At 42.1% G+C, this 280,701-nt stretch overlaps 5 protein-coding genes across 15 annotated transcripts; 2 read left to right on the forward strand and 3 right to left on the reverse strand.

Annotated features, from left to right (window-relative positions):
* The first annotated feature begins 359 nt into the window (after positions 1 to 359).
* Positions 360 to 109,502, forward strand: obscnb (obscurin, cytoskeletal calmodulin and titin-interacting RhoGEF b). Of its 5 annotated transcripts, XM_082973449.1 has the most exons (78): positions 360 to 570; positions 10,611 to 11,709; positions 15,497 to 15,766; positions 16,142 to 16,402; positions 16,610 to 16,915; positions 17,138 to 17,404; positions 17,670 to 17,776; positions 18,005 to 18,173; positions 18,933 to 19,205; positions 19,413 to 19,688; positions 24,252 to 24,530; positions 25,208 to 25,483; positions 25,898 to 26,179; positions 26,758 to 27,033; positions 27,417 to 27,692; positions 27,995 to 28,264; positions 28,679 to 28,957; positions 29,049 to 29,321; positions 29,457 to 29,723; positions 29,943 to 30,212; positions 30,773 to 31,042; positions 34,774 to 35,043; positions 35,154 to 35,266; positions 35,400 to 35,553; positions 40,769 to 40,930; positions 41,122 to 41,226; positions 42,051 to 42,317; positions 42,577 to 42,846; positions 43,027 to 43,293; positions 43,395 to 43,661; positions 43,779 to 44,045; positions 44,158 to 44,427; positions 44,650 to 44,919; positions 45,114 to 45,380; positions 50,492 to 50,758; positions 50,922 to 51,188; positions 51,763 to 52,029; positions 52,501 to 52,767; positions 54,679 to 54,945; positions 55,417 to 55,683; positions 57,595 to 57,861; positions 58,333 to 58,599; positions 68,885 to 69,154; positions 71,980 to 72,243; positions 72,894 to 73,172; positions 73,693 to 73,950; positions 74,245 to 74,511; positions 80,030 to 80,296; positions 80,918 to 81,193; positions 81,343 to 81,615; positions 87,193 to 87,483; positions 87,732 to 88,004; positions 88,512 to 89,834; positions 93,781 to 94,062; positions 94,157 to 94,238; positions 94,838 to 94,959; positions 95,129 to 95,326; positions 95,482 to 95,514; positions 95,818 to 95,916; positions 96,116 to 96,334; positions 96,559 to 96,726; positions 97,618 to 97,674; positions 98,759 to 98,898; positions 99,211 to 99,411; positions 99,561 to 99,637; positions 99,871 to 100,041; positions 100,220 to 100,379; positions 100,523 to 100,639; positions 102,038 to 102,202; positions 102,440 to 102,598; positions 102,860 to 103,037; positions 103,495 to 103,608; positions 103,918 to 104,085; positions 104,434 to 104,536; positions 104,746 to 104,875; positions 105,287 to 105,380; positions 105,613 to 105,655; positions 106,248 to 109,502. In XM_082973449.1, exons 2-78 carry the CDS (start codon positions 10,620 to 10,622, stop codon positions 107,389 to 107,391), a joined length of 19,587 nt encoding a protein of 6,528 aa, XP_082829575.1. In that variant the 5' UTR covers positions 360 to 570; positions 10,611 to 10,619; the 3' UTR covers positions 107,392 to 109,502. The 5 variants fall into 5 exon arrangements, with proteins under 5 accessions (XP_082829575.1, XP_082829576.1, XP_082829578.1 ...); XM_082973450.1 differs by lacking the exon at positions 97,618 to 97,674; XM_082973452.1 differs by lacking the exon at positions 68,885 to 69,154.
* Positions 109,503 to 111,368: 1,866 nt separating this feature from the next.
* Positions 111,369 to 147,986, reverse strand: kgua (Guanylate kinase). Of its 4 annotated transcripts, none has more exons than XM_014190929.3 (8): positions 147,787 to 147,986; positions 147,488 to 147,575; positions 114,426 to 114,539; positions 114,284 to 114,325; positions 113,888 to 114,123; positions 113,645 to 113,729; positions 113,447 to 113,532; positions 111,369 to 113,286 (listed from the first exon to the last, which is right to left on the reverse strand). In XM_014190929.3, the coding sequence occupies exons 3-8, from the start codon at positions 114,535 to 114,537 to the stop codon at positions 113,251 to 113,253; spliced, it is 597 nt and encodes a 198-aa protein (XP_014046404.1). In that variant the 5' UTR covers positions 114,538 to 114,539; positions 147,488 to 147,575; positions 147,787 to 147,986; the 3' UTR covers positions 111,369 to 113,250. The 4 variants fall into 4 exon arrangements, with proteins under 4 accessions (XP_014046404.1, XP_014046403.1, XP_014046400.1 ...); XM_014190928.3 differs by having other exon boundaries at positions 147,372 to 147,575; positions 147,787 to 147,985; XM_014190925.3 differs by lacking the exons at positions 147,488 to 147,575; positions 147,787 to 147,986 and adding an exon at positions 146,412 to 146,549.
* On the forward strand, positions 120,781 to 164,255 carry LOC106599867 (multiple myeloma tumor-associated protein 2 homolog). Of its 4 annotated transcripts, none has more exons than XM_082973456.1 (8): positions 120,781 to 121,157; positions 150,108 to 150,261; positions 150,347 to 150,392; positions 150,703 to 150,785; positions 151,085 to 151,157; positions 159,515 to 159,603; positions 159,726 to 159,836; positions 163,514 to 164,255. In XM_082973456.1, exons 2-8 carry the CDS (start codon positions 150,119 to 150,121, stop codon positions 163,767 to 163,769), a joined length of 801 nt encoding a protein of 266 aa, XP_082829582.1. In that variant the 5' UTR covers positions 120,781 to 121,157; positions 150,108 to 150,118; the 3' UTR covers positions 163,770 to 164,255. The 4 variants fall into 4 exon arrangements, with proteins under 4 accessions (XP_082829582.1, XP_082829581.1, XP_082829580.1 ...); XM_082973455.1 differs by lacking the exon at positions 120,781 to 121,157 and adding an exon at positions 121,422 to 121,627; XM_082973454.1 differs by lacking the exon at positions 120,781 to 121,157 and adding an exon at positions 125,940 to 126,081.
* A 2,728-nt stretch (positions 164,256 to 166,983) lies between these two features.
* Positions 166,984 to 170,668, reverse strand: LOC106599871 (ADP-ribosylation factor 1). Its single transcript, XM_014191222.3, has 5 exons — positions 170,550 to 170,668; positions 169,797 to 169,978; positions 169,495 to 169,605; positions 167,792 to 167,916; positions 166,984 to 167,618 (listed from the first exon to the last, which is right to left on the reverse strand). The coding sequence occupies exons 2-5, from the start codon at positions 169,939 to 169,941 to the stop codon at positions 167,457 to 167,459; spliced, it is 543 nt and encodes a 180-aa protein (XP_014046697.1). The 5' UTR covers positions 169,942 to 169,978; positions 170,550 to 170,668; the 3' UTR covers positions 166,984 to 167,456.
* A 64,026-nt stretch (positions 170,669 to 234,694) lies between these two features.
* LOC106599872 (protein Wnt-3a) lies at positions 234,695 to 268,814 on the reverse strand. Its single transcript, XM_014191223.3, has 4 exons — positions 268,353 to 268,814; positions 249,426 to 249,664; positions 240,705 to 240,970; positions 234,695 to 240,475 (listed from the first exon to the last, which is right to left on the reverse strand). The coding sequence occupies exons 1-4, from the start codon at positions 268,445 to 268,447 to the stop codon at positions 239,996 to 239,998; spliced, it is 1,080 nt and encodes a 359-aa protein (XP_014046698.1). The 5' UTR covers positions 268,448 to 268,814; the 3' UTR covers positions 234,695 to 239,995.
* Positions 268,815 to 280,701: the final 11,887 nt, after the last annotated feature.

Raw genomic sequence — 280,701 nt, forward strand, 5'->3', positions numbered from 1 at the left:
CATCAGTAGTTTTCCTCTTTTTATATGTCACTCACTGACAGTCACTCAATTAGCCCATGTCACTTTTTTTATCGGTTAATTAGTCTAGCCAGCTATCTAAACTTGTAGTATTCATGGCCGAAAAATACCGCACAGGGTTGATTTTGATTTTGTTAGTCACTTTCATTCAGATATCATATAAACATGGCATGAGTAATGTTTCAGGGTAGTCAGATAGATAACCTATAGCAGCCTGTCCAGACCCATGCTCCAGCACCTAGGCTATCTCTTCATTAAATGACAAGTCTATTTTGGAATGGAGGCTGCACCAAAATAGGAACGTTAGCTGTTTGGCATCATGTGGTACCAAATTAGAAAAAAAGAAAGCGTAGTCAACCATCCACCGCAGGAGACTGGGGGAATGTTACGCTTTCCTGGATACACAATCATCATTGTAGGGATATTGATACTCACCGGACATACATTTATTGGATCTCAACGGCAAAGATTGGATTATTTTACGCTGTAAAACTTGAAGTTTTAGTTCACATGTTTCAGCGCTTGTTTTATCAGAGTGGCTGAAGACTCACGGTGAGCAAATCATTGCTGAAGTTGAACTAACCCAGTTCCCAGTTTAAATAACCTAAAAGGACATTCAATTTGCAATCACTGATCAACATAATTTATAGTTTAATAAGGCATAATTCATATATTTTTGAATGGGAATCGAGTGTCGTTATTTTAGAGGAATCATGTTTATTAATGTGCTTTATGTTTGTGGTGACAGTTTTACCTTCCCCCAAAAATATGTTTTCATAACTTATTTATTTAATTACAATGAGCAACTTTGTTGGTCCGAGAATACCGTCAGTAAAACGTTGTTTTTTTTTTGCCGGCTATCTAGCCTACACAAAACCAACTACATAAAATATGTATGATCAATTTCAATAGGCTAATGGTATTGGCAAGTTTATTAAACAATATAGAACAAAGAAGCGTTTCCTTCAGTTGTGGTGCCCTATCAAAACAGTTGATCCCTCTTCGCTTCTACAAATGGCAATGGACAGAGACGCGGCCCGACAGCTGAGGTTATTTTGGGTACAGGCAGCTCAGGGGAGTGAGGTGACAAAGATGGCAAATGTCACCCTTTCAAAGACACATATCTGTTCTATTTAACCGTGTTAAAACATAATTTGTCCCAATCTGGCGGTGTGTTGATGTCAGTTTACCTTCGTCATTTCAACGTGGATAATTGACTAATCTTTGTTTAAGATGTTGATCAATCAACAACCTATATTCACCCACTCAAAAAGACAGCCAAACGTTTGTTGAATTTCCATGTGTTATCACTCTGCTTTCAACCTTCTACAAGCACAACCAAATTTCAATGGAAAAACAATGTCTGATTTTTGGTTTAATTGTCACCCAAATGTCTATCACTGCGCTTTCAATCATTTAAAAGCAAAGTTAAAATGGGAATTGAATGTCAGATATATATATATATATTTTTATATAACAGATGAATGTGTTATCACTGTGGTTCATCTAATAGCAGAACCAAATTACCTGGATTGCAATTGAGATTAGCCTACATTAAAAGTACATAATGCTAGTAATCAATGAAGTTCGAGATTCTGCGCAGATTATTACAGGAATTGTGATGATCTCCACGACCTATGCATGTTATCTTGAACATGCACGCTCTATATGATTACATTAAAAGAAATGTATAGTTAACACTCAAAATGTGACCATGGATGTGTTATTCATTGGAAAGTTGAATGTTACATTAGTTTGTAAGATAGCCTTAACTTTAGGCTATTTATCGGATTACAAAAGTAATATTGAATTGTGTTTGGTTGGCAATGCGACCAAATATCAACGTTTAAAGGAGATCTATCTAGTGCTTGGAAAGTTTCATTTGAGCCAATGGCTTAATCCCATTCTTTAACTTGTATTTTTCGTTGAGTTGGAGATGTGAATCCGACATATCATTTGTTAACTTTAATAGTTAATAGGATATGTATTGTAGGGTTTTAATTGTATTTCAAAAGTGATATTGTTTCACATTTTGATGGTACTATGCACAGGATACACGTGGTATACACCATCCAACTAAATCCGTACTTGCAGGTTCCTTCTCGACAATGCAACAACAATAAGAAATATTAAAAGATAAGAATAGGAACATAAAGTAAATGGTTCAGTAGAATAGAATAAACATTTGAGTATAATACAGGAAGGTACAATTTATAGTCCAATATTTACACATAACTTGTATCAGAGAAAAGGGGGATTTGCAAGTGTTTAAATTGTGCAATAGTATATTTGAGTCTGGTAACAGCAATTGTGATGTGTGTATATAACAGTGTTTCTGTGTGTGTGTGTGTGTGTGTGTGTGTGTGTGTGTGGTGTGTGTGTGTGTGTGTGTGTGTGTGTGTGTGTGTGTGTGTGTGTGTGTGTGGATGTGTGTATATCCACACAGCCTTATTCTAAAATTGATTAAATTGTTATTTTTCCTCATCAATCTACACACAATACCCCATAATGACAAAACAAAAACAGGTTTCTAGAAATTCTTGCTAACTTAAAAACTGAAATATCACATTTACAGAAGTATTCAGACCCTTTACTCAGTACTTTGTTGAAGCACCTTTGGCAGCGATTACAGCCTCAACACTTCTTGGGTATGACGCTACAAGCTTGGCACACCTGTATTTGAGGAGTTTCTCCCATTCTTCTCTGCAGATCCTCTCAAGCTCCGTCAGGTTCAAATCAAATCAAATCAAATGTATTTATATAGCCCTTCTTACATCAGCTGATATCTCAAAGTGCTGTACAGAAACTCAGCCTAAAACCGCAAACAGCAAGCAATGCAGGTGTAGAAGCACGGTGGCTAGGAAAAACTCCCTAGAAAGGTTGGATGGGGAGCGTTGCTGCACAGCTATTTTCAGGTCTCTTCAGAGATGTTAGATCGGGTTCATGTCCAGACTGGCTGGGCCACTCAAGGACATTCAGAGACTTGTCCCGAAGCCACTCCTGCATTGTCTTGGCTGTGTGCTTAGGGTCGTTGTCCTGTTGGAAGGTGAACCTTTGGCCCAGTCTGAGGGCCTGAGTGCTCTGGAGCAGGTTTTGATCAAGGATCTTTCTGTACTTTGCTCCATTTATCTTTGACTTGATCCTGACTAGTCTCCAAGTCCCTGCCGCTGAAAAACATCCCCACAGCATGATGCTGCCACCACCATGCTTCACAGTAGGTATAGTGCCAGGTTTCCTCCAGACGTGACGCCTGGCATTCAGGCCAAAGAGTTCAATCTTGGTTTCATCAGACCAGATAATCTTGTTTCTCATGGTCTGAGATTCTTTAGGTGCCTTTTGGCTTACTCCAAGTGGGTTGTCATGGGCCTTTTACTGGGGAGTGGTTCTGTCTGGCCACTCTACCATAAAGGCCTGATTGGTGGAGTGCTGCAGAGATGGTTGTCCTTCTGGAAGGTTCTCCCAGCTCCACAGAGGAACTCTAGAGCTCTGTCAGAGTGACCATTGGGTTCTTGGTCACCTCCCTGACCAAGGCCCTCCTCCCCCAACTGCTCAGTTTTGCCGGTCGGCCAGCTCAAGGAAGAGTCTTGGTGCTTCCAAACTTCTTCCGTGTAAGAATGATGGAGGCCACTGTGTTCTTGGGGACCTTCAATGCTGCAGACATTTTTTGTTACTCTCTCCAGATCTGTGCCTCGAAACAATTCACAGAGCTCTACAGACAATTCCATTGACATCATTGGCTTGGTTTGTGCTCTGACATGCACTGTTTAAAAAAAAAATGTATCCTTTATTTAACTAGGCAAGTACAAAATGTGGAAAAAGTCAAGGGGTCTGAATACTTTCCGAAGGCGCTGTATGTCTATGTGAGTGAATTATTGAATTGAATTATTGAATTGAATTGTGTTTGGTTGTCAACACAAACAAATATTAACATTTGAAGGATATTATTATATATATTTTTGTCCTATTCTTTGACTTTTGTTTTTGGTTGAGATTGAGATGTGAATCCAACATATCAACTAATAATTTGTAGACAAACTGGAATTAAAGCCAGACTAAGTAAGTGGCAGAGATGGCAGTATCTAAACAGAAGGTACATCTCCTTCAAATGTTGATATTTGGTTGCTTTGACAAAATCACTAAATATCAATAATCAACCAAAGCTTGAAACCCTAGGCCTATTTTATTGTATTTATTTAGCTGAATTCTGGATAGAATTGAAACAATAGCTGTTGATGACTTTGTGAATGCTATATAGGGCTAAATAACGTAATTGATGATATATGAGTGATAAAGTATGGTCACATTTCATTTGCTCTGTTAAACATACCTTTTGGAATGACTTGATTGGAACAGTGAATCTATTTAGTTTTTAAGTCGAGATTTCTCACCAATCCTTCTCATAATCGCACATTGGTAATATTCAGTGAAAACATCATAGGTAAGCAGGGCTGGGCTTGGTTAAAACCATGGATGGTCTCTCCAGTGGCGTAGCGGTCAAGGCACTGCATCGCAGTGTTGCGGCGTCATTACAGCCTGGGGTTCTATCCCAGCGGTAACCGGGAGTCCCATACGGTGAGGCACAATTCGCCCAGCATCGTCCGGGTTAGGGGAGGGTTTGGACGGGGAGGCTTTACTTGGCTCATCGCGCTCTAGCTACTCCTTGGGGCTGGCCGGGCGCCTGGAGGCTGACTCGGTCGTCAGTCCTCCGACAAATTGGTACGGCTGGCTTCCGGGTTAAGTGTGCGGGTGTTAAGAAGCGAGGCTTGGCGGGTCATGTTTCGGGAGGACGCATGACCTCTCCTGAGCCCGTTGGGAGTTGCAGCGATGAGACAAGATTGCAATTGGATATCACAAAACCGGGGGAAATTACAACATAAAATAAAAAATAAAACCCTGAATGGTAGGCCAAAGGGTAGCTCTATATAGATATATTCTCCAGTAGTAGGTGCTGCTCAACCTACAGCTTTTTATTCTGATAGCGGATATAATGTTGAAGAGCTGACGTTGTTTTCAAGGTACAAATTCAACATATTTCATACAAGGTTGGTCTATAGATACGGTTCCATCCAATTGGCGACAGATGTTCATGTGAATATTCAAAACTCCGTATAAAGACAATATATGCATTTTTCCATCAGTGGTGTTTCCACCAAACTAATTTATTGCAGATAAAAGTCAGTGCTTAATGACTTTAGAGTTTTCATGTACCGATTAAAAATGTTAAGTTCACTGTGTTTCCATCACGAGAATCGCGAGAATATTTTTATCTGTCAAACGGCAGTCAAGCATCGATCATGTCACCAGAATAAGATCCTCAATATTTATTGGAAAGGAGCATCAAGCTCATCACCGTACACTTTCACCACCCTGTGAAGTTCATCACAATGTATGTCTTCTGTAGCCTAACAAACGGCATGGTTTCCAGAGTCGTAGTGGGAGGATCACGCACCATATTATCACGTGACTCTAAATTGATTTCAGTATGATGGTTATTATATCAATATTTGCGCATAAAGGAATTTTCACCGACATTTCTAGCAAAATACATTTTACAGGCACAAAAAGATCGCACCATGTCCAACGAACAAATTATCTGCCAGCATTTGCACAATTGTACCGAAAAGTCCTGTTTCCATCACAGCTGTCGTGATGTAGTTTTATACCGTATGACTTTACTCGTATGAAAACTGTGGATAGAAGTCATTTATGTTGAAATTTGGTTACCATGATAACATAATCATGTGCTTGAAATTTCACCCTCAAAACAACAGTTTACGATGATAACTTTTGTTGTTGTTGACAAATTACGTTTACATTTTTTTATTCAACCAGTTTGTGCCCAGTGGGAATCCAACTGCTCCACTTTCGATGCACCTTTTTATGGAAGTGTGTACTGTAGGTGTTATTTGACCTTGATAGTGATAGGGGTCTGGTTGATTGCCTACGTCACACTGCAATCGTATATAATATGATTTGACGTCATTTTCTTTGTGACCAATGATCTTGAGCCTTCTTGGATAGGCACTTCTAATGTAAATCTATGGCAGCACCCAAGGGGCTTGAACTTCGAGTTCTCCTCGTAGATTTTGCGGTGACGTAGTGTTCCCATGAGTGACAGAAGCCAATCACTGAGCCAATCACGGCGCAACTAGAGAACATTACCAACCCTTACGCTCCGTATTTTCCGCTGGCTTCCCCACCACCACAAAAAGCACCTAGCTAGGCTGAAACACCTACATTTTGCAGCTGCCTTACTCAAGAAAGCAAAAAAGAACCATGTTTCTATGCAGCTTTATTAACTCTATGATTGTTTGCAAAGTAATATGTGACACGTATTAATGACAAAATAACAGGCAAAAAAAAAAGTGATGTTGTTTACTCTATATCACAGTGTTTTAGTTGGGTCTCTGTCCAGGGTTGGCAAATGTGCTATACAAAATGATAAAAATGCAGATTGTTACATTGAATGTCACAATTTGACGTAACCTAGAAACATTATGTGCAATGTGTTCTTAAAAGTCACCAAATTTACAGCATGCTTTGTGTATTTTGTCGTTGAATTTTAAGTCAGCATTGTGTAGTGGTTATGTAATTGTAAACAGATAAAGTAAAGACCTGTAAAACAACTCTCTACTAGGCTGTGGGATTTGCTCTATAAATGTTTTAACTACTGAGATACTATTGTTATCTACAGAAGTCTAGAGAGGACATATTAATAAAAACAAATAGTTCCCACGTTATATTGAGATAACAACTTATTTAACTCATGATTACTACATAACAAAAGTTGTTTTATCGAGATCACAAAATAATTTTCTCATGATCACAAAAGTTGTTTTGTGGAGATCAAGAGATAATCAAAGTACCACATATAATCCATTAATTTGTTCAGATGCATGATAACCACTTCATCAAGGAGCCCTGTCACTGTGTTGACCCCATTTAAGCCCTGAACGATGCCTGACCAGCAGCCCTGTCTCCCAGGCTGTCCCCAAGACCACAGCCAATCGCATGCAAGGAACAAAGCAGCTAACTTGGCTAGTCTTGTCAGCTAGCTAGTTAGCTAGGTAGTCTCGTTAGCTAGGAAGAAAGCTAGCAAGCTAGTCTGTTATCTATGCTGGTTGTTAGCTTGCATAACTGATATGGCAGAGCCCCACCTGTTTTGAGCCACATGTGTTTAGCTAAAACTATATATATAATATATATACAGTACCAGTCAAAAGTTTGGACATACCTACTAATTCAAGGGTTTTTCTTTATGTTTACTATTTTCTACATTGTAGAATAATAGTGAAGACATCAAAACTATGAAATAACACATACAGAATCATGTAGTAACAAATAAATAAAAATATTTTCGATTTTAGAGTCTTCAAAGTAACCACCCGTTGCCTTGATGACAGCTTTGCACACTCTTGGCATTCTTTCAACCAGCTTCACCTGGAATGCTTTTCCAGCATTCTTGAAGGAGTTCCCACATATGCTAAGCACTGGTTCCTGCTTTTCTTTCACTCTGCGGTCCAACTCATTACAAACCATGTCAATTGGGTTGAGGTCGGGTGATTGTGGAGGCCAGGTCATCTGATGCAGCACTCCATCACTCTCCTTCTTTGTCAAATAACCCTTGCACAGCCTGGAGGTGTGTTGGTTTATAGTTCCACTAAGCGCAAACCAGATGGGATGGCGTATCGCTGCAGAATGCTGTGGTAGCCATGCTGGTTAAGTGTGCTTTGAATTCTAAATAAATCACAGACAGTGTCACCAGCAAAGCACCCTCACACCATCACACCTACTCCTCCATGCTTCATGGTGTGAACTACACATGCAGAGATCATCCATTCACCTACCCTGCATCTCACAAAGACACGCCAAATTTGGACTCATCAGACCAAAGGACAGATTTCCTCTTGTCTAATGTCCATTCCTCGTGTTTCTTGGCCCAAGCAAGTCTCTTCTTATTATTGGTGTCCTTTAGCAGTATTTTGACCATGAAGGCCTGATTTACATAGTCTCCTCTGAACAGTTGATGTTGAGATGTGTCTGTTACTTGAACTCTGTGAAGCATTTATTTGGGCTGCAATTTCTGAGGCTGGTAACTCTAATGAACTTATCCTCTGCAGCAGAGTTAACTCTGGGTCCTCATGAGAGCCAGTTTCATAATAGTGCTTGATGGTTTTTGCTACTGCACTTGAAGAAACTTTAAAAGTTCTTGACATTTTCCAAATTGTCTGACCTTCATGTCTTAAAGTAATGATAGACTGTCGTTTCTCTTTGCTTATTTGAGCTGTTCTTGACATAATATGGACTTGGTATTTTACCAGATAAGGCTATCCTCCCTATACCACCCATACCTTGTTACAACACAACTGATTGGCTCAAATGCATTAAGAAGGAAAGAAATTCCACAAATTAACTTTTAACAAAGAACACCTGTTAAGTGAAATGCATTCCAGATAACTACCTCATGAAGCTGGTTGAGACATTGCCAAGATTGTGCAAAACTGTCATCAAGGCAAAGGGTGGCTAGTTTGAATAATCTCATATATAAAATATGCTTTGATTTGTTTAACACTTTTTTGGTTACTACATGATTCCATATGTGTTATTTCATAGTTTTGATGTCTTCACTATTATTCTACAATGTAGAAAATAGTAAAAATAAAGAAAAACCCTGGAATGAGTAGGTGTGTCCAAACTTTTGACTGGAACCGTATATATTTATATATTTTTGTTTTTCATGTTATTTTGTCATTAATACGTGTCACTTATCAGTTTGAAAACATTGTAAAAAAAATCTACTAACTAGCTAGATAGCTTGCTTACAAGACCAGCCATGCTAGCTACATTGTTGCTTGCGATTGGCTCTGGTCTTGGGGGTGGCATACAGACTCAGAGTTACCTGTCAGGCATCATTCAGAGCTTAAATGCCCCACGATGGATTAGATGCCCCAAGAACTCTTACTTAGCTCAAGATCAGGGACATTCAGCTTGCTAACCTTCTAACTTATAAACTGATAATGAGCTCCAAACACAAATGAAAGCATGATGTTAGCATGAAATGCACCATCTTTAGTGTAGCAATCAATAAAAACATACCGTAATTTCCGGACTATTAAGCGCACCTGAATATAAGCCGCACCCACTGAATTAAAACATTTTTTTTATTTCGAACATAAATAAGCCGCACATGTCTAAAAGCCGCAGGTGCCTACCGGTACATTGAAACAAATGAACTTTACACAGGCTTTAACGAAACACGGCTTGTAACAAAAATAAATAGGCTTTAACGAAACACGGCTTGTAACAAAAATAAATAGGCTTTAACGAAACACGGCTTGTAACAAAAAATAAAAAATTTGCAGTAAACAGTAGCCTACCAAGAAAGTCATTGCTCCAGACCAAGCTCCCGTGCAGCAGCTCTATTTCCTTTTCCAACAGCCAGATCAATCGCCTTCAACTTGAAAGCTGCATCATATGCATTTCTCCGTGTCTTTGCCATGATGGGGGTGACAAAATGACTACCGTAATCTGAATGATGGGAAGTTTGAGCGCGCTCGATTAAATCTAAACAGTAAACAAAAAAGTTGTTTGACCTTAACCCGTTCGGCAATTTCATTGGTCTAATGAAAGCTTCATGCCGGCAAAAAACTGAGCACGTCACAGAATGTGTTTAATTTTACATTTTTAAATTTGAAAGCGGGAAAAATCCATATATTAGCCGCGTCATTGTTTAAGCCGCGAGGTTCAAAGCCTGGGAAAAAAGTTGCGGCTTATAGTCCGGAAATTACGATATGTGCTGATCCACTGTGGGCTTTGCCACCCCAGCCATTCAGTCACTCTATCATCAATGTGTCCACTCCTATTTACAGAGTTTATCTCGTAATCTCGACAAAACAACATTTGTTATGTCGTGATCGTGAGAAAATTATCTTGTGATTATAGAAAAAACAACTTTTGTTATGTCGTGATCTTGAGATAAATAAGTTGGGATCTCAACATAACGAGATAATGTTTTAAAAAAATGTGTATGTCCTTTTTGAACCGTAGTTATTAGTCATCAATGCATATCTTAAATTTTGTTGACTTCCATGGCAGACAGACTTCACTAAAAATATCTGAGCCATGTGTGAGGCATGTTAACACATTCTTCCAAGTTCCTATGAAAACTATCTCAATTTGCAGCAAACAATTCACTCCGTAGTGGCACACTCAAACACATTATGCCTCTATGTGAGAACAAGGTTTTCCAAACCTTCAAGTCATTACTTCCTGGTGTAGTGTTATTACATGATCATGTTAGGCATTAGTGTCAGGCATGAGAAGGATGAGACACTAGAGGTCGTGTAGTGTCATACATGTGTGACATTGTAGTTCAAGAGGCAAGTGATTTAAATGATTGACAACAACAATAGGACATCTTGCTTTTTTTGCCTCATGATCTTGATATATCTTAGTATTTTTCTATAAGTGTATCTATATTACCCTCACTTACTGGATATATTATTCTATACTTCTATATTCTATACTCATGAATTGATTCCTTTCAATTGTGTGTTTCTATTCTAAATGGCATTATTTCCTTGGTAATCTAGGAACAAGTAATGGACCAGAACCTGTTTGGAGGGGCCCCCAGATTCCTCACGCGGCCCAAAGCATTCGCAGTGTGCGTGGGCAAGGATGCCACTCTAAGCTGCACCATCGTGGGCAACCCCACCCTACTGATTACCTGGGAAAAGGAGAAGCTACGTCTGACCTCTGGGGGCCGCTTCAAGACGGTGGATGATGGTAATGTCTACCGCCTCACCATCTACGATCTAACCCTGGAAGACAGCGGCCTGTACATGTGCCGGGCCAAAAACAACGTCGGGGAGGCATACGCATGTGTAACCCTTCATGTAGGCCTTCCACAGGAGATGGTGGAGAGGGCCCCCGTCTTCATGGTCAAGCCTACCTCTGCACGCGTGGGTCTGGGGGGCGATGTGGTCTTCCACTGCCGGGTTGCTGCTTACCCAGAGCCCAAATTTGACTGGGATAAGGACGGGCGTTACCTAGCCGAGACAAACCGCATCAAGGTGTCCTCGGACGGCGACAGCAGCTCCCTGAGGATCCAGAGCGTGCGCAGCCTAGACAGCGGCATGTATACCTGCCGCGCCCAGAACTCGGTGGGCAGGTCGAACTCTGCCGCCACCTTGGTCATAGACACCCAGGACTCCCGTCACCTGGGCCAGGACAAGAGCACCTCCCTCCTCTCCCACATGCAGAAGCGTAAAGAAGGGATCTCCATCTACCGCGCAGCAGAGACCAGCAGCTCCTCTCACAACTCCACCACCACCTCTTCCACGGCCACCACTATGGTCACAGACGGGCTGAGCGGTCTGGGTCTGGACCACGGCAGCGCAGCACTGATCAGCCAGCTACCCAAAAGCGTCTTCACCCGCACCTGCACGGTGACTGAGGGCAAGCATGCCAAGCTCAGCTGCTTCGTGACGGGTCACCCCAAGCCTCATATCATCTGGAGGAAGGATGGGACGAACATCGGCGAGGGACGAAGGCACATCATGTATGAGGACCAGGCCGAGAATTTCATCCTCAAGATCCTGTACTGCAAGCAGAGCGACAATGGCCTGTACACCTGTAATGCCTCCAATATGGCTGGACAAACCTACAGTGCTGTGCTGGTTATTGTTAAAGGTAAGAAGAGCTTTTTTGAAACCTTTTGACAAGCTTGATATACAGTATGCTCACTGGTGTAGCACACGCCCCCGCAGCCCTCATGGTTGGGGTTCCCCTGGAGGTCGGGCCCCCAGATAGCATATGAACACGCCATAAGCCATGATTTCATTTTTTGGAATGACGGGAAATTAGCTTTAAAACTTCAGATTTTTCTCTCAGCCTCATGACAAAATGTGTAAAATAGCACGAGATTAGCTATTAAACTGATTTTTTGGAGTCTATACCCCATTGCAAAAAAAATTACAATGTTTTCTTTTTTTGCAATGGGGGGGCCTTGCTCGGACCTTGCGGGGGGCCCCACTAAAATGTGCTACGCCACTGAATATGCTGTTATGTTGGTACAGTATTTCAATATACTGTAAATTATGTAAAATAATGAATTTACTCTCTGTATGATAATTTCAATTTCTCCATTCTAAAATAAAATGTTTAGCATTAGTTTTTAAATATCTCGCATTGCCTTACTCCCAAGTCTAGTTCATCACTTGGCTGCTGAGGTAAAAGTGAGGGTAGTTTTTCAATAAAATGATTAATGAAACATGGAGGGACATGACAATGCTTGTCATGTAGGGAGATGACCTTAGATTAACTCTCATGGCTCTATATGAATTGCTGATACTGGACTAGTATATATATTATAAATATATATATTTTAAATATAGCTGTCTGCAATGCAAGCCTGCATAACAGTTTGTCAGTCTTGTGATGTCAAGGTCCCCCTGTATTGGGCTTGTGTACTTCAAAACATTGGTTTCAAAGAGAGTATAAGCATGATAGCTAAAGGAATCTGAGGTTAACTGAGTGTTTCGCTTGAGATAGTGTATAATGTTATACAGTCATGCTCTTTCTGAAATTAATCTCAACAAGTCTGTCTACACCAATGACTGTATATTTGAATGGACAAAACCATCGCTCATGTGACACCATTCATTCCTATGTGAAGACTCAATAGCGCATTTAAGATGGCGTCTCATGGAGACATAACATGCGCAGTTTGAGCTAGTCCAGGTAGTGGCGTTGCAGGCTAGCTCAGTTCTGCCCCTTTTCATTGAGTTAGATTGACAACAAAGATTGCCATTTCCCCATTCACTATAATGGGGAATCCTGTTTTCTGCAAACAATGCTTGCAGTACCGCAGTCAGCCTTGAACTTCATGACTTGATGAGAGGGGTGGTCGTTCTCCCCTGGTCTACCCCACCAGAATTAACCAAAGTAAGCTAAAACGTTCACCTGAGCACAGATTTACTATTCTCCAACATACTGTAGACTTAAACTGCGCAACTAAGTGGTGGAATGCTGGCAGCGATATGAAGGAGGAGTGTTGTGTTTCATCTATTTTCTGCCGGTGATGAGTATTTCACAGTGGCTATTAGCCCGCTGTAACCCCCAGGCGCCAGAGCTAGGGTGACTTTCCATGAGCCACCCCTAATTGGCTAGAAGCCTGGAGCATGGATTATCAATGGCGGTTGTTAATCTCTGTCTCAATTTGACAGCGAGTGCAGAGCCTATGGCTGGCATTTGGTTGTGTCTGGTTATAATTGACGCCAGATAATGGATACTCGACATGCCTGCCTTGTTGTTGTGTTGTTGTTTTATAGGATTTTGTCGGGGGATTTGCAAAGGAGAGGGGCTGTATCCCTCTGCCCTGTATGCACCAGTGTTCCTATTAATACCAGATAATTTGATAACCCCCCTGAGATGCAAGAAGCAACTTTGGAAAAGGTCATAATAGAAACCTACTCAGTAGTCAAAGTCCCAGCCAAACGTTCAAAACACACACATTTAGATGATAGGATATGTGTAAAGATGAGAGCAGCACATAAAGGCTTACCCAAAATGTAAGTGAATATGATTTTCCCAAAAGCATAAGGCACTATTTTGAACCCACTGTAAATTGCCTTGTAAACTCATTCCATAATAAAGTTAACAGACAGTTACATCGTAGAGAACTAAAGCATTATTAATCAGTGGTGGAAAAAGTACTCAATTGGCATACTTGAGTAAAAGTAAAGATATCAAATCAAATGTATTTATGAAGCCCTTCTTACATAAGCTGATATCTCAAAGTGCTGTACAGAAACCCAGCCTAAAACCCCAAACAGCAAGCAATGCAGGTGTAGAAGCACAGTGGTTATGAAAAACTCCCTAGAAAGGCCAGAACCTAGGAAGAAACCTAGAGAGGAACCTGGCTCTGAGGGGTGGCCAGTCCTCTTCTGGCTGTGCCAGGTGGAGATTATAACAGAACATGGCCAAGATGTTCAAATGTTCATAGATGACCAGCAGGGTCAAATAATAATAATCACAGTGGCTGTTGAGGGTGCAACAGGTCAGCACCTCAGGAGTAAATGTCAGTTGGCTTTTCATAGCTGATCATTCAGAGTATCTCTACCGCTCCTGCTGTCTCTAGAGAGTTGAAAACAGCAGGTCTTGGACAGGTAGCACTTCCGGTGAACAGGTCAGGGTTCCATAGCCGCAGGCAGAACAGTTTAAACTGGAGCAGCAACACGGCCAGGTGGACTGGGGACAGCAAGGAGTCATCAGACCAGGTAGTCCTGAGGCATGGTCCTAGGGCTCAGGTCCTCCGAGAGAGAGAAAGAAAGAATTAGAGAGAGCATACTTAAATTCACACAGGACACCGGATAAGACAGGAGAAATACTCCAGATATAACAGACTGACCCTAGCCCCCCGACACATAAACTACTGCAGCATAAATACTGGAGGCTGAGACTGGAGGGGTCGGGAGACACTGTGGCCCCATCCGATGATACCCCCGGACAGGGCCAAACAGGCAGGATATAACTCCACCCACTTTGCCAAAGCACATCCCCAACACCACTAGAGGGTAATCTTCAACCACCAAATTACTAGCTAGCCTATAGTACTTATAGTCCACCTTACTTATAGTCCACAAAGATCTCCGCCACGGCACAACCCAAGGGGGGGCGTCAACCCAGACAGGAAAATCACGTCAGTGACTCAACCCACTCAAGATACCATTATAGAAAATGACTCAAGTAAAAGTGAAAGTCACCCAGTAAAATACTACTTGAGTAAAAGTCTAAAAGTTTTTGGTTTTAAATATACTTAAGAATCAAAAGTAAATGGAATTGCTAAAATGCACTTAACTATCAAAAGTAAAAGTATAAACAATTTCAAATTCCTTATATTAAGCAAACCAGGCGGCACAATTATTTTTTACATTTTTTTAAGGATAGCCAGGGGCACACTCCAACACTAATTTACGAACAAAACAATTGTGTTTAGTGAGTCCACCAGATCAGAGGCAGTAGGGATGACCAGGGATGTTCTCTTGATAAGTGTGAATTGGACCATTTTCCTGTCAAAATGTAACGAGTATTTTGGGTGTCAGGGAAAATGTATGGAGTAAAAAGTACATTATTTTATTTATTTGTTTGACCATGGGCTTGGTCTCATGAGTAGAAGGTGTTGACGTAGGCACTTACATCACTAGGGGACTGCAAGCATATTAAAGCAACTTGGACCCTTTCCTATTGGCAGAACTTACTCAGGAACATGCGTGCTATGTTCCCGTTGTCAACTTCTGTCTGCAATTACATTAATAAATGAATGATTGAATTACTTAAAGATATTGTCTGATTGCTGATTTCACCAATAAGCAAATGATTGACAACGAACAAGGAACCTACCCCAATAGTATCTACCAATATGCATAATTTTCCTCACCTTTTGAGAATTATTCTGCGCTCTTCCCATGATCCTCAGAGCCCAAGGTGCCGTTCAGGAGGAAGCTGCAGGATGTGGAGGTCCAGGAGAAGATGACGGCCATGCTGCTGTGTGAGGTGCCCGTTTCGGCTAGCCAGGCCAGCTGGTTCATGGAGGAGACACGTCTGGAGGACAGCTCCAAGTACTGCATGGAGGAGGAGGGGACCATGCGTCGCCTCACCATCCGCAATGTCACCACTAATGATGATGCCGTCTACATCTGCGAGATGAAGGAGGGGAGCCGCACCGTAGCCGAGCTCACTGTGCTGGGTAGTAGAGCCATTTTCTTGTCTCTCTAGTCTTCTGACAACCTTCTGATGTATCCATTAACAGATAAGGCAACATCATCAACATTGAGATCATTCCTACATATACTTTGATGGGAAACATGTAAGATAGAAGTTAACACTGCTTTAGTTTACAATGACATGTTGTGCAGTTTCGTCAAGGAATAGGCATTACTGCATATTACTGTCAAACGATACTGTGAAAATACTGTATCGGTGCAAAGGGGGTATCCAATTTCATTTATGACCTCTCCAGGGGACAATAACCTTGGTATTTAGTTTACACAGTGTTAGTGCTGCAGCGTTGTAGACCACACTACACCTGCCCTTTGGTGACCCCTGTGCTTGTCACTTCCAGGGAACATCATTAAGAAGCTTCCCAGGAGGACTGTAGTGTCGGTGAGTGATACAGTGATCTTCTGCGTTGAGCTGGAGCACCCCAGTTCTGACACCTACTGGACACGCAACGGCGAGCGTCTGAAGCCGGACACACGGATATCCATTGCGTGCACCCTCAGACAGTACACGCTAACCATCAGCCACTGCCAGGCCGACGACTCAGGAGAGGTGGCCTTTGTGGCTGGAGACTGCAAGACCTCCACACGATTCTCTGTCGCGGGTGAACTACATAGAACACAGACCCAAAGCCCTTTTCCTATCACGACACTAAATAAGGGAATCCTAAATTAGAATACACTTCTGAAAAATCCCATCACAAAGGTTACTCTTATGTGATGTACATCTGCAGATACATCATATCACTTAGAATTATCTCAGGATGTATCATACATACATGAGCCTAATCAAACTTCACCTCCCTCCGCAGCTGCCAGAAAGCACCCTCCAGATCCCCCTATCGACGTGGTGGTGCGTAACAAGACCGACTCGTCCATCACCCTCCACTGGTCCCCCCCAGACAGTGACCGCCCCGTGCCCATCAAAGGGTACATGGTAGAGAGGAGGAAGGTGGGTGCCCAGACCTGGCAGAGGTGCAATGGCATGGAGATCAGCCCCTTTACTGAGATCACGATCCAGAATATCACAGAGGAGGCCAGCTACCAGTTCCGCATCTCCGCAGTCAACGACTACGGCCAGAGTCAATACATGGAGGTGCCTGGCACCTTCTACCTCGGTGAGACAGAGAAACATCTCATTGTTATTACTCCCCCATGTGTCATTTATTTCTCTCCGTCTCTGGCTTAACAATACGAATAATAAACTCTAAACCCCTAGCTGTGTGACAATACATCCTATAAACCACACCCTCTCCAGAGTTTATCACTTCAGTAAAACCCCAGCATGCAGCTTTTGAATGAAGCATAGTGACGTGATTTATTTTACCCCTTTTTTCCAGAGCCCTCTGCAGAGGTGAAGACTGGCCTGATGAACAGCACAGCCATCTCAGGCGAGGAGGCCTCCCTCTCCGTGGACCTGTCTGCCGTGTGCTCTGGCTTCTGGTCTATCAATGGCTGCCTCCTGCGGAGTGGGGCTGACTACCTCATCACACGCCAAAAGACCACACATACGCTGACGATCCGAACTGTCTTGATGGAGATGAATGGAGCCGTGATCAAATTTGTGGGTGGTGGCTCCGAGAGCACTTGTATACTCCAAGTGAAGGGTAAGCACTGGAATAGAGAGCAATGCCAAGAATAAGAACTGTGGGTTGAATGTGCATGTCTTCATTAGATTGATGCTAAGACTTGCCTATATAGAGGCTCTATATACAGTGTCTTTATGAGTCCTTTTGTTTTCATGCTATATAAGCAGTTAGGAACCTCAGTTCCTAACTTCAGTTCCTCAGGTGTTTTCTGTTGGTAGACAGTCCTCATCGTTCCATTAGATTTTCCACAAACAACAGCTACAGGTGAAACCTCTATTTGTAGCTCCAGCTATCCGGTTCACCAGTAAGTCCACTCACACTGAGGTGGTGACCTGCAGCGCCCAGTCCTCTGCCCAGCTGGCCACAGAGGTGTCCGATTATGATGCTCAGGTGTGTAGTGGGAAAAGTCCAGATGACTGAATGAATGAATGCGCAAAGTAATGCTTTATTGGTCTGTTAGGGTTAGGAAACTTAAAAGGCGTAGTGTAATAAATACCAAAATATTGTAACTCTTTAGAATTGTTCTGATTCAATTCACTGTGTTAATGAATGTGTTATGCTGACTCTTATGTGGGTTGTGTGTTCAGCCGAATTTGAACGTTTCCTCTAACTCTGTAGGTGGTCTGGATGAAGAATGGACGGGAGCTGAAGATGGGCAAGAAGTATGAGTGCATAAGCACCGACCGCAAGAGGATCCTGATGGTGCACAACGTCACCGAAGAGGACACGGGAATCTATGAGTGTGTCTTAAATGAAGACCGAATGTCCCTGCAGCTTTCTCTAAAAGGTACAACAGGACAGTCGAAAGATCAAGAAAAAAGATTGACCTCAACTCCTGTAGTGATCTGTCATGCTAGAAAGAAGAAACCACTCCAATGAGTACACGTATATAACTTATTAATAACTTGTTGGCACCCGGTGGAAAGTGGAAACCTGGTACCTCAGATTCCCATATCCTTTTATTAGAGTTGCAGGAATAGCAAAATGCTATATTCTTTCACTTAACACAATTTTTTAATTTTCTTCTTCTCTTAAAAAAAAACTCTAAATCCGGTGGGTTAGTCTGACCCCGAGTCTTAAAGTGACACAGTGTATCAAATGCAACCTCTAACCTACATTGCCTACAGAAAGCCCCTCTCACACCAGATGACACACAGGGACAGACTGGGCTGTGACTGCTAACACCAGGTGGTAGTGAGCCGTCTAGCATGGAAAAGAGCTCTCTGTCATCCTGTAATAAAGTCCAATGTGTCACTGGTACCGTCCCCCATCTTCCAACCACGCACAGGCAGACACCCACTGGTATATGAAATGTAACTGTTTGATTACAGTAGAATAATCCAGTAATTGTAAAGCGAATAAATCATCACCGATAATTCTGTCATTGCATTCATTTTTTTCATATTCAATTCCACATGGTCCTTTGTTAACATTAATTATGACTTTAAGGTTTCAATGGATTGCTGCCACATTTCTATGAATAAAAAAAGTGGACAATTCAAGTTTTTGTTCTTGATGACAAATCCCATCCCTGTTTCTCTTCCAGATGAAGCCAAGTTCCTGAACAAGCCCAGGGGTCCCATCGGGGTGGCGCCTGCCCTCAACGGGGACCTTGAGTTGAGCTGTGAGGTGTCGTCTGCAAGCGCGGTGGTGGTGTGGAGGAAGGATCAGACATTGGTCACTGAGGACCAAACAACCACCATCGTCTCCAAAGGGACACAGAGGAGACTGGTCATCAAGAATGCCAAGAAGAGTGACGAGGGACACTACTCCTGCGAGACAGTCGAGGACAAAGTCACATTCCAGGTCAAAATAAAAGGTAAGAGAGAAGGGAACGTCTGTCGAGCACACTGGACGAATAGTATAATTGTATTTCAGTTTGTTTAATAACCTAGGCAAATCTACAAAAACCATTGGCCCTTCAGAATCCCAGACTGCCTATGCAAATATTGTTCCTGTTTTTAGTGTTCAACCCAAAAATAAAGGTTTCTGATTTTACTGTGCCATTCTATGATTGTTCACACAGAAGCCCAGGCTGTCTTCTCCAACAAGGAGTCTGTACAGAAGGAGGTGAAAGCTACTCTCTCCCAGAAAGCCACTCTGAGCTGTGAAGTGTCCGACCCAAAGACTGAGGTGAAATGGTACAAGGATGGCAAGCTGCTGACTTCCACTGAGACAGTCTCCACGGAGACAAAGGGCAGGAGTCGTCTGTTGGTAGTAGACAAAATTGAGAAGAAGGATGCTGGAGAGTACACCTGTGAGGCTAGAGCAGAGAAGCTGGACTTTAAAATACATGTTTCAGGTAATATTCTGACTGTCTATTGTCTGCTTTTGACGAAAAGTTGCTGGAGTGGTTGTCCATGTGTCAGTCGTTCAAATGTAAAACATTTTCCATCTCAGTCCTTGGAGATGGTTTGGATAATGTACAGTCGTGGCCAAAAGTTTTGAGAATGACACAAATATTAATTTCCACAAAGTTTGTTGCTTCAGTGTCTTTAGATATTTTTGTCAGATGTTACTATGGAATACTGAAGTATAATTACAAGCATTTCATAAGTGTCAAAGGCTTTTATTGACAATTACATGAACTTCAATATTTTCAGTGTTGACCCTTCTTTTTCAAGACCTCTGTAATCTGCCCTGGCATGCTGTCAATTAACTTCTGGGCCACATCCTGTCTGATGACAGCCCATTCTTGCATAATCAATGCTTGGAGTTTGTCAGAATTTGTGGGTTTTTGTTTGTCCACACGCCTCTTGAAGATTGACCACAAGTTCTCAATGGGATTAAGGCCTGGGGAGTTTCCTGGCCATGTACCCAAAATATCAATGTTTTGTTCCCCGAGCCACTTAGTTATCACTTTTGCCTTGTGGCAAGGTGCTCCATCATGCTGGAAAAGGCATTGTTCGTCACCAAACTGTTACTGGATGGTTGGGAGAAGTTGCTCTCGGAGGATGTGTTGGTACCATTCTTTATTCATGGCTGTGTTCTTAGGCAAAATTGTGAGTGAGCCCACTCCCTTGGCTGAGAAGCAACCCCACACATGAATGGTCTCAGGATGCTTTACTGTTGGCATGACACAGGACTGATGGTAGCGCTCACCTTGTCTTCTCCGGACAAGCTTTTTTTCCGGATTCCCCAAACAATCGGAAAGGGGATTCATCAGAGAAAATTACTTTACCCCAGTCCTCAGCAGTCCAATCCCTGTACCTTTTGCAGAATATCAGTCTGTCCCTGATGTTTTTCCTGGAGAGAAGTGGCTTCTTTGCTGCCCTTCTTGACACCAGGGCATCTTCCAAAAGTCTTCGCCTCACTGTGCGTGCAGATGCACTCACACCTGCCTGCTGCCATTCCTGAGCAAGCTCTGTACTGGTGGTGCCCCGATCCCGCAGCTGAATCAACTTTAGGAGACGGTCCTGGCGCTTGCTGGACTTTCTTGGGCGCACTGAACCCTTCACAACAATGGAACCGCTCTCCTTGAAGTTCTTAATGAGCCGATAAATGCTTGATTTAGGTGCAATCTTACTGGCAGCAATATCCTTGCCTGTGAAGCCCTTTTTGGGCAAAGCAATGATGACGGCACGTGTTTCCTTGCAAGTAACCATGACTGACAGAGGAAGAACAATGATTCCAAGCACCACCCTCTTTTTGAAGCTTCCAGTCTATTATTTGAACTCAATCAGCATGACAGAGTGATCTCCAGCCTTGTCCTCGTTAACACTCACACCTGTGTTAACGAGAGAATCACTGACATGATGTCAGCTGGTCCTTTTGTGGCAGGGCTGAAATGCAGTACAAATGTTTTTGGGGGATTCAGTTCATTTGTATGGCAAAGAGGGACTTTGCAATTAATTGCAATTCATCTGATCACTCTTCATAACATTTTGGAGTATATGCAAATTGCCATGATACAAACTGAGGCAGCAGACTTTGTGAAAATGAATATTTTTGTCATTCTCAAAACTTTTGGCCACGACTGTACAACATTTGAATTGCTTCCAAATCAAATTTTATTTGTCACATACACATGCAGATGTGAAATGCTTGTGCTTCTAGTTCTGACAATGCAGTAATATCCAACGAGTAATCTAACCTAACAATTTCACAACAATGATCTTATACACACAAGTGTAAAGGAATGAATAAGAATATGTACATAAACAAATATATGAATGAGTGATGGTATAGAATGGCATAGGCAAGATGCAGTGGATGGTATAGAGTACAGTATATACATATGAGGTGAGTAATGTAGGATATGTAAACAAATAAAAGTGGCATTGTTTAAAGTGGCTAGTGATACATTACATCAAGATGGCAAGATATAGTAGATGTATAGAGTCCAGTATATACATATGAGATGAGTAATGTAGGGTATGTAAACATATAAAAGTGGCATTGTTTAAAGTGGCTAGTGATACATTTATTACATACATCTTTCCATTATTAAAGTGGCTTGATTTGAGTCAGTATGCTGGCAGCAGCCACTCAATGTTAGTGATGGCTGTTTAACAGTCTGATGGCCTTGAGATAGAAGCTGTTTTTCAGTCTCTCGGTCCCTGCTTTGATGCACCTGTTCTGACCTCGCCTTCTGGATGATAGCGGGGTGAGCAGGCAGTGGCTCGGGTGGTTGTTGTCCTTGATGATCTTTCTGGCCTTCCTGTGACATCGGGTGGTGTAGGTGTCCTGGAGGGTAGGTAGTTTGCCCCCGGTGATGCGTTGTGCAGACCTCACTACCCTCTGAAGAGCCTTACGGATTTGGGCGGAGCAGTTGCCGTACCAGGCGGTGATACAGCCCAACAGGATGCTCTCGATTGTGTATCTGTAAAAGTTTGTGGTGACAAGCCAAATTTCTTCATCCTCCTGAGGTTGAAGAGGCGCTGCTGCGCCTTCTTCACCACACTGTCTGTGTGGTTGGACTATTTCAGTTTGTCCGTGATGTGTACGCCGAGGAACTTAAAACTTTCCACCTTCTCCACTACTGTCCCATCGATGTGGATAGGGGGGGTGCTCCTTCTGCTGTTTCCTGAAATCCACAATCATCTCCTTTGTTTTGTTGACGTTGAGTGTGAGGTTATTTTCCTGACACCACACTCCGAGGGCCCTCACCTCCTCCCTGTAGGCCATCTCATTGTTGTTGGTAATCAAGTCTACCACTGTAGTGTCGTCTGCAAACTTGATGATTGAGTTGGAGGCGTGCATGGCCACGCAGTCGTGGGTGAACAGGGAGTACAGGAGAGGGCTGAGAACGCACCCTTGTGGGGCCCCAGTGTTGAGGATCAGCGGGGTGGAGATGTTGTCACCTACCCTCACCACCTGGGGGCAGCCTGTCAGGAAGTCCAGGACCCAGTTGCACAGGGCGGGGTCGAGACCCAGGGTCTCGAGCTTGATGATGAGTTTGGAGGGTACTATGGTGTTAAATGCTGAGCTGTAGTCGATGAACAGCATTCTCACATAGGTATTCCTCTTGTCCAGATGGGTTAGGGCTGTGTGCAGTGTGATTGCGATTACGTCGTCTGTGGACCTATTGGGGCGGTAAGCAAATTGGAGTGGGTCTAGGGTGTCAGGTAGGGTGGAGGTGATATGGTCCTTGACTAGTCTCTCAAAGCACGGAAGTGAGTGCTATGGGGCAGTAGTCATTTAGCTCAGTTACCTTAGCTTTCTTGGGAACAGGAACAATGGTGGCCCTCTTGAAGCATGTGGGGACAGCCGACTGGAATAAGGATTGATTGAATATGTCCGTAAACACACCAGCCAGCTGGTCTGCGCATGCTCTGAGGACGCGGCTGGGGGTGCCGTCTGGGCCTGCAGCCTTGCGAGGGTTGACATGTTTAAATGTATGGTTGTTTTGTTAGTTTCAATATGTTATAATTGAGAATGAATTCGGTGAGCTTATCAGATAAAGCATGGTTTGTAGATTTGGGCTTCAAAGTTGTTTCATTGGGTGAATATCATGGCTTCTCAGGACACCTCTGTCTCTGCAATATTAGAGTTGTAGGTGGGTGACATGCTTAACTATCAGTCAATGCTACCCATGTCAATCAATCAATCAATCAATCAATCAATCAATCAATCAATCAAATGTATTTATAAAGCCATTTTTACATCACCAGATGTCACAAAGTGCTTATACAGAAACCCAGCCTAAATCCCCAAACAGCAAGCAATGCAGATGTAGAAGCACAGTGGCTAGGAAAAGTTCCCTAGAAAGGCAGGAACCTAGGAAGAAACTTAGAGAGGAACCAGGCTCTGAGGGGTGGCCAGTCCACTTCTGGCTGTACCAGGTGGCGATTATAAGAATACATCGCCACTAAGCCCAGATCGTTCTTCAAGTTGTTCAAACGTTCATAGATGACCAGCAGGGTCAAATATTAATCACAGTTGTTGTAGAGGGTGCAACATGTCAGCACCTCAGGAGTAAATGTCAGTTGGCTTTTCATAGCCGAGCATTCAGAGGTTGAGACAGCAGATGTGGTAGACAGGAAGGGAGAGAGGGAGAGGGAGAGAGAGGGTAAAAAAAACAGCAGGTCTGGGACAATGTAGCACATCCGGTGAACAGGTCAGGGTTCAATAGCTGCAGACACAACAGTTGAAACTGGAACAGCAGCACAAGGTAGCACGTCTGGTGAACAGGTCAGGGTGCCATAGCCAAACAGCAGAAACTGGATCAGCAGCACGACCAGTTGGACTGGGTAACGGGACTGCCAGCAGTCATCAGGTCAGGTTGTCCTGAGGCATGGTCCTAGGGCTCAGGTCCTCCGGGAAGGGAGAGAAAGAGAGAGACAGATGTCAAGAGTCGAAAGATCATGTTTTTAGTGTTTAAACCCTTGTGATGCAACTTGCCCCTCCGTGATTGTTCCCTTAGAAACCCAACAGGCTGTCTTCACCAACAAGGAGTCTGTACAGAAGGAGGTGAAAGCTACTCTCTCCCAGAAAGCCACTCTGAGCTGTGAGGTGTTTGACACCAAGACAGAGGTGAAATGGTACAAGGATGGCAAGCTGCTGACTTCCAGTAAGACAGTCTCCATGGAGACAAAGGGCAAGACTCGTCAGCTGGTGATAGAGAAGGTGGAGAAGAAGGATGCTGGAGAGTACACCTGTGAGGTTGGAGCAGAGAAACTGGCCTTCAAGATTCAGGTGACAGGTAAGGAGGATCTACTCACTGTCTGGTCTGCTTTTGCTGGAATGGTTGTCTGATATGCGCATTTTACATGTTTATCTTAGGAAAATATAACTGTTATATATTTATCTCGCCTCTGGGAAGCTTTGGCAAATGTACTGTTAAATTACATTTAGATTTAATCTCAGTCAGAAACCAATACCTATTTTGTTGTTGCCATAGTGTTAAAATGGCAATTTTAGGATTAGTTGATTCTATCAGACAAGGGGGTATACAGACAAGGGGGTATACAGACAAGGGGGTATGATATTAATTTCATCACCCTGTTGCAGGACAACTTTCCTGCAATACAGGAAATGTGAAACTTGTAGTGTATTTGAAGTTTAAAAATACTTTTAAAGTTTGTAATTTCCTCTTTCACATTTCAGACTTGATTTTGCCTTACGAAAAATGTAGCAACCCCCACAAATGATTCACATTTACTGTTGCTGCAGGATTATTTTCCTGCTGTAGCAAACTGGCAAAAATCCTACACCTGTATTTGACGCATCAAGGTTGTTTCTTTGCTTGATATGGTTCTGGTTGTTTTGACTTCTGGCTTGCTATTGTTGCTTATTGGGGCGTCTCACTGGTCTCTGTCCCTTTTGGGGCTGTGTGTCTATTCCTATTCTATATTTGAATTGCTAATGGTTGATTTACAGAAGCCCAGGCTGTCTTCACCAAAAAGGAGTCTGTACAGAAGGAGGTGAAAGCTACTCTCTCCCAGAAAGCCACTCTGAGCTGTGAGGTGTCCGACACCAAGACAGAGGTGAAATGGTACAAGGATGGCAAGCTGCTGACTTCCAGTAAGACAGTCTCCATGGAGACAAAGGGCAAGACTCGTCAGCTGGTGATAGAGAAAGTGGAGAAGAAGGATGCTGGAGAGTACACCTGTGAGGTTGGAGCGGAGAAACTGGTCTATAAGATTCAGGTGGCAGGTATGGATGTTTTGCAACTATTGGATTTACTGTCCGTCTATCGTCTGCTATAGGGCTTATAGTGGGAGGGGTGTTTGTCCAAATGCCTGTCCTACAGATATTTATCCAATAAAACTTGTGTTTGACAAAGGTTCTTTCATTTGTTGAGTTGTCTTCCCAAGTTGATGTCTCCTGCAATCTGTGTTGCTGCTCTAGCTTATATTATGTCTGAAAAGTCTGTTTCCATCTTTGTTGCATAGTTTGTTTGTCTCCGTATCATGTTAGAATTGTTGACTCCCGGTGTACGTTCTGTAGTTCATTGTCCCCATGGTCTGTACAGGACAGTAAGGGATGTGTCCTGTGTTTGGTGTTGATACTGTTTGACCCTAAATGAAATATTTCTGCCATTGTGCCCCTCCATGATTGTTCCATCAGAAGCACAACAGGCTGCCTTCTCCAACAAGGAGTCTGTACAGAAGGAGGTGAAAGCTACTCTTTCCCAGAAAGCCACTCTGAGCTGTGAGGTGTCTGACACCAAGACAGAGGTGAAATGGTACAAGGATGGCAAGCTGCTGACTTCCAGTAAGACAGTCTCCATGGAGACAAAGGGCAAGACTCGTCAGCTGGTGATAGAGAAGGTGGAGAAGAAGGATGGTGGAGAGTACACCTGTGAGGTTGGAACAGAAAAGCTGGCCTTCAAGATACACGTGACAGGAGGTAAGGAGGAGTTATTTTTTAGTTACATGCTCTCTGTGATGCCATTTAGGCTTTGGTTGGTGGAATGGTTGCCCATTTGTCTGTCCTACGAATTCAAATTGTATTATTCTTATTTCAAGAAGAGATTTACAGTACCTAGGTCTGAGGAGATGTTATGGGGCAGACACAGTTAGGTTTTTAGTTCTGTTTTTATCTTACTAACTTTCAGCTATTTTGTTATTTTCAAAGTGTAATTGGGACCATAGAATTTGTAAGTTCTATCTTACAAACAGAAAGGTTTGGGGAGTTTTTTAATTGGTTGTTTTGATTCCTCACAACAATGTCCTTTTAATATTGTGTCTTGTTTGACTGACGTTGCTCATGGGGATATCTGAGTGCTCTGTTTCCTTGTTTGTTGTTCTGGTGTGTGTTTCCGTCTTCATAAAATATTTGAATATCCGATGGTTGACTTTGGAAGGCTGCTCAATATCCAATACCTCCCGTATTTGTCCAGTCTATAGATATGGTTCCTGTTTTGATGTTATATTGTGTGAAAGGTTTTTCATTTCCATCATATCCTTCAACGGTTCCTCCTTCAGAAACTCAGGCTGCCTTCTCCAACAAGGAGTCTGTACAGAAGGAGGTGAAAGCTACTCTCTCCCAGAAAGCCACTCTGAGCTGTGAGGTGTCTGACACCAAGACAGAGGTGAAATGGTACAAGGATGGCAAGCTGCTGACTTCCAGTAAGACAGTCTCCATGGAGACAAAGGGCAAGACTCGTCAGCTGGTGATAGAGAAAGTGGAGAAGAAGGATGCTGGAGAGTACACCTGTGAGGTTGGAGCAGAGAAAGTCACCTTTAAGATACAGGTGGCAGGTAGGGACAATATGAAAGAAAGCTGGCTGTCTATTGATGTTTCTCTCAAGGTTTTGTTGGTTGAATGGTTGTGAATATACAGTGTGTGATCTACGTTGTCAACAGGTGTTTTCTCCCAAGCAAAGATATGTTATACCGTTGTCTATTATGATTGTTTTGTTCATGTTGATATCTGATTTGTCTGTTTCTGTTTGTTGAACTGTCTTTGTCTCATAATGCTTTAGAAATGCTGATTTTTAACTTACTCTGGCAATATCACTTGATGTCTCCTTTGTCTGTCATGGACAAGATTATGTTAATGGTTTCTGATTTGGGGTTGGGATTGTTTTACTCTGAATTGAGGGTTTCGGATTTTACCATACCCTTAATTGATCCCCATTCAGAGGTCCAGGCTGCCTTCACCAACAAGGAGTCTGTACAGAAGGAGGTGAAAGCTACTCTCTCCCAGAAAGCCACTCTGAGCTGTGAGGTGTCCGACACCAAGACAGAGGTGAAATGGTACAAGGATGGCAAGCTGCTGACTTCCACTCAGACAGTCTCCATGGAGACAAAGGGCAAGACTCGTCAGCTGGTGATAGAGAAGGTGGAGAAGAAAGATGCTGGAGAGTACACCTGTGAGGTTGGAGCAGAGAAACTGGCCTTCAAGATACAGGTGGCAGGTATGGATGATATGAAAGCTGGTTGTCTATATTGATATCTCTCTCAAGGCTTTGGATGCTGAATGGTCCCCCCCCCCAAAAAAAATGTATATACTCAAGCTGATGTTCTCTGAATGGCTGTTTTTGTTGTAGATTTCTGTCTCTCGGTTGCATATTTGTGTCTATCTAAAACTATATTTGAATTGCTGGTTATTGACTCCCATGTATATCTCATGTAGAGATATGCTTCCTGTATTTCTTGTGTTCCACCCTAAATGAAGGGTTTCTAATATTACTGTGCCATTTCATGATTTCTCCTTCAGAGACTGCCTTCTCCAACAAGGAGTCTTTACAGAAGGAGGTGAAAGCTACTCTTTCCCAGAAAGCCACTCTGAGCTGTGAGGTGTCCGACACCAAGACAGAGGTGAAATGGTACAAGGATGGCAAGCTGCTGACTTCCAGTAAGACAGTCTCCATGGAGACAAAGGGCAAGACTCGTCAGCTGGTGATAGAGAAAGTGGAGAAGAAGGATGCTGGAGAGTACACCTGTGAGGTTGGAGCGGAGAAACTGGTCTATAAGATTCAGGTGGCAGGTATGGATGTTTTGCAGCTATTGGATTTACTGTCCATCTATCGTCTGCTATAGGGCTTATAGTGGGAGGGATGGTTGTCCATATGCATGTCTTACAGATATTTATCCAATAAAACTTGTGTTTGACAAAGGTTCTTTCATTTGTTGAGTTGTCTTCCCAAGTTGATGTCTCCTGCAATCTGTGTTGCTGCTCTAGCTTATATTATGTCTGAAAAGTCTGTTTCCATCTTTGTTGCATAGTTTCTTTGTCTCCGTATCATGTTAGAATTGTTGACTCCCGGTGTACGTTCTGTAGTTCATTGTCCCCATGGTCTGTACAGGACAGTAAGGGATGTGTCCTGTGTTTGGTGTTGATACTGTTTGACCCTAAATGAAATATTTCTGCCATTGTGCCCCTCCATGATTGTTCCATCAGAAGCACAACAGGCTGCCTTCACCAACAAGGAGTCTGTACAGAAGGAGGTGAAAGCTACTCTTTCCCAGAAAGCCTCTCTGAGTTGTGAGGTGTCCGACACCAAGACAGAGGTGAAATGGTACAAGGATGGCAAGCTGCTGACTTCCAGTAAGACAGTCTCCATGGAGACAAAGGGCAAGACTCGTCAGCTGGTGATAGAGAAGGTGGAGAAGAAGGATGCTGGAGAGTACACCTGTGAGGTTGGAGCGGAGAAGTTGGCCTTCAAGATAGAGGTGGCAGGTAGGATGTCATTGACTTTCAACAATATTTGTTGTACCCAAATGTCTTTGCTATCACCTCTATATTAACAAGTCTTCTTTTTGGTTTCTAGAATCCTCTGCCAAGTTAAAAAAAACTGCAGTGAAGGATATATGCAGTGTTGAAGCAAGTGAGAAGATTGTTTTGACCACTGAGCTGACTTCGGAGAGTGCCAGTGTTAAGTGGTTCAGGGATGGTGTGGAGTTGAAGGAGAGCTCTAAGTATGACATGAAGAGAGAGGGACATTCTCGTACCCTGATTGTGAAGTCCACTGAAGTCAAAGACAGTGGCACCTACTCTTGCCACACTGCTGACGACAAGCTTGAGTTCAAAGTTCAAGTCAAAGGTTAGTTTGCTTTTCATTCATCAGAACAATTGATTGACGGGCTAGTGTTGTATGTTTCTGTGAGTATAGTCAATACCTATGAAGATCCTACATATTCCATTTAGCTAATGAAATGCTGGCCATGTTTCCCTTCAGATTCACCACTGAAGTTTGTGGTGCAGTTGCAGCCTGTAGCCACAGAGCTGGGTGGTACACTGACCCTGACCTGTGAAATGAATCGAGCCTTAGGGGACGTGCTCTGGCGCCACAACAGCTGTGAGGTCAAACCCGGCGGCAGGTTCTGTGTCAGCACTGATGGTCCCAAGCGGGTCCTTACTGTGACAGGAATGGCAAAAGAGGATGAGGGAGAATACAGCTGTGAATGCAAAGATGATAAGACCTCTGCCAAGGTCTCCACCAAAGGTAGCTGAGGCTTTGTTTTCATTAGATTTACAACTTGGTCACTGACTACTACAACATGAACTGTAGTTACAGACATATACAAGATACAGCATACAGTAGTTACAGACATACAGTCAAACGCACTAGATGTTAAGCCATTTATTTCCATATTAGCACATTTTCTGTGTTTCGGAGTCTAATTATGTCTCCAAATAATCTATTATTTTCTGACCTTTTCAGCACCCAGACTGGTTAAGCTGACTTCCAAGCTGAGCAACGTCGCTGCTGTGGAGGGGAAGGAGGCCATCTTCAAGTGTAGTGTCACCCCAGCTGACGTCAAAGTGAAATGGTTCTGCAACAACGTGCCCATCACTGCTGGGCCCAAATATAAGATTGAGCATGGGGGCACCTGCCACTCCCTCACCATCACCTCAGTCAGTCAGGATAATGCTCAGGAGATCAGCATTGATGCAGAGGGAAAAACCTGCAGTGCTACCCTCCAAGTGCAACGTAAGAACCAACCTCCATTTGCTTTAAAGGTGCACTATGGAGAAATAGCTCCTGTTTGCTAAAATTCGAATAGTTTGCCTAATTTCAGTTTATGTGACCAAAAGAGCAAGTATAGTGTAGAGAATCAATTTACCATCTAAACCGCTTTGAAATATCTTTTCCATAACCAAAAATATAGTATTTTCAGCTGTTTGAAGCTGGTGTACAAAACCAGGAGTAAAAGATGCAAACGCTAAACTTAAGAACAAGAAGCATAGAAACGGAACAGATGTACTGCTTCTTGGTCTTGCTTTCAATGAGAATGACATCTATAATGAACATTTCTATGTGAATTTGGTCAGGTTGCCCAAAAAGTTACATATTGCAGCTTTAACACTTATGATATAAAAAATATGCACATTTCCCATGGATATGCATCTGTTCTGTAAAATCCTCTGATTGTTTTCATTGATTGATATACAATTACAGCCATTGTTTACAAAAATGTAGGAGCCTTCTAAGCAATTTTGCAGTTTTCAGAAAGGAGTTGTAATATCTGTGTTTTCTTTGTGCCCTGACAGTGGAGCCGGTGATGTTCAAGAAGAAGCTGGAGAATGTGATGGCGGTGGAGGATCAGAAGGAGGTGAAGCTGGAGGTAGAGCTGAGTAAGCCCTCTAAAGAGGTCAGGTGGATGAAGAACAGCGTGGTGCTACAGCCTGGAGGTAACATGGTGATCAGGGTGGACGGAGCCAAGCAGACCCTGGTCTTTAAGACTGTGACTACGGCCGACCGTGGCTACTACTCCTGTGAGACCCTGGATGACAAGACCCAGGCCAAACTCACAGTGGATGGTAAGTAAGAATGGTGCGGTAGTTTTATGGTTATGTAGAGTAGCTACAGAAATTATTCACACCCCTTGAGTTTTTCCACATTTTGTTGTGTTACAGCCTGCATTTTAAATGTATTACATTTTGGTCACTGGCCTACACACGATTCCCTATAATGTCAAATGTATTATTTTTTTTTTACAAATTAATTAAAAATGAAAAGCTAAAATATCTTGAGTCAATAAGTATTCAACCCTGTTGTTATGGTAAGCCTAAATAAGTTCAGGAGTAAAAATTTGCTTAAAAAATCACATAAGTTGCATCGACTCACTATGTGTGCAATAGAAGTGTTTAACATGATTTAGATCTGTAGATCACACATACAGTACAGTACAGTTAACTGTATGGTCCCTCAGTCAAACAGTGAATTTCAAACAGATTCAACCACAAAGACCAGGGAGGTTTTCCAAATCTTTGCAAAGGGCACCTATTGGTAGATGGGTAAAACATAAAAAAGCAGACATTGAATATATCTCTTTGAGCATGGTAGAGTTATTATTTACGCTTTGGATGGCGTATCAATACACCCAGTCACTACAAAGATCCAGCCGTCCTTCTTAACTCAGTTACCGGAGAGGAAGGAAACCGCTCAGGGATTTCACCATGAGGCCAATGGTGGCTTAAAACAGTTACAGAGTTTAATGGCTGTGATAGAAAAAAAACTGAGGATGGATCAATATTGTAGTTCCTCCACAATACTAACCTAATTGACAGAGTAAAAAGAAGGAAGCCTGTACAGAATAAAAATATTCCAAAATATGAATCTTGTTTGCAACACGGCACAAAAGTAATAATGCAAAAAATGTGGCAAAGCAATTAACTTTTTGTCCAGAACACAAAGTGTTATGTTTGGGGAAAATCCAACACATCACATTACTGAGTACCACTCTCCATATTTTCAAGCATAGTGGTGGCTGCATCATGTGCTTGTAATCATTAAGGACTGGGGAGTATTTCAGGATAAAAAAGAAACGGAATTGAGCTAACCACAGGCAAAATCCTAAAAAACCTGGTTGAGTCTGCTTTCCACCAGACACTGGGAGATGATTTCACTTTTCAGCAGGACAATAACCTGAAACACAAGGCCAAATCTACACTGGAGTTACTTACCAAGAAGACAGTGAATGTTCCTAAGTGGCCGAGTTACCGTTTTGACTTAACTCTGCTTGAAAATCTATGGCAAGACCTGAAAATGGTTGTCTAGCAATGATCTACAACCAATTTGACAGAGCTTGAAGAATTTTGACAAGAATAATGGTCAAATGTTGCACAATCCAGGTGTGGAACCAGAGTGTGAATTACACCATGACATTGGTGGTGGGGGGCTGAAAATTCGTGACACCTGAAATGGGTCTGAAACTGTCTCGGGGAAAAACGGGATGGTCACCCTAACACATACTGCCAATTTACTAGACTAGGCTACAATGTGTATTACCATGAACTTCAAATAGACCTACCAGTAGCCAGTGACGTAGTGTAAAAAAAAATACAATAATAGGTGAGTAAACTCTGATTGCCGGTCGCGGTGAAAAAAGTCACTCTCCCTATGCTTTTAATGCATTTAATTTTTTAAAAGTTGGGTGAACGGTGTTTACTTGCGTTTAACCTCCACTAGGCCTGCACCACTGCCTGTAGCCTACCCTCTCAGCCAACGCAATTTTATACACATGAACACACGCAGAACAGGTAGCCTACATTCAATATAAAACATGAGTTGAATCATAACATGTTTTACAGCCTAGTTCATGAGTTGTCCATAATTCATGAGTTAATGCTTGGAGTCTTCACAGATCGTGTGACATAAAACACGGCCTTTCTTTCCTTACATTTATGACAGTGTTATTTTTCATTATTTAGCGTTTAACAATTGAAATAGAATATTGATCTTAAACCCTGTACCTATCATGGATCTTGGAGATCTGGGAAAATGCTCTGTAAGTGTAACTATGCCAACGTAACATTTCATTATGTTTCACCGTTAAAACAGTTCCCATGGGGACACAAATCCAAAATAATGTAGGCCTATCCCACTGCAAAATCGAATGCTTCTAAACGAGAGTCAACTATAGGCCTACTGTCATTAACGTATACTTGTTGGATGCGCATTGATGTCTAGCTGTAGGCTAGTTGTCTAGTGATATTGTTGACCATCATCAGGTGATGCAGTAAAGAAAATAATAAGGCTAAATAAATGGTCTACTACTACTGGAGAATGGAGAACACGAGTACCAGCACACACCTGAGAAACAAAGCAATGAGTGCCCTGAACAGCTGAGCTGACTGACAAATCAAACAATGATACATCAACGGATAAAGCTAATGCATTGGAATAAATCCATAGGATATATTTTATCAAGGATGCACGGCAAACAAATGGCGAAAATAAGGAAGTACAAATGAAAATCTATTTCGTAAAGGTGTTCAGCTGAGACTGCCAGCGCTGCCACATATAAATAAATGGTTTAAACCATGACAGAGAGGTGGGGGTGTTCATTTCATTGGAAGGTTTTGTTTTCATGTTTACCACTGTACAACATATTTACCACTGCATTTTAAACAAATAGGAAAATGGTTACATTAGCATTATTTAGAGGCCCCACCCAAAGTCTGACTTTTGTTGCATTTAGAGGAGCTAACGTCTCGTTCAGTCTCGTTTCCCCAGAAAGACTCACAGCTGTAACCTCTGCCAAAGGTGATTCTAACATCACCGGACGTGCTACATTGTCGTGCTGCTGCTCCCGTTTCAATTGTTCTGCCTGTGGCTATTGAACCCTGACCTGTTCACCAGAATTGCTACATTGTCCCAGACCTGCTGTTTTCGACCCTCTCTCTCCCTCTCTCTAGCTCTCCCTCCCTCTCTCTCTCCCACTCTACCGCACCTGCTGTCTCGACCTCTGAATGCTCGGGTATGAAAAGCCAACTGACATTTACTCCTGAGGTGCTGACCTGTTTCACCCTCTACAACCACTGTGATTATTGTTTGACCCTGCTGGTCATCTATGAACGTTTGAACATCTTGAAGAACGATCTGTCCTTAATGGCCATGTACTCTTATAATCTCCACCCGGCACAGCCATAAGAGGACTGGTCACCCCTCAGAACCTGCTTCCTCTCTAGGTTTCTTCCTAGGTTCCTGCCTTTTTAGGGAGTTTTTCCTTGCCACCGTGCTTCTACATCTGCATTGCTTGCTTTTTGGGGTTATAGGTTGGGTATCTGCTGATGTAAAAAAAAAAGGGCTTTATAAATGCATTTGATTTATTAACATGTATTAACTCAGGGGGTTGAATATGTATCTATTAAATACTTAAAAAATAATAATATTTAACAAATTTTAGAATTTTTATTCCACTTTGACATTACAGAGTATTTTAGTAGATTGTTGACAGAAAATGACAATTAAATCCCTTTTAATCCCACAACAAAATGTGGAAAAAGTCTTGATGCGTGAATACTTTGATGGCACTGTATACGGTAATTAGCCCTTATTGAGTATAGTAAGTCAGAGACAGTATTCTCTAATATTACATGCAGTTTTGTTTGAACATTTGATCCCCACCCAGATACTCAAACTATTTATATCTACAGTTTCAGTGCCAAGAAGAGATGTACAGGACACTTACTGATGATGCAGTGTAACCTATAATTTTATGCATATTCCAACACACCTAAACATTCCCTCTGTCTGTGTTTCACAGTGAAGAAGATTGAGGTGGTGAACGGCCTGCTGCCGGAGGTCAAGGCCCATGAGAAGGAGACAGTGACCCTTGAGGTGGAGCTCAGCCAGGCTGACGTGGAGGGCTCCTGGACCAGGGACAGCATCAAGCTCAAGGCAGGGTCCAACTGCCGCATCACAGCCCTGGGAAAGAAGCACGCCCTCACACTATCCCAAATCAAGATGGAGGACGCAGGAACAATTGCCTTCCAAGCAGAGGGGGTCAAAACTTCTGCCAAACTCATTGTTACAGGTAGGTATATCCATTTTCGACGAACAGTAAACTATTAATCGAGTTGAGTGCTAATTGAGGTGGCAGCTGTTATTTGAAGGTTGTGCTTATTGGTGTTGGGGTTTTTATAGAACCTGCGGCTATGATCTCTAAACCCATGGAGGATGTCAAAGCCCCAGAGAAGGAGAAGGCTACGCTTGAGTGTGAGGTGTCCAGAACTAATGCTGAGGTCAAGTGGTTCAAGGTGAGAAAACATATTCCAGTAAATCATGGAACTGTAGTCATGAAAAGTGAGAAAGTGTTCAATGTCAGCAATTTTATTTGCATAATTGTGTATACAATTAAATCATTTTTACTAAAATACCACTGTTTCTTAGGGTGACATGGAACTAAAACCAGGAAAGAACTTTCGCATCCACTCCCAGGGCCGGACACGCAGCCTGCTAATCCACAAATGTTCCAAAGAGGATGAGGGCACATACGTCTGCCAAACGTCTGATGACAACACATCAGCTAAACTCACTATTCATGGTATGATTCCCCACATGTTATTCATATGGTACAATACACTGTATATTATGCAATCCAATGATACTGATTGTGTAATAAAATCAAATTATTTTATAGGCTTGTCAATGATAGTTGTACTTTGTTGTACAGGTAGTTAAAAATAGTGCGTGTCTCACTTTGAAATAACAGACCTCCTTCTTACCAGATACGCTGGGGTCCGATCTTATTGACAGACTCGATAAAGATGAGCAAAATTGACTGTATAAAAGAAAAGTTCAAATATTAAGCTATATTGTAGCTAAAAAAAAAATTGAAATTATATTAATTTATACGAATACAATTGCTCAGAGAATTAGATTTCGTTTAACAAGTGATTAAAACAAATCTCAAAAAGGTGGGGGTCAAAATTATTGACACCCCTTTTTTCAATAACTGTCAATACCTCACCTTGCGAGGATAACGGCACGGAAGTTCTCAAAATTGTTTTATGAGAACACATTGACAAGGATCTTAGAAACATTCCTCCATACAGAATCCTTCCAAAAAAAGGATATCAAGGATCTGGAAGGATTTTGTACGTAGGAATGGTCTACGATCCCTTACAATTGAGAAATAATGTGACTAAACTGAATACAAAGAGGAACACACTATACTATAAAACAAAGACAATTGATATAAAAAATGAAATTTTGGACAAAAAGGCAAACTCCACTCCGTCATTCATTGAATTAGATGGCTCATTCACCACAAAACCCACTGATATTACCAACTACTTGTAACGGCTGTCTATGGAAGAAGTGGACCAAAATGCGGCGGAGTTAGGGTTCGTCATATTTAATGTCACGAACACTATGCATTTACAAAAACAACAAAAACTGACAGCCAACACAGTCCTGTCAGGTGCAACCACATTGACAAGCACAATTACCCACGAAACACAAAGGAAACGTAGGCAACTTGTGTGACTCCCAATCAACCACAACCCTCTACAGCTGTGCTTGATTGGAAGTCACACGGCCAAAATCAATGAAACAATAAAAAACACACTCCCTTCTGCCACGTCCTGACCCAACTACACCCTCTACTGGTCAGGACGTGACAGTACCCCCCCCTCAAGGTGCAGACCCCGGGATGCACCTAAAAAAAGAACACACAAGAAAATCCCCAACAAAAACGAACACCTAAACAATAAGGGAGGGAAGGGAGGGTGGCTGCCGTCACCGACGGCACTATGCTACACCCTCCCTCCCCAACCCACCTATCCTGGAGGTGGCTCAGGTGCAGGACGTGGACCTCGCTCCACCTTCGGCGTCGCCCACTTTGGTGGCGCCGATAGCTGCGCCGGGCAGACGGGCCACTCGGGCTGACCCTGGCAGACAGACCACTCGGGCTGGGCCGGAGGACTGGAGGGCCACTCGGGCTGGGCCGGAGGGCAGGAGGGCCCCTCGGGCTGGGCCGGAGAGCAGGAGGGCCCCTCGGGCTGGGCCGGAGAGCAGGAGGGCCCCTCGGGCTGGGCCGGAGAGCAGGAGGGCCCCTCGGGCTGGGCCGGAGGGCAGGAGGGCTGTGCCGGAGGGCAGGAGGGCTGTGCCGGAGGGCAGGAGGGCCACTCGGGCTGGGCCGGAGGACAGGCAGGGCACCCTGGCAGATCCTGGCAGGCGGGCACCTCTGGCAGCTCTGGGCAGTCTGGCCACTCCGGGCAGTCTGGCCACTCCGGCAGTTCAGGGCAGTCTGGCGACTGTTGACTGGCGGGCAGCTCTGACGACTGTTGACTGGCGGGCAGCTCTGACGACTGTTGACTGGCGGGCAGCTCTGACGACTGTTGACTGGCGGGCAGCTCTGACGACTGTTGACTGGCGGGCAGCTCTGGTGACTGTGGCAGTTCCGGGCAGTCTGGCCACTCTGGCAGTTCCGGCTCAGGATTCACCAGGCTGGGGAGACATAACGGAGACCTGGCTCTGGGCGCAGGCCCTGGACTCACCAGTCTGGGAAGACCCGCTGGAGGCCTGGTTTGAGGAGGTGGCACAGGAGAGACCAGGGTGGAGAGACCCACTGGAGGACTGGTCTGTGGAGGAGACACGGGCTTGACCAGGATAGGGAGACCCATTGCAGTAGTGGTCCGTGGAGGAGGCACGGGCTTGACCAAGATAGGGAGACCCACTGGAGGACTGGTCTGTGGAGGAGACACGGGCTTGACCAGGATAGGGAGACCCATTGGAGTACTGGTCCGTGGAGGAGACACGGGCTTGACCAGGATAGGAAGACATGCAGGAGGCTTGGTTCTGGGCGTAGGCACAGGACGTGCAGGGCTGGGAAGACATACAGGAGGCCTGTTTCTGGGCGCAGGCACAGTCTTTACCAGACAACCAGCACGCACCTCAGGACGAGTATGGAGAGCTGCCTCAAGTGACATCATTCCCACGACACGCTCATTAGGGCGAATGCCGTACTTAATGCACCATACTAGCAGCTCTCTCATCTCTCTCTCTCCTAATTTCCCCATTAATCCCGTCACAGTCTCTGTCTCATATCCCTCGCTCACCTCCAATGTTATCCCGACTGGCTCTGGTTCCGACCTCAGCTCCACCGACTGTCCCGTGTGCCCCCCCAAAAAAAAATCTTGGGGCTGCCTCTCGCGCTCGTTGCGCTCTCTCTCCTCGTAATAGCGCCTCTCCGCTCTCGCCGCTTCAATCTCCCACTGCGGGAGGCGATACTCCCCAGCCTGAGTCCATGGTCCCTCTCCGTCCAGGATCTGTTCCCAAGTCCATTGGTCCATAACGCTATACTCCTGCTGCTCCTTCCTCTTCCGCCGCTTGGTCCGGGTTTGGTGGGTAATTCTGTAACGGCTGTCTATGGAAGAAGTGGACCAAAATGCGACGGAGTTAGGGTTCGTCATATTTAATGTCACGAACACTATGCATTTACAAAAACAACAAAAACTGACAGCCAACACAGTCCTGTCAGGTGCAACCACATTGACAAGCACAATTACCCACGAAACACAAAGGAAACGTAGGCAACTTATGTGTGACTCCCAATCAACCACAACCCTCTACAGCTGTGTTTGATTGGAAGTCACACGGCCAAAATCAATGAAACAATAAAAAACACACACTCCCTTCTGTCACGTCCTGACCCAACTACACCCTCTACTGGTCAGGACGTGACACTACTTTAATGATTTTTCTATTGGCAAGTTTAGCAAACTTAGGCATGGCATGCCAGCAACAAACGTTGACACTACACATCCAAGTATAACTGACCAAATTATGAGTTCTGTAAAGTGAGTGTGGAAGAGGTGAAAAAATATTGTCTATCAACAATGACAATCCATCGGGGTCTGACAACGTGGATGGAAAATGACTGAGGATGATAGAGTACGATATTGCCACTCCTATTTGCCATATCTTCAATCAAAGACTGATAGAAAGTGTGTGCCCTCAGTCCTGGAGGGAAGCAAAAGTCATTCCGCTACCCAAGAATAGTAAAGCCCTCTTTACTGGCTCAAATAGCCAACCAATCACCCTTAGTAAGCTTTTGGAAAACATTGTGTTTGACCACATATACTGCTATTTTACAGTAAACAGATTGACAACAGACTTTCAGCATGCTTGTATGGAAGGACGTTCAACAAGCATAGCATTTACACAAATGACCGATGATTGGCTGAGAGAAATTGATGATAAAACGATTGTGGGAGCTGTTTTGTTAGACTTAAGTGCAGCTTTTGACATTATCGATCATAGCCTGCTACTGGAAAAACGTATGTGCTATATTGTGGATAAAGAGTTATCTGTCAGATAGTGTTCTTTAATGGAAGCCTTTCCAACATAATCCAGGTAGAATCAGGAATTCCCCAGGGCAGCTGTCTAGGCCCCTTACTTTTTTAAATCTTTACTAATGACATGCCACTAGCTTTGAGTAAATGTGGATGACTCAACACTATACACGTCAGCTCCTACAGCGACTGAAATTGAGCAAGTTGAGGTGTCTAAATTGCTTGGAGTAACCCTGTATTGTAAACTGTCATGGTCAAAACATGTTGATACAACAGTAGCTAAGATGGGGAGAAGTCTGTCCATAATAAAGCGTTACTCTGCCTTCTTAACAACACTATCAACAAGGCCATAGTTTTGTCGCACCTGGCACCTGCCACAGAGGGACCTCGGAAAATTACAATTGGCTCAGAACAGGGCAGCACTGCTGGCCCTTAAATGTACACGGAGATCTAACATTTAATAATATGCATGTCAATCTCTCATGGCTCAAAGTGGAGGAGAGATTGACTTCGTCACTACTTGTTTTTGTAAGACAAGTAGTAAGACAAGCTGTTGACAAGCTGAATGCACCGAGCTGTCTGTTTAAACTACTACCACATAGCTCGGACACCCATGCATACCCCCCATGACATGTCACCAAAGGTCTCATCACAATCCTCAAGTCCAGAACAGACTATGGGAGGCACACAGTACTACATAACACAATGACTACATGGAACTCTATTCCACATCAGGTAACTGATGCAAGCAGTAGAATCAGATTAAAAAAACAGATAAAAATACGCCTTATGGAACAGCGGAGACTGTGAAGAGACACACACACACAGGTACAGACACACTCATATGCACACACACGCTAGCACACTCACTCTACACACACTTACAGTATATTGTAATATAGGTGTATTGTGGTATTATACATTTTGTATTGTAGATATGAATAATGTTATATGATGTACTGTTTAATCTTTTGTTTTATGTGTGATATAAGTGCCTTAATGTGTTTGGACCCCAGGAAGAGTAGCTGCTGCCTTGACAGCAGCTAATTGGGATCCATAATAAATACAAATACAATGTGTTCTTCAACTCATAAAAAGGCTCAGTGCTATTATCCTTGCAAGGTGAGGTATTGAAAACACGTGTCAATAATTTTGACCCCTACCTTTTGCAAAAAAAGTATATTACTTGTTAAACAAATTCTCTTTGTCTGAGCAATTGTATTAGTATAAAATAATATAATTTCCCCAATTTTTTCAGCCTACAATATAGCACAGTATTTTAATTATTTATTTTATACAGTCATTCTTGCTAATCTTTATCAAGGGTGTGAATCATTTCAGACCCCGCTATACATAGCTAAAAATCAATGTAAAATAACGGCCATATTCCATTCAGCATTAGATGTGTTGAAGACTTTCTAATGTCTCTTTTTATTGTCTCTTGTGCTTCTCGCTCCACAGCCCGAGACATTAAAATAGTGAAGAAGCTTGAGGACGTGGAGGTGATGGAGAAGGAGAGCGCTTCGTTCTTCTGTGAGATCTCTCACGATGAAGTGGACTGCCAGTGGTTCAAAGGTGACACCAAACTCAAAGTCGGTGACAACATCAAGATGAGACAAGAGGGTGAGGAGAATACACACATTTGCCATACTTTCCAAATACATGTTTAGATGTCCATATTTGTGATAAACACTCATACATTTTAGTAATACACCATTTTTTAATTATTATCATTGATCAATTAGGACAAATTTACTATTTCAGTGTTTTAACATTCAGTACTGTTCTTATAAGTTGCCTTCTTTCAATTAAAGGTAAAATCTATGTGCTGCTGTTTAAGTCGGTGACCCCAGAAGACATTGCTGAGATTAAATTCACAGCTGAAAAGGCCTCTTCAACAGCCAAACTGACAGTGAAAGGTAAAGTCTATTTCCAGCATGCTTTACCTATAGCATGGTATTTACGGCATGATATGCTAAGCAACATAGGATATAATAACATATTCAGGTCAGCACATCACAATATACTGTACATAACAAATTCAAAGAATTCACTAGCACTCATTAAATATGCCAATGGTGAATGCAGTTCTCTATCCATAACTCAAATCTGAAAAATATTATGTCAACTGATCCAGATCCAGCCTGTCCTCTGTGTCTTTAGACATATTTTCCTGAGGTTTATTTTGGTTCAGCAGCCAAACGTCTGTGGGGATGATACTGCATTGGCCTCTTTCAGACTGGAATATTGGTGTTTTGTATCCCTGGCCAGAGGGCTACATCCTTAACAATTTGTAGTGGTTTCTCTGGGAATCCATGGTGCTGTCTTTCTTTGACGTATGGCTGCTATACATCCTCTGGGAACCTGAACCACAGAATCTCGATCCTAGGGTGACCTGACTACCCTCGGGAACTTTCTCTCGTGTTGTTTATGGCGATCCGTCTGTGCCAGGCCAGGAATGAGAAGGTCATGCAGTGGCTATCTGAGCCCCTCAGGATGTTGGAGTTGATGGAAGACAGCACATGATAAATCACTGTTCCTTGGGAGAGCCTGTGGATGTGAATTGCACAGGGAGATGTGGAGTTGTTTTCTTTGGCGTACTGACCCCTGTTGAGTCCTTTCTGTTCCCTGTCTTAGTTTAGTGCTACTTACTGCTTTGATGTATGATAGTGTTCTGATATGTTTCTGTGGTACTGCTAAGTATGGCTTCCTTGTATTGATACGGTTGTTATTGTTACTGTAGAGCTCCCTGTCCAGTTTGTGAAGAAGCTCAGGGATAAGTTAGCCTTGTATACACACCGTGGGTTCTTGGAATGCCAAGTGTCCCGGGCCAGCGCCAAGGTCACGTGGTACAAGAACAAGAAGGAGATCAAGCCCAGCAAGAAGCACGAGATCAGCAGTGAGGGTATATACCGCAAACTCACCATAAACGACGTGGGCTCGGATGATGAGGATATTTACACCTGTGACGCCATCGATGACAAGACATCCTGTAAACTTCTTGTGGAAGGTAACAGGAGGAAATCCAGGACATTGTCTATTGTAAACATGTATTCATTTTCTATGAAGTGTATTTTTTAAAAGTATGATGTGGCTTCATAAAAATATACTTCCGAATCTCTTTTAGCACATATCAATACTTTAGGACACAGGACTACCAGTCAATGAGTGAATGGAAATAGCACTCTTAACAGATCCCTAAAGAGTGTAATTAAGAGTGATTTTACCTCAAGTATGACCTAAACCCTCTGTATCTGTGGTCCCTCTAGAGCAGGCCATCAGCATCGTACGGGAGCTAAGTGCCGTGGAAGTGACCGAGCCCTTTGCCGCCTTCTTCGAGGTGGAGATCAACATCGACTCAGTCAAGCCCCCCAAGTGGACCCTGAATGGTGTGGCCGTGCAGGAGAGCATTGACGTGGAGATGGAGAAGGAGGGCTCCATGCACCGCCTCACCTTCAAGAAGACCAAGGCCTCCATGACAGGACCTGTCCAGTTCATGGCTGGCAAGAGCAAGTCTGTGGCCCAGCTTACTATCAAAGGTCAGAGGCTTCTCCATACACAGAACATGGAACCAAATGGTTATGTCAGACTACCATGTTCTCAGTGGGTATAGCTGGTTGAAATTACGTTATCATAACCGGATTAAAGTGGGTTAGGAGCATGCTATATGACTTGCCTATGATCAGAGTTGTTTGTTCTTCTTATTCTCTCAACTACAGAGCGTCCTCTTGAGGTGGTAGAGCCCATTAAAGATGTGACAGTCAAGGAGAAGGGCTCAGCCACTCTGAGCTGCAAGTTCTCCGCCGCACCCAAAGAGGTGAGCTGGTTCAAAGGGCAAACCCTCCTGGATGCTTCAGACAAGTACAGCCTGAAACAGGACGCTGTGAGGGCTCAGCTGACCATCCAGAAGCTGACTGGGGAAGACACTGGGGAGTACAGCTGTCAGTCGGCTGCTGCCAAGACCAAAGCCACTCTCACTGTAGAGGGTATGTTTTGTATCAGATTTCGGTGTTGATTTGACTTCAATGCTGATTGCTTTGCTGAGCGTTGATGGTTCAAATGAGATGTGTTCTGTGGGTTATTGCAGTTCGGAAAGTGGAGATCACCAAACACCTGGTGGACACAGAGGTGGATGAGGACAGTGATGCAGTGTTCACCTGTGAGATCAACTACACTGATGAGGAGGTGCAATGGCTACTCAATGAAAAAGCACTCTTCTCCAACGAGGTCAACACCATCACACACGTGGGCAAAGTGCACATGCTCACACTCAAGAATCTGGCACCTGAGGATGGGGGCACCATCATTTTTAAGGTCAGGGAAATCAAGGAGGTTGTGACCCTAAAAGTCAAAGGTAAGGACTCATGAGCTAATTTGGTCCAAGTGAAAATATTGTAGTGTAGAAGTGGGACTAAAGAATATGTTAAACATCTTTGACTGGTGCTTGTGATCTCCATTTGCATTCATCCAGAGAAGCGTGCAGTGTTCCTCAAGTCTCTAGATGACGTGGTGGGAGAGGTGAAAGGTATGATCACCCTGGCTTGTGAGGTCTCCAAGCCCAGGGTCTCCCCCACCTGGAGGAAAGATGGTACGATCCTGACCACTGGCTCTAAGTATGAGGTCCTGCACACAGGCAAGTCCCTGGGTGTGATCATCAAGGATGTTACCAAGGAAGACGCAGGGGAGTACAGCTGCGACCTGGGAACTGAGCTTTCCAAGTCAAAGGTCACTGTGAGAGGTGTGTATGACAAAGCTGCATAACTTGCAAACAAATTACTATAGTGTGCTGAAGCAGCAATTGTGTCCTCATGTCTATGAAACAAAAACTCCTCTCTCTACCCTTTATGTAGACCTGAGCATAGGTATCACCAAGCAGTTGAAGTCCGTGGAGGCGATGGAGGGAGAGACATGTAGCTTTCAGTGTATTCTGTCACGGGAAAGCACTGACGAGTGTTCCTGGACCTTGAATGGCCAGACCGTGGCTAACGGAGGACGCTTCCAGGTCTCCAGTACAGGTCGCAAGTACATGCTGGTTATCAAGGATGTGATGCCAGCCGATGCTGGTGAGGTGGTCTTCAACATCAAGAACCTGAACTCCAAGACTACCTTAGCTGTTGAAGGTCAGACATCTTTACCAGTTGAGGTTCTAATGTCAATCTGCATGGGTTTTAGCATTCATGGTTTTGAGACTTTGATCAACTGATCCCTGAGGTTATCGCAAAGTTGGGTATGTAGACCATTGAGAGAAAATATATCACATTTCTGAGATTGTTTGTTGCATGTAATTGAAAGGAAATAGAGCCATCCTCAGAATTAAAACAAATAATTGAAATTTGTTCCAGGCAAAGCTAAATCTGTATCACGGGAGCTGCAGAGCATTAGTGTAGTCTCAGGGGAGGATGCTGTGTTCTCCTGTGAGGTCACAGAGACCAGGGCCACTGTCCAGTGGGCCAAAGATGGGAAGGACATCAGGAAGAGTGAGAAGTATGAGATCAGTAAAGAGGAGAGGGTCATGAAGTTGACCGTCCACAGTGTCACTGTTCAGGACTCTGGGGAATATAGTTGTGAGGTTATCGGAGGGGCCACTACCAAGGCCAAGCTGGAGATCAAAGGTAAGTCTGACAAGCTCCCTTAACAGACACCTTCAATTGTTTAACGGTTGTTGGTTACTGGATATTCATGTATCATTGACCATGAACTACCACTTTTAAACTGTGACTGCTTTTTAATGTTAAATAAATTTAAAAAATCCTCTCCTACCTCAATGCTCTCTGCTGTGCTCCTACCTGGATGTACCTTTTCTCAGAGCCAGTCCACAAGTTTACCAAGGAGCTTAAGGACAGCGAGGTGGAGGAGAAGGGCTCAGTGACCCTGCAGTGTGAGACAGCCCAGCCTGCCTCCAAGGCCACCTGGTCCAAGGGAGGCGTGGAGCTGATGTCCGGGGGACGCTATGAGATGAGTCAGAAGGAGACCATCCTCACCCTCACTATCAAACAGCTGGAGGAGAAAGACGGCGGCACTTACACCTGTGACGTGGGCACTGCCACGATGACGGCGAAGGTGACAGTCAAAGGTAAGACCTTGGTCTATATACAGTATAGATCTTTTCTTTATAATGCTTTCAATTACTATGAGATCACCAAACAATTTATGGTGAATTGATATTACCTTTGACTGAAATTGTTGTATGGTTTTGCAAATTCCTACCGTATGTTAATAACTTTTTTTAATGTAGTAATTACAGACACTGAAAATGAAAGATTTGCTGACATGCTGACTGCAGTGCATAGCAGGGCACAGAGCTTTGAATTAATGTTGAGAATTTAGATGCTTCTTCAAAAATGTTTTGTGAGCGATTAGGTTGTCTCCGTCAACTTTTATTGATCGGTACTTGAATAATACTCGGGGTTATATGAGCAATAGTTTGTTTTTGGTATCTTGGAGCTGACATTTTAACATCTAGTAAGATTGACTCTCCTGCTTGTCTTCTTGAACAGACAACATTCATACGATGCAACTGTATTGACTGAGCATTATTCAGGTCCCTTTGTTTTGCCTTACTATATGCTGAATGTTTTAACATTTGGGAGATCATTCCTTCCTACTGTCGAATCCCATTCTGGTTGGTGGACAAGACACACGTTATGCTCAGAACAGCATGTGCCCTTGTCTCTGCTTTTCGTCATGGTCTAAGATCTGTTTCATCCAGGTCAGACAGTGTTCATAGTGGAGCCACCCCAGGATGTTGAGTGTTTCAAGGGGGACCTGTCCTATCTGGTGCAGTGGTATCTAGACCAAATCCCTCTGCAGCCCACCCCCCTCAATGAGATCCAGGTATCTGAGGGGGGTTTCTACTCTCTCACCGTGGGCGAGCTGACACCTATGGACTCAGGCACCGTCTATGTGGTGATTGGGGATAAGAGAGTGTACGCTTCGCTAATGGTCAAAGGTAACTCCCATGGCCGGGGCCATGGTTCGAATTATACGGAGGCTAGAGGGGGCTGGGCACTCTCATAACAATCCTGCCCCCCCCCCCCCCCGTCCTATCTAGCAGATCTATAGCTTTAGTAGATACCTGAGATGGAAGTGCATCACTGCATTTTCCCTCTTTAGTTTTTCTGAAATTGAAATGATACTTGCTTGACTTTTAACGTTCATCTAGCCTCGTTGTTGCAGTGTGCATTGTCAAATGCACAATTTATGCAATATCATAAGTGACCACGGCTGGTGTCCTCGACGCCTGTGGCACCATTCATACCATCACATCTCAGTCAACCATTCCGTAATGATCTTTGATGCTTTTGTTCATCATTCTCTCATCCTCAGAGTAAAGAGAGAAAGATTAGATATTGAAGGATGCATACTTTATGTACAGCGGGATCCCTGATTCTTAGATGTCCAGTTTATTAGCTCACCAGATTTCATCTATACTTTTCGTAGCCGTCTATTTACCTCCACAAACCGATGCTGGCACGAAGACCGCACTCAACGAGCTGTATAAGGCCATAAGCAAACAAGAAAATGCTCATCCACATGCAGCGCTCGTGGTGGCCGGGGACTTTATTGCAGGCAAACTTAAATCCGTTTTACCTCATTTCTACCAGCATGTCACAGGTGCAACCAGAGGAAAAAAAACTCTAGACCACCTTTAATCCACACATAGAGGCGCATGCAAAGCTCTCCCTCGCCCTCCATTTGGCAAATCTGACCATAATTCTGTCCTCCTGATTCCTGCTTACAAGCAAAAAGTAAAGCAGGAAGTACCAGTGACTCACTCAATACTGAAATGGTCAGATGTTGCGGATGCTACGCTACAGGACTGTTTTGCTAGCACAGACTGGAATATGTTCCGGGATTCATCCAATGGCATTGAGGCATATACCAACTCAGTCACTGGCTTCATCAATAACAGGCTGACTACACCGCTCGCGTTCGCATGCACGAGCATTGCAAAATAAATGTAGAAATATATATTATTCAATTATTGCACCCACACTGCTCGCGCGCGCCAACGAGCGTCTCCGTTGCCAAGTGCTAAAATATAAGTCAGTTCTATTTCTGATGCAGATCGCACTGCAAGTCCTGCCTCTCCCATCTCATTGGTTTATAGAAGCAGGTACCCACGTGCCATCTCCTCATTGGTTATACCCACGTGGGTGACTGAAGATGAACAAGGTCAGTGGCGGTAATGCACCTAATTTATGAAAGTTGCCAATCGCAATATAAAGTCAAGAGATGAAAAAGCCTGAAAGGATGGCAGAAATGATTCGGTTGACCGATTTATGTGTGGATTAATTGGTGGAGTAGAGGACCTTGTGCATTTCAGGTAAAATAGCAATTCAATGTTTATATCCCAGGACAAATTAGCTAGCAACAGCAAGCTAGCTAAATGGGACAAATTAGCTAGCAAGTGCAAGTTAGCTAGCTAAATTGCCATAAATGTTTAATGCTTTTTGACCTGTCCCCAAATTAATATAATTGGTTCAGAGTTTGTTTTGATATTTTAACCTGCGTGTCGTGATCGTGTTTGGTGTGGGGGACAAAATACATTTATGCACGATGGCACATGATGGCGCACGTGCGCAGCCGGTTTGGGTTCCGTGTAAATGCATCGACAACGTCGTCCCCACAGTGACCATATGTACATATCCCAACCAGAAGCCATGGATTACAGGCAACATCCGTACCGAGCTAAAGGCTAGAGCTGCCGCTTTCAACAAGTGGGACACTAATCCGGATACTTATAAGAAATCCCGCTATGCCCTCAGACAAACCATCAAACAGGCAAAGTGTCAAAACAGGACAAAGAATGAATCATACTACACTGGCTCTGACGCTTGTCGGATGTGGCAGGGCTTGCAAACTATTACGGACTACAAAACTGCCAGAGTGACACAAGCCTACCAGACGGGCTAAATGCCTTTTGTGCTCGCTTCGAAGACAAGCAACACTGAAGCATGAATGAGGGCACCAGCTGTTTCAGATGACTGTGTGATCACACTCTCCATAACTGATGTGAGCAAGACCTTTAAACAGATCAACATTCACAAGGTCACGGGGCCAGACGGATTACCAGGATGTGTACTCAGAGCATGTGCGGACCAATTGGCAAGTGCCTTCACTGACATTTTCAATCTCTTCCTGACCGAGTCTGTAATACCTACGTTTCAAGCAGACCACCATAGTCCGTGTGCCCAAGAAAGTGAAGGTAACCTGCCTAAATGACTACTGTCCCGTAGCACTCACGTCGGTAGCCATGAAGTGCTTTGAAATGCTGGTCATGGCTCAAATCAACACCATCATCCCGGAAACCCTAGACCCACTCCAATTTGCATATCGCCTCAACAGATCCACAGATTACTCAATCTCAATCGCACTCCACACTGCCCTTTCCCACCTGGACAAAAGGAACACCTATGTGAGAATGCTGTTCATTGACTACAGCTCAGCATTCAACATGCCCTCAAAGCTCATCACTAAGCTAAGGGCCCTGGGACTAAACACCTCCCTCTGCAACTGGATCCTGGACTTCCTGACGGGCCGCCCCAGGTGGTAAGGGTAGGCAACAACACATCTGCCACACTGAACCTCAACAAGGGGGCTCCTCAGGGGTGCGTGCTTAGTCACCTCCTGTACTCCCTGTTCACCCAAGACTGAGTGGCCAAGGACGACTCCAACACCATCATTAAGTTTCATGACAACACAACGGTGGTAGGCCTGATCACCTTCATATGGAGAAGGTCAGAGACCTGACAGTGTGGTGCTAGGAAAACAACGGAGATGATCATGGACTACAGGAAAAGGAGGGCCGAACAGGCTCCCTTTCACATCGACATGGTTGTAGTGGAGCGAGTCGAGAGTTTTAAGTTCCTTGGTGTCCTCATCACCAACAAACTATCATGGTCAAAACACAACAAGAAAGTTGTGAAGAGGGCACGACCATGCCTTTTCCCCCTCAGGAGACTGAAAAGATTTGGCATAGGTCCCCAGATCCTCAAAAAGTTCTCCAGCTGCACCATTGAGTGCATCCTGACCGGTTGCATCACCGCCTAGTATGGCAACTGCCGTAAGGCACTACAGAGGGTAGTGCTACCAGTCCAGTACATCACTGGGGTGAAGCTTCCTGCCATCCAGGACCTATATACTAGGCGGTGTCAGAGGAAGGCCCATAAAATTGTCAAAGACTCCAGTCACCAAAGTCATAGAGTGTTCTCTCTGCTACCACACTGCAAGTGGTACCGGAGCACCAAGGCTAGGTCCAAAAGGCTCCTTAACACCTTTTACCCCCAAGCCATAAGACCGCAGTTCAATTAATCAAATGCCCCCCCACCCCCCCTTTGTTTTTACACTGCTGCTACTCACTGTTTATTATCTTATTATCACTTTACCCCTACCTTCATGTTCAAATTTCCTCGACTAACCTGTACACCTGCACATTGACTCGGTACCGGTACCCCCTGTATATAGTCTCGTTATTGTTATTTTATTGTTACTTTTTATTTAATTTTTTACTTTCGTTTATTTAATAAATATTTTCTTAACTCTATTTCTTGAACTGCATTGTTGGTTAAAGGCTTGCAAGTAAGCATTTCACAGTAAGGTCTACACCTGTTGTATTCGGGGCAAATAAAATTTGATTTGAAGTCACTGCTCAAAGAAAACAAATCTGTGTTAGCATGTAGGCTCGGTTTTACATCCAAGGTAATGAGTATGCTTCTATTGTGTCCTGGAAAATACTGCAGGGTCATAAACTAAGAAATGATTCCTATCTGGAAACTGTTCTGATTATTGTTAATGATGCCTCAATGCAAAGGTATGTTGCATAAGTTCTGCCAAAACCTCCAAAAATGCCTGTCTCTGTATGCTGCTGATCCTTTTGTGTACTTTGGAAGGATTTCATTTTGTTTTGTGGTTGTGTTCAGCTGTGAAGGCCATGTTTATTGCATGTACTGGTTTGATTACCATCTTCGTTTAACAAGTCGTCTGTTTCATTGACCAACCCAATCATTGGAATCATATTTAGGTTCCAAAGGACAGCGTGAAAATATCTGGATCACTGTCATCATCCATTACCCAATGTTCTCTACCATTTTGCTTCTGTTCCACTTCCATCACAACTGAGGATTTTAAAGAGAATGTTTTGCCTACTTGTTAATGAATTTGGGCCCGTTCGTCTTTTTCTAGCCTTGCCTGCCAGCTTTAAACAAAAGCTGAAGAACCAGCAGGCCAAGGAAGGGGAGAGTGTCACTCTCTGCTCTGTGTTATCCAAACCTGGGGTCAATGTTCAGTGGAAGAAAGGCACTGAGCATCTCAAAGCTGGAGACAAATATGAGCTGAAACAAAAAGATGCCTCCTGCGAGCTTCAGATAAAGCATCTGAATGTTGAAGACAGTGGAGAGTACTCCTGTGAATGTGGGGACCAGAAGACCACAGCGACTATAAACGTCCATGGTATGGATACATAGTCTTGATCAATGGGAATGTTGGGAAGTTTGAGTTTACAGGGGCTCAGTCAGTCAAAAATGATATTTGTAATGTTATGTGTTGGTAGAATTATTTTGTTTTGTTATTGTAAATACAGTATAATTGCATATTTAATCCAATGGTTTGTCAGCGTTACCTGTGACATTCAAACACAAGCTGGAGAGCCAGGAGGCTGAGGAGGGGGGCAGTGTTACCCTGCACTGTGAGTTCTCTAAACCTGGAGTCCCTGTGGAATGGAGGAAGGGAACACAGGTGCTGAAGTCTGGAGAAAAGTACCAGATGAAGCAGAAAGAATCTGTGAGTGAACTCCTGATCAGCAAAGTAGTACCAGAGGACAGTGGAGACTACAGCTGTGTGTGTGGAGACCAGAAGACTACAGCCAGTCTCAAGATTAAGGGTAGGAGGCAGATTGGTGTCATTGAATAGCGACTGTATGTTCCGCTGAAGTTGTTCTGTACTGTCTTTTTCACTGCCGTTATCAAGTTTCAAGTGTAATTCAGTAGATTCTTTTCAAGAAGTTGGTTTGGTATAACGGCTTTGATTGTGTTGAGTAGTTGTCATCATGGCTTTGTTTAATTTTGTATGTTTTATGATTCAGTGTCAGCAGCAAGTTCTGCAATGCCTGAAAACCCAGTGCTTAAGCTTAGAAGTATTCCCAGCCATTTTTCTCTGTCTCTGTGTGTTATCTGTCTCTGTGTGTTATCTGTCTCCGTGTGTTATCTGTCTCAGTCCAGTTGATCTTTGTGCCTTTGTAGTCTTGTGTGTCTTCATTGTGGTGATCATGTTGTTAGTCTTTGTTAGTGATCATTCTGTCTCTGTTTCTGTGTTTCGGTTCATTATTCAAGTATCTGCTTTTTAAACTGTGCCATTCTCATGGTTTTAGAGGATGCACTCATGTCTGATTGCCTCGTATCATTGGTTAGGCATATTGTTTTTCAATGTATTTTATATGGTTTATTTTGAATCCCCAGCCCAACCTGTTACATTCAAACAAAAGCTAGGGAGCCAGGAGGCTGAGGAGGGGGACAATGTTACCCTGCACTGTGAGCTCTCTAAACCTGGAGTCCCTGTGGAATGGAGGAAGGGAACACAGGTGCTGAAGTCTGGAGAAAAGTACCAGCTGAAGCAGAAAGAATCTGTGAGTGAACTCCTGATCAGCAAAGTAGTACCAGAGGACAGTGGAGACTACAGCTGTGTGTGTGGAGACCAGAAGACTACAGCCAGTCTCAAGATTAAGGGTAGGAGGAAGACATGTTAACTATTTATCATACTCTATATGCAAAGCTGTTGTGCTTTCATCCCCGCGACGCCCTGTTACTGGTATGCAATGTTTGAAATGGAAGTTCAGTGTTTTGTCAAGCAGAATGTTATTTTTCTTTTTTTTAACATATGGGTGTCCAGCAATTGTTGATTATGATGTTCATTTATTGGTTGACTTTGGCATGTTTTAGGAAATGTTATTTGTGTCTTTTTGTTTGTATCTTTGTGTCTGTGGGTAGTCTGTTTCAGTGTTGTCTGTGTGTTTTTGTCTATATTGGTTTGAGTCATGGTGTTACAGATTGGTTGTTTCTATAATTTGTTGGTATTTGTATTGCTTTGTTCCTTGCTCCTTTGTGGGTGTTCCATTGACTATGCTACGGTGATTTTAGTTGTTCGTTTTTTAAAATAGTTTAATTCAAAACTAACCACCTAATGGTTCGTTTCCACAGCCCAACTAGTGACCTTCAAACACAAGCTGGAGAGCCAGGAGGCTGAGGAGGGGGACAATGTTACCCTGCACTGTGAGCTCTCTAAACCTGGAGTCCCTGTGGAATGGAGGAAGGGAACACAGGTGCTGAAGTCTGGAGAAAAGTACCAGATGAAGCAGAAAGAATCTGTGAGTGAACTCCTGATCAGCAAAGTGCTACCAGAGGACAGTGGAGACTACAGCTGTGTGTGTGGAGACCAGAAGACTACAGCCAGTCTCAATATTAAGGGTAGGAGGCAGATTGGTGTCATTGAATGGCCACTGTATGTTCCGCTGAAGTTGTTCTGTACTGTCTTTTTCACTGCCGTTATCAAGTTTCAAGTGTGATTCAGTAGATTATTTTCAAGAAGTTGGTTTGTTATAACGGCTTTGATTGTGTTGAGTAGTTGTCATCATGGCTTAAGGATCGGCATTCCGTCAACGGGACAGTTGTAAATCATGCAGCACGTTATGTCAAGATCGCAGATTTTAGAGAAACAACAGATGTCGGTACATATAATTATTTTATATCGGCTGAAAGCTTAAATTTTTGTTAATATAACTGCACTGTCCAATTTACAGTAGCTATTACTGCGGAAAAAAATGCCATGCTATTGTTTGAGGAGAGCTCCTAACAAAAAAAAACAGTTTTCACCGCAATAGGTTTGATACATTCACCTCTGAAGGTGAAATGTGTACTTACATTCGGAAATCTTGCTCTGATTTATCATCCAAAGGGTCCCAGAGATAACATGAAGTGTCATTTTGTTAGATAAAATCCTTTTTCATATCCTAAAAAGGTCCATATAGCATGCACGATCGATTTTGTTTTTCCACTCGTTCAATTTGCAAAGAAAGAAATCTGTGTAAATCTTACCCTAAACTTTGGTTTAACGAGTCAAATCACGTTCGTATCTATTCCGCTGAGAGCCTAGAAGGTAACAAGACTTCACTATATCATTAGGGGTGTAGTATATCCTATAGAACACCATATATGGTCAGAGAGCGATGCCCTCATGGCACGCCGATGACGTGGGCGGTCATCACTTGAACGACTGTATCTTTGTCAAATAATCACCAATCGGGGTCAAACAAAGCTAGATAGATAGCCAATGAGCTGGGCTTTACGGGAGTATCCAGAAACCATGTATATCTTGTCAAATGTAGCTTTTAACCTTGTACGACAACATGCTTTTTCATTTTGGACCAAAATTATAAGGATATTCAGAGATATGAAGTTATGAAAACTGGTTGTTTTGCAAATGTTGAACTTATAATATGGCTACAAATACTTGGAAAGCTAAATCAAAGTCCAAGTATATAGATTTGACGATTTTCTTGCAGAAAATTGTAATATGAATGCGAATGTCTCCTTCATGATTTGCCCAAATGTTCCTGGGGACTTCACACTAAAAGTCTTGTAGTTCACTCATACTTCAAGTTATCCATCTGTAACTTTTCACATACACTGCTGTCATCTTATGGACACTATCGGGATTACAACCAGAGTGATGGCTAGAACTTTGACCTTTCTCTTGCATTTCAAAGATGGTGGTAGAAAAAGACTGGTTAGTTTTTTCTTTGTATTTTCTTCTACCAGATCTATTGTGTTATATTCTCCTACATTCAATTCACATTTCCGCAAACTTCAAAGTGTTCCCTTTCAAATGGTACCAAGATAATGCATATCCTTGCTTCAGGGTCTGAGCTACAGCCAGTTAGATTTGGCTATGTCATTTAGGCGAAAATTGAAAAAAAGGGGGCTATCCCTGAGATAAATGTTGTATATTTTATGATTCAGTGTCAGCAGCAAGTTCTGCAAGTTCTGCAATGCCAGTGCTTAAGCTTAGAAGTATTCCCAGCCATTTTCCTCTAACTGTCTCTGTGTGTTATCTGTCTCTGTGTGTTATCTGTCTCTGTCCAGTTGATCTTTGTGCCTTTGTAGTCTTGTGTGTCTTCATTGTGCTGATCATGTTGTTAGTCTTTGTTAGTGATCATTCTGTCTCTGTTTCTGTGTTTCGGTTCATTATTCAAGTATCTGCTTTTTAAACTGTGCCATTCTCATGATTTTAGAGGATGCACTCATGTCTGATTGCCTCGTATCATTGGTTAGGCATATTGTTTTTCAATGTATTTTATATGGTTTATTTTGAATCCCCAGCCCAACCTGTTACATTCAAACAAAAGCTAGGGAGCCAGGAGGCTGAGGAGGGGGACAATGTTACCCTGCACTGTGAGCTCTCTAAACCTGGAGTCCCTGTGGAATGGAGGAAGGGAACACAGGTGCTGAAGTCTGGAGAAAAGTACCAGCTGAAGCAGAAAGAATCTGTGAGTGAACTCCTGATCAGCAAACTAGTACCAGAGGACAGTGGAGACTACAGCTGTGTGTGTGGAGACCAGAAGACTACAGCCAGTCTCAAGATTAAGGGTAGGAGGAAGACATGTTAACTATTTATCATACTCTATATGCAAAGCTGTTGTGCTTTCATCCCCGCGACGCCCTGTTACTGGTATGCAATGTTTGAAATGGAAGTTCAGTGTTTTGTCAAGCAGAATGTATTTTTTTTTTTTTTTAACATATGGGTGTCCAGCAATTGTTGATTATGATGTTCATTTATTGGTTGACTTTGGCATGTTTTAGGAAATGTTATTTGTGTCTTTTTGTTTGTATCTTTGTGTCTGTGGGTAGTCTGTTTCAGTGTTGTCTGTGTGTTTTTGTCTATATTGGTTTGAGTCATGGTGTTACAGATTGGTTGTTTCTATAATTTGTTGGTATTTGTATTGCTTTGTTCCTTGCTCCTTTGTGGGTGTTCCATTGACTATGCTACGGTGATTTTAGTTGTTCGTTTTTTAAAATAGTTTAATTCAAAACTAACCACCTAATGGTTCGTTTCCACAGCCCAACTAGTGACCTTCAAACACAAGCTGGAGAGCCAGGAGGCTGAGGAGGGGGACAATGTTACCCTGCACTGTGAGCTCTCTAAACCTGGAGTCCCTGTGGAATGGAGGAAGGGAACACAGGTGCTGAAGTCTGGAGAAAAGTACCAGATGAAGCAGAAAGAATCTGTGAGTGAACTCCTGATCAGCAAAGTGCTACCAGAGGACAGTGGAGACTACAGCTGTGTGTGTGGAGACCAGAAGACTACAGCCAGTCTCAATATTAAGGGTAGGAGGCAGATTGGTGTCATTGAATGGCCACTGTATGTTCCGCTGAAGTTGTTCTGTACTGTCTTTTTCACTGCCGTTATCAAGTTTCAAGTGTGATTCAGTAGATTATTTTCAAGAAGTTGGTTTGTTATAACGGCTTTGATTGTGTTGAGTAGTTGTCATCATGGCTTAAGGATCAGCATTCCGTCAACGGGACAGTTGTAAATCATGCAGCACGTTATGTCAAGATCGCAGATTTTAGAGAAACAACAGATGTCGGTACATATAATTATTTTATATCGGCTGAAAGCTTAAATTTTTGTTAATATAACTGCACTGTCCAATTTACAGTAGCTATTACTGCGGAAAAAAATGCCATGCTATTGTTTGAGGAGAGCTCCTAACAAAAAAAAACAGTTTTCACCGCAATAGGTTTGATACATTCACCTCTGAAGGTGAAATGTGTACTTACATTCGGAAATCTTGCTCTGATTTATCATCCAAAGGGTCCCAGAGATAACATGAAGTGTCATTTTGTTAGATAAAATCCTTTTTCATATCCTAAAAAGGTCCATATAGCATGCACGATCGATTTTGTTTTTCCACTCGTTCAATTTGCAAAGAAAGAAATCTGTGTAAATCTTACCCTAAACTTTGGTTTAACGAGTCAAATCACGTTCGTATCTATTCCGCTGAGAGCCTAGAAGGTAACAAGACTTCACTATATCATTAGGGGTGTAGTATATCCTATAGAACACCATATATGGTCAGAGAGCGATGCCCTCATGGCACGCCGATGACGTGGGCGGTCATCACTTGAACGACTGTATCTTTGTCAAATAATCACCAATCGGGGTCAAACAAAGCTAGATAGATAGCCAATGAGCTGGGCTTTACGGGAGTATCCAGAAACCATGTATATCTTGTCAAATGTAGCTTTTAACCTTGTACGACAACATGCCTTTTCATTTTGGACCAAAATTATAAGGATATTCAGAGATATGAAGTTATGAAAACTGGTTGTTTTGCAAATGTTGAACTTATAATATGGCTACAAATACTTGGAAAGCTAAATCAAAGTCCAAGTATGTAGATTTGACGATTTTCTTGCAGAAAATTGTAATATGAATGCGAATGTCTCCTTCATGATTTGCCCAAATGTTCCTGGGGACTTCACACTAAAAGTCTTGTAGTTCACTCATACTTCAAGTTATCCATCTGTAACTTTTCACATACACTGCTGTCATCTTGTGGACACTATCGGGATTACAACCAGAGTGATGGCTAGAACTTTGACCTTTCTCTTGCATTTCAAAGATGGTGGTAGAAAAAGACTGGTTAGTTTTTTCTTTGTATTTTCTTCTACCAGATCTATTGTGTTATATTCTCCTACATTCAATTCACATTTCCGCAAACTTCAAAGTGTTCCCTTTCAAATGGTACCAAGATAATGCATATCCTTGCTTCAGGGTCTGAGCTACAGCCAGTTAGATTTGGCTATGTCATTTAGGCGAAAATTGAAAAAAAGGGGGCTATCCCTGAGATAAATGTTGTATATTTTATGATTCAGTGTCAGCAGCAAGTTCTGCAAGTTCTGCAATGCCAGTGCTTAAGCTTAGAAGTATTCCCAGCCATTTTCCTCTAACTGTCTCTGTGTGTTATCTGTCTCTGTGTGTTATCTGTCTCTGTCCAGTTGATCTTTGTGCCTTTGTAGTCTTGTGTGTCTTCATTGTGCTGATCATGTTGTTAGTCTTTGTTAGTGATCATTCTGTCTCTGTTTCTGTGTTTCGGTTCATTATTCAAGTATCTGCTTTTTAAACTGTGCCATTCTCATGATTTTAGAGGATGCACTCATGTCTGATTGCCTCGTATCATTGGTTAGGCATATTGTTTTTCAATGTATTTTATATGGTTTATTTTGAATCCCCAGCCCAACCTGTTACATTCAAACAAAAGCTAGGGAGCCAGGAGGCTGAGGAGGGGGACAATGTTACCCTGCACTGTGAGCTCTCTAAACCTGGAGTCCCTGTGGAATGGAGGAAGGGAACACAGGTGCTGAAGTCTGGAGAAAAGTACCAGCTGAAGCAGAAAGAATCTGTGAGTGAACTCCTGATCAGCAAACTAGTACCAGAGGACAGTGGAGACTACAGCTGTGTGTGTGGAGACCAGAAGACTACAGCCAGTCTCAAGATTAAGGGTAGGAGGAAGACATGTTAACTATTTATCATACTCTATATGCAAAGCTGTTGTGCTTTCATCCCCGCGACGCCCTGTTACTGGTATGCAATGTTTGAAATGGAAGTTCAGTGTTTTGTCAAGCAGAATGTATTTTTTTTTTTTTTTAACATATGGGTGTCCAGCAATTGTTGATTATGATGTTCATTTATTGGTTGACTTTGGCATGTTTTAGGAAATGTTATTTGTGTCTTTTTGTTTGTATCTTTGTGTCTGTGGGTAGTCTGTTTCAGTGTTGTCTGTGTGTTTTTGTCTATATTGGTTTGAGTCATGGTGTTACAGATTGGTTGTTTCTATAATTTGTTTGTATTTGTATTGCTTTGTTCCTTGCTCCTTTGTGGGTGTTCCATTGACTATGCTACGGTGATTTTAGTTGTTCGTTTTTTTAAATAGTTTAATTCAAAACTAACCACCTAATGGTTCGGTTCCACAGCCCAACTAGTGACCTTCAAACACAAACTGGAGAGCCAGGAGGCTGAGGAGGGGGACAATGTTACCCTGCACTGTGAGCTCTCTAAACCTGGAGTCCCTGTGGAATGGAGGAAGGGAACACAGGTGCTGAAGTCTGGAGAAAAGTACCAGATGAAGCAGAAAGAATCTGTGAGTGAACTCCTGATCAGCAAAGTGCTACCAGAGGACAGTGGAGACTACAGCTGTGTGTGTGGAGACCAGAAGACTACAGCCAGTCTCAAGATTAAGGGTAAGAGAAAATTGATACATTCAGAAGTGCCTTTGTCACTTAATACATTTTAATTGAATATCACAAAAATGTTCTTATGTTCACAGTTGTAACCTTTGTTGTACTGTATTGAATGTTGTCTTCAAATTCATTATTTGTTTCTGTTTGTTTCTGTCATTTTATATGTGTTTTGAAATGGAGGAATGGTGAAGGCAAATAACGTTTTACTAAAATAAGGACAAATATTCAGGAAATTGCTACATATCACCTTGATGCATTTGAACGACAGTTGGGTTGGACTTCATATTTGAACTCCGATGACATTATTTGCCATTCATTTATTGAGCAAGTGACATTGTTGAGTACAAACACTGTTATCTCTATGTATTCTTCCTCATGGTCAATTCATATGGGATGATATATGGGTCAACTTGAATCCCATCATATTTTTATTTATTTATTTATTTTCACCTTTATTTAACCAGGTAGGCAAGTTGAGAACAAGTTCTAATTTACAATTGCGACCTGGCCAAGATAAAGCAAAGCAGTTCGACACATACAATAACACAGAGTTACACATGGAGTAAAACAAACATACAGTCAATAATAGTAGTAGAAAGATAAGTCTATATACAATGTGAGCAAATGAGGTGAGATAAGGGAGGTAAAGGCAAAAAAAGGCCACGGTGGCAAAGTAAATACAATATAGCAAGTAAAACACTGGAATGGTAGATTTGTAGTGGAAGAAAGTCCAAAGTAGAAATATAAATATTGAGGTGCAAAGGAGCAAAATAAATAAATAAATACAGTAGGGGAAGAGGTAGTTGTTAGGGCTAAATTATAGATGGGCTATGTACAGGTGCAGTGATCTGTGAGCTGCTCTGACAGCTGGTGCTTAAAGCTAGTGAGGGAGATAAGTGTTTCCAGTTTCAGAGATTTTTGTAGTTCGTTCCAGTCATTGGCAGCAGAGAACTGGAAGGAGAGACGGCCAAAGGAGGATATTGTGAAAAGCTTTCCACCATCGTAGCCCTAAAGGGTGAATGTTACGCCAGCTGTGTTCTTAGTAGACTTTCAGTTATATTGTTTGCCTTGCCATTCAAAGTTGGATGTTTTATCATAGCTGTGAAGCCCCCAGCTACCCCAATTTCCCCCAAACAAGAGCCTCCAAAGCAGGATACCAAACTGGAAAAAGGTAGGGAGGGGAGTGGACATGGAGAACGGTTTGGTTGTCTGCTTTCACTTGCCATATGTGCAGTTTGCCTTGCTGCTTGGTCCTGATGATGATGTTGATAGTCTTCGACGTCCTTTTACAGTGAGTGCATATGTCACTATGCTGCAGGTTTCTTGTGGTTTGTTTGTGCCACTGTTTGTTGAGCTAAAAAAAAGGAAATAAGATGGGCATCTTTTTTAAATTTGGATCAGTGTCGTAAGCTGCTCTCTGTGTTCTGTTTGCAGTCAATCCACATGTTCTTGAGTCTTTGCTCCGTTACTTCCGCTGTTCACAGTTTTAAAGAAATCTCTTTATTTAAGACTTGTGTGGTTCGTCCTTTGTTGCCAGTTGGTTCGGTATATCCCTCTGTTGGCTGTTTTTCTGTTACGGTCGATCTTGTCATCAAAGGTTTGGTTATGAGGTTTTGTATTCGAAGTTCAATGTTTTAATCGCAGCTCTGAAGCCTTCAGCTCTTCCAGTAACTCCCAAACAAGAGGAGCCACAGAAGGAGGAGGCCAAAAGGGAAGAAGGTAGGGAAGGACAAGGAGATCACGTTTGGTGTACTGCTTGGCCCTCTGTCTTCATGGTATGTCTGTAAGTGTTTTGTTGCTGTTAGTTTGTGCCGCTGTTGAATATTTTACTGTATGAGGGAAGATTTCTTCTCCTGCTTTATTTGTTGTACATACTCTGGATGACTACATACTCTGGATGTCGAATGATCTGAGGCGTTCTCTCTGTAGAGCTTTTTATCTGTAAGTTAATGTCAGGCTATGTGCCAGGTGTCAAGTCGTGTGGGCATTACTATATTCTTTATGGTTGCTCATTGTATGCTCCAGCCATGTTGTCTGATGGTTTTCAGTTACTTTATTTGTTGCGCATATTCTGGATACCGACTAGTTTGAATCATCTGAGTTACAGGTGTAATTTTATATTTCTCGTGTTTCTGGAGACAGGTATCTGAGGTATCTCTCAGATACCTCATCTCTACAGATTGTGCTCCGTCTCCTCTGTCAATCAAGGGCGTAGGGCGGTACTATTATAGTAATTTGCTTCTGATTAGCCAGATGTAGTTTGTTTTATCTGTCAAGAATAAACCCTTAACCAGGTTATAACTGAGCCTTAGAAACAGATATATACTACAGATAGTGTTTATTGCTGGGGTCCATCTTTCTATGTTTTAGTGTGTATGTAAACCTTGTCTGTTCACAATGTCACTTTAGCTTAGTGGCCTGTCCTTGTTTTGGAGTCTCTGAAATGTTTCAACCCCCAGCTCCTCCAGCCACTTCCAAACAACAGGAAACCAAAGAGCCCCAGAAGGCAACCGCAGAAAAGAAAACTGCAGTAGAAGCCCATGGTAGGACGAGATGAGATATGCTCTCTGTTGAGATCATTCTGGAGTTTAGCTATAGAATATTGAGTTATTACGGTGTTTTGTCGTAGCATTGAAGACTACTGTTCCTGCTGCCCCCAAACCAGAACCCCAGAAGGAGACAGTTGAAAATACAAATATTTCTGGTTACTTGTTGAAGAATGTTTCGTTTTTTAAATTTTTATTTCACCTTTAGGTAGGCTAGTTGAGAACAAGTTATCATTTGCAACTGCTGCCTGGCCAAGATAAAGCAAAGCAGTTCGACACATACAACAACACAGAGTTTCACATGGAATAAACAAACATACAATCAATAATACAGTAGAAGAATCGATATGCTTTCATGTGCAAATGAGGTAGGATAAGAGAGGTAAGGCAATAAATAGCCCATGGTGGCAAAGTAATTACAATATAGCAATTAAACACTGGAAGGTGGTGCAGAAGATGAATGTGCAAGTAGAGATACTGGGGTGCAAAGGAGCAAGATAAATAAATAAATACAGTATGGGGATGAGGTAGATTGGATGGGCTATTTACAGATGAGCTATGTACAGGTGCAGTGATCTGTGAGCTGCTCTGACAGCTGGTGCTTAAAGCTAGTGAGGGAGGTAAGAGTCTCCAGCTTCAGAGATTTTTGCAGTTCATTCCAGTCATTGGCAGCAGAGAACTGGAAGGAGAGGCGGCCAAAGGAAGAATTGGCTTTGGGGGTGACCAGTGAGATATACCTGCTGGAGAGCGTGCTATGGGTGGGTGCTGCTATGGTGACCAGTGAGCTGAGATAAGGTGGGGCTTTACATAGCAAAGACTTGTAGATGACCTGGAGCCAGTGGGTTTGGCGACGAGTATGAAGCGAGGGCCAGCCAACGAGAGCATACAGGTCGCAGTGGTGGGTAGTATATGGGGCTTTGGTGACAAACCGGATGTCACTGTGATAGACTGCATCCAATTTGCTGAGTAGAGTGTTGGAGGCTATTTTGTAAATAGTTATTATGGTGTTTTGTAATAGTCTCTAAGCCTGCGGCCCTATTGCTCCTGCCACGCCCAAAACGGAGCCTCAGAAGGAGACAGTAGAGAAGAAGTCCATGGTAGAAGCCTCTGGTAGAAAAAGATGAGCTACACTATTTATGCAAAAGTATGTGGACACGCCTTCAAATTAGTGGATTTGGCTATTTCAGCCACACCCGTTTCTGACAGGTGTATAAAATTGAGCACACAGCCATGCAATCTCCATAGACAAACCTTAGCAGTAGAATGACCTTACTGAAGAGCTCAGTGACTTTCAACGTGGCACAGTCATAGGATGCCACCTTTCCAACAAGTTAGTTTGTCAGATTTCTGCCCTGCTAGAGCTGCCGGGGTCAACTGTAAGGGCTGTTATTGTGAAGTGGAAACATCTAGGAGCAACAACGACTCAGCTGCGATGTGGTACAGTAGGCCACACAAGCTCACAGAACGGGACCACCGAGTGCTGAACAACACTCACTTCCGAGTTCCAAACTGCCTTTGGAAGCAATGTCAGCACCAGAACTGTTAGTCGGGAGCTTCATGAAATGGGTTTCCATGGCCGAGCAGGGCTCTTTTTCATGGTTCGGGCTAGGCCCCTTAGTTCCAGTGAAGGGAAATCTTAACACTACAACATACAATGACATTCTAGACGATTCTGTGCTTCCAACTTTGTGGCAACAGTTTGGGGAAGGCCATTTCCTGTTTCAGCATGACAATGCCCCCATGCACAAAGCGAGGTGCATACAGAAATGGTTTGTCGAGATCGGTATGGAAGAACTTGACTGGCCTCATAGAGCCCTGACATCAACCCCATTGAACACCTTTGGGTTGAATTGGAAAGCCGACTGCGAGCCAGGCCTAATCGCCCAACATCAGTGCCCGACCTCAGTATCGCTCTTGTGGCTGAACGGAAGCAAGTCCCCGCAGCAATGTTCCAACATCTGGTGGAAAGTCTTCCCAGAAGAGTGGAGGCTGTTATAGCAGCAGAGGGGGAACCAACTCCATATTAATGCCCATGAGTTTGGAATGAGATGTTCGATGAGCAGGTTTCCACATATTTTTTATCATGTGGTGTATCTCTTGTCCGTTGAGCTCATACCTTTTTTTCTAGCGGGTAAATGTTGTAGTCACATGAACTGCTGCTCTTTTGTCAATCTGTTCAAGTGAACATTTGTGGCTTTAGCATTGTGTGGCTCATTTTTTGCTGGTCTTTTGCTGAATTCTCTTAGCCTGCTGCTCCTACCACCGCTAAACCGGAACCCCAGAAGGAGGAGACTGTACAAAAAAGACAGATCTATTGCCTGTTGAACTCATAATCTACCTGTGCATTGTGTTGCAGTCACATAGGATCTGGTGCTCTTAGGCCAATCTTTTCAGGCAAACTTAATAAGCTGTTTTATCATTGTGGCTCATTTTCTAGGTCTCTGCTTAATTTTGTGGTCTTGTCCAGGTGTTGAAGTTAAGTTAAGGCTACCTCCCGAATTCGCTACATTGGTGCCCGAAGTGGGATGGCACCCCTGAGACCATTGGAGAGGTGTGTACACGTGAGGGACTTGGTATAGAGAAGCGTGGGGACACACTCTCCCAAAGGAAGGGGGTAATGTAGCGACCTCAAAGGATATATACTTTTTTTTTTAAATGTATGTCTCTGAGCGATGTTCTATCGATTCCCAGGGTCATTTCATGTTTTCATGTGTATCTGAGCTATTGCCGTTCAAGCAGGTAGAAATTCGACCAGTATGACGTAGCATTACAATAAAGCTGCTTTCACCACACTGGAAGTTAATAGAAATATGACTTTGAGATCACGAAAACGTCTATCATACATGTTAGATTTCAAAACTAGCCAATGTCATAATGCGGGAGGTTATCTTCTCTCGAATGAGCCATTGATCATATTTCTCTGATATTCCTACCTCGAGGGATGTAATTTAACAGATGGTCCACCATATTTCTCCTACAGTATTTGTCTGCCTCTTCAGTCCAGAGTTCATGGTGTCATTGCATGGCCGTTGTAAATGTCAGGCTCCACTCTGTGCGACATATCAACCTGCTGGTTGAACATGGTGAGATTGTAGACTCCTAAATTGATATTGCAGTTTTAGGCGATTTTACAACTAGCTACTTCACATGCTGATATTTACTTTGGTATTATTGTGTGTAGCTACAGTTGCTTGCTAGCTAGCTTACTAGCTTGCTAGCTAGCCAGACAGCCCATAAAGAGAGCATTGCATTGTGGGTTGTATAGTCGACTTGAGCTGCAACAGATTTCCACAATGATTTTCACATCTTGCTATTATAACGACAAAATAAAACAATGGTTCACAAAAACAAATATCTCACATATTACTGTTATTTAACATTGTAAAATGAAGGAATTTGTGGTTTTGGGTGGATTTGTCCTTTAACCCAACACCTAGCGACACCCTCAAGGAGTTTGACCTCTTGGCGTAACGGTTAAGGTATAGGTTTGACGGGCGCTGGACCTGAGTTCGAGTCGAGGCTACCCCCAAATTCACTACAGTATGTAGGGGAATGTGGGGTAAGTTGAGCCAAAGGGTTAAGTTAAGCCACCCTTTTTTTTCATGATGCTTGTATCTAAACCAAAGTAAATCATTTTAAGATTGTTCTATATATCAGTTGGGGTCTCTATAAGCTTCAATATGAGGTCTTAAACCTAACATGGAAGTGGATCCTTGTAGCTGTGTGGGCTAATATAGTCAAAATGTTTGCCTTAGGTTAAGTTGAGCCATTGGTTGAGCCTATGGCAAGTTGAGCAAATTGAAGTGTTTTATTCCCAGGATCAATACAAGGCATTATCGCTGGGATATGAGGTAACAACAGGGCTTGGCCTATTTTAAAAGTGTTTTTAAAAAATGAGTGTTTGTTAGGTGTTAAGCCTGTGTTAAAACGTGCCATGGATCATCACTGGAGGCTTCGGGCCGTGGATCATCACTGGATGCTTCGGGCCATGGACCGTCTCAAGAGGTTCCGGACTGTGGACCATCTCAAGAGGTTCCGGACTGTGGACCGTCTCTGGAGGTTCCGGACTGTGGACCGCCCCGGAGTTTCCGGACTGTGAAAAGTCGCCGGAAGCTCCGGACTGTGAACTGTCGCCGGAAGCTGTGGACTGGGAACTGTCGCCGGAAGCTGTGGACTGGGAACTGTCGCCGGAAGCTCTGGACTGGGAAGGCGCACTGGAGGCCTGGTGCGTGGAGCCGGGACAAGTGGCACCAGACTGCTGACACGCACCTCAGGGCGAGTGCGGGGAGCAGGCACAGGACGTACCTGACTGGGGACACGCACTTCAGGAAGAGTACGAGGAGCAGGCACAGGACGTACTGGGCTGTGGAGGCGCACTGGAGACCTGGTGCGTAGAACCGGTGCAGGATATACTGGACCATGGAGGCGCACTGAAGGTCTGGAGCGTAGAGCTGGCACAACCCGTCCTGGCTGGATACTCATTTTAGCCTGGCAAGTGCGGGGCGCTGGCACAGGACGCACTGGGCTGTGAAGGCGCACTGGCGACAGTGCGTAGAGCTGGTGCAGGATATCCTGGACCGAGGAGGCGCACTGGATACCAGGAGCGCTGAGCCGGCACAACCCGTCCTGGCTGAATGCTCACTTTCGCACGGCAAGTGCGAGGAGCTGACACAGAAGGCACCGGGCTGTGGATGCGCACTGGAGACACATTGCGTATCTCCTCAAAACATGGTGCCTGACTGGTCCCACGCTCCTCACAGCGACTGTCTTGCTCCAGACACCAATGCATCCACTCTACCTCATCACCTCCCTCAACTATCTCACAATACTCCTCGCTCAGTCTATCCCAATATTCCTCCTCGCTCCCAGATTTGCCCCTCGGCTTCGCCGACCAACCCGTTTCCCCCCCCCAAAAAATGTTTGGGGCTGCCTCTCAGGCTTCCGTCGTGGTCGTGAGCTTCAGAGTCGCCGTTGATCCTCCTTCGCTGCCTCCGCCTGCTTCCAGGGCAGGGTCTTGTCCCCTGCCATAACCTCCTCCCATGTCCATGATTTCCTCCACTCCCTTTTCTCCCGGGCCCAGGATCCCTGCTCCTCCTGGCCATGCTGCTTGGTCCTTTGGTGGTGGGATCTTCTGTTACGTTCATTGATGGAAGGATCGAACCAAGGTGCAGCGTGGTAGGCGTACATTTTAAATGTATTAAATGAACACCGAAACAAAACAAAATACAAACAAAAACGTAACGTACAGTAGGGCATACAGCACAGTACCAAAAACAAGATCCCACAAACTAAGGTGGGAAAAAAGGCTGCCTAAGTATGATCCTCAATCAGAGACAACGATAGACAGCTGCCTCTGATTGGGAACCATACCCGGCCAACAAAGAAATAGAAAAACTAGAATGCCCACCCAAATCACACCCTGACCTAACCAAAAGAGAAATGAAAAGGCTCTCTAAGGTCAGGGCGTGACATACAGGGAATACCAGTCCTGAGTTGAAGTGCAGGGCGACGAGGTAATTGAGGTAGCTATGTACATACTGTATACTGTAGGTAGGGGAAAAGTGGGGTAACTAGGCAACAGGATAGATTTTGCTTTGTTGTCTATTGTTGACCTTGCAGGAGTGTACTTGTTGTAGATTCTTTGTAGTTTGATTATGATATTCCAATGGAATTCTGCATACAAAATATCAAATTTAGTCAGAGACCAGGATTCTTCATGCAGTGCTGTACACAAATCATCTTGGTTATGTGTAAACCCATAGTTAAAATCTCACTTTCAAGGTGGTTGTGGTGGGTCACACACCAAATCCTTTTTACAGCTGCTGGTCTGGACGGATGGACACCAAGCAAAGGAGAGTGCATATATAAATGGTCCTTGAAAGTGTTTACCATACATAGAGACATCGTTCCATTGGGAACATCTTCACCATATGGTTTAGCAATATCTCTTTTTGAGGCATTGTAAGAGTGAATGCAGTCTGCAGATACTTTTTTAACCCTTTAATTTCTCAGCTCTTCCAGTCATATTCAAACAAGATCTGCGGAGTCAGGAGGTTGAAGAGGGGGGCAGTGTTACCCTGCATTGTGAGCTCTCTAAACCTGGGGTCCCTGTGGAATGGGGGAAGGGAACACAGGTCCTGCAGTCTGGAGAAAAGTACCAGATGAAGCAGAAAGATTGCAGTGTGGAACTCCAAGTCTGTGATTTGAAACCTGAAGACACAGGAACCTACCACTGCAGGACTGGAGACACCGAGAGCTCAGCATACCTGAAAGTCAATGGTAGGATGATGAAGACCTTTTCACTGCTGCCCCATTCTTCACTAGCACAACACTTAAACTGGAGCACCACATGTATTAACAGAAACGCAATAAACAGTTAGTCAAAGTTATGTAACAAAACAGTTACCTTGGAATAATGCCTACCATTTTTTGTTAAAGCTTTTTGGATCTGTAGACTTATAATTAATCTTTTGGGATTTTTATTTGTCAGCTCCGCCAGTCATTTTCACTAAAGAGCTGCAGAGCCAACAGGCTGAAGAGGGGGGCAGTGTTACCCTGCACTGTGAGCTTTCTAAACCTGGGCTCCCTGTGGAATGGAGGAAGGGGGAGGTGGGTCTTTGCCCCTGTGCCAAGTATGAAATCATCCAGGAAGGGCACAGAGCTAGGCTAGTCATCCAAAACTTAGACCCAGAAGACTCAGGCAGCTACACCTGTGACAGTGGTGACCGGAAAACCACAGCACACCTTGCTGTGAAGGGTAGGCTGAGAAAAAAAGTATTCTGTTTTAGCAGTTGTGCTGTTGTGAAACCATATTCCCTCGTGTATTAATTGTGATTTGGGGGCATAATTCTGCTCTCAAAACGTTTCACTATCTCACCTCTCCCAACCTCTACCGTTCCTACCTAGCCCTGCCCGTTTACTTCAAAACTCGACTACAGAATCTAGAGTGGGATGCAGGTGAGATCGCCATCCTCCGCTGTGAGATCACCAAGCCTGGGGCCAGCGTTGTCTGGAGCCGGGGCGACAGGGTCCTGGAATCTAACAACAAGTATCAGCTGAAACAGGAAGGGGCCATTGTGAAGCTTATCATCTATAGCCTACAAGGGGCTGACTCTGGGGAGTATATCTGTGACACAGGTTACCAGAAGACCTCCTCCATGCTCACTGTACAGGGTAGGGAACAAGATGAAAGTCTGCTATTGTCTTCTGCCATTCTTCTCAATCATTCTCTCTCTACACACCTCTTGAATCATGGCACTTATCTTCTAATTCACTCTATCCCAATCAACCACTTTCCATCCTGAGAGATTCCCACAAGACTAATGTCACGCTAGGCTTTAGAGGACGAAAGGCCTTAAAGGGCAAGGAATTAAAGCTTGGTGATCTTCATACTTTTCTTCAGTCACTTAAAACTTCCTATGTCCTTCATATCCTTCACGCATCTTCCTCTACACTTCTACCGTCATAACCATTCCACTTGAGCGCTCTGTTGTTAGGGGCAATGGTCTGTCTCACACTTCCATTTCATCTGTTTTCTGTGTTGACAGGAGCAACCTTGTGTCTTTTTCACAACCGTACTCTTAACAGTTGTCTCTGTACTGTAACTGTACTGAGTGTACATGGTAAGGTGCCCTATTTCTGTTGGCACCTAACCATTAACACCATATAGACATTAGCTGTCCTTTAGAGTAAGATTCACATCTAGCCAGTAACAACACATGACTGGCTTTATCAAACAGAGGTGGAGGTGACCATAGTGAAGGTCTTGAACAGCTGTTCGGTGCACGAGGGGGAGGATGTCCACTTTGAGTGCCATCTGTCCCACGTTGATGCCAAGGAGGTCCAGTGGAAGCTTGCGGACGTCCCTCTGCAGAACAATGAAATGAACCTGATCCGTGCCCAGGGCAAGGTGCACAGCCTCACCCTCAGGGGGGTCACCCAGGCCGACTCGGGCACAGTTACCTTCACCGTGGGTCACCATACCTCCACCGCAAGCCTGACCGTCCGAGGTAAGGAGCCAAAACCCGTTTTATACCCTGCCTGTTTAAGTTAAGGGGTACATTAGGCCTATTTATATATATATATATATATATATATATATATATATATATATACATACATACATACATACATACATACATACATACATACATACATACATACATACATACATACATACATACATACATACATACATACATACATACATACAGTTGAAGTCGGAAGTTTACATACACTTAGGTTGGAGTCATTAAAACTTGTTTTTCAACCACTCCACAAACTTCTTGTTATCAAACTATAGTTTTGGCAAGTCGGTTAGGACATCTACTTTATGCATGACACAAGTCATTTTTCCAACAATTGTTTAGAGACAGATTATTTCACTTATAACTCACTGTATCACAATTCCAATGGGTCAAAAGTGTACATACACTAAGATGACGGTGCCTTTAAACAGGTTGGAAAATTCCAGAAAATGATGTCATGGCTTTAGAAGCTTCTGATAGGCTAATTGACATCATTTGAGTCAATTGGAGGTGTACGTGTGGATGTATTTCAAGGCCTACCTTCAAACTCAGTGCCTCTTTGCTTGGCATCATGGGAAAATCAAAAGAAATCAGCCAAGACTTTTAAAAAAAATGTAGACCTCCACAAGTCTGGTTCATCCTTGGGAGCAATTTCCAAACACCTGAAGGTACCATGTTCATATGTACAAGCAATAGTACGCAAGTATAAACACAATGGGACGCATTCTGTCTCCTAGTTATGAAAGTACTTTGGTGCGAAAAGTGCAAATCAATTCCAGAACAACAGCAAAGGAACTTGTGAAGATGCTTGAGGAAACAGGTACAAAAGTATCTATATCCACAGTAAAACGAGTCCTATATCAACATAACCTGAAAGGCCGCTCAGCAAGGAAGAAGCCAATGCTCCAAAACCGCCATAAAAAAAGCCAGACTATGGTTTGCAATGGCACATGGGGACAGAGATTGTACTTTTTGGAGAAATGTCCTCTGGTCTGATGAAACAAAAATAGAACTGTTTGGCCATAATTGCCATCGTTATGTTTGGAGGAAAAAGGGGGAGGCTTGCAAGCCGAAGAACACCATCCCAACCGTGAAACATTGGGGTGGCAGCATCATGTTGTGGGGGTGCTTTGCTGCAGGGGGGACTGGTGTACTTCACAAAATAGATGGCATCATGAGGAAAGAAAATTATGTGGATATATTGAAGCAACATCTCAAGACATCAGTCAGGAAGTTAAAGCTTGGTCGCAAATGGGTCTTCCAAATGGATAATGACCCCAAGCATACTTCCAAAGCTGTGGTAAAATGGCTTAAAGTCAACAAAGTGAAGGTATTGGAGTGGCCATCACAAAGCCCTGATCTCAATCCTACAGAAAATTTGTGGGCAGAACTGAAAAACCACGTGCAAGCAAGGAGGCCTACAAACCTGACTCAGTTACACCAGCTCTGTCAGTAGGAATGGGCCAAAATTCACCCAACATATTGTGGGAAGCTTGTGGAAGGCTACCCAAAAAGTTTGACCCAAGTTAAACAATTTAAAAGCAATGCTACCAAATACTAATTGAGTGTATGTAAATTTCTGACCCACTGGGAATGTGATGAAAGAAATAAAAGTTGAAATAAATCACTCTCTCTACTATTATTCTGACATTTCACATTCTTAAAATAAAGTGGTGATCCTAACTCACCTAAGACAGGGAATTTTTACTTGGATTAAATGTCAGGAATTGTGAAAAACTGAGTTTAAATGTATTTGGCTAAGGTGTATGTAAACTTCCGACTTCAACTATATGTCATCTTATGTAAATGGTGACTGTATATAGTCTAAGGTAAGGGGTTATATACTATATATAGACTCATGTACAGTATGAGTCTGCTGATCAGTACAAACCCTTTTCCATTCTTTCCCAATACTTGGAGCCATTCTGAATTCATTGTATAACCTGACTTTACGAGGTAAGGGGTACAAGTCTGGTGATCACCTCTTATCCTCTCCCATTGTACCCGATACCTGGATCTCTTTTGTCCATTCCAAACCCGTTTCATAGCCTGACCATCCAAGGTAAAGGGTACATATACTGTATAGTCTGAGGTATGTATAATATGAGTCTCTTAATCACTCACCTTTACTAGACCTAACCATTTTACCTCAATACCCGGAGTCCATTCCAAACTCATTTTACAGCCTGACTGTCCAAGGTAAGAGGTGCATATACCCATATAATGAAAGTAAAGGGCACTTATACTGTAAAGTCTGAGGTAAGGGGTTATGTAATGTATGTCTCCTAATCACTCAACTTTACTAGGTCTAACTATTTTTTATTAACCTTTTATTTAACTAAGCAAGTCAGTTAAGAACAAATTCTTATTTACAATGACGGCCTAGGAACAGTGGGTTAACTGCCTTGTTCAGGGGCAGAACGACAGATTTTTACCTTGTCAGCTCGGGGATTTGATCTAGCAACTCATTCTGGATCTCTCAATTCGTGGTCATCTTGTTGTGGACATCGATTGGTATAGCGGTGCATGCTATTGGTAGGCCACTTGTTCATTTCACTCACATTACAAAATGGCAAGAAACAATAAATCTCGCTGTTTTTGTCCTTTGAGACCTATGCTATTTGAAACCTATAGTGGATAAACGTTTTTCTAGCAAATGCTTTTAAATGTTGCATTGAATGTTTCCTTTCAAGATATTGGATGTGATTGAATGTCCGTCCCGTCCGTGTCCACTCCCTAAACAGTTTAACGTCTCCATCCATCCTAATCTTGTGGCGGTCTGTATCTATCTTGCTGTGTCCCGGCAGGGGCCCCTGTGGTGTTCAAGAAGGAGCTGGAGAGCCAGGAAGCAGTGGAGGGAGGCAGTGTTTCCCTGACCTGTGAGATCAGTGCTGATGGCAAGGTGACCTGGAGAAGGGGCTCTGTGCTCCTCACCCAGGGGGAGAAGTATTCCATGGAGCACACAGGTTCTACCTACATCCTGATGGTTCACAAGTTAAAGGTTGAAGATGCTGGAGAGTACACCTGCGATACCGGGGATAAGCAGAGCACAGCCACCCTGACAGTCAAAGGTAATGAAACGTGGCTGTATTCATGTCTGTCTCTACTGGTTTGCTGTCACTCTACATTATCCTCTGCTGTCATTATGTGTGCCAACATACTAAGAACTTCCTTCTTAATGTTCTTTTACTTGGATATTGTTGTAGCCAAACTTGTTGTAACCAGTTTTTTAAGTGTAATCTGTGAGTAAACACGTTATCTATTATTTCACGTAGTTGTAGGGGTAACAATAAAATTGTAGTTGATCATGAAATATAGGTTTCATAATCAATGTGTTTTTACATTTGAACCGCAATCTATTTGCCATGTTGGGGACTGCAGTATGCATTTTTGTTGGTTTTGCTGTCATATTCAGACCTATACTATGTATTTTGTCAGAGATAATTTTTTGTACTTATGTCTACCTTCCTACACGTTAGCCATCACGTTGGAAGTGAAAATATGTTTTTGTGTAATATTGTACTCTTTAATTGAAACTCCATGAACTGGTGTCTCCTGGAGTGCAATTGTCCATCCTCTTTAGATCTCACTTTTAAATCAGGATACCAATGGTGGTGCTCTAATGCCTGAGTGTTTCACCTTAATGAATCCCCTGGGAAACCCTGACCCTGGGAACCTTTAGATCTCTCACTCCCCCATCATCACATTCATTCACCTCCAGAGTCTGTACGCATCACTCGGGAGCTGCACGACATCACAGTGACCACCGGGCAGAATGCGGTCTTTGCGTGTGAGTTGTCCCAGGAGGGCGTGACCAACGGAGAGTGGTGGCTGGGCGATAACCTCCTCCAGAACAACGACCTGAACCAGATGACCTGCCAGGGCCGGGTACACCGGCTGACACTACAGATGGTCACCCCCGATGACTCAGGGGACGTGGCGTTTGTGGTGGGCGAGGAGAAGACCGTTGCTTGCCTACTGGTGGAAGAGAAGCCCAAAGGTAATAGAGATGTTAACGGAGATGTTAAAGATGGCCTCCTAGTCCTCACCCATCTCCATCTCTCCATCTCCATCTCTCCATCTCTATCTTCCATCAAACAGCTTTGTCTTGGCACGTTAGAACACCCTTTGTTCATCTGCTGTGCGGCATCATCCATTCCATCCTAGCCTTTCTTTAGACATGTGTTGGTCATCCTCCTGGCTTTTCTTTTTATAGCATATCTGTCTTTAAAGATACTATAAAATGAAGTTGACAACAAGACGTTTGTCGCTGATATAAACATATCACTCTGCTGACTTCAGTATCAATTTGACTATCAATTAAGTGATGCATGCTTAATGGACATAGTCTTTGTGGTTATCATTGGCATGCTACTGTAAGTTCATACAAGAGATTGTAGACCTGTGGAAAAAGAGACATTAAATACTGCACATATAAAAACCCTACAAGTTTGACATATGACACTTGACACTCAAAGTGCATTACACTGTACTTAGCATGGGATTTCCCATATCTACAGCCTTAATCCTTGAGAAGCCTCACGATACAGTGGCCTTGGAGGGTGAGACAGTCACCCTGTCCTGCACTGTCTCCGACCCCACGGCCACCGTCACCTGGAGCAGGAATGATGTGGCCATCAAAGCAGGACTCAAGTACGACCTGCGGAAGAACGGAGCTCTCCTGCAGCTGCGCATCCACAACCTGGAGATGGAGGACTCTGGAACTTACTGCTGCGATACCGGGGATGCACAGTGCACCGTCACCTTGATTGTGGAAGGTAAAGAATGATGCCGGCACTATAAAAGTTTGGACCCTCAACACTGCATCTAATACCACAAAATAGTTACCAGCCCAATCCTCACAGTGAATGCTCTGGATCAAGATAAACTCAGGATGAGTTCCCCCACAATACTCTTCTTGACTGTTTTGCCCTCTACAAACTACCATGCACCCAGTCTTCCATCAACATACACTAACAGAGCCATCTTACACTGTCCACGCCGGCTACTGTCACCTACACTACTTTACGTCCTCTGTCCAACACATATGTCATGTCTCTTACTTCCACCAGGTGCCCCGGCATTCTTTCAGAAGGAGCTGAAGAACCAGGAAGCCCAGGAGGGTGATGATATCACTCTGCACTGTGAGCTCTCCAAGGCGGGCACTCACGTGGAGTGGAGGAAGGGAGGCGCAGTCCTCCAGGCTGGTAAGAAGTACGAGATGAGGCAGGAGGGCTGCGTTCAGGAGCTCCACATTCGCAACCTGGAGCCAGAGGACAACGGCTACTACACCTGTGATGCTGGAGACCAGCTCACCACGGCGTCAGTGGCAGTGCAAGGTATAATGTCACTACACCATCTGTCTCTGAGAGGGTTCATTTCTGTATGGTCTTTTCTTTTCTCAAGGATGAAGGAATGAATTCCTAACGGTTTTAGATAGTCATTGTGGTTTCAACAAGTATGTTATGTCAGCAAGTTAAAGATGATCAGTTGTAGGATGTCATTTTGAAGTTTCCAGTCTTGATGGAATACATATGGTTAAAGGGAGAGTTCACCAAATTACAAAGTGACACGTTGGTTTCCTTACCCTATAAGCATGGTATGACAGTAATCCATGCTTTAGTTTAGTTTCCCTGGCACCGTTTCCACATGCTAACATTTAAGCATTTGTGGCACAAATTCCATTTGCATTTTTCACGCATTATGTCACATCAGCTGAACAAACTATAGATTGTATCATGGAATGTGTAGGGAATAAATAACACAATGAAGTGTGTAAGAATGCTAGCCTACTTAAAGTCAAAGTTTAAATGAGGAATGAGACAGGTCAAGGTCAAAGTAATCTTTATTATCGCAAAGCATCAATGCTGATTATTCACACACACTGGGGAACTGTCAATGAAACATTTTTGTTATACTTTTGGTATACTTTTTCCTCTATAAAAAATCCACACTGAAAATTGTGATTAGATACAATTTTAAATTCTAATATTTATTTATTTTTCAGAGTGACCACCAGAGCAATTTCAATCAATTACAGCTATACATTAGGAAACCGCATTGGTAGTACACTAAGAATGTCTACTCTTTTCACACGTTTTGTGCAAGGCTAATGTTATTCTTGACAGTTTTATGTAGGCGTTCTCAAAAGAGTTCAAAACTCCTCAGTAGTGGGAATGACTAGATCAGTAGGTAATGACTTTTTGTTCCTCATCCATGCATGCATACATTTGAGTAATTTCACTAATAGAGTTAGAATGAGAGTTTTCATGCTGTGTACTTTTGATGAGACCAAAACATACCGGATGGTACGGCACAGATGAGGTTTCCACCAGTTTCTTAGTGATATGCAGCAAGAGCTATGCTAGTCAATGAGGATTCACACCCTCAGTTCAATTGTGTAGCTATACTTTTAGCTAATAATGGCAAATGGCACCTAACAGTTGTGGTTTACAGATACACAGTATCTACAGTAATCGGAATAGAGTAGGACTGGTGGACACACTGAACAAAAGTATAAATGCAACGTATGCAACATATGAAGTGTTGGTCCCATGTTTCATGAGCTGAAAGAAAAGATCACAGAAATGTTCTATACGCACAAAAAGTTTTTTTCTCTCAAATGTTGTACACAAGAATGTTTATATCCCTGTTGGTGAGCATTTCTCCTTTGCCACGATAATCCATCCACCTGACAGGTGTGGTATATCAAGAAGCTGATTAAACCTCATGATCATTACACAGGTGCACCTTGTGCTGGGGAAAATAAAGGCCACTCTAAAATGTCTAGTTTTCTTACACAACACAATGCCAAGGAGGGCTGAAGTTTTGTGGGAACGTGCAGGTAGCATGCTGACTGCAGGAATGTCCACCAGAGCTGTTGCCAGAGAATTCAGTGTTCAATCCGCCTCCAACGTTGTTTTAGAGAATTTGGCAGTACGTCCAACCGGCCTCACAACCACAGACCACGTGTAACCAAACCAGCCCAGGACCTCCACATCCAGTTTCTTCACCCCTGGGATTTCTGTCTATAATAAAGCCTTTTTGTGGGGAAAAACTCATTCTGATCGGCTAGGCCTGGCTCCTCAGTGGGTGGGCCTGGCTCCCAAGTGGGTGGGCCTATGCCCCCCTAGGCCCACCCATGGCTGCGCCCCTGCCCAGTCATGTGAAATCAATAGATTAGGGCCTAATGAATTTATTTCAATTGACTGATTTCCATATATGAACTTTAACTCAGTGTCACGTCCTGGCCAGTATAAGGGTTAATTGTTATTGTAGTTTGGTCAGGACGTGGCAGAGGGTATTTGGTTTATGTGATTCGGGGTGGTGTTTTTTCTAAAAGGGCATTTGATTTAAGTATTCCGGGGTTTTTGGGCACTGTTCCTTGTTTACGTATATCTATGTTGATCTAGTTAGTTGTATGTCTATGTTTGGTTAATTGGGGTGGACTTCCAATTGAAGGCAGCTGTGTGGTGTTGCCTTTGATTGGAAGTCCTATATTAGTTGGGTGTGTTTGTCTGTGTAATTGTGGGAGATTGTTTCTTGTTTTGCTGAGTGTGCCTTTCAAGACTGTTTCGTTGTTCGTAAGTTCGTTTTGTTGTTTTGGTGTTCACTTAGTTTGTAAATAAATACACAAGATGAGCATCAACATTCCTGCTGCGTTTTGGTCCTCCTTAACCGACGACAACCGTGACAGAATCTCCCACCACCAACTAAGGACCAAGCAGCAGAGGAAAAGGGATTTTGAGTTGGATTGGCGGGAGAGATGGACCTGGGAGGAAGTTCTGGATGGGGCTGGACCTTGGCACCAGGCTGGGGAGTACCGTCGCCCACGAGAGGAAATTGAGGCAGCCAAGGCAGAGAGGCGGAGGTACGAGGCCTTGGACGCGCTGAGGGAGAAGCACGAGAGGCACCCCCAATAAAAACATTTTGGGGGGCACACGGGTAGTTTGGCTAGGCCTAGGAAGAGCCGGAAGCCAGCTACCCGTGGTTATATGGAGGAGCGTATGAGGTGGAGAGCGCCATAGTGCGCTCCTCAGCGAAACATCTCACCCATACGCACGCACAGTCCGGTGCGCGTTATTCCAGCCCCTCGCAGGTGCCGTGCTAGAGCGGGCATCCAGCCTGGTAGGAGGATGCCTGCGCAGCGCATTTGGTCGCCGGTACGCCTCCGAGGACCAGGCTACCCAACTCCCGCTCTACGCACGGCTACCATCAGGCCCCTGCACAGCCCAGTCCGCCCTGTACAAGCACCCCGCTCGTACAGGGCTACTAGTTCCATCCAGCCAGGACGGGTTGTGCAGGAGGTAAGATCAAGACCGCCTGTGCGCCTCCATAGCCCTGGGTTTCCAGCTCCTGTCTCTCGTGCGGACCCGGAAGTGCGTCAGCCCAGTCCGACTCGTCCTGTTCCCGCTCCCCGCACTAGCCTGGAGGTGCGTGTTCCCAGTCTGGTATGTCCAGTACCAGCACCACGCACCAGGCTTCAAGTGCGTCATCCCAGTCCGACGTTGCTAGAACTGCCCGTCAGTCAAGAGTCGCCAGAACTGCCCGTCAGTCAAGAGTCTCCAGAACTGCCCGTCAGTCAAGAGTCGCCAGAACTGCCCGTCAGTCAAGAGTCGCCAGAACTGCCCGTCAGTCAAGAGTCGCCAGAACCGCCCGTCAGTCAAGAGTCGCCAGAACCACCCACTAGTCAGGAGCTGCCAGAGTGGCCAGAACCGCCCACTAGTCAGGAGCTGCCAGAGTGGCCAGACTGCCCGGAGCTGCCAGAGTGGCCAGACTGCCCGGAGCTGCCAGAGTGGCCAGACTGCCCGGAGCTGCCAGAGTGGCCAGACTGCCCGGAGCTGCCAGAGTGGCCAGACTGCCCGGCGATGCCAGACTGCCCCGACTGTCTTCCGGGTCTGCCAGAGTGGCCCGACTGTCTTCCGGGTCTGCCAGAGTGGCCCGACTGTCTTCCGGGTCTGCCAGAGTGGCCCGACTGTCTTCCGGGTCTGCCAGAGTGGCCCGACTGTCTTCCGGGTCTGCCAGAGTGGCCCGACTGTCTTCCGGGTCTGCCAGAGTGGCCCGACTGTCTTCCGGGTCTGCCAGAGTGGCCCGACTGTCTTCCGGGTCTGCCAGAGTGGCCCGACTGTCTTCCGGGTCTGCCAGAGTGGCCCGACGGTCCTCCGGGTCTGCCAGAGTGGCCCGTCTACCCGGAGCTGCCGGGGTGGGTCGTCTGCCCGGAACTGCCAGAACCAGAGCCACCTCCAGATATAGGTGGGTTGGGGAGGGGGGGTGTAGCACAGTGCCGTCGTTGACGGCAGCCACCCTCCCTTCCCTCCCTTTAGTTAGGGGGATTTTTTGGGGGGGGTTGTTATTTTTGAGGTGCTTCCGGGGTTAGCACCTTTAGGGGGGGGGGGGGGGGGGGGTACTGTCACGTCCTGGCCAGTATAAGGGTTAATTGTTATTATAGTTTGGTCAGGACGTGGCAGAGGGTATTTGGTTTATGTGGTTCGGGGTGGTGTTTTTTCTAAAAGGGCATTTGATTTTAAGTATTCCGGGGTTTTTGGGCACTGTTCCTTGTTTACGTATTTCTATGTTGATCTAGTTAGTTGTATGTCTATGTTTGGTTAATTGGGGTGGACTTCCAATTGAAGGCAGCTGTGTGGTGTTGCCTTTGATTGGAAGTCCTATATTAGTTGGGTGTGTTTGTCTGTGTAATTGTGGGAGATTGTTTCTTGTTTTGCTGAGTGTGCCTTTCAAGACTGTTTCGTTGTTCGTAAGTTCGTTTTGTTGTTTTGGTGTTCACTTAGTTTGTAAATAAATACACAAGATGAGCATCAACATTCCTGCTGCGTTTTGGTCCTCCTTAACCGACGACAACCGTGACACTCAGTAAAATCTTAGAAATTATTATATGTTATATTTTTGTTCAGTATATTTTAGTCATAATGTACAGCAAGCATCCACTATAATATTATTCAGAATTATTGAAATCTTATCTGCCTAGTGTAGTATATTCACATTGAAATAGATTGCATATGATGTAGTTTTAATAATTTTGTGGCAGTATGTGTGATGTATGATTGCTGTTAAGAAGTAATGTGTGCACACGGGTAGTTCAAAAATAATAAAAGACAACGTGTGCACTGAGTATTTTACAGAGTATTTTAACTAAGCTTGCCTTTGACTTTGTAGTTCTGTGGCTTCAGTAGGAGAGATTTGACCTGTAAACAAACTTTGCTGCTGTATAAAGAGAAGCAGCAGTAGTTGGGCAGTGCTGCTCCATCCATCCACCCTGGCCGGCCCATTTCCCTTATTTACTCTTAGCCTCACCACCCTGCAATGCACCGCCCCTAGCCTGCCTAAAACTAAAACTCTCTAACCCTTCCTGCCTTTGCTCTGTATGGCATCTCTAGCCACCCATTGGCATATTTCCCCTTTCTCATTGGTTGGTTAGTGGGCAGTAGTTGTGTCCAACTCCTCCTGCCTCTTGAGACATTTTGGCTTTTCCCTCCCCCTTCAGTTTGGAGTAACAAAACAACTGTCACAGTGTACACATTCACATTCTGTATCTAAGTACATACTGTATTTGGGCACTGAGTGCTGCATCCATAAGATGTATTGCGGATCAAGGCAACTCTATGCACATTATTAAAATACTTAGCCACCTCTGATACCACCAGTAAATCTATAATGTATACAATTTCCCCACTGGGGATAAATAAAGTTAATTCAATTAAAAGTAAAATAAACCAAAATACTCCAAGGTGTGCTGGGGTGTTTATAAAGCCCAGGTGTCGTTCTTCGCCATGTCGAGAGAGTGCATGTCAGTCATGATGACCTTGTCATATGACCCTTGACCACTGCCCCCACTCTCAGACCCCACAGTAGAGGTGGTGAGCGAGATGCAGGACCTTCGTGTGGCTGAGGACCAGTCGGCTGAGTTCATCTGCCAGTACTCCCGGCCGGTCAAGGCCCAGTGGAAAAGAAACGGACGGCCGTTGCAGCCTGACGGCAGGAGGGTGGTAGTGGAGCAGGACTGGACCGTGGCTCGCTTGTACATTAGCCGCGTGTCCACTGAGGACAGGGGGACGTACTCCTGTGAGACAGAGGGGACCTGCGTGGTCGCCTCGCTGGAGGTGGAAGGTGAGCTTCTCTTCTCTTAGGAAAGAGCACCTACCTACCCTCCCCTCCCCATGAGCTTCAAACTATCTTTCTTTCTGCTGTTTTTATTGTTGTGTTCTGTTATGATTAGCAGATAGCAATTTCAAGCAGGCATTTTTTTTAATCATTATTTTATTATTGTTTTATGTATGCAATCTTTCCCCCACCCCTCTTTTGCAATCAATCCAGCCAGGCAAAGCAAAATGAAAAATGTGCATGGCTTCTAAACCATGAGACCTGATCAGGAAAAACTCTGGGCCCTAGTTATAGCGATCAACTAGGGCTCAGAGATTCTCATGATCAGGTCACATGGTCAGGAAAATGGCCTTAGTGTCAAAATGGATATCAGAAAGTTCAAAACAAAGCTACCTAAAACTTACCGAAGACTATGTAATTTCATGATGTCTTGGCAGGTTTTCATTGTGAGTTTCAGCTTGAATAGTAGCAAGTGTCTAGCAATAAAACATCCACTTGTCCTATAGGCCACCGTGAACATAAAATCCCCACCAACAGTGGGGAAAAGGCTTGTTTTATGACACATTCTGCCCTCTCAGTTAAAGCTATTATCTTACAGTAAACACTGCTCTCCATTCTCCCCTATAGCTAAACCCATTGAAATCCTCCAGGGCCTGGAGAACATGGACACCATCGACGGCGGCGAGGCCCTGTTCGAGTGCTCGATCTCTCGTTGCGAGATCAAAGACAGCTGCTGGCTCATTGACGGCAAGCCGGTGAAGGATTCGCCAACCACTGAGATTGTGTCCTTCGAGAGTGGCCGCCGCCACCTGCTGCTGCTAAAGGATCTGCACGTCGGGGACAACTGCAAAGTGACCTTCCAGGCTGGCACCGCAACGACCTCCGCCATGCTCAACGTCAAAGGTTTCTCACCCCCTTATGTTTGTTTGTCAGTAAGTTAGTTATTGTTTTTGCTAAGGCCTGGTCTTACTGTGAAATATACTGTGACATACTACAGCTGAAAATAAGGAAGAACTGCCGTATATGATATGAAGTGGCTTTTGTGTGCGTAGGCTGGCAGCTGGATGTGGTGAGCGGTCTGGAGGATAAGGTAGCTGTGGTGGGAGAGAAAGTAGAGTTCAGCTGCGTGCTGACTGAACCTGTGCCTGAGGCGGAGGTAGCCTGGTACTCTAATGGAGCCGAGCTAAAGAATGATAACACCTGGGCCATGCAGGCTGACGGTTGCTCCTACCACCTGGTGCTGAGACAGGCCCCAGCCATGCCACCACAGGAGATCACCTTCGCTGCCAGGGACGCCATTTCCATGGCCAAGCTCACTGTCATCAGTAAGTGTGTGCTCTCACTACAATGCATTTGAATAGAAAGTTAGCAAAAATACGTAAGATCTTGCTACCATGGAAAGATAAATGCCTGTCTATTTGTGGAAAAATCACCCTCATTAATTATTTTGTACTATCCCAGTTCACCTATTTACTTATGGCTCTGCCTACACCAAACAACTTCTTTTTGAAAATATATGAACAAAAAAATTTTAACTTTATATGAAACGGCAAGCCAAACAAAATTAAACTGGCCTATTTACAGTAGCAGTCAAAGGTTTGGACACACCTACTCATTCAAGGGTATTTCTTTATTTTTACTATTTTCTACATTGTAGAATAATAGTGAAGACATCAGAGCTATGAAATCACACATATAGAATTTTGTAGTAAAAAAAGTGCTTAACAAATCTAAATATATTGTATATTTCAGATTATTCGAAGTAGCCACCCTTTGCCTTGATGACAGCTTTGCACACTCTTGGCGTTCTTTCAACCAGCTTTATGAGGTAGTCACCTGGAATGCATTTCAATTAACAGGTGTGCCTTGTTAAAAGTTAATTTGTGTCATTTCTTTCATTCCTAAAGCGTTTGAGTCAATCAGTTGTGTTGTGACAAGGTGGGGTGGTATACAGAAGATAGCCCTATTTTGTAAAAGACCAAGTCCATATTATGGAAAGAACAGCTCAAATAAGCAAAGAGAAACGACAGTCTATCATTACTTTAAGATGTGAAGGTCAGTCATTGAGGAATATTTCAAGAACTTTGAAAGTTTCTTCAAGTGCATTCGTAAAAACCATCAAGCGCTATGATGAAACTGGCTCTCATGAGGACCGTCACAGGAAAGGAAGACTCAGAGTTACCTCTGCTGCATAGGATAAATTCATTAGAGTTAACTGCACCTCAGATTGCAGCCCAAATAAATTCTTCACAGAGTTCAAGTAAGCAGACACATCTCAACATCAACTGTTCAGAGGAGACTGTGTGAATCAGGCCTTCATGGTCGAATTGCTGCAAAGAAACCACTACTAAAGGACATCAATAAGAATTAGAGACTTGCTTCTGCTAAGAAACACGAGCAATGGACATTAGACCGGTGGAAATCTGTTCTTTGGTCTGATGAGTCCAAATTTGAGATTTTTGCTTCCAACCGCTGTGTCTTTGTGAGACGCAGAATAGGGGAATGAATGATCTCTGCATGTGTAGTTCCCACCGTGAAGCATGGAAGAGGAGCTGTGATGGTGTGGGGGTTCTTTGCTGGTGACACTATCTGTGATTTATTTAGAATTCAAGGCACACTTAACCAGTATGGCTACCACAGCAATCTGCTGCGATACGCCATCCCATCTTGTTTTCGCATAGTGGGACTATCATTTGTTTTTCAACAGGACAATGACCCAACACACCTCCAGGCTGTGTAGGGGCTATTTGACCAAGAAGGAGAGTGATGGAGTGCAGCATCAGATGACCTGGCCTTCACAATCATCCAACCTCAACCCAATTGAGATGGTTTGGTATGAGTTGGACCGCAGAGTGAAGGAAAAGCAGGAACAAGTGCTCAGCATATGTGGGAACTCCTTCAAGACTGTTGTAAAATAATTCCAGTTGAAGCTGGTTGAGAGAATGCCAAGAGTGTGCAAAGCTGTCATAAAGGCAAAGGGTGGTTACTTTGAAGAATCTAAAATCTGAAATGTATTTTGATTTGTTTAACACGTTTTTGGTTACTACATGATTCCATATGTGTTATTCCATATTTTAGATGTTTTCACTATTATTCTACAATGTAGAAAATAGTAAAAATAAAGAAATACCCTTGAATGAGTAGGTGTGTCCAAACTTTTGACTGCTACTGTAAATAGGCCAGTTGAATTTTGTCTGGCTTAATGTTTCATATAAAGTTGACATTTTTTTGTTCCTATAATTTCAAAAATAATTTGTTTGGTGAGTAGAATGAGTAGATGTCCAAACTTTTGACTGGTACTGTATATAATGAATATGTAAAGGGCTGAAATGAATAAATATTCAAGCATTTAACCTGTCACGAAAGGCTTCAGTCACACAAAAATTGTATTTAATCCAAACTGGTTTTCCATCAGATTAGTAAAAATGACTCACCCAGTATTAAAAATTGTCTTTTTCCCTTTTTACATATTACATCCTCTCACTTGCAGTTATTTAAAATGAAATGATCTGCAGAATATCGCAATTTTTTTTAAACAAGCCATAGAAAGCTGGTTGCATCTTCTGTTTAATCCACCAGAAAAGACAGAACAAATTTTACGACAAATATTATGGTTAAACACAAACATACATTCTAATTGATTTAAAATATATATATATATTTTAGTGAGAATTTTTTTTAATAATCTTTGTTAATTATAACATTAATAGAACTGGTGGAGTTGTCACAAATGTAGCTAACAAAAATATATGGAAATGTCTGCTCTATCCAAATTATAACCAACTGATTGCAGCGTTACCGCAAAAATGGAAGAGGCAAGTAGAAGGGGTAGAAAGTAAGGAACTTGTCTGCCGGCCCTGTATTAAAGACCAAAATTGGTTAAAGAAAATTGTGATAAATAAGAAGTATACCAGTTTCATTTAAGGACCAAAAAAAGTTACATCTGCACCATACAGGTTGGAAAATAGTTGGGAAGAGATTTTCAATGTCCCGATTCCATGGCACATGGTTTATGAACTGACACACAAAACAACGCTAGATTCAAAACAGAGTTTTTCAATAAAGATTATTATACAAAATTCTTCCAACTAATAGAATGGTATGTACATGGCGGATACAACCATTCTAGCTCTGCGCAGATGTTGCTGTGAAGAGACAGAATCATTAGATTATTTGTTTTGGTACTGTTCATATGTAGCTTGTTTTTGGTCGCAAGTTCAGGAATGACTGAAGAATTGCAACATATACCTGGAGTTAACTCTGCAGATAGCACTGCTGGATGATTTGAAAAGCAATAGTCAATCGATCAATAATATAATAATAATAATACTCTTAGTAAAAAAATGTAATCTTTCATTTCCAATCTGTTGAAACTATGAGAATGATTCAGAATTTATACAACAATTAGGAAACTGGATGGTTTTCAGAGATAATGGGAGGGGTTGAGGGTAGCTCAAAGGGGGACTAAAACCAAATAAAAGAGGATAACTAATGTACAATATACTGTGTCTATAAAATGTATATAGTATGTATAAACTGGAAGCAGAAGCCTAAGTATTGTTTTCCCCAAATATATGGGTGATTGGATATGATGCCTACAATTACATAGATTTAAAAAAGTTATTGTACCTTTATTTAACTTGGCAAGTCAGTTAAGAACAAATTCTTATTTACAATGATAGACTAGGAACGGTGGGTTAACTGCCTTGTTCAGGGGCAGAACGACAGATTTTTACCTTGTCAGCTCAGGGATTTGATCTAGCAACCTTACGTTTACTGGGCCAACACGCTAACCACTAGGCTACTTGCTGCAATTAACAGAACCCACAATCTATCTGCAATATTAAAGCTGATCTTCCTCACTGTGTGATTGGACTAGATACAGCTGCGCTAATAACAGACAAATTTACCACTGTCCCCGTGGTTTTAAACTTCTTAATTGTTGCCCTAATGGTGGTAAGTGGTATATTTATTATGTTTGCAAAGTTTTTGTACCTATTTCCTGATTTGTGAAGGTCAGCAACCATTTGTCTCTTCATTTGTGAGCTCTTTGCCTTTTCCCATGCTGATGAATGACAAAGGAATTTTACTCGCCTGTCAACTCATTTTTATACCCCAGTGAAACGGGAAGCCACAATATAGTTCCTTAAACTGAGATTAACTTAAAAAGTCGAATGGTTTCATTTTATTTATAAAATCTTTAGGGGTGCTTGTTAATTTTTTTTTTTTCTGAGCAATTCTGTTAGTATTATTCAGTGAATTAAGAAGGTTTTCAGGACCCTTGACTTTTTCCACATTTTGTTACATTACATCCTTATTCTTATTTAAATTCTCATCAATCTACACACAATACCCCATAATGACAAAACCAAAACAGGTTTTTAGAAATGTTTACAAAAAATTACTTTAGAAAAACTCTGACCCTTTACTCAGTACTTTGTTTAAGCACCTTTGGCAGCTATTACAGCCTCAAGTCTTCTTGGATATGACGCTACAAGCTTTGCACAACTGTATTTGGGGAGTTTCTCCCATTCTTCTCTGAAGATCCTCTCAAGCTCTGTCAGTTTGGATGGGAGTGTCACTGCATATCTGTTTTCAGGTCTCTCCAGAGATGTTTGATTGGGTTCAAGTCCGGGCTCTGGCTGGGCCACTCAAGGACATTCAAAGACTTGTCCCACTCCTGCATTGTCTTGGCTATGTGGTTAGAGTCGTTGTCTTGTTGCCCCAGTCTGAGGTCCTGAGCCCTCTGGAGCAGGTTTTCATCAAGGATCTCTCTGTACTTTTCTCTGTTCATCTTTCATTCGATCCTGACTAGTATCTCTGCCACTGTAAAACATCCCCACAGAATGATGCTGCCACCACAATGCTTCACTTTAGGGATGGTGCCAGGTTTCCTCCAGACGTGATGTTTGGCATTCAGGCCAAATAGTTCAATCTTGGTTTCATCAGACCAGAGAATCTTGTCTTTTAGGTGCCTTTTGGCAAACTGCAAGTGGCTGTCATGTGCATTTTAATGAGGAGTGGCTTCTGTCTGGCCACTCTACCATAAAGGCCTGATTGGTGGAGTGCTGCAGAGATGGTTGTCCTTCTGGAAGATTCTCCCATCTCCATAGAGGAACTCTGGAGCTCTGTCAGAGTGACCATCAGGTTCTTCTGACCAAGGCTCTTCTCCCCCAATTGCTCAGTTTGGTGGAGCGGCCAGCTCTAGGAAGAGTCTTTGTGGGTTCCAAACTTCTACCCTTTAAGAATGATGGAGGCCACTTTGTTCTTGGGGACCTTCAATGCTGCAGATTTTTTTTGGTACCCTTCCCCAGATCTGTGCCTCGACACAATCCTGTCTCGGAGCTCTACGGACAATTCCTTTGACCTCATGGCTTGGTTTTTGCTCTGACATGCACTGTCAACTCTGGGACCTTATAAGGACAGGTGTGTACCTTTTTTATGCCCAATCAATAGAATTTACCACAGGTGGATTCCAATTAAGTTGTATAAACATCAATGATGATCAATGGGAATAGGATGCACCTGAGCTCAGTTTCAAGTCTCATAGCAAAGGGTCTTATTATGTGTAGATTGATGAGGACATTTTTTATTTAATCCATTTTAGAATAAGGCTGTAACATGACAAAATATGGGAAAAGTCAAGGGGTCTGAATACTTTCTGAATGCACTGTAAATATTGTATTTTTTTGAGCATACAATATAGCTCAGAATTTGAATTATTTATATTTATACAGTCTTTTTTGCTCGTCTTTATCAAGGGCGCCAATCATTTTGGACCGGACTGTAGCTTTCTCCAGGGAAGCAAAATACAATCTTTTTAGGTCCATTCCCCTCTCTTTCTCCTATTCATCGCTCTTCAAACCCACCACTGACCCAATCTCCCTCCTCTCCTGATATAGCCGTTCCAGACCCCCCGGAGGACCCAGAGCTGGTCAGTAAGCATAAACAGGGGGTGACCCTGTCCTGGTTCACACCTCTTAGCGATGGAGGCAGCCCCATTCTGGGTTACAGGGTGGAGATGAGGCTGGCGGACAGCGCCCTCTGGCTTCCGTGCCATGCAGAGCCTGTGTGTAACACAGAGTTCTCTGTGGATAACCTCATCCCAGGGAGCGGCTACAGGTTCAGGGTGGCAGCCATCAACAGAGCTGGGACTGGAGAACCTGTCCAGCTGCCTCAGACCGTTCAACTGGGTGAGTTGGCAATATGATGTGCTCAAACCTGAGCCAAACAAATATATTTCTATATGGCTCTGTCTCAAGCCCAGCATGTTGAACAACATACTTATAACCTAGTCCTAGATAATGTATGTGTTAGTTACATCATTTGCATACAACCCAGGTGAGTGCAATACATTTTCCATTGGCATGAATTGTGTATGTAGTGTCCCATTTATTGGCAAAAATATATAAATCAATCAATCAATTGTTTTGTTCCACAGAGGCTCCAATCACAGTGACCCAGCAGTTGGCCTGTCCAGACTTGCAGGAGGGTAAGATGGCCCGTGTAGAGTGCCAGCTCTCTGCTGAGGGCAGCTCGGTCACCTGGCTCAGAGACAACAAGGAGCTGGAGTTTGGGGTCAAATACCAGGTCACCATTGAGGGCAAGACACAAGTGCTGCTGATCAAAGACTTTGAGTCTGCTGACCAGGGCGTGTACACCTGTGTGGCCTCAGACGAGGCAGAAAGCTCCATTAATCTCAACCTACCAACAGGTACAGACTCCCAAACAAGACAGAATATTATACCATGCAACTTGGTATTTCCATCTGCTGAAATTTATTTATTGTGAGACTTGTAAGCTATTTTCCTCAAGCCAAACTGGAAGCTTGGTGGAGAGGTGTTTGTTATTTAAGGGTTAAGTTAAGGTAAGTTGGTCAGCTAGTTCTAGCAGATAGTGATGGTGAGCTCATTCCTCAAAAAGATGTGTGGACACAATTCTCCTATCAGAAAATGATCTAGTCCCACAGTTATTTACCACTACATGATCAACATAGATTAAGTTCTTACAGGTGTGTGTGTGTGTGTGTGTGTGTGTGTGTGTGTGTGTGTGTGTGTGTGTGTGTGTGTGTGTGTGTGTGTGTGTGTGTGTGTGTGTGTGTGTGTGTGTGTGTGTGTGTGTGTGTGTGGTGTGTGTGTGTGTGTGTTTTGGGGCTGCTATACTATAGATGTTACAGGTGTCAGTTTGCTGCATATAACATTCCATTGTGCTCTGGTTGTAGGTGGAGATGGGGTTAAGTTGGAGGGGGCCCAGCCCAGCCTGCCTCCTGAGGCTGCCTCTGAGGGTGATGTCCACGCGCTGTGGGAGGCCCTGGCCAAGAAACGCCGCATGAGCCGAGAGCCCACCCTCGACTCCATCTCTGAGCTGCCTGATGAGGAGGACAAGGAGCCCAAAACACCCAAGGAGCCAGTCAAAGCGAAGAAAGCCTCAGAGAAGGTGAACGAAAAGGAAAAGGAGGTTGTGGAGCCTGTCATCATCGCAAAGAAGAAGGAGTTGGATACCAATCTACACACCAGCTCTGAGGATGAGTCCAGGGTTCCAACGCTGGTGTCCTACCTGAAGAAGAGCAGCAAGTCCTCCCTCTCTGCATCCGACCAGACAGAGTCCATCTCAACTGAGAAGTTTTATGCACAGACCTCAGTGCAACAGACCACAGTCCTACAGACCTCATCTTTGGGACAGAAGATCACAGCACAGACCACAGAGATCACTGAGTGCGGAAATGAGGAGGATGAAGAAAAGGGGCTGCTGGATGCTGCTGTCAAGATCCAGGCTGCATTCAAGGGCTACAAGTCCTGCAAGGACATGTGTCCAGTCTTCAAGGATGTCTTCAAGGACCAGACCAAGGAGCCCAATGGCACCATCCACCTGGAGTGTGTGGTTGAGGGCAAGCCTGACACGGTGCGCTGGCTGAAGGACGGCGAGCCACTTGTGGACAGCAAACACCACCATATCGACATCTACAACGATGGCACCTGCTCTCTGGTAATCACCGCCGTTACCACCAAGGACACGGGCATCTACACATGTGAGGTCACCAACAAGTTCGGCGTGACCATCCACAGCGGCAAGGTGACAGTAGGCTCGGCACGGGAGGCATCTGGAAGGAGGCCCCTGACCATGGGCTACAGCGCCGACAGCGAGGCGGAGAGCTCGTCTGCAGAAAGCGAGATGGATGAGTCTTTGAGGCAGGCCAGCAAACGGCTGCGCCGCCTCCTCCGCACACGCCTGCCGGCCACGTCGGAGGAGGAGTCGTTCGTCAGCTGTGATGATGAGGCTGAGCTGCAGGCCCCCGAGCCCAAATCGTACCGCGAGGACGAGCGCTACCTCTACATCCGCTTTGACACGCGGTCTGAGGCCCAGGTGGCGTTGCTGCACTTTCAGGAGATGTTCACGGCCCAGGGGATGCCTGTGGAGACCACCATCCAGGAGGCTGGACCTCTCAAAGTGGAGCTGCGCATCATGAAGATGGGATACACCCAAGATGGCTCTGCAACACCCACACAGGAGAAGCAGCTGCCCACGTTCATGACAGGAGCAACCGGTAGGAAAACACAAGAGCAGGGGAGAACTCGGACGAAAGTAACAGTTTCTTTCCTAATTACTCAGAGTTCGATAGACCTCGAGACACCATATTTTATTACAAACAACTTATATATGTCCTCTAGCATTAGCAATTGTAATTTAATTTCTGGGGTATGTGAGTTTAAATTAATAGACACAGAACAGAACTACCGCAGCATTACTTTTGTACCTGCCGGCGGGGCGGGAGTAACACAATCTTTCTTATCTCCATGTTTCTGGTTTGTAATGCTCTCCCTTTCAACAAATCTACTATCAGCCATAATTTCATGTTTGTATCGATTTTAATAATTGATGCTCTAGGTTTGAAATGTATGAAAATTAACCATGCGTCAACCGCAATGTTGCGCAAACACAGTATTTTGCTTTACAATATTAATCGGACTAAAATGGATCATATAATAGCTATATTAGGCATAATTTTCACATCACATTTTAATCCACCTGGAGTGTGTGGCGGAGGGCAAGCTTGACAAGGTGCACTGGCTGAAGGATGGCGAGCAACCAATCAGGTGCACTCCAGATGTCCTTGTCATGCGCACTCCTCGTGTCTTGATAGAATGATTGTTTTTATTTTCTTCACAAGGGTAAACTCAATATGCTTATCACATTTCAAGGGCTTGACACAAGGCAATTGACCCCCAGAGTTATTAAATATATTTATTTTTAACCAGAAACCCGTCGATAAAAGCTTACGTGAGAAGCTGACCATCAAGTCAATTGATTAAGGCATAATTCTATTGATGTTTTTTACTTACATCGTTCAAAACCACTTTTTGTTGATAACTTGACAAAACATGGCCGGACTGGGCAGTTTTTTTACAGGGAGCACATTAAGAACGCGTTGATTTCACTACGTCATTCTAGCTTCTGTGTTATCTGAGAAAATGGGCGTGTTACTTTCATTCCGGCTCTCCCCTACTCTCACTGTATATACTGTATTAGATCATTTGAAAATAATTTGGAATTAAATAGTAATTTAATGTCTATTAAATTAAATACTTTTGTAGCCCATTCCATTCAGTATAAAAAATTAACAAGTTAAAACACAAAAATACTTTGTAATTCAGGGAAGGTCATATTGATTTTGACTCAATAAATGTATGACAGTGTTTATTTTGCTTAAATAATATAATCCATGTTTCAATGTGTTTTAATTCCCCTAAAAATGTCTCATTAATGGGAGCTTTTGCTAAGACTTAAGTTTGTACTTGCTAAATTAATGTTCACATTGTCCTCATCCAGCCTTTCATCTTGCTTTTCCTTGTGTGTTCCGTGTGATTACTACAGTACCTTGTTTGCTTTGTGTGTGGCTTAATGTTTGCTTTGTGTGTGGCTTAATGTTAGTTTTCTCTTACCAAAAACGATGTATTTCAGTCTTGTCAATGTGTGGTTTATTTGATATGTTTGTTTGGATGTAGTGTTTTTATGTCCTCAATTTTGTCCCAAACATTTGTGTTTGTTTGTCTTTGTTGTAATTTAATAGTTGCTTCAATTTCTCCAACAATTTCTCTTTTTGCCCACCTCTCAGTATTGACACACTGTATCCATTCATTCTATCTTTCTATTGACGCTTTCCTTCCATTTCTCATCATGTTGTGATGCCTGACATAGTCCTCAGTTTGATATATTCCTGTGATGTTATGGTTGCTTTCAACTCTCCTTTACCCACTTCATTCCAGTATTGACACAATCCTTTCTGTCCATTTATCCTCATGTTGTACTGCCTGCCATCACACCCTTTCATTATGTGTGCTTTTCGTTGCTGTATTGTAAAAGCACATTTTTATACAGAAAGAAAAATCACTATCAGTAAGAATTACACATGGACTACCAGTGGATTTAAAGTAACTGTCGAGTGAAAACCTCATTTTTAAAAGTTCATAATCTTGTTACCTCGTCTTATTCTCATGTTTGTGGCCAAAGCATAAATTGGAGAAAAAACACTTAAAAAACCCCACCTCAAACTTGTATCTCCAAAAGACCATTAAAAAGTATTGCTTTTTCCTCAGTAATATTATCATCCTTTTTATTTGGATGATGTCATCCTGCCTCATTGGCTGAGCTGGCCAATCAGCTATCTACTCACATAAATATTTTAATGACCGGTATACTGTGCCTTCAGAAACTATTCAGACCCCTTGACTTTTTCCAAATTTTCTTAGGTTACAGCCGTATAAATAAATGTTTTCCTCAGTAATCTACACACAATACCCCAGAATGACAAAGCGAAAACACATTTTTGCAAGTTTATATACAAATTAAACAGAACCTTATTTACATAAGTATTCAGACCCTTTGCTACGAGACTCGAAATTGAGCTCTGGTGCATCCTATTTCCATTGATCATTCTTGAGATGTTTCTACAACTTGATTGGAGTCCACCTGTGGTAAATTCAATTGATTGGACATGATTTGGAAAGGCACACACCTGCCTATATAAGGTCCCAAGGTTGACAGTGCATGTCAAAGCAAAAACCAAGCCATGAGGTTGGAGGAATTGTCCATAGAGCACACAGCCGAGACAGGATTGTGTCGAGGCACAGTTCTGGGGAAGGGCACCAAAAAAAGTCTGCAGCATTGAAGGTCCCAAAGAGCACAATGGCTTCCATCATTCTTAAAGGGTAGAAGTTTGGAACCCACAAAGACTCTTTCTAGAGCTGGCCGCCCGACCAAACTGAGCAATCGGGGGAAGAAGGGCCTCTGTCAGGGAGGTGGCCAAGAACCCAATGGTCACTTTGACAGAGCTCTAGATTTCCTCTGTGGAGATGGGAGAATCTTCCAGAAGGACAACCATCTCTGCAGCACTCCACCAATCAGGCCTTTATGGTAGTGGCCAGATGCAAGCCAATCCTCAGTAAAAGGCACATGACAGCCCGCTTGGAGTTTGCCAAAAGTCACTGAATGACTCTCAGACCATGAGAAACACGATTCTCTGCTCTGATGAAATCAAGATTGAACTCTTTGGCCCAAATGGAAATCCTGGCACTATCCCTACGGTGAAGCATGGTGGAGGCAGCATCATGCTGTGGGGATGTTTTTCAGCGGACTGCGAGACTAGTCGGCATCGAGGCAAAGATGAACGGAGCAAAGTACAGAAGAGATTCTTGAGGAAAACCCGCTCAGGACCTCAGACTGGGCAAAGGTTCACCTTCCGACAGGCCAACGACCCTAAGCACACAGCCAAGACAACATAGGAGTGGCTTCAGGACAAGTCTCTGAATGTCCTTGAGTGGCCCAGCCAGAGCCTGGACTTGAACCCGATGAAACATCTCTGAAGAGACCTGAAAATAGCTGTGCAGCAACACTCCCCATCCAACCTGACAGAGCTTGAGAGGATCTTCAGAAAATAATGGGAGAAACTCCCCAAATACAGGTGCGCCAAGCTTGCAGCGTCATACCCAAGAAGACTCGATGCTGTAATCGGTGCCTAAGGTGCTTCAACGAAGTACTGAGTAAAGGGTCTGAATACTTGTAAATGTGGTATTTTAGTTTTTGAAAAACCTGTTTTTGCTTTGTCATTATGGGGTATTATGTGTAGATTGATTAGGGGAAAAAAACGATTTAATCAACTTAAGAATAAGGCTGTAACGTAATAAAATGTGGGAAAAGTCAAGGGGTCTGAATACTTTCCGAAGGCACTGTACACCCACACCAGTCTGTTGTTGGGGTATGCCCACACCATACCAACACAGAAAATATGCTTTTAAACATACTTAATTAAACATTTAAAAAGTATACATTTCAATCTTATTGTAATTAATTATAGGTCATACACTATTTTATAGAAATCTTGAAACACTGGACAGTTACTTTAAACTCCTGCATAATTATAAAAACTCCTAACTTATTGTTGTGCCTAACTGATTGCCCCTCTCCCCTCTCCCCTGTCCCTGTCTCTCCCCCAGCTGCCCCCGTCTTCCTGACCGAACTCCAGAGCCAGGACGTGCATGACGGTTACCCGGTCAGCTTTGACTGCGTGGTGATCGGAAAGCCTACACCCAGCGTGCGTTGGTTCAAGGACGGGAAGCTCCTGGAGGAGAATGACCACTACATGATCAACGAGGACCACGAGGGCTGCCACCAGCTCATCATCACCACCGTGCTGCCTTCTGACATGGGCGTCTACCGCTGCATGGCCGAGAACACCAGTGGCATCGCTGCCACTAAGGCTGAGCTCAGGGTTGACAGTAAGTACAGAACATATTAGATTGATTGATTGGTTGGTTGCTTAATTGATGGATTGATTGCGAGTCATTGTGTAATACATCTCTCTTTCCTCAGTGTCTTGCAGCTCAGACTACGATACTGCAGCTGATGCCACTGAGACAGGCTCCTACATCAGCGCCAAGGGCTACATGTCAAGGTGAACGAGAGAACCAGCGAACAAGGCCTTTGACTTTGACTTCAACCTTCTTTACAATTCAAACCTGATTCCTAATAGTACCTGAAATGTTTCACTGGTCGTGTTACTCCTTTACTGTGTTAGGTTCTTATTTTTCTGAGTAAATAACCCACGGACACTAGAGAAGCTTTAACCAAGTTCAATTATTCCCAAAGTTTCTGTACAGCTGTAATCAGACAACCCAACATTTGTCCCATCCAGATATTTATATCCCACTTAAGACACTCCCTCTCTCCAATCCTTACAGTTTATGCCCAACAGGAAGAAGGTAACCAGATACTAAACCCCGATTACTCCCTGAAGGGGAACTGACCTCACCCCTCATTTGCTGACCTCAACCCCTCCCTCACCTAATCCACAGATATCCATCTGTCTTCCCTATATCAACACGTCGCTCTCCTCTCCTTCATCAAACACATTTCAAAGCCTTCTGGCTTTCTACAGAGAACCCTTAACTTTCTCCTTTGATTCTATGCTTCTTCTCTATCATTTATTTAATATGTTCAAAATGTCGAATCATCAACTGACAGCTTTACTCTCTGCCAATCTTCTCCCCTCAGGGAAACTGAAGCGTTTGAGTCTGTGGCAGAGGATGAGCAGATACCACAAGTACTGGATGAGCTCCATGATGTGCATGTCAGTCCAGGCTCACCCATCGCTAAGATGCAGCTGAAAGTCAAAGGTTGGTCTGTGAGTTACTCTCCACCACTTCTGTATTAATCACACCAAGACCCTGCTAGACTACATTGTCTCTGCACAGGAACGTCAGAGGTCCATTCCATAAGTTAAATAAAGAGGAATTACTGCCCCCAGGGTAAGTTAGTTGTTTACTTTCTGTTGATATTTCCCAGGTTTCCCCACGCCCAGAGTGTACTGGTTCAAAGACGGTATCCCGCTGCGTTCCTCAGACAGGATCCTGCTGCTGGACAAGAGAGACGTCCACAGTCTGGAGGTCCTGGAGGTGAAGAGGGAGGATACAGGAGAGTACTCTGCCTACATCAGCAACGCTGCTGGATCAGCATACTCCTCTGCTAGGATACTGGTTCTGGGTAGGTCTACTCATGACTGAAAGGTTTATATTGAGAGGGATCCCTGTCTTCTACTTTGGATAAAGTCTTTAGTCTACATTGCGATGTGCGTGTTATTTTATACACAGCACAACATTCTTGTATTTACCGAATTCATGATGACCCTCTTTCAACAGGTCCAGGAGAGCTCACACCTGTAGAAGAGCACGGTATGTAATTATCATTAAATAATACCAATTGATTCATTTATTGATTGATTCTTACGCTGCTACCTATTTTGGTTTTTTTACATTTGACATTGTAGTCATTTAGCAGACGCTCTGATCTAGAACAACTTATTGGAGCAATTTTTCATCTAGTTCGGCTCAGGGATTCGAACCAGCAACCGTTGGTTACTGGCCCAACTCTCTTAACCGCCCAGGCTACCTGCCGCCCCAATAACATGTCACACTGTTCTGAATTGTGAGCTATGTGATGATGACACTGTTCTGCATCCATGTTTTACTTCCTAGATCCCAAGGTGCCTCTGGTGCCGCCACGGTTCCTGGAGAAGTTTAGCAACAGGAAGGTGAAACAGGGAGCCAGTGTCACCCTGTCAGTCAGAGTGGAAGGTACTGTATCCACAACACTCTTCTCTTTTGCCAGGACCAGTATCAGTCATATGTGAGATACAGTATGCTTCCACAAAGGATATGGTCATTCATCATACAAAAATACATGCCAGTCCACAGACTACTGTTAGGAGAGACTAGTCATCATACAACATGCATGTGAATACCGAAGTCCCGCTGTCTTTCACAACTCTCCAAGGTTCTCCCACCCCCATGGTGACGTGGCTGAAAGAGGAATCTGCTGAGGACGTGTTGTGGATCAAGCCAGACACTAAGGGCTTTAAGGTGGCCAGGTCTGGGCGCAAACACAGCCTCATCCTCATGGATGCGGGTTCTGAGCACGCCGGCACCTACACCTGCATAGCCACCAACAGGGCCGGCCAGTCCATCTGCACTGCCCACTTTGAGGTGGAGGATGGTAAGAAACGGAAGACTATACTGTTCTTGTTTGTTTGTTTGGATCCCCATTAGCTGTTACAAAAGCAACAGCTAGTCTTCCTTGGGGTCCCCAATACATATTATGTAATAGGAAAACATAATGATACATGCTTTTGTAATCATTATAATATATATAATAATGAGGTACGTGGCAGATGGCAAGTTCTGCCACGTACCTAATGTATTATCTGCTTTCTGTCGTAGCGCCACGACCAAAGGAAGAGACCAAAATCCCTCTGGGTATTACTATCAGCCCTCCAGAGGAGGATGCTGCCAGAAAAATGCCTTATCTAGGTGAAGTTGGAACAGAAGAGTTTCTTATGAAGCTCACCTCACAGATCACAGAGATGGTATCTGCCAAGATCAGCCAAGGTGAGTAAAAATGTGTCAAGGACTGTTCCATCAAAGCTCCAAAATAGAGGACAGTGAGAACATTTTCTTTAAATAAATGTTCTTCCACTTTTCATGTGGATTTAAGGTAAAGTAAATGCACTTTGTGATTTGATTTGAATTTATTTTGAATTGATGTGTTACCTTTCATTTGGCTCTAGTTACTTATAGAATAGGTCATTTCAAATGAATATTTCCAATTTAATATCTGGGAAATAATGGTGGAATAGTCCTGATGTATTGGAAAGGTTGCTGTGTGTGCTTTTATTGCAGGCAAAAACATTTGCATCTGTACATCTCTGGTAATACAGAGTATGTTCTTATAGTGTTTTATAGCATAATAAAAATATATACATTGCCATTGATGAAGTCTAAATTCAAATTGTATATATGCATTGCCTTTGTAATTTTGTAATTCTGTCATTAACACTATAAGCTATATGTCATAACACTTCATAACAGTTTATGTCATGTTATGACATGTTACTCTTATCCCACATGCAGTCCATTAGCCACAGGGCCAGCTAACATGCCAACGTTCGTTGGATACAGCTGCACTGCTACGTCAGTGGATATGTCAGTTCCTAATAGATCGTTATGTAGGCTTTAAGAATGAACAGCTCAAAGAAAATGTCATGCACATTGCCTCTCGCTGCTCGCAATTTCCTTTATGTGTTTCTATAAGCAACAATGCCTTTTTCTCTTTCCTTGCACTCACTAATGCTTGTCCTGCGTGTGTTTTGAGCAACGTGTGGATTCCTACACCCTTTCCTCCCTTACGACTGTCCTGCCTTCATTTCATCATCCTTCCCCTCTCCACCCATGCATTCATTCACTCACGTGCTCTCATCCAATCGTTAATCTGTTATTCAGACAGCGCACAGAACCTTGAAGTGCTCCAGTGGATGAAATCATGGCCCAAAGCCTCCAGTATGTATCTTACAGTACATCAAGATCTCAGTTACTCTCACTGAAAGCCATACATTCTTTCCACAAGTTAGTCAGTGTCGCTTTTGATCTGCTTCTTGACGTTGAAGCTTATGCTCTGTTCCCTTCTCTGCATCTGTCTTCACCTGTCTTACTTGGATTTATTTCATTTAAAAGAGGAGTACTTGGCATGAAACAATAAGGGGTCAGAAAATGACATCCCTCTGTTCATGCTGCACGACAGTGAGGATATCTTGGCTATCGCCTGAGGTGATGACTTGTGGAAATAATGTACTGGTATTATTCTTTGTCTAAGATGGCATTAAGATACAGTATTTCACAGTTGAAGACAGTTACACGTGAACACATTTTGAGACAAAACGGCCAGGATTCCATTGTAAAGTGGTGGACGAAGCTGTCATCAAGACAGTTCCATCATTCTCAGTATATATGATGAATGTGTATATATGCGTGATCAAATATCTCTCCCTTTATGTTTTTGCGCTCAATGATATTTATTTGATGCATGAGTAGAATACGTTTTGTATTGGCTAAGCAGGTAACTGTGATTACCTGAGCATATGATTCAAATGGCTTTGAATTGATACTCAGCATAGCATATACTGAAGCTGGAGTACATGCCGACACTCAGATATGTATGGACAGTACTTATGCATGCATCTGGAAAACATCTGGAAAACTAACTAGTTTGTAATAGTGAAAACTATTAAATCAAATCACTTGTGCAGTAGCAGCAAAACTGTTGATTGTACTAATGTGTAGCTTAGCTAACCTTTTGGGAAATCTTAATAATTCATTGTACTGATTCAAAAAGATAGAGTTTTGACATTGATAGTAAAATATATAAAATATCCACCTTATTTTCTCGGTCAAGAAGCCAAAGCTACACATTCCAGGTGGTCTGTGGGTATTTCAGTGCCCAATTCCCCCTTTCTGTGAATGTGTGTACAGTATATAGGCCTATGTCTATACTGTGTTATGTGGAGAGGGTGTGTGTGTGTGTGTGTATTGTATGTTCTCCTGGCTGTCTCCCTCTGAACCCCCCTCCTCCCCCTCACTGCCCCAGCCTCACTACGTGTCCCGGGAGGCGATAGCGACGATGAGACCAAAACACCCTCCGCCTCGCCCCATCACGGCCGCTCCCACCCCAGCTCCATTCTCGCAGACTCCTCCTCTGAGTCTGACGACCCTGATGCCAGGGGAGAGGTATGGAACCATAGAAGGAGAATCCGTCATTCCAGTTCACTCATACTGAGTTTTCTCTAATGACACTGGAATGGGTCTATTTTCCTTCAAGTTTTTTCTCTTTCTGATATTTCTGATTGAATTTGGCTATAGAATACTTACTTGACTTATTCCTTTTAGCTCCAAGTGCAGAAAAGAGCCTCAACTGGCCTGCATCTCCAGCGAACCCAGTTCTGGGCAAATCTCTTAGAAATACAAGTCACTCTGCCAATGTGAGCACTTATAAGCATGCTAGTTATAGACTTTGTGTCTGATGTCCTCCTCCTTCTACAGATGTTTGACATCTATGTGGCTACGGCTGACTACAACCCCACCATCCCCAACAAAGAGACCATTTCCCTGAAGGAGGGCCAGTATGTTGAGGTTCTGGACTCGGCACATCCACTCAAATGGCTGGTCCGGACCAAACCAACCAAAACAACCCCATCCCGCCAGGGCTGGGTCTCACCTGCCTACCTGGACAAGAAACTCAAGGTTTGTTTCAAGATCTAAGTAATTGATTTAGTACCAATATTGTACATCTACCTCTCCCCGTTTCCTGTTAATTCTAATCTACTCTCTCGCCACTTATTTTTGATAAATGTTATTATGTTCTTAATGTTATTTCAACTATTGTGGGCTAGCTGTCTGCTGATGCTGGTGATGTCCCAGAGACAGGTGGAGAAGAGGTCTCAGAAGGAGAGTACAAAAGAAGACTACTGTGAGTCCAGACCTTCTCACACAATCTTCTATTAGTACCAAGACTTAACCTGAGACTCGACTTTTCATAACTAAGACACTCAGTAAATTAACTCCATGAGATAATTCATGTCAAATAAATGTTTGTTACGTTCACAGATCATGAGGATTCGGTCCTGTGTTGTGCACAAGCAAGAAACACCACCACACTCAAGGGCAAACCATAATATATCCATAATGCTCTGTCTTCCCCAGCCAACTGATCCAGGACATGATCAACAGCGAGGCAGAGTTTGTCAAAGAGATGGACTTCTTCACCTCCCACCACGTCAAGCATGTGGAGAGCCCTGACGCCCCATCTGACGTCACCAGCCAGAAGGAGGCCATATTCAGGAACATCAACGAGATCAAGGCCTTCCATAGCGAGTAAGTACAGCTGGCCTGTTTTTAAACAGCAACTTTTTATGGATTAATGAAGCCTTCATAAACCCTTTATAATGCCTGTATAGAAATCACCTAGCTGGTTATATTGTATTGATATTTTACCATTATATACTACCCTTATGCTGCTAAATTAATTGACCCCATAATGTGTGTTGTGAAGGTTCATGTTCCCTAAGTTGCGCGAGTGCGACACTGATGACGACGTGGCCATGCGGTTCCTGAGGAGCGGGGAGGGCTTTGAGAAATACCTCCAGTACCTTGTAGGCCAGCAAAAGGCAGAGGCCGCTATCAGTGACAAGACCGTACACCACTTCTTCAAGGCAAGTGAACCCTTCTCAAGTACTGTTAACACAAATGGTCATAAATGTGTTTGTGTTGTCATCTTTGTTAATATAATGGATTGCTGATGTAAGGCTAGTAATGGCCACATTTCTAAACCTTGCTGTCTATGTCTTTGACACAGAAGTATACAGACAAACAGCAGGCCAGTGCCGACCCTGCTGAAGGGCCTGTATTGAGCATTAATGCCTACCTACAGAAACCTCTGGACAGAATACAGAAGTACAAGGCCTCACTCAAGGTGAGTGATCACCATTTAATGCTGTAAATAGGGGATTAGATATTTCTTTATTGTCTGATTTTCACAGATATTTACTTTACGTACAAGAAGATGCATTGTGATATGGTAAGAGACCTGGCATAGGCCAGACATAACATCAAACATACACATTCATGAAAAAAATTAAACAAGAATAACAGCTTAAGGATTAGCCCCTTTTTTTTTAAATGTCACCTAAAATGATATACCCAAATCTAACTGCCTGTAGTTCAGGCCCTGAAGCAAGGATATGCATATTATTGATACCATTTGAAAGAATCATTTGGAAGTTTATGGAAATGTGAAAGGAATGTAGTAGAATATAGCACAATAGATCTGGTAAAAGATAATACAAAGGAAAAACCAACCGTTCTTTTGTATTTTTTTCATCTTTGAAATGCAAGTGAAAGGTCATAATGTATTATTCCAGCCCAAGTGCAATTTAGATTTTGGCTACTAGATTTCATCAATGTATGTGCAAAGTTTTAGAATGATCCAATGAACCATTGCATTTCTGTTCAAAATGTTGTATCAAGACTGCCCAAATGTGCCTAATTTCTTTATTAATAACTTTTCATGTTCAAAACTGTGCACTCTCCTCAAACAATAGCATGGTATTCTTTCATTGTAATGGCTACTGTAAAGTGGACAGTGCCGTTAGATTAACAAGAATTTAAACGTTCTGCCAATATCAGAAATGTCTATGTCCTGGGAAATGTTCCTGTTACTTACAACCTCATGCTAATTGCATTAGCCTACGTTAGCTCAACCGTCCTGTGGAAGGGACACCAATCCCGAAGAAGTTTTAAGGAATCTTACCCCTCCCTTCCACATTACATAGCTGTCCCTCCTATACTCAATGTTATACAGTGGGGGGAAAAAGTATTTGATCCCCTGTTGATTTATAACATTTCTGACATGCGTTTTTCTTGATATTTTTGTTGTTATTCTGTCTCTCACTGTTCAAATAAACCTACCATTAAAATTATAGACTGATCCTTTCTTTGTCAGTGGGCAAACGTACAAAATCAGCAGGGGATCAAATACTTTTTTCCCCTACTGTACATCCCCTTTATGTCCAAGGTCCCTGAGGGTTACACATAATGTTATTGTACAACCCTATAGTTTCAATGTCAATTATTATTTTACACAGTTAGTTATATTTTATGTATCACATTTCACTATTGCCCGTTCCCGAATGAGTGAATCTATTCTAATCGAATCGAATCTATTCTTTGTTCTTACCACAACGTGCACAATTTCACACAGTATGGATGAATGCACCAGAGATTACCATGTTTTTATAATATGAAAATGTACTCATTCAAATCTTGTTGGAATATTACTGTTATTATTCATCTTAAATGTCTGTGACTGTAGGAGCTGATCAGGAACAAGGCCAGGAACGGTCAGAACTGCTGCCTGCTGGAGGAGGCCTATGCCATGGTTTCATCACTGCCTCAGCGTTCAGAGAACACACACCACGTCTCCATGATAGAGAACTACCCTGCCACTCTGGATGTATTGGGGGAGCCCATCAGACAGGTAACTCATCTGGATATAATGTCAGAGTGTCCTATTGAGGTCAGAATACCTATTTTACAAGAGGAACCTGACCAAAAGGACAGCTCCAGTAAAACCATAGACTGAATGATGCCCACTTTGGGAATTGGAGTCTTTGACTAAGGACTTACATGTTAGAGCTACTGTATCAGTTGGAGCCTAAATAGTCTAATTTGTCTGGAGTCGATATGTGGTGAGTTGTGATTTGTTTTGTGACAGGGACCCTTCATGATGTGGGAGGGTGCACCTGGGGTAAGGTCCTCCTCCAGAGGCCACCGTCGACACGCGTTCCTCTTCAAAAACTATGTCATCATCTGCAAATCCAAGAGAGATTCCAACACAGACACCCAGGGCTACGTCTTTAAGAACATGATGAAGGTAAGATTGTGTTTATTGCTCTTTCTGTTATACATCAGATCTCTCAGCATGGCCATCCACTGAAGCAAGGCACTAAAGAAATACCATCAAATTCCAATCAGGTATTCAGGGTTGACATAGTAAAAGATTCTTGCTGGTGGAGAGAATATATCGTCATTGTCACTCTTCCTATGACATAGAAAGGATTTACGAACAGAATAAATAAACTCAATAATTTGTCTCGAGGATGACTACTGTTTATCGGTCTGTCTTCCTCCCTAGCTGAACAACATAGACGTGAATGAGACAGTGGAGGGTGACGACCGGGCCTTTGAGATCTGGCACGAGCGCGAGGACTCTGTCAGGAAGTACACGCTTCAGGCTCGCACCGTCATCATCAAGAACTCCTGGCTGCGAGACCTCAGGGACCTGCAGCAGCGTTACACCATGCCCGGCTGGAGTGAGTCTGACACACACATTCACTCAGATCAATGTATGTAGCCATGTTATTTTTTACTCGTTATTTGTATTTGTTATTCACTGTCACTATTTGTATTTTTTGTTGCATTTTTTATCTTATCTTTAACTAACTATCTTTAACTTGGAAAAGGACCCGTAAGTAAGCATTTCACTGTTAGTCTACGAAGCATGTTACGAATAACATTTGATTTGAGATCCACCCGACACACACAGCACATGCACAAACACACATTCAGTCAGATCCACCTGATGCACACAGTAGACAAACAGAGAGGCATAGTTTGACGACATAGCACATTGTGATCTAACCTTTACCATCAAACAAGTATATTTTACAAACTATAAAATTGCATACCATTATTTGACAGGTAATTGAATAAAATGTGTCATCCCTCCACTCAGGATAGATTGTGTAAATTCATCCCTTATCTGTCCAGGTATGCCTGACTTCGATGAGCTTCTGGCTGACTGCACAGTGGAGCTGGGACAGACAGTGAAACTGGCCTGCAAGGTTATTGGAGTACCCAAACCTGTGGTCACCTGGTACAAGGGTAAGAGACGCACCAGCGGGATCAGTGTGTTTGTGTGTGTGTGTGTGTGTGTGTGTGTGTGTGTGTGTGTGTGTGTGTGTGTGTGTGTGTGTGTGTGTGTGTGTGTGTGTGTGTGTGTGTGTGTGTGTGTGTGTGTGTGTGTGTGTGTGTGTGTGTGTGTGTGTGTGTGTGTGTGTGGCGTTTTAGAATATCAATGAACTACATACAGTAACATACATGGCACGTTTGTTTTTCTCTACATACTGTGGTCACATTGCATTAATGTAGAAACATCTCATGTGTTAACACTGTTTCCTTCTCTGATGACAGACGGGCATGCGGTGGAGGCCGACCCTCACCACATCATCATCGAGGACCCTGACGGTTCCTGCACCCTGATCCTGGACAACATGACAGCTGATGACTCTGGACAGTACATGTGCTTCGCCACTAGCACCGCAGGCAACGCCAGCACCCTGGGGAAGATCACTGTCCAAGGTCAGTCTCCATTACAGAGGGGATATGACACTAACATTGGGCTTGAACTTGCGAAAGTGAATATAGCAGACTACTCATGAGAATCATGGATATTCATCAGAGGAGGCTGGTGGGAAGAGCTATAGGAGGACGGGCTCATTGTAACGGCTGGAATGGAATAAATGGTTTCCATATGTTTGATGTGTTTGATACCTTTACATTTATTCTATTCCAGCCATTACAATGAGCCCGTCCTATAGCTCTTCCCAGCAGCTTATAGTGGGGGATACTTTGCTTGTCCAGGATGATAATTGTTATTCTTATGAGAGAAGAACACTATTTTTAAGAGTGTGTGTGTGTGTGTTGCAGTGCCTCCTCGTTTCGTGAACAAGGTGAGGAATGCTGTCTTTACCGTTGGTGAGGATGCTCAGTTCTCCTGCACCATCCAGAGCGCCCCCAGCCCCAAGATCAGGTACAGTACACCCCACCACACCCCTCTGATAGGCTCTTCAAACTGACAACTTTTTAATTACATCGGACTGTGGCATTTCTTTCTAATTGCTGCCGTCATTATGTTACCCATTTTTAATGGTTAATAAGTATACATAAGATAATGAATAAGTATTGAAATAAACCTTTTTGAGAGCTCGCAATAAACCGTTTTGTGTGTTTTCTGGCCAGGTGGTTCAAGGAGGGCAGGCTGCTGACTGACCAGGAGAAGTATCAGACCTACAGTGAGTCCCGTAGTGGAGTACTGGTGCTAGTCATTAAAGGCCCTACGGAGAGAGATCTGGGACATTACGAATGTGAGGTAGGCCTATAATTCACCACACCTCAGTTAAAGAATATAGGGCCTGTTTCCCAGGCAGATAAAGCCTAGTACTGGACTGAAATGTACTTTCAATAGACATTCATAATTCAGGACTAGGCTTAATCCGGGTCCAGGAAACCATTCCATACAGTTGTAAAACACTAGACTTGCAAGCCACCTGACCGGAATTGCTGCCGACATAAGTGTATCACTTGGGAATGATCAATATAAATGAAAACCACAGAGATAAATAGTAGAAGTAACATGTAACAGTGTTTACATGCTGTGGATGTTTTGCATCCAACGCTTTGCTCTTTCTAAAGAGGATTGTTTTTCACGAGAAATTACCATTGATAAGATGAAGCCATTGGTTAAGTAACCCTAATGCATTCTCCTCCCTGCCCATCCCAGTTGTCCAATCGACTGGGCAGTGCTAGGTGTGCAGCTGATCTGTGCCTTCCTTCTGCTGTGACTAGGAGAGGAGAGCAGGCGATCACCATCGAAGGTAGGAATACTCCCTTTCATACATATACCGTGGTGCGTTGGTTTAATCATTTTCCTATTTTACCGGGTACTTCAACTGTAGAGAATGTATGCTTTATGCCACAATAATTCAAAGAAAAAGATGTAACATCAGTTCATCAACAATTTAGATACGGTAGTCTTCTGTCATAAACATTAGCTAGCTATTTATTTATCTGGCTAACTCCATAAGCCCCGTCCTGCTTTCCTTGTAGTCACCGAGCAGGAGACTAAAATACCAAAGAAAACCATCATCATGTAAGTGTGACCAGTTTATGAAGCAGGCTAGAAGAAGCATGTATACTTGTGCGTGTCCCCCTTTGGCCTCTGCGTGCATGGCCGTGCAGTATTTGAACCCTGAGTGTGAGAGGGACTCAACCCCAAATATAACTTCCAAGGAGCCGGCATATTGAATGCGTAAAGAATTGTCATTAATCTTTTTTGTGTCTAGTCGTTTTCCTTAACTCATGTACCATCGCAGGCAAAGCCTCTCATGACATGTTTGTATGAGTAGACAAGACTCCATTTTGCTCTCTCTGTGTGTATGTACACGCTAATTAACACCTTGCCTATGTAGGCCTAGTGTGAAAACAGCATGCAAACAAGCTGTTCTATTCCTCACACACCTCTGCTGTCTCTCTCATACCCTCTGTGCTGTGTCCCTGTCGTTCTGACCCTGAGCAAGGCAATTTACCCATTGTTCCCCGGGCGCCGAAGACGTGGATGTCAATTAAGGCAGCACTCCGCACCTCTGATTCAAAGGGGTTGGGTTAAATGCGGAAGACACGTTTCAGTTGAATGCATTCAGTTGTACAACTGACTAGGTATCCCCCTTTCCTTTTCCCTCCAGAGAGGAGACCATAACCACGGTGGTGAAGAACACCCGTATGAAGCGTCGTGGCCTGTCTCCATCTGGGTTCAACCGCTCCCAAACCTCCACCCCAGATCTCCCCACCACCCCCACGGCCAGGCAGAGGAGGCAGGCTTCCGCCAACAGGAAGACCACCATCCCCACCCTGTACGTCACGGAGCCCGAGGGGGCCGCAGTGCCCCGTGCTGCGGAGAACAAGTGGGTGGAGGTAGAGGAAATCATTGAGTACAAGGTCAACAAGTCGCCCAGGCCCTCCAGGAGAGGTGTCTCCCCAGCCGGGTCGGAGCGGGCGCACACCTCCTCCTCCACCCGGCCACAGAGGTCCGCAAACCCTAATGACAACAACTCCAACAACAACCTGGTAGAACTGCAGAACCACTCCGAGCTGCAGGGGGCACAGCCTCTGTACTTGGACGACGATGAGGAGGAGGAGGATGAGGACGTGGTTGTGGATGGATCCGATGTCGTCCCTGGAATCAGTGGAGAGGCCTACGAGGTCTCCTCGCTTCTAATTCCTAACGACCATGAACACGAAGAGGATGAGGCCTGGCTAGAGGAGCAGCAAGTGGCTTTCATCACAGAACCGGATGACGAAGACAACACACCTAGGAAGCTGGAGCCTAAGATCCTGACCCAGGGCGGTCACGTTCTCACCCTGGAGGACCTGGAGGACTACGTCCCCAGGGAGGGGGAGACTTACGGCTCCTCCAACACCCGTTCATCACCTCCCGAGAGGCCCTGCGAGATCTCAGTGCTCCAGAGGGAGATTGGGGGCTCTGCTGTGGGCCAGCCGGTGCTGCTCAACGTAGGGAGGCATGTGGTGATGCCTAGGGAGAGGCCCAGGCCGGGGTTCTTCAGCCGCTTTAGAGATCACCTCTCAGGAAGCATGTTCTCCCCAGCCGCCCCCCACCACAACTACAACCACCACCCCAGTGGAGGTCAGTCCAGGAGGGAGATTCCCATCCAGGTCAGCCATGCCAACCTAGAGGTCAAGCCGTTGTACTGCTCTGAGGTGCAGAGAGTGGAGGGAGTGCAGCAGAGCTACAAAACCAAAGTCTACACATCAGTGGGCAAGCCAGTCACTCTTCAGATTAGCAAGAATAACCCATATCAAAACCAATAATTTAGTGTGTGAAAATAAGTAGCTGGATTAGAACCAAGCAGATTGTTGTTATTCTGTGATACGTACAATAGCCCTTTTAGTCTTAAATGGGAACATTTGTAGTTAAGTGTTAAAAAGCATATTCTAACATTGCATTTTACTGCAAATGGCGAATCATTCCATTTTCAAGCAACCCAGCTAAAAGTAAAATGCAAACACAGGAAGTCAGTCGTTTGGCCAGACAGAAAGTGGATTTTAAAGGACAAAACATCAAAAGGGGGTCGGATATGTTTAGGCTAAATGATTTCCGAACGCCATTGTATACTATCCAGCCTTCAATTTATTGCTGCCTTTCTTGACACAAATTTGATTTACTGAAAAATACAATAATTATGAGTGTTGCAACATGGACTGACACTATTTTCAAGTTCAAAACTCCATCTGCTTTACCCTCAGGCGACAGATGTTTATCATTTTAAATTCTTCGATGTTAAACTTTTGTCCTGTAGGAGAACATCAGTGTACAGCACTATACACTAAGTGTACAAAACATTAGGAACACCTTCCTAATGTTGAGTTGCACCCCCTTTTGCCCTCAGAACAGCTTCAATTTGTCGGGGCATGGACTCTACAAGGTGTTGACAGAGTTCCACAGGGATGTTGGCCTAAGTTGACTCCAATGCTTCGCACAGTTGTCAAGTTGGTTGGATGTCCTTTGGGTGGTGAACCATTGTTGATACACACCTGAAACTGTTGAGCGTGAAATCCAGCAGCGTTGCAGTTCTTGACACTCAAACGTGCGCCCGGCACCTACTGCCATACCCCGTTCAAAGGCACTTAAATCTTCTGTCTTGCCCATTCACCCTCTGAATGGCGCACATACACAATCCATGTCTCAGTTGTCTCAAGGCTTAGAAATCCGTCTTTAACCTGTCTCCTCCCCTTCATCTACACTGATTGACATCAATAAGGGATCAGTCTATGTCATGGTGTTCCTAATGTTTTGTACACTCAGTGTATGTCTCTCTGTTATTTCCAGCTGAAGTTTAATGAACAAAGAATATCCACATTGACTTGTAGCATATCAGTTTGTACATAGGCTTACTCCTGTGGAAGGAGAAACTGTTTGTGTCTCGAACAGTAACTGACCAAACCAATGACTTCAGCAACAAAGATGGTATTGTACAGTAAAGAGCAGTCAGATTTGAAATGTAACAGAGAAGTTGTAATTCTGGAATCCACCCCAAAAAGAATAACTTTGACAAGATGATAGAAGTATAAGAGCATTGATTACTGAAGTTGCTGAATTGTGTGACACGTTGACAATGTTCTCTCAATAGCAGTCACTTGAGAATGCAGATTAAAGCCAGACACATGGCTCATTGAATTGTACTTCGGATTGGGTAGTCTGTCCTCCTATGCAGAAGAAAGTCTCAAATGTTTTAAACATTTCTAAATGGTCAATTACATGTTGTGCAGAGTTGATACATTTACATGAACTGTATATCACTTGTGGTGTGGAATGATCTAGGTCTACGATTGTGCTTTACAGGTCTCATATAAAAGGGTCTCAATTTACTTCAGGTTAAATACATCCAAAACATGGAGCTATATAGGATAATGAATCTTGTCCTGGGTCATTTGTTTTATAGAAAGCCAACTCTTCATTATCAGTTTATTAAGAGCAATGACCAGTGGATTGACTTTAGACCATTTTTAAAGTATTTGTGATTACTTTGGAGTAAAATGTAATTAAAATATGTTTAGAAAAGTGACAGCATGATATGTATTAGCTGTTTGAAAGCTGATTTGAGTGTTTATCGGATTAACACAATGTCATTTCAATCCTTTATTCGGTTCAGGTGAGAGCAGTTGCATAGTTAGGAGTGAGTCATTGATCACACTGGATTTAAGAACTTTGTTGCAATATCATGTTTTAAATAGTGAATTACTGTTTCCCAAAGTAAGAGTGATGTTTTATGTTATTTTAAACGTCTTGTAGAAGCACTGAAATACTTATTTACTGTAAGAAATTCAACATAAAGCACAAATAGGGTTTGACTGCCTGCACATGTTTAGTTAATGCAAATAAATGTTGAATATACCTAAATAAATTAATTGCAACTGAAGAACATGATCAGCCTGTTTTATTCACTCCTGGTGAACGTTTGGGTTGGTTTATATCAGGGATGGACAACTCCAGTCCTCCCGGGCCAGAGGGGTGGGCACACTTTTCCCCATCCCTAGCAAACACAGCTGATTAAACTTTTTGCATTCTAAACTGAATATCATGATTAGGTGATTATTGGAGCCAGGATTGTTTGCTGGGGTTGGGGCAAAAGTGTGACACCAATCAGGCCCCCCGAGGACTGGACTTGCGCATCCTGGGTTTTATATAAACAATTGGTTGGTAATCACTGAATGTAAATGTTTGTGCATTGTCTTCCTTTAGTCCAGGGGTAGGCAACCCTGGTCCTGGAGGGCTGCAGGCACTTCATGTCTTTTGATTTAACCGATCTGGAAAACCAGGTGTGTTGAATTTAGGCAATCACTGAACTGATCCATTGGCTCAGTTGCTCAGGCATAGTGCTTAGTTGGAACAAAATCCTGCAGTACTCCAGGAACAGGGTTGCCTACCCCCCACTCTAGTCTATCTTCAGCTAGATTGAATCTTTAAGATATAAACTCAGCAAAAAAAGAAACGTCCCTTTTTCAAAGATAATTTGTAAAAATCCAAATAACTTCACAGATCTTCATTGTAAAGGGGTTAAAACACTGTTTCCCATGCTTGTTCAATGAACCATAAACAATTAATGAACATGCACCTGTGGAACGGTCGTTAAGACACTAACAGCTTACAGACGGGAGGCAATTAAAACTTCGTCTGAAAAAGAAAGAAAGATGCCCATCTGCGTGAACGTGCCTTAGGCATGCTGCAAGGAGGCATGAGGACTGCAGATGTGGCCAGGGCAATAAATAAAATGGCCGTACTGTGAGACTCCTAAGATAGTGCTACAGGGAGACAGGACGGATAGCTGATCATCCTCACAGTGGTAGACCACGTGTAACAACACCTGCACAGGATTGGTACATCCGAACATCACACCTGTGGGACAGGTACAGGATGGCAACAACTGCCCAAGTTACACCAGGAATGCACAATCCCTCCATCAGTGCTCAGACTGTCCGCAATAGGCTGAGGCTGGACTGAGGGATTGTAGGCCTGTTGTAAGGCAGGTCCTCAACAGACATTACCGTCAACAACGTCACCTATGGGCACAAACCCACCGTCGCTGGACCAGACAGGACTGGCAAAAAGTGCTCTTCACTGACGAGTCGTGGTTTTGTCTCACCAGGGGTGATGGTTGGGTTCGCGTTTATCGTCGAAGGAATGAGCGCTACACCGAGGCCTGTACTCTGGAGCGGGATCGATTTGGAGGTGGAGGGTCCGTCTTGGTCTGGGGCAGTGTGTCACAGCATCATTGGACTGAGCTTGTTGTCATTGCAGGCAATCTCAACGCTGTGCATTACAGACAGGGAAGACATCCTCCTCCCTCATGTGGTACCCTTCCTGCAGGCTCATCCTGACATGACCCTCCAGCATGACAATGCCACCAGCCATACTGCTCGTTGTTCAGGGACACATTCCATTTCTGTTCATCACGTCAGTGGAACTTGTTCAGTTTGTCTCAGTTGTTGAATCTTATGTTCATACAAATATTTACACATGTTGAGTTTGCTGAAAATAAACGCAGTTGACAGTGAGGACGTTTCTTTTTGCTGAGTTTTGAAGTGTAGGGCTAAGAAATACTAGCCAGAATTAGGAGTCAACAATGGTAGCTCTAACTACTGATTACATATTTCAGGTCAGGTGCTTGGCCTTCAACCTGCCATAATGTTCCACCTGCCATAATGTTCAGCAAATCATTGGCTGTTTTCAGTTACTGATTGAAAACTGGATCACTACATGTATAAAATAAAAGGATATCCAGGCAATATAGTTTCATTATTTGACTTTACTACAGTTGTAAAACACATACATGAAATGTTACTAGACATACATATTTGTAAAACAAGGACTTGAAGGCTGGGTGAATGGTCAATATCTGGCCAATGTAAACAATTATACATGCAAAGCAGGGCTTCAATCTGCATCGGGGAAGCTCAGCTTTATAGCTTGATTTAAAATTAAAGGCAATGTTTCCGCTTTAGTGGAGACTGCATTCACGGTAAATGCTGCATGTCGGCTCAATCGTAAATGACCTTAAATTCTATCAATGAACCTAACGCTTCAGCTTTAGACTGAATCAAGCCTTAAATCATTGAAAGGTTGGTTAGTGGAAAAAGTCAAATAAGTTTAATTAAGTAATTTGTGCAAAGTAATGAATTTCATGTTCAAAGGGAGATCAAATTCAAAAGGACAAGAAGCAGTGGCGCATTAGTCATGGGCCACAGTAGCCTATGTCAAATAAAAAGTTACTAATGCACTCAATTTGGGTTGTGAATGGAAGTTGCCTTGTAAAACAAGGCATGTCAAACTACAAACTTAAAAGACATCAAAAGCTGCTGAGACAATGTAGCCTTTTTTTAAGACCGTTTTTTGGTGGAATTCAAATGTAGCCAGTTTCAAGTGAAGCCGATGCTCCGTGTGCTTAGTTCTGAGCTTTTCTTTATTCTCCTTTAAGGACTGACACTATTTGCTCCATTTATTTAAATATTCCATTGACCTTTTATTCTCATTCAATTGTTTTTGTCCAAAAGAACCCACTGCATATTATACTACAGGTGAGATTTGTAAAATAATGAACACAAAACATATACAATAGAAAAGTTTCACGCCTGTACAACAGTGAACAAAAATCTATTCGGGGTAAGCCGTGGTCTCAGGAAGTGCAGCTTCCTGTATAGCTGTTCTAGTGATTAACATGATGGTAAATCCTAATTGGCAATCTGTTGTTCTATTGGTAAATTAAGTCATTCTATCATTTCAATAGTATGGTAAAAACCTACAGAGAAACTTCAAACAGATTGCTTCACAAACACACAAGTTGACTAGGATCCCTAGCAAACAGCAGCTAGGCTACAGTAAGTTCCTGAGATCGGCTATGAATGTATATGAATGGATGGTGCTTCCCTGTATGACTACGCAAGGGCCAAAGTTAGCTAGTGCCCAAGCCCCTGGCATTGTGATTGGTTGTTAGCTGCTCTATGTTGACAATACTGTTAGTCAACAATCCCCTTTCCCTATATTTCTGGCTATAGCTGTGGAACCGTGTCGTGGCTAATGACAACCAACGCATTTCCGTACAACCACATTTTCAGGTCAGTTCTGCTAGACAGGAACAGGACAGCAATGTTCTAAAGCTGTACTGACAGGGCCAGACTTTGGGGCAAGCCATGACATTTGCGAACATTCCATACAAGTATCTACTCTTGCTGAGCACTAGGTGGAATGGGTCTTGTTATTATGGTCAGAGTGAATACAAATAGAATGCTTAGGGGCTATAATACTGGTAGATGCACAGAAGAATGACTTAGCGGCAGAAACTCCTGTGTGCAGTACTCCTTCATAGTAAAATAAAACAAGCAAGTCCCAGGTTAACCATTAATGGAGTATTTTTCTTTGTGGATCAAAATACAACAACTTTGAAACTGACCACCAGCCAAATAAATAAATACAGCAAAATAGTTCACTTCTATCTTCCAAATATGTAAAAAGATATTCCTGCGCACTCAGAAGGCTACCATCTGTGGTTCAGGGCGAGGCAGGTTGTCTGGAGTTCCTCCCAACACCGGTATCTGACGGAATGTTCAGGATTGGAATAGGAGGGCTGCCATTTTGTAAGGAGTGGCCAGGATGGCTGTCAGGTTTCTCGTCGCTTAAGACAAGTTGTTTTTCTGGACTTTTTTGATTTCCTGAAGAAAGAAAGTAGGTTTGAGGATGACATTTTGGAGATGGTGAAATTCAACACTGACAAATCTATTAATGATTTACTGACAAATATCTATTAAGTTAAAAATGGTGCATATGGCCCAGTCCATCATACCCAGCTCTGTTATGTTGCTACAAACTCACCTCAATAAGGGCGTCTTTCAACTTCCCATAGGCATCGTCGAGATTATCATTGACAATGACAATGTCAAATATGCCAGGTTCCTTGCCTGAAAGATCGGGGAAACCGTTTTAGACAACATACTTCAAGAACTTCTCAACATTTCATTTATAAAAACATACAACTCTGTTTTAGGCCAAAGTCTCTCCAGAATCACTCACTTATCTCCATGTCCACCTGAGCAGCATCTAAACGTTTCTGGAGGCTCTCCTCTGACTCAGTATTTCTGTCTCTTAAACGTTTCTCCTAAAATGCCAGAGGGAGATCATCATGGGTGGGTTAGCTTTAGATCAGGAGTTACTACACTTTTATAACCATATTGTACTTATATAACCAATAATATACACAAGTTAAAGACAAAAATGACCCTGGTACACCATTTTATATTGCCTCCTGGCTCTCACCAGTATGTTCATTGACGGAGGCTGGATCGAGATGTAGATGGGGTTGAGGTCTGTCGTCTTGACAGCCCTAACGCCCTGCATGTCGATGTCCAGGATGCAGATCAGGTTCTTGTCTTTAACGGCCTGCACCGAGGCCTTGCTCGTCCCGTACATGTTCCCCGAAAACACTGCGCTCTCAATGAACTCCCCTTTGTCGATGCTGGCCTGCATATACTCCCTTGTAACATAATGGTAATCTGAAACAACAATTTCATGTTAAACAGTTGGTTATTGAAAATAATAATAAAGACACGGGACAGCATAGGTCGCCCAAAGATGGTTGAAGCAAATTAAATTGATGCAACAGGAGGATTTGGAGCACAAGTGTCTATCTTGGAGTTTAAAAACCCTACCTACCTTTGCCATTCTCTTCACCAGGACGAGGGCTCCTCGTTGTATCTAAAGGATGAGAGCACACAATTAGATATTTTATTTCTGTAACTGACACCTCCCTGACATTTTACACAGTTAACAGGGGACTGGCGCAGAGCACACTTACGTGAGACGCTGAAGCCAAAGACGCCCTCGTACTCCTTGAGCAGGTTCTTGAGCAGTGTGCTCTTCCCAGCCCCTGACGGGCCACTCAGCACCACTGGCCTGGGTCCTGCCATAGCTGGGGGAGAGGAGGAGAGACAGGGTAAGACGAGAGAACACAACACAGAGTCCTGGAATTCCTCACTGCACAGAGAGTGGTGGTTACATCATGTCTTCATGGCATGAGTTATGTAACGAGACAAACGGTTGGAACTGGTGTCATGAGGAGAAACGGCCCGGCGCAGCAGCTGTCATTCTTTAAATTAAAAACATATCTAGGCCTATCCTTTATTCACATGATGAAACTAGAAAATCTCTAGTTGCCTTTAAATCAAATAGTGGTGTAATACGCCTGGTCTAAACAACACCACAAATAGGCCCAAGAGCAGAATATGACATGGATATGACGAACCAGGTATCCCATAAAAACTGACAAATTGGTGATTCTGTAGTACACATCCTAAGCAAGACTAGTAGGACCAATTAACCCTACCACCTACAGTGGTTATCATGTCCTGTTAGGCCGTTACCACGGCACCACCATGGAACAATTTCATTGGAGAGCCTAAAATGACTCTGCTGCTTCCGATTGCAAGGCAGATGAAGTGATTTCAGTACAGCTTTTCAGTCTGGAATGACTGTTTAAAAGCTGCAATATGTAACTTTTTGGACAACCCAAACAAATTTGCATAGAAATGTGAGATATCGATTTGTCATTCTCATTGAAAGCAAGCCTAAGAAGAGGTAAATCTGTCCTATGTGCCGATCTCATCATATTCGTAATTGTATCTGTTCTATCACACTTGATACTCGTAAATCGGAAAACCCAGCAGTGCGCTTTAAATGCCGGTAAAGCCTATACCTCAAGTGCGCCATCACTCAGAGGGCATCATTATGTTCCTTCACGTATTCATTAATATGGTCAGTAATGCACAAGGCTGAGTACTTATTTTTACAGCGTTAAGATAGGAATACAAGAGAACATTTTATCAAGGAATTTAAGAAAAAACAGCATGTGTTTGATAAAACACAACACCTATTCAAACAGATATCAGAGAGAGCAGTTATTACACCTTGAGGAGATACAGACAAGACATCCTCAACAGTTTGAGCCAAATAAACAAGTTTGGATCAAAACCAATTAGAAAATTACAATGGAAATCAGGGAAGAGCAGGGGGGCTGAACTCTGATAAAACACAGGTACTTAAGGAGTGGGAGAAGGGGTTTTCTAGTTTGTTTTTAGGTAACGAAAATGTGGCATATTTTGAGGAAGATTTTTTAAGAGAGATATTTTCCCTGAGAACTAAAATGGAAATCAATGTTAGAACCCACACACGTATGTACAGTTGAAGTCGGAAGTTTATCATTAAATCATTAAAACTCGTTTTTCATTCACTCAAATTTCTTGTTAACAAACTATAGTTTTGGCAAGTCGGTTAGGACATCTACTTTGTGCATGACACAAGTCATTTTTCCAACAATTGTTTACAGACAGATTATTTCACTTAATCACAATTCCAGGGGGGTCAGAAGTTTACATACACTAAGTTGACTGTGCCTTTAAACAGCTTGGAAAATTCCAGAAAATTATAACATGGCTTTAGAAGCTTTTGATAGGCTAAATGACATCATTTGAGTCAATTGGAGGTGTACCTGTGGATGTATTTCAAGGCCTACCTTCAAACTCAGTGCCTCTTTGCTTGACATCATGGGAAAATCTAAAGAAATCAGCCAAGAATGTATCAGCCAAAAATGTAGACCTCCATAAGTCTGGTTCATCCTTGGGAGCAATTTCCAAACACCTGAAGGTACCACGTTCATCTGTACAAACAATAGTACGCAAGTATTAACACCATGGGACCACTCAGCCGTCATACCGCTCCGGAAGGAGATACATTCTGTCTCCTAGAGATGAGTGTACTTTGCTGTGAAAAGTGCAAATCAATCCCAGAACAACAGCAAAGGACCTTGTGAAGATGCTGGAATAAACAGGTACAGAAGTATCTATATCCACAGTAAAACGAGTCCTATATCGACATAACCTGAAAGGCCGCTCAGCAAGGAAGAAGCCACTGCTCCAAAACCACCATATAAAAGCCAGACTACGGTTTGCAACTGCACATGGGGACAAAGATTGTACTTTTGGGAGAAATGTCCTCTGGTCTGATGAAACAAAAATAGAACTGTTTGGCCATAATGACCATCGTTATGTTTGGAGGAAAAAGGAGGAGGATTGCAAGCCGAAGAACACCATCTCAACCGCGAAGCACTGGTGTGGAAGCATCATGTTTTGGGGGTGCTTTGCTGCAGGAGGGACTGGTGCACTTCACAAAATAGATTGCATCATGAGGAAGCAAAATTATGTGGACATATTGAAGCAACATCTCAAGACATCAGTCAGGAAGTTAAAGCTTGGTCGCAAATGGGTCTTCCGAATGGACAATGACCAAGTATATTTCCAAAGTTGTGGCAAAATGGCCTAAGGACAACAAAGGCAAGGTACTGGAGTGGCCATCACAAAGCCCTGACCTCAATACCATAGACAATGTGGGCAGAACTGAAAAAGCATCTGCGAGCAAGGAGGCCTACAAACCTGACTCAGTTACACCAGCGCTGTCAGGAGGAATGGGTCAAAATTCACCCAACTTATTGTGGGAAGCTTGTGGAAGGCTGCCTGAAACATTTGACCCAAGTTAAACAATTTAAAGGCAATGCTACCAAATACTAATTGAGTGCATGTAAACGTCTGACCCACTGGGAATGTGATGAAAGAAATAAAAGCTGAAGTAAATCATTACCTCTACTATTATTCTGACATTTCACATTCTTAAAATAAAGTGGTGATCCTAACTGACCTAAGACAGGGAATTTTACTAGGATTAAATGTCAGGAATTGTGAAAAACTGAGTTTAAATGTATTCGGCTAAGGTGCATTTCAACTGTACACACACTAGGAGCTCTGTGGCAGAAGTTAAGGTGATTGACGCAGCAAACAATGGGAAAGCGTTTGGCATTGATGAACTGCCTAATGAAGTTTTAAATCTCCTTAATTGATGTCCTATATGATTTGCTACAAATTTGTTTTGAGTTCAGTATACTGCCATCCACTTGGTTAAAGTCTATACTGAATCCCATTCCCAAATCTTTAAAAAAGACCAGAGTGCCACTGAATTATAGGGCCATAAGTTTATTGAGTATGGTTTATAAATGATATTCATCCATACTCAACCAATAGGCTAATGACCTTTTGAGGATCAAAACATTCTGGTGGAAGAACAAAATGTGTTTTTTTGAGAATCCAGAGCCTGTATAGATCATATCTTCTCAATCGGTACAATAATAAGAAATAGATTACACAGACTACTTTTGCATGTTTCATTGATTTCGCAAATCGGGATATTTTAGCCTATAGTTTGTTAAAGACGGGTTGACGTTATCACGCAATCCAGTCTCTTTACAAAGTACTAATTGCTTGTGTGCTTGTTAATGAATATCGTACGGATTGGTTTCGCACACCCTCCGGTGTAAAACAAGGAGACGCCTTATCACCGACTTTGTTTGCTATGTTTAGTAATGATTTGGCAAAAGAAATGCAACAGTTAAATATTGGAGTAAGATATGATGAAATGCTAAGTATCCTTTTATATGCTGATATTATTTTGATGGCAGAAACTGAACAAGACCTGAAGAACATGTAGTCAATTTGTGTAAAAAAAAAGGTTTTTTTTTTTATAAAATTGGAGACTCATGATCAACCAGACAAAAAACACAGAATGCATTTTAGAAAACCAGGTACAAAGAGAAGTATTTAGTTTTTGGGGTGAAAACATTCTTGAGTTTACTAGAAATTATAAATATGTTGGGTCTTTTGATTGATGAACATATTACCGTTCTATAGGGAACATCTGCCCTGTCCGACTCAGCAAGTAGAGCTCTTGGGGGAGTTGTATGAAGAAAAAACTAAACTCAAAGATATTGGTTATGCTACATATTCCAAACTGTATCAGACATGCGTGTCTCCTGTTCTGGACTATTTAGCAGGAGTGTGGGGTGCTAAGAGGTATGTCCATAACAGAGCAGTACGTTACTTTTTACGTGTCCACAAGTTTACAACTATACTGTACTTGCAATAACTGGGGACATGGGGCTGTGAGGTGAGATGGAAGGCATGTATGGTGAGACTGGAATAGAATAGCCAGTAAAGTTTTTCAAAAATGGGATCTATCACATTGGGGGAGCCTGGGCAACTCAAATGTCTGACCTTTTTCAACATTTTGACTGAACATCTGTACGAAAACCAAATTAAGACAGATATTTAAAAAAACTGTTGATACAATATGAAAAATAAAATGGGTGGAGGAGATTAATCATAAACCCGAATTGATTAAGGGTGAATGTGTGTGTGAGAGATACATTATGTATAACCTTCCTAAAAGCAAGAGATCGCTATGTGCTCAGGTCAGATCAGGGATATTGCCTCTGCGTATTGAAACAGGTAAGATCAGGGATATTGCCTCTGCGTATTGAAACAGGTAAGATCAGGGATATTGTCTCTGCGTATTGAAACAGGTAAGATCAGGGATATTGCCTCTGCGTATTGAAACAGGTAAGATCAGGGATATTGTCTCTGCGTATTGAAACAGGTCGGTATTGTGGTGAAATGGAAGAGGAAAGACTATTTCTTCAAGGTCACAATAGTTAGAGAACAAAACCCATTTTATCCTATATTTCTTCAAGTTATATAGCCCTTTCTACCACGATATACAATTGCTCTTATTCCAGAAAGCACACCAGATATACCTGGCATTGTGTGGCTCAGTGACGAGGAGAAAATGAAATGTTTATCCATTGTGTATTTCTGTTTGAGGAATATTTAGATAAAGCCTGGAATAAAATAAAGTGCTGCCTATAATTCAATTGTTAGAATATTTAGCGTCTATGTGGTAAATGGTACTGTGTGTGTATGGGCTTGTCTCCCATATGAATCTTCTCTTTGTGCCAGACTGGGTTCAAAAGCCTTCCATTTCATTTTTCTGTATATAGTGATATATTTTATTGTTTGGATAACCTTATATACATTGATTTTTACATTTTTTCACTCTTTATGCGATGCGCAATGCAGAAAACACCGGAAGAATGATCACCACGTGAATTAATGTACTGTTTGTTTATGTGTCAATTAAACCCATAAGGGATGGGTTGCCAAATTGGCGATTTAATTTTTATTTCTTCAAATAATTCATTCAAAATAAATCACACACACACACACACACACAGTTAAACAACCCCGACAGACAACAATGCACAAGTTACTTAATTAGTCCTATTCAATTATCAACGACATGGGCTACTTATTAGCCGGATTCATGGCCGGCTACCGCCTATATTTATTCCAGACAGAGATTTAGATGAAAGTAGGGTAATTCGCTTGACCCATATATTGTTTCATTTGCAAGCGCAACATTTCTCTCCTGACACTTGTAAATCAAGATAAACAATATACATTTGTCATTTTCAGTGGCGACCCATCATGCAGGGCTGGTGGGTTAGAGCCCCACCTGTTTGAACACCACCTGTTAAAGCTAAAATAATAATACATTTTGTTAGGGCCATATAAAACATTGGTCACCCGTTTTATAATTGTATACATTTGTTGCCCGTTTGGCATGTTATTTTGGCATTAATACATGTAAAGTATATATATATATATATGTGTGTATCTTCAAATTAATAAAACGCATACAAACATGGTCATTGTTCTCCTTTTAAAAGGCAGCTGCAAAATGCAGGTGTTTCAGCCTAGCTCAGTGCTTTCTGTGGTGCTGCGGCAGCCAGCGGAAAATACGGAGCCGTGATCTAGTGCCGTGATTGGCTCAGTGTTCTGTCCCTCATGGGGACACTACGTCACCGCAAACTCTACAGGAAGATCTCGGAAATCAAGCCCTTGGGTGCTGCCATAGAGTTACATTAGAAGTGCCCATCCAAGAAGGCTCAAGGTCATTGTCCACAGATAAAAATGCCATCAAATCACGTTAGATCTACCGCAGCTTTGATTGGGCAACATACTTTCAAAATCTTAGCTAGCAGTCATCATGAATCAACAATCTACTGGCAAATCCTTGTCATATGAAGAGAAATTATAGATAAAACGTATTGTGCTCGTCGGCCATAAACATTACACAACAAGTTGGTTTGGAAGGAATCAGTGGTTAACTGCAAGCGTTGCAAACCAATCACTAGCCTGCTATTCAGTGGAGTGAGTGTGTGGTCCAAGTCTGGGTTTAAGGGTAATTTTCCAAGCATAAAAGGATAAACATTAATTGAGCCATAAAAGGTTGAATATTGGCCATGCTGTCAATCCAGAATTACTTCTGCACAGTTCAAAACTGGAAACTCGGAAATCTCAGACTTCAGTGAGTTCAAGACAACTGGAAAGTCGGAAAAAAACAAGAACTGGGGAAAATATATTTTGAACGGTCATCCAACTGTCGGGAACCCAGGCCTCTTTCTAGAGTTCTGACCTGAAGATCGCTGATGTCATGATTCAACCTTGTTTTTTTTCTCTCCGAATGATATGTCGCTCGGTAAACATGCCTATGCGAGAATAAATAATAATAATAGCAAGTAAGCATGGGCTCTGATCACGACACAATGACAGACGTCGTCAGCAATGGAATAGTTATACGGACAGACAAGGTAGGCCTAACAAACAACGCCAAGTAGACAGACAAAAACAACCATATGGCCTCAGCAAAGTCGTCTGGAATTAACTAAAATTGAACAATGCCTAGCTACGGATCGTACACGATGTTTGGAGAAGATGAAACTTGTGCCCTGAGACGAGTGAAACAGCTGCGCGTGTCCGTATTGGGATTTGAAAGCAGCATGTTCTAATCCAATCGTTGCAGCAGGCTTCATCGATAACCCGCCCGTTTCTTTACAGACAGAAGAACTAGCCAATAGTTGTTTAGAGCACACAGCTCTTTGCACTGTTTGAGTGAGAGCGAGAAATGCTGGCAGCTGAAAATAGTTTTCCGATCACAGTTAAATTACAAAAAAAACACTCGTGTCAAAATCTTATTCGGAAAATTCTCCATATCAGTTATGATACTCATTTTGTCCGAGTACTCAGCCCAACCCTAATTTCTATGCTTCCCGTTCTTAAGGTTAGTGTTTGCATATTTTACTTTCGGTTTTGTACACCAGATTCAAACAGCTGAAAATACAAAAAAAATGTTTTAGTTATGGAAAATATATTTTCACAGCGGTTTCGATGGCACAATTACTATAATCTCTACCTCATGACTGCCTGTTTAGTCTCAAACTGAGATTAAGCAAAACGATTTTGTTGTTAGCCATATTGGCTAAAGTCGCTCTTCCTCCTTACCTTTGGTCACCGTCAGTAGACTTGTGAGTGAGGGAGCTGGGTGAGCAGCAGGATGTGTGAGGACGGAATAGGAAAGTGAATTGAGCAGCACGATAATATGCTGAAGCCTGGGACCAGTCAAGGTGGTGTTTGTGGTAGCAGACTGTATGAACGCACGCGCAAACAGTGAAACCAAATCGTTGATCTCTCCAATCACCTCTCAGTACACAGTTTAAACCTTGGCCATCCGTTTGTGACATACCTGAAAGAAGGCAATCCCTAGGTTGTCTGTAGGCCAGGGGTGTCAAACAGATGACCCTCGGCCATTATATGAGTGCATTCAGAAAGTATTCAGACCCTTTGACTTTTCCCACATTTTGTTACAATAAAGCCATATTCTAAAATGGATTACATTTGTTTTCCCCCTCAATCTACACACAATAACAAAGCGAAAACAGGTTGACATTTTTGCAAATGTATATAAAATTAAAAAAAATTGAATATCACATTTACATAAGTATTCAGACCCTTTACTCAGTACTTTGTTGAAGCGCCTTTGGCAGCGATTACAGCCTCAGGTCTTCTTGGGGCTGACGCTACAAGCCTGGCACACCTGTATTTGGGGAGTTTCTCCCATTCTTCTCTGCAGATCCTCTCAAGCGTTGTCAGGTTGGATGGGGAGCGTCGCTCCACAACTATTTTCAGGTCTCCAGAGATGTTCGATCGGGTTCTAGTCCCTGCCGCTGAAAAACATCCCCCACAGCATGATACCACCACCATGCTTCACCGTAGGGATGGTGCCAGGTTAACTCCAGACGTGACACTTGGCATTCAGGCCAAAGAGTTCAATCTTGGTTTCATCAACTCCAAGCGGGCTGTCATGTGCCTTTTACTGAGAAGTGGCTTCCGTCTGGCCACCATAAAGGCCTGATTGATGGAGTGCTGCAGAGGTGGTTGTCCTTCTGGAAGGTTCTCCCATCTCCACAGAGGAACTCTTGAGCTCTATCAAATCAAATCGTATTAGTCACACGCGTCGAATACAACAGGTGTAGACCTTAGTGAAATGCTTACTTACAAGCCCCTAACCAACAATGCAGTTTAAAAAAAATACGAATAAGAAATAAAAGGAACAAGTAATTAAATAGCAGCAGTAAAATAACAATAGCGAGACTATATACGGGGGTACCGGTACAAAGTCAATGTGCAAGGGCACCGTTTAGTCGAGGTAATATGTACATGTAGGTAGAGTTATTAAAGTGACTATGCATAGATAGAGTAGCAGCAGTGTGGGGGGCAATGCAAATTATCTGTGTAGCCATTTGACTTGGCGCTCCGGTACCACTTGCCGTGTGGTAACGGAGAGGACAGTCTATGACTTGGGTGACTGGAGTGTGACAATTGTTAGGGCTTTCCTCTGACACCACCTGGTGTAGAGGTCCTAGATGGCAGAAAGCTTGGCCCCAGTGATGTACTGGGCCCTACACACTACCCTATGTAGTGCCTTGCGGTTGAAGGCCGAGCAGTTGCCATACCAGGCAGTGTTTCAACCAGTCAGGATGCTCTCAATGGTGCAGCTTTAGAACCTTTTGAGGATGAGGACACATGCCAAATCTTTTCAGTCACCTGAGTGGGAATAATTTTTATCGTGCTCTCTTCACAACTATCTTGGGGTGCTTGGACCATGTTAGTTTGTTGGTGATGTGGACACCGAGGAACTTGAAGCGCTCAACCTGCTCCGTCGATGAGAATGGGGGCGTGCTCGGTCCACCTTTTCCTATAGTTCACAATTTACATTTAAGTCATTTAGCAGACGCTCTTATCCAGAGCGACTTACAAATTGGTGCATTCACCTTATGATATCCAGTGGACCAACCACTTTACAATAGTGCATCTAAATCTTTTAAGGGGGGGGGTTAGAAGGATTACTTTATCCTATCCTAGGTATTCCTTAAAGAGGTGGGGTTTCAGGTGTCTCCGGAAGGTGGTGATTGACTCCGCTGTCCTGGCGTCGTGAGGGAGCTTGTTCCACCATTGGGGTGCCTGAGCAGCGAACAGTTTTGACTGGGCTGAGCGGGAACTGTGCTTCCTCAGAGGTAGGGAGGCCAGCAGGCCAGAGGTGGATGAACGCAGTGCCCTTGTTTGGGTGTAGGGCCTGATCAGAGCCTGAAGGTATGGAGGTGCCGTTCCCTTCACAGCTCCGTAGGCAATCACCATGGTCTTGTAGCGGATGCGAGCTTCAACTGGAAGCCAGTGGAGAGAGCGGAGGAGCGGGGTGACGGGCTGCGGCGTTCTGGATGAGTTGTAGGGGTTTAATGGCACAGGCAGGGAGCCCAGCCAACAGCGAGTTGCAGTAATCCAGACGGGAGATGACAAGTGCCTGGATTAGGACCTGCGCCGCTTCCTGTGTGAGGCAGGGTCGTACTCTGCGAATGTTGTAGAGCATGAACCTACAGGATCGGGTCACCGCCTTGATGTTAGTGGAGAACGACAGGGTGTTGTCCATGATCACGCCAAGGTTCTTAGCACTCTGGGAGGAGGACACAAGGGAGTTGTCAACCGTGATGGCGAGATCATGGAACGGGCAGTCCTTCCCCGGGAGGAAGAGCAGCTCCGTCTTGCCGAGGTTCAGCTTGAGCTGGTGATCCGTCATCCACACTGATATGTCTGACAGACATGCAGAGATGCGATTCGCCGCCTGGTTATCAGAAGGGGGAAAGGAGAACAATCATCTCCTTTGTCTTGATCAAGTTGAGGGAAAGGTTGATGTCCTGGCACCACACGGCCAGGTCTCTGACCTCCTCCCTATAGGCTGTCTTGTCATTGATCAGGCAACCACTGTTGTGTCATCAGCAAACTTGGTGTTGGAGTCGTGCCTGGCCGTGCAGTCATGAGCAACATGGAGTACAGGAGGGGATTGAGCACACACCCCTGAGGGGCCCCTGTGTTGAGGATCAGCTTATCGGATGTGTTACCTACCATTACCACCTGGGGGCAGCCCGCAAGGAAGTCCAGTTGCAGAGGGAGGCGTTTAGTCCCAGGATCCTTAGCTTATTGATGAGCTTTGAGGGCACTATGGTGTTGAACGCTGAGCTGTAGTCATGAACAGAATTCTCACATAGGTGTTCCTTTTGTCCAGGTGGGAAAGGGCAGTGTGGAGTGCAATAGAGATTGCATCATCTGTGGATCTGTTAGGGCGGTATGCAAATTTGAGTGGGTCTAGGGTTTCTGGGAAAATGGTGTTGATGTGAGCCATGACCAGCCTTTCAAAGCACTTCATGGCTACAGACGTCAGTGCTACGGGTCGGTAGTCATTTTAGGCAGGTTACCTTAGTGTTCTTGGGCACAGGGACTATGGTGGTGATTCTTCTTAAGGATCGGCGTCCCGTCAACGGGACAAATGTAAATCATGCAGCGCATTATGTCAAGATGGCAGATTTTAGAGAAACAACAAAATGTCGGTACATATAAGTGTCTTATATCGTCTGAAAGCTTAACCTCTTGGCGTTCCCCTAGGATAGGGGGCGCTAAAGCGATTTTTGAAAAAAATGTGTGCCCATTTTAAACGGCCTCCTACTCAAACTCAGAAGCTAGGATATGCATATAATTAATACCCGTGGATAGAAAACACCCTAAAGTTTCTAAAAAACTGTTTGAATGGTGTCTGTGAGTATAACAGAACTCATATGGCAGTCAAAACCCCGAGACAGATCGAAACAGGAAGTGGAATTCTGAATTGCGAACTCAACTTCATCACGTTGCCTATTAATCACACCGTGAGCTATGGTTCATTGAGCACTTCCTATTGCTTCCACTAGATGTCCCCAGTCTTTACAAAGTGGTTTGAGTCTCCTACTGTTAAAACTGAATGAATGAGACGCTGTGGAACGTGGTCACACGGAGAGGGCCATCACCATTATGACGCCGACGCCCCTGGTTACCCTCCCCTTTCGAAACGTTTTGAAACACAATGCAATCGTCCCCCTCGAATCTTATTGGCTCTCTTGTTGAAAAACGCCCTGAAGATTTATGTTATACAACGTTTGACATGTTTGAACGAACCTAAATGGGAAAAAAATGCAATTTCTAGAAATGGCTGTCCCGTGGCCGACGGATGTTTTGGAGCAGCCTTCAGACGCGCTAACAAGACGTGCTAACAAGCTCTTGGAACATAAAGGAGTATTTTTTTTCGAACGAAAATACATTTGTTATGGACCTGGGAATCCTGGAAGTGCTTTCTGATGAAGACAACCAAAGGTAAGGGATTATTGACAATAGTATACAAGACTAGATGTGATATGCGATTGTTCCAAGATGGCGCTGACCTGTAACGTTAGCCTATTTTTCAGAGTATCGCATCCCCTTTTATCGCAAAGTATGATTACCCAGTAAAGTTATTTTTAAATCTGGCATTACAGGTGCTTTCAAGAGATATTCATCTATAAATCTTAGAATGACAATATTACATTTTAAAAATGTTTTCGAATAGTACTTTAGTAAATTGTAGCTCTGTTTCATCGGATGCATTTGAGGGAAAATAGTTAGTCAACGTTACGCACCGATGTAAAATGCTGTTTTTATATATAAATATGAACTTTATCGAACAAAATAATGCATGTATTGTGTAACATGATGTCCCTAGGTGTGTCATCTGATGAAGATTGTCAAAGGTTAGTGCTGCATTTAGCTGTTTTTTGGTTATTTGTGATGCATGTGGTTGGTCGGAAAATGGCTAGGTGGCTACTTTTACGATATACTCCTTTAACATAATCTTATGTTTTGCTTTTGCTGTAAAGCCTTTTTGAAATCGGACAACGTGGTTCGATTCAGGAGAGGTGTATCTATAAAACGATATAATTTGAATTCTTATTATTTTTTTTAATTATTACATTTTGTTATGCTAATGGCGATATGATTTTTCTCTGGATGTCCATCCCGTATGCCACACAGGGGTTAAATTCTTGTTAATATAACTGCACTGTCCAATTTACAGTAGCTAGTACTGCAAAAAAATACCATGCTATTGAGAGCTCCTAACAACAAAACACTTTTTTTCACCGCGATAGGTTTGATAAATTCACCTCTGAAGGTCAAATGTGTACTTACATTCGGAAATCTTGCTCTGATTTATCATCCAAAAGGCTCCCAAAGATAACATGAAGTGTCGTTTTGTTAGATAAAATCATTTTTCATATCCTAAAAAAGGTCCATATAGCATGCACAATCGATTTTTTATTTCCACTCGTTCAATTTGCAAAGAAAGGAATCTGTGAAAATCTCACCCTAAACGTTGTTTCAACGAGTCAAATCACATTCGTATCTATTCCGCTGAGATCCTAGAAGGTAACAAGACTTCACTATATCATTAGGGGTGTAGTATATCCTATAGAACACCATATTTGGTCAGAGAGCGACGCCTTCATGGCACACCGATGACGCGGGCGGCCATCACTTGAACAACTGTATCTTTGTCAAATCAGCACCAATCGGGGTCAAACAAAGCTAGCTTAATAGTCAATGAGCTGGGTGTTACGGGAGTTTCATGAAAACGTATATGTCGTAAAAAGTAGCTTCTAACCTTGTTCGACAGCATGCCATTTCAGTTTGGACAAAAATAATAAGGATATTCAGAGTTATGAAAACTGGTTGTTTTGCAAATGTTGAACTTATAATATGGCTACTAATACTTGGAAAGCTGAATCAAAGTCGAAGTAAACAGATTTGACGATATTCTTCCAGAAAAATGGAATATGAATGCGAATGTCTCCTTCACAATTTGCCCAAATGTACCTGGGGACTTCACACTAAAAGTCTTGAGGATCAGTCATACTCCTAAGTTATCCAACTGAAACTTTTCACGCACACTGCTGTCATCTTGTGGACACTATCGGAATTACAACCAGAGAGATGGCTATAACAGTGACCTTTCTCTTGTCTACACTGCATTTCTGATCAATTTGAAGTTATTTTAAAATGGACAAAAAAAATTATAAATTGCTTTTCTAAGTGACCCCAAACTTTAACGGTAGTGTACATGCATATATAAACACAGTATCAGTCAAAAATGGACACCTACTCATTCCAGGGTATCTTTATTTTTTATATTTTCTACATTGTAGAATAATAGAAGACAAACTATTAGACAACAATATGTAAAAAAATGAAAAAATATATTTTTTAAAGTGTTCAACAAATCAAAATGTATTTTATATTTGATACACTAAAAAGACGCAACCCTTTGCAGGCTCTTTTTTTTTTTTTAAATAAACAATTATCAACAAACATGCAAACAAGCATACATAAACTATTTACATAGCCAGGAATCCTAAAACAAACAAATCATATTCATTAATAATACAAGTTTTAATTGCCTTTTTGTTAACCTGTTGGGGGTAGGGGGCAGTATTGACACGGCTGGATAAAAAACGTACCTGATTTAATCTGGTTACTACTCCTGCCCAGTAACTAGAATATGCATATAATTATTGGCTTTGGATAGAAAACACCCTAAAGTTTCTAAAACTGTTTGAATGGTGTCTGTGAGTGTAACAGAACTCATATGGCAGGCAAAAACCTGAGAAGATTTCATGCAGGAAGTGGCCTGTCTGACAAGGTGTCGTTCTTCTTGTCTCTGTTTATTGAAGAGTGAGGATCTTAGCTGTCCCGTGACACTTCCTACGGCTGCCATAGGCGCTCAGAAGGCGGCAAAATGCTGAATCGTGGCTTTGCAGGCTCTGGCTGAAACAAAGTAGCGCGTTTGGGTAGTGGCTGGTTACAGTACTGTGAGACTCAGGCTCGTGCCCGCGTCGACCGAAAGCTTTGTTTTCTTTCCTCTGTTTAGCTAAATGGACATTCCCGGTCGGAGTATTATCGCTTTTTTACGAGAAAAATGGCATAAAAATGGATTTTAAACAGCGGTTGACATGCTTCGAAGTACGGTAATGAAATATTTAGAATTTTGTCACGAATTGCGCCATGCGCGCGACCTTGATATACCCTTTCGGATAGTTTCTGGAACGCACAAACAAAACGCCGCTATTCGGATATAACGATGGATTATTTTGGACCAAACCAACATTTGCTATTTAAGTAGCAGTCCTAGGAGTGCATTCTGACGAAGACAACAAAAGGTAATCAAACTTTTGTAATAGTAAATCTGATATTGGTGAGTGCTAAACTTGCCGGGTGTCTAAATAGCTAGCCCGTGATGGCTGGGCTATGTACTTAGAATATTTCAAAATGTGCTTTCACCAAAAAGCTATTTTAAAATCGGACATAGAGTGCATAGAGGAGTTCTGTATCTATAATTCTTAAAATAATTGTTATGCTTTTTGTGAACGTTTATCGTGAGTAATTTAGTAGTGAATTTTGTTAGTGAATTCGCCGGAAGTTTGCAGGGGGTATGCTAGTTCTGAACGTCACATGCTAATGTAAAAAGCTGGTTTTTGATATAAATATGAACTTGATTGAACAAAACATGCATGTATTGTATAACATAATGTCCTAGGGTTGTCATCTGATGAAGATCAAAGGTTAGTGCTGCATTTAGCTGTCTTCTGGGTTTTTGTGATATTATATGCTAGCTTGAAAAATGGGTGTCTGATTATTTCTGGCTTGGTACTCTGCTGACATAATCTAATGTTTTGCTTTCGTTGTAAAGCCTTTTTGAAATCGGACAGCGTGGTTAGATTAACGAGAGTCTTGTCTTTAAATAGCTGTAAAATAGTCATATGTTTGAGAAATTGAAGTAATAGGTATTTGAAAATCGCGCCACTGGATTAGACTGGCTGTTGCGTAGGTGGGACGAATTCGTCCCGCCTAGCCCAGAGAGGTTAAAGTAGTGCCATATTGTTTAAAGTCATTTATAAAGTGAAAAAAGTTTGGTTTTGAATTAGACCATTTGTGAATATGAAATTTATCAAGTTTTATTAGCAGTTGAATTAAATATACTACATCTTTATCAATGTCAGAATTTCTGAAATAAATCATATCAAAACCATTAAATAGTACAACCGGTACTATTTTTTTGTAATGAAATTCTTTGTCAATCCCCCCCAAAAATTATACTATAAATACAGGCAAAAAACAAATGCAAAATGGTCTCCTTCTCCATTCCACTGAAATCAGTTATAGTCAATATTCAGCTTCAATCTTTCCAAAACATGTTTCACAGGATAAATTCTATGTAAAATTTTAAATGAAACTTCCTTTACTTTGTTACTAATACAATATTTGTTAGCAATTTTCTATGCATTGTATATCACCATAGATATTTGACCAAAATAATCTTGCTGAGGGAATTGTAGTATCACAAACAATATTCCTAATCTGTTTATTACTACATTTATCTTTGATGTTAATATTGCCAATGAATATATTTTCATGTAAATCTATGTTACTTACATCAACCACAGAGAAATGTAAAAGACATACAACCCCCTGTTGGAATCACATCAAAAAAAGTGCATATTATTTTGGGGTTATTGGAATTTTAAACTTATCAAGAAATTCCCCATATGAGAGTAGATATCCATCCTCATTCAGTAACTGACCAACCAAAATAATTTTATTCTCAAACCAGTTATGAAAGAAAAGAGACTTATTTTTAAGTTGTATATCTTTGTTGTTCCATATAAAGTATTTGTGGGGAGAAATTGTGTTTATATGCTAACATCCAAGCTAAAATTGCCTGCTTTATTTTAAAAGTATTATTTAGAGCATTGAAATCTAAAACCTCAAGACTTCCTTGTTCTTAGGCATTAGTGAGAATATATTTCCGTAGATAGTGAGGCTTGTTCCTCCAAATAAAATTATCAAGAATCTTATCTAAGTCCTTTACAATTTTAGGGGGTATGTCAAGTGATAACGAGACATAAACCGATCTGGATAACCCTTCAGCTTTGGACAATAAGACCTGTATAACGAAATATCGCTCATCAACTTCTTCTTTGTTTTGTCAATAATGGGATTAAAGTTCAATTCACTCCTTTGTTTTTCATCCTTGCATATAACAATTCCAAGATAAGGTTACTTATCTTTAATTGGGATACCATATACTTCCTGTAAAACACAATCCTTGAGTGGAAATGAGACTGACTAACTGATATTAATTTTCAAACCCGAAACTAAGGAAAAGTCTTCAATACACGAAACTGCTTTAGAAACCTCATTCCTGTCTCTTAGAAATATGGTGGTATCAGCCAGTTGACATAGTTTAAATTCATTGCCAAGTGCTGAAACACCTTTAAAATTCCCTTTCTTGATATGAAGAGACATAATTTGAGTAACCAATAAAACATTTAAAATGGACTAATTGGGCAGCCCTGCCTAATGCCACGGCCAATATCAAATCTTTGGGATGTCCCGTGAGCTAATTTTACAGAGCTAGTACAACCACTATATAAAGTTTGGACTGCTTTCAAAAAAGTCCCCAAACAACATATTGCTTTGAACATAAACTCATGTTATACAGTGTCAAAAGCTTTATAAAAATCAACAAACCTAAGAAAACTATCAAGGATGAGGTCATTAAAAGTCATATCATATCTAAGATCAACCTGATGTTATTACTAATGTGTCGACCATTCATAAAACCAGATTGTTCTTCATCAATTATATGATGCAAGCCTTGTTTCAACCTCTTAGCAAATACAAGGGCAAATCATTTCCCATCATTATTCAACAGGCTAATGGGTCTCCAGTTGTCTATATAAAGAGTATCCTTATTTGATTCCCAAACCTAAGTAATTACACCTTGCTTTAAGGAAGCCGGTACCTCCCCTTTTTCTATTGATTCTTGAAACATAGCAAGAATGAAAGGAATCAGTTTATCATTGAATGCTTTTTAAAACTCGCTTATTAAACCATCATTTCCAGGGGACCTATTGCCCTTAAGGATTTTAATAGTCTTTTATCTCAATTTCAGATAACTCATCACAAAAATCCTTGAAATCATTATCTATCTACTTAGCAATGTTTGCTACATTGTCTAAGAAAAGATCCATGTTGGAAGTTGACTGGGCTGATGTATACATATTCTGATAAAACTGGGCAACATGCTGAGATTTCTTTTGGATTTTCATTGGGAGTATTATTAATCATTAATTTACATATGTAAGTCTTTTCGCCTGCCCTTTTTTCTAAATTAAAATAAATATTTTGTATTTTTCTCTCCTTCCATCCATTTGTCATTTTCGCTCCCCAGGCCTTTTCCTTGTAGATACAGTCTAACTGCATTTGCAATGAAGGTAGTTCCGTTTTTTTTGTATAATCCATTATTCCCTTTATGATTTCATATTCTTTCTCTCTCGACACGAGCAATTTCTTTCCCCATTGAAATAGCCAAAAGCCTTATCAAATTTCATTAGCTTCCAGTAACTTCCAAACGTATTTATAACACAAGAACAATTACAGTATTTATCAATAATTCCTGCTACTTCCTTCTTAAATACTTCATTCTCTAGTAGTCTTGTTCATTTTCCAGTAACCTTTAACTTTTCTTGTTGACAAACCATGCATATTTATCTTTATTGAGATCCCTTTGTGCGCTGTTAAAAATCGATGGTTCAATCGAGACTATCAACCTTGTCAGCCATATGTTCAGATATCAGCCAGAAATCAATACGGGATTGTATAGATAAATCTTTGATACTCCATGTAAACATAATCTTATCTGGGTTCTTATGTCTCCAAATATCTAGAACACCTAACCTTAGCAATTCTGTTTGTGAGATAAGGAATATATGTCTATCCTTAGGAGGCCATCTAGATTATCGTGTAATACTGTATTCAAATCTCCACCCCATATTACTTTGGCCAATGGAAATTTTGACAATTGAACTTATTTTCCTCTCAATGTCTCTAAATAAAATACAGTTACTTGACTTATTGGAAGCATAAATATTTACAACAATGAATTGAACGTGGTTGACATCTACCAATAGTATAATCCATTTCCCTGTATTATCTGCTTCATGACTCAATATGACCCTTAAAGTTGCCTTTTATAATAGCGACACCTGCTGAAATGCCTCAGGTTGTTCTTTTTTAAATAGTAATTTTTCTTTGCACTTTTCCATGTCATATCCCTCGATGTCCTGGAGATGAATCTCATTGATCACTGGTCGTGGTGGCTGGTTGTTTTCCCCATCTCTCAGCCTACCCAGGCAGTGCACTACATCCAGAGAACCTGCAACACCATTTCGCTCCTCCTCCGGGACTATTGCCCTGTCTTTCACTCTTGCTTTGATGTTCTCGTCAGATTTTTATGCTATTCCATAAATTTGAAGATTCCATCTCCAACTACACCAGTCATTCTCGTTTACCTTTGACTCCATTTCAGTGAGTTCCTTCTCCTGCTTTGCAACCTGAATTTTCAATGTTGCGTTGTGCTGCTTCACAGTTTTTACTTTCTTAGAATTGAAATGAATTGATTTCTTCAGGTTAACGATACTGATAGTGTTCTTTTTCACCAAATCCATGATGTCATCTGCGCTCTCTTTGATTTTAGCCGTGAGGATGCAGACAATGTCCTGTAGCTGGCTCATTGATGGTTCACTTTTCAGCTTCTTTGGAAGTTGTTCCTTGGTTGGGGTATTCGGGTATGAATCACATTCACCCCTTTTTTTACACTGCAAGCATATGAGTGAGTTTCAACAATGCCTCTTTTCTCCTTGGAAGTTACAACATCCATCTCAGCAACAGTTTGGTCATATCCTGATTCCATGCTACTAGCTATGAAGACGTTAGCAGGCTAACTACTCACGCTGAAACTTTTCGATAGCTAGCTTGTTCGTTGGAAATCATCAAAACTATATTTCAAATGGTTCGATTAATTATAAGATTATTCAAAATAGCTACATTGTATGGTTAGATATCATTTTTTTGTGAAAAAACAAATTGCAACTGCAGTTTAAAACTATAAACTTTCTGATAAAACCCTAAAATTGTTCCTCAGCTAGAAATGTTACACCCTCTCATGCCGCCATCTTGAGCGCCCCCCTTTGCAGGCTCTTGGCATTCTCTCAATTAGCTTCATGAGGTAATCACCTGGAATGCATTTCAATTAACAGGTGTGCCTTGTGAAAAGTTAATTTGTGGAATTTCTTTCCTTCTTTATGCGTTTGAGCCATTCAGTTCTCTTGTGACAAGGTAGGGATGGTATACAGAAGATAGCCCTTTTGGTGAAAGACCTATTATGGCAAGAACAGCTCAAATAAGCAAAGAATAACAACAGTCCATCATTACTTTAGACATGGAGGTCAGTCAATCCAGAAAATATCAAGAACTTTGAAAGTTTCTTCAAGTGCAGTCGCAAAAACCATCAAGCCCTATGATGAAACTGTCTGAAGACCGCCACAGGAAAGGAAGACCCAGAGTTACCTCTGCTGCAGGGGATAAGTTCATTAGTTACCAGCCTCAGAAATTGCTGACACCTCAACATCAACTGTTCAGAGGAGACTGTGTGAGTCAGTCCTTCATAGTTGAATTGCTGCAAAGAAACCACTACTAAAGGACACCAATAAGAAGCAGACTTGCTTGGGTCATGAAACACGAGAAATGGACATTAGACATGTGGAAATCTATCCTTTGGTCTGATGAGTCCAAATTTGAGATTTTTGGTTCAAACAGTCGTGGCTTTGTGAGATGCAGAATAGATAAACGGATGATCTCCACATGTGTGGTTCCCACTGTGAAGCATGGAGGTGGTGTGATGGTGCTTTGCTGGGGACACTGTCTGCGATTTATTTAGAATTCAAGGCACACTTAATCAGCATGGCTACCACAGCATTCTGCAACGATACGCCATTCCATTTGGTTTGCACTTAGTCGGACTATACTTTGTTTCTCAACAGGACAATGATTCCACACACCTCCAGCCTGTGTAAGGGCTATTTGACCAAGAAGGAGAGTGGATGAGTGCTGCATCAGATGACCTGGCCTCTACAATCACCCAACCTCAACCCAATTGAGATGGTTTGGGATGAGCTGGACCGCAGAGTGAAGCTGCTTGAGCGAATGCCAAGAGTGTGCAAAGCTGTCATCAAGGCAAAGGGTGGCTACTTTGAAGATTATAAAATATATTTTGAATTGTTAAACACTTTTTTTGATTACTACATGATTCCTTGTGTCATTTCATAGTTTTGATGTCTTCTATTATTCTACAATGTAGGAAATAGTAAATAAAGAAAAACCTTGAACGAGTAGGTGTTCTAAAACTTTTGCCCAGTAGTGTGTGTGTGTGTGTGTGTGTGTGTGTGTGTGTGTGTGTGTGTGTGTGTGTGTGTGTATATACACACAGTGGCTTGCAAAAGTATTCACCCCCTTGGTGTTTTTCCTATTTTGTTGCATTACAACCTGTAATTGAAATGTATTTTTTATTTGAATTTCATGTAATGGACATACACAAAATAGTCAAAAAATCAGGGGGGAAAAAAAGAACAAAACTTGTTCAAAAAATAAACAGAAAAGTGGTGCGTGCATATATATTCACCCACATTGCCATGAAGCCCCTAAATAAGATCTGGTGCAACCAATTACCTTCAGAAGTCACATTATTTAACTAATTAAGTCCACCTGTGTGCAATCTAAGTGTCACATGAGCTCAGTATATATACACACACACACCTGTCTGAAAGGCTGCCTAGTCTGCAACACCACTAACTAAGCAAGGGGCACCACCAAGCAAGCAGCACTATGAAGACCAAGGAGCCCTCCAAACAGGTCAGGGACAAAGTTGAAGTACAGATCAGGGTTGGGTTATAAAAAAATATCCGAAACGTTGAACATCCCACGGAGTACCATTAAATCCGTCATTAAAACAAATAAATTGAAAGAATATGGCACCACAACAAACCTGCCAAGAGAGAAGGCCGCCTACCAAAACTCATGGACCAGGCAAGGAGTGAATTAATCAGAGGCAACAATGGCAGAGGCAACTAAAGAAAACCCTGAAGGAGCTGCAAAGCTCCACAGCGGAGATTGGAGTATCTGTCCATAGGACCACTTTAAGCTATACACTCCACAGAGCTGAGCTTTACGGAAGGCATGTGGGAGACTCCTCAAAACATATGGAAGAAGGTCTTCTGGTCAGATGACACTAAAATTGAGCTTTTTGGCCATCAAGTAAAATGCTATGTCTGGCGCAAACCCAACACCTCTCATCACCATCCCCACAGTGAAGCATGGTGGTGGCAGCATCATGCTGTGGGGATGTTTTTCCATCGGCAGGGACTGGGAAACTGGTCAGAATTGAAGGAATGATGGATGGTGCTAAATACAGGGAAATTCTTGAGGGAAACCTGTTTGTCTTCCAGAGATTTTGACTGGGATGGAGGTTCACCTTCCAGTAGGACAATGATCCTTAGCATACTGCTAAAGCAACACTTGAGTGGTTTAAGGGGAAACATTTAAAAGGTCTTGGAATGGCCTAGTCAAAGCCCAGATCTCAATCCATTTGAGAATCTGTGATATGACTTAAATTGCTGTACACCAGCAGAACCCATCCAACTTGGAGCTGAAGCAATTTTGCCTTGAAGAACGGGCAAAATCCCAGTGGCTAGATGTGACAGGCTTAGAGAGACATACCCCAAGATACTTGCAGCTAATTGCTGCAAAAGGTGGCTCTACAAAGTATTGAAGTAGTTCTGTTTTTTTGTTCTCGTTTCACAAAGTGGTAGGCAAAGTGGTAGGCATCGTCAAAGTGGTAGGCATGTTGTGTAAATCAAAAATATAAAACACATCACCCTTAAACAATTAACTCTTATTTTGCCTATAGACAAAGCTTTCCCTTTGAAAAAATGGCAGCATGACTTACTAGGCCTGTTTTCTGTCTCTACTGTATGAAATCAAAGGGAGAAAAAAAATACATTACAAATAAAAAGTGCTTCTTAGCTTGGATAACCTGTGGCTCTTCATCTCCCAATCGCGTACATAGTGAACAGTCACAGTGAGGTAGCTTTGAGTTGCTCTGGGAGGTCCAACTATCAGTGGAGAGATCTAGATAGGCTGCCTGTGTCAATTCATTTTCAGTTTCTCTCCGTGATGTTTCATAGTGTTTGGAAATTACTTTGCTGCTGAAATGTGTGCAGGAGGGGACATTGTAACCCGGTTAACTTTTTCTCATCAGGTGACGAAATCCCGAGGCAGTAACCACCGAATATGGCTATGAATACTCCCACTGCTTTCGTTATTTCTTTGTTTTTCTGAATTTGTCACAAATTGTTGATGGAAGGCAGCAGCGAGAGATTGTTGTGTTTTCGCTAATGATTGGACTCTCCTTGCTCCAGTTCCACCTGCAAGGGATACGGCCGGGTGATGGCCACGTAAATGAGACATCATGTTAGGAGCGTTTCCACTCGAGTAGCCGACAGTGGCAAAGCAATGATTGCAGACTCTACTTTGTTTTATGGTCTTCTTACACACGTCATCGTATTGAACGCTGAATCCAAAATGTTCCCACACAGCGGATTTGAAAGACGTTGGTTCCTCTTCAAATTTGCTTCTCTCTGTCTCGCTAGCCATTGTCACGTTGGAGCTGAGATATAATTTGTTTTTAGTTTCCCCTCTCTTTATGGGGCTCCTTTAGGGAGATTTTCTACTGAGATGTCATTGCAAATTGTCCATTAGTTGTTTAAGGGGGAGGGGGTCACGGTCACTACATTGAGACATTGCTGTGGCGTAAAGTTTGTCAGCCCCCAGGAGTAGAGGTTGACCGATTATGATTTTTCAATACCGATTATTGGAAGACCAAAAAAAAACGATACCGATTACGTCGGCTGATTAAAAAAAAAATATATATACGTTTTTATAATAATGACAATTACAACAATACTGAATGAACACTTATTTTAACTTAATACATCAATAAAATCAATTTAGCCTCATAAATAATGAAACATGTTCAATTTGGTTTAAATAATGCAAAAACAAAGTGTTGGAGAAGTAAAAGTGCAATATGTGCCATGTAAAAAAGCTAACGTTTAAGTTCCTTGCTCAGAACATATGAAAGCTGGTGGTTCCTTTTAACATGAGTCTTCAATATTCCCAGGTAAGAAGTTTTAGGGTGTAGTTATTATAGGACTATTTCTCTCTATACCATTTTGTATTTCATATACCTTTGACTATTGGATGTTCTTATAGGCACTTTAGTATTGCCAGTGTAACAGTATAGCTTCCGTCCCTCTCCTCACCCCTACCTGGGCTCGAACCAGGAACACATCGACAACAGCCAACCTCGAAGCATCGTTACCCAACGCTCCACAAAAGCCGCGGCCCTTGCAGAGCAAGGGGAACAACTACTTCAATGTCTCAGAGCGAGTGACGTCACCGATTGAAACGCTATTAGCGCGCACCCCGCTAACTAGCTAGCAATTTCACATCGGTTACACCAGCCTAATCTCGGAGTTGATAGGCTTGAAGTCATAAACAGCTCAATGCTTGAAGCACAGAGAAGAGCTGCTGGCAAACGCACAAAAATGCTGTTTGAATGAATGCTTACGAGCCTGCTGCTGCCTACCACCGCTCAGTCAGACTGCTCTATCAAATCATAGACTTATAGCATAACACACAGAAATACGAGCCGTAGGTCATTAATATGGTCAAATCCGAAAACTATCGAAAACAAAACATTCCGTGAAATACGGAACCGTTCTGTATTTTATCTAACGGGTGACATCCATAAGTCTAAATATTCCTGTTACATTGCACAACCTTCAATGTTATGTCCTAATTACATAAAATTCTGGCAAATTAGTTCGCAACGAGCCAGGCGACCCAAACTGTTGCATATACCCTGACACTGCGTGCACTGAACGCAAGAGAAGTGACACAATTTCCCTAGTTTAATATTGCCTGCTAACCTAGATTTCTTTTAACTAAATATGCAGTTTTAAAAATATATATACTTCTGTGTATTGATTTTAAGAAAGGCATTGATGTTTAGGTACATTCGTGCAACGATTGTGCTTTTTTCGCAAATGCGCTTTTGTTAAATCATCCCCCGTTTGGTGAAGTTGGCTGTCTTTGTTAGGAAGAAATAGTCTTCACGCAACGAGCCAGGTTGCCCAAACTGCTGCATATACCCTGACTGTTGCACAGAACGCAAGAGAAGTGACACAATTTCCCTATTTAAAAGAAATTAATGTTAGCAGGCAATATTAACCAAATATGCAGGTTTAAAAATATATACTCGTGTATTGATTTTAAGAAAGGCGTTGATGTTTAGGTACACATTGGTGCAACGACAGTGCTTTTTTTCACGAATGCGCTTGTTAAATCACCCGTTTGGAGAAGTAGGCTGTGATTCAATGATAAATTAATAGGCACCACATCGATTATATACAAAGCAGGACACGCTAGATAAACTAGTAATATCATCAACCATGTGCAGTTAACTAGTGATTATGTTTAGATTGATAGTTTTTTATAAGATATGTTTAATGCTAGCTAGCACCTTACCGTGGCTCCTTGCTGCACTCGTATAACAGGTAGTCAGCCTGCCACGCAGTCTCCTTGTGGAGTGCAATGTAATCGGCCATGATCGGTGTCCAAAAATGCAGATTACCGATTGTTATGAAAAAACTGAACTCGTACTTTTAGATGACTATAAACCAAATCGAAACTATGTAGAAATGATAAATGGGCCTACATTCAGTTTGACTGTATACAGTTCTCTAATAATCATTGAAATGAAAGCCAGACAGTCAGGGAGCATCGATAATTCTCAAAACTATGGATAGAAGAATATTTTTTTACAAATTGGGACAGTCAGGAAATAACACATTTTCAGAGCGGCCGTCCGGACCTCGTTGAAGACCGAATGCAAAATGAGTTTGAAAATTATAAACCAATCATGCAAAACACAAAAACTCAGACGAGCAATTATCTATCATACAACAGTCTACATACCACAGCCTATTCCATTACTATTAAACATTGCAAACATATAAAGACCTAGCCTATATCTCATAAATTACTAAATAAGGCCTATTCATACCACAAAATAGGTATATTGCATCTCACTCTTAAACGACCATACCATCTATGCATTGCTAGTCTATAGGCTACTTACTGAACAGTCAGTGGGTTAGGGTAGATGTCCAAAAATAACACATTTACATTTTTTTACATTTACATTTACATCATTTAGCAGACGCTCTTATCCAGAGCGACTTACAGTAGTGAATGCATACATTTCATACAATTTCATACATTTTTTTTTTTTTTTTATGTGCTGGCCCCCCGTGGGAATCGAACCCACAACCCTGGTGTTGCAAACACCATGCTCTACCAACTGAGCTACAGGGAAGGCTGGGAACACTCCATGCGGATGACGTGTTATATTTAGCTATAGTGCTGCCTCCTCCGCATAAATCTATAGATGCTAATTTAAAGGAACTAGACATATCTGCAGAAAAAGGAGTTTGTAATTTCCATACTTTTTTATTTCTCTCTCTATGTAATAGGCTAATCAGACCTTAGAAACCCAGCTTCAGCTTAACCCAATCCTCGGCTCACCCCCTACAAGAAAGATCCATGCACTGAGGTTTTTCCTGACAACTGCGGGTGACAGGCATTCATTCATTCTCCACCACCTCTTGAATATTTAAACCCCAAACAAAATGGACAGCTCCTTTCAATGCCAGAATCAGAGTAATGGGCTTGACTCTGGGATGTAAAGAGTCAGACTATTTTCTGTCCATATGTTGTGACAGACTGGATACAAACCATATTGTTAATGTCATGCCTAATAAAGTAACCGCACCATTGCCCATCCATATAAATCTAGCTGGGTCTAGATCTAGCTTTTTCTTACTTGCAATCAGAATACCAACCAGAAATTGTGAATTTCCAAAGAAGGTGACAAGTTAGTGAAAATAATCTTTAACACATTCTACGGATGCACGATATATCAGTAAGCATATCGGAATCGTCCGACATTAGCAAAAAATGCCAACATCGGCATGAAGTCTAGTTTAACGCCGATGTGAAAAACCGATGTCAAAGCTGACGTGCATACCTATATAAAGTAGGTAGATGACGTAATGACGCCACGAAAAATACAGCGCTACACAGAACAAAAGCAGAAAAATACTTTTAACAAAGTATGAAAGAGTAAGAACATTTCAGCGAGACAACTAAGAATAAAATCCATTAATGCCAAGATAATGGTATTCATTGCCCTTGACAACAAACCGTTCTCTGTCGTGGATGATGTTGGCTTTTGCCAACTGGTCGAGCACCTCGAGCCCCAGTACACACTACCAAGTAGGTGCTATTTTTCAGATGTTGCCCTACCGGAGTTACACATTGTTGAAACGCACATCTATGAGCTACTTGCTATGGGCGTCACTGCTATTAGCTTCACGACTGACATTTGGATCAGCGATGTCAGCCTCATGAGCATGCTGAGTCTGACAGCACAGTGGGTCGACAAGGACTTTGTACTGAGGAAAGCCGTATTGCATACTCAAGAATGTGCTGGTTTTCATACCGCTGCTGCCATTTCAATGGCATTTGAGAACATGAACACTCCTAGCGCCATTTGAACAACTGACTCAAGAAATAAGCTAATCAACTGCGCCTGCAGCAGACGTGATACCCTCTGTCATGGCATTGAAACGCCTTCAACAAAACTACCGACACAGACCGTGGGTCTAACTTGCAAAAGTACTCGAGGCTGTGAACAAGCGATTCAGTGGCAGTCTCTCTGAGCCTCTTTACTGTGTCGCCACCATGCTCGATGCTAGGTACAAGGACCTCTACTTCGATGCAGACAAGAAACAGGGTTTACGTGAAATGTTAGACACAGCTGGACAAGATACACGGACACAGTGACAGAGCGCACCGAGGAAGAGAGGCCACAGACATAAAGAGCTGAAACTTCACTGCTTGACATGTATGATGAAATCCTGGTTGAGACTGAACAACGAAACAGCACAGCAAAGTAATAGGTTTTGATTATGTTTTACTGGTAATGGGGACATACATAAAAGCCAACAAAATAACATTTTGGTCAGTGTGTGTTTCAACCATTTAACTGTTCTTGAATGCTTATAAAAAGGCCACAAATGTTAAATATCGATTATCAGGGGGGGGTTTTTGCAAGGAAAATATTGGATATCGGCCAAAATGTCATATCGGTGCATCCCTAACACATTCCAAAAGAATTGGGTCTACAACATCACCATACATAGGTTGAGCCTATAAGATTTCCGTAACACCTCAAGGCACCACTTTTCAAATGTGACAGAAAACAAGGTGCATGCGAGTTGACTACAGGCATGGGATAAAGCTAATTCAAAAGGTTACAAGAAACAGTCTGCATGCCATTACAGATTTGGCATTAGGTTTACTAGGACATATGCGTTCCACAGCATGTGATCGGTCTTTGCCAGACAGTGACCAACCTTTCATCATGTAAAATCAGTTGGCTCTTAAAATTTCATTAGGCTAATTGGTAGTTAATGCAGTCAGAAATATGAACAAAGTGTTCAGTCATGTAAGATATTCCACGTGTGTAGGCTCTATACATCTTTGTACATTTAGCCTTTATTTAACTAGGCATGTCAGTTAAGGACAAATTCTTATTTACAATGACGGTCTACCAGGGAACAGTGGCTTCAGGGGCAGAACGACAGCTTGGGGATTCGATCCAGCAACCTTTTGGTTACTGGCCCAACGCTCTAACCACTAGGCTACCTGCCGCCCCAAAAAAAGGAGGTGTCGTAGAATTACAACATTTATGTTAATCACATTACTTTTATATTAGAATGTAATCCTATATTAGTACATTCACACTGTCTTTTTTTCTGACAGCAAACAGAATTGGGTTCTTAGAACTATCATGAGTCTGTTAACGCTGACAGTAGATTTACGATGGCTTGGTGATAACCTAAAGACTGCATTCCATTCTAAGATTAGTGTCTGTGTGCCTGTCTGTCGGTGCCAGGGAGACCCAATCTCCAGTTTATTTATCCCATATGGAAGATGAACACTGGACTTAATCATTTGAGGGAATGACCTAGTGTCCTAGGTTACATTAGTATTTCTGTATATATAAAAAAATAATCTGTAAATTAACTAGAGACAGATATTTGGCGGCATGTAAATCTTGATGTTTGTTGCATGAGATCACAATGTACCCTTTTGTATAATTTCTATATCTGTTCTTCGTCACAAGGACTCAGGAACACTATAAAGTTGTAACCTAACCCTGTTTATTTGGGCTTGAAGTCTACACCATTGGGTGACCGTTAACACTCCATTACTGAAGTAATAAATAAAGTTAAATTGTTTTGAAGAAATCTAATAGTGTCATTCGATTAGAATAATTCCACCAGAGGATATGCTTAAAACCTCTCTAGGGTAGGTGGGACGAAATCGTCCCATCTACTCAACAGCCAGTGGAATCCCGTGGCGCGTTATTCAAATACCTTAGAAATGCTATTACTTCAATTTCTCAAACATATGACTATTTTACACCATTTTAAAGACAAGACTCTCGTTAATCTAACCACACTGTCCGATTTCAAAAAGGCTTTACAACAAAAGCAAAACATTAGATTATGTCAGCAGAGTACCCAGCCAGAAATAATCAGACACCCATTTTTCAAGCTAGCATATAATGTCACATAAACCCAAACCACAGCTAAATGCAGCACTAACCTTTGATGATCTTCATCAGATGACAATCCTAGGACATTATGTTATACAATACATGCATGTTTTGTTCAATCAAGTTCATATTTATATCAAAAACCAGCTTTTTACATTAGCATGTGACGTTCAGAACTAGCAAAATAATCCATAGTTATGTTCAAATATCCTCTGTTTTGTTCGTGCGTTCAAGACACTATCCGAAGGGTGACGCGCCTGGCGCGTTTCGTGACAAAAATTCTAAATATTCCATTACCGTACTTCTAAGCATGTCAACCGCTGTTTAAAATCTATTTTTATGCTATTTTTCTCGTAAAAAAGCGATAATATTCCGACCGGGAAACTCTGTTTACGTTCAAAGACAGAGAAAAGAAAAACATGGTGTCGCCTCGTGCACGCGCCTCAGTCTCATTGTCCTCTGATCGACCACCATCCAAATGCGCTAATGTTTTTCAGCCAGGGCCTGCAAAGACATCATTCAGCGGTTTGCCGCCTTCTGAGAGCCTATGGGAGCCGTTGGAAGTGTCACGTTACAGCAGAGATACTCAGTTTTCAATAAAGAGAGTGTAGAAGCCCAATAAATGGTCAGAGACGGCACTTCCTGTAAGGAATCTTCTCAGGTTTTTGCCTGCCATATGAGTTCTGTTATACTCACAGACACCATTCAAACAGTTTTAGAAACTTTAGGGTGTTTTCTATCCAAAGTCAATAATTATATGCATATTCTAGTTTCTGGGCAGTAGTAATAACCAGATTAAATCGGGTACGTATTTTATCCGGCCGTGCAAATACTGCCCCCTATCCCCAACAGGTATTAACTTTAAAAATCAGGGGTGAAAGTATATTTAATTTCTTCCCAGTACAGGGACTTCCTATGTTTGCACGTGCTTTTATTTAAACATTTTATGGGCCTAATAATAGAATTACATATAGAATCCCTATTAATTTAATAGTCAAGATTTGTTGTTTAACTTTTAAAATGTATTAGCCTACCTTTTAATGTGTCAAACACAACCAGTCATGATGTTCTCATCTGATAGTCAGTTACTTCAGAAGGCTCATGTAGACTACCAGCACACATTACTCAGGGACGGCGGAATTTCAAGTGGGGGGGAATAGTTTAAGCCTCATTTAGATTTGTTTCTGCTTATAATTTATGACATTTGGTAGGCTATTTTTTTTTCTTGTCTATAATTAGATATATTCAGCTTATCTGCTGTCATTACTTGATGCTCGTCTAGAACAGGGTTTTCCGAACTCGGTCCTGGGGCCCCCGGGAGTCGCGTTAATGCAGAATTCTGCGTTTTTCATGCAGAGAAAAAAAAAGAATGCATAAGATATCTTGCTGCCTTTTGTAAACGCAGATAAAAAAAAATGCTTCTTATTGTCATTTCTGCTCAGCATCAGACTAATGTTGTGCTTCAGTTATACTTCTCCACTTGGATGAGAAATCACAAACTGACATTCTATCATCAGACAGCACTGACTGATATGTAGCTACTTTTCTCAGTGTTTCTCTGGTAAAATTAACTTAGGAAATGTAGTTGGCTACATTCTTTCTATGATAAACATTAGAAATATGATCGCAATGCAAAAAATACATTGCTTTTTCATTGTAAGCTCATTTACTTGTGTAAACTGTTAGCGTTGCACTTCTGTTTTTATGAAAATGTAGTTATTTTCTGCCGAACGTGTTGCACTAATGCATTTTCTGTTAAGGAAAAAATGCATGTGAAGTGGTTTCAAATGAAGGTCTGCATTTTGAAAATGCTAATTTCTGAACTCCTAACCTGACCCCTTACAATACACAGCTGATTAAAATACTCAAAGCTTGATGATGAGACGGTTATTTGAATCAGCTGTGTAGTTTCGTTTTTTTGGTCCTAGCTCATGCACCCAGTGGGGGCCCCAGGACCGAGTTAGGGAAACCCCGGTCTAGAATACTAAATAAAGCCTTGCTCACCAGAATGTCATAAATCGATAGAATTATCAATGCATCATCAACAATCTAGTTGACGTCGGAAAAGTGTTTTCATTTCCTCTTCACTCACGGAGCGAGGGCATTTTAGGGACCAGGGAGATTTCCATATGACATCAGTTTGACCGGTTAAGGAACTGAAAAGATGTGAAAACGAGCCAACATGTCTCTTATAGTATTTCACTCATTCATTAGGCCTAAACAAGTCTTGCAACCTGAATTGATGCGTACACTGCTGTCCACGCACTTATCTCTGCCTTGGCAAAATGTCTGTGTTACCATTGAACCACACCACATTTTGGAGCGTATTCCAGATCTATTTGTGAATTTTTCATGCGACTTACATGCGGTAATGATAAATAGTCAAATAGATTCCAAGAGAACTGTAGACTGCATACCCCCACTATTGCTCTTGCCGATACTTCATACCAAACCGTTCCATCTTATTTTCCCCCCTGACAATAATCTAAAAACCATATTGCATGGGAAGGTCTTAGAATCCATATTATATGCAGTTAAAATAAGGCACTTGTTTCCATTCAACAACAAAGTAGACAAAAGCAGCCAATCCAGGTCCAATCTGTACTAACAATCAGTTTTCCTTTTCTCACCATATTGTCCCCTATAATAAAAATCACAGGCATGCTGGCTTTCTAGAAACATCCAAGTTGAAGCCAGCTTAACGTTGACACCCAATTTAGGCACCACTTATAATATCTATAGAAGGTTGGACTTCTAATAACTGTGTGGGAGAGGATAGATAATTATGTAAACAAGACATTTTAAACTTAATTAAAAAGCAAACATCAACTTCTGTCAAATGGAACACGGATTGACCAATGTTTATGGCCTGTGTGAGACTGGCTAACTAGCGTCTTCAGTGATGAGAGGGAAACAGCAGGGCTATTGACACCTTTTATAGACCAGCGGTCAAAAGAGTATATCATCCTACCTGAGAAGAGCCTGAAGAAATACCTCATATACATCTGCAATGACTGCGGTCCAAGATCTCAATAATGTCTCCAAGGCGTCTTCTCCATATTCTGTCCACCTTGTGTGAGAGCATTACAGATCGAGTTTGACGTCATCATCACGAGCCAAATAAACGAGTAATTCGTGAGCGTTTAGACTGCATGCTATACACAGACTTCCACAGCTCGTTTGGCAATCTACAACCAAAGCAATGTTTTAAAGCGGACAGAGAAAATAATCGAATTGTTTGATTAACGTATTTTACAGTGGTAGCAGATTTAGCATTACGAACTGTGCGTAATGAACGCCCCCAGCTAAATTAGCCATCTGCGCGCATGCTGATCGTGCAAACGCCCGAGAAACAAAGCAGTTTGCAACCGTGGTGTACTTAGTTTTTTCAAAAGTTTAGCTAGCTTACATTTCTTCAAAATACTAAAGGCTACTCAACGTGCTTCTAACGTTAGCTTGCTATATAATCAAAGTACTCGCTTTCTCGCAGGAGGCGAACGAGGAAGAGAACCAACCTGGCAGGACAGTCAGAAGGAAACTCTGGATGCAGAACAATACAGGGCCTAGTGCGCACGTGTAAACAAGCCTTTCATCTTTATTAAAACTCTGAAATAATGTTTGGTGCCTCGAGATCTGGGGGTGTAAGGGGAGGGCAAGACCAGTTCAACTGGGACGATGTGAAAGGCGATAAACACAGGGAAAACTACCTCGGTAAGTGGAGTAAAATGGGGCATCCATCGTCAACGACAGTGCGGTGCTACAGTAGCTGTCTAGTTCACTATATTCGCCTTGCGAATTACTAGCCAACTGTTAAATAAATCGGTCAATTTTATACTAGTTAGATGCGTGTAAGTGCCAATGTATAATCAATAATGTAGCTAGCAATAGTAACGTTAGCTTGTAAACATTTCTCAATGCCACGTTTTCTTACCTTTTTCCTTATTGTAGTCCTTCATTACATTGCTTGTGAGTAACTCAATATCCGCCTGAAACTTACTTTTGGTAAACCTAGTTATGTCGAACTTGAGTCAAACGCACACAACTGACCTCATTATTTAATACTGGCAAGGTCCATGGAGAGCAGCACGCACTCGGCTGCAGTTGGTCGGGGAATGTGATGCTGCCAGCTACGTACCTAGTAGGCGCACAGATATAGCTTGCTATGAGATATGAAGTAACCATAAATACACACACTATACTGAAATATAAACGCAACAATTTCATTGATTTTACTGAGTTACAGTTCATGAGGAAATCATTCAAATGAAATAAATGCACTAGGCCCTAATCTATGGATTGCACATGTCTGGGAATACAAATATGCATCTGTTGGTCAGATACAGTACCTTAAAAGAATGGGCCTCAGGATTTCGTCACTGTATGTTTGTGTATTCAAATTGCCGTTGATAAAATGCAATCTTGTTCGTTGTCCGTAGTTTATGCCAGCCCATACCATAACCCCAATCTGTCCCCAAAATTGACATCTGCAATCTTCTCGGCCATATACGTGATCTGAGGTTGTGAGGCAGGTTGGATGTACTGCCACATTTTCTGAAACGTGTTGGAGGCGGTTTATGGTAGAATAATTAACATTAAATTATCTGGCAACAGTTATGGCGGGCACTCCTGCAGTCAGCATGCCAATTGCGCACTCCCTCAAAACTTGAGCCATCTGTGGCATTGTGTTGTATGTCAAAACTGCACATTTTAGTGGCCATTTTAGTGCACCTGTGTAATGATCATGCTGTTTAATCAGTTTCTTGATATGCCGCACCTGTCTGGTGGATGGATTATCTTGGCAAAGGACAAGTGCTCACGAACAGGGATGTAAACAAATTTGTGCACAGCATTTGAGAGAAATACGATTTTTGTGTGTATTGAACATTTTTGGGATCTTTTATTTCAGCTCATGAAGCATGGCACCAATACTTTACATGTTGTGTTTATATTTTTGTTCAGTGTACATGGCCAAAAGTATGTGGACAGTCCATCAAATGAGTGGATTCGGCTATTTCAGCCACACCTGAAATCGAGCATCCAGCTATGCAATCTCCATAGACAAATGTTGGCAGTGGAATGGCCTATACTGAAGAGCTCAGTGACTTTCAATTTTGTACCGTCATAGGATGCCACCTTTTCAACAAGTCAAATGTCTGCCCTGCTAGTGCTGGTATTGTGAAGTAGATATGTCTAGGAGCAACAACGGCACAGCCGCGAAGTGGTAGGCCACACAAGCTCACAGAACAGGACCGCTGAAGAGCGTAAAAATCGTCTGTCCTTGGTTGCAACACTCACTACCGAGTTCCAAACTGACGTTGCGTCTGGAAGAATGTTCAGCACAAGAACTGTTCGGGAGCTTCATGAAATGGGTTTCCATGGCCGAGCAGCCGCATGCAAGCCTAAGATCACCATGCGCAATGCCAAGCATCGGCAGGAGTGGTGTAAAGCTCGCCGCCATTGAACTCTGGAGCAGTGGAAACACGTTTCCTTGGCGTGATGAATTACGCTTCACCATCTGGGTTTGGCGGATGCCAGGAGAATGCTACCTGCACCAATGCATAGTTCCAACTGTAAAGTTTGGTGGAGGAGGAATAATGATCTAGGGCTGTTTTTCATGGTTTAGCTAGGCCCCTTTGTTTCAGTGGAGGGGAATCTTAACGCGACAACATATGTCATTCTAGATGAATGTGCTTCCAACTTCGTGGCAACAGTTTGGGGAAAGCCCTTTCCTGTTTCAATATGACAATGCCCCCATGCACAAAGCAAGGTCCATACTTAAATGGTTTGTTGAGATCAGTGTGGAAGAACTTGACTGGCCTGCACACAGCCCTGACCTCAACCCCATCGAACACCTTTGGGATGAATTGCAACACTGACTGTGAGCCAGGCCTAATCGCCCAACATAAGTCCCCGACCTCACTAATTATCTTGTGGCTGAATGGAAGTCCCCACAGGTGTGTTCCAACATGTGGAAAGCCTTCCCAGAAGAGTGGAGGCTGTTATAGCAGCAAAGGGGGGACCATCTCTATATTAATGTCCATGATTTTGGAATGAGATGTTTGATGAGCAGGTGTCCACATACAGTACTTCTGGCCATGTATGTATGTGTGTGTAATGTATGTATGAATTGACTGACTTGAAACGCTGTACAATTTTGAGATGTTCTCCAAATTAATACACCGGTGACGTAAAATCTTAGAAAAATAGTTATCAACACTGCAGCCTGTTGCAAAATCTTAGATTTTTAGATATCACCCTGAGTAAGAATAGTTATGATAATCACTTCTGTGTTTGGAAAATCAAACATAATTAAACTTGATGTATAAGTTCATTATTAAAGCCATGTCACTTTAACCATATCTACATGTACATACTACCTCAATCAGCCCGACTAACTGGTGTCTGTATTTAGCCTCGCTACTGTATATAGCCTTGCTACTGTTATTTTTCACTGTCTTTTTAATGTTGTTTTTATTTCTTTACTTACCTATTGTTCACCTAATATATTTTTTGCTGTATCTGTTAGAGCCTGTAAGTAGTAAGCATTTCACTGTAAGGTCTACACCTGTTGTATTCTGCGCACGTGACAAATAAACTTTGATTTGATTTGGGCATGCATGCTTGCATTTTAAGTATAGTTACATCCCTGTTATTGTATCATCCCCAGGGAACTCTCTTATGGCACCAGTGGGGCGATGGCAGAAAGGCAAAGATCTGACGTGGTATGCCAAAGACAAAAAAGGCGCTGTCAAGCCTATGTCAAGAGAAGAGGAGCTTGCCACTGTGAAAGCAGCAGAGCAAGAGGCACTGATGGCTGCCCTGTAAGAGGAACATCACACAAAAATAAGAACCTTACAGAAATATTTGAATAAAATGTCAAGTTAATGTCTTATTCTGTGTTCTCAGAGGCCACAAGAATATAAAGAGACAACCAACTGGCCTGACCAAAGAGGTGCTACTTTTTTTCCTTCAGTGTTTTTGAGACACATTTGTATTATGTGCTAGATTGTATGTTTTGGATCACAATCATGTCTTTGTTTTATAGTATCACAACTGCATTAGAACAGGGAAGATAACGTTTCAAAAAATCACATTTATTTATTTAATAAAAAAGAATATATGTTTTGCAGTTGTCACAGTGATTTACAGTAACTAGACCAGATCCCAAATAGCAAGCATAATCCATTTCCAATCAAATTTGATCATACATTTTAGGGATGAGAACATGATTGCTTTAATTCCAATTGCAATGTGCCCAACAGGACCTTTCAGATGTGTGCAGGAGGGAGGATGCGGAAGCTGAGGACAGAGATGTGGATAGAGTCTCAGGCCTTGGAAGCTCTGGGTAACTGACTGCTATTTGCAAAAGTGTTAGGTTCTGATTATGTATTACAGTAGGAGATTTCACCAACAAGCGATGAATGGTTTTGGAGCCACTATGGCACTTGAGTTGTTTATGTATCCTCAGTTTAGAGATGTTTATTTTCTAAGCAATGTTGCTCTTTAGACTCTATTTTTGTAGGAACATAGATGAATCCATGGCTGAGTATCCCCTTAAAATTTCAAATGGAGAAAGAAAGTGCTTGCCGTATTGGATTGGAGCTGTACTAGTTGAGTATTTATTCATATGTTTTCTGTCATCAGTGCAACGTCACGGAAAATGGTGTTCTCCCAAAAGGAGAAGGAAGCTGCCAAAATTGGCTTGACAGTCTTCACAGTAAGTTTATTTTCATGCTCTCTGTGTAGATACATCCAAACTCAGTTTAGCTATCCAGTATAGTACACAACAACGTGTTGGTGTGTTAATCCATTTGTGTTAGCTACACATTTGTATCCCAGTGGCGTTTAAGATCAGGGAAGACACTTTTTTATTTTTTATTTATGAGCATGACTGTATTTCTATTACAGCATATTGGATGACTGTCATTCATATTCCATTCCCCCAGCTCAATATATCATCGATAGGTTTAGGCTACTACATAATACTTGAATTTGCCCTGTATCCATCATGAGGTTGTTACAACCTAGCCTACAAATGAAAGTTTGAGAGACAAATTGGTGTAATCAAGGTGACAGACAATGATGCATTCAATACCTAGCCTGCATCTAGCTGATCTGGGGCGTAATCATTAGTCCAAACAGTTGCAAAATGTTCAGTTTTGCAACTAAAATGAGTTTCTATTGGACAAATTCAGGTAGGTCCATCCCGTTTCGTTCCGTTTGCTTCCATTTAAGAAATCCACGATTCTAAAATGGATTGTCTACTCGGGAAAACAGGGTGATGAAGGAGTTAGAGCTGGACATACAAAGTCGTAGCATGCATGAAAATGTAATATTTTCTGAGATTCCTGAAGACGCATCCAATAATCCAGAGGGCATGATTAGAGAATTCATGGAATCCACCTTGAAACTTCCTCTAGAGACTGTAAACAAGGTGTCTTTCCACCGTGTACACAGACTTGGAGCTCGGCGAAACAAGACCAAGGGTACCCGACCGATCATTCCAAAATTTGAACACCACCAACAAAAGGAGCTGATCAAAAGCAGGGGAAAGGGGCTTAAAGGGAGCAAATTCGGTCTCAATGACCAATTTCCACAGGAGATAAACAAACGTCGCAAGAGACTGTATCCTGTACAGAGGCAACAGAGGGAGAGGGGTAAGCGTGCCTTTCTCATTGTGGACAAACGCTTTATAGATGGACAGCTATTCCGAGACAGCTCCATAACACTGTGGCTGTACAAAATTCTACAGGGACTTCAGGTTACGAAAAAAAAGAAAGTAACGTTATGGGAACTGTAAAAATATCTGAACACTGAAGTGGATATGAACACACACGTATTCAATTACATGTTCACTTAAACATACGGACTAATACATATACACTTGATCTCGCTCTCTTTCTTTTTTCTCTTCTCTCCCTCTCACCTCTCTCTCGATTGTCGAACTGTTCTATAATTGAATGTTTCTTGTTAATATTTTCTGTCTTTATCTACATGTTTACAACAAGCAAGGGGAAGATCTCAGAATAGGGACATTGGGGAATAATAACATTGTATGGGATACATTTGTACTGTAGTGAAGCCGTCTCTATAGTAATGCGAGGTCTCTTTCATGATCATGTGAAACGTCAATTGCTATGGAAGTGCTGGGATGTGTTTTTCAATGATGTTAAAGGTAAATATGATGCAACTATGATGGTGATACAATATGGATTACAATTATCATCATGAATATTAAGGCTATACGCACTACATGTTACACACAGACACTTAACCCCGCCATTTTGCATGGTTATTATTTATTTGGACATCACACATACAGACATCGTACACACTCACTAAATCACATCCAATATCATACACATCAACTTACTTAGATTTACTACACACATAATATCTTGTCTCAATTTTCTAACATCTGTGACATTGGCTTACAGACAGGGGCATAGAACCTTTTTTTTTTTTTTTTAATCTAAATATCAGACATTTGAACGCTCTAGTTTTGACTGTCATAATACCTCTGATGGCAGTAACTTTACAAGCACTAATTATTATCAATTTAGACTGAGAATAGTATCTAGTTATGGTAAGGGTGAAATAAGTATAGCCAGTTATAATTGTAACGGTTTAGCAGATTATTAAAAAAAAGATCAGTCTTTATGTGGCTAAAAGAAAAGGAATATAACATATACTGTTTACAGGAAACTCACTCTACATCCTTAGATGAAGTTGCGTGGAAAAAATAATGGCGTGGTGAAATAATTTTCTGTCATGGATGAAGGAACTCAAAAGGTGTGATGATATTAATTTAACAAAAATGAATGTGCAAATAGTTAGGAATGATTCGCAAGGAAGGTGGATATTTTTGAATATGAAAGTGGACGAAAAAGAGATTTGGCTCATTAATCTATATGATCCAAATCAGGATGACCCATACTTCTTTGAAAATATTTATACCAATTTATTGAACTTACAGGAAACAAATTATCAAATCATTATGGTAGGAGACTATAACACAGTGTTAAGTACCTCAATGGACCGTAAGGGAAATCACTCTACAAACTATCATCACCGTGCCCTTAAGGAAATCACAAATATTATGGACACATTAGAAATAGTGGATATTTGAAGACTAAAAAACCCAGACCTAGTGAGATATACATGAAGGAGACTTAATCAAGCTAGTCGTCTTGACTACTTTCTTGTCTCTTTCATCAAAGGTTAAAAAAGTTTTAATAGGAGATAGAATGCGATCGGATCATCATCTAATTTGCCTTCACATAACTCTTATAGAATTTCCATGTGGACGGGTATATTGGAAATTTAATCAAAGTTTACTGGAGGACAACTTATTTTAATCTAAGACAAAATCATTTATAACCATTTTTCCAGTATAATATAGGAACAGCAAATACACTTACTGTTTGGGATACCTTTTAAATGTACCTTCAGAGGTCATTCAATTCAATATTCATCAATAATAAAAAAGCAGTTTCTGGCTAAAGAGACAAGACTAACAAGGGAAATACATGAACTAATAGTACAGGTAGATACAAAATAAGTTAGAGGAAAAACAAAACACTTGAACTTATTCAAGAACAATCTAATATAATCTATTACAAAAATAAAGCAAACTGGATGGAATATGTTGAAAAATGCACACAATTCTTCCTGAATCTCCAACACAGGAACGCTAACAAAAATAATTTGCAGAAACTCGTTACTGAAGATGGAGTCATCTATGATTCTCCGAATGATGTTTTAAAAGGGGAAGCTAAACATTTTAAGCAGATGTTCTCTTTTCCGTCTCATCCTCTCCCACTGAATGAAGATTACGGTTAGGAATTCTTTCCAAATAATATAAAAAATTGAAAATGAACAAATGTACAGAAAAATCAGTGCGAAGGCCAAATTACAGAGAACTTTGAGGCTATTAAATCCTTTGTCTGGAGAAACCCCAGGGCTTGATGGCATACCGGTAGAAGTATATCAAGCCTTTTTTTATATACTCAACTCCATTGTTAGCTTGTTTTAACTACTCCTATAGAAATGGTAGTCTGTCAGGTACTCAGCAGGATGGTCTGATTTCACTATTATTCAAACAAGACCCAGATGGCAAATATAAAGACCCAGTCTATCTAAAAAAAACTGGAGGCCCCTAACACTTCAATGTTGGGATGAAAAAATACTAGCGAAATGCATAGCACTCTGAATGAAAAGGGTTTTACCAGGTATTGTTCATCCTGATCAGACAGGTTTTTTACATGGACGATACATTGGAGATAATATATGACAACTACTAGAAATAATAGAACATCATGAAACCTCTAAGAAGCCAGGCCTGGATTTTGAAAAGGCCTTTGATAAAAGTAAGACTGGATTTTTTTTTATTTTTTAATTTCGGTGATTCTCTTATAAAATGGGTAAAAGTAATGTATAGCAACCCCTGGTGTAAAATAGTAAATAACGGCTACTTCTCAGAGTTTTGATTTGTCAAGAGGAGTTAAACAAGGGTGTCCGTTGTCACCATATCTATTCGCTATGGCCATCGAAATGCTAGCTATTAAAATCAGATCCAATGACAACATTAGAGGATTAGAAATCCAAGGCTTAAAAACAAAGGTGTCCATGTATGCCGATGACTCAAGTTTTATATTAAGTCCGTAACCTAGATCCCTGCAATGTCTCATTGAAGATCTAGATAGGTTTTAGTCCAGAAAAGTTAATTATGATAATTGTACAATATTACGTATTGGATCTTTAAAAAATACAACTTTTACATTACCCTGCAATTTACCTATAAAATGGGCTGACGATGAAGTAGACATACTTGGTATTCATATCACAAAATATATAAATAAGCTCTCCACAATGAATTTCAATAGAAAGCTTGTAAAAATAGACAAGATCCTGCAACCGTGGAGAGGTAAATACCTGTCTATTTATGGAAAAATTGCCCTGATTAACTCCATAGTCAAATCTGTTTACTCACTTTCTTATGGCACTGCCTACTCCTGCTAATTCGTTTTTCAAATCATATGAGCAAAAATCTTTTGCTTTATCTAGGATGCTAAACCAGACAAAATAAAGCGTGCCTATCTATATAATGAATATGAATTGGGTGGGTTGAGTTTATTAATATAAAAGCACTAAACCTTTCTCTAAAAGCTTCACTTATTCAAAAGTTTTACTTGAACCTTAAATGGTTCTCAAGTAGATTACTAAGAAAAGCTCATCCATTGTCTAAAAAATGCCTTTGTGCAGATTGCCATGTCTCATTTAAGATTAATTGAAAATTATACTTTTTTTCAAAGCATTGCAGAGCTGGCTACATATTCAATTTCATCCCCCTGAAAAGAGAACAAACATTATGGCTGAACTCAAATGTGCTGGTTGTTAAAATACCTGTATTTATGGGAAAGATGTTTGAAAAGGGTATTTTGTTCTAAAATTATGTTGTTAATTGGAATGGTAGAGTTATATCTTTCATGGAGTTATCAGAATTGTACGGGAAGGTCTGCTCAATCCTTCCCGTACAACCAATTGATTACAGCATTACCTAAAACATGGAGGAGGCAGGTGGCAGCGGGAGGAGGTAGGGAACTGGTCTGTCGGCCCAATATAAAGGATCAAAACAGGCAGAGGAATAAAAATTGCATAAATAGGAAAGTATACCAGTTTCATTTGAGGACCAGTATGTTGACAACTGTGCCATACAGATTGCAAAATAGTTGGGAAGAGATTTTTGATGTACTGATTCCATGGTACAGTGTTATTGACTTGATATATAAAACGACGCAAGATTCAATACTTCGTGCTTTTCAGCTAAAATTATTATATAGAACTCTTGCCAACAACAAAACATTGAGTATTTGGGGCATAAAATCATCAAAGCTCTGCAGATTTTGTTGTCTCAGGTTCAGGAATGGCTGAAAATGCATAACATTGATCTAAAATTGACCCTAGAAATAGTACTGTTAGGAGATCTGCAGAGACCGTGTCAGTCAATTACTAATATACTAATACTCTTAGTAAAAGTATTTATTTTCAACTCGCAATCTGTGGATTCTATTCGATTAGATAGATTTAAATTGTATGTTAAACATCAGAGTTGAAAGATACAGTGAGGGAAGAAAGTATTTGATCCCCTGCTGATTTTGTACGTTTGCCCACTGACAAAGAAATGATCAGTCTATAATTTTAATGGTAGGTTTATTTGAACAGTGAGACAGAATAACAACAAAAAAATCTTGAAAAACGCATGTCAAAAATGTTATAAATTAATTTGCATTTTAATGAGGGAAATAAGTATTTGACCCCCTCTCAATCAGAAAGATTTATTTTATACAGGTAACGAGTTGAGATTAGGAGCACACTCTTAAAGGGAGTGCTCCTAATCTCAGTGTGTTACCTGTATCAAAGACACCTGTCCACATAAGCAAGCAATCAATCAGATTCCAAACTCTCCACCATGGCCAAGACCAAAGAGCTCTCCAAGGATGTCAGGGACAAGATTGTAGACCTACACAAGGATGGAATGGGCTACAAGACCATTGCCAAGTAGCTTGGTGAGAAGGTGACAACAGTTGGTGTGATTATTCGCAAATGGAAGAAACACAAAAGAACTGTCAATCTCCCTCGGCCTGGGGCTCCATGCAAGATCTTACCTCGTGGAGTTGCAATGATCATGAGAACGGTGAGGAATCAGCCCAGAACTACACGGGAGGATCTTGTCAATGATCTCAAGACAGCTAGGACCATAGTCACCAAGAAAACAATTGTTAACACACTTCGCCGTGAAGGACTGAAATCCTGCAGCGCCCGCAAGGTCCCCCTGCTCAAGAAAGCACATATACATGGCTGTCTGAAGTTTGCCAATGAACATCTGAATGATTCAGAGGACAACTGGGTGAAAGTGTTGTGGTCAGATGAGACCAAAATGGAGCTCTTTGGCATCAACTCAACTCGCCGTGTTTGGAGGAGGAGGAATGCTGCCTATGACCCCAAGAACACCATCCCCACCGTCAAACTTGGAGGTGGAAACATTATGCTTTGGGGGTGTTTTTCTGCTAAGGGGACAGGACAACTTCACCGCATCAAAGGGACGATGGACGGGGCCATGTACTGTGAAATCTTGGGTGAGAACCACCTTCCCTCAGCCAGGGCATTGAAATGGGTCGTGGATGGGTATTCCAGCATGACAATGACCCAAAACACACGGCCAAGGCAACAAAGAAGTGGCTCAAGAAGAAGCACATTAAGGTCCTAGAGTAGCCTAGCCAGTCTCCAGACCTTAATCCCATAGAAAATCTGTGGAGGGAGCTGAAGGTTCGAGTTGCCAAAGTCAGCCTCGAAACCTTAATGACTTGGAGAAGATCTGCAAAGAGGAGTGGGACAAAATCCCTCCTGAGATGTGTGCAAACCTGGTGGCCAACTACAAGAAACGTCTGACCTCTGTGATTGCCAACAAGGGTTTTGCCACCAAGTACTAAGTCATGTTTTGCAGATGGGTCAAATACTTATTTCCCTCATTAAAATACAAATCATTTTATAACATTTTTGACGTGTTTTTCTGGATTTTTTGTTGTTATTCTGTCTCTCACTGTTCAAATAAACCCACCTTTAAAATTATAGACTGATCATTTCTTTGTCAGTGGGCAAACGTACAAAATCAGCAGGGGTCAAATACTTTTTTCCCTCACTGTATATGTTGTGTAGAAATCTGACGAGGGTGGCCAGCAGAGGTAGGCGGGATGGGCTGAGGGAAGCTGAGGGTTGGGGATGTGGAATTGGAGACAAGTGGGAGTGGAGTTGCTGCAAATACACACACACACACACACACACACACACACACACACACACACACACACACACACACACACACACACACACTCACGTAAATAGTGCCAGACATGCACTCAAACATATACAGTTGGCCTTGCTGTTATGATTTTAGTCGTCTTTGTCATTTTTTTCTTTTTCTTTTCTTTTTTCTCATGAGTTAATTTTCTTGGTTGTTTGTGCATGGGGGGGGGGTGGGGAATGGAATACATTTTATTTTAAAAAAATATATATTTTTTTTTCTTTGGGGGGGACAGTGGGAAGGGTCTCGGATGGTTGAGGGACAGCTGTGGGGGGATCTTGGAGGGTTCGCGTCCCTGTTTTTTTTGGCCTTGTGGGAGATCTGTCGACGTGCCCTTGAGCAGGGTGTTGACCCTGGATGCTTCTGTGTGCCGCTCTGTATGGGAGTGTGTTGGATGACTGGTATGGTGTAGTTGTTGAGCGGCTTCACTGCTAGTATATTGTATGTTTTGGATATTTAAAAAAAGAAACGTTTTGCAACAGAATCGGCGGAATGTACATATACGCTTGGATGAGTTGCAGTGTTGGATAGCCTTCATCCAGCTAGCTAACATAAATAGCATTGTTCTCTGAATCTGGTTGTTTAGTAGGCTAAATTCGCTTCATTAGCAAAGTGAAAGGTAAACTAAGAAGAAGAGAAAAATACTAAATATAGCTAGAAATGAATTTGTTCAAAACTGCTAAACTATCTTTCTCTGAGTCAACTACTCACTACACTTTATGCACTGCAGTGGTAGCTATCTGTAGCTTATGCTTTCAGTATTGGATTCATTCTCTGATCCTTTGATTGGATAGACATGTCAGTTTATGCTGCAAGCGCTCTGATAGGTTGGAGGACATCGTTCGGAAGTTGTCGTAATAACTGTGTACGTCTACGAAAGGGGGTGAGAACCATGAGCCTCCTAGGTTTTGTTATGAAAATAGCTGTCCTCCGGCTACACTATTGAACTATCTCAGAAGATGCGGTTGAGGCTACTATAGACATTCATTGCAAAACAGTGTTTTAATCAGTTATTTGGTGACATTAATATATTTATTATAGTTGTATCTAAAAATGATAACTTTTTATGAAATTCACTGAGTATGATGGTCCCCTTGTTCCTCTGAGGAGCCGCCACTGGTGTAGCTACATGATTCATACAGCTTGGGAATTGATGCTGTAATAGACATGTTACATGATTATGGTCATAATGGAGAGCATTATTTTCACAGCACCATAAAACAGAAGGGAAGTCTGGATGCCAGGAAGCCTCAGCCAGAAAGATGTCTGAGAACACAGAGAAACAGGACATGGATCAAAGGTAACGTGTTATTGATCACATATTGTGTTGTCAATCGATTCCCTGAGGTACATTTCTTCCATTACTGTCTAAACAAAAAATATATATAATCAAGACTTGTCTGTTATACTTTCCCATCATAGACATGAGAGCAGCAAAAAGAACAAAAAGGAAAAGAGAAAAAAAAAGGAGAAGAAGAAGAAAAGGCAGAGAAGAGACTCTTCCTCTTCAGATTCAGACAATGACAGTAAAAGGTTAGCATGTTTCTGCCTTTTTAACCTGCAGGTCATTTGTACATATTATCCTTATGCCTTTTTAAAATGATAATACAACATTTATCACAAGAAACTGTGAATAGTATATGGCGCCGACAGAGATGGTCGCCTCGCGTTCTTAGGAAACTATGCAGTATTTCGTTTTTTTAATGTATTATTTCTTACACTGTTACCCCAGGAAATTAAGTCTTATTACATACAGCCAGGAAGAACTATTGGCTATAAGAGCAACGTCAACTTGCCAACATTACGACCAGGAATACGACTTTCCCAAAGCGGATCCTCTGTTTGGACCACCACCCAGGACAATGGATCGGATCCCAGTAGGCGACCCAAAACAACGGCGCCGCAGAAGGGGCAGACGGAGCGGTCTTCTGGTCAGGCTCCGTAGACGTGCACATCGCTCACCGCTACCGAGTATACTACTCGCCAATGTCCAGTCTTTTGACAACCAGGTAGATGAAATTCGAGCAAGGGATGCCTTCCAGAGAGATATCAGAGATTGTAACATTCTCTGTTTCACGGAAACATGGCTCACTCGGGATACGTTATCAGAGTCGGTACAGCCACCCGGTTTCTTCACGCTTCACACATCGCGCAGACAGAAACATCTCTCTGGTAAGAAGGGCGGGTATGCCTTATGATTAACGAGTCGTGGTGTGATCATAACAACATACAGGAACTCTAGTCCTTTTGGTCACCTGACCTAAAATTCCTTACAATCAAATGCCGAGCGCATTATCTACCAAGAGAATTCTCTTCGACTATAATCACAGCCGTGTATATCCCCCCCCCCCCCCCCACACAGACACCTCGACGGCCCTGAAAGAACTTCAATGGACTCTATGTAAACTGGAAACCACATATCCTGAGGCTGCATTTATTGTAGCTGGGGGTTTTATCAAGGCTAATCTGAAAACAAGGTTCCCTAAATTTCGCGCAAAACTGAAAGCGCGAACCACTGGTTTTAATCATGGCAAGGCGACCAGAAACATGACCGAATACAAACAGTGAAACTATTCCCTCCGCAAGGCAATTAAACAAGCTAAGCATCCGTATAGAGACAAAGTAGTCGCAATTCAACGGCTCAGACACGAGACGTATGTGGCAGGGTCTACAGTCAATCACGGATTACAGAAAGAAAACCAGCTCGTCGCGGACACCGACGTCTTGCTCCCAGACAAACTAAACAACTTCTTTGCTCGCTTTGAGGACAATACAGTGCCACTGACACGGCCTGCTACCAAAACCGGCGGGCTGTCCTTCACCGCACCCAATGTGAGTAAAACATTTAAATGTGTTAACCCTCGCAAGGCTGCCGGCCCAGACGGCATCACTAGCTGTGTCCTCAGAGCATGTGCAGACCAGCTGGCTGGTGTGTTTTCGGACATATTCAATCAATCCCTGTCCCAGTCTGCTGTTCCCACATGCTTCAAGAGGGCCACCATTGTTCCTGTTCCAAAGAAAGCTAAGGTAACTAAGCGAAACGACTTATCGCCCCGTAGCACTCACTTCCGTCATCATGAAGTGCTTTGAGAGACTAGTCAAGGACCATATCACCTCCAGCCTACCTGACACCCTAGACCCACTCCAATTTGCTTACCGCTCCAATAGGTCCACAGACGACGCAATCGCACTGCACACAGCCCTTGCCCCCATCTGGACAAGAGGAATACCTATGTAAGAATGCTGTTCATCGATTACAGCTCAGCATTTAACACCATTCTTACCTCAAAACTCGTCATTAAGCTCGAGACCCTGGGTCTCGACCCCCGCCCTGTGCAACTGGGTCCTGGACTTTCTGACGGGCTGCCCCCAGGTGATGAGGGTAGGAAACAACATCTCCACCTCGCTGACCCTCAACACTGGGGCCCCACAAGGGTGCGTTCTCAGCCCTCTCCTGTACTCCCTGTTCACCCATGACTGCATGGCCATGCACGCCTCCAACTCAATCATCAAGTTTGCAGACGACACTACAGTGGTAGACTTGATTACCAACAACAACGAGACGGCCTACAGGGAGGAGGTGAGGGCCCTCGGAGTGTGGTGTCAGGAAAATAACCTCGCACTCAACGTCAACAAAACAAAGGAGATGATCGTGGACTTCAGGAAACAGCAGAGGGAGCACCCCCCTATCCACATCGACGGGACAGTAGTGGAGAAGGTGGAAAGTTTTAAGTTCCTCGGCGTACACATCACGGACAAACTGACATGGTCCACCCACACGGACAGTGTGGTGAAGAAGGCGCAACAGCGCCTCTTCAACCTCAGGAGGATGAAGAAATTTGGCTTGTCACCAAAAACACTCAAACTTTTACAGATGCACAATCGAGAGCATCCTGTCGGGCTGTATCACCGCCTGGTATGGCAACTGCTCCGCCCACAACCGTAAAGTTCTCCAGAGTGTAGTGAGGTCTGCACAACGCATAACCGGGGGAAAACTACCTGCCCTCCAGGACACCTACACCACCCGATGTCACAGGAAGGCCAAAAAGATCATCAAGAACAACAACCACCCGAGCCACTGCCTGTTCACACCGCTATCATCCAGAAGGCGAGGTCAGTACAGGTGCATCAAAGCTGGGACTGAGAGACTGAAAAACAGCTTCTATCTCAAGGCCATCAGACAGCCATCACTAACCTTGAGTGACTGTTGCCAACATACTGACTCAAATCTCTAGCCACTTTAATAATTAAATTGGATGTAATAAATGTATCACTAGTCACTTAAATAATGCTACTTTTTATAATGTTTACATACACTACATTACTCATCTCATATGTATCTACTGCATCTTGCCTATGCCGCACGGCCATCGCTCATCCATATATTAATGTGTACATATTCTTATTAATTCCTTTACACTTGTGTGTATAAGGTAGTTGTTGTGAAATTGTTAGATTACTTGTTAGATATTACTGCACTGTCGGAACTAGAAGCACAAGCATTTCGCTACACTCGCATTAACATCTGCTAACCATGTGTATGTGACCAAAAAATATTTATTTGATTTGACACAAGTCCTAATAATGCTACAAGACAAGTCTTTGCACTAGAGGGCGCTAAATCACTGTTGCAGGGGGAGGTGGAGCTGGTTTTTGGTTCCATCTCAAAAGCTGAGTTTTTGTGCCAAACTTCAAAAGTTCTGTCAACCATTAAACTGTGTATGCTTGGTCGAAATATAGAACAGGTTGTAGCTACCCTTACTAAGGATGTGTCAGTTAATGTGTCCAGCTGCTTAATTAGGTGGTACTACAGGGCAATGATGAAAAAGGAGTCTTAGGATGTTTAGCAACAGGAAGAGGTAGTCTTATGAAATTTTAAAATGGGTGTAGGGTTGATTTGAACTGAGTGAATGCATCATCCAGCCCACGTAATGCTTATCTTGTTTTTGGGGGGGTGGAGTGGGGAAGGCCTTATTTATTATTCTCATATGGAACCCAGGTAGTTATCATCCTCATAGATGAGGTAAAGGTTTGTATCATAACATTAAGTGTATCTCTGCTTTATCTTCCTCAGCCAGCTCTCACAACAGCTTACTTCGACCCCCACCTACTAGTCCCAATCATTGACTCGTGTGTGTGTGTGTGTGTGTGTGTGTGTGTGTGTGTGTGTGTGTGTGTGTGTGTGTGTGTGTGTGTGTGTTACTCCTCAGGCACAGAAAGGACCACCATCATCATAATCCATCATGCCTCAGTCAGACTGGAGCCAGACCCCATGACAGCCATTCAAGGGGGGGGCCAAAGGGCGAGCGCCACCCCTCCTCCTCCCAACGACGCCAGCAGAGGCATGACACAGACTCCTCCGACAGGGGGTCCCCTGTCCCCCGTCACCGTGCTAGCCACAAGGCAGCCCCTGCTGCTCCTACACAAAGCCACAGGCGGCGCCATGACACAGACTCGGACGATTAAGTTCCCCCCTAACCCCACAATCAGACACACGCAGAAGGAGAGGAGCCCTCTAGTCCACAGCAGAGCAGCTTGACTGGTTTATGGACTGTCCTCATGTACCTCTGGACTGGACTCAGTGGACTGTGGTTGAGAACAGTGTGTCAATCTGTAGGCTACTCCTCAAACCACCCACAGGCTTGTGACCTTGTTGGAACTGATTGTCGTTTTTATCTGTTGAATTTGTTTCTTGGTTATTTTTTTCTGAACCAACACAAATGTATTTTATGATCTAGCTACCAAAATTGAGGGACATTTTGCCACTATTCATGCAAGTAAATCAGGGACTAGTAAGTACTGAAAGCAAGATAAGTAGATGTGTACTTGGTGCTGAAATTAAGTTACTGTCAATAAAAACTATTGCTGTCCAAAATATTTCATTCTGGTGTCACACTTGCCCATACCACCAAAACATAAAAAATAAAAAAAATGTTTAAAGTGGGCCATCAACTGTTTGTCACCTCCTATTTGGTTTGTCTCTCTTGGTCATCTGTTGAAAATCCTCTCATTCCGATGCTTATAGCCTCCAATACCCCTCTCCATCCCACTGTGCCTCCTGCACTACTCAGCAGCTTTGCTCCTTTTCTTTCCTCCATCAAGCCAGAACTCCTTTGTCCCCATCCCTCCATTCTGTTCTAGGTTCAGCTCCCTGCCTCCCTGGCTGTGGTGAGATACCATTGGAATGCACTCCAGTGGTCATAATGGAGTATAGTGTTTGCGTTTGCCTTGAATTGGCTCTGAAAGGGGCATTCTGCTGGCTGGCACCTGGGGGTGCACTAAAAAGAGCAAGGCATTCACAAAGGAAAGTGCAAAAAACCAGGCTGGTCCTTTATATGGCCGAGTACCGTTAGGACCACCACACACAAACCAAGCTGATGGACCAGCAGGAGAGGAGGCAGAGACAAAGCCATCCTCTAAGGGACCTGAGAGTCCCGCCCCTCCCTCTTCTACCATACTCTCCTGCCATGTTTTATAGGCTTGGCTGCGTTAACCATGGCAGCCTAATCAACCTGAAAGAGCGTTGTCCTAGATTGCTCCCCAATTATTGCCTGCCTCCCCCCCGGTGCAGACACCAACATAACAGACATACAGGGACAGGCCTCACTATCTCCATTTGTCACTTATTCAACACCAGTTTTGGCTAGTTAGTTGGCTGTCATCACCTTTGACTAACCTGCTCCATTAGTCCCAGGTCATGGGGTGAGAGTAGTTGGGTGTGATTGAGGATTTGGGGCAAGAGAGTGGAGGCTGTGACACCAAAGTACAGGCCATGTCCATTTTTAAAGGATGTGAAGTAATTTTGAATTCAAACAGTCAATGGGAGAGAGGCTTGATTTAACTTGTACGCATGGGGCAGGGCCAGTTTCTAACTTGGAAGTTATTAATAGTTAATATGTGAACTTAAATACACAATTTGCTTAGGGACAGTTGGTAGATTCATTCAGATACATGTTGCCTTCCTTGGTTTGATCTGCTGTCAACCGATAATGTTAGAGTCCAAGGAGATAAGAGGTTAATGATGTAATGTCAGCATGATCAAATCCAATTTATATTTCACTTAACTGCACAAAGACAAACAGAACATGTAAACGTTATCTAATTGCTTTAATTACAGTGCTTTTCTCCCAAAAAATTAACGGAAACTTTACATTAAAAAAAAATACCTGTTTAGACATTTTGGTAAAGAGATTAACAAGGTTTTCAACAAAGGTTCAAGCAATCAGTTTAAAATCAAGAGAAGTTGTTTTAATCCAACGCCTTTAAAAGAAACACTACGACATTTCCATAGCACTCTGGTGGACAGGGCTGGGGTCAATTCAGGAAGCAAAATTAAATAAAATGCATCTATTTTCAACGACTTCTCAAACTGTGGAGTAGAAGCATTTTGAAAGTTCATTACAATCAAGTTTCAAATTCACTTCCTGAATTGACTGCCTTCAATTCGATCCCAGCCCTGCTGGTGGAATAACACCCAAAACCTTTTGATAAGATGCTCAAAGGTTCGTAATGGAACAGCATGTTTCTTTGACATGAGGACAAAAGTATACCTCAGAACTTGCCACAGACAACATGAGCTGCAAAGGAGAGAAGATACTAGCACTAATTTCAAAAATGTGGAGCTCATACAGATTTCTTATTGCCACTGACACATGCCTCATTCCAAAACAATATACTTTTATCATTTTCATTAAAAGGCATGAAAACATCTTGAGGTCATAATGGAGGCAAATGCAGGACGTCAGAATGTAGGCCTATAACTGTTTTGTCATACCAGTGCATCACATAGCATACACCTTAAATTATAGGGTTGTTGTGGCGCTAAGTCATTGTGATGCGGATGTTGAGGGGTAACAGGAGGGGTAACGACAGAATGCTTGTGCAGACTAAAAATGTAAACAATCAATTAGCTAGTCCCGCTGACAATCAATGTGTGTTTGAGATAGATTCTGCACAGGATATGGGATTATTATAGCAAATGGATAGACAGGAAGGAATTCTGCTTCTCTAGGCATTGTAAAGATCTGTTGATTTGTGAAGAATCTATGAATCTCTAACATGCACGTGTTGCTCGCCAACAAGACCAACATACGGACCACATCCTGCACTTTTTTTGCTATTAAATTCAGGTTCATTGTGACAAAGGCAGTACACATGATTATTAACCTAAACCGCTGTCATACAAACAATGCTGAACAGACACCTCTGCACCTCTGTTCATCATAAAGCAGGTGAATGATGAGACTCGGGAACAGACTGCATGGCAGCCACTTCTCAAAATGATATGGCACACAACAAAAGCTGGTAAGTGTTGACAAGACTTTTTGACTTTGAAGCCCATGAGCTCTGCTTTAGGCTTCATCTCAAGAACATACTCACAGTACAACTAGTTAATGCCAGTGTTTTGCTAAATGGTATTTTGGGAGAGCAGGATATTGTAGCATTGAGGTATTAAACCATAATTGTTTCAAGTAGTGCATCTGTATAAATGCATTATTCAGAACCCCCCCCCCCCCAAAAAAAAATATATATATGAAACGCTCCTTCTTACAGTACAAATTACCAGCTGACGTATAATGCAGTCATTAAATGTTAGGTTGAGACATGGGGTCCCATGATAGCTGGTTTAATCATTTTTTTTTGCCTCCCTTTTCAATTTACTACACACGAGTATGTCTGCCAAGAAGAGGAAATAACCCAGGTCCATTTTTGTAAGTGTGTAATAAGCTGCCTCATAACCCCCCCCCATTTTTTTTTACTATTTACATTAAATAAGAAACCCTGACAGTTTTCCAAGATTGGGTTATTATCTTTCCTGGCCCATATGGTGTATTGTTGTAACTTGAGATGAGAAATGAGGGCAGGTTTCCAGTAGGTACGTTTTGACAAAAGTAGCTCAATTTGCAACATCAGAAGAGTACAAACAACAGTAGAGAGAAGATAGTGTTACCCTTTTCACACTACTAAGCCAAGCCAAACTGAACCTTGCCGAGCTGTACTGCATCGGCCTGGTTACTCATCTACCACAGTTGCTAGAACCTTGCTGGAAAGGAAAATGTGGAAGGAAAACATCCGAGCCACTGTACGGTTTGGGTCGGCAGGATAGTGTGAAAACGGTATATGTGAGTTGAGGAGGACAGCGGATGATTAGGCCTATTTCTGGTTTTTTAACTGATTAGACAACCAATCCAGTCCTTCATAGAGACCGTCTCCGCTGGTAGCACAGGTGGCCTGGATGTACCAGTTTCTATGGCGGAGGGAGTGCAGTCCCAGCTTGTCTGTGATTTCGGCCGCATTCATAGCATTTGGGAGGTCCTGAAAAGAGACATTTTCCCATTATGAGACAAAAGCTAAGCCAGGGAAGGACATCCAAAGTATAGTACAGGGGTGTATATATAGTAATTTCTATATTATTAAGACAAAAATGTAAGTCGGCTGCTTTTAGGCATCATACACTGGATAATTGAGATGAAAAAAATGTAGCATACCTGTTTGTTAGCGAATACTAATAAGACTGCCTCTCGTAGTTCATCCTCTGCCAACATTCTCATCAGTTCTTCACGGGCTTCGTTCACGCGCTCTCTGTCATTGCTGTCCACAACAAAGATAAGACCTGAAAAACACCCCGAGAGAAAAACATGAACATTTTGAGTCATCTGACTTGCCTCTACAGGGTCAACATTAATGCTTGCCCTCTTGTCCAGGACATTTTTTTTTTTTAATTGTCGGACAAGAAGTATATAGATTTAAGCTGTCCGAATGGACAAGTAAAAAAATTATAGAAATTAACACAAAAATCACAATATCAAAACAATTAGCCTATTACGATCAGAGGGGCTAACATTGGAATACAATTCAAATCTATTTTTCCATGTACACCAATAAAAAAGTCTACATGTCAAAATGTAGGTGATATGTCCAAATCGATGCTAACTTAAGTGAGGTGACAGAAAATGTAGAGAAACTTTAATGAGACTTTTAATTACATAAATATAGGTTAAAAGACGGTCATGTTTGACAAATATAATAAAGGATAATTAACAATAACTTCTAAAGGCATGATTCTGTTGACATACTCGAGGCACAGTTAATTCAGATCAAATGGTCACAAGACTGGAGAGTGAAGGACAGTGCCTGTTGCGCACCGCACATCACCCGCCTTGAATCTGAGCGGAAGCTATTGAAACTATTTAACCACAAACTTAATTGTTTAAAACCTGGACATTTTATGAAGCATGTCTTACCTTGATTCAAAATAGCCCGGTCAAAATATCACCATAGTAATGTTGAGGGAATTATTTTATAAACACTTAATATGCCATTGAAATCAGCCTTTCTCTCATGTTCTATTAGTTTTCAAATCAACATTATTTTGTTGTCCAGCAGCCAAAGGTATAATCCTAGTCATATTAGTAACCCATGCTAGTTGATGTATCTTTATATCTACCCTTTTAATTTCTAAATTATATTTTCATCCTGGTCAGATGAAACTGCTCACCAGTGCGGTGTGCTTTTGAGAACAAGCGTATTCCCGCTAATTGCATTTTGGAACATTTGCGTGTACTCTACAGCCATGTGTGCATTGTTTAGCTTATAATACGAAGAAATAAAACTATCAACATTTTAAGCTAAACGGTCTGATCTGTTGCAACAGCCTCATTGCTTTAAACATTTTTAAGTGGTTGTATGAATTTTGGATCAGTCGTCCCATAACTGTCCCAGAGTCTGTTGAACCATATATGTATTTTTTAATCTTCCCAGGGATGACCAGACACCCTTCATTTCGAGCCCTGGAGGGAATTATTTTATAAAGACATTTGGTATTTGGTTGTAATTGTAATGCTGCAATATTTTATAGGCTACCAAGGGTGGCGAACCATCCTCCAGGAGAGCCTTAAAGGGGCATTGTTGTAATTTGACACAGGCTTGAATAGGTAAAGAAGCCAATAGGCAGTGTAGCCTACATTTTTGTCTGATTCTGTATATTAAAAAAAGTTTGTAATGCATCTTATTTTGTAAAGTGGTTATTTGCATCATACAATGCAAGTGACTTGAGCTTTTGGACAAAAAAAGTATAATCAGTCTTACTTGTCAAAAGCACAAGTGGCTAAAAAGTTAATGCCAAGCCCTGCTCTAGTCTGTTCACCCCTTTGACAGGAGTGAAATCACTTGCTGTCTGCACATAACTTACCCTGTGTGTTCTGGAAGTAATGACGCCACAGCGGTCGAATTTTGTCTTGACCGCCTACATCCCACACTGTAAAACTTATGTTCTTGTACTCAACTGTCTCAACATTAAAACCTGAGTGGAGGAGAGAAGATATGAATAACCTGTACAACCTATTTGAGGCAACACATGAACATGTCTAGGGGGGAATGAATTATGCTGTTTTTAATAAAACATTTTAAGTCTCAATGTTACACAAAATATAATATACATACAAACTGGGCTGACAACATGTAGGCCTACACAACACCAGTACTACTACTTACCTATAGTTGGAATGGTAGTTACAATTTCTCCAAGTTTTAACTTGTACAGGATTGTTGTTTTACCAGCAGCATCGAGACCCACCATGAGGATCCTCATCTCTTTCTTGCCAAATGCTTTAAAGAGACTTGCAAATAAATTCCCCATAGTGAAGATGAGGGATTTAACTTTGTCAGAAGGAAAACTAGAGAACAAGAGAAAAACCAATCAGCTTTGTAACAGTCAGTGTGTATTTTTGCGCTGCCAATTATAGGTTAACCCATATTTTAAGCATTTATGAGTTGTTCAATATGCCTAGTTTAGAAACTTGCTGACAAGTTATTTTTTAAGCTAGCAAGATAAGTTCTAACAGGAAGCTACTGAGCTAGCTAACCATGTAGTTAGCGTCAACTGTTAGTTAGGTAACGTTAACTATCTTGCGTTATACAAATCATTTGTATACTAGCCAGTTGAATAAAGGAAGACAACTATCGTGTACAAAACTGTCTTGCAGTGATTTGACAGTAGACAAATGGCTAGCTATAAGTTAGCTATCTACTTAGCTAAGCTAGTTAGCTGGATGTTTTGCTAGCGACGTTAGCAAGTGGAGCCCAGCTAAATTAGCCTAGCCAGCCACCTGGCAAGTTTTTTCCAGAACTTTTTAACTAGCTAGACGCCATGAAATGAATCCATTTTACGTTATATAGCTACTTAGCAAATAAAAACCATGTAAAATGTGACTATTATCATATTGAAACATCAAGAGTATAAATTACAGTTGTTTTCAATTCTTTCCTCTTCAAGGCGTTTCCTTCCTCAAGATGGCGATTATTATTTAGTCACGTCAGAGCTTCCAGAATTACTTCCGTGAAACGGCCGAAACAGAGCCTTTGGCATATGGCCAGAGAGGAAGAGGGATAACACGGATTACAATCTGTCTTCTCCAGCAGATGGCGTTTTTCTTATTTTTTCACACACCAAGCAAGGAGTTTTTGTATGGAGATGAATGAGTCGAATATGGTCAACAAAATATCGAATGGCTTATTTGTTACAAGAGGGTTATTTGATCAAAAATACGTTTTGTAATGCTCAGGTTGTTATGAGTGTACTGATATAAGTAGGACACGTGACATCCTGTCATCTTTTAGACAAAAACACTTTATATGTTTTGAGGGGCAGTAGGTAGCCTGGTGGTTAGAGCGTTCGGCAAGTTAACGAAAGGTTCCAAGATCGAATCCCTGTTTTGTAATGCTCAGGTTATTATGAGTGTACTGATATAAGTAAGACACATGACATCCTGTCATCTTTTAGACAAAAACACTTTATATGTTTTGAGAGGTAGCTTAGTGGTTAGAGCGTTGGACTAGTTAACGTAAGGTTGCAAGATCAAATCCCTGAGCTGACGAGGTAAAAATCTGTTGTCCTGCCCATGAACAAGGCAGTTAACCCACTGTTCCTAGGCTGTCATTGAAAATAAGAATTTGTTTTTAACTGACTTGCCTACTTAAATTAAAAAAATATATGAGTTGTGCCTGTTAGTGCATCCCTGGATCCTTCAGATGTCTTTACCCTAAGCTTAGCCATAAGCCTTACCTAACCTTAACCATTTAAAATGTCAACTTCAATGGGGTAGGGACATCCCAAGGATTCCTGATAACAAGAATCACTGTGGTTGTTCAAACATGTATCTGCCCTCTTGTTGGCTAGAATGGTTTGTCTTCTTCTGTGAGGTTTAATAACGGCAGTTGGCATCCAATTTATCTTGCATTACCGCCACCAACAACAGGGATCCTCTCAGGGTCCCTCACCCTTGACCAAACCATCCTCCTCTACTTCTGCCTCTCTCACACCGGACACTTCCGATCTCCAGCAACATGGGCACCCCTACAGTTGACACAACTTTTTCCACTGAAACTACACATTCCTCTGTCCCATGCCCTCCTGCACACTTCCCACATTTTGGAATCTCCCTCCTGACACGCCTTCAACATGACCATACTCGTGGTACCTGAAACACCGCAGTGGGTTTTGCACAAAAACACTAACAGGATAACTGAAATATCCTAACATGACTTTGTCAAGTAAAGACTGATTCAGAACTAAAAAGGGCAGACAGTGACTCCTCTACTTACCCACGCTCATCCACCAGGTCTGCGTCTCACCAAACAGTAGTCGTTACAAACACTGCAAATCTTCACCTTCAATTGCTCCACCTCTGCATTTAACGCTACCCCGTAAATCACTCCTTTCAATGGCGCCCTGTTCATAAGAGCAAAGCAAGAAACCGATCTTGCCCCAAGTTGCGTGACATGATTCGCCCACTCCCCCTGGGCAGAAGAAACACACACAGATATATCAAGTCCACTACCTGTTACCTTCACTGACTCAACTGCACCCTACTCCTTTCCCACCCACCCTGAAACCACACATGGATTCGCCAAGCGGCAATGATCCACTTTCTCCAAAAATGTCACTCCTACTGGACTAGATTCTTCTTTATCATGTTCATCAATGCAAGGCTCGGGCTCAGAGCTCATCACCACACCTTCCACTTCACTTAACTCACGCTCATTCACTTTAATTTCACTTCCAAAGCTCGACCTGGTGTACTGTTCACACTGTTTGTACTTGCCACCAGTCTTCTTAGTAAAGAAATGTTCTTCTGTGAGGATTTCAATACTACAGCATAACATTTCCTACAGGTTTCAAATCAAATTTTATTGGTCGTATACACATGCTTTGAATATGTTATTGTGGGTGTAGCGAAATGCTTGTGTTCCTAGATCCAACAGTTCAGTAAAATCTAACAATACACAGCAATACACACATTTTAAAGTAAAATAATGGAATTAAGAAATATGAGGACGAGCATTGTCGGAGTCCGGAGTATAAATATATATTCAATGGATTCGTAAAGTATTCAGATCCCTTGACTTTTTCCACATTTTGTTACGTTACAGATGTATTCACATTTTTTAAAATCAATTTACACACAATATGACAAAGTAAAAACATAATGACAAAGTAAAAACAGGTTATTTGAATTCTTTGCTAATATCTTAAAAATAACAAACTGAAATATCACACAAATATACAGTACCAGTCAAAAGTTTGGACACACCTACTCATTCAAGGGTTTTTCTTTATTTTTACTCTTTACTACATTGTAGAATAATAGTGAAGAAATCAAAACTATGAAATAACACATATGGAATCATGTAGCCACGCTATGCCTTGATGACAGCTTTGCACACTCTTGGCATTCTACTTTGAAGAGTCTCAAATATTAAATATATTGTGATTTGTTTAACACTTTTTTGGCTACTACATGATACCATATGTGTTATTTCATAGTTTTGATGTCTTCACTACTATTCTACAATGTAGAAAATAGTAAAAATAAAGACAAACCCTTGAATGAGTAGGTGTGTCCAATCTTTTGACTGGTACTGTAATTATTCAGACACTTTACTCAGCACCTTTGGCAGCGATTACAGCCTTGAGTCTTCTTGAGTATGACACTACAAGCTTGGCACACCTGTATTTGGGGAGTTACTCCCATTCTTCTCTGCAGATCCTCTCAAGCTCTGTCAGGTTGGATGGGGAGTGTCCCTGCACAGCTATTTTCAGGTCTCTCCAGAGATGTTCGATCGGACTCAAGTCTGGGCTCTGGCTGGGCCACTCAAGGACATTCAGAGACTTGTCCTGAAGCCACTCCTGCATTTTCTTGGCTGTGTGCTTAGGGTCTTTGTCCTATTGGAAGGTAAACCTTTGCCCCAGCCTGAGGTCCTAAGCGCTCTGGAGAATCAAGGATCTCTGTACTTTGCTCCATTCATCTTTCTCTCAATCATGTCAAGTCTCCCTGTCCCTGCCGCTGAAAAACATCCCCACAGCATGATGCTGCCACCACCATGCTTCACCGTAGAGATGCTGCCAGGTTTCCTCCATACGTGACGCTTGTCATTCAGGCCAGAGTTCAATCTTGGTTTCATCAGACCAGAGAATCTTGTTTCTAATGGTCCGAGAGCCCTTTAGGTCCATTTTGGCAAACTCCAAGTGAGCTGTTGTGCCTTTTACTGAGAAGTGGCTTCTGTCTGGCCACTCTACCATAAAGGCCTGATTGGTGGAGTAGTGCAGAGATGGTTTTCCTTCAGGAAGGTTCTCCCATCTCCACAGAGGAACTGCAGCTCAGTAAGAGTGACCATTGGGTTCTTGGTCACCTCCTGACCAGGGCCCTTCTCTTCCAAGTACTTAGTTTGGCTGGGCGGCCAGCTCTAGGAAGACTTGGTGGTTCCAAACTTCTTCCATTTAAGAATGATGGAGGCCAATTTGTTCTTGGGGACCTTAAATGCTGCAGAAATGTTTTGGTACCCTTCCCCAGATCTGTGCCTTGACTCAATCCTGTCTCGGAGCTCTACGGACAATTCCTTCAACCTCATGGCCTGGTTTTTGCTCTGACATGCACTGTCAACTGTGGGACCTTATATAGAAAGGTGTGTGCCTTTTCAAATCATGTCCAATCAATTCAATTTACCCCGGGTGGACTCCAAACAAGTTGTAGAAACACATTTCTGTTTCTTATTTTTAATGAATTTGCAAACAATTCTAAAAACCTGTTTTTGCTTTGTCATTGTGGGGTATTGTGTGTCGATTGTTCAATTTTAGAATAAAGCAGTAACTTATCAAAATGGGGAAAAAGTCAAGGGGTCTGAATACTTTCTGAAGGCACTGTACATAGAGCAGCAGCCTCTAAGGTGCAGGGATGAGTAACCTGGTGGTAGCCGCCTAGTGACAATGACCAAGTTCAGGACAGAATACTGGATGGCTATTTAACAGTCTGATGGTGTTGAGATAGAAGCTGTTTTTCAGTCTCTCGGTCCCAGCTTTGATGCACATGTGCTGATCTCGCCTTCTGGATAATAGCGGGTGAACAGTCCGTGGCTTGGGTGGCTGAGGTCCTTGATGATCTTCTTGGCCTTTCTTTAACACCGGGTTGCGGATGGTGCAGTTGCCGTACCAGGCGGTGATACAGCCTGACAGGTCCTCTCAATGGTGCATCTGTAAAAGTTTGTGAGGGTCTTAGGGGCCAAGCTGAATTTCTTCAGCCTCCTGAGGTTGAAGAGACGCTGTTCCACCTTCTTCACCAAACTGTCTGTATGGGTGGACCATTTCAGATGGTCACTGATGTGTATGCTGAGGAACCTGAAGCTTTTCACCTTCTCCACTGTGGCCCCGTCGAAGTGGATGGGGCCGTGCTCCCACTGCTGTCTCCTGAATTCCACGATCAGCTCCTTTGTTTTGGTGACGTTGAGGGTGAGGTTATTTTCCTGGCAACACTCCACCAGGGCCCTCACCTCTTCCCTGTAGGCTGTCTCATCGGTTGGTAATCACGCCTACCACTATTGTGTCATCTACAAACATGAGGATTGAGTTGGACGCGTGCGTGGCCATGCAGTCATGGGTGAATAGGGAGTACAAGAGGATCAGCGTTGAGGATCAGCGTAGTGGAGGTTCTGTTGATTACTTTCACCACCTGGGGGGGTGGCTGGTCAGGAAGTCTAGAACCTGTAGGAGAACAGTGGAGGTGATATGCTCCTTAACTAGCCTCTCAAAGTACTTCATGCTGACAGAAGTGTGCTACAGCGTGATAGTCATTTAGGTGAGTTACTTTCACTTTCTTGGGTACAGGAACAATGGTGGACATCTTGATGCAAGTGGAGACACGAGACTGGGACAGGGAGAGATTGAATATGTCTGTAAACACTCCAGCCAGCTGGTCTGCGCATGCTCTGAGAACGCATAAATGCATAAATGTCTTACTCACGCCGGCCATGGAGAACGAGAACTCACAGTCGTCGGGGGTGGCCCGTGTCGGCGGCACCGTGTTGGCGGCACCGTGTTATCCTGAAAGAGAGCGAAGAAGGTGTTCTGCTTGTCCGGGTGCAAGACAGCAGTGTCTACGACGTAGCTGGTTTTCCCTTAATAATCGGCAATTGTCTGGATTCCCTGCCACATACGTCTCGTGTTTGAGCGTTTGAATTGCGACTCCACTTTGTCTCCGTACTGACGTTTTGCCTGTTTGATTGCCTTATGGAGGGCATAACTGGACTGTTTGTATTCAATCATATTCCCAGTCACCTTGCCGTGGTTAAATGCGATGGTTCACTTTCAATTTTGCTTGAATGCTGCCATCTATCCACGTTTTTTGGATTGGATAGGTTTTAATCGTCACAGTGGGAACAACATCCCCTATATGCTTCCTGATTAACTGAGTCACCGTGTCAGTTATACCTCAATGTTATTCTCAGAGGCAACTCGGAACATGTCCTTGTCCGCGTGATCAAAACAGTCTTGAAGCATGGATTCCAAATAGTCAGACCAGCGTTGCGTTGACCTTAACACAGATACTTCCTGTTTGAGAATCTGCCTATAGGTTAGGAGGAGCAAAATGTAGTCGTGATTTGATTTACCAAAGGGAGGTTGGTGAAGGGCCTTGTAGCCATCCTGGAAGGGAGAGTAACAATGGTTGAGAGTTTTTGAAGGGCGAGTACTGCAGGCGATGTGTTGATATAACTTCGGTAGCGTTTTCCCAGATTTGCTTTATTAAAGTCTCCAGCTATAATAAATGTGGCTTCAGGATATGTAGTTTCACTTGGTCCAGTGTAGTTCTTTGAGAGCTGTCGTGGTATTGTCTTGAAGGGGAACATACACGGCTGTGACGATAACCGAAGAAATTCTCCAGGGAGGTAATGCGTTCGGCATTTGATTGTGATATATTCTAGTTCGTTTGTCAAAAGGACTTGAGTTCCTGTATACCACAATCACACCACGAGTAGTTAATCACGAAACATACACTTCCGCCTTTTTTCTTCCCGGAGAGTTCTTTATTCCTATCCGCACAATGTATTGAAAAACCAGCTGGCGGTATAGTTTTGTGTGTGTGTGTCTGAGTGTCAGTGTAGTTTGTGATGGTGTGTGGTTAGAGTCCAGTGAGTGTACATCGAGCCTGTGTAAGAGAGTCAGTGCAAAAAATTATAATAGATAAGAATAAAAATAATGGGGTCAATGCAAATAGCCCGGGTAACCATTTCATTAGCTAGCAGAGTAAGTCTTATTGAAACATTCAGTGAAACTTCTAAACAAAAAATCTAAATAACCTATATTTTCCATTCTCAGAGCATTAAAGGGAAATTTCAAAAATGTTCAACTTCATCATCTCCGGCACCACCCCAACATTAACATACTGTATGTGAAAATTCCTTGTTTCTATGTTTTGAAGTAAAAAATGTTTCCAATGACATCATCAAACAATTAGTAGACAATTGGTTGGCAATTAGTAGGTAATGCCTGCTCACAATTGGCCAAAATCACAGGACGCACACCGATGATCTTTTGTACTACAAAACATAGAAACGCACCATTTTCACATACAGTATGTTGATGTTGTGGTGGTGCTGGAGATGATGAATATGAAGTTGAAGAATTTTTAAGTTTCCCTTTAATAAAACCTCCCAGGAAAACTTTCAAGCAACTAGAGTAAAACGTTCTCAGAACATCCTTGTAACCTAAAAATGTACGTTCCCGGAAAGTAAAAAAACAAAAACGTTACGTTTTACCGGTCAGGAAACTTATGGATTAATTCCCAGAACCAATGGCAAACCAGAAACTTGCATTCCCACAACTTCCAAGGAACCAAATGTGTTAGCTGGGAGACTTGGGGCTACCACCACCAGGGACAAGTGAACATTGACCACAACTTTTCTCCAACCCTGAGCACTCACTGGAGGGGAACTGTTAGCCATATCCTCCTCAATTTCCTCCACCTTAACAGGAACCACACTAGGGTCTTTTCTCAATTACATTTGCTTACCTCATGCGTCCTCCCACTTACTTTTGAAAAATGTCAAATGTAATCGAGGAAAGGCGGCGAGCAGAGGAAACGTGAAAGAAAATGCGCTTGTGTATGAAATGAGACCCTCCTTCACTCAGCATGACAATGGTAGTCAGCTTGAACGTGACCTCATAACATGGTTGAGAAGAATCTCCTCCCTCCCATAGCTCACTGTGAAACGTGTCAGGTAAATCAAAACCTGACACTCAAACAACGTTACGCTCAGCCTGCTGAGTAACCACAACCTCCTCAACTATGGAAAATAACATCTCAGATAAAATAACAAAATGCTCACTGACAATCTCTGACTTCAACAGATCACTTGGGGGAACCAACTCCTTTTTCAGACCACAAATAGAACCTATTGGCCCAGTGTCACTCAAAAATAATGTCTCCCTTAAATTGACACCCAAATCAACCTCCTCCTCAACCTGCAGAGGGCACACTACATCACATATCTTTGCCCAGAAGGTCTCAGTTAGAGACACAAGAATCACCACCTTCACTAGCAAGAAACATTTCCTTGGAACCACTGTTTAGTTTGGCAAAGAATGTTTCCTCCAAGTCCCGACACAAATCATCCTCCTCCCTATCTGGTTTGCTATCAGCACTCTTCAGACCCTGAGTACCAACACACACTGGGGATACCACAAAACACTCCTTGAGAGACTCCGCCCATTGACCCACCTGACTTGTCACTGGAGTTACCCAAACCTGATCACTTAGGGAAACTAGCTCATCACTCTGATCACAGGTGGAAACTGGTTTAGTAACACGACTGTCTGACTGACTGGCAACACTAACTTTCTCCCCTCTATGCTGCCCTTCATTCATCTTCTGTTTCAAGAGCTATTTCCTGTTCTGACTTGGCTATTTCCAACAAATATTCTTCCTCTTGACTGCTTTCCACCAGAACCGGCGGCAACAACTCACTCCACTTCACCCAAAAGCATAGCAACATTTAACTTTTTCAACTCCTCTGCTATTTCATCCTTTTTGCCACCTGATCTAACTGATCCCTCTTTACGTTGAGAAAACCCAACTATATTCTACCTCAGCACAAAACACTGCCTCTCTCTCTCTCTCAAGTCCATAGGAGAGTTGCAGCGATGGGACAAGACTGTAACTACCATTTGGATATCACGAAATTGGGGAGAAAAAGGGGTAAAAGTACAACAAAAAAATTAAGAAATAATAATAATAACACATCTGTTAACATTTATTCCGGATGAGCCCCCATATCTTATGAAACAAATAACTAGCACTGGCTTAAAACCCCATTTATGCTTGATCTTAAAATGTGGTCGGAGGCGCCATATGGATAGTGTGATGCAATTGTGAAGCCTCCGGTGGCATGTGGAAGCCAAATTGAGCTTCATACCGCATCGCCGTGCGCTGCCCAAATTTTATATCAATGCTGAGGGATTGACCATGCAGTTTCTCTGGACCACCACGAGGTCGGAGCTCGAAGTATAGACTTTACCGATCATTGTGGTGCCAGGGCTTTTAGCTTAGCTTTAGCTTATGGATAAATGTTTATTGGTAGGCATATTTTGTCATAATTTTCTCATGTTAAGCCTAACATTTCACAAAGCTACACACAGTGACGCAATGCTGACATTTGTAGACTGTTGGTAATGATATAATTACTTTTTCAGTAAATAAAGTTGGAAATTCGAACACTGCAGATTATAAAATAAATGTTTGATGCAACAGCATACTAATCAGCGACCACATTTTTTTTTGTATATACAGTGCCTTCGGAAAGTATTCAGACCCCTTGACTTTTTCCACATTTTGTTAAGTTACAGCCTTATTCTAAAATGAATTAAATAAAGAATTGTGCTCAGCAATCTACACACAATACCCCATAATGACAAAGCAAAAACAGTTTTTTTGACATTTTGCAAATTCATTAAAAATCAAAAATAGAAATACCTTATTTACATAAATATTCAGACCCTTTGTTATGAGACTCGAAATTGAGCTAAGGTGCATCCTGTTTGCGTTGATCATCCTTGAGATGTTTCTACAACTTGATTGGAGTCCACCTGTGGTAAATTCAATTGATTGTAAATGATTTGGAAAGGCACACACCTGTCTATATAAGGTCCCACAGTTGACAGTGCATGTCAGAGCAAAAACCAAGCCATGAGGTCGAAGGGATTGTCCGTAGAGCTCAGAGAAAGGATTGTGTCGAGGCACAGGTCTGGAGAAGGGTACCAAAACATTTCTGCAGCATTGAAAGTCCCCAAGAACAAAGTAGCCTCCATCATTCTTAAATGGAAGAAGTTTGGAACCACCAAGACTCTTCCTAGAGCTGGCCGTCCGGCCAAACTGAGCAATTGGGGGAGAAGGGCCTTGGCCAGGGAAATGACCAAGAACCTGATGGTCACTCTGAAAGACAACCATCTCTGCAGCACCCCACAAATCAGGCCTTTATGTTAGGGTGGCCAGAAGGAAGCCACTCCTCAGAAAAGGGCACTTGACTGCCTGCATGGAGTTTGCCAAAAGGCACGTAAAGACTCTCATACCATGAGAAACAAGATTCTCTGGTCTGATGAAACCAAGATTGAACTCTTTGGCCTGAATGCCAGGTGTCACGTCTGGAGGAAACTTTGCACCATCCCTACAGTGAAGCATGGTGGTGGTAGCATCATGCTGTGGGGATGTTTTTTAGCGTCAGGGACTGAGAGACTAGTCAGGATCGAGGGAAAGATGAATGGAGCAAAGTACAGAGAGATCCTTGATGAAAACCTGCACAAGAGCGCTCAGGACCTCAGACTGGGGCAAAAGTTTACCTTCCAACAGGACAACGACCCTATGCACACAGTCAAGACAACGCAGGAGTGGCTTCAGGAAAAGTCTCTGAATGTCCTTGAGTGGCCCAGCCGGAGCCCGGACTTGAACCCGATCTAAAATCTCTGGAGAGACCTGAAAATAGCTGTTCAGCAATGCTCCCCATCCAACCTTACAGAGCTTGAGAGGATCTGCAGAGAAGAATAGGAGAAACTCCCCAAATACAGGTGTGCCAAGCTTGTAGCATCATACCCAAGAAGAATCAAGGCTGTAATCGCTGCCAAAGGTGCTTCAATAAAGTACTGAGTAAAGGGTCTGCATACTTATGTAAATGTCATGTTTCAGTTGTTCATTTTTCATAAATTAGCAAACATTTGTAAAAACTAGTTTTTGCTTTGTCATTATGGGGTATTGTGTGTAGATTGAAAAAGCCAAGATTGAACTCTTTGGCCTGAATGCCAGGTGTCACGTCTGGAGGAAACTTTGCACCATCCCTACAGTGAAGCATGGTGGTGGTAGCATCATGCTGTGGGGATGTTTTTTAGCGTCAGGGACTGAGAGACTAGTCAGGATCGAGGGTAGATAGAAAAAACGATTTAATCAATATTAGAATAAGGCTCTAACGTAACAAAATGTTGAACAAGTCAAGTGGTCTGAATTCCGAATGCACTATATACAACTGTCCTGTATAGGCTACCTGAACCTGCATGACATGAGCCGTCCTTGGGCTCGCTCCCAATTTGGATAGGAAAATAATACAGTCAGTCCACCCTCAAAACCCTACCTTACTAGGGATTGTTTCATTATGCAGTGTACTATCTATAGCATTATACCGTATTTAGCTGCTATTTATAAACTTTTTATAAAAATGACACATCAAATAGCCTAAGAATGAGGGAAAAAGTAGTCAGCTTGAGGATAAATTCAGCCACAATTTTTTGTTGAACTCGTCTTTGTCCGGCTAAAATAGCATACACAAATGGGCTGCAATATTCATGGTAAATTAAATCAAATTTGAGAGACTCCCCTGGTGTCCTGGAGACCTCCTTTTTTGTGTGCAAATGTTTTCACCACGGCCTGTAGGTCCAGGTTGCGGGCCCGACTGTTTTCAATACTGAGTATTGCCAACCCAGACAGTCTTTCCTGAAACATTGTGCATTATATGTCCATTGTGCTGCACACAATTTAATTTTAGTCTTGAATGATGCATGCCAAAATATACCAGAGATAAGGGATTGTTGATATTGCAAACACACAAATCAAATGCGGGCTTTTATGAACGATCTCGCAAACAGCTTTTTTTGTTCAAGCCCTCAAGAACTGTTGTCTGCTAAAGATGATCATCTGTTTGCATCTGCCAATTTATTGGCTGTCCAGTATCCAGACGACCTGTCCCCAGAGCTTCATATAGAGTTAATCTCTTTCCATAACGTGTTGTGGCTAGCAATTAAGGAGAATGAGAGGCTCAATTAAAGATGTTACAGAACTGTTGTATTTGAAGCACAACTCCCTTCAATCAAGCTGTGTTTTCCATCCCTGTAACTGTTGCCTCTGCATTTCCTGAAATTAAAACTTATAAAGAACTACCTAAGAAGCATTAGGCTTTCGGTCTGATATACGCTTCAGATCACCTAAGTAAGCTCCACTCATTGCACTGGCAAAGTTGTAGCCTTGAACATGGTATTTGTTCACTGATATCCCCTTCCTTATACTTTCAATCAGTTTATTTATTATTTTGAACCTTCTTCAGTCAAAGTATTGAAGCCCAAGAAACAAACACTTACCTTCCTAGTACATATTGAAATTAAAAAAGTTTATGAAGGACTTTTTTGAGGTTTGCTTGCAGGGCTGTGGGGGTGTCCGTTAAGGCCATTGATAACTAGCTTACTTGTTTTGCTGAATTTGTACTATTTAGGGGTCTTATGCCTATATACAGTTGAAGTCGGAAGATTACATACACTTAGGTTGGCGTCATTAAAACTCGTTTTTTTTAACCACTCCCCAAATTTCTTATTAACAAACTATAGTTTTGGCAAGTTGGTTAGGACATCTACTTTGTGCATGACACAAGTCATTTTTCCAACAATTGTTAACAGACAGATTATTTCACTTATAATTCACTGTATCACAATTCCAGGGGGTCAGAAGTTGACTGTGTCGGAAGTTGACTGTGCCATTAAACAGATTGGAAAATTCCAGAAAATGATGTCATGGCTTTAGAAGCTTTTGATAGGCTAAATGACATCATTTGAGTCAATTGGAGGTGTACCTGTGGATGTATTTCAAGGCCTTCCTTCAAACTCAGTGCCTCTTTGCTTGACATCATGGGAAAATCAAAAGAAATCAGCTAAGACCTCAGAAAAAAATTGGAGACCTCCACAAGTCTGGTTCATCCTTGGGAGAAATTTCCAAACGCCTGAAGGTACCACGTTCATCTGTACAAACAATAGTACGCAAGTATAAACACCATGGGACCACGCAGCCGTCATACCACTCAGGAAGGAGACGCGTTCTGTCTCCTAGAGATGAAAGTACTTTGGTGCGAAAAGTGAAAATCAATCCCAGAACAACAGCAAAGGACCTTGTGAAGATGCTGGAGGAAACAGGTACAAAAGTATCTATATCCACAGTAAAACGAGTCCTATATCGACATAACCTGAAAGACAGCTCAGCAAGGAAGAAGCCACTGCTGCAAAACTACCATAAAAAAGCCAGACTATGGTTTGCAACTGCACATGGGGACAAAGATTGTACTTTTTGGAGAAATGTCCTCTTGTCTGATGAAATAAAAATAGAACTGTTTGGCCATAATGACCATTGTTATGTTTGGAGGAAAAAGGGGAAGGCTTGCAAGCCGAAGAACACCATCCCAACCGTGAAGCACGGGGTTGGCAGCATCATGTTGTGGGGGTGCTTTGCTGCAGGAGGGACTGGTTCACTTCACAAAATAGATGGCATCATGAGGAAGGACAATTATGTGGATATATTGAAGCAACATCTCTAGACATCAGTCAGGAAGTTCAAGCTTGGTCGCAAATGGGTCTTCCATATGGACAATGACCCCAACCATATTTCCAAAGTTGTGGCAAAATGGCTTAAGGACAACAAAGTCAAGGTATTGGAGTGGCCATCACAAAGCCCTGACCTCAATCCTATAGAACATTTGTTGTCAGAACTGAAAAAGCGTGTGCGAGCAAGAAGGCCTAAAAACCTGACTCAGTTACACCAGCTCTGTCAGGAGGAATGGGCCAAAATTTGACCCAAGTTAAACAATTTAAAGGCAATGCTAGCAAATACTAATTGAGTGTATGTAAACTTCTGACCCACTGGGAATGTGATGAAAGAAATAAAAGCTGAAATAAATCATTCTCTCTGCTATTATTCTGACATTTGACATTCTTAAAATAAAGTGTTGATCCTAACTGACCTAAGACAGGGAATTTTTACTATGATTAAATGTCAGGAATTGTGAAAAACTGAGTTTAAATGTATTTGGCTAAGGTGTATGTAAACTTCCGACTTCAACTGTACATGGTCTGTAACCTGATGTGATGTGTGCATAAATATGGGAAGACAATGTGAGCGACTGGGTGCTGAATGTATGTACCCAGGAGTTAGCCACCTTACCTTAGGTCCAGGGCCAGCTCCTTCCTGACATCTTGGTCGGCCAATCCAAGCGGATTATTATCAGTGTTGAGGAGTAGTGAATTACATGTAATTCAACTAGTAATTTTATTACATTTTGCAGTAGCTTGGTGGTAGTTGAACTAAAATCAAATCTAGGTAGTGTTTCCAGTAGTGAATTACTTTTTTTTGCTATGTAGTGGTGTAGCTAACTACACTCTAAAAAAAATTCTAAATCAAAAGAAAATATGGGTAATAATTTCGTCACTTTTTCAGCATCAGACCTGCCTAATTCTCACTTGAAACATAGTTTTTGTGTTTAATAGGCTAAATTACACATTCTGTTGTGTAATTTGTAGTCTATGACATTTCAGATTTACATATAATATTCACTAAGTCGTTTTTAAAATAACTTTAATTTAAACTACGGTATATTTGACCTAAGGGGAGCTTTAGTGTAGCTAAACTTCTTCCAGTACGAAGTAATTGGATGCTTGGTGAACTATATTTTCTGAGTAGCTTCCCCAACACTGATTGTTATTTGTTCAGATGGTGATGAAACATACATATGTATAAAAAGGAAAAATACAGAAGGCATGCACAAACTAAAGACTCAAAAACAAATGAAAGGCCTCATGGCCACCAAAAAAACCCAGCAGCCTCATGGCTATGCCAGCTGAGATGCTGATTTGCCTAACTGTATGCTTAGATTATCTGGCCAGGGTTAACCCTGGTGGGAGCAGTAGCGATGCGTGTGTAAAATCACTAGGGAAGCCATATTACAACATATGTGTTGTGATAATTGTTTGCTCTATAAATCCTGCTAGTTCATATTCCTTGCGACCGTGATATATAGGCCTAAAGGCCGAGACAATAAGAAGACATAGTGGCAGAATAAATTCAACCTTTGTTTCATCACAAAACGGTAGAGCAACTACTAAAAAACTATTGATTTAGAACCACTGCTTAGTCTAATACAGTGACAACTAAAAGATACCAAAAACAATTTAGTTCAATCAATGTAAGCTAAATATGATGTGGCTGTCGATGGTTCTTGTCACACCCTGATCTGTTTCACCTGTCTTTGTGCTTGTCTCCACCCCCCTCCAGGTGTCGCCCATCTTCCCCATTATCCCCAGTGTATATATACCTGCGTTTTCTGTTTGTCTGTTGCCAGTACGTCTTGTCTCGTCAAGCCTACTAGCGTTTTTCCCGTACTGAGCCTGCCTGCCGTTCTGTACTTTGTGACACTGACCTGGATTACTGACCTCTGCCTGCCCTGATCCTGAGCCTGCCTGCCGTTCTGTACCTTTCGTACTCTGCTCTGGATTACTGACCTCTGCCTGCCCTTGACTTGTTGTTTGCCTGCCCCCTGTTTTTGTGATAAACTGTTTTTCTTTTTACTGTCTGCATCTGAGTCTTCTCCTGAGCCGTGATCGTTTGGATTTCTGTGTGTGTGTGTGTGTGGTGTGTGTGTGTGTCAGGGGCGAAAATCTGATATCCACTTTGGAGGGGACAATTACATGAAATTTTCTCAAGAGCAATTCCTGAGGGGGACACCAAAAGTAGTGCTGTAACACATAGCCTACATTTTAATATGGTAAGTGTATATTGAGGAACCAAAGAAATAAGGTGTTTGCCGTACTCCTAACAACCGGTACCCAAAACTACACAACTAATCACAACAGCAATACCATTGCCTTTAACAAATCTTAGTTCAGTCACCAGTTTAAGTTGAGAGTGGGGGTATCCATGGCATTTTCCAATTATGTTCCTATTTTACAAGTAAAAAAAATTGAGAACCTTTCATAATGTTGCCAAACAAAGACTCAACAAACTTACCTGAGACTCCCTGTCTCTGCCAGTCTGTCCCTGCATATCTGTCCCCAACTCTGCTGTCTGTGTGCCATCTGTTGCCTGCTCTGCCTAATGACATCATTGTGAAACATTTCCATTAGAATTTCATTTCTTTCTTATGAACATTTTATCAACTAGTCTTTGAGATATTAGGCTACTAGGGTTCTTACTATGCGTTTTGGTGTATTGAAAAATACTCTGATGTCCGTCTTTTATTTTTCTGCCATTTTTCTACCTGGCTGGCTACACACACAGTGTGTAGGTTATTTACAGTAGGAGATGGGCTTCTATCATCTTCAATCATTCTATATGGGCTTCGATCTAAAAGGTAGCTAGCAAATGTGAAACGGATTAAAATGACAAGAGTTGACAGCTGTATGAGTTCACCATTTACACAACATATGCTGCAACCTTTTGTAATTTTAATAGTTTGTTTCATATTGGCTGGCTTCCAACAATAGCTGAATTTGCAAAGCTAGCGAGCACCAATTCAGTTTCAGTGGTGTTTGCTATAATCTTTGCTACCCGGGTTAAATAAAGGTGAAATAAAATAAATAAATAAAAGTTCCCTTGCGACAATTTAGCTTTTGCAACGAGACCATTAAATATATTTAAGACAATGGTAGATGAGAGTGTAGTTCTGTTCAGTTTGGACTTCAGTTTATCGCTAACCTTATCACAGGGACTTTGAAGCACTAACTTACATCATCTGCATGCTGATTCCATCTTTGACGACGCCACATAAATGGAATAGGTACTAGCTAGCTTAATAGTTAATATTTGCGCGCTAGCTCTGCATATTCAGCTAGTGTGTGTGTGCGCGATTGACTGGATGAACCTCACGGCAGTTACGTGCAAACTAAGGAACTGGCAGTGGATCAAACCATTGTGAGGCAAAGGGCGGGGGGGTCGCAATCTTTTGAAACTTAAAAACGCGCTATTAAGTGTCTATAATCAGCACAATTGCTTTCATTGCGTATTATTAATATTATTTAAATTACATAGTTATGTTTCAGTGATATATTGGGGGGGACAAATCATATTTTTCCCAGGATGGGGGGGTCGTGTCCCCCCCGTCCCCCCCGGGATTTCCGCCCCTGGTGTGTGTGTATGTGCGCGTGCGTGCGTGCGTTCGTGGAAGTAGAAAAACTTGTTGACTCACCCTAGTTGTAGAGAAACGCAAATGCCACCCTCTCTCTTTCATGTTGATTAAACAGTCTATGACTCGGTCATACATTACACACTTTTATTTTTTGTTGTCCTAGGCTACCTGGCTAAAATTCTTGCTCGCTAGCGTAACTTCCTTTTATGGGCAACGCTAGCTAGTTAACATTAGCCTTCTACATCTAGCTACGAATTGAATTTCCATCCTCTCAGGCTAGGGGCACAAAGTAAGAATTTATGGTTGGATCAGAATCACCGTTATAATCATTGGCCAGTACTGAGAATTAAGTAAAACCACAAGTCTAAATCTAAGTCCCTCTCTCCTTCAATGGCTAATTCAGGAAACGACCAGTTTTAGCTGGCTAGCCACTGGTGGACAACAACACAAGATGCTATAATTCAAGTTGTTTCTGTCTATGACGTGTTGCTCGCGTCTCGATGTGATGTGATTGGAGTAAAGCCAAATCCAAACTGGTTTCCCTTGACACTTTCTTTCGGTGCGCCAGGACCATTCACAGCTGAGCACGCTCAGTTTAGCACAACACTGATTGGCTGTTATTTTATCTTTTTTTATCAAGGGAGGCCAAATGCTCACTGGCTTCCCTTGCATTCAATGCTATGGGCGGCAACAATGTCATACTCTTTTTAACCAGACAGCATCAGATAGATGGCCTACACATACAGAGACAGGGAGGCACTATTTCACTCGCTCAGGTGCTTTCTCCTGTGAGATACATTCAGCCTCTTGCAAATTGGAGGACAGTTATGAAACACAGAGACACGAAAGATGAATTATTTAATATATATATATATATATATTCTTGGTAGCACTTCATAACCATGTCATAATATGTCATAACAGCTAACATAACTTGTCATAACCTGTCATTATATGGTTATAACACTGTCATGACCAATATATTTATACATGGTTATACATTTACTGGTTCAAATAGCCAACAAATCAGCCTGTTACCGTCCCTTAGTAAACTTTTGGAAAAAATTGTGTTTGACCAGATACAATGCTATTTTACAGTAAACAAATTGACAACAAACTTTCAGCATGCTTAAAGAGAAGGACATTCAACAAGCACAGCACTTACACAAATGACTGATGATTGGCTGAGAGAAATTGATGATAAAAGATTGTGGGGACTGTTTTGTTAGACTTCATTGTGGCCTTTGACATTATCGATCAAAGTATGCTGCTGGCAAAACTTATGTGATGGCTTTACACCCCCAGCTATATTGTGGATAAAGAGTTACTGTCACGGATTTCTTCGTCGTCAGACGATATAGTGAAATCATCGTCAGAGAAAGTGGACCAATACGCAGCGGGTTGCGTGTTCAACATCATAATTTATTAAATGAATGAGAACACGTGAAAACAAGAAAACAAGAACAACGAATGACAGTTTCGCAGGCTATACCTAGCAGTGCAAAAAACAACTACCCACGAAACACAAAGACAAACACACCCTACTATATAGGACTCCCAATCAAAGGCAACTCAACACACCTGCCTTCAATTGGGAGTCCAACCCCAATTAACTATACATAGAAAAACAAACCTAGAACCTATACCAACAACTAACACACCCCACTACACCACACACAAAACCCCATAATACAAAACAAAATATACCTCTGCCACGTCCTGACCAAATATAATACAAATAATACCTAAATATTGGTCGGGATGTGACATTACCCCCCCCTAAAGGTGCATACACCGAATGCACCAACATAAAGAAAACCCAATACAAAAATAAACCCCCTAAACTAAAGGGAGGGAAGGGAGGGTGGCTGCCGTCAACAACTGCACTGTGCTACACCCCCCCCTCCCCAACCCACCTAAATTGAAGGTGGCTCCGGTTCTGGCCTACTGCCCTCCAGACCGTAGACAGACTTGCTTGGCTTTGGACAGTAGGCAGACTCCTTCGGTTCCAGGTCGTAGGCCGACTCCTTCGGTCCCGGTCTGTAGGCAGACTCATTACAGTCACAGTTACTTGATTCTAATTTGGGATCGTAGCCAGACTCACCCGGTTCTGGGTCACAGGCAGATTCCCTCAGTCCTGGGTCGCAGGCCGACCCCCTTCGTTCCGGGTCGCAGGTAGACCCCTTCGGTTCTGGGTCACAAACAGACCCCTTCGGGCAGACGGGCCGCTCTGGCGGCTCCGGGCAGACGGGCCGCTCTGGCGACTCCTGACTGGCGGGCAGCTCTGGCGACTCCTGACTGGCGAGCGGCTCTGGCGGCACCAGACTGGCGAGGCTGGGCTGACGCACTAGATGCCTGATGCGTGGGGCTGGTACTGGATGTGCCAGTCTGGGCACACGCACCTTAGGGCTAGTGCGGGGAGCGGGAACAGGCTGAACAGGACTAGGCTGACTATTGGGAAGCTTGGTCCGGGTTGCTGGTACTGGTCGTGCTAGACTTGGAGTACTCACTTCCGGGATACTCCGAGAGGCAGGAACCGGAAAGACTGGGCCATGGAGGCGCACAGGTGGCCGTGATCGCACCGCCTGCACAACCCGTCCTGGCTGGATGAAACTAGTAGCCCTGCACAAGCGGGGTGCTGGTACAGGCCGGACTGGGCTGTGCGTGCGTATGAGCGCGATAGTGCGCACCTCGGCGAAACACGGTGCTCTCCACCTACTTCGCCCCTTCCTGCACTCACAGGTAGCTGGTTTATGGCTCTTCCTACGCCCAGCCAAACTACCCGTGTGCCCCCCCCAAAAAAATTATTGGGGGTGCCTCTCCGGCTTCCTAGCCAGACGTGTCCCAACGTAGCATTCCTGTTCCACCCCAGCCTTCTTCCACGGGCCCTCTCCGCCCTCTCTTCCCAAGTCCACTTTTCAGAATAATCCATATATTCCGCGTCCCGCTCTTTACTCTGCTGCTTGGTCCTGTTGTGGTGGGTAGTTCTGTCACGGATTTCTTCGTCGTCAGACGATATAGCGAAATCATCGTCGGAGAAAGTGGACCAATACGCAGCGGGTTGCGTGTTCAACATCATAATTTATTAAATGAATGAGAACACGTGAAAACAAGAAAACATGAACAACGAATGACAGTTTCGCAGGCTATACCTAGCAGTGCAAAAAACAACTACCCACGAAACACAAAGACAAACACACCCTACTATATAGGACTCCCAATCAAAGGCAACTCAACACACCTGCCTTCAATTGGGAGTCCAACCCCAATTAACTATACATAGAAAAACAAACCTAGAACCTATACCAACAACTAACACACCCCACTACACCACACACAAAACCCCATAATACAAAACAAACCTCTGCCACGTCCTGACCAAATATAATACAAATAATACCTAAATATTGGTCAGGACGTGACAGTTACCTGTCTAACATATCACAGATGGTGTTCTTTAATGGAAGCCTCCAACATAATCCAGGTAGAATCAGGAATTACCCAAGTCAGCTGTCTAGGCCCATTACTTTTTTCAATCTTTACTAATGAATTGCCACTGGTTTTGAGGAAAGCCAGAATGTCTATGTATGTGAATGACTCAACACTATACATGTCAGCTGCTACAGCAACTGAAATGACTGCAACGCTTAACAAAGAGTTTCAGAGTGGGTGGCAAGGAATAAGTTAGTCTTAAATATTTCTAAAACTAAAAGCATTGTATTTGGGACAAATCATTCACCAAACCCTAAACCTCAACTAAATATTGTAATAAACAATGTGGAAATTGAGCAAGTTGAGGTGATTAAACTGCTTGGAGGCCCTAGTTTTGTCGCACCTGGACTAGTGTTCAGTCGTGTGGTCAAGTGCCACAAAAAAGGACTTAGGAAAATTGCAATTTGTTCAGAACAGGGCAGCAGGGCTGGCTCTTGGATGTACACAGAAAGCTAATATTGATAATATGCATGTCAATCTCTCCTGGCTCAAAGTGGAGGAGAGATTGACTTCATCACTGCTTGTATTTATTGACATGTTGAATGCACCGAGCTGTCTGTTTGAACTACTGGCGCACAGCTCGGACACCCATGCATACCCCACAAGACATGCCACAAGAGGTCTCTTCACATTCCCCAAGTCCAGAACAGACTATGGAAGGCGCACAGTACTAAATAGAGCCATGACTACATGGAACTCTTTTCCACAAAATACAAATACAAATGTTACAGGTAACATCCGCATCGAGCTAAAGGCTAGAGTTGCAACTTTTAAGGAGCGGGACAATAATCCGGATGCTTATAAGAAATCCCACAATGCCCTCAGACGAAACATCAAGCAAGCAAAGTGTCAATACAGGATTGAGATTGAATGCTACTACAACGGCTCTGATGCTCGTCGGATGTGGCAGGGCTTGAAAACTATTACGGACTACAAAGGGAAACCCAGACGCGAGCTGCCCAGTGACGCGAGCCTACCAGACGAGCTAAATGATTACCGCCCCGTGGAACTCATGTCGGTAGCCATGACATGCTTTGAAAAGCTGGTCATAGCTCAAATCAACAACATCCTCCCGGATACCCTAGACCCACTCCAATTCACATTCCACCCCAACAGATCCACAGACGACGCAATCTCAATTGCACTCCACACTGCCCTTTCCCACCTGGAGAAAAGGAACACCTATGTGAGAATGCTATTCATTGACTACAGCTCAGTGTTCAAGACCATAGTGCCCACGAAGCTCCTCACTAAGCTAAGGACCCTGAGACTAAACACCACCCTCTGCAACTGGATCCTGGACTTCCTGACAGGCCGCCCCCAGGTGGTAAGGGTAGGCAACAACACGTCTGCCATGCTGATCCTCAACACTGGGGCCCTTTAGGGGTGTGTACTTAGTCCCCTCCTGTAGTCCCTGTTCACCCACGACTGCGTGGCCAAACACGACTCCAACACCATCATTAAGTTTGCTGACGACACAACAGTGGTAGGCCTGATCACCGACAATGATGAGACAGCCTTATGGGAGGTGGTCAGAGACCTGGCAGTGTGGTGCCAGGACAACAACCTCTCCTTCAATGTGAGCAAGACAAAGGAGCTGATCGTGGACTACAGAAAAAGGCGGGCCGAACAGGTCCCCATTAACATTGACGGGGCTGTAGTGGAGCGGGTCGTGAGTTTCCGGTTCCTTGTTGTCCACATCACCAACGAACTATCATGGTCCAAACACACCAAGACAAGACAGTCGTGAAGAGGGCACGACAACACCTTTTCCCCCTCAGGAGACACAAAAGATTTGGCATGGGTCCCCAGATCCTCAAAAAGTTATACAGGTGCACCATTGAGCGCATCCTGACAGGTTGCATCACCACCTCGTATGGCAACTGCTCGGCATTTGACTGTAAGGTGCTACAGAGGGTAGTGCCTACGGCCCAGAACTTCACTGGGGCCAAGCTTCCTGCCATCCAGGACCTATATACTAGGCGTAGTCAGAGGAAAGGCCAAAAAATTGTCATACTCCAGTCACCCAAGTCATAGACTGCTTTCTTTGCTACCGCACAGCAAGCGGTACCGGAGCGTCAAGTCTAGGACCTAAAGGCTCCTTAACAGCTTCGACCCCCCCAAGCCATAAGACTGCTGAACAATTAACCAAATGGCCACCTGACTATTTACACCCCCCCCCCCCCCCCCCATTTGTTTTGTACGCTGCTGCTACTCACTGTTTATCCATAGTCACTTCACCCCTACCTACATTTACAAATTACCTTGACTAACCTGTACCCCCGCACATTGACTCAGTACCGGTACCCCCTGTATGTAGCCTCGTTATTGTTATTTTATTGTGTTACTTTTAATTATTTTTTACTTCAGTTTATTTGGTAAATATTTTCTTAACTCTTTCTTGAACTGCACTGTTGGTTAAGGGCTTGTAAGTAACCATTTTATGGTAAGGTTTACACATATTGTATTCGGCGCATGTGACAAATAAAGTTGGATTTGATTTGATGTTGTGACATATATTGCATGATTTTATGGCAGGTTATGACACCTACATAAGACTGTCAAAACCCACATTTATTCAAATTAGTTTTTTCCATGCCAAGAAGTTTCCTTTTGTTTAAAAGTTTGTTTCTTAAATCCTTTGTCGTTGTTGTAATTAATTCTTTACAGTCATGTTTTTTTCATCATATTTTAAATAACGTGTAGAAAATACACACTATCACACTGTCATAAATTGTTATGACCATCCTGTGTCACTTTACTTGGACAAAGAAAATGCACTTTATGACACTGTTAAGAAGCGTTATGACCATCCTGTATCACTTTACTTGGACTAAGAAAATACACTTTATGACATTGTCAAGAAGCATTATGACCATCATAATCATAAAAGCCAGATAGGGCTATTACGTACAAGCCCTTATATCAGTCATCAGTCAAAAAGAGGGTGTCTTGTCCTGCTTATGAAATCTGCTCCTGCATTCGTCAAAGCCATCAGCAACAGAGCATTGGGGTGGGTGCATGTTTGACATCAGTCTACGCAATTACAATGATAATGTAATATGGTCAATAAAAAAAAATGTATAGAAAAAACATGTTGTCACGTTGGCTATGGTTTAATGGAATGTTTTGCCTCATGAGGTAGTTTTGTGTGTTTTGACACTCTTATGTAGGTGTTATAACCAGCCATAAAATAACGCAATATATGTCACAACAGATCTAAATATTTGTGTCATGACAGTGTTATGGCCAAATTATAACAGGCTATGAGAAGTTATGTCAGCTGTTATTACATATTATGACATGGTTATGACCTTGTCATAATGTGTTATGAAGCTGGGTGTCAAGTAAAGTGTTACCCTTTTTTTCCTTTGGAAGCTATGAATACACGCCACTGGGTGGGAGGAGTTTTCCCTGGGTGATTGCATTCATTTTGGAACCGAGCAGCCTCCCATGCCTGAGCAAGGTGCCCCGTTCAAAGCCTGCAGCAAAGTCGTCTCAAAACAAAAATTACGTAGACTAGGCTAGTGTAAGAACGTGGAGTAATGAGTTGGATTCTGTGTTTTCACATGCAAAAGTGATTGCTTTTGATAAAAACGCTTTATCTGCCTACCCAAAGAAAATTAGTTAGAAAATTCAAACATACATTTTATGGAAAAGAGATGTATGTTTTCTGGACAATGCACCATGCTGTTTTGTTGGTAACATGACCAAGTGGTGCAGATTACTTTTCACTTTGAGAAGGGCACTCCTCCCTCACAGCTTTTGCCCGTTCATGTCACGGGCCATAGACCTGTGCACCGCGGCTTAGGTTAATAGAACTCCCTCACTAATCTACACCCCCCCCCCCCCCCCATATCATAACAGCTAGAGTTTGGCAAGAAGGCAAACTAAACCATGGATTACTGTTCCACCTTGTCACTAGACTGCATACAGGGTAAGGAAACCAATATGTCATTTTATAATTTGGATGAACTATCCCTTTATAGGTTGTGATGGATTGTATTGAACAACTTTTTTTTTAACCTATTGATGTGCCATTTTAGAAGTGTTTACTTGTATTTTATAAACAAGTCCTCTTCTGGACTGCTAGTGTTACTAGCTAACGCTTTCTTTTTCTTTTAAACTATGCACACAACACCAGCACCCCATCAACTTTAAAAAGTGTCATACTCAAGAATAAGTTTGCATTCAGTGCATTGGGCAATAATTCACTCTGACCAGTGGAAGCTTCTGAGGGGAAGACAGGTCATAATAATGGATGGAAAGGAGTGAATGAAAGGGCATCAAACACATGGAACCCATGTGTTTGATGTATTTGATACATTTACGCTCATTCCGCTCCAACCATTACCATGAGCCTGTCCTCCCCAATTAAGGTGCCACCAACTTCCTGTGACTCTGACATAATTCATTCTGCCATAGACTTCCGTAGACTTGGCCGACAGAACTTCAAGTGACTTTACCAAAGGCCAGATAGGCCTACTGTGCCCTCAAGATCCAGACCAAGGTTAAAAAGACATATCTGAGACCCAGCTAATCTTTATTCACACCCAGCACAACGCAAGACAATCAGTTTGTGCATGTGTTAATAGGTTTTGTTTCAATATTTCCATTCTAGGCCATTGCAAACCCTCCTGTATTCCTATAAAGCTTAGCCACAGGGCAGATAGAGTTTCAACACTGACATGTCTGATAAGGCAGAACACGATTATGTAACTCTAACCAAGACATACACTGTTTATAAAACATATACAGTCATAAACACATGAATATTAGTCCAATTCAACGTCTTCATTATCAGACTGATGGACGTTGGTTTTCCTAGTACTCCAGTGTACAAATAATAATATAAGCACTTTCAGAAGAAGGCCATGGGGTGGTGGTGCTGTCGCTACAAAACATCATTGTTTCTTTCTGTACATGCCCCTCCCTGTCTTGCCTCCCAGGTGTTGGAGTGAGTAGAGAAATGAACCTCACTTTTACCCTTGATATTGCCAGCACTGTTGCTTACAATACAATGGCACATAGGCCTTTTCATGTGGGCAGATCTGCAGTGCCAATCGGGGCATTTGAGGGCTGTCTTCCAGACACTTGGCTTTTCATCATGTCTGTCTTCTCACGGTCTCAGGGTGAGACCAGGGTAGCTCAGCTGTTGCCATTATGGGGGTGGAGTACAGAGGCCCAGCCAGCCAACCCGGCCCAGAATTGCCCCTCTCTTTTTGTCATGGCAAGACCTTGTCCACTTACTAACTTACTACAAAACAATGTCCTCTGTGTGCCTGTGAGACAGGTGTGCATGCACTGACAATAGAGGCTAATGTGAGCAAGCAAAAAGATGTCATGGCGTCAATGGAAAAAGCAATGAGAACATAATGCCTCTGCGACAGGGTTGGTTGCAAGAATAGATCTATTCTATTCTTCATTTTCCATTACTTGCTATTCTATTCATAACCCAATTTTCAAGTGTGAGTTGGTTCCATTTCAAAAGAGATCAAATTGTGAACGTGTTATTAACAGTGGCTTGCTTGACATTTTTCCTATTTTGTTGCCTTACAACCTGGAATTAAAATGGATTTTTGGGGGGGTTGTATCATTTGATTTACACAACATGCCTACCACTTTGAAGATGCAAAATGTAAATTTTTTGTGTGAAACAAACAAGAAATATGACAACAAAACATAAAACTTGATCGTGCATAACTATTCACCCCCCAAAGTCAAAACTTTGTTGAGCCACCTTTTGCAGCAATTACAGCTGCAAGTATCTTGGGATATGTCTCTATAAGCTTGGCACATCTAGCCACTGGGATTTTTGCCCATTCTTTATGGCAAAACTGCTCCAGCTCCTTCAAGTTGGATGGGTTCTGCTGGTGTATAGCAATCTTTAAGTCATACTACAGATTCTCAATTGGATTGAGGTCTGGGATTTGACTAGGCCATTCCAAGACATTTAAATGTTTCCCCTTAATAAACCCCTCAAGTGTTGCTTTAGCAGTATGCTTAGGGTCATTGTACTGCTGGAAGGTGAACCTCCATCCCAGTCTCAAATCTCTGGAAGACTGAAACAGGTTTCCCGCAAGATTTTCCCTGTATTTAGCACCATTCATCATTCCTTCAATTCTGACCAGTTTCCCAGTCCCTGCCGATGAAAAACATCCCCACAGCATGATGCTGCTACCACCATGCTTCACTGTGGGGATGGATGGTGTTCTCGGGATGATGAGAGATGTTGGGTTTGCGCCAGACAGCGTTTTCCTTGATGACCAAAAAGTTCAATTTTAGTCTCATCTGACCAGAGAACCTTCTTCCATATGTTTGGGGAGTCTCCCACATGCCTTTTGGCGAACACAAAATGTGTTAGCTTATTTTTTTCTTTAAGCGATGGCTTTTTTCTGACCACTCTTCCATAAAGCCCAGCTCTGTAGAGTGTACGGCTTATAGTTGTCCTATGGACAGATACTCCAATCTCCACTGTGGAGCTTTGCAGCTCCTTCAGGGTTATCTTTGGTCTCTTTGTTACCTCTCTGATTAATGCCCTCCTTGCCTGGTCTGTGAGTTTTAGTGGGCGGCCCTCTCTAGGCAGGTTAGTTGTGGTGCCATATTCTTTAAATTTTTTAATAACGGATTTAATGCTGCTCTTTGGGATGTTCAAAGTTTCTGATATTTTTTTATAACCGAATTCTAATCTGTAGTTCTCCACAACTTTGTCCCTGACCTGTTTGGAGAGTTCCTTGGTCTTCATATTGCCGCTTGCTTGGTCGTGCCCCTTGCTTAGTGGTGTTGCAGACTCTGGGGCCTTTCGGAACAGGTTTGTATATACTGAGATCATGTGACACTTAGATCGCACACAGGTGGACTTTATTTAACTAATTATGTGACTTCTGAAGGTAATTGGTTGCACAATATCTTATTTAGGGGCTTCATAGCAAAGGGGGTGAATACATATTGTCACGTCCTGACCATAGAGAGCTCTTATTTTCTATGGTAGAGTAGGTCAGGGCGTGACTGGGGGGATTTATCTAGTTTATTTAGTTCTATGTTGTTTGGTTCTAGTTTCTTTTTTCTATGTTGGGATTTTTGTATGATCCCCAATTAGAGGCAGCTGGTCATCGTTGTCTCTTATTGGGGATCATGTTTAAGTAGTTGTTTTTCCCACCTGTGTTTGTGGGAGATTATTTTGAGTTAGTGCATGTAGCACCTCTGTCATCACGGTTTGTGTTTTGTTTATAGTTTATTGTTTGTCTTGCGAAGTTTCACATTAATATAAAAGATGTGGAACGATACCCACGCTGCGCCTTGATCTCCTTCCTATGACGTACGTGACACATATGCACGCACCACTTTTCCGTTTTTTATTTTTGAGAATTTTTTTGAAACAAGATATTTTTTTCATTTCACTTCACCAATTTGGACTATTTTGTGTATGTCCATTACATGAAATCCAAATAAACATCCATTTAAATTACAGGTTGTAATGCAACAAAATAGGAAAAACACCAAGAGGTTGAATACCTTTGCAAGGCACTGTACATTCTGATGTATGCACAGTATGTTGTCTGTTTGTATATTATGTTTTCAGGTTTATAGAGTCATCAGCATGGGCATTGTCTTATGTCCGATAGCGCATGAGGGACCTGTGTTGTGTAGGAGTGACGCCATTTGACGTAAGACAAGGAGTTGCTTAAGCATGCCAGATCTTACAACACCTGGATAGGTATTTTACGTATCAGCTAACCACATATGTTAGAAAAAAACTGTCAGTCGATGACACCGTCGATGACGTGGCACGCAACCATTCGTTGATGTGTGCAACATCTGAGCAGGGTAGCGCAGCCAATTCCTCCCTGGGGACTGCAGATGTAAATACGCTATGCAAGTAACGCGGCAAGTAGCCTTGTCATTTTTACATTTTCTGGACTTTTTTTAATGGTCTTCAATGGGCAAAAACGTAGTGCATTGTTCTTCAGCGCAAAAACTTAATGAAAGGCATCTGGCGAAGTAAATTCATCCACAAACGCAAATATAATTTTTTATATATCTTATATGACCGTGTTTTCATGAATTTCATATAATCATCAAGCCCATTCAAAAGACTAAGGACATGAACACGGAAGTATGTCGTAGGAAAGCGTCATTTGCACATGAACTAAATCTGGTGCAATGCAGCACTTCTCAATTCTGAGACTTGTGTTTTTGTTGTACATTGTCCCTGTCCAAATAAACGTATTAAATAAAATAAATTCAGGCTGAAGGTTTCCAAGGGACGGATAGGGATATTCTCTAGGTCTGCTAAAGACAATTCAGTTCACACTATTGTGATTGTAGTTTGTTGTGCATTTCACATAGGCCTATATTTATGTGACAGGAATTCCAAAAATGTGGTCCCCAACAATATTTCAAATTCACTTCCTCAGATTCACGGTCATATATCCAGGGTCAACCATGTCTACCTCTTCCCCAATAGAGAGGGCAGCGCCTGGGACTCAGGGAGGGAGCAGCAGGGGAGAAAGTGGGTCTGTGGTTGGTGGAGGACCACACAGCGAAGCCTCCTCATAATGCTTTCTCACTACGGGAACCTTAATTTGTGGTTTTGCCTGCCAAATGCCTGGGGAAGAAAACCTTTCAGCATATTTTTGTTTTGCAGGCAACCACCATAGTCTTCACTTGTAAAGGAGTGCTGTGTTTTGTCTGCAATATGTTTTTATTCCGAATGGTTGTGGTTTGACTGTTCTAATTATGAGCCAAATCAATCTAATATTTTTCTAATTTGGCCTTTCATTTTCTTTTGTTCCTTTCCTCATATCTCAGTTTTACTTTTGAGACCAAGATCAAGAGGATCACTATTTATTTCAGGGGACATGTCCACTCTGCCATTTTTTATACAATTAAGCCTATGTGTATTCCTATTCAAATGGGGCACTAATATGTTCAAAAAGGTATCTCTTTCTTTAGTGACCAACTAATAATAATATCTATTTGCCTTATATATTGAATTTTGTCTGCATGATTTCAACAGGATAAATTGCAAACTGGAGTAGGTCAAATCCAAATGTTTTAAGATCAGGTTTAGGCTAAAAGCTTTTATCAAAAACAAACATGATGATTTCAATTGTTAGCATCACAGGTGTTTGTAATTAGAGCTTATCTGTTTTTGACAGATGACATTAACTGATTTTGGCAGTGGCACTGGAAAAATGTTAAAGATCACAACAAGTGAAAAACATTGGCTATACACTGAGTGTACAAAACATTATGAACACCTGCTCTTTCCATGACATAGAGTGACCAGGTGGATCCAGGTGAAAGCTATGATCCCTTTTTGATGTCACCTGTTAAATCCACTCCAATCAGTGGAGATGAAGGGGAAGAGACAGGTTGAAAAAGGATTTTAAAGCCTTGAGACATGGAATGTGTAAGTATGCTATTCAGAGGGTGAATGGGCAAGACAAAATGCCTTTGAATGGGATATGGTAGTATGTGCCAGGCACACCGGCTTGAGTGTGTCAAGAACTGCAATGCTGCTGGGAATTTTCACTCTCAACAGTTTCCTGTGTGTATCCTTTGGGTCCACCACCCAAAGGACATCCAGCCAACTTGACACAACTGTGCGAAGCATTGGAGTCAACTTAGGCCAGCATCCCTGTGGAATGCTGTCGACACCTTGTAGAGTCAATGCCCCGACAAATGGAGGCTGTTCTGAGAGCAAAAGGGGATGAAACTCAATATTAGGAAGGTGTTCCTAATGTTTGTACACTCAGTGTAAATGCATCTGCTGTAGGTAGTCTACTGGTATAAACCCAGCACTGCATACATAAGCGATTGTTTTCAAAGGTGACTGGGATTTCCCAAGTAATAAGCTACTGTTGACTACCTAGTTGAAAAAATGGAAAGCACACTTATTTAAAAATAAATTACTAGCTAAGACTGGGCACTCAGCTCTTTTTATTTTTACTGATTCAAGTAAGTGATTTAGTATTTTCCTGACTGCTTATGGGCAATTCCACGATAACGGAATTACACTTTGTGCCAAACAAAAAATATTGATTTCAAAGTTTAACAAACCATACAACTCTATGCACAAGGGCTACTTTGAACAATGCAAAATTGAAAAAAAAAAAAAAATGGATTTAGTGGAACTGTGCAGATGCCAACATCAGAAAATCAATTATGGTAAAATGTCCCTCAGGTTTTTATGTGACACCGTTTTCCAAAGACTATTAAATATCTACTCCAAATGAATATTCATAGATTCCTGCAGAAACAGTGGGGTGTCAGCTATAACATGACACATTGAGGTTATCGAACTACAATAAGTGAAGTGGATTTACATCCTGTAATGCAATTACGGTAACAGAATTACGTCATGGGTCCTTGATCTGTACTACACAGAAATGCTTAATGGATATGAATGTCATTCTCCTCATGTGTCACGAGTTTGGACATCACAGGGCGGCACAGCAGAGCACAGTAGAGTACAGTGCAGGACAATACAGCACAGCAGAGCAGAGTAGAGTATGGTAGGGTAGATTAGAGCTCAGCAGAGTACAGTAGACTACAGTACAGTAGATTATTGTTCAGTACAGCAGAGAACAGTAAAATATATTGTACTGTACTGTACTATACTCTACTCTACTTTACTTTACTTTACTCTTTATTGTACTGCACTACTGTATTGTATTGGACGGTACACTACTGTGCTCTACTCACTGTACTGTAGTGTACTGTACTGTACTGTACTGTATTGTACTGTACTGTATTGTGTTATGTGCTGTGTGTTACTGTACTATACCGTGCTCTATTCACTGTACAGTACTGTGCTGTACTGTACTCAGTGCTATACTGTATTGCACTGTATTGTGTGGTACCCTACTGTGCTCTACTTACTGTACTGTATTGTACTATCCAAACCTGTGAAACATACTTCTATGATATAATAGGTTCAGATTTAGTCCGGTTCGGTCCGTCTGTTGACGTTAACTTTAAGGCCAGGGTGGGCTGACCAAAATTCAACTACTTTTCAATGTCCATGGACGTCCGGTGTCAGTCAGTGCTCAGTGGGTGAGGATGCTGGTTAAAGTAAATGGAAAGAGAGGGGGCTCATGGGTAGGTGTCACTAAGAGCTGGGAGAGGTGACAATAACTGGAGAGTGAGAAAGGCAGAGAGAGAGAGAGAGAGAGAAAAAGAGGGAGAGAGAGAGGGAGGAGTTGTCCAGACTATTTTAACACTCTTGGTTTGACAACCAGATGACAGAAAGAGAAAGAAAACAGTGGAAGAGAGGACAGTAGCAGGTGATCCAACTGTAGTTTGTGACCATTATTATTTGACATTGTAGCCAAGTCAGTTGCAGTAAATCCATTAATGATTTTTGGTAAGTCCTACGAGTTTTAATCACTTCATAATTTAAATCAGTAAAAACACAAACTAATTGATAGGTCTACCTTTACTTGTTACTTCTGTGAACTTTCATTAACCTCCCTCCTCATGAGGGAGAAGAAATTAGAACATACAGTTGAAGTCGGAAGTTTACATACACCTTAGCCAAATACATTTAAACTCAGTTTTTCACAATTCCTGACATCTAATCCTAGTAAGATTCCCTGTCTTAGGTCAGTTAGGATCACCACTTTATTTTAAGAATGTGAAATGTCAGAATAATAGTAAAGAGAATGATTTTTTTCAGCTTTTATTTCTTTCATCACATTCCCAGTGGGTCAGAAGTTTACATATACTCAATTAGTATTTGGTAGCATTGCCTTTAAATTGTTTAACTTGGGTAAAAAGTTTCAGGTAGCCTTCCACAAGCTTCCCACAATAAGTTGGGTGAATTTTGGCCCATTCCTCCTGACAGAGCTGGTGTAACTGAGTCAGGTTTTTAGGCCTCCTTGCTCGCACACGCTTTTTCAGTTCTGTCCACAAATGTTCTATAGGATTGAGGTCAGGGCTTTGTGATGGACACTCAAATACCTTGACTTTGTTGTCCTTAAGCCATTTTGCCACAACTTTGGAAGTATGCTTGGGGTCATTGTCCAGTTGGAAGACCCATTTGCGACCAAGCTTAAGCTTCCTGACTGATGTCTTGAGATGTTGCTTCAATATATTCACATAATTTTCTTTCCTCATGATGCCATCTATTTTGTGAAGTGCACCAGTCCCTCCTGCAGCAAATCACCCCCACAACATGATGCTGCCACCCCGTGCTTCACAGTTGGGATGGTGTGCTTCGGCTTGTATTTTTGTTTCATCAGACCAGAGGAAATTTCTCCAAAAGTACAATCTTTGTCCCCATGTGCAGTTGCAAACCGTAGTCTGGCTTTTTTATGGCGGTTTTGGAACAGTGGCTTCTTCCTTGCTGAGCGGCCTTTCAGGTTATATTGATATAGGACTAATTTTACTGTGGATATAGATACTTTTGTACCTGTTTCCTCCAGCATCTTCACAAGGTCCTTTGCTGTTCTGGGATTGATTTTCACTTTTCGCACCAAAGTACTTTCATCTCTAGGAGACAGAGTCTCCTTCCTGACCGGTATGATGGCTGCGTGGTCCCATGGTGTTAATACTGGCGTACTATTGTTTGTACAGATGAAAGTGGTACCTTCAGGCATTTGGAAATTTCTCCCAAGGATGAACCAGACTGGTGGAGGTCTACAATTTTTATTCTGAAATCTTGGCTGATTTCTTTTGATTTTCCCATGATGTCAAGCAAAGAGGCACTGAGTTTGAAGGTAGGCCTTGAAATACATCCACAGGTACACCTCCAATTGACTCAAATGATGTCATTTAGCCTATCAAAAGCTTCTAAAGCCATGACATCATTTTCTGGAATTGTCCAAGCTGTTTAATGGCACAGTGAACTTAGTGTATGTAAACTTCTGACCCACTGGAATTGTGGTACAGTGAATTATAAGTGAAATAATTTGTCGGTAAACAATTGTTTGAAAAATGACTTGTGTCATGCACAAAGTAGATGTCCTAACCGACTTGCCAGAACTATAGTTTGTTATCCAAAAAATTGTGGAGTGGTTAAAAAACAAGTCTTAATGACTCCAACCTAAGTGTATGTAAACCTACAACTTCAACTGTATCTTAAAAATATGTGTGTTTTTGGTAATGGAAGTACAAGGCTCAAGGCAATAGTATTATTTCATAAACTTACAGAAGGTAAACAATTTCTCCAAAGCTAAATATAAGTGCTGATATTAGTTGACAGGGGTCTTTGCTTCAACATTATTGTGCTCTAATGTATTTCTAATACATTTTAAGACATTTTCTGCTTGATGTTTTCTAAGACATGTTATACATCTGTTTATTCAGAAATCAAAGCCTTTACCTATGCCTACTTTTTAAGATGGAAAAAGGTTGAAAGATGTATCTATGCTAAAATATAGACTCTTGGCTTTCATTTGACATCAATTGGCACTTCACTTCTCTGGACGGTTCTAACTTAGAATTTGTGGACAACTACAAATACCTAGGTGTCTGGTTAGACTGTAAACTCTCCTTCCAGACTCACATCAATCATCTCCAATCCAAAGTTAAATCTAGAATTGGCTTCCTATTTCGCAACAAAGCATCCTTCACTCATGCTGCCAAACATACCCGTTGTAAAACTGACCATCCTACCAATCCTCGACTTCGGCGATGTCATTTACAAAATAGCCTCCAATACCCTACTCAAAATAGCCTCCAATACCCTACTCACTGTGATAGACTGCTGGGTGCAGTCTATCACAGTGCCATCCGTTTTGTCACCAAAGCCCCATATACTACCCTCCACTGCGACCTGTACGCTCTCGTTGGTTGGCTCCAGGTCATCTACAAGACCCTGCTAGGTAAAGTCCCCCCTTATCTCCGCTCACTGGTCACCATAGCAGCACCCACCTGTAGCACGCGCTCCAGCAGGTATATCTCTCTGGTCACCCCTAAAGCCAACTCCTCCTTTGGTCGTCTCTCCTTCCAGTTCTCTGCTGCCAATGACTGGAACGAACTACAAAAATCTCTGAAACTGGAAACACTTATCTCCCTCACTAGCTTTAAGCACCAGCTATCAGAGCAGCTCCCAGATCACTGCACCTGTACATAGCCCATCTATAATTTAGCCCAAACTACTCCCTCTTCCCCTACTGTATTTATTTATTTTGCTCCTTTGCACCATATTATTTCTATATTAACTTTGAACTTTCTTCAAACTACAAATCTACCATTCCAGTGTTTTACTTGCTATACTTTATTTACTTTGCCACCATGGCCTTTTTTTGCCTTTACCTCCCTCATCTCACTTCATTTGCTCACATTGTGTATAGTCTTATTTTTTTCTACTGCATCATTGATTGTATGTTGTTTTACTCCATGTGTAACTCTGTGTTTTTGTATGTTGTCGAACTGCTTTGCTTTATCTTGGCCAGGTCGCAATTGTAAATGAGAACTTGTTCTCAACTTGCCTACCTGGTTAAATAAAGGTGAAATAAAAAATAAATAAATAAATAAACATGATGGTGCTCATGTGTCCTTTTCGATGGAAATGGGCACATGATGGAAATGCCCTTATACAAAACAGCTCCAACCAAACAGGTCTGTGCAATATAAGTACCAGTGATTTAATGTTGTCATTACTTTTGGTTTCTGTCATAGCTGTGTTCATTTAAAGTGAAATATTCAGCTTTAATTAGTTACAATTACTTCGGTCGTTACATCCAAACATGCTGTAAGGCCAGAACAGAACGGCTATATTTAAAGACACGAAAAGCTGCCAACATTCCTCTTTACAATGCGGTTCATGTAAAAGTCCACCAAGTCAAGTTTATACATAGGGGGTAGGCTATGTTTCTTTGTGGAATACACAGTCTTGCAAACTACTTTCGTCAATACTATGGGTCAGTTATTGGGGTTCTAATTAACCAAACCAGGCTGAATAAGGAATACTATCGCAATGCTTGAATTTCACAATGCTTACATTTGAAGAACAAGTCAATGCAAATCTTGCATTGAAGCTCCCTCCCAACCCATGCATCAATGCAGTGTGATTCTAACACCCTCAATACAGTAAAAGCAGTCAATCGTTAGCCTCAGCCTGCTACTGTGTGGTCCTCCACAGAACTAGCATGCTGGAGTGTGATTAGACAGATAGTAGGGAAGAGAACGAACAGAGGCCTCAACAGCAATGTATGCTATGTGACTCCTATATCTTCCTAGCCTGTAGAGTTTGGCTGATTTCCTAATTCCCATCCCAAAACCGAATTTAGCACATCCAGCAACAAAACACTGTTTTGTCTTGCTTGCTTCCAAATGGAACCAATGAGTCAGTCACACCCTCCACATACAGTGCATTCGGAAAGTATTCAGACCTCTTGACTTTTTACACATTTTGTTACGTTGCAGCCTTATTATAAAATGGATTACGTAGTTTTCCCCCCTCATCAATCGACACACAATGCAACATAATGACAAAGTTGATTTTGTTATTTTTGCAAATCTAGTGAAAATAAAAAACACAATATCACATTTACATAAGTATTCAGACCCTTTGCTATGAGATTAGAAATTGAGCTCAGGTGCATCCTGTTTCCATTGATCATCCTTGAGATGTTTCAACAACTTAATTGAAGTCCACCTGTGGTAAACTCAATTGATTGGACATGATTTAGAAAGGCACACACCAATCTATATAAGGTCCCACAGCTGACAGTGCATGTCAGAGCAAAAACCAAGCCATGAGGTCAAAGGAATTGTCCGCTGAGCTCCGAGAAAGGATTGTGTCGAGGCACAGATCTGGGGAAGGGTTCCAAAACATTTCTGCAGCATTGAAGGTCCCAAGAGCACAGTGGCCTCCATCATTCTTAAATGGAAGAAGTTCGGAACCACCAAGACTCTGCCTAGAGCGGGCAGCCCGGCCAAACTGAGCAATTGGGGGAGAAGGGCCTTGGTCAAGGAGGTGACCAAGGACCCTATGGTCACTCTGACAGAGCTGCAGAGTTCCTCTGTGGAGATTGGAAAATCTTCCAGAAGGACAACCATCTCTGCAGCACTCTACCAATCAGGCCTTTATGGTAGAGTGGCCAGATGGAAGCCACTCCTCATTAAAAGGCACATGACAGCCTGCTTGGAATTTGCCAAAAGGCACCTAAAGGACTCTCAAACCATGAGAAACAAGATTCTCTGGTCTGATGAAACCAAGAGTGAACTCCTTTGGCCTGAATGCCTAGCATCACGTCTGGAGTAAACTTTGCACCATCCCTACGGTGAAGCATGGTGGTTGCAGCATCATGCTGTGGGAATATTTTCCAACTGCAGGGACTGGGAGACTAGTCAGGATCGAGGAAAAGATGAATGGGGCAAAGTACAGAGAGATCCTTGATGAAAACCTGCTCCAGAGCGCTCAGGACCTCAGACTGGGGTAAAAGTTCACCTTCCAATAGGACAACGACCCTAAGCACACAGCCAAGACAAAGCAGGAGTGGCTTCGGGACAAATCTCTGAATGTCTTTGAGTGGCCCAGCCAATGCCCGGACTTGAACCCGATGGAATATCTCTGGAGAGACCTGAAAATAGCTGTGCTGCGACGCTCCCCATCCAACCTGACAGAGCTTGAGAAGATCTGCAGAGAAGAATGGGAGAAACTCCCCAAATACAGGTTTGCCAAGCTTGTAGCATCATACCCAAGAAGACTCAAGGCTGTAATCGCTGCCAAAGGTGCTTCAACAAAGTTGATTTATTTCACCTTTATTTAACCAGGTAGGCAAGTTGAGAACAAGTTCTCATTTACAATTGCGACCTGGCCAAGATGAAGCAAAGTAGTTCGACACATACAACAACACAGAGTTACACATGGAGTAAAACAAACATACAGTCAATAATACAGTAGAAAAATAAGTGTATATACAATGTGAGCAAATGAAGTGAGATAAGGGAGGTAAAGGCAAAAAAGGCCATGGTGGCAAAGTAAATAGAATATAGCAAGTAAAACACTGGAATGGTAGATTTGTAGTGGAAGAAAGTGCAAAGTAGAAATATAAATAATGGGGTGCAAAGGAGCAAAATAAATAAATAAATAAATACAGTAGGGGAAGAGGTAGTTGTTTGGGCTAAATTATAGATGGGCTATGTACAGGTGCAGTGATCTGTGAGCTGCTCTGACAGCTGGTGCTTAAAGCTAGTGAGGGAGATAAGTGTTTCCAGTTTCAGAGATTTTTGTAGTTCAAAGTACTGAGTAAAGCGCTGAATACTTATGTAAATGTGATATTATACAAAAATGGAAAACCTGCTGTTGCTTTGACGTTATGGGGTATTGTATGTAGATTGATGAGGGGGAAAAAACAATTTAATACATTTTAGAATAACGTTGAAACATAACAAAATTAGGAAAAAGTCAAGGAGTCTGAATACTTTCCAGATACAGTGTATATCCCCAGTCAGTTGATCTACAGACACGGTGAGTAAGACAGAGCACAGGGGCAGGTGATGATGGTCGTGTTAGGAGGAAACAACTGCATGGCATCCAGTCAAATATACATATTTCATTTTTTCATCTTGCCAATAAGCCAAGATGCCACAAGGACGTACGTGAGAGCAGAGCAATCACTATTTCCCTGCAGGTTTTGAAATAACAAAATAACAAGCTGCAGTCGATGCTTGAAATAGTCTTTGTAAAGCTAGTATTTAAATTGGGGATTATGTATGTTATAATATATATGTAATTTAGCAGAGACTTTTATCCAAAGCAATTTACAGTCATGCGTGCATACATTTTATGTATGGGTGGTCCCAGGAATCGATCCCACTACCCTGGCATTTCAAGCACCATGCTCTACCAACTGAGCTCCAAAGGACCGCTGGTGGTCATTCTGCATGAGCCTCATTCTCAATTTATTACGACATTTATTTTTCTAAAATGTATTTTTCAATCTAATATTATCCCTCAGTCAATTGCTCAATCAAAACAATGTTTATCAATATTACTCACTGCATCATGAATAGAAATACCAAAATGCCATGGACGGGGCTAAATTATTTCATTTTGTTTGGGTAAAATCTATTAATTTTCAAACTGTATGTGGGAGAAAAGTTATTCATATCATATATACATAGTTATCTGAAAGATATAAAAAAAAGTTTATAAATGCTCCTTTTGGACATACCACAACCTGGTTTCAGTAGGCGAGATCCTGCACACATCCTCCCATAGTCCGGTCATACAGGTCCATAAGAGCGGTAGCGTCCATATGTTGGGATTCTTCCTCATCGCTTCATAACTGTCTAAAGAGTGACAGTTCAGATGTGTGGACAGCCTGTTACAACTTGAGATAATACAGGGCGTATATCTTACACCCGCCCTTTGGAAAAAAACACACTCACAAACACAAACAAATACGAATTTGCGCACACACACACACAGACACACACACACGCTTGTCAATGTCTTCCCCATATCATCCTTTTGTGACAGGAGACTGGGCCCCAGCAAGGACAGTAAGGCCCCCAAGAGTTACTGTCTATTACACACGCTGTAGGCTACATATGACCATGGGAAATGTTGAAGTAGCGTCTTCAGCTTAGGTCATCAACCCTGGATGTGTTATTCATGTAGCTGAGTCATTCATGCCCAAATCAAAGCAAATTTATGGGTGACCAGGCAGGGAGTCGGCAGGGCTAGTCAGCAGTGTCTGAATGGAGGAAGGTGGCCAGCGGGCTGAACAGAACAGGCTTCCCTCGCTGTAGGAAGTGGGTATGGGACTCAGTAGGGGGCAGCCGTACTCCCCTCTGAGATGAGGCCTGGAGAGAATAAACAATCTCAGTAAGGGGCTTGGGAACAGTGGACTTTTGTGTCTGTGTGTGTGTGTGTGTGTGTGTGTGTGTGTGTGTGTGTGTGTGTGTGTGTGTGTGTGTGTGTGTGTGTGCGTGTGTGTGTGTGTGCGTGCGTGTGTATCGGGGGGTATTTTGTCATCAGCAGATGCATAGTAGTCCTTCAGAGTCTGAGACATTAGAGAAGAGAGACAGTTTGTGTATGGACGGAGCCCATGCATATCCCTCTCTGGGAGGGCTAGACATGGGTTTGAGGATGGAGGTTGGGGCAAAGAATTAAAATCATAATAATGATGACAATAGAAACATTATGGAGTGGAGTGGTCCAATGGGGCCACCAATAGGCTTCCCTGTGAGCCGTACAATGGAGCTAGAGAAGGCCAATCCATGCTGGAATACAGACGAACAGGCATTGGATGCCTCCCTGTGCCGGAATATCGGCCCGGGCCAATTCCCGAAAGGGAATCGGGTGTGTGGGACAGGAAACAAACTGAACATTATTACCACGACCCACATGGTTGCCGTGAGAGGATCCATGCTGGCTTTACCCCGTTGGCAACGACCGCCACTGGGCACCCTACCCCACGCCTCTCACAGTAGGGGGCGCCATAGAGAGAGGCGGTGCGGGGCAAAGGATAAATGTGCACCATGGTGTCGGCTGCCAATCACCTTTGTGTGGCGATTGTCGGTGGCCTGAAAAGGTCGTTAAGGGGATTTACATAACATTTAGTATACTCCGCCTTGGGTGCGTAACGAAATGTGTGGTACCACGTTGAGGGTTCTCCATTGCACAGAGAACCCTCATCTTCGATGAGATTTTGATGACGAATTGTGCAAAGAAGAAGACATGATGAAATAAACCAATTGCTGGACACAAGTATCACCATAAATGTAATATTGTCATCTAAAGTAATTGGGACTTTAGGGGTTTGGATAAGACTGTCACAGTTACACCAAGAAGCCAATGCGGACCACACAGCACAATAAAACAATAGCACCTATTGTAGATCATGTTTGGGGACTGAAGACAGCAGTCCATTCTCCACCCTAACTTCTGCGAATATATGAGGAAGCGCTTCCAAATAGCAGATGCAAAAAATAATATATTGTTGAATGTATCTACTAAACAGTAACATTTGCTTGTTGGCGCCAATTTGGTCCACATGAATTCCATATTGGTTCTGAATGGGGGAAATGAGTGGTGATTGTGTTGGCCGTTGGAGCCGTAGGGGATATCTACTAGGGACATCCGTGACGGATGATTGAGACAAGCACTTCAATGATACACTTCCTCAGGGAGAAGCGGGGCCATGTATTATCAACCATGCATGGGCATTGTGGGCCATGAGGTAAGATGTGTGTGTTGGCGAGCGATGTGTGAGAGTTCACATGGCACTCTGTGTCATTGCCAAAGAGGTCAGATTTCTTGGCCAAAGGGGTCAGATTTCTTGGAGTAGTTTTTCAGACTCTGTTTGACCTCTGTTGCAGTGTGCAGAAATGTACTGTTTTTCTCAGTTGAGAACAGGCACTCAGGTCATCATGTGGCCAATATTCATAAACCTGACAATACTATCAACAATAAGTTGAGGTTAATCAAAGAGAGGGAGAATATCGTTTTTTTCTTTCTCAGTGGTCTCCGTTTGAAGTTTGTCCCTGTTCGTCTGCCATGAGCAGTACCTGAATGATGACTAAAGAAAGAATAAAGGATGCCCCACCCTGTACCTTCAGTGCCATGATTCAATCAAAGACTCTGTAGAGGAGGCATCAAAGGTAAGATGTTAACCTGTTCCACCTTGGGCTAGATCATTGGTTGGAATGTAGTAGCGTGTCGGTGCACAGACTGAAGAGGGCTGAGAGACCCAGCGCCAATTGAAAGCCTGTGGCATCAAAGGTACCTACTGCCTTGAACAACATCGATGCCAAATTATTTGTAACCAACCCTCATTCAAGCCTCCATCAGACTGACAGGGTGAATGTGACTGGGTCTGGACAGAGAGAGAGAGAGAGAGAGAGGGAGAGAGGGAGAGAGAGAGAGAGAGAGAGAGAGAGAGAGAGAGAGAGAGAGAGAGAGAGAGAGATGCTGACAGAGCCAACACGCTCACAACATATCACTCTAAGGTGGTCTGGGGCTGGGCTGACTGGGGTATGGGTCTGTGTTGCTACTGACAACTTTCCTGGAGGTATTGTGTTTCCTTGGTGTGTATGTATGTCCATCAGTGATATAATAAAGCTAGAGGCTATAGATTATTCCAAATTGTGTTTGGAATGTGATTATTGTTTGTGTATATATATATATATATTTTTTTTAAATTTAACTTGGCAAGTCAGTTGAGAACAAATTCTTATTTACAATGACGGCCCACACCGGCCAAACCCGGACGACGCTGGGCCAATTGTGTAGCCTTAGTACATCTGGTATGTCATCTTGGTAATTGGACAGTAAACCGTGATGGAATTAGTGTCGTTTCTAAAACAATCCAAATAGTTGCGGTAGTGCAGAAAATACACCTATAATTATCTGACAGAAGTTGAATCAGGGATTTCTTCCCAGCATGTCATCCAGCCAGTGTACTTTGTGGAATCAACAGCACCCTAATTCTTTGTTATCAAGAGAGGAATTCTCGCTCTCGCCTGTATTCTCCCAATCCCCATGAGTTCTGTTGCTTGATGCATTTTTCCCACTTTGTGTGTGTGTGTGTGTGTGTTGTTCCAGAGCGGAGCACACCTGTCTACCTCAAGGCTAAATAGGCCACAGTGAGCAGCCTCTCATTGCTGGCTGGAACTGCAGCTCCAAGAGTAGTAATGCATTAGAGGGCTTGTCATTTTGCTTTATTGAAGCCCTCTGACAACCCATTAGACACTTAGCAGGGTCAGAGGTGTCAACCTGCTCTGACTGACAGACGGAGGGTGGATGGAGGGAGGGATGGACAGATTATGGCACAGACGAATTGGTCTGCTCCCTAAGTCAACTACCCCTACCCTGGGGCACCACGGCACACAATCGGGAGAGCTGGTCATACTTTGTATCACATTTTATTCCACTTTTTGGCACAGAAAAATGGAAAACAAGGTCATACAATACTTACAGTGTTATATAGCTTTAGACTTAGAACACAGGGCAGTGTAACGTGGCCTTACATTCCTGTTGGTTTTTCGTTATCCTTTATAATTGCATCTCAAAAGAAGGACAGCAAATAAAAAAGGAACGCAAACATATTTGCAATTGTGTGTGTGCGTGTTTTTTTTTCAATCTATTTAAGAGTGAAAATGAGTAACTAATTAGCATATGATTTCAGGTATGACAAGAGGCCGTGTGTGTGTTGCACGGTCCGGACCACCAAACTGCAGACAATTTAGATGAAACTGCATTGGATGGAAATAATGGCACAAAGCAGTCTAAAGTCTCAAATCCTTGTTAAGACCCTCCATCTTTCAAACTAAACTGGATCACACCAAGAATCTCTTATTCTTTTATCCTGTCTAGATCCTCTAATCCTGCAGCCATTTTCCATCCCTTTCTCCTTTTCTCGTTTCAAACGAGCAACTGTTTGGTTGTCCGGCATTGGAACGTTGAGAATTTGTCCCCTCTTCCATGAAAAGAAAAGTAACTATATTGAAGAGAAAAAAAGGGAAAAGAGAGGAACAGCTTGGCAGAGCTAAGAATGCAGCTGGATCTGTTTACGTGTGATAATGAGAGCTTGTATTGACATGGAGACTAATGATTTCCACACAGTAAAACACTGAGGGAATAATGTGGAGGGTTGGGAAAGACAACACGCAGTGATTACACTTGTAGACAAGCCAAGATGCTCAACTACTACTATAACGCTTGACAAGAAGTCAGCCAATAGTAGACTGACCCATACACTTCCTGGACATACACATTTAAATGCCAGTTTGAAAAATGGCAAAAAGTTTATTTGAAAAAAAAAAAAAACGGATAAAAAGTATGACCATTTCAATTCCTTTCTAGACATAAAATATGCAACTGATGAATAGTTAACTTAGCAGTGATGTTATGATGTCAGAACCGGCAATGGTGGAAAGACAATCAGTGATATTGGGACATTGAGAAGAGATGAGAGAAATAGAAAAGTAAGACTCTTTTTGGTTATGTACCTCCCTCCATTCTTAGATTTTCCAATATGAGAAATAATGCAATCTATGTTAACCCCCCCCCCCCTCCCTTCCTTAATGGGGACTGCGGAGGGGGGGCACCCCAATGGGCACGGGGGGGGGGGGGGGCACCCCAATAAAAACAGCACTAAAATGCAATTACAGCGCTGTGAAGAATGGGACTTGTCAGTAATTTGCTGGCTAAAACCAAGGAGATTGCAGGTCTGGGGCAGCTTGGAATTCTGAGCCTGTGTGGGAAAAGCAGTGGGAAGGCAGGCAGTGCCCTTTGTGAGGTAATTACTGGAACTAGCAGAGGCCAGCGCCAGTCCCTGCTAATGATAACCCCTCTACTGGGGGACTCCCCATGCTAGTCACCTTGTCATTGATACACCCTATCGGGGACACACACGCACAGACACATGCACACATGCACACACACTTTATGCATGCACAGCCGTAAGGACAGTCGTGCACGCTCACATGCACGCTCCCACACACAATCAGTGTTGACAAAGTTTTAAAACATAAATTGACTTAAATCCTGCTGTAGTATTGTAAGTAGTCTCGTATGGTGATGTAGAGCACAGAAAATGTCTATCTTAGTTGTGTTTTACGCAGTGTATTTTTGTAACTGATTGGTTTACAGATGTAGGATCTTAATTTGAGCCTGTTCGGTATAGCAGGAAAATAATCCTGCAGCAACAGAACGTGTGAATGATTATGTGGATAATAATTAATAGATATTTATGTACAGGTTTATACATTTTCTGTTAGGGCAAATCAAGTGTGAATTTTCAAAGTGGAAATTACAAACTTTACAAGACTATTAAAAACTCAGATACACTAAAACTTTGCATTTCCTGCTTTGCATGAAAATGATCATCAACAAAAGAGATCCTACATCTGAACCTGTCCAGTTACTACAGATGCAAGTGATCTTAATAGGAAACGTCTCTGCCATGAGCTGCAGTACAGGGTCCTTGTTCAATGAATGACTGAATACATGAATGAACCCATGTTGTCCCACATTGATAAGATCAACTGAGAGGAAATCCATACACAGGGTTGGGTAGGTTACTTTATACATGTAATACACTATAGTTACTAGTTACCTTTCCAAAATTGTAATCAGTAACGTAACTTCTGGATTACCCAAACTCAGTAATGGAATCTGATTATTTTCCCCTTAAGAGGCATTAGAAAAAGACAAAAAGGATCCATCCAATGCATTTGGTGTTTCATCATATTGGTCTCTGACTTGTGGTCAGACAAACTTAAACTTGCACCTTTTTTCAATGCTGAATTGAATGTCATTGAGAAAACAGAAAGGTGCAAACATCCTTTCTAAATTTAAAAGTAATTCAATAAGTAATCATCTAGTTTTTCAAACATATCTGTAATCTGATTACAATATTTTTGCTGGTGACATGCTGTAACTGATTGGAGTAAAGAAATGTAATCAGATTACATGCAATCAGTTAATCCCCAACCCTGTCCATGCATGTCATACCTGTTGAACTGCTTCAGGTTAGGGGGTGAAAAGGTGACTGATCATGTCTGCTCCCACTTCTCTGCCCCGCATCCTACCTTGATCCTAGCTGACCTTTGGTCAACCCCCCCCCCCCCCCCCCCCCCCCACACACACATCCATACACACACATACACCAACCTCCAGACTGCCTTTACAGTAGCACACACACACACACACACACACACACACACACACACACACACACACACACACACACACACACACGCACACACACACACACACACCCATAAACGCACACACATCTCACATCATTAGCATCCCCCCTGCTATTATCCTCCACATTTGTAAAGTACAAAGGTGGCAAAATTCCTTTGTTCACAACAAGCACTTCAAAAGGAAGAAGAATGGTCTACAGGTGCCACAGCTCTCCTGATTGTTGCTCTCATCTGTAGAAAGCCAGGGGACAGCCCCAACCAGCTCATTCAGGGCAGGTGACACACTTCTCATGTTTCCCCTCCATGGCTATAAAATATTAAATTGGCTAGGGCCGTGATTGCCACAACTTAAGCTATAAGATATTTCACAGCAACAGAACAGAGGCATTTGTATCAGCAACTGAGTCCCCATCCAGTAAAAAGTTACCATATAAACCTAAATAAATGAAGATACTTCTATAATATTTCGCCCCTGGGCCTAGTCTAGATTTAATGGTGGAATGTGATTGTGTTGATTGTTTATCTTAAAGTACTGTTAACTCTCAGTAATCAGGTTTGTGTGAGAAGCAACACATGTCTATGTTTAACCTAAAGGAAGTGTTTGAAATCACGTCTTTGACTTGTTGCAACTGGATATATATATATATATATATATATATATATATATATATATATATATATATATATTGCTTGCAAGTGATAATCTTTTGCACTTCTGTATTCTAAAGACATTTACTGTAGGCCTCAATAATACTCACACCTCAATCTAGCATTATCAACATAGTTTACCTTACAAGTGTAGAATAATGAGTTAGTCTATAATCATGCCATTATGTCACTCATTGCCTTGCTCAAAGCTGGTGTGTGGAAGTATAGTGAATGTGGAGCAATATTGCACTGGATCTGAAACACACATGCACATCAAAAGATTTACTTCAAATTCCTAATCATAATGAAATGTCCACACATTCAAGTAGCTTGCTCTGTACGTCCATTATTGTGGCAAATGTTTGGGACGTATGATATACGAATAGTGCTTTGACTACCACATTCTTTCCCAACTTGCTGTTCAATGTCAGGAATTAGTCCCATTGCTATGAAATGCCATCAGCAAAGGTTCAAATCTAATCTAGTTAGGTAGAAGTGTTGATTTGATTAAATCTCAGGCCCCATTCCCAATAGGGGATCCAGAGTGGCACAGCGGTCTAAGGCACTGCATCGCAGTTCCAAAATGCTTCACTACAGACCCTGGTTTGATCTCAGGCTGTATCACAGTTAAATAAAAAATATATAAAACAGGAGATATGAAGGCGAGTCTGAGGAGCAGGGTGGCGAAAGTGACTTCTACTTTTCAATTCACATGACATCCTTGCCTTGCCTTACCTTTCGTCATGACTGGCAACAGTGACATTTTTGGTCCACAGCTGAAATTGACCTTATATACAGTAGCCACTAGCCAGTAATGACAAACTATTCCACAATAACCAGGTTTTCATCTAAACTTTTTATGAAAGTAAAGTACATGTGGGATAAAAAATGTAATGACAGGCCTGATAGAAACATTTTTCTGTAAACTTTCAAAATTTTGAGAAACCAAGATATGCTAGACAAGGTGGGATGGTTTTGTGTCATAAAATGAATTATGCAGGTAACGTTGGTGGAAAAGCTTTTATGAGCAAATGTTGATATAATTATGCGATGACATGTTGTGTGGTCCTCCCACTATGAGTCGTCAGAAAACACATGCAGTTTATTAGGCGACAGATGAAATAAATTATGATGAACTTCACAGAGTGGTGAAAGTGCAAGGTGATGAGTTTGATGCTACTTTCCAATAAATATTCTGGTGTCAGGATCATCGATGCTTGGTTGATATTTGACAAATAACAATAATCTCGCTCTTTTTTTAATAATAATTTCATCATGTAGGCTATACCGTTATTTCCGGACTATAAGCCGCTGCTTTTTTCCCATGCTTTGAACCTCGCGGCTTAAACAATGACGCGGCTAATATATGGATTTTTCCCGCTTTAAATTTAAAAAAAAAAAAAACACATTCTGTGACGTGCTCAGTTTTTTGGCGGCATGAAGCTTTCATTAGACCAATGAAATTGCCGAACGGGTTAAGGTCAAACAACTTTTTTGTTTACTGTTTAGATTAAATCGAGCGCGCTCAAACTTCCCATCATTCTGATTACGGTAGTCATTTTGTCACCCTCATCATGGAAAAGACACGGAGAAATGCATATGATGCAGCTTTCAAGTTGAAGGCGATTGATCTGGCTGTTGGAAAAGGAAATAGAGCTGCTGCACGGGAGCTTGGTCTGGAGCAATGACTTTCTTGGTAGGCTACTGTTTACTGCAAATGTTTTTTTTTTTGTTACAAGCCGTGTTTCGTTAAAGCCTATTTTTTTTTTTTACAAGCCGTGTTTCGTAAAAGCCTTTTTATTTTTGTTACAAGCCGTGTTTCGTTAAAGCCTGTGTAAAGTTAATTTATTTCAATGTACCGGTAGGCACCTGTGGCTTATAGACATGTGCGGCTTATTTATGTTCAAAATAATATATATTTTTTAATTCAGTGGGTGCGGCTTATATTCAGGTGCGCTTAATAGTCCGGAAATTACGGTAAATATGCTCTAGCCAACAGTGCGCCTATAGCACACACCAATACCAGAGCGGGCACACGCTATATAAGCCTCCCCAAAATTGTGGGAAAACCATCAGTTGAAAATGTGTTTTTAACCCATTTAACTTCTATTCTTTATTCTGTCCGTGGGACAGAATACCTAGACCTTTTTAATCAAACAACAACACAATAGTGATGACATACAGTATGAGTACCATTTTAATTACTGATGCAAAGGCCTACATGATGTAACCCTGCAAACAGCAAGCGCTGTTTGTTTTTGGTTTGTTTTTGTCAAATCCCAGTTGTTGTCTCTTTGTCTGTGTAAATTTGTCCAGGAGTAAAAAAAAAAAACATGTGACCTGATCGTAGTCCATATACATTTTATTTTAGATATTTTTTAACAGCTGATTTAATACTATGTCATATGCTACAACTAAGTTCTGGAGGCAGGAAAAACTCTGGGCCCAGGAAAACAATTCCCCCACCTCCCCAGGACCTGTGGCGCCACCTCTGAAATCAGCACACAGTTTTACAAATGAAAAACATCCTGTTTGTATGATCTACATTTGACATGTTTTTGGTGGTGGGGATGAGCTTCCATGGTTTTACGTGGCTCATTGCAGCTGGCAGCTACTGCGACAATTTCAGATTGTAACAGGCTGTTCCTGCAATTTCAGGTAAAAACTCATTAAAACAAGTCTCAAATATTAGGAAAATGTCAATACATTTCAGCTGTTTCAAAAACGTTGCTCTGCTATTACTATTTATACTGTAGGAGTGTTGGCTCAACCAGAAAATACTGTTTACACTACGTCGCTTCAAGGGGGGCAATTGTTAGCTAGTGGCTTGCGCTACTGCCATAGCAAGTATGCGAGTTTACATTTGAGTAATATGTGTAGCAGACGGTATTTTTACAAAAAGTATAATAAGTGTGAAGAGGCTCTTAGATGATCAAATCAACATTTCTTTGACACTCTTATGAATTATAAGTGCACTAGGACACTAGCTATTACATATGTAGCAGTGAAGGCTCCTCAGAGGAGGAAGGGGAGGATCATCCTCCTCAGTGAAATTTCCTTTAAAAAAAATTGTGACACTAAAAAAAGTTATCCTTTTTTAGATTAAACTATACTAAATATTTTCATATGTCACCAAATAATTGATTAAAACACACTGTCTTGCAATGAAGGTCTATAGTAACTTCAACAGCACTCTCTGGGGTAGCACCATCGTGTAGCCAGAGGACAGCTACCTTCTGTCCTCCTCTGGGTACATTGACTTCAATACAAAACCTAGGAGGCTCGTAGGCCTCACCCACTTCCATAGACCTACATGGTAATTATGACCACTTCCGGAGGACAACCTCCAACCAGTTAAAGCTTTTGCAGTATGAACTGACATGTTGTCCATCCAATCATAAGATTAGGATCAGAGAATGAACCTAGTGTGTGTATTGGGGTTGTGCCGCAGATCATTAGGGGGGGTTCTATTTGTTGAGAAGTTTGGTGAGTTGGTGACATTAGCGATATTATTAAATTCAAATTAGTTTCTTCAAAGTACAGGAGACTGAGGAGGTAGATAATAAATAGTTCTTTGTTTTAGATCTTTATTTTTGTGTTATTTCAATTTGCCTTGCTAATTTCAGTAGCTAGCTAGCTACCAGCTCGAGTGTGCAGTTTTCGCCACCAACACTACCGCAAATTTGGTTGACTTTCTGTTGAAAAACCCGTTTCATTCTCTGCGGTACACGGAAAGGGGCAAATTAAAACCGAGGGTCGACCATTGCCTGAGATCAGTTTCATGAAGAAGGATGAAAAGGTGAGTGTGTTCAGTACCAACTGGTATCAAAGCCGCCTATATTGCTTGCCTTGCCTGCTTTTTGGAAAGTCCGACTCTTGGGCGAATACAGTGACCTGAAGAACATTGTTCAGTTAAACTGTAAAACAAAAGCAGGGAGTATATAAATGTTCACAACAGATTCAAGCTTGTGGGAAAAAGCAGCATCTATCATGACGAAGATCTGCGTAATTGTAACGGTCGTCGTACGTAATGGACCAAGGCGTAGCGGGTTGAGTGCTCATCTTAACTTTATTAGAACACGTAACAAACAAAACGATCGAATGAACAGTGTTGCAGGCTAACACACAGCAGTACAACCACAACTTCCCACAAAGGGACAGGTGAAACAGGGCTACCTAAGTATGACTCTCAATCAGCAACAACGATGTACAGCTGTTACTGATTGAGAGCCATACCAGGCCAACACAAAGAAATACACAACATAGAAAACCATAGAAATACAAAACAAGAACATTACCCAAAAACCCCGGAACACATAAATCAAACACCCATCTTACATAAATACATATCCATTAAACCCCGAACCACATAAAACAAATACCCCCCCCCCCCCAAAGGTGCAGACCCTGGATGCACCTCACCCAAAATAAACACAAAATAAACCCCCCAAACTAAACGGAGGCAAGGGAGGGTGGCTGCTACTCCCCCCCCCCCCCTCCCCAATACTCCTAATGTGGAGGTGGCTCAGGCTCTGGCCCTAGTCCACCACCTAACCTGTCCACCCCCCCTGAATACCTCTGGCTGAGGCACGTCGCTGTAGACCTCGGGCTGAAGCACTTCGCTGTAGACCTCAGGCAGAAGGACAATTCTGGGAGCTCCGGACTGTAGGGTGACTATGGGAGCTCCGGACTGTAGGCCGTCTCACTCGGTTCCGGACTGTTGGCCGTCTCTCTTGGTTCCGGACTGTGGGCCATCTCTAGACGGGGCACTGTCGCCGGACGCTCTGGACGGGGCACTGTCGTCGGACGCTCTGGACGGGGCACTGTCGTCGGACGCTCTGGACGGGGCACTGTCGTCGGACGCTCTGGACGGGGCACTGTCGTTGGACGCACTGGACGGGGCACTGTCGTCGGACGCACTGGACGGAGCACAGTTGTCGGACGCTCTGGACGGGGAACTGTCGTCGGACGCTCTGGACGGGGCACTGTCGTCGGAAGCTCTGGACGGGACACTGTCGTCGGAAGCTCTGGACGGGGCACTGTCGTCGGAAGCTCTGGACGGGGCACTGTCGTCGGAAACTCTGGACGGGGACTGCGCACTGAAAGCCTGATGCGTGGGGCTGGTAGTGGAGGTACCAGACTGGAGACACGCACCCCAAGGCTAGTGCGAGGAGCAGGAACAGGACGAGTTGGACTGGGCTGACGCACTGGAGGCCTGGTGCGTGGGGCTGATACTGGAGATGCCAGACTGGATACACGCACCCCAAAGCTAGTGCGGGGAGCAGAAACAGGACGAGTTGGACTGGGCTGATGCACTGGAGGCCTGGTGCGTGGTGCTGGCTTTGGATGTGCCAGACTGGAAACACACACCTCAAGGCTAGTGCGGGGAGCAGGAACAGGATGAGTTGGACTGGGCTGATGCACTGGAGGCCTGGTACGTGGTGCTGGCTTTGGATGTGCCAGACTGGAAACACACACCTCAGGGCTAGTGCGAGGAGCAGGAACAGGACGAGTTGGACTGGGCTGACGCACTGGAGGCCTGGTGCATGGTGCTGGCTTAGGAGACACCAGACTGGATACACACACCTCAGGGCTTGTGCGAGAAGCGGGAACAGGATACACTGGGCCATGAAGGCGCACTGGTGGTCTTGAGCGCAGTACTGGCACCACCCTTACTGGCTGGATGCCCGCTTCCCCCTGGCAAATGTGGGGTGCTGGCACCGCGCACACCGGCCTGTGAATGCTCGGCCTCGACACCATGCGCATCACCCCATAGCACGGGGCCTGACCAGTAACAAGCTGCCTCCGATAAGCACGGGGAGTTGGCTTGGGGCTTAACCCTGGCCCAGCCAAACTACCCGTGTGCCCCCCCAAAAAAATTATTGGGGCTGCCTCTCATGCATCCTACGTTGGGCCCACTCTTCGCTCCACTTTTGCCGTTCCTCCCTCGATGTCTCCACCTGTTTCCATGGCAGGGTCTTGTCCCCTGCCATTACCTCCTCCCATGTCCAAAATGTCCTCCACTCCCTTCTCTCCCTGGCCCAGGATCCTTCCTCTTTCTGGGCCCGCTGCTTGGTCCGTTGGTGGTGGGAAGTTCTGTAACGGTCGTCGTACGTAATGGACCAAGGGGCAGCGGGTTGGTGCTCATCTTAACTTTATTAGAACACGTAACAAACAAAACGATCGCACGAACAGTGTTGCAGGCTAACACACAGCAGTACAACGAACAACTTCCCACAAAGGGACAGGTGAAACAGGGCTACCTAAGTATGACTCTCAATCAGCAACAACGATGTACAGCTGTTCCTGATTGAGAGCCATACCAGGCCAACACAAAGAAATACACAACATAGAAAACCATAGAAATACAAAACAAGAACATTACCCAAAACCCCCGTAACCATAAATCAAACACCCCTCTTACATAAATACATATCCATTAAACCCCGAACCACATAAAACAAATACCCCCTGCCATGTCCTGACCAAACTACAATAACCAATAACCCCTTATACTGGTCAGGACGTGACAGTATTCAAACTGCACAACACAATGAGAAAGTAAGAGGAAACAGGGTTGTTCTCAAGCTTATTAACACCACTGCGTTTTTGGGTATGCAAGAACTGGCTTTTAGAGGACATGACCAGGGGGAAAGTTCCGCTAACAAGTGCAACTACGAGGAGCTTGCAGCGGTAATTGTACGTTGCTTTACTTGCTGAACACATGGAACTTTCTGTCTTTTCTGGGATGTCGAAATCAATTCAAAATTGCTCCACCACTCTGGGACCTATGGTGCCACCAATCTTCTTGCAGTTGTCAGTTATCGTCAGGTATGAGGAGGATCAGGGCTTGATTCAGGAATGTTTCTTGGGCTACTTTGATGTGTCAAGTGAGGGAGATGAGCGTTCTGTGTTTGACTTTGTTAATTTTGAGATGTCTGAGTTTAACGTCAACTTACGATGGCACTGCTGCAATGGAATGTATTTGCTATTTGTATTTACAGCTAAGTCCCCTCCTGTTCCCTGATTAAGAGGTAATGACTACTCCACTCCTCTACCATTGTCAACTCTCTCCTGACATGAACTCATTCTTAGCTCTTTTGTCTAACTGTGTAGTGTCTTGTGTTATTGAATTTGTCTTCCCAGTCAAATCCTGTTCTTCCTTCAGTGGAAGAGTTGGGCTCTTCTCCATCCATGATGAGCCTGTCCTGCACTGAATCCTATGGACACCTCAACCCCTGTCCTGCACTGAAGTCAAGCCCCTAAACTCCTCAACTCATGCCTCATACCCTCATTCAATCTCTGCTGTGATCCCTTCCCAACGCTGTGTAAGTAGCCCTCTCATTCCAATTCCCCATAATATTATACTATACATTTCTTTATTAAATGCTTTAGGTTAAAATATTTAGTCTTTGACGATTCTTGAAACACTTTTTCGTCTCCGTGCGTTCCCATGCCTATACCGTGGGTCTCCCATCCTCCTCCATTTTTCAAGTCACCAACCTCCACTGATGTACAGTGTTAGCAAAACAACAAATACAAAATTGTCAAAAGCCATAGCCATCGATCACCATCCCCAGGCCAACCACAACAACAATAACAACATCTCATTGTGATCTGTATGCAAATATGACGTTAAGGAATCCATGCTACATTGTTTGGACATCAAAAGGTTTTAAGAAAAGTGAGACAAGGCCTGGGACTGTTGAAAGTAAAGTGTGACTTTAGACAGTGGGAGTGTTTTGCATCATGTCACTTGTAGAGGACAGGCTTTGTGTCAGACGACCACAGAACACCAACCACTATATATCATGCCCCAGTCTACCTACCCCTCCAGAATACCACAGCTTTATTGAAATGCATGGGATGGGGACGGGACTCCCTCTATTGTGAATCCCTGGCTTTTCTCTCTCTCTCTCTGTATCCGACAACAGCAAAAACAGGAAATCAAATCAGGTGGAGGGTACTGATTGCAATTAGGACCATTGTCTCCCATTTATATGGTTATTGGGATTTGCCACTTGAGGGTCTAGCCGTGTCAAAGTTCTCACAGTCAGGATGCCAGCTCTCATAGCTGGAGCCGCTGTATCCTCCTCTGGCAACTATCTGCTAACAAGGTACGTCTCACGTGGGTGACAATGCAGTTAGGTGGCTCTGGTGGAAGAGAAGGGAGGGAAGGGCCCAATTCCCCCCTCGGTGTTGCTGCAGGGGAGTTTCTGTCCATCCTCTGATCTCTCTGTTGTTTGGTTGTTTCATGTTTTGTATTAGGTTTTCTGGTCCTTTTCAGTCAATGTGAAAAGTGGAAGAATCAAAGTGTGTGGAATGAGTGCGCTATACTGGTCTGGACTGTAAGCAATCTACTCTGTCTCTAGCTGCAAAACTGCAATCGTCTCGAAGGGGCACACACAAGTGAATGTTACGAGAAACAACAGCACTTTCTTGAATCTTCATGAACTGCCATCATTCCTTCATTAATGTATTGCTGGACCCCCAGGCCTATGAAGAACTTATGAATGACAGCCAGCTATACAGTTTGAGTTAGGAGACAAATGAATCCACATGAATAAGAACAGAAAGGAATAGGTATCATAGTTGCCTGGCTATATTGTAGCCATTCCTCTCAGAGGGGGGTTGTGTATCAATCTTATTATTTTATAATGGGGTTAGATAGCACTGAGCCCTGGCCTCTGGTGGTGACATTGTTGTGGGTATGAAAGAGTATCAGGGGTCCGGTCGGGGCTTCGGGGCTGAGCTGGAGCACTGGTGGGCTCTATTCATCAGATCACCCTCTCTAATCTATCTACCCCCAGATCAGATCAGCGCTCTCTCCTCCCAAAGCGCTCTCTTTCTCTCTTTCTCTCTCTCCCTCTTTCTCCCCATCTCTCTTTTTCTCCCCCCTCTCTCTCTCCCTCTCTCTCTGCCTCTCTCTCTCCCTCTGCCTCTCTGCCTCTCTCTCTCCCTCTCTCTGCCTCTCTCTTTTTCTTTCTCTCCTGTGAAAAGCCAAGGATAACGACAGCATTGTCCCTCCGCTTGTGGACTTTTCCCAGATTCTAATTGTACCAACTCATCCGGATTTTAATCTCTGGCATTTTAAGCATTCAACTTTATTAATTTGTTTTGTGTTGTCTATAGTCTCCCCCATCAGCAGGAGATGACCATGGATGATACAATGACCTTCAGGCATATGAAAGGGCATCTCAAGGGATTAGGTCCATTCAGTCTCAATGTACTTTTGTCTGCCTGTTGAGATAGTTATTGTGAAGGACCCACTGAGGCTGGCTGCATTTGTCTGTCCAGCCAGTCAGTGCATCGATGCAGTGAGGCATCTTATCCATCTTATCCCCTTTACAAGTGAACAGGTAGTTTGGCAGTTGGCATGCCAAAGGGCAGTGTTGTGCAAAGCCTTGGGGGGTGGCGTTGGGGGGTGGGGGGGGGGGGGTAGACATGTCATCTCCATAGTTCTCAGGCAGTTTTCTCACTGTGACCAGGTAAGATACAGCTGAGGAGGAACAGAGACACTGTCTACTGTTGTTAGAAATGAGAAATAAAGGTTTACCATGATCGCCCCTTCACTAAAGCCTCTCTGAATGCTTTAAAAAATAACAAGTGACCCTCTCCTATACCCAAAATAATTATTAAAACATAAAGTGGACATCAGAGAACATGCCTACCATTTACCCTCACATCTAGGAGAGACCAGAGCACGGCTCTCCAACCCTGTTCCTGAAGAGCTACTGTCCTGTAGGTTTTCACTCCAACCCTAATCCAAAGCCTTAGCTATGTTATTCTTCCTGTAGGCATTTAATGGCAAATTAGCCATTTTGATAGCATGCAGGGCTGCTTGCCAGAAGGTTGTGGGTTCGCAGACCACCACAGACAAGAGCAGGGGTGAAAAGATTTGCGGGTCAGAGAAAAATGCAATTCATTTTACATGTCTGGAGACCTTAGCAGAATCTTTTTTTAATACCACACAAATGACCAAAATGACAGGCTTAGAAGGGACAGATAGGCCTATGCGTTCATCTTATCATATTTCTCCAAATCTACAGTGTCTTCAGAAAGTATTCACACCCTTTGACTTTTTCCACATTTTGTTGTGTTACAGCCTGAACTTAAAATGGATTAAATGGAGATTTTCTGTCACTGGCCTACACAAAATACCCCATAATGTCAGGGTGAGATTATGTTTTTCATAATTTTTACAAATTAACTCAAAATAAAAACCTGAAATGTCTTGAGGTAATTAGTATTCAGCCCCTTTCTTATGGCAAGTCTAAATATGTTCAAGAGTAAACATGTGTTTAGTAAGTCACATAATAAGTTGCATGGACTCACTCTGTGTGCAATAATAGTGTTTAACATGATTTTTGAATGACTACCTCATCTCTGGACCCCACGCATACAATTATCTGTTAGGTCCTTCAGTCAAGCAGTGAATTTCAAACACAGATTCAACCACAAAGACCAGGGAGGTTTTCCAGTGTCATGCAAAGGAGGGCACGTATTGGTAGATGGGTAAAAAAAAACTGACATTGAATATCCCTTTCAACATGGTGAAATGATTAATTACACTTTGGATGGTGTATAAATACACCCAGCCACTACAAAGATATAGGCGTCCTTCCTAACTAAGGTGTCACAGAAGAAGGAAACCGCACAGGGATTTCACCATGAAGCCAATGATGACAGTTACAGAGTTTAATGGTTGTGATAGGAGAAAACTGAGGATGAATCAACAACATTGTAGTTACTCCAATTGACAGAGTAAAAAGAAGGATGGTGTGCAGAATAAAAAATATTCCAAAACATGCATCCTGTTTGCAACAAGGCACTAAAGTAATACTGCAAAGAATAGGCAAAGCAATACACTTTTTGGCCTGAATATAAAGTGTTATGCTTGGTGCAAATCCAATACAACACATTACTGAGTACCACTCTCCATATTTTCAAGCATAGTGGTGGCTGCATTATGTTATGGGTATGCTTGTAATCATTAAGGACTGGGGAGTTTTTCAGAATAAAAAATAAACGGTTAAGCGCAAGCAAAATCCTAGCGGGAAACCTTCTTCAGTCTGCTTTCCACCAGACACTGGGAGATTAAATCACCTTTCAGCAGTACAATAACCTAAAACACAAGGCCAAATCTTAACTGGAGTTGCTTACCAAGAAGACAGTAAAAATGGTTTCTAGCAATGATCAGCAACCAATTTGACAGAGTTTGAAGAATTTGGAAAAAGATTATGGGCAAATATTGTACAATCCAGGTGTGCAAAGCTCTTATAGACTTAGCCAGAAAGACCCACAGCTGTAATATACTGCCAAATGTGATTCTAACATGTACTGTGTCAGGGGTGTGAATATTTATGTAAATGAGATATTTCTGCATTTCATTTTTAATAAACGTGCAAGAAGCCAAGAGGAATGAATACTTTCTGAAGGTACTGTAAATCAGCGTGTCTTGTTTGCAACGAAACTGTCGCTGTTTACAAATCATTAAATCAGAGATGTCATGATGAATCTAAGCATCCCACTGGGTGCAGACATCAGTTCAACGTCTATTTTTGATTGACATTTGGTTGAGTTGTCAGCTGATGTGAATTCAATTTGAAATCAACACAACATATCAGCATATTATTGGATTTAGGTTAAAAGATATGTGAAAAAAATATAAAATTCCCTTACATTGATTACTTTTTGGACATAAAAAAATATAAATATTTGTCAAATGCGCCGAATACAACTGGTGTAGACCTTACAGTGAAATGCTTACTTAAAAGCCTTTAACAACAATGCAGTTTTAAGAAACATAAGTGTTAGGAAAGTATTTACTAATATAAACTGAGAAAAAAAAAATCGCACTCTCTCTCTCTCTCTCTCTCTCTCTCTCTCTCTCTCTCTCTCTCTCTATATATATATATATATATATATATATATATATGTATATAAAAAAGAAAAACAACAAATAACTCAAGAGCAACAATAAAATAACAGTAACAAGGCTATATACAGGGGGTACCGGTACAGAGTCAATGAGAGGGGGCACAAGTTAGTCAAGGTAATTAAGGTAATATGTACATGTAGGTAAAGTGACTACGCATAGATAATAAACAGAGAGTAGCAGCAGCGTAAAAATGGGGGTGAGGGGGTACCGCTTGCTGTGCGATACCAGAGAGAACAGTCTATGACTTGGGTGGCTGGAGTCTTTGGCAATTTTTAGGGCCTTCCTCTGACACCGCCTGGTATAGAGGTCCTGGACGGCAGGAAGCATGGCCCCAGTGATGTACTGTACAATCCGTTTTCAACGTAGATTTAACTGCATCACATTGAATTATATTTATGAAATGACGTGGGGGGGAGGGGTCTACTAAGCTAACATATACATTTTTTAAAGACGGTCATACCAAAGATCCTTTAGCTATTTGATGTTGAATTTTATGACCCCTGTAGGTAAAAAAATGCTTTATATAAAAAAAGGATTTGATGAAACATTGAATTTTGCCTTACTGCTCTTAGCTCATAGAAACACATTGAATAACACATTCATACACGCCAAAACAGATAGTCAAAACATTTATCAAAAGGAGATATGGTTTCAGGTGTCTGAAATGTATCTGACAGATATAGGAAAGCATCAGGATGTTTTTTTTGTTTTTTTTACATGTGTAACCCTTGTCACAAAAAATCCTATTAATTTTCATACATTTTTTACCGGCTGTTACCGGGTTACCTTGAGGTGAGTCCTGTGAAGCTTGTGGGTGTCGTAGAGCAAAACAGATAACACTTTTGTGAGAGTCTTAGCTTTAGAGAATAGACTCTAGTCCAAACCGTTCGGTCACTTCAGACGTTTTCGTGAGAAAACAGATTTTTGGGATGTCTCCCAGTCTGACAAACACCGCTGTTGCTCTGCCACCTTCCACCGCAGATTGGGAAGGCCGACATCGGTGGATGCAGTGGATTAAGATGCACCCCATGCAAAAAACTGGGTTAGCAACTGGGTCCTAGATATCCTGACGGGCCGACCCCAGGTGGGGACCGTAGGCAACAACACCTCCGCCACACTGAAACGCAACACGGGGGCCCCCCAGGGGTGTGTTCTCAGCCCCCTCTTGTACTCCCTGTTCACCCATGACTGTGTGGCCATGCATGACTCCAACTCAATCATCAAGTTTGCTGACGACACGACAGCAAACAAAATAAGCCTGATTACCAACAACGGCTTATTTAGGTTTAGTTGTCACCTAAATGTGTATCACTGCACTTTAAATACTTAAAAGCACAACACAGTTCAAATGGGAATACAATTACATATATTTTGTTAATGTATACAACAACTGAATGTACACATCTAATAACAACCAAATTACCTGAATTGCAATTGAGATTACGTTAAAAGTACATGGTGCAGGTGATCAATGCCGTTCAAGATTTTGGGCAGATTATTAAAGCAATTGTGAAGAACCCCACTGACCTGCGATCTTGAACATGCATGCTTTCAATGATTACATAAGAAGACATTATAGTTACAGTAACCTCCAAATGTCGCCATGGATATGTTACTCATTTTAAGGTTGAATAAATACTCTTACTTCAGTTTGTAGCCTTAACCAAACTGTGTTTTTTGACAACGCAACCAAATATCAACATGTAGCCAAATGACCAAATCGCCCTCTAGTGGCCTCATGGTTGGAATGTTATTAATATTTTTCATAACTTCATAATTAATCCCCCCCAAAAAAATAATACGCTGAAAATCCGGTGTTTCTATGTCAAATGGTTTTGTTATATTTCAGTATTCTGTGATGTATATGAAGTGTAATATAGGGATGCAAAGTCAAGATTGAATACATTTAAACTCTATATCTGACATGGTACAGGTGTCTTCTTTTTTTTGAGCCCATAACCATGTGTGTGAGGTGTATACTTTTGTTTCAAAGTACATTTGTTTAAGACTACCAAGAAACACTCTGTGTGACTCTCATTGAGCCCACTGCAGTAATTAAAGGAGATGCATCTATATGGCTTGGATAGCTCCATCTGTGCCACCGGCTTAATCCTATTCTTTAACTTTCATTTTTAGTTGAGTTGGAGATGTGAATCCAACATATCATTAGTTAACTTGTTGTCAAGTTAATAGGCTTTTTACTGCATTCCAAAAGTGATATTGAATTGTGTTTGGTTGTCAATGCAACCAAATAGCAACATTTGAAGGAGACTATCTTCTGCTTTGATAGTTCCATCCAGGAATTAGGAATTAGAATAATAGAATGGACATGAAAGGTCTTATGACAGTATTATAGTATAACACTCTCAGCTTTTCAAGAAAACAAACATTGAGACATTATGGTCTGTTTACATATATTTTACAGCCTTTTTATACAGACCTTTTTTACAAAACCTGTATACACTGAATTTATAATTATATGACAATATTTTAGGATAACAATAATTGGTCAAACTTTACTTGACACCCAGCGTCATAACACGTTATGAGACGATCATAACCATGTTATAATATGTCATAACAGCTAACATTTGTCATAACCTGTAATAATATGGTCATAACACTTTCACAACACATATATTTAGACCTGTTGTGACATATATTTGCGTTATTTTGTGGCTGGTTATGACAGCTACACGAGCTTGTCAAAACCCACAAAACCTACCCCACAATGCTCTTTTGCTGATGACTGGGATGAATGTAGCAGCATGACAAGACACTCTTTTTGACTGATAACTATCATAAGGGAATGTGCGTGAGAGGTCTATCTGGCTTATATGATTATGATGGTCATAATGCTTCTTGACAGTGTCATAAAGTGTACTTTCCTAGTCCAAGTAAAGGGACACAGGATGGTGATAATGCTTCATGACAGTGTCATAGTGTATTTTCTAAGTTATTTAAAATATGATGAAAAAACGTGACTCTAAGGAATTCATTACAACAACAAAGGATTTAAGTAACAAACTTTTAAACAAAAGGAAGATTCTTGACAGGGGAAAAACTAATTTGAATAAATGTGGGTTTTGACACTCTTATGTAGGTGTCATAGACAGCCGTAAAATAACACAATAAATGTCACTACAGGTGTAAATATATGGGTCATGACAGTGTTATGACCATATTATGACAGATTATGACAAGTTCTGTCAGCTGTTATGACATATTATGACATGGTTATGACCTTGTCATAACGTGTTATGACACTGTGTGTCAAGTCGAACCATTCTTTGAAAAACAATTCACAAAACTACTGCACTGGGCTTTTACTAGTATTAATGGACTGATATAGACGTCTGTAGAGTCAGCTTGGCAAAAAAGGAAGTTGTATAATTAAGAACAGTATCTTGCAGGATTCAATAGTTGCCCTGTCCCTTTCTCTGCGAAGTTATGGGCAAAGACACAAAACATCCACATCAACATCTTGATCAAATAACATGGTCAACAACCAGTTTTTGTGCAGTATTAATTTACCATCCTTACAAACCACAATGTAAATGTACGTTATTGTACACAGTTTGGTCATCTAGGTTTGTACCTGTAGACTTTCCATCACTGTCACGCCCTGACCATAGAGAGCCCTTGTTTCGCTATGGTGTAGTAGGTCAGGGTGTGACTAGGGGGTAGTCTAGTTTATATTTTCTATGTTGTGTTCTAGTTTATATTTTCTATGTTGGTGTTTTGTATGATTCCCAATTAGAGGCAGCTGGTAATCGTTGTCTCTAATTGGGGATCATATTTAAGTAGCTATTTTTCCCACCTGTGTTTGTGGGATATTGTTTTGTGTTTGTGCCTGTGCACCACGTAGTCATGTTTAGTTGTTCGTTTATTTGATTTATTTGATTTATTTGTTTTTGCTTGAAGTTTCACTTTGGAATAAAGATGTGGAACTCTACACACGCTGCGCCATGGTCCCGTTCTTACGACAACCATGACAGATTATCCCACCAAACCAGGACCAAGCAGCGTGTTCACCAGGTGAAGGCATTTTGGACATGGGAAGAAGTGATGGGTGGATGCGAGACCCTTCCTTGGTGGCAGACGGAAGGTAATGATGGAGGACGGCGACAACGCCGGGGTTCGCGACCACAGAAAGCCCAAGGACAACCCCAAGATTTGGTTTTGGGGGGGGGCACAAGGGGTGGCTGGTCGAGCCGAGGAGAGTGCCAGAGCCCGAATGGCAAACTCTGGAGAAGTGTGTCGTCAGACCACAGCCACAGAAACCCCAAGATTTTTTGGGGGGGGGGGGGGGGGGGGCACATGGAGCTGGCGTTCGAGCAGAGAGAAGAGCCAGAGACCACATGGGAAGAGATAGAGAGGTGGTCGGTCGACCCAAGGAGAGTACCAGAGCCCGCCTGGGATTCGATGGAACAGTGTGAGGAGGGATATATGAGAATGGAGTTGGCTAGGAGTATGCGGCAGCGCAGGCGGGCTGAAGATCGGGTCATCAGTCCGGTGCCATATGTGCCGGCTCCACGCACCAGATCTCCAGTGCGCCTCCCCAGCCCGGTACATCATGTGCCTGCTCCCTGCCCTCGCCCTGAAGAGCCAGAGACCGTCAGGGAGGCAATGGGGAAGTTGAGAGAGAGAGAGATGAGAGAGATGTTGTGCAAGTGTGTTCTGCTCAACATCCGACCAGAGGATCCGGTTAGCAGTCTGCTGCAACCTGTGCTGGCCTCACCTATCAGGCCTCCAGTGCGCCTCCCCAGTCCGGTACATCATGTGCCTGATCCTCGCACTCACCCTGAAGTGCGTGTCCCCAGTCCAGTACGTCCTGTGCCTGCTCCTCGCACTCGCCCTGAAGAGTGTGTCATCAGGCCGGTGCAACCTGTGCCGGGCCAACGCATCAGGCCTCCAGTGCGCCTCCCCAGTCCGGTACGTCCTGTATCTCTATGCTCAATGCTGCAATATAGTGAATGAAAAAAACAGTATTCTGGAGACCTGTCTTGTTGTTTTTGTAATGCCAGATGCATCCATCCTCCACATGGTAAGATTTTAGGCGAGAAAGAAAACAGTGTGATCTGTTTTACGGCCAGATTTCTTTTTTGTTTATTTTCTCTGTTTTTATAGTTGTCATCAGTCAAGCATGATTTCACCTCAACATGAGTCAACATCATTTTTAGGAATGGGGTGGTGACTGGACTGCCTTCACTGTTCTTACCTGTGATGTAGATACCTTTATCTACAGCGAGGACTATATAATCTCTAGAACGACACTGAACCAAAATATAAATGCAACATGCAACAGTTTTAAAGATTTTACTGAGTTACAGTTCATATAAGGAAATCAGTGAATTGAAATAACTTCAGTAAACCCTAATCTATGGATTACACGTCTGGGAATACAGATATGCATCTGTTGGTCAAAGATACCTTAAAAAAATGTTAGGGGCGTGGATCAGAAAACCAGTCAGTATTTGCTGTGTGACCACCATTTGCCTCATGCAGCGCGACACATCTTCTTTTCATACAGTTGATCAGGCTGTTGATTGATTGTGGCCTGTGGAACGTTGTCCCACTCTTCTTCAATGGCTGTGCGAAGTTGCTGGATATTGACGGGAATTGGAACACGCTGTCGTACACAGCGATCCAGAGCATCCCAAACATGGTCAATGGGTGACATGTCTGGTGAGTATGTTGGCCATGGAAGAACTGGTACATTTTTAGCTTCCAGGAATTGTGCACAGGTCCTTGCGGCATGGGGCCGTGCATTATCATGCAGAAACATGAGGTGACGGTGGCAGAACAATGGCACGACAATGGGCCTCAGGATCTCGTCACGGTATCTCTGTGCATTGAAATTGCCATCGGTAAAATGCAATTGTGTTCCTTGTCCATAGCTTATGTCTACCTATACCATAACCCCAACCCCACCATGGGGAACTCTGTTCACAACGTTGACATCAGTAAACATTTGCCCACACGACGCCATGGTAGAGGAGTGGGACAACATTCCACAGGCCACAATCAACAAACAGCCTGATCAACTCTATGAAAAGGAGATGTGTCGTGCTGTCTGCTATCTGCCCTGTACAGATGAAACCGGGATTCATCCATGAAGAGCACACTTCTACCGCATGCCAGCGGCCATCAAAGGTGAGCATTTGCCCACTGAAGTCGGTTACAATGCCGAACTACGGTCAGGTCAAGATCTGGTGAGGATGACAAGCATGCAGATGAGCTTCCCTGAGACGGTTTCTGACAGTTTGTGCAGACAATCTTTGGTTGTGCAAACCCACAGTTTCATCAGCTGTCTGGGTGGCTGGTCTCAGAGAATCCCGCAAGTGAAGAAGCCGGATGTGGATGGTTACACGTGGACATACTGCCAAATTCTCTAAAACAATGTTGGAGGCAGCTTATGGTAGAGAAATTAACATTAAATATCTGGCAACAGCTCTGGTGGACATTCTTGCAGTCAGTTTGCCAATTGCACGCTCCCTCAACTTGAGACATCTGTGGCAATGTTTTGTGTTTACAGAACTACACATATTTTATTGTCCCCAGCACAAGGTGCACCTGTGTAATGATCATGCTGTTTATTCAGCTTCTTGATATGCCACAGCTGTTAGGTGGATGGATTATCTTGGCAAAGAAGAAATGCTCACTAACAGGGATGTAAACAAATTTGTACATAACATTTGAGAGCAATAAGCTTTTTGTACATATGGAACATTTCTGGGATCTTTTATTTCAGCTCATAAAACATGAGACCAACACTTTACATATATATTTTTTTGTTCACTGTAAACACGTTTGTGGTTGATGGAAAGAAGATGGTGACATGGAAGTACCCCACACTGTTACCAATCATTCTGCATGGAAATTTGTATCCGATGAGACTAGGCCTATATATAGTATAAAAAAATGAATTTAAAGTGACTCCATGTTTGTAGTTTTTATGTTGTTTTATTATGTTATTATAAAGTTAACATCTATCAATCTAGTACAGACAATAGGACAAACAGTATCCTGTGTACAATCAGTTTTAAAACAGACATTGAGGTAAAACTGTTACAGTGCTACAAGTAACAACACTGTCTCGAAAAAGGATTTTATCTGCAAATATATACTCTTACTTACTAATATATACATTTACGGTAAAATAAATAATCATAAAAACATCAGACTTTAGAAATCCATAAAAACACAAAAACTAATTTGTACAAAACTTTGGATTTAAAGACCATAAGAAAACGTTTATAACATCAGCAAATTGTTTACACAGGCAGGCAGGCAGGCAGGCAGGCAGGCAGGCAGGCAGGCAGGCAGGCAGGCAGGCAGACAGACAGACAGACAGACAGACAGACAGACAGACAGACAGACAGACAGACAGACAGACAGACAGACAGACAGACAGACAGACAGACAGACAGACAGACAGACAAAACATTAAACAAAATATAAATGCAGAAAAGCACATCTTGTATCAACAATGGTTGCTCAGTAGTTTATCATAGTCAAAAAGTCATATAATGTGAATCGTGATAGGATCATTCTAGGGCTGGCCTTTCATTTCAACAGGATTACAGCAGTCAATGTATAAGGAATGTCTAAGTCTATGGAAGATGGACATGGTGAGAGCTACACATGCCTGAGACAGAAAATATATAGTTGACTATTTCATTAACCATCAATCTTTACTATTTCTCAAGAGCTTCTGGAACCAGCAACACTATTGCTGAAGTTCTTTGCTACTTATGGTCTTCATAACTCTTGATTCAAGGTTCAGTATTGTAATTTTTGTTCTGCAAAAGGTATGAATATTATTTTGCATTTGATCTCACATAATATAGGTGTACTGATGTACAGTAGACCTGTAAAACAGGTGTCAGATTTGTCCAAGCAATGAGTAGTTCATCTGAGCAAATGCTCAACATAATTGGAATCCACAGTTGGACCAGTCAATACATGATTCCCCAACCAAAACAAAGAATAGCAAACAATACTTATCAAAATATGTCTATTTGGTTAATGTACATACATGTCTATGCTGTCTATATGCAAAATGAATTAGTAGAAAACTTCACATTGTTGTTCAAACTAAGTCTAAACACTTTCTTTCATAGAAAGAATAATAACATACATAAACATACAATTCCTTATGAAAGGATTCACACCGCTTGACCTTTTCCACATTTTGTTGTGTTACAGCCTGAATTTAAAATGGATTAAATTTAGATTTTTTTTGTCACACACAATACCACATAAAGTCAAAGTGGAATAAAGTTTTACATTTTTTTTTACCAATTCATTTAAAATGAAGGGCTGAAATGTCTAGAGCCAATGAGTATCCAACCCCTTGGTGAAGCATGGTGAAGTTATTAAGTACACTTTGGATGGTGTATCAATACACCCAGTCACTAAAAAGATACAGGCGTCGTTTCTAACTCAGTTGATCGAGAGGAAAGACACCACTCAGGGATTTCACCATGAGGCCAATGGTGACTTTAAAACAGTTACAGAGTTTAATGGCTGTGATAGGAGAAAACTGAGCATTGATCAACAACATTGTCGTTACTCTCCAAAGCTAACCTAATTGACAGAGTGAAAAGAAGGAAGCCTATACAGAATAAAAATATTCCAAAACATGCATCCGGTTTGCAACAAGGCACTAAAGTAATACTGCAAGAAATGAGGCAAAGCAGTTAATTTTTTTTGCTGAATACAAAGTGTTATGTTTGGGGCAAATCCAACACAACACATTACTGAGTACCACTCTGCATATTTTCAAGCATAGTGGTTTTCCTAGAGGAAAAGCTGTGGTGTATTCAATTTCTACTATATTTAGTAGGAAAAGCTAAGTCGTTTTCAGGTTGAATATTGTCGCTAAAAAGCCACAGTAATCCTTACAAGAAGTAGCTGTTTGATATTTCACCATAACATTTTTGAATGTTCATTAAAATCGTTCAATTTAAATTGTTACTCTGGCAACATGTTCCCTGGAAACAGAAGCCATGTTGAACTCGCCTTTGACTCAGTCTGCTTTCCAACAGACACTGGGAGATTAATGAATCGTTCAGTAGGACAATAACCTAAAACACAAGGCCAAATCTACATTGGAGATGCTTACCAAGAAGACAGTGGATGTTCCTCAGTGGCCGATTTACAATCTTGACTTAAATCTGCTTGAAATTCTATGGCAAGTCCTGAATATATTGGTTTTTAGCGATGATCAACATTCAATTTGACAGAGCTTGAAGAATGTTGAAAAAAATAATGGCCAAATATTGTACAATCCAGGCATGCAAAGCCCTTAGAGACTTACCCAGAAAGACTCACAGCTGTAATCGCTGCCAAAGGTGATTATAACATGTATTGACTCAGGGGTGTGAATACTTATGGGAATTAGATATTTCTGTATTTCATTTTCATTAAATTTGCTACATTTAAAACATATATTTTCACTTTGTCATTATTGGGTATTGTGTGTAGATGGGTGAGATTTTTTTTTTTTTATAATTCAAGCTGTAACACAACAAAATGTGGAATAAGTCAAGAGGTATGAATACTTTCTGAAGGCACTGTACATACATACATGTTAATAATTAGCAGCATACAAAGGGGAAAGTCTTGATAGTTTCAGTGATGCTGCTATTTCTAAGGTTGGAGGAGAAAGAATAAGCCAGGGATCAGAATCAGATACACAGTTTTTGGTCATAGTTTTACAGCAACTGCATCTGGGTTACCACTTGCCATCAGATTGCTGTTCATGACATACAAAGTATACGCTGAGGAGCATTTCAGATTACAATAAGTAATAGCTTACAGATAACATAGCATACGTGCATTCATGGGCATAACAAAAAACAGAAATATTCTAGTGGGCAATTCCCTTTCACAAACGTTCATTCTCAAACACTAAATAGCATGGGTTTGTCTGCACCGGGTCACGTGGTGATATACACACTGTGTTTCGGTGAACGTTACTAACACTGATAAAAACGAGGAGAATAAGCTTCATACTCTTCAACTAGACACAAGTGCTGAACTTTCAAACTCACTTTAGACTGACCACCTCATGCTCCTCCAGCTGAAAGTAATTTGTCTTTGGGCTAAACTTTGTTTTATCATCGATCGTACTGTGGCCAAACCTCTTGTAGCAAGGTTCCGATGAGACATTTATAGTACATTGTATAGGGATACACGTCAATGCTTTCTCAATATTCTTAATTTCAAACCTGTTGTTTGGTTGATTTGTGCTCATGTGCTTTTTGAGATCAGAATAATCCCAATTAATACCACAGATAAAAAAAAGCCAGAGGATTTGAGAACATGAAATGTAAAAACAACATTCACTTAGGTACAATTGCATTCTAACCCCAACATTAGTACCAGGTTAACACTAGATCTATATTTAACATTAAAAAAATCCCATTCACTCAGTCGAAAAGTTAGTTACCACTTATATACCACAAATGTAGAGTAGAATATGTGCTTTTGAGTGTATCAATAGCTAGGTTTCCATCCAGTTGACGACAGATTTTCATGCGAATATTCTAAAATCTGCATAAATTAAATCTGCTCAGTTTCCCACCAGATATGTGTTTCCATCAAACGGACTTGTTGCAGATAAAAGTCTGTATGTGATGACGTAGTGCACATAAAACATACTTTCGCGGTTGAATTCCCATACAAGTTAAATGGGTTTCCATCACATTTTCAACTCTACTGATCGTTTTGTCACAAAACAATGTTGCGTTATATAGCGAATGTGCCTACTCTGGTATTGGCACGTGCGCTCTAGCCAACAGCTCGCAGATACAGTGCGGTAATACGCCGACATGATGAGATTATTATGGACAAAATAGCGAGATTATTTTTATTTGTCAAACGGTAGCCAAGCATCGATTATCATGTCACCAGAATAAGTATCTTGATATTTATTGGAAAGGTGCATCAAGCTCATCACAGTGCAATGTCACCCCCCTGTGAAGTTCATCGTAATTTATTTAATCTGTAGTCTAATAAATGGCATTCTTTTACAAATCGTAGTGGGAGGACCACACAACAAGTCATCGCGTGACTCGAAGATAAAAGCATTTCCAGCGTCATTTTTTGCATTATTAATTTTACCAACACAAAAAGTTTGCACATTGTCTAAAGTATTTTGTTTTGTCGAAATTTGGAAGTTTACTAGGCAAATTTGCTGTTTCCATCAGGCCTTTCATTACATTTCTATATCCGACATGAACAAATAAAAAGGTTGGATGGAAACCTGGTTATGGTAATACAAAGTTGAGAACATAGCTCAGAAATGCTGTTTTTTGTAGATATATAAACTCATAAGCATTTTATTTAAAAAATAACACCATGAGGGTGGAGAGCAGAGAGTACCACAGAATATTTTGAAAAATATTGTTGTCACTATCTGGGCAAGCGGCAAAGTCGTAAACCCCTCCAATTTCTACAATTTATCTTCCTCAAATCTGATTTTAAACCTAACCCTAACCTTAACCATGCTGCTAACCTTATGCCTAACCGTAACCTTGAATTAAGATTAAAAATATACATTTTGTTTTCATACAGTTTTATAATATAGCCAATTTTTACTTTGCTGCTGGCCTATCTAGTGGGAATAGAAAAATATGACATGTTCATCATAGATTGTATGGTGTCCCAAAGGTTTAGACAGTGCTGTTATGCTCTACATGAAGGTGACGACACAGAGTACACAGATAATTCACCAATATGGTGCTTGTCAACAGCACAGTTTATATAGCCCGTATAAAACCTACAGCTCTCTTTTCTTGTGTCAGGAAACCAATACCTTGAAACACCTTTCTGGAAATCACTGGAAGTCCCTCCTTGGCTACAATCAGCCCACTCTGTAATGGTCTCCTCTTTTGCCTCTATCGATGAGATGGTGTTCATCAACATCATCAACGTCATCATGTTGTTTGTCTGAATGGAGCCTCCATGGGCGCACCTCTGTGTTCTAGAACTACCACAGCATTCTAAGACAGAGGCTGAATCCACCGCATCACATGACAGGCGGCTATATTTCTTTTGCCTATTAGCTGACTGTACTATAGCCGAGTCGGTTAACACTAGATCAAAGTCAAATCAAAGCCTCTCAAGTTCTCTGAGCCCGACTCGTACAGTAGCTTCTTGTTTTATATGTTGAAGTCTTAAATTTTTTTTTAAAAAATGGGGTGAGGTGCAGAAAGAGTGGTGCCAGAGGCCCTATCTATTTGCAGGTGTGAACATCGTAGACTCGAACACACTCCTGGCAGCTGACGTAGCAGCACCAGTGGAAGATACAGTGGCACTTCTCCTTCCGTTTCTCCGTCTGGGTGTTGTGTCCCCGGCCACAGCACAGCAAGTCGCAGCCGTCAATGCCGTGCGACGTCAAGTTACAGGTGCGATCGCGTGTCCCGAACGAGCCTGTTTCTGGGTTGGGTTCGCAGAAGTTGGGCGAGCTCTCGTAGTAGACCAGGTCTCGCTCCGTGGGGGGTTTGAAGAAGTTGTACTTGCTTCTCAACGTCTCCACCCAGCCACGGGACTCCTTGTGTTTCTCCACCACCATCTCTGAAGCACTGTCATACTTGTCCTTCATGTAGTCTCCAATCACTCTGAAGTCAGGCTGGGACCACCAGCACGTCTTCACCTCACAACTGCCGGACAGGCCGTGGCACTTACACTTCAGAAACATGTTGTCATTCAGAGACTGAGGGAGAGATAGACGCAGGGATGCAATTAGTTTAATGAATGTTAAGTCTAACTAACACTTGGGGATGTTTATGAATGTTTAATCCATAAGGCTGATATTATCAGTGATGCAGAGCGAGAGAGAGAGAGAGAGAGAGAGAGAGAGAGAGAGAGAGAGAGAGAGAGAGAGAGAGAGAGAGAGAGAGAGAGAGAGAGAGAGAGAGAGAGAGAGAGAGAAAATGTCTCACTGTTCGTCCAGCCTCGTTGTTGTGGCGGTTCATGGCGGAGCGCGCATCGGGCCGGTTCTCACGGGCATCTGCAAACTCCCGGGACACCATACTGCCGAACTCCACGTCCTCGCTGCAGCCGCCCCACTTCCAGCCCTCGCCGGGCGGACCCTTGTGGCGCGTGTCACAACCACAGATGGTGGCCGAACCCTCTGCACAGGACCGTGTCACCGCGAACGCCACACCAGCTGATGCGATGGCATGAACGAATGCTGACTCACGCGTGGCTGTAAAGAGAGGGAGAAGTAGATGTCATATTTATATATCTATCGTATGGGTGCATTCTTACAGACGTGAACAACCACATAGGTCTTTACGCAACGCTGCTTGTAAGCAGCTCAGTTCTTGTGTGTAGGATCTCTGTTTGTGAATGAGTATAGTTCATACAGATGTAGGATCTAAATTTGATCACTCTTTTGTGGCTGTGAATTTTCCCACAAAGCAGAAAATGCAAAATTGTAGTGTATTTCAGTTTTAAAAAGTCTTCTAAAGTTTGCAAATTCCACTTTGAAATTTCAGACTTGATTTGCCCTGACGAGAAATGTATCAACCCCTACAAACATGTCCATTAAATGTCCATCATAAATGTCCATCAATGTCCATCATAATAATCCACATTTCCTGTTGCTGAAGGATTATTTTCCTGCTGTAGCAAACCAGCTCAAATTAAGATCCTACATCTATATGGTTTACATACAGGTCCATACATCTGAAACCATTGCAGTGCAGAGAATGATAAATTGTTACCAATAACTTTGCTCGAATGTACCCATTAATGTATCTCAAAAAGCATGTAGGAATTCAGATCAGTGTCTACAGAACGATGATGCTGGCACCTGCTACTTTTCTGTGCTGTCCTGTATAATACTATATAATACTGTAAATGTCACACATCAACCCTACCAAAGCAAATATTCCATTTACGTAATCATTAGGCCACACTTGTTCGTGAAACAATGCTCCACACAAACAATGCTCCATCAAGCTCCGATCCGTACACATTCCATAGACAGTGTCATAGACATCTGCAATGTATGACTATGTTGATTGGCATGCCAATACAATTCAATCCAATCCAATCTGATCTGCTTGAGCAATCAAGGACAGTCATCTGTCTTGGGTGTGTGTGCGTGTGGTGAGAGAGGGAGGGAGAGAGCAAGCGATAGAGGGAGGGAGGTCTCTGTCTGTCTGACATAGTTTACTGGTGACTCATCATCAGAAACTTCCAGGGAGATGAGAGGAAGAGACAGGCCTGACAGGACTATAATTAACAGACTCAATTAAGCTTTTGAAAGGTTAGGAAAATGGCCTCACACTATAAGACTAAGCCGAGACACAACAGGGAGGGAGAGAGAGGGAGAGAGAGAGAGAGAGAGAGAGGGAAGGTTCAGGGATGTGTCGTACATGTCAAACTATAACCATTTAATATGAGGTGCAATGTTTCAGTGAGGTCTCGTTGACGTTCCACTGTCCCTGATTTTTACAGGATCCCTTATGACAGGAAGGATTCCCTGGATATATGTGCTTAGGTCTTGTATGGTCTTGCACAATGACAAGAACAGAGAGACAGCTAGGAAGAGAGGGTAGTAGAAGGGGAAGAGAGCGAGAGGAACAGGGAAAAGGAGAGCAAAAGGATGACGGGAGGGAAAAAGAGAGAAAGAGTGAGAGAGTTGGACAAGAAGAAGAAAAAAGAGAGAAAAGGGGAGGGAGTTGGGGAGGGAGAGAAAGAGTGAACAAGTTGGGGGGGAGAGTGAGAGAGAGATAAGTAAATGACTATGGGGAGTAGGTACTGTGTGAGCTCCTCCCAGGCTGCAGGTTTCAACCAGTTTGAGGAATAAGGGGCATTAAGAACAATGATGCAACAGAGGTTTACTGGCATCCATTCTCCATCACACCCTCCCTTAGCAGGACTGTACCAAGCACTATTATGGTTTACTCTGGGATGTCGCATCTCAGCATTGAAACTAAAGGCTTCCGCATGCTTCGGGTCGGCTGGCGCCTAGACGAACTCAGCTAGGCGAACCGAATGAGTGTGCACGCACACTCCCCTAAAAGACCTTCGCTTGAAAAACAAGATTTATTTTATTTCAATTGAAAAAAGTGCCAATGGTACTTTGTCCATCTTGAGACGCCGTAGCCAGTATACGCCAGTCAAAAGATCTGTCATTAATTTTGATGTTTTTGCCCAGTAGATGTTAGTCGTGCGATTTTTCATTTAACTAAGATGTTTGGTGCAGTATTTCTTAAGTGAAAAAATGTGCATGAAAACGAGTCGTCTATCATTGAACGACAACAATCACTTCATTGAAGAATCCCTACTATTGACCAATGACCGATGAAGGGACGTAGACTTTGGCTACCGAACTTCGGCTTGCCTCCAAAATTCTTTTTGGTGAGCACGAACAGCATAAAAAAAAAAACGTACCTGATACCAAAATGTGTCACAAAATGTGACCAAAGTGTCGTCATAATATAGGCACAAACTGTTCAGAACTATTTCGGACGGGAAGGATGCGGATGACTTAACAGTCTAGTATAGATTAGTTGAACGTCTATAGTCCAGTTGACATGTTACTGAGAGTTTATTGAGTATCTATAGACAGACTATACAAAGAAGTGCTACCCAACCTTATCCCCAGTATCTCTAATATCCTTTGCTGCTCCTTGCTCATAATGTTTTGAAATTGTGTGATATATATACACCGCGGATTGGGAAAACAGAATAAAAACAGAATAAAGGGCTAATTTATTTGCTTGAATCCCATCCAAAAATGTCTTCCTTTGAAACGTACAGATAGAACTTTACAAATGACAGCACAGTTAATGTTGACTGAATTCTTATTCCATTACCCTGAAGCAGTCACTAGGTGGTGGCTGGTAGTTGGAGGTATGAATGGTCTAAAGCTTGGGAGGGTGTCTTTTCTATTTTATTATCAGGAAGCCAATAAACCACGGGTCAAACCCTTACGGCTTACTGACAATGATGCCGCGGAGCAAAGAAAGGGGGAGAGAGGAGGGAGAAATGGAGGGATGAGACCAAAAGAAAGGAAAATAAGATCTCTGGGGACAAGATGAGGAAAAAGAAGGAGAGACGGAGAAACAAGAACTAGGTCCTGACATCTAGGGGTGGGTGGTGGGTGGGACAGACCAGGGCTTACCTGGAACAGAATGTGTCGGGGGGTGCCTAGCCTAAGTGGACTGATTACTTGTGACCCCCCCCCTATCATAGTTTGCCGGACCCTGGCATGGCAAGTGGTCCCAACGACCTGCTGGGGGGCTGAATCCCCTATTGTGCTGCCACTGTCACGCCGCGTTAGCCCCACAATGGCCCCAGATATTTTATATGAATTCTGCCCTCGCCAGTGATTAGTGGGGACCAAGTTAAGTCATAGCAACAGAGAACTATGCGTTGGCCAGACCCCGCATGTCGGCAGACTGGGAAATCCCTATTCAAATGGTTTAATAAAACAATCTAAAGGGCGTGTGAATGGGGAAAAGCGCTTTCTCTCCCGGCTTAATCTCATGGTTGCAGAGATATTGTGCTCCGAGCAGCGCCCAGTGGGGTGCGGGGCTAAGGTCCCCCCATCAACTCCATTTACCACACCCATTCTTTCTTTCTTAGCCAGAGTTAATGATATTATGGTGCGCTAACCTCACCTCCCCCAGCATGGAGAAACATGCACTTTATGAAAAGCAGGGCCCTCTTAGCACATCCTAAACTGTAACACTTTCTCATCCTGAGGTCAGGGGTCATAACCTGAATTCCCTGACTGACCTTTTCACTGCTTGGTTTAGTTGAGGCATTAAGCACCTAGGAGAAGCATAGAAAGTGCATCACTTGAACGCATTGACATTTGAACACCTAGAATATAAAAGCAGATGCACTGCCTTTATTTTCCATCTAAGACAGTTATTTTTTATATATCAGTCCATCAATCAAGTAAAAATATCCTGATTTTCCAGCCCTTGTGACTATGGTTGTCAGTGGCACATTATTCTCGAGAGTATTGCAGTACTATAAAGTCCAACTGTGAAATGAATACCGAACTATAATTCACAATTGGGACAGTACCACATATTATTGCTAATTGTGAGTCCATATCATATTCACTTACAGGTATTACATAATGGAGACCTAGCCTATCAGAAAGACACTCAATATCTTTTTTATCCATTTAATCCACTGGTGTGACTAACAGTGCATGTTTATACCTGTGAGACTGAGCTTTTGAGTCTGTGTTCGTGTGACTGTCTGTCCACTCTTGTTGGCCTTCCCTGTTCTAAGCAACTCTATCAGTCACACTAGGGTTTGGCTACTTCTCCTACTCCAAGTGCGCCAAACAAGCTCTCCAACGAATGTCCCTGTCCTGTTCGACGCACGCACGCACGCACGCACGCACACACACACACACACACACACACACACACACACACAAACACACACACACACAAACTGAGAACACCTGCACAGTTTGCTTCCCCTTTCATCACAGATAGATTCCAGCGGCCCATGTTTTGACACTTTGGTTAATGTAAATTAATGAGTGCTGACGCAGACATAGCCTGGAGGTATGCTAGGCCCTGTGACAAGGGCAGGGAGGGCGGAGAGTGGAGAGAAAGAGAGGGAGAGAGAGAGAGAGAGAGAGTGAAAGAGGAGGGAGAGAAAGAGAGAGAGGAGAGAGAGAGCGAGAGAGAGGGAGAGAGCGAGAGAGAGCGACAGAGTGAGAGAGACGAAGAGAGCTCAGGAAGAGCTCCAGTTTAACGTGAGGGAGAAAGATAACTGGCTGCCCATGATCTCTGTCATGATTATCGGATAAGGATGGTTCCACATGCATTCATGTAAACAAATGATGGAAAACACCAAGGAAAACTGTCCCAAAACCGAATAGATCCGAATACGATGTAGAATGTTTGCATAACAGCACATCTGCATGATACTGTTTGTTTGATGTGTACTGAACAAAAGGAGAGATAGTGTGAGTGAGAGGGTGTGATCAGTACAACGGGTTGTTGCCAGAACCAGCAATAAGTCACTCAGTGTTTCAGGGCATTCTATAACCTGTGTGTCTATTCAAATACGTGTATTCTCTGTCATACACTGAGTGTACAAAACATTTCCATGACATAGACTGACCAGGTGAATCCAGGTGAAAGCTATTATCCCTTATTGATGTCACCTTAAATCCACTTCAATCAGTGTAGATGAAGGGGAGGAGACAGGTTAAAGAAGGATTTTCAAGCCTTGAGACAATGAAGACATGGATTGTCTGGCTTGAGGGTGATTAGGCAAGGATGGAGGATGAATGGGCAAGACAAAAGATTTAAGTGCCTTTGAAGGGGGTATGATAGTAGGTGCCAGGCGCACCGGTTTGAGTGTGTCAAGAACTGCAACGCAGCAGTTTTTAACGCTCAACAGTTCCATGTGTATATCAAGAATGGTCCACCACCCAAAGCACATCCAGTCAATGTGAAGCATTGGAATCAAAATGGGCCAGCATCCCTGTGGAACGCTTTTGACACCTTGTAGAGTCTATGCCCCGACAAATTGAGGCTGTTCTGCGGGTAGAAGGGGGTACAACTCAATATTAGGAAGCTGTTCCTAATGTTTTGTAACCTCAGTGTATAAATCCATTCTAAATCACACATATTTTCCTTCAGTCATCCTTTCCCTACCTACGTGATGCCATATACAGTAGGTTATGTATCTGAAGGAGCAAACTTGAGTCCTGCTCTTTCCTCAGCTTTGCCTGGAAGCTGTTCAGGGGGATGCCTGCCAATAAACTGGTTAAGACAAGGGATCGGTATTAATAGGCTAACTAACAGATAGGTGCAAAGCTTTTGAGGCCTATGGTTCCTTTCAGCCTTTCTCCCAATAAAAAAGCCTAAGGAGGAAACAAACACGCATCCGTCTGCTCAGCAGACAAACAGAACAGACACTAGCCTTGCCGGGGGACAATGGACCCGATGCGCAGACAAATACAAGCATCAATCAAAGCAAATGAAATGAGAAACTTCTCCCTTACTAAGCCCTATCAAAAGACCCTGAGCCCTGCCAGTCACTCTACCCGGACCCTGACAAAGACACTTAATCCAACCACTTTGACCTCTCACGTTTTTTAAGGGCTTCACTGACCTTAATCCAATCAAAATGATTTACTAAAGTCCCCCCAGACCCAAAGAGTAGCCTGGCCCGGCTGCCTCTCTCCCCACCTCCCCTTTCCACCCAGTGCCCCTGCAATTTAGACAAGGAGGGAGAGAAGCCATGGGGGTGATGTGGAGGTATTTACACCACAATGAGGCCAGGGACTGTGAACCCCTATCATTACCCACCTACTTGAGCTCAAGCCTTCTCCATCAATGTAACAACTGGCTCAAGAGTTTATTAAAAGCAATTGCCCCAACTAACCCCAAATCACACTATAGTAAACATCAGTCTTTTCCAAATCCAGTTGACAGGTTTAGACCCCCCCCCCCTCTCTTTTTCCTCTTCCCCCTCTCCTCTCCATTACCCCTCCATGCTCCTCTCTGCTCATCCTCTACCCTTGACTACTGGCAACTAATCCCAGGGTCTCAGTGCAATAGTGTGGAGACAGAGAATCCACTAGCTTCATGATATGACAGCTGAATAATACAAGGATGAACATTTTTAGAGTAAAATATGGGTGCTTCTTCTTCGGTTAACTTAATCTCAAATAGAGATGATAGAACAGAAATTAGAAAACGTAATTTTCTGCTTGAATTTCATTTATAAGGTCTGACTTCATCCCTATTTTACACACCTCACATAGAAGCTGAGGGGAGGGAGAGGGGGGGCCTTGAAGGGGATTCCCTTCCAGAGAAAATTCCAACAAAAGACAACATTCTCCACCCAAAGTGTGTATACACATCATTTCATCTGTTCAAACAGCTCATAGCTGAGTGACTCTCACAAGTCTATTTGAACAAGGATTTTAATTGCATATGATACTCTCTCTCTCTCTCTCTCACACACACACACACACACACACACACACACACACACACACACACACACACACACACACACACACACACACACACACACACACACACACACACACACACACACACACACACACACACACACTGACTGAGGCAGGATGGAGTTAAAACAGTTGTTTGTTTGATCTATCAACTAACAACATAATATAACAACAACTTACAACACAATGGTCTTATTCTATCCTCTCAATATCAACACCAGTTGCAGCCCTGATTAAAGTGAGTGGTAGAGTTTTAGTCGAGACAGGGTTAGGAATCGTTTCTCATTTGAAATGCCAAGCATTACCAACATTGACAGGCAAGGAAATTATTATAGTACACTAGTATTCTTTCAAGAACTTGGGAACAGATACGGGGAAAACACTCACTGCATGTATTCAAGTCATGCAGGAAAATAATGTCACTTGTATTATACAGCACAGTAATGTTTTTTTCTAATGTAGCAAACAGGTTTAAGACTTGGTTCTCACAGTTAAGACTTGGTTCTCAAGTGTTATTAAATGTATAATGTAGGCTGTCACCCATAGCCATCCTGTTCTGTGGATGAGTAGCCCAGTAGGAGAAATGCCAAGGCTGCACTGTTTTATTATAGTGCCTTTTTCTCTCAAGATATGTTGTTACCTTTGTCAAGCACTGGTCCAAAGATGGCTAGTTTGCAGTGTTTTATGAGTGTCATGTCCTGACCATAGTAAGATGTTATTTTCTATGGTAGAGTAGGTCAAGGCGTGACAGGGGATGTTTTGTGTTTTTCTATGTTTTCTATTTCTATGTTCTTAGGTTCTAGTTTTTGTATTTCTATGTTGGCTTGTTTGGGATGATCTCCAATTGGAGGCAGCCGGTCCTCGTTGTCTCTAATTGGAGATCATATTTAAGTAGGGGTTTTTCTTCCTGGGTTTTGTGGGTGATTATATTTTGAGTAGTGTTTGTTTCTCTCTGCGTCACGGTTTGTTGTTTTTGTCAATTCAGTTATTTATGTATTGCAAAGTTTCACGGATTAAATAAAATGTGGAACTACAACCACGCTGCACTTTGGTCCGATCCTTTCGACAGCCGTGACATTGAGCAGTGGTGGAAAAAGTACCCAACTGTCATACTTGAGTAAAAGTAAAGATGCCTCAATAGAAAATGATGCAAGTAAAAGTAACAGTCACCCAGGAAAATTCTACTTGAGTAAAAGTCTAAAAGTATTTGGTTTAAAATATACTTAAGTATTAAAAGTAAATGTATAAATAATTTCAAATTCCTTATATTAAGTAAACCAGATGGCACCATTTTCTTGTTTGAACGGAAAGCCACGGGCACACTCCAACATTCAGACATCATTTACAACGAAGCATGTGTGTTTAGTGAGTCCGCCAGATCATAGGCAGTAGGGATGACCAGGGATGTTCTCTTGATAAGTACGTGAATTTGACTCTTTCCCTGTCCTGCTAAGCATTCAAAATGTAACGAGTACTTTTGGGTGTCAAGGAAAATGTAAAAAGTACAATACATTCTTAAGGAATGTAGTAAAGTAAAAGTAGTCAAAAGTATAAATAGTAAAGAACAGATACCCCCAAAAACTACTTTAGTAGTACTCTTAAGTATTTTTACTTAAGTACTTTACACTACTGTTCATGAGTGTGTCCTGCATTCTCTTATAAATCTATTACCATACATTACCTTTGTCCAGCACTGGTCCGAAGATGGCCTTGTCGTTGATGGTGGTGCAGTTCCAACGACGGCCCCTGAATTGATGCTGGCACTCCTGGATGCCGATCTTCACCCCTTCTGCCACACTGGGCATGATCTCCACATAGTTCCGGCAGAATCGCAGCTGCTTGGGCACCAGGCCAGGAATGGAGCCGCACAGGATGGGCTGGGAGCCCAGGGACGAGTACTGGTGGCCCACCGCTAGGGACCTGCACGGGGAGAGAGGAGGCAGTGACATGATATACTGACTGCTTGTGTGTGTCTCTCTTTCTTTGTGTGTGTATGTTGTGCTTATGTGTGTACGTGCAGTGTGTGTGTGTGTGTGTGTGTCAGATGTTACCATTAAGCATCAATGCCTTATCCCTCTATCTATCCCCTCTGTAGCCACCTGGCCTTTGTGTGGATTTAAACCGCAGTCCCAGTGCTATACTCCACAAAGTTAACCACGCCACGAGGAAAGATGAAAGTCCCCCCGTGAACCCAAAGTGGTTCATAGACCTCTAGGTTGACAACTTGGAAGCTTCACCTTGTTATTACAGAGAACCACAACTTTTTTTAAGTGTCCACACGCTAAACAGGCCCTTGACTTAGGGTAATGAGAGTACAACTGTACATTGAGACTTCAGACGGATGTATTAATTACATATCTATCCATCCATCCCCCTTTCTCTTTGAGGACGGATATTCTGGGATGCAACAAGTGCAAACTTGATTGTTCTCTGATTATATCTTTCTGTGTGTGTGTGTGTGTGTGTGTGTGTGTGTGTGTGTGTGGTGTGTGTGTGTGTGTGTGTGTGTGTGTCTTTCAATTAAGGTGTTAACATCGCTCGTAACCATGGAAACGTGACAACTATCTCGGTGCTGTCATCTCATGTTATGTCATTGTGGTACTTTTGAAGAAGACTTTTGAAGCAGCATGCTGTAATTGTAATTGTTTGATCTAAAGAACGCAGTCAATCTGGCTCCAGTCAGTTTGTATTCCACTCTTTTGTACAGTGGCCTACTACCGTCAGTGGGAGGGTCGAGAGTGGGAGGATGACAACCATCCAATGAGGATGAAAGGAAGCATGTACATGAGCATGAAATTAGATTAAATGATGGCCACTATGTTCTAACAACAGCTGATACACGTTATTGTCCCCACGGGGGGAACTATTTTGGACACATTGATAGCAAATATATTTCACTTCAATTATCCATTCCACAATATAGGTGCTTGGTTGAGATCCTACTGTATTTCACCCATGTATTACAATATATTAATAAGATACACTCAGACCACACTCATGCACTTCCACATAAAGCTTTTAACATACAGTATTTTCCTTCACTCCTCACTCACTGTTCCTCTGCTCTGCTCCTCATAATCCATCACATTGTTTTCATCTAGCCACCATGCATTTATTTCCATTCACCCTCTCCCAGAGTACTACATACAGTTTAGGGTTAATTCCATTCCAATTACTATCCATTGTTGTCAGCTCAGGTAAATACAGCTCATAGAGACGATAGGATTGGATAAACCTCATTCTATGAATGGGATTGTTATATCAATCAATTCACCATGAATAAAAACGTATTATATTACAACCGTAACATAACATTTGATCTAATAACTGACTTCCTATTGTCATTGGCAAGGCAACTACTGCATAGTAGCAACAAGTTCCTTGTTGGCACTGCAGTCAACAGCTCCTTCTGCAGTAAACTCAGTCCTCACTGAAGCTGCTATTGATGACAGTAATCTGGCGATCCACGTCTGAGTGATTTGGCCATTATGACAGAGACAGACAGTGCAGTGTTTGTTTGCACAGTGATCTGCTCCAACCTCCAACAGTAGAACAAGGGAGTTTTACACTCATCCAAAATAACAGGAGCTGGACAAAAAGAAGATCAAGTACATAGAAAGAAGGGATATCCGCTCACTGTTTCTGACACTCCCAAACGTGGCTCCGACAGTAGGCCTCAAGCCAGAGCAGGTGGGAGCAGGCAGGACTTGCGCAGCTCAATTATCTCACTATCTGTTGACCTGGGCAACGATGTTAAAGAAGTAATCACTCTGTGATCACAACAACAAGATTATCATACAGAGCCCGAGTCTCACCCCAGGCATTTCTAAATTCCACTTCTAAAAAAGAAATGATTTAACCGTATCACTCTACACTGCGAGGTTTACCAGAGACTTCGTAGCATTGAGATTGTCATTAGAACCATCTTACGATGTATCTTTAGTAGCCGATCTGTTTCCCAGAGGCTTCATTAGTAACGTTGCTCTTAAAAACGTTCGCACATCTACGAGTGATCCAGATACTTGTAGAGGAGCTAAAGTGCATCGTTAGATGCTTTTTGCCCTTCCGCATCACTTTACTCGCAGAAGATCTCCGTTAAACATATGATCAAGATGTTTAGGCATCTGTCTGACTGTAAGCTCTAATAACTTCAGAACAAAGTTGACTACAAATACAAAGTGCCAAAGTATTTGCAATTATTATCAACAAGTGATAGATAAAATAATGCTTCAAATGAAAACCGAGATAACTGCATTAAAAGATAAATATGCTACATGAGCCTATATATTTCAATCATATTAAAATCATATTGAGTTTTATTTTTGCCACTAGGCTACTTACTGCCTGTCATTTTTGCCTCAATATGCTTCATGATGTGTGACAAGATATTATGGCAAGATCTGAGTGGAGAAGGCTGATCCGAGAACAGTGTTGCTTTTCTTTCGATCCAACCAGTGTCGACCAATGGCTAAAGATGCACTTAGAGAATGTTCTCTCTGCGTGCTTGTTCCGGGAAACACTTAAAAATGTTGCCTCGGAAATAACGATGCGACTGGTACGATCATCGTAATGCTTAAGTTACATTGCAACTGGAGAACGAGACCCAGGTCGTCCCTGAGAGACAGGCTGACCTTGTGTACCAGACGTTTGCGTCGCAAATCAAGTCAATGTAGCAGATATATTGTTTGCTCTAACAAATGAAGCTTAACTGAATACACCTAGTCTCATGCGTCTGCTTTCAACCTCTTGTCTGTAGCCTACATACGTCAATGGGTTACCGAGTAAGTGTAGCCATTTAGTACTTTCCAAAGTATATCCCCGAGCAAATGGCGGAGCAATGTGTCATGCTCACTTTAAAGGCTTTCCCATATTATTTTCCTTGGCTCAGAGACATGACTAGACCTCTGGTTAATCATATATGAGAAATACAAAAAGAAAGACAGGGGGGAAACAGGCTCTAAAAGAGTCTGAGAGGATATCAAGTCCTCACAGCCTGCATTTTGTCTGCAATACATATGAACGAAAGCAAGCACGTCAGTAAACAAGGAAACTCCTATTCCAAATTGACCTCTCTTTGGTGCTTGTCAATCCGCACCCTAAAGCGCTAAGCTGAGCACAGCAGACCTCGCACAACAGAAACCTGAGTCCACATCACAACCCACCGCAGACACTTGCTCCTAATAGCCATAACATGTAGAGCAGGAATGTGATGACTTCTGAACCATGCCAAGTGAAACCAGCAACACAAGTACAGCCCCTTCCGCAAGTGTGAGCAGATAAGATCTTGTCTGGGAAAGACTGAGGGAGGAAGAAGGGAAAACAAGTGGCACAGCTTTTAATTTGACCTGTAGACGTTCTGTTCTGCCAGGAAGAACTTGTGAATTTCTCTGTGGGTGTTGAGTGAGGTCAGCAGGTGGAAGAAAACAAACAGCGGCAAGGTTCCAACCTATCCCACTAGCTACATAGATACTGTACTACTGTATATGTTTTTATCTCACCATTGTGCTGCGCTTATTTTTGTACTGCATTATGCTGTTCCCCATGCCTGATAATATGGTTATACTATTTTAGGTGTTACCTGTTGATTCCTGTTTGACCATGTATGAGCTGGTTAAAGCTAGTATTGTCTGACTACTGTGTGAGTGTATACTGTAGATGATCAGATCAGAACAGGCCAGACAGACAAACAGAACCTGCCTGGACAATACACACAGTCATAAGTCTCGGGACGTACAGGCGTGGCGCTAGTCTCAGCACAGAGGGAGTGGGGTGCTCTCGAGGCGCCCTTCTGACCAAATCATTTAAAAAATGAATAGCTGATATGGCCTATCATAAAACACAAATTAGGCATCAACACTAAGGATGTCAACAGTTAACCGTTAGTTGGTTAACTGCTGAAAATAAATTTGACTGGTCAAGCTTATCGGTCTACAGGTCATTTGCATAATTTAGTGGAATTAAATGTGTGTCTTTTTGTTAGTTAGTCATGTTTCTTATTTATCATATGCGCATCGCATACAGAGCCTATTGGAAAAACCCTATCTCGTAGTGAGCGCTCACACTGCCCAGCTCCTCAAACAGCTGTTCTTATAAACCCAGTCTTTGCAAAACCTTTCTACGCGCAGTCGTGCGCAAAAACTGAGTTTTGATTTCTAAAAATAGGAGGAACCGACCTTTCTATTGCTACTGGGCCTATTTTACATGCATAGATACAGTGAGGGAAAAAAGTATTTGATCCCCTGCTGATTTTGTATGTTTGCCCACTGACAAAGAAATGATCAGTCTATAATTTGAATGGTAGGTTTATTTGAACAGTGAGAGACAGAATAACAACAAAAAAATCCTGAAAAACGCATGTCAAAAATGTTATAAATTGATTTGCATTTTAATGAGGGAAATAAGTATTTGACTACCTCTCAATCAGAAAGATTTCTGGCTCCCAGGTGTCTTTTATACAGGTAACGAGCTAAGATTAGGAGCACACTCTTAAAGGGAGTGCTCTTAACCTCAGTTTGTTACCTGTATAAAATACACCTGTCCACAGAAGCAATCAATCAATCAGATTCCAAACTCTCCACCATGGCCATGACCAAAGAGCTCTCCAAGGATGTCAGGGACAAGATTGTAGACCTACACAAGGCTGGAATGGGCTACAAGACCATCGCCAAGCAGCTTGGTGAGAAGGTGACAACAGTTGGTGCGATTATTCGCAAATGGAAGAAACACAAAATAACTGTCAATCTCCCTCGGCCTGGGGCTCCATGCAAGATCTCACCTCGTGGAGTTGCAATAATCATGAGAACGGTGAGGAATCAGCCCAGAACTAAACAGGAGGATCTTGTCAATGATCTCAAGGCAGCTGGGACCATAGTCACCAAGAAAACAATTGGTAACACACTATGCCATGAAGGACTGAAATCCTGCAGCGCCCGCAAGGTCCCCCTGCTCAAGAAAGCACATATACATGCCCGTCTGAAGTTTGCCAATGAACATCTGAATTATTCAGAGGACAACTGGGTGAAAGTGTTGTGGTCAGATGAGACCAAAATGGAGCTCTTTGGCATCAACTCAACTCGCGGTGTTTGGAGGAGGAGGAATGCTGCCTATGACCCCAAGAACACCATCCCCACCGTCAAACATGGAGGTGGAAACATTATGCTTTGGGGGTGTTTTTCTGCTAAGGGGACAGGACCACTTCACCGCATCAAAGGGACGATGGACGGGGCCATGTACCGTCAAATCTTGGGTGAGAACCTCCTTCCCTCAGCCAGGGCATTGAAAATGGGTCGTGGATGGGTATTCCAGCATGACAATGACCCAAAACACACGGCCAAGGCAACAAAGGAGTGGCTCAAGAAGAAGCACATTAAGGTCCTGGAGTGGCCTAGCCAGTCTCCAGGCCTTAATCCCATAGAAAATCTGTGGAGGGAGCTGAAGGTTCGAGTTGCCAAACGTCAGCCTCGAAACCTTAATGACTTAATGAAGATCTGCAAAGAGGAGTGGGACAAAATCCCTCCTGAGATGTGTGCAAACCTGGTGGCCAACTACAAGAATTGTCTGACCTCTGTGATTGCCAACAAGGGTTTTGCCACCAAGAACTAAGTCATGTTTTGCAGAGGGGTCAAATACTTATTTCCCTCATTAAAATGCAAATAATTTTATAACATTTTTGACATGCGTTTTTCTGGATTTTTTTGTTGTTATTCTGTCTCTCACTGTTCAAATAAACCTACCATTAAAATTATAGACTGATCATTTCTTTGTCAGTGGGCAAACGTACAAAATCAGCAGGGGATCAAAAACATGTAAATAGACATGTAAATAATGTTACCTTAAATAAAATATAACCAAAACATATTCTGGAAATCGAAAATATATATATATTTGTCTTAATAAATAATAAGCATCTCTTTTCCAAAGTGCAATCCACACTAGTACTAAAAAGCTAATTTACCATAATTTGATAGTAGTATCATTTAGTTTTTCGAATTTTGAAATAAATATGAATTGTGTCTTATTTATTCGTTAAAAACGGGGCAGTACACCAACATTTGAAATATACTTCATTTTAGTGACAAAAAATTATTCAACCATTGATCCTGAGAGATAATGACCAAAAATATGGCTTCGTTTTTCTTTATTTACTTACCCCACAGCCAGCATTAGCATCGCTGCTAGTGAAACAATGGGAGTGGTAGGGCTTACGTATGTCTTACATATGGCAGGAAGCTTCAAAAAGCATGCCCAAATCCTCAGTCACTTTAAACCAAATGTTAAACAACCCAAATACCATAACAAGTTGCACATATAGAATATTGCAGGATAGGAAATCTGGTATTTATATAACATTTTCCATAGTATAACTATTTTTTCAGAGGGTAGCTGGTTTCTGCATTACAGTTCTACCAAGTATTTATACCACTGAAATATTGTAAGAGCTATTTTGACCTCAACTAAGCAATACCCCTTGATTTATTCCACATTTTGTTGTGTTAGAGCCTGAATTCAAAATGTATTAAACGGATTTATTTTCTCACTTATCTACATGCAATATCCCATAATGATATAGTGAAAACATGTTTAAGAAATCTTAGAACATGTATTGAAAATGAAATACAGAAATTTCAAATTTACATAAGTATTCACACACCTCAGTCACTATTTTGTAGAAGCACCTTTGGCTGCGATAACAGCTGTGAGTCTTTCTGCGTAAGTCACTATGAGCTTTCCACACCTGGATTGTGCAACAAAAAAACTAAATTCTTCAAGCTCTGTCAAATTGGTCATTACTCATTGCTAGACAACCATTTTCAGGACTTGGCATTGAATTTTTCATGTAGATTTAAGTCAAAACTAACTCGGCCACTCAGGATCATTCACTGTCTTCTTGGTAAGCAACTCCAGTGTAGATCTGGCCTTGGGTTTTAGGTTATTGTACTGCTGAAAGGTGAATTTATCTCTTAGTGTCTGGTGGAAAGCAATCTGAACCAGGATTTCTTCTAGGATTTTGCCTGTCCTTAGTTTAATTCCATTTATTTTTTATCCTGAAAATCTCCTCAGTCCTTAACGATTATAAGCATACCCATAACATGATACAGCCCCCCCTATGCTTGAAAATATGGAGAGTGGTACTCAGTAATGTGTTGTATTGGATTTTCCCCAAACATAACACTTTGTATTCAGGGCAAAAAGTGAATTGCTTTGACACTTTATTTTGCAGTATTACTTTAGTGCCTTGTTGCAAACCGGAATGCATGTTTTGGAATATTTTCATTCTGTACAAGCTTCCTTCATTTCACTCTGTCAATTAGGTTAGCATTGTGGAGAAACTACAATGTTGTTGATCCATCCGCAGTTTTCTCTTATCACAGCCATTAAACTCTGTAACTGTTTTAAAGTCACCATTGGCCTCATGGTGAAATCACTGAGTGGTTTCCTTCCTCTCCTGAAACCTGTATCTTTGTAGTTACTGGGTATATTTATTTACCATCCAAAGTGTAATTAGGAACTTCACCATACTCAAAAGGCTATTCAATGTCTGCGTTTTTATTTTTATCAATAGGTGTCCTTCTTTGCGAGGCATTGGAAAACCTCCCTGGTCTTTGTGGTTGAATCTGTTTTTGAAATTCACTGCTCGACTTAGGGCCTTTACAGATAATTGTATGTGTGGGGTACAGAGATGAGGTAGTCATTCAAAAATCATGTTAAACACTATTATTGCACACAGAGTGAGTCCATGCAACTTATTATGTGACTTGTTAAGCACATTTTTTTCTCCTGAACTTATTTACGCTTGCCATAACAATGGGGTTGAATACTTATTGACTCAGGACATTTCTGCTGTTCATTTTTAATGAATTTGTAAACATTTTGAAAAATAATTCCACTTTGACATTATGGGTTATTATGTTAGACAAAATCTCAATTTAATACATTTTAAATTCAGACTGTAATACAATAAAATGTGGAAAAAGTTAAGAGGTGTGAATACTTTCGGAAGGCACTGTATATGGCTGTGTTTACACAGGCAGCCCAATTCTGATCTTTTTTTTCATTTGACCAATCAGATACGTTCTGACAAAATATCTGATGTGTAAAGATCTGATGTGATTGGTCAAAATAAAAAATATAAGCATTGGGCTGCCTGTGTAAAGACAGTCAAATAATCCTACTTACTTTTGAAGCACATCTCCTGTTAAAATACATCACTTTACCTTTTTTTCCTGTGCCACCAAATGTTTGCATATACTGCTAAAGTTGCCAGGTTGTTAGTAGGGCAGCACGATATGGGCCAAAAAAAACAGACTGTGCTGTGATGTCTTACATTAATTTTGAATCTTTCTAATCGCACAGTATCCACAGTTTGTAAGCTAGCTAGTTGGGCTCCTGAGGTGCACAGCGGTCTAAGGCACTGCATCTCAGTGTTAGAGGGGTCACTACAGACACCCTGGTTCGACTCCAGGCTATATCACAACCGGCCATGTTTGGGAGTCCCATAGGACAGTACACAATTGGCCCAGCATTGTCTGGGTTTGGCCGGTGTAGGCTGTCATTGTGAATAAGAATTTCTTCTTTACTGACTTGCCTAGTGAAATAAAGGTTACATAAAAAAATATTATTATTTTCCTCAGAGTATTATTATATTGTTGATTGATTGACTATAGCTTTCCAAATTTCCCAACACTGCTATTTGTAGGGTTAATTTTAAATTAACCTGAACCTGTGACCAGAAACTAGCTGCATGGGGGCAATATCAGAATAAATTATATAATGATTCTGTCTCTTCGCAGCAAAATCAAAACACTTGGGTGAACTGTTGGAATCACAGAAATAGAATGATTATTGTAATTCTATGGTTGGTGTTGTTTAGCGTGACAACATATCAAAAAGCCAGGTAAGAGTTATGAAAGGGTAGGAACCAAAGTGTTGTTCAGTATTTCCCAGAGGACTCGAGTCACATTTGAATAGAAGTTACATTTAGACAACGATTACAACATACTGATCTACACCACCACTGGTAGCAACCTACATTAGAGCTAACGTTTGCTTTGCCCTAGCTAGTGCATTTAGCTAAATGCTAGCTAGTTAGCAATTAGCATTAATGATTAGAATTATTTTAACCACATGCCAGCTTCCTTAGACTAGCTGACTAACTCACGTTTTGCAGAGAGTAAGATACACAAACTAATAGTATAATAGACAAAACATGTGGATTCATCTTTAGAAGCAATGTGGAAAGCAGCAATGTTCTTGTTTTGGAAGAATGTGTTGAGTGAATGAATTGACAGCATGATGTGACAGCTTGTTTGGGCAGAGTAGAAAAGATTGTTGCGGTGAAATATTGTTACTCATTTAATTTTTTTATTTATTTTAGTTTTAGAAACTGTTGCTCCCAAATTAAAACTTCAGGTCGCACAGCAAAATATTTCATTGCATATGCAATGAAATTGGTCGCCCTTTAGAGCCCTGTCTACGCCCCATGGCAAAATGTGTAGAATTGCAGGAAATTAACTCAAAAACATATTTTTTCCCTCTCCGCCATCAAGAGGGGAGCCACTAAAATATTTTCAATCCCTGTAATAGAGGGTCCCCCAAACAAGATTTCACTGAGGGCCTCCTAACATCTAGGGTTGGCTTTGGTTGAAGGCAGTCTGCATGTTGAGAAGATATACTTAACTGTTTGAACCCTGGAAGTTTAACTTCCTAGCCTATTTACAAGGGATGTCTTACCTTGCTTCAAAGTAGCCTAGCCAAAATCCAACCGTAGAAACATTTAGGGAATTATTGTATACTCTGGAAACCTCTTTCTCAAAGATAAAGATCTGGATCATGTTCTGCGCATGTGTTATTTTACGTATATGTAGCTGCTGCTGACACTCCCCCAAATCTTTGAAGTTTCTCTCTTTACTCACCCTCTTCTAAACCATGATGATGCAGCCTAGGTGTCTGCCTTATCTTTCTAAACAGCTGAAATAAAAAACCCTGCGGCAATTTGAATGAACATTCCAAAAAACATATAGCCTATTATGAAGGCTACAACCTTCTCTGTCTGTTGCAATGAATATTGCAGTTGCACAAGCAGGAAGCAGTCCCTACACATTGCAAAAACAGTAATTGTTCTGTGTGATGACGTAGGCTATAGTTGCTGCCATATTGTAGCCACTAGCCACAGTTGCTGAAAAAAAGAACACTATTACTTTGACTGCCTGTCTTCCTCCTGCTTAGCGAATGTTTGCAATGATGATGAAAAAATACAACGCTAATTAGGTGTCACTCCCCACTTGAGTTTTGCATTGGGGTAAAAACGATCTGTGTTTTAGCAACACACAGGCTCTAAACGGCTATTTAGCTTCTCAATGATCATGGAAGTACAGCACGAGTAGGCTACCTACTGTGGCTGTTCCACCTCTGGGCAGCGAAAGGCTCTAGGCAGCCAAGCATGTATCCGGACTGGTAACCAGAGTCTGACAGTGGGTAAGTTTGTTTTGCATTGCCTGGTGCCCCAACATGTAAATAGCTCAGCATTTAGCCTAACTCCCCTCCTGAAAAATAACATCAAATCGTGCTTATGCTTAATAGCCTACTATTCTACAATCGTTTGAACATGTTGACCATGTCTTTTGTGTGCAACATGGAGTTTGTAGGCTACACCAGACAAAGGCGCACATGGCTGATCAAGGAGGGGGAAGCAGCAGCTACGTAGTCAGCGTTGTAAGCTTAGCTACATAAAACAATCTGGAAGGAGGGGGAGACGGTACGGAGTGGGCAGCAGCTATGTAAAAAAAAATCACGCACATGCGCAGAAATCTCAGTAACTTTAGCTATGGCAAATCGGGTTCCCGAAAATCTGGAACCCCACTCTGTATTTTATAAAGACTTCCTGACATGCCATTGAAAGCAACATTTCTCTCATGTTCTATTGGTTTTCATGTCAACGTTTTTTCTTCGTCCAGAAGCCAAAGGCACAATCTTAGTCATATTAGCAACTCATCCTAGTTGCATCTTTAGACTTCACCTCTTTCAGTGTTTCTAATGGAGATTTTCACCTCTGTCACATGAAACCACTCGTATCAGTTGAGCTTTAGAATGGTGTTTTTCCGATAACTGCGTTTTGTTCCAAGGCCATGCAGGGGGCCCCTCAAGGGGGTATAGCGACAGACACAGCTGGACATTGCTTTATAAAATAACCAACACCAGCTTAGACAAATTCCAGGATTTGATGAAATTATATTATTTATGATATAATATTTATCCATTTTGCCATGATTTAGAGTGTTAAATAATGTTTTATCTTTATTTCTATTTTTTTTTATCTGCAAGAACAGGGAGCCCCTTACAGGGCCCCTATAGGTGTGTGGGCCCTAAGGCGGTCAGACCCATGGCCCTCACGCTAGCTCTGCTTCTGAGGACGTCCTATACAGGCTGAGTGATTCAGGTCACCTCTATTACTGTTAGGAAGTAGGAGGAGAGGAAGTGGGGAAAGCTTCAACCATATGATTTATGGATTTATTACAGAGGTAGACTATGGAGTACATGGTGTTATTGAGTACTAAAAAATACATATTTTACATGTTGTACAACTCTATTTAAGATATATGGAGTTTGTGGTCTTAAGTTGAATGCAAAATGTTTTCATTTATTAGTAAATTGTTCCTCCTTGTAATTCATAGATCTAACTTCTAATGTGAACTAAATTCCTCTCTGTTTCTGTCTCTATAATATAATACGTTGTCTACCAGCCTGGTCTCGGAGCCTGGTCTTAGAGCAAAACATATTATATTTTACAAACATCTGTGCTACTCCATTTAGTATGATATGTTACTTTACATTAGGTTACATTATTTGATCTGTTTAGTATGATATATTATGTTCGATAAGACAGTAGGTTAGAAACAAAAGGATGGTGTTTGGTTAGGGTGGTTAGGTGGGCGTATAATGCAAACTTCTAGCAACCCAAAGGAAGGGTGTTCAAAACTCATCACAGACAACGCAAACTTCTAGCAACCCAAAGGTTGCGTGTCCGAACCTCATCACAGACAACATTAACATTTTAGCTAATGTAAGGTAACGTAACGTAAAAAAACATATCATACTAAATGGAGTGGCACAGATTTTAGTCAAATATAATTGGTTTTGCTCTGAGACCAGGTTATGTATACCGCCAGCAGCACCATATCACCAAGTACAATTCTGGGTATATGTGAATGTGCTTAGCGAATAAAAGTGCTTCTGATTACAAAGGTCATTTTCATTTTCTCATAGGTAAAGAATGAATCATGTGTCTTATACCAGATTCCTTTACTTTAGGTGATACCCAAACTCAAACAAAACCAAGACGATTGAGGATTCATATAAACCTTGCCAGTGTCATCTCCATAAACAGTAGCTGCATATTATCATCAGAAATACACACACAAGAGAAAATAATAGATATCATGTTTGATTCTAGTCTCAGTCAGTATAGATCTTTCCTCCTCTCATTTAAGTGTATCCAGACTAGGTTTAATGCATATTTCAGCAAGCCCAAGCAGGGTACCGTAGAATTACCACTTTACTCTTGCAGGCCCTGGGGCTTTGGAGCCGACTTTGACATCAAGAGAGCACGTTTGGGAAAAGGAATGTGCGGCAAGCTTTCACCTCCAGGTATTTATCTTTTAAGGTGGGGTGGTGTGTGTGTGTGTGTGTGTGTGTGTGTGTGTGTGTGTGTGTGTGTGTGTCAGGCTGAGCCATGACAGGTCGAGGAGTTAGAGAGACATGAACCTGTGTTGGTCGAGTCCCATATCCTCCTCCAATCCTCCACCAATCCTCCACCATTGTACATTCTAACCATTCTAACTCCAAGGAGTGTTCAGCTTCTGCCAACAAAACTCCACAAAGCGACATTTCATGATAATAATATCTGTCAGTTCTTGGATGATTGACAGTTATTTGCAAAAGTAAAGACACGATTAGTGAGAGGAGTTAAAAGGCACATATTGTTCAACAGCAAGGTTTTATGTAAAAAATGGTGTTAACCCTTCTGTTGTGTTCGTTTCATGTTAATTAATTCTGTGTTCCCGGTCCAAAATAACTGCCCCATTACAGCTGATTATAAATACATAATAATACATATATTATCACCTAATGTTGTGTTAGATCTTTTTATCAACTTAAGTTCTTGTGAACATTACAAGTTTTAAACTTATATTTGCTATTTATGGCCTGTAGGTCTCATTGACCTGAGCTCATACAACTCGATTTCGAGTTAAAAAAAAGCATAATGTATGGATTATTTTGACTATAACAAATACTCAGATGAAACATATTGTGCTATTTATCACAGACTACTTTGTGTCGAAGTTTAACAAGGACTCTCTCCTCACCAGTGTCATGATCAAAGATATGATCAAGAGCCTCACATACAGTATATAATTTGGTCATTGTGCCACAGAATGAATTGTGAGCAAGGCCTCAAAAAGCTTTATATACCAGAGCTGCAAGAAAAGTTCAATGTATTATTGAAACAATGTTGCGATTGTTTGTGAGAATGCCAACAGGTGTGGTTCCCGTGGGGGAAGGATTCTATTGGGGAAAGGTTCCCATGGGGGTTGCCATGGAAGCCAAGAAAGGGAGTGAGGTGTGTGTGTGTGTGTGTGTATGTGCGTGTGTGTGTGTGTGTGTGTGTGTGTGTGTGTGTGTGTGTGTGTGTGTGTGTGTGTGTGTGTGTGTGTGTGTGTGTGTGTGTGTGTGTGTGTGTGTGTGTGTGTGTGTGTGTGTGTCCATTTGATGAATGGGCATGTGCCTGAACTCAATTTTATACACTAATTGTAGTCTCACCCATTCATTTCTAATGACCGGTCATTTTTGTCATGGAACCTCATGGAACCTTATGACAGTCAGATTAATTGAACTACATTTATCAGAGAGAAAACTTGTAAATAGGTCCAATTCGACCGGAACACATCAGGAGGGTTAAGTTACAGTACCATGAAACACAAGCCTGTTTTAGCTTCTTATCTCACTCTTTAGTGAGGTATCTAGTTTCCATTAAAGCCAGAATGAATCAAAACTCAATATAACATAAAGTATGCAGAGTTCAATGGTGACTTCACATCAGCTTCTTATAGCCTGGTGCTGCAGCTTCAGCTGGGCGTTGTTTGTATTGGTAGGGGTGACACAATAAGCCCAGAGAACGCTCAGCGGCGTCTTTGGACTTGCTCGCCTCTGTTTTGCTTTCGTCGTTGCACTCTTGCCCAGATTGAATCAGTGCTCTGACCCACCCACCAATAGCAAATCATAAACACACAAGTTGATGACTTTATTTTGGTGCCAGAGGCTGTTTGCTGTGACCAAATGGAAGCCTGCCATCTTCTGTCAGTCATCATGACTGGTTCTGGTGTTTTGATACAATCTTGGCCCCACAAAAAAGAAACTCAAAAGACAGCTCTTTTATGATCAAAAAGGAGAGGGTGAATGACTGTGTACTGTGGGTTGTACATAACTCTGTCACTTTGATTCTGGTGGAACTCAGGGAACAACCCTCTCTGTCAGCATTGTATTAGACCAGTGTTTCCCAAACCTCTCCTTGAGTAGCCACAGCCAGTTCTACTTACAGTGCCTTCAGAAAATATTCACACCCCTTGACATTTTCCACATTTTATTGTGTTACAGCCTCAATTTAAAATTGATTAAATTGAGATTTTATGTCACTGGCCTACACACAATACCCCATAATGTCAACCAATACTCATAATATTGTTTAATATGATTTTTAAATGACTACCTCATCTGTGTACCCCACACATACAATTAATTATCTGTAAGGTCCCTCAGTCGAGCAGTGAATTTCAAACACAGATCCAACCACAAAGACCAGGGAGATTTTCCAATACCTCGCAAAGAAGGGCACCTATAGAAAAAAGGAGACATCGAACATCCCTTTGAGCATGGTGAAGTTATTAATTACACTTTGGATGATGTATCAGTACACCCAGTCACTTCAAATATACAGGTGTCCTTCCTAAGTCAGTTGCTGGAGAGGAAGGAAACCACTCAGGGATTTCACCATGAGGCCAAGGGGACTTTAAAACAGTTACAGAGTTTAATGGCTCTGATAAGAGAAAACTGAGGATGGATCAACAACATTGTAGTTACTCCACAATACTAACCCAATGCACAGTGAAAAGAAGGAAGCCTGTACAGAATACAAATATTCCAAAACATGCATCCTTTTTGCAACAAGGATACTGCAAAAAAAAATGGCAAAGCAATTAACTTTTTGTCGTGAATACAAAGTGTTATGTTTGAGGCAAATCCAATACAACACATTACTGAGTACCACTCTCCATATTTTCAAGCATAATTGTGTCTGCATCATGTTATGGATATGCTTGCAATCTTTTGAGGATAAAAAATAAATTGAATGAAGATAAGCCCTTGCAAAATCCTATAGGAAAACCTGGTTCAGTATGCTTTCCACCAAACACTGGGCGATGAATAAACCTTTCAGCAGGAAAATAACCTAAAACACAAGGCCAAATCTACACTGGTGTTCTTTTCCGAGAAGACCATGAATGTCCCTGAGTGTCTGAGTTACAGTTTTGACTTAAATCTACTTGAAAATATATGGCAAGGCCTGAAAATAGTTGTCTAGCAATGATCATCAAACAGCTTGAAAATGTTGATAAGATTAATGGGCAAATGTTGCACAATCCATGTGTGGAAAGCTCTTAGAGACTTACCCAGAAAGACGTATAGCTGTAATCACTGCCAAAGGTGATTCTACAAAGTATTGACACAGGGGTGTGAATACTTATGCAAATGAGATATTTCTGTATTTCATTTTCAATAAATGTGCAAACATTTCTAAAAATATGTTTTCACTTTGTCATTATTGTCTGTAGATGGGTGAGAAAAAACAACAACAATTTAATCAATTTTTAATTCAGTCTGTAACACAACAAAATTTGGAATAAGTCAAGTGGAATAATTACTTTCAGAAGGCACAGTAAAGGCCTAGCGCAATCAAAAACTTGATTTCCTGTGTTTTATAATGTATTTCCACACTATGAGGTTGGAATAATACTGTGAAATAGTTAAAATTATGTTAATTCCATTTTAGTGTAAGAGCTGTTTGAAAATACATTTCTGCTTGTTTTGGTGGGATTTTGTTTTGGCCTTCCATGGTGACATCACTATGCAGTAAATTAGTTAATAGACCAATAAGAAAGATAGTTCCAAACCTCTCTGCCAATAACAGCTAATTTTCAGTTTTTCCCTCCCCACTCAGACCACTCCCAGACATTCCAATCAAAATTATTGTTTGAGAAATTGCCCTTTGCTAAAAAGCTATTTTTGTTTCTTTTTGACAATTTTAATTGAAAGCAATCACTGTACAGAACTTAATTGTTACCCAGAAATGATTTGATATTGAGGTAAAAAAATGGCTGATCAACGGCTTGATGATTATCACCAGTTGAATCGGGTACTGGTGCTGGTACTGGTACTGGTACTGGTATAGATCAAATAGGGGAACGTCTGGGGGATACTCAAAGAGAGGTTTGCGAAAAACAGAAATAGATCATTAGGTTTCTCCCCACAGAAAGAACCCATCCTGATTTTGGCCAGTCTTTCCCAGCCCTGGGTCTAAGAGTAGGAGTGCTGATCTAGGACTAGAGAGCCCACCACTGTTTATGATGGATTTCTGTCCAGCTGAGCATGTAATTAGATTCTCATCAGTATTACCACCAGGAGACCTATTAGCTGAAATAAGTGCAGGACACAGCATCTTTAATATTTCATAGGAAAATATTGATTTGTTGAAGGACGCGGTGTGCGATTGGTGAAATGCAAACCTGTAGTGAATGTCTTGGGACTGAGGATCTCTGATCTAGGACGGTGTCTTTTCTGTAGCATCCCCTGTCCTCTGGCTCTAATGCCGCTGAGCTGCAGAATCTGACAAATGTCTGCCCTCTCAAGGGAAGATGAGTTGTTCAACAAGAGGGCTCCACAAGCCTTTCTACGAAATCCATCCTAAAGATGAGTGAATGGAATTCACATTCATCCAATTTTCCATCCTCCAACTGCACTTTGCCATAATTTGTTCTCTCTCAGTTTGATCGGCTGACTCTAACAGTCCACCTAATGCCCAGTTGTCTCAAATCCCACTCTTTCCTTTCATCAATTTCTTTCAACAGAAATCAATCATTTATCAATTAAAACTCCTATAATGGCCTGTCAGTCAATCTACTTCAATTCCAAATGTGACTTCAATCATGATAATATTACAACACGCAATAGGCCTACTCAATAACTCAGAAAACAGTTCATATTTTGTCAAGAGAGGACAACAGACAGCTCTTACCTTTAAAATAAAACATTCGGTCAACGATGGATTATTTAGAATCAAAAGAAAATTCCAGTTGAAAATCTCCCACCCTAATTTCCACAGTCTGGGAATGGGCAATTGGGTTTCATTCATTTTTCAACTGACCCCTAACTCAAGGCTTGAAGGCATCCCTCATTCTCCTTAGGCCTACTGCTTAACACAATAAGATGTCAAAGGGAATTTGACTGTTTGGGAAATGATCAACATCAGTGCCATAAAAAGACCAACAAATTACATTTGATTATTTGGCTATGGAGACCAAATAAAACTGTAGTTAATGAAGCATCGTTGAAAGTGGCTGAATCAGTGGCTGAGGCTATATCCAAATAATTGTAGTATAGCCTCTATCTCATGGGGTTACACAACTGCATTGGATAACATAACTGATAGGCCAATTTCAATTGAATACTTGGGAAATAATCAATATTCTTAATAGTGAAATCCGTTTATTAAATTTGTGTATAAAGGATTCCTTACATGATATCGAAGAAATCATTGAGATTACTAGGAAATGTACATTTTGCGTATACATTTTCTGAGTAATAATAAGTAATAATGGAAAGGAAAGTAAACTGCACGTATTTTGTTGAATTATGATTCCACATTATTCTTATTATTATTAGATATTAGTCTCATTAAAATAAGAACATAATTCATTTTGATTCCCAAAAATGTACCTTTCCCTTTTCCCACTGCCTCTCTCATAAACGAACGTATTCTGCACCTGCCATTAGGCCTATGTCTGTCATCGAATATTGAATGAAGCAGAACGGAGCATGACCTCTTTTTAAGTTAATCAAATCATGCTGAAACTAGTTTGCACAAAAAAAATGTTTTATTTTGCATAACCAGTCTGTGTCGGTATTATACCTTTGTTTCCGCAATGTGTGCACTTTGAAATCAATAGTGTCATTGACTCACGTGCATTATTTTTTTTCTTCATACAATTTCACTTGACTAGCTTTGTAACCCATCTTCACGATTCCGTCTCAGCTTGTTAACGTCGATATCAACTGCCCGTTGACAGGGTCAATTAGACCGGTATGATAGGCTACAACTTAATTGCCAGGGTGACCAGCGTTGGAAACCACATGCTGATATTAGCCTATCCTTTCAAAGAAACGAACTGAAAGCAACAATAAATTAACATAAAGTACTGTATATTGTTGAAATAACAGGCAGGCATAACTAGCATATGATATTGCAGAATGAAGTTAAAAGTAGAGTGAAATGTAAACTTACCACCAGATAGGGTAACTTGGTATGGCATGCGTAAGCCCACAAAGAAACAGGAAACATCCAAGGTATATCATCCTTAAAAAGGTTTCGCTAAACATCTTCACCAGATACACGCGCGCTCATACGCGCACACTCGTTTTTCAATGAGACAAAAAACGAAACAATCTGCGCTGCTTACCAAAATGTCTCGCCTTGTCCTAAAACTAGTGATAGGTTAGAGAAACAGTATTTTGCGACTAGTCATGGCAGAACACAGGAGCCAAATATTAAAAGTTAAAACCAGCTTGCTTTTAGGACCCAATCAGCAGGTACTGCCAAAGGGGAAATTCTGGTGATAGCTGTTCGTTCCCTTGCGCGCGCTCTTTGCCTGAGTCAGTTAGGCTGAACGCAAACACAAGAATGAGCCCATTTTAAGAAGATAATGTTTTAGTGCTCATTAAGACGTGGTCGCATTGGCATGCTGTGTGTGATATATAATGTTGTTTAAAGGAGAAGAGGGAGGGTCCGAGGTCTTTTAAATAGACATCGGAACCCCCGTGGATTGGGTAGCTATAACAACCTGTCCGGATTTCACTCCCTGGTTTGAAGCTGCTAAAATGCAGAAATAAATATGTGTGAATTGCTTGAGCCCCGCTATTCAGTTTTCTAATCCTTCATTTGTCCCCTGTATGTCATTATGGATGCATCTACATACACCTGAGATGTTGTTTTGTAAGTGATGAGCTGAGTACTAAAAACGTGGAACTTTAACTTGCAGATGTAGTTATATCATTACTCCCAAATTAGTACCTCAAAGCATATTTGCATGATCCTTAGAATGTTCATTATACTATTATACCCATTCAGATAGCCTAGGTTATAGAAACAATTGTGTAACGATTTTTTTTGAAAGATGGAATATGTAATTATATCCGTCAATTATCAATTTTATGTGACTATATTTTGTCATTTTCTGCAGCATTTGACAACATGCTTACTTTTTACACGTGATATCTGTTGAAATTGCGATGTTAGGGTTGCTTGAAAGCTTTTGGTTCATATCGATTCATTTTCACATAATTAATTATCTAATTTATAATGACAAAAGTATAGGCCTACAAGAGAGAAATGCATGTCGGGTGTACAAATAGTATCATCAAATATCTGCAAATAAGGAACCATCTAATCTGCAATCGAATATTGTTCACTTTACAGATTAGAATATAATTTGTACTATTGGCGAGATAAACCATATATTTTTTAAATGAACTGTCCATACGCGTATTTCGGGCAATCTATGTACTTCATGTCTTTGCAATATGAAGTACATATGGTTGCCTGTCTCTAGCTGTGCTGAGTTTAAATGACATGCTGTTGTATTTCCTCTCTCTCAATGTCAAGTGGCTGTTGATATGTGATCTAATAGGAAGTGGACTAGTCCTCATTCCCCATTGATATGCACTCACTGATGCATATCTTCGTTCTAACGATATTCTTGCGGTGATTGTTTAAATGAATAGCTTACCATCGACGTATAGTTGCACGGACTGTCATGTTAAAGTAAACTCACACTGAAATAAGCTTTGAATTGACGAGAAAGGGGAACCAAGTTGTAGTAGACTACAACTGGCTAAAATGCCAAGCAATTGGATTAAACTCAAATCCAATGTCACCCATTTAAATTATATATTTCCTGCAGCAGTTTTATCCCGTTTTACACATTTTCTATACCCAATAAACAAACGGACATTTTTGAAACCCTAATAACATACACATTTTTTTTTGTGAATCCAACATTAATGAGTTAAATGACGGACTTCATTCTTGTTCATCAATATGTTTTTTTTATGGATGTGTTGCCTTATAAAAATGTACGTTGGTTAATATAACGTGATACACAATCACATTAATCAATCAGTCGATTCACGAATTCATTAACTCCACCCCTCACTCACCCATAAAAGTATTTCATTATCATTTCAAAAGCCCCCCAAACCGCGAGCCATCTGAAGTAGGATGAGAGCCGTCTGAAGAAGCACTACCCCCCAGCTACGTTACATTCTCAGCGTGAAACATTTGGTTCTATCGCCATCTAGTGGACATTGAGCGTGCTATGAACTCAGTGCGTTTTTATAAGGAGCAGGAGGGGCACAACCACTCAGCAGACAGACAGGGGACCAAAGGGATCAACAGCTTTTATCAGGAAGATAATGTCACTGTAGTAGGACCTCCAGACATACACTGCTTAGAACGGGCTGCAGAAACGTTTGTCTTCTCAATGATTGCTCTTGTATGCATCCTAAACTGTCTTTATCCAGTACACTACAGTTGACCACTTGATTGACATAGAATGCTTTGTGGTTCAGTTCTGATGAGCCAAGGGGGTCTTGTTGACAGACAAGACAATAGGTCACAATTTATTCACAGGAAAGTGATTCCTTCCTTTCATACTATGTATCAAGACAAAACAATTTGTGTTGAAAAGTGTCGTTCTTGTTCTTGGTGAGTTATATTTAACTATGAATACGCGATTAAACACCAGATTTCATACACTTTCAAATACGTCTATAAATAGTCTCTCTTGAAACGTAGTTTGAAGCCAAGGTGTTCAGCATCTGCAGCTAGAGAGAGCTACAGGTGCAGAGAGAACCAGGTGCCAAACCTGCCTAATATAGAAGGGAAAATCTGGAAGCAGGCAGAAGGGGGCACTGACCATATGTCAATGGGTACTGGCAGGGAGGAAGTGTGAACGATGCCTTTTTTCCAACTGCTGTCAGCATTGGCATGCGGTCTAAGTCAGGGGTGGTGAGGAAAACACATGTCTTCTCAGTTTACAGTAATAGTATGGCATGTCATGTGAATGTCTGTGCAGTGTAACTGCCCTGCCAGGAGGTGACGATCACACCATTTATATCACACGAAGTCTGTGCGATATGACTTTGCCATTATTAGTCTTTAAGAATCAGCTCGCATACAAGCACAGCTAAATGTCAGATTGACATCATGGTTGAAGTGTTGAACCCTCCAAGTCCTAGCTGCCTCTCAGCTTTACTAAAGAATGATGTTTACTGAGTTGAAGTAACAGATCAAATCATGTTTCAGATTACCAGTAGTTCTTAGTACAGTTAGCTACTATGTAGGTCCTTTTTAATCACACCAATACATACAAATATACATAAACAGTAACTGTGCAAGTTGATTTAAAGTGTGACCCTACCTCTCTTCCGTGGGTGTTATACATCCGTCTTTGTTGCTACTTTTCCGGCAGCAGCAGTACTAGCTGATTCAGTTTTTCCTCAGAGGGGAACAGAGCGACATTGTGTCAGTTGGCCATTATGGCACCTCTATGTGGCCAGGGTGACCTCACTGCCATGATGATGTCATCCAGCATGATGTCAAGGCCAAGCCATGTCCATAGCAGTGAGTGACCCTGGCCAGCCAGCCCTATATGTATCCCTGGTTGCACATGGCTCATTCAGCCTCACGTTGACAAAAGACAGCAGTGCACAATATAATGACACGACTTTAGTAAAATCCAATCAATCATACTCTTTAGCTGAGACATGAAAATAAACGATTACACTGTGTTATTCAGACATGGCGATTTAGACGCGGGTTAGTTGATTCCATAGACATACTGTACACATGTTCATACACATCATTGGTTTATTCTAACAACATGATTCTTTGCATTCATTCAGAGCGCCTACAGTCAATCCGTTATGCATTTACAGAACAGTGACATGCCACTGTTATTTAACTATAACTCAAAATGTACAAAGTAAAAATTATTGCAGTGAGGACATTTTTCTCTTTCTTTTCCCGGTTTTCATTTCTCTCTGCAGTTTGACGGTCTATTAATGTTCATGTTTCAGTCTACATTGACTCATAGACTGGAATATCTGCTTTATTTGCTATCCAGGGAAAATAACCCAATAGCTGGGTGGGCGATCTGAGTATTTTTGTAGCGCTCTTGAATAAGATGAATTGTGCAAGTATATCAACCACTAGATGTCAGCATTGTGTAATGAAATTATAGTTTTACTTCTCATTGAGTATTGTTCTGTTGAGTTTCCTTGTCTCCTTTTGTTATATAGACTATATTTAGATTACTGGCAACAATTATCAGACATAAAACAAACAGATCTGACAATCAATAGTGGATAATTAAATATTTGCTCATTTCCTGCAACAGTATGTGTTCTCTAACAAAGAGATATTAAAGTATGATTTGTTTTTTACAGACAAGATAACAAAACAAAATGTCAAGCTACAAGTCTAGCCAAACTGCATGTCAATCACCAACTCCCAAAAATTGGTTTCAGGTTCAGTTACAAAACCATGCTTATGCAAAATCAGCATTCAAACACAAACATTGACAACTACAACGGCAATTGACCAAGATGTGTACAGTATCCCATCTGAGCTGTAACGGCACGGTCAAATGTTTCTTGTCTGGACCACAATTCCGCTATGTCCTGACTGTGAGTGAGTTCAAATGCAGTCAACAGGAACACATAGCAGCGGGCCAGGCCAGGGAGACACAACCTTTTGATTAAATACAGCCATCCATTTCTCCAGCGCTGCTGCTCTGTTTACATTACAAAGTTCCCAAGGAAAAGAGAGAAGGGAGTTAGCTGTGCCTTGATAAGTGTCAGTCTAAGTCAGGACACACCCCAGGAGAAGCTCAGCTCACACCTGGAAACTACCCATCAATTTCCCCTTCACTTAAAGACATGGGAAACGCTGCTCCTCTTCGGCAGGATAGGCGCTGCCATTGGTGTTGACACCACTATGTCTCCCTCTGAGGTCCGGCCCTAGCCTTTTGAGGGTCCTAGGCGAGATTTGGTCAGGGGGCGCCTCTACCTTGCGGGCAAAACATTTTAGTGGTGGCTACCCTCTAAATGGAGGAGAGAAACGTTTTAAGTTCAAACGGCTAATTGAGTGACTGTCAGTGACTGACATAATATTAATAAGACACATCATTGAAGGTGACCTCCACTCTGGACACATCCTCTCTGGACAGTCTCTAGGACAGTAGAGCCACCAACATCTGTGGACTGGGTGTGTATGACATCATACTATGTCAGGACGGATGGACATGGTCGTGGCCGTTGTACTTCCAGTTTCTGAGGACTAAGGACACAAATTGACAGGCAGGCGTGTGTGTGTGTGTGTGTGTGCGCACGCATCTGTGTCAGGATGAGCTATGATCCGGATGGGTGGGAAGGGAGGGAAGCTGTAGGTAACCTGTATAGCCTCACTCCGCCCATTGCTGTGCCCTCCATCTGCAACTGGTCTTAACCCATTGCTATGCCCTTTATCTGCATGTGTTGCCTTAGCCCTGGCCTTTGATCACTGGGCTCTTCCTCTAAGGCACTTGGACAGTTGTGTCAGAGCTGAGGTCACAGATAAAGCAGTGGAGTGTCTGAACAGGAGAGTCAGTCAGTGGAGGTTTTGACATTACAGGAACACCCTCCTTGTCAACTCAGGACAGAATGGCTTTCATCAGCTGCAGCTTGTCAGGACGGACACAGGGAGCAGGGACACAGGCATCTCTCCTCCACGTATTCTACCTCCCTCTCTCTCTTTCCCTCCCTCTCTCCTGCCTCCCTCTCTCCTGCCTCCCTCCCTACAGACAATGACAATATCTCCGGGTCCTCCCGAATCATCATTGCTGACTAAGAGAGACGCCAATGACCACAGCTGTTCCTTTAGTTATTCAAAAAGGAAAAATAAAACTGAATCATGTCAACACCATAACACATTCCAATGGATACACATTAACTCTATCAAATAAAATGACTTACTGTTTAACATCTCGCAATGTTCAATGCTTTTTCCTGTTTAAAAAAATGTACTTGGGTGCTCAAGAGAGTAAAGGCAAATAGCAGATCCTGGAGATTTGTCACTCTGTATACATGGTTTACACTGAGTGTTCACTGTTTGCTTGGCAACCACTGGACTGATCATATCTTGTGGTTTTGGTGCATAACTGAATAATATGTAAGTCCGATGGGGGTCAATGCAAATTACAGACTGTATGTTCTGGGTTTATAATGCACAACGAGTAACACTTGCTTGAAACGGAATGTAGTCAATTGAGTGAAATGTAAATTTAAACAAATCCAAACATTAAGATATAGTGTTTTGTTAATAAATAGACCTTTGAAATATGACATCAACTTGTTGTGCTTCCTAGGCTAACCCGCATGCAGTGTAATTCTCTACTGTCCATGATAACGTACTGAAATATGGACTTTGTTGAACTAAGATCAAACTTTACTATCATGAGGAAATGTTTCATCTCGCAATGTTGATGTTGTTATTCTTTGCTTTGGAAGAATAACAAGGCAAAGAAAGACTAGCACTTTCAGTTGAACTCAACCCTCACCCAAAAACATTGCAGTACTCCATTAGCAAAGTCTCCATAGCAAGGTGTCATTTAAACAGAGATTTTCGAGAATGGACATGCCACTACATGCACATACAATTTGGCTCACGTATGTCATAACATTTCACTAGAAAATGTGCAGGGACCATAAGTTACATGTCACAAATGAAGACTTGGGATTAAGTTCCATTAAAGTATTCATTGGGACTGGAGAGCTCCCACTTAAATCTGCTATATAACCTACTGTATTATCTTAAAAGCTATAGACAATCTATATATATATATATATATATATATATATATATATATATATATATATATATATATATATATATATATATACAGCACCAGTCAAAAGTTTGGACACAACTACTCATTCAAGGGTTCTAAATTGTAGAATAGTAGTAAAGACATCAAAACTATGAAATAACACATATGGAATCATGTAGTAACCCAAAAAGTGTTAAACAAATCAAAATATATTTTATATTTGAGATTCTTCAAAGTAGTCACCCTTTGCCTTGATGACAGCTTTGCACACTCTTGGCATTCTCTAAACCAGCTTCATGATGTAGTCACATGGAATGCATTTCAATTAACAGGTGTGCCTTGTTAAATTTCTTTCCTTCATAATGCGTTTAAGCCAATCAATTGTGTTGTGACAAGGTAGGGCTTGTATACAGAAGATAGCCCTATTTGGTAAAAGACCAAGTCCATATTATGGCAAGAACAGCTCAAATAAGCAAAGAGAAATGACAGTCCATCATCACTTTAAGACATGAAGGTCAGTCAATCTGGAAAATTTCAAGAACTTTGAAAGTTTCTTCAAGTGCAGTTGCAAAAACCATCAGCAGAAGTAACTCTGGGTCTTCATTTCTTGTGGCGGTCCTGATGAGAGCCAGTTTCATCATAGCGCTTGATGGTTTTTGCGACTGCACTTGAAGAAAGTTTCAAACCCTGGAATGAGTACTGTAGGTGTGCCCAATCAATCTGGAAAATGTCAAGAACTTTGAACATTTCTTCAAGTGCAGTTGCAAAAACCATCAAGCGCTATGATGAAATTGGTTCTCATGAGGACCGCCACAGGAAATGAAGACCCAGAGTTACCTCTGTTGCAGAGGATAAGTTCATTAGAGTTTCCAGCCTCAGAAATTGATGCCAAAATAAATGCTTCACAGAGTTGAAGTAACAGACACACCTCAACATCAACTGTTCAGAGGAGTGCGTGAATCAGGCCTTCATGGTCGAATTGCTGCAAAAGACCAATAAGAAGAAGAGACTTGCTTGGGCCAAGAAACACGAGCAATGGACATTAGACCAGTTGAAATCTGTCCTTTGATCTGAAGAGTCCAAACTGGAGATTTTTGGTTCCAACCGCCATGTCTTTGTGAGATGTAGAGTAGGTGAATGGATGATCTCTGTATATGTGGTTCCCACCGTGAAGCATGAAGGAGGAGGTGTGATGGTGTGGGGGTGCTTCGCTGGTGACACTGTCTGTGATTTATTTAGAATTCAAGGTACACTTAACCAGCATGGCTACCACAGCATTCTGCAGTGATACGCCATCCCATCTTGTTTGCGCTTAGTGGGACTATCATTTGTTTTTCAACAGGATAATGACCCAAAACACACCTCCAGGCTGTGTAAGGGCTATTTGACCAAGAAGGAGAGTGATGGGGTGCTGCATCAGATGACCTGGCCTCCACAATCACCCAACCTCAACTCAATTGAGATGGTTTGGGATGAGTTGGACCGCAGAGTGAAGGAAAAGCAGCCAACAAGTGCTCAGCATACGTGGGAACTCCTTCAATACTGTTGGAAAAACATTCCAGGTGAAGCCGGCTGAGAGAATGCCAAGAGTGTGCAAAGCTGTCATCAAGGCAAAGGTTGGCTACTTTGAAGAATATCAAATACAAAATATATTCTGATTTGTTTAACACTTTTTTGGTTACTACGTGATTCCATATGTGTTATTTCATAGTTTTGATGTCTTCACTATTATTCTACAATGTAGAAAATAGTAAAAAAAATAAGAAAAACCCTTAAATGAGTAGGTGTGTCCAAACTTTTGACTAGTACTGTATATAAGCACTTTGTGACAACTGCTGATGTAAAAAGGGCTTTATAAAATAAATGTGATAGAATTTAATTAGTGTACAGATTATACAGTACTGTCCCATTTTGAAAAATATGAACAAAGACCTCTGCATAATCTCTATACTACATGTATAGTGAGCTACAGCTCTGACGTTAATTCAAGTATTTGTTATTGTAAGATTTCCTTTTTACCTTTACTTCATTATGTAATACATGCCAGAAACCTACACTGTGAATAAGTACATCATTGGGGAGTTCAGATGATGAGGTGAAGTTGCATGTGGGAGATCCTGGTGATGTCACTAATTTACAACAGAACTAAATACCTGTTGCCTGGTTACACTACTCCAAATCCAGGCCCCCTAGATTGATTACAGTATTTGTTATGATATTCAATCAAGTCTGCAGGTCTGTGGTTAAATAATGTGTAATTAACAGAGTTGATGAGGGTATCTCCCCTCCCCCCACATAGTTACCTCACTCCTCCCCAGTTAGCAGTGTTGGGTAAGTGGATGAGTTATGTCATTTAGAGTGTACCCAGGGACACAATCAAAACAATCCAGGGATTGACAGTGCATGTATTGCCATTTCAAAAACAACAGTTACTTATCCGGTTCCGAAGGAAGAGTGACTGGCTGGCTGGTCCTGAGAACTGCACAGTGCACATGGTGCGACCCGAACAACCGGACGCCTGAAACAGCAGTGAGCGCAGACGCACCGTCAGCCTACATCCCAAGCCACAAATTATGTCTGGGGCATGGAAAAGATCTTGTGGGCTGGCCGGGCAGAGTAGGGGTGGTGAGTTCAAGAGAGGAGGTTGGTGGTGGTGGTAGCAGAGCCGGATTGGACGGATACGGTATCAAGACAAGGTCAGAGCAAGGCTAATACGCAAGAGACTGGAAGTACTAGAACCCTATGTTAGAACTTCTCTGGCGTGTCCTGAGCTCACTGTTTCAGTCACAGGACTGACAAAGGACAAACTGTTGAGGGCATCACTGTGGGCATCAGTTGTGTCTGAAAAAGGTGCAGATATTCTACACATGTTAAGATATCTGGGGCCATGCAAACATTGGCCATTGGGTTTAGGTTTAGCCTGTTGCTGAAAGAAATACCTCGAACTTCATCAACATCCTACAGCACATTCCAGCTCATTGGAATAGTCTGTGCTCAGAAGTGCTCCTAACCTCAATGCCCAGAGGAAACTCATTGTAATTGCAAAGAAATGCAACACTGCAGGCTAACTCCTAATCCTGTCTGAGTATTGTAGTCACACTATGAGTTGAGACTAGGTTGGCTTTTTCACAAGAAAAGACAAAAGCTACACCCGCATTTAGTTACGGATACCTTTCACGTGATATTTGATATTTCGACGTACAAAATCATTTATATTATTCATGTTCCTCAATGCAAAAGGCATAACAAATTGATGAAAAAAATTCAGTCAGGCATCATATCCGCCATATCAGAGGTGTGTGTGTGTGTGTGTGTGTGTGTGAGTGAGAGAGAGAGAGAGAGAGAGAGAGAGAGAGAGAGAGAGAGAGAGAGAGAGAGAGAGAGAGAGAGAGAGAGAGAGAGAGAGAGAGAGAGAGAGAGAGAGCTTAAAGTCAAGAGGAGTAAAGAACAGAGGAGTAGGGTAGAGTAGTTGCAACACGTTTAAGGGAAAAGTACTGACACACACAAACACACACCAGAGAAGGACTGTTTTCCTGGTTTCTCAGTCTGGTGTAATGAGAACGGCGAGCATTTAACGTAAGCAGGGTGTGGGAATCAATTACCCCACTCACCAGACATGCAGGACCAGTGGGTAATGCCTGCCAGGATTACTGTTCATTCTTGTCATGTACTGTAGCCGACAAACCCTCCAGCTGATCTCCTTTAAACAAGGTGTTAATAAGAAGCAGACCGGGGACCTCTCGCTTACTGGGGCGCAGATTCAGAACTGAACTGACGGACAAAAGTGGGATGCAAATGGACACCTGTATGTAATCATACCAAGCACAACACTTCCTTGGACTCATTTCTCATTCACTCTTATCCCCTTATTTTTGATGCTTGTCTATCTAGCAGAACTGGCCATTCGGTAAACAGAAACTTGGCAGAAGCTTGGCTGTTCCTGGTACAGGTGTGAACGTTACTGTGATCTTTGGGATGAATGGGGATGTATTGTTTAATTTGGGGGATGAATAGACTTCATCCCCGGTTCTGGCATGAGTTTTCCCCAAGTGCAGGCTAGGATAAGAAAGCTGGATCATTCCCAAGCCCAGATCCATATCTATCTTTTACTCCTAGCTTCATAGATTAAAGTGTGGGCGCACAAGATGTCATGCAGCAGGTTACTGTTAAAAACAAAACGACGATCCTAATGCGTCTGAAAATCATCCAATGTATTGATTACGTGTGTAAAATTATGACGACGAAAGTTTCTATTATGCAACCGAATACTATAGATCGGAATAGAAGTACCAGAACAAGCATAGACAATCTTTTCCTAAGCATGCTTGCCAAAATCCTATTGATTTATGACTTTGAGTATGAATTTCTGATTACTAATAAAAGGTTCCATCTTCTGCTCTTGCGAAATATTAGCCTAAAGAAATATGCTTTGCACATGCAGTTGCGAACTACAAATGAACCGTACTTAGTTCAGTTTGTACCTAGTTCAGTTCAAACTTAGTTAAGTTTTCTTCTCTTGTGAGAAATAACACTGAAAAGGATATTCCACAAATGCTATAGGCACATACACTGATCTTTGATGTAGGTGGAGAATATTTAACCAAAAAGAATGAATAAAGGTTATACTGTCTGTGATATATTATGTTTTCGCTATACATATGCAGGCCAGCTGCAGGCTTCTGCAGGTGATCTAAACAGTGTTTCTCTCCGTGTAGACAATACATTCACTTTTGGGAGCAGAGCAACATGGGCGATTATATTCGTCCATAATATCTTTTTGACAGATTTTCCCAGCACCAGAACACATTTTGAATGAGCATATAGTGCCAACTGAGAATACAAAACATTAAGAACACCTGCTCTTTCCATGACAGACTGACCAGGTGAATCCAGATGATCACCTATGTTCCCTTATTGATGTCACTTGTTAAATCCACTTCAATCAGAGTAGATGAAGGGGAGGAGACAGGTTAAAGAGGGATTTTCAAGCCGTGAGACAATTGAGACGTGGATTGTGTATGTGTTCCATTCAGAGGGTGAATGAAAAAGACAAAATATTGTAGTGCCTTTGAATGGGGCATGGTAGTAGGTACCGGGCGCTTCGGTTTGTTCTAAGATCTGCAACGCTGCTGGGTTTATCATGCTCAGCAGTTTCCCGTGTGTATCAAGAATGGTCCACCACCCAAAGGACATCCAGCAAACTTGACACAACCGTGTAAATCATTGGAGGGGGGCATCTCATCTCATGTTTGGTATAGTCAGTGTAGTCACTGCTACACAGAATACCGTAGCAATAGAAGTGATGATTCAGTGAAAAATAGGTAATGCATAAACTTTTCCAAGCCAAGCCATTTAGTAGTGTAGGCTAGGCTACATGCAACTATTGCACAACCCCTAGCCCCTAAAGGCTAGCTTGCCATTCCAGAAATGACATGTCATTGACCAATTGGCAGTAAAAACGAAGGATATAGCAGACTGACACCTCTGCTCAGCTGACCTCAGTTAGCATGCTGCACAACGACTACTGGACACCTTCCAACACAGAGGGACAGCTCATGAATGTCAAAATCAGGTGTTGTTGACTTCACTAGCTTATACTTCAAAGGTCCTAAACATGCTCTTGACAAGTTCACCCAGTTTCAAAGTTCATTAGGCCTACTGTCTGTATGCAAGGAAATTACTCCATAAAAATAATATTGTTGGGTTATA

This window comes from Salmo salar, chromosome 03 (genome assembly GCF_965601325.2).
Source record: "Salmo salar chromosome 03, fSalSal1, whole genome shotgun sequence".
Classification (NCBI taxonomy): domain Eukaryota; kingdom Metazoa; phylum Chordata; class Actinopteri; order Salmoniformes; family Salmonidae; genus Salmo; species Salmo salar.

What these genes read in the sequence shown, in the direction of transcription:
- LOC106599867 (XM_014191216.3), top strand. Translation starts at nt 147,055, where the DNA reads ATGTTTGGTGCCTCGAGATCTGGGGGTGTAAGGGGAGGGCAAGACCAG. An exon ending in CAACTGGCCTGACCAAAGAG is followed by an intron (nt 150,393 to 150,702) that starts GTGCTACTTTTT and finishes TGTGCCCAACAG; the next exon opens with GACCTTTCAGATGTGTGCAG. An exon ending in TCAGACAATGACAGTAAAAG is followed by an intron (nt 159,837 to 163,513) that starts GTTAGCATGTTT and finishes GTTACTCCTCAG; the next exon opens with GCACAGAAAGGACCACCATC.
- LOC106599871 (XM_014191222.3), bottom strand. Translation starts at nt 169,941, where the DNA reads ATGGGGAATTTATTTGCAAGTCTCTTTAAAGCATTTGGCAAGAAAGAG. An exon ending in TTACTTCCAGAACACACAGG is followed by an intron (nt 167,917 to 169,494) that starts GTAAGTTATGTG and finishes GGTGTTTTTCAG; the next exon opens with GTCTTATCTTTGTTGTGGAC. An exon ending in TAGTATTCGCTAACAAACAG is followed by an intron (nt 167,619 to 167,791) that starts GTATGCTACATT and finishes GTCTCTTTTCAG; the next exon opens with GACCTCCCAAATGCTATGAA.
- obscnb (XM_082973449.1), top strand. Translation starts at nt 10,620, where the DNA reads ATGGACCAGAACCTGTTTGGAGGGGCCCCCAGATTCCTCACGCGGCCC. An exon ending in AGCCAGTCTCAATATTAAGG is followed by an intron (nt 55,684 to 57,594) that starts GTAGGAGGCAGA and finishes TTGAATCCCCAG; the next exon opens with CCCAACCTGTTACATTCAAA. An exon ending in TGCTAGGATACTGGTTCTGG is followed by an intron (nt 95,327 to 95,481) that starts GTAGGTCTACTC and finishes CTCTTTCAACAG; the next exon opens with GTCCAGGAGAGCTCACACCT.
- kgua (XM_014190925.3), bottom strand. Translation starts at nt 146,445, where the DNA reads ATGTATATGAGGTATTTCTTCAGGCTCTTCTCAG. An exon ending in TTTCTTCAGGCTCTTCTCAG is followed by an intron (nt 114,540 to 146,411) that starts GTAGGATGATAT and finishes CCTCTCCCCCAG; the next exon opens with CTATGGCAGGACCCAGGCCA. An exon ending in CTCCGTCAATGAACATACTG is followed by an intron (nt 113,730 to 113,887) that starts GTGAGAGCCAGG and finishes CTGGCATTTTAG; the next exon opens with GAGAAACGTTTAAGAGACAG.
- LOC106599872 (XM_014191223.3), bottom strand. Translation starts at nt 268,447, where the DNA reads ATGTTTAGCGAAACCTTTTTAAGGATGATATACCTTGGATGTTTCCTG. An exon ending in CGGACCAGTGCTGGACAAAG is followed by an intron (nt 240,971 to 249,425) that starts GTAATGTATGGT and finishes CTCTCTTTACAG; the next exon opens with CCACGCGTGAGTCAGCATTC. An exon ending in ACAACGAGGCTGGACGAACA is followed by an intron (nt 240,476 to 240,704) that starts GTGAGACATTTT and finishes TCTCTCCCTCAG; the next exon opens with TCTCTGAATGACAACATGTT.